Source organism: Canis aureus, chromosome 13 (genome assembly GCF_053574225.1).
Source record: "Canis aureus isolate CA01 chromosome 13, VMU_Caureus_v.1.0, whole genome shotgun sequence".
Classification (NCBI taxonomy): Eukaryota; Metazoa; Chordata; class Mammalia; order Carnivora; family Canidae; genus Canis; species Canis aureus.
The window spans coordinates 4,867,778-5,156,135 of NC_135623.1; positions in this window are offsets into that span (position 1 = coordinate 4,867,778).

Consider the following 288,358-nt stretch of genomic DNA (forward strand, 5'->3'; position numbering starts at 1 on the left):
GAACGCCTTGTCCAAAAGCATCTTACTTCTGAGAGTTGAGCCCACCCTCAGTACCTCACAGTTCCACATTGCCTGCAGAGTGACTTTCACACGTCTTCACCAGAGACGATTGCCAGAGGCTTCTGAGTACAAGTTAACAATGCAGACCAGGAGGGTATATCCAGGTGCAGTAGATTGGTAATCTTGGAACCTCCTGACTCAGAGTACTGCTACCTTCTCACTGCCATAGGAATGCAGCTAGTTGACAGCTGGCTTCAAGACATGCTTCCCTGTGAGAGCTGAGGACAGGGTAGAACCCTCCCGCATCCTGCCTGACTGTAGGAGTAGCTGCTAACATCCTTATGTTAGTGGCTGGGAGAGGTTGCGGGAAAAGCATGTGTGAGCACTGGGCTTGAACTCCCGTGTATCTGAGTTGAATACAGCGATTTCCAATGGCCTTCTTCAATCACAGTGTAGCTAGGTTCCAACTCCCATGTCCGAGTGGGTAGCAGACATCTGCCTCCCATGCATACACACTTCTGAGAGTTGAGCTTATGGCCTGTACCTCCACATCCAGCCTGCTGGTACCCTTGACTTCTAAAAGGCCTAGGCTCGCTGTTTGATGGAAGTGCTGGGAGAGGTAATTGGAATCTCCTGGCACACAAGACGAGTGCCTCCAAGCTCAATTCACGATTTCCCAGTAATTATTGTGGTAGACAGGTGCTACATACTAAGTTCCATACGTGAGAGGGTAGCTGAACGCCTTGTCCAAAACCATCTTACTTCTGAGAGTTGAGCTCAGCCTCAGTCCCTCACAGTTCCACACTGCCTGCAGAGTGAGTTTCGCAGGTCTTCAGCAGAGACGTTTGCCAGAGGCTTCTGAGACGCAGGGTAACAATGCAGACCTGGAGGGTATCCCCAGGTGCAGTCGACTGGTAATCTTGGAACCTCCTGACTCAGAATACTGCTACCTTCTCACTGCCAAAGGAATGCAGCTAGTTGACAGCTGGCTTCAAGACATGCTTCCCTGTGAGAGCTGAGGACAGGGCAGAACACTCCCGCATGCTGCCTGACTGTAGGAGTAGCTGCTAACATCCTTATGTTAGTGGCTGGGAGAGGTTGCGGGAAAAGCATGTGTGAGCACTGGGCCTGAACTCCCGTGTATCTGAGTTGAATACAGCGATTTCCAACGGCTTTCCTCAACCAGAGTGTAGCTAGGTTCCAAATCCCATGTACGAGCGGGTAGCAGACATCTGCCTCCCATGCATACACACTTCTGAGAGTTGAGCTTATGGCCTGTACCTCCACAGCCAGCCTGCTGGTACCCTTGGCTTCTAAAAGGCCTAGGCTCGCTGTTTGATGGAAGTGCTGGGAGAGGTAATTGGAATCTCCCGGCACACAAGACGAGTGCCTCCAAGCTCAATTCACGATTTCCCAGTAATTCTTGTGGTAGACAGGTGCTACATACTAAGTTCCATATGTGAGAAGGTAGCTGAACGCGTTGTCCAAAAGCATCTTACTTCTGAGAGTTGAGCCCACCCTCAGTCCCTCACACTTCCACACTGCCTGCAGAGTGATTTTCACACGACTTCAACAGAGACGATTGCCAGAGTCTTCTGAGTACAAGTTAACAATGCAGACCTGGAGGGTATCTCCAGGTGCAGTAGAGTGGTAATCTTGGAACCTCCTGACTCAGAGTACTGCTACCTTCTCACTGCCATAGGAATGCAGCTAGTTGACAGCTGGCTTCAAGACATGCTTCCCTGTGAGAGCTGAGGACAGGGCAGAACCCTCCCGCATCCTGCATGACTGTAGGAGTAGCTGCTAACATCCTTATGTTAGTGGCTGGGAGAGGTTGCGGGAAAAGCATGTGTGAGCACTGGGCCTGAACTCCCGTGTATCTGAGTTGAATACAGCGATTTCCAATGGCCTTCTTCAATCACAGTGTAGCTAGGTTCCAACTCCCATGTCCGAGTGGGTAGCAGACATCTGCCTCCCATGCATACACACTTCTGAGAGTGGAGCTTATGGCCTGTACCTCCACATCCAGCCTGATGGTACCCTTGGCTTCTAAAAGGCCTAGGCTCGCTGTTTGACGGAAGTGCTGGGAGAGGTAATTGGAATCACCCGGCACACAAGACTAGTGCCTCCAAGCTCAGTTCAGCGATTTCCTAGTAATTCCTGTGGTAGACTGGTGCTACATACTAAGTTCCATACGTGAGAAGGTAGCTGAACGCCTTGTCCAAATCCATCTTACTTCTGAGAGTTGAGCACACCCTCAGTCCCTCACACTTCCACACTGCCTGCAGAGTGAGTTTCACACGTCTTCACCAAAGACGATTGCCAGAGGCTTCTGAGTACAAGTTAACAATGCAGACCTGAGGGTATCTCCAGGTGCAGTAGAGTGGTAATCTTGGAACCTCCTGACTCAGAGTACTGCTACCTTCTCACTGCCATAGGTATGCAGCTAGTTGACAGCTGGCTTCAAGAAATGCTTCCCTGTGAGAGCTGAGGACAGGGCAGAACCCTCCCGCATCCTGCCTGACTGTAGGAGAAGCTGCTAACATCCTTATGTTAGTGGCTGGGAGAGGTTGCGGGAAAAGCATGTGTGAGCACTGGGCCTGAACTCCCGTGTATCTGAGTTGAATACAGCGATTTCCAACGGCTTTCCTCAACCAGAGTGTAGCTAGGTTCCAAATCCCATGTACGAGCGGGTAGCAGACATCTGCCTCCCATGCATACACACTTCTGAGAGTTGAGCTTATGGCCTGTACCTCCACAGCCAGCCTGCTGGTACCCTTGGCTTCTAAAAGGCCTAGGCTCGCTGTTTGACGGAAGTGCTGGGAGAGGTAATTGGAAAATCCCGGCACACAAGACTAGTGCCTCCAAGCTCAGTTCAGCGATTTCCTAGTAATTCCTGTGGTAGACTGGTGCTACATACTAAGTTCCATACGTGAGAGGGTAGCTGAACGCCTTGTCCAAAACCATCTTACTTCTGAGAGTTGAGGTCAGCCTCAGTCCCTCACAGTTCCACACTGCCTGCAGAGTGAGTTTCGCAGGTCTTCAGCAGAGACGTTTGCCAGAGGCTTCTGAGACGCAGGGTAACAATGCAGACCTGGAGGGTATCCCCAGGTGCAGGCGACTTGTAATCTTGGAACCTCCTGACTCAGAATACTGCTACCTTCTCACTGCCATAGGAATGCAGCTAGTTGACAGCTGGCTTCAAGACATGCTTCCCTGTGAGAGCTGAGGACAGGGCAGAACACTCCCGCATGCTGCCTGACTGTAGGAGTAGCTGCTAACATCCTTATGTTAGTGGCTGGGAGAGGTTGCGGGAAAAGCATGTGTGAGCACTGGGCCTGAACTCCCGTGTATCTGAGTTGAATACAGCGATTTCCAACGGCTTTCCTCAACCAGAGTGTAGCTAGGTTCCAAATCCCATGTACGAGCGGGTAGCAGACATCTGCCTCCCATGCATACACACTTCTGAGAGTTGAGCTTATGGCCTGTACCTCCACAGCCAGCCTGCTGGTACCCTTGATTCTAAAAGGCCTAGGCTCGCTGTTTGACGGAAGTCTGGGAGAGGTAATTGGAATCTCCCGGCACACAAGATGAGTGCCTCCAAGCTCAATTCACGATTTACCAGTAATTCTTGTGGTAGACAGGTGCTACATACTAAGTTCCATATGTGAGATGGTAGCTGAACGCCTTGTCCAAAAGCATCTTACTTCTGAGAGTTGAGCCCACCCTCAGTCCCTCACACTTCCACACTGCCTGCAGAGTGAGTTTCACACGTCTTCACCAGAGACGATTGCCAGAGGCTTCTGAGTACAAGTTAACAATGCAGACCAGGAGGGTATATCCAGGTGCAGTAGATTGGTAATCTTGGAACCTCCTGACTCAGAGTACTGCTACCTTCTCACTGCCATAGGAATGCAGCTAGTTGACAGCTGGCTTCAAGACATGCTTCCCTGTGAGAGCTGAGGACAGGGCAGAACCCTCCCGCATCCTGCCTGACTGTAGGAGTAGCTGCTAACATCCTTATGTTAGTGGCTGGGAGAGGTTGCGGGAAAAGCATGTGTGAGCACTGGGCCTGAACTCCCGTGTATCTGAGTTGAATACAGCGATTTCCAATGGCCTTCTTCAATCACAGTGTAGCTAGGTTCCAACTCCCATGTCCGAGTGGGTAGCAGACATCTGCCTCCCATGCATACACACTTCTGAGAGTTGAGCTTATAGCCTGTACCTCCACATCCAGCCTGCTGGTACCCATGGCTTCTAAAAGGCCTAGGCTCGCTGTTTGACGGAAGTGCTGGGAGAGGTAATTGGAATCACCCAGCACACAAGACTAGTGCCTCCAAGCTCAGTTCAGAGATTTCCTAGTAAGTCCTGTGGTAGACTGGTGCTACATACTAAGTTCCATACGTGAGAGGGTAGCTGAACGCCTTGTCCAAAACAATCTTACTTCTGAGAGTTGAGCTCAGCCTCAGTCCCTCACAGTTCCACACTGCCTGCAGAGTGAGTTTCGCAGGTCTTCAGCAGAGACGTTTGCCAGAGGCTTCTGAGACGCAGGGTAACAATGCAGACCTGGAGGGTATCCCCAGGTGCAGTCGACTTGTAATCTTGGAACCTCCTGACTCAGAATACTGCTACCTTCTCACTGCCATAGGAATGCAGCTAGTTGACACCTGGCTTCAAGACATGCTTCCCTGTGAGAGCTGAGGACAGGGCAGAACACTCCCGCATGCAGCCTGACTGTAGGAGTAGCTGCTAACATCCTTATGTTAGTGGCTGGGAGAGGTTGCGGGAAAAGCATGTGTGAGCACTGGGCCTGAACTCCCGTGTATCTGAGTTGAATACAGCGATTTCCAACGGCTTTCCTCAACCAGAGTGTAGCTAGGTTCCAAATCCCATGTACGAGCGGGTAGCAGACATCTGCCTCCCATGCATACACACTTCTGAGAGTTGAGCTTATGGCCTGTACCTCCACAGCCAGCCTGCTGGTACCCTTGGCTTCTAAAAGGCCTAGGCTCGCTGTTTGACGGAAGTCTGGGAGAGGTAATTGGAATCTCCCGGCACACAAGTTGAGTGCCTCCAAGCTCAATTCACGATTTACCAGTAATTCTTGTGGTAGACAGGTGCTACATACTAAGTTCCATATGTGAGATGGTAGCTGAACGCCTTGTCCAAAAGCATCTTACTTCTGAGAGTTGAGCCCACCCTCAGTACCTCACAGTTCCACATTGCCTGCAGAGTGAGTTTCACACGTCTTCACCAGAGACGATTGCCAGAGGCTTCTGAGTACAAGTTAACAATGCAGACCTGGAGGGTATCTCCAGGTGCAGTAGAGTGGTAATCTTGGAACCTCCTGACTCAGAGTACTGCTACCTTCTCACTGCCATAGGAATGCAGCTAGTTGACAGCTGGCTTCAAGACATGCTTCCCTGTGAGAGCTGAGGACAGGGCAGAACCCTCCCGCATCCTGCATGACTGTAGGAGTAGCTGCTAACATCCTTATGTTAGTGGCTGGGAGAGGTTGCGGGAAAAGCATGTGTGAGCACTGGGCCTGAACTCCCGTGTATCTGAGTTGAATACAGCGATTTCCAATGGCCTTCTTCAATCACAGTGTAGCTAGGTTCCAACTCCCATGTCCGAGTGGGTAGCAGACATCTGCCTCCCATGCATACACACTTCTGAGAGTGGAGCTTATGGCCTGTACCTCCACATCCAGCCTGATGGTACCCTTGGCTTCTAAAAGGCCTAGGCTCGCTGTTTGACGGAAGTGCTGGGAGAGGTAATTGGAATCACCCGGCACACAAGACTAGTGCCTCCAAGCTCAGTTCAGCGATTTCCTAGTAATTCCTGTGGTAGACTGGTGCTACATACTAAGTTCCATACGTGAGAAGGTAGCTGAACGCCTTGTCCAAATCCATCTTACTTCTGAGAGTTGAGCACACCCTCAGTCCCTCACACTTCCACACTGCCTGCAGAGTGAGTTTCACACGTCTTCACCAAAGACGATTGCCAGAGGCTTCTGAGTACAAGTTAACAATGCAGACCTGAGGGTATCTCCAGGTGCAGTAGAGTGGTAATCTTGGAACCTCCTGACTCAGAGTACTGCTACCTTCTCACTGCCATAGGTATGCAGCTAGTTGACAGCTGGCTTCAAGAAATGCTTCCCTGTGAGAGCTGAGGACAGGGCAGAACCCTCCCGCATCCTGCCTGACTGTAGGAGAAGCTGCTAACATCCTTATGTTAGTGGCTGGGAGAGGTTGCGGGAAAAGCATGTGTGAGCACTGGGCCTGAACTCCCGTGTATCTGAGTTGAATACAGCGATTTCCAACGGCTTTCCTCAACCAGAGTGTAGCTAGGTTCCAAATCCCATGTACGAGCGGGTAGCAGACATCTGCCTCCCATGCATACACACTTCTGAGAGTTGAGCTTATGGCCTGTACCTCCACAGCCAGCCTGCTGGTACCCTTGGCTTCTAAAAGGCCTAGGCTCGCTGTTTGACGGAAGTGCTGGGAGAGGTAATTGGAAAATCCCGGCACACAAGACTAGTGCCTCCAAGCTCAGTTCAGCGATTTCCTAGTAATTCCTGTGGTAGACTGGTGCTACATACTAAGTTCCATACGTGAGAGGGTAGCTGAACGCCTTGTCCAAAACCATCTTACTTCTGAGAGTTGAGGTCAGCCTCAGTCCCTCACAGTTCCACACTGCCTGCAGAGTGAGTTTCGCAGGTCTTCAGCAGAGACGTTTGCCAGAGGCTTCTGAGACGCAGGGTAACAATGCAGACCTGGAGGGTATCCCCAGGTGCAGGCGACTTGTAATCTTGGAACCTCCTGACTCAGAATACTGCTACCTTCTCACTGCCATAGGAATGCAGCTAGTTGACAGCTGGCTTCAAGACATGCTTCCCTGTGAGAGCTGAGGACAGGGCAGAACACTCCCGCATGCTGCCTGACTGTAGGAGTAGCTGCTAACATCCTTATGTTAGTGGCTGGGAGAGGTTGCGGGAAAAGCATGTGTGAGCACTGGGCCTGAACTCCCGTGTATCTGAGTTGAATACAGCGATTTCCAACGGCTTTCCTCAACCAGAGTGTAGCTAGGTTCCAAATCCCATGTACGAGCGGGTAGCAGACATCTGCCTCCCATGCATACACACTTCTGAGAGTTGAGCTTATGGCCTGTACCTCCACAGCCAGCCTGCTGGTACCCTTGATTCTAAAAGGCCTAGGCTCGCTGTTTGACGGAAGTCTGGGAGAGGTAATTGGAATCTCCCGGCACACAAGATGAGTGCCTCCAAGCTCAATTCACGATTTACCAGTAATTCTTGTGGTAGACAGGTGCTACATACTAAGTTCCATATGTGAGATGGTAGCTGAACGCCTTGTCCAAAAGCATCTTACTTCTGAGAGTTGAGCCCACCCTCAGTCCCTCACACTTCCACACTGCCTGCAGAGTGAGTTTCACACGTCTTCACCAGAGACGATTGCCAGAGGCTTCTGAGTACAAGTTAACAATGCAGACCAGGAGGGTATATCCAGGTGCAGTAGATTGGTAATCTTGGAACCTCCTGACTCAGAGTACTGCTACCTTCTCACTGCCATAGGAATGCAGCTAGTTGACAGCTGGCTTCAAGACATGCTTCCCTGTGAGAGCTGAGGACAGGGCAGAACCCTCCCGCATCCTGCCTGACTGTAGGAGTAGCTGCTAACATCCTTATGTTAGTGGCTGGGAGAGGTTGCGGGAAAAGCATGTGTGAGCACTGGGCCTGAACTCCCGTGTATCTGAGTTGAATACAGCGATTTCCAATGGCCTTCTTCAATCACAGTGTAGCTAGGTTCCAACTCCCATGTCCGAGTGGGTAGCAGACATCTGCCTCCCATGCATACACACTTCTGAGAGTTGAGCTTATAGCCTGTACCTCCACATCCAGCCTGCTGGTACCCATGGCTTCTAAAAGGCCTAGGCTCGCTGTTTGACGGAAGTGCTGGGAGAGGTAATTGGAATCACCCAGCACACAAGACTAGTGCCTCCAAGCTCAGTTCAGAGATTTCCTAGTAAGTCCTGTGGTAGACTGGTGCTACATACTAAGTTCCATACGTGAGAGGGTAGCTGAACGCCTTGTCCAAAACAATCTTACTTCTGAGAGTTGAGCTCAGCCTCAGTCCCTCACAGTTCCACACTGCCTGCAGAGTGAGTTTCGCAGGTCTTCAGCAGAGACGTTTGCCAGAGGCTTCTGAGACGCAGGGTAACAATGCAGACCTGGAGGGTATCCCCAGGTGCAGTCGACTTGTAATCTTGGAACCTCCTGACTCAGAATACTGCTACCTTCTCACTGCCATAGGAATGCAGCTAGTTGACACCTGGCTTCAAGACATGCTTCCCTGTGAGAGCTGAGGACAGGGCAGAACACTCCCGCATGCTGCCTGACTGTAGGAGTAGCTGCTAACATCCTTATGTTAGTGGCTGGGAGAGGTTGCGGGAAAAGCATGTGTGAGCACTGGGCCTGAACTCCCGTGTATCTGAGTTGAATACAGCGATTTCCAACGGCTTTCCTCAACCAGAGTGTAGCTAGGTTCCAAATCCCATGTACGAGCGGGTAGCAGACATCTGCCTCCCATGCATACACACTTCTGAGAGTTGAGCTTATGGCCTGTACCTCCACAGCCAGCCTGCTGGTACCCTTGGCTTCTAAAAGGCCTAGGCTCGCTGTTTGACGGAAGTCTGGGAGAGGTAATTGGAATCTCCCGGCACACAAGTTGAGTGCCTCCAAGCTCAATTCACGATTTACCAGTAATTCTTGTGGTAGACAGGTGCTACATACTAAGTTCCATATGTGAGATGGTAGCTGAACGCCTTGTCCAAAAGCATCTTACTTCTGAGAGTTGAGCCCACCCTCAGTACCTCACAGTTCCACATTGCCTGCAGAGTGAGTTTCACACGTCTTCACCAGAGACGATTGCCAGAGGCTTCTGAGTACAAGTTAAAAATGCAGACCAGGAGGGTATATCCAGGTGCAGTAGATTGGTAATCTTGGAACCTCCTGACTCAGAGTACTGCTACCTTCTCACTGCCATAGGAATGCAGCTAGTTGACAGCTGGCTTCAAGACATGCTTCCCTGTGAGAGCTGAGGACAGGGCAGAACCCTCCCGCATCCTGCCTGACTGTAGGAGTAGCTGCTAACATCCTTATGTTAGTGGCTGGGAGAGGTTGCGGGAAAAGCATGTGTGAGCACTGGGCTTGAACTCCCGTGTATCTGAGTTGAATACAGCGATTTCCAATGGCCTTCTTCAATCACAGTGTAGCTAGGTTCCAACTCCCATGTCCGAGTGGGTAGCAGACATCTGCCTCCCATGCATACACACTTCTGAGAGTTGAGCTTAAGGCCTGTACCTCCACATCCAGCCTGCTGGTACCCTTGGCTTCTAAAAGGCCTAGGCTCGCTGTTTGATGGAAGTGCTGGGAGAGGTAATTGGAATCTCCTGGCACACAAGACGAGTGCCTCCAAGCTCAATTCACGATTTTCCAGTAATTATTGTGGTAGACAGGTGCTACATACTAAGTTCCATACGTGAGAGGGTAGCTGAACGCCTTGTCCAAAACCATCTTACTTCTGAGAGTTGAGCTCAGCCTCAGTCCCTCACACTTCCACACTGCCTGCAGAGTGAGTTTCGCAGGTCTTCAGCAGAGACGTTTGCCAGAGGCTTCTGAGACGCAGGGTAACAATGCAGACCTGGAGGGTATCCCCAGGTGCAGTCGACTGGTAATCTTGGAACATCCTGACTCAGAATACTGCTACCTTCTCACTGCCAAAGGAATGCAGCTAGTTGACAGCTGGCTTCAAGACATGCTTCCCTGTGAGAGCTGAGGACAGGGCAGAACACTCCCGCATGCTGCCTGACTGTAGGAGTAGCTGCTAACATCCTTATGTTAGTGGCTGGGAGAGGTTGCGGGAAAAGCATGTGTGAGCACTGGGCCTGAACTCCCGTGTATCTGAGTTGAATACAGCGATTTCCAACGGCTTTCCTCAACCAGAGTGTAGCTAGGTTCCAAATCCCATGTACGAGCGGGTAGCAGACATCTGCCTCCCATGCATACACACTTCTGAGAGTTGAGCTTATGGCCTGTACCTCCACAGCCAGCCTGCTGGTACCCTTGGCTTCTAAAAGGCCTAGGCTCGCTGTTTGATGGAAGTGCTGGGAGAGGTAATTGGAATCTCCCGGCACACAAGACGAGTGCCTCCAAGCTCAATTCACGATTTCCCAGTAATTCTTGTGGTAGACAGGTGCTACATACTAAGTTCCATATGTGAGAAGGTAGCTGAACGCGTTGTCCAAAAGCATCTTACTTCTGAGAGTTGAGCCCACCCTCAGTCCCTCACACTTCCACACTGCCTGCAGAGTGATTTTCACACGACTTCACCAGAGACGATTGCCAGAGTCTTCTGAGTACAAGTTAACAATGCAGACCTGGAGGGTATCTCCAGGTGCAGTAGAGTGGTAATCTTGGAACCTCCTGACTCAGAGTACTGCTACCTTCTCACTGCCATAGGAATGCAGCTAGTTGACAGCTGGCTTCAAGACATGCTTCCCTGTGAGAGCTGAGGACAGGGCAGAACCCTCCCGCATCCTGCCTGACTGTAGGAGTAGCTGCTAACATCCTTATGTTAGTGGCTGGGAGAGGTTGCGGGAAAAGCATGTGTGAGCACTGGGCCTAAACTCCCGTATACCTGAGTTGAATACAGCGATTTCCAACGGCTTTCCTCAACCAGAGTGTAGCTAGGTTCCAAATCCTATGTACGAGCGGGTAGCAGACATCTGCCTCCCATGCATACACACTTCTGAGAGTTGAGCTTATGGCCTGTACCTCCACAGCCAGCCTGCTGGTACCCTTGGCTTCTAAAAGGTCTAGGCTCGCTGTTTGTCGGAAGTGCTGGGAGAGGTAATTGGAATCACCTGGCACACAAGACTAGTGCCTCCAAGGTCAGTTCAGCGATTTCCTAGTAAGTCCTGTGGTAGACTGGTGCTACATACTAAGTTCCATACGTGAGAGGGTAGCTGAACGCCTTGTCCAAATCCATCTTACTTCTGAGAGTTGAGCTCAGCCTCAGTCCCTCACAGTTCCACACTGCCTGCAGAGTGAGTTTCGCAGGTCTTCAGCAGAGACGATTGCCAGAGGCTTCTGAAACGCAGGGTAACAATGCAGACCTGGAGGGTATCCCCAGGTGCAGTCGACTGGTAATCTTGGAACCTCCTGACTCAGAATACTGCTACCTTCTCACTGCCATAGGAATGCAGCTAGTTCACAGCTGGCTTCAAGACATGCTTCCCTGTGAGAGCTGAGGACAGGGCAGAACCCTCCCGCATGCTGCCTGTCTGTAGGAGTAGCTGCTAACATCCTTATGTTAGTGGCTGGGAGAGGTTGCGGGAAAAGCATGTGTGAGCACTGGGCCTGAACTCCCGTGTATCTGAGTTGAATACAGCGATTTCCAACGGCTTTACTCAACCAGAGTGTATCTAGGTTCCAAATCCCATTTACGAGCGGGTAGCAGACATCTGCCTCCCATGCATACACACTTCTGAGAGTTGAGCTTATGGCCTGTACCTTCACAGCTAGCCTGCTGGTACCCTTGGCTTCTAAAAGGCCTAGGCTCGCTGTTTGACGGAAGTGCTGGGAGAGGTAATTGGAATCTCCCGGCACACAAGACGAGTGCCTCCAAGCTCAATTCACGATTTCCCAGTAATTCTTGTGGTAGACAGGTGCTACATACTAAGTTCCATATGTGAGAAGGTAACTGAACGCCTTGTCCAAAAGCATCTTACTTCTGAGAGTTGAGCACACCCTCAGTCCCTCACACTTCCACACTGCCTGCAGAGTGAGTTTCACACGTCTTCACCAAAGACGATTGCCAGAGGCTTCTGAGTACAAGTTAACAATGCAGACCTGGAGGGTATCTCCAGGTGCAGTAGAGTGGTAATCTTGGAACCTCCTGACTCAGAGTACTGCTACCTTCTCACTGCCATAGGAATGCAGCTAGTTGACAGCTAGCTTCAAGACATGCTTCCCTGTGAGAGCTGAGGACAGGGCAGAACACTCCCGCATGCTGCCTGACTGTAGGAGTAGCTGCTAACATCCTTATGTTAGTGGCTGGGAGAGGTTGCGGGAAAAGCATGTGTGAGCACTGGGCCTGAACTCCCGTGTATCTGAGTTGAATACAGCGATTTCCAACGGCTTTCCTCAACCAGAGTGTAGCTAGGTTCCAAATCCCATGTACGAGCGGGTAGCAGACATCTGCCTCCCATGCATACACACTTCTGAGAGTTGAGCTTATGGCCTGTACCTCCACAGCCAGCCTGCTGGTACCCTTGGCTTCTACTAGGCCTAGGCTCGCTGTTTGATGGAAGTGCTGGGAGAGGTATTTGGAATCTCCCGGCACACAAGACGAGTGCCTCCAAGCTCAATTCACGATTTCCCAGTAATTCTTGTGGTAGACAGGTGCTACATACTAAGTTCCATATGTGAGATGGTAGCTGAACGCCTTGTCCAAAAGCATCTTACTTCTGAGAGTTGAGCCCACCCTCAGTCCCTCACACTTCCACACTGCCTGCAGAGTGACTTTCACACGTCTTCACCAGAGACGATTGCCAGAGGCTTCTGAGTACAAGTTAACAATGCAGACCAGGAGGGTATATCCAGGTGCAGTAGATTGGTAATCTTGGAACCTCCTGACTCAGAGTACTGCTACCTTCTCACTGCCATAGGAATGCAGCTAGTTGACAGCTGGCTTCAAGACATGCTTCCCTGTGAGAGCTGAGGACAGGGCAGAACCCTCCCGCATCCTGCCTGACTGTAGGAGTAGCTGCTAACATCCTTATGTTAGTGGCTGGGAGAGGTTGCGGGAAAAGCATGTGTGAGCACTGGGCCTGAACTCCCGTGTATCTGAGTTGAATACAGCGATTTCCAATGGCCTTCTTCAATCACAGTGTAGCTAGGTTCCAACTCCCATGTCCGAGTGGGTAGCAGACATCTGCCTCCCATGCATACACACTTCTGAGAGTTGAGCTTATGGCCTGTACCTCCACATCCAGCCTGCTGGTACCCATGGCTTCTAAAAGGCCTAGGCTCGCTGTTTGACGGAAGTGCTGGGAGAGGTAATTGGAATCACCCAGCACACAAGACTAGTGCCTCCAAGCTCAGTTCAGATATTTCCTAGTAATTCCTGTGGTAGACTGGTGCTACATACTAAGTTCCATACGTGAGAGGGTAGCTGAACGCCTTGTCCAAAACAATCTTACTTCTGAGAGTTGAGCTCAGCCTCAGTCCCTCACAGTTCCACACTGCCTGCAGAGTGAGTTTCGCAGGTCTTCAGCAGAGACGTTTGCCAGAGGCTTCTGAGACGCAGGGTAACAATGCAGACCTGGAGGGTATCCCCAGGTGCAGTCGACTTGTAATCTTGGAACCTCCTGACTCAGAATACTGCTACCTTCTCACTGCCATAGGAATGCAGCTAGTTGACAGCTGGCTTCAAGACATGCTTCCCTGTGAGAGCTGAGGACAGGGCAGAACACTCCCGCATGCTGCCTGACTGTAGGAGTAGCTGCTAACATCCTTATGTTAGTGGCTGGGAGAGGTTGCGGGAAAAGCATGTGTGAGCACTGGGCCTGAACTCCCGTGTATCTGAGTTGAATACAGCGATTTCCAACGGCTTTCCTCAACCAGAGTGTAGCTAGGTTCCAAATCCCATGTACGAGCGGGTAGCAGACATCTGCCTCCCATGCATACACACTTCTGAGAGTTGAGCTTATGGCCTCTACCTCCACAGCCAGCCTGCTGGTACCCTTGGCTTCTAAAAGGCCTAGGCTCGCTGTTTGACGGAAGTCTGGGAGAGGTAATTGGAATCTCCCGGCACACAAGATGAGTGCCTCCAAGCTCAATTCACGATTTACCAGTAATTCTTGTGGTAGACAGGTGCTACATACTAAGTTCCATATGTGAGATGGTAGCTGAACGCCTTGTCCAAAAGCATCTTACTTCTGAGAGTTGAGCCCACCCTCAGTACCTCACAGTTCCACATTGCCTGCAGAGTGAGTTTCACACGTCTTCACCAGAGACGATTGCCAGAGGCTTCTGAGTACAAGTTAACAATGCAGACCTGGAGGGTACTCCAGGTGCAGTAGAGTGGTAATCTTGGAACCTCCTGACTCAGAGTACTGCTACCTTCTCACTGCCATAGGAATGCAGCTAGTTGACAGCTGGATTCAAGACATGCTTCCCTGTGAGAGCTGAGGACAGGGCAGAACCCTACCGCATCCTGCCTGTCTGTAGGAGTAGCTGCTAACATCCTTATGTTAGTGGCTGGGAGAGGTTGCGGGAAAAGCATGTGTGAGCACTGGGCTTGAACTCCCGTGTATCTGAGTTGAATACAGCGATTTCCAATGGCCTTCTTCAATCACAGTGTAGCTAGGTTCCAACTCCCATGTCCGAGTGGGTAGCAGACATCTGCCTCCCATGCATACACACTTCTGAGAGTTGAGCTTATGGCCTGTACCTCCACATCCAGCCTGCTGGTACCCTTGGCTTCTAAGAGGCCTAGGCTCGCTGTTTGATGGAAGTGCTGGGAGAGGTAATTGGAATCTCCTGGCACACAAGACGAGTGCCTCCAAGCTCAATTCACGATTTCCCAGTAATTATTGTGGTAGACAGGTGCTACATACTAAGTTCCATACGTGAGAGGGTAGCTGAACGCCTTGTCCAAAACCATCTTACTTCTGAGAGTTGAGCTCAGCCTCAGTCCCTCCCAGTTCCACACTGCCTGCAGAGTGAGTTTCGCAGGTCTTCAGCAGAGACGTTTGCCAGAGGCTTCTGAGACGCAGGGTAACAATGCAGACCTGGAGGGTATCCCCAGGTGCAGGCGACTGGTAATCTTGGAACCTCCTGACTCAGAATACTGCTACCTTCTCACTGCCATAGGAATGCAGCTAGTTGACAGCTGGCTTCAAGACATGCTTCCCTGTGAGAGCTGAGGACAGGGCAGAACCCTCCCGCATGCTGCCTGACTGTAGGAGTAGCTGCTAACATCCTTATGTTAGTGGCTGGGAGAGGTTGCGGGAAAAGCATGTGTGAGCACTGGGCCTGAACTCCCGTGTATCTGAGTTGAATACAGCGATTTCCAACGGCTTTCCTCAACCAGAGTGTAGCTAGATTCCAAATCCCATGTACGAGCGGGTAGCAGACATCTGCCTCCCATGCATACACACTTCTGAGAGTTGAGCTTATGGCCTGTACCTCCACATCCAGCCTGCTGGTACCCTTGGCTTCTAAAAGGCCTAGGCTCGCTGTTTGACGGAAGTCTGGGAGAGGTATTTGGGATCTCCCGGCACACAAGATGAGTGCCTCCAAGCTCAATTCACGATTTCCCAGTAATTCTTGTGGTAGACAGGTGCTACATACTAAGTTCCATATGTGAGATGGTAGCTGAACGCCTTGTCCAAAAGCATCTTACTTCTGAGAGTTGAGCCCACCCTCAGTACCTCACAGTTCCACATTGCCTGCAGAGTGAGTTTCACACGTCTTCACCAGAGACGATTGCCAGAGGCTTCTGAGTACAAGTTAACAATGCAGACCTGGAGGGTATCTCCAGGTGCAGTAGAGTGGTAATCTTGGAACCTCCTGACTCAGAGTACTGCTACCTTCTCACTGCCATAGGAATGCAGCTAGTTGACAGCTGGCTTCAAGACATGCTTCCCTGTGAGAGCTGAGGACAGGGCAGAACCCTACCGCATCCTGCCTGACTGTAGGAGTAGCTGCTAACATCCTTATGTTAGTGGCTGGGAGAGGTTGCGGGAAAAGCATGTGTGAGCACTGGGCCTGAACTCCCGTGTATCTGAGTTGAATACAGCGATTTCCAATGGCCTTCTTCAATCACAGTGTAGCTAGGTTCCAACTCCCATGTCCGAGTGGGTAGCAGACATCTGCCTCCCATGCATACACACTTCTGAGAGTTGAGCTTATGGCCTGTACCACCACATCCAGCCTGCTGGTACCCTTGGCTTCTAAAAGGCCTAGGCTCGCTGTTTGACGGAAGTGCTGGGAGAGGTAATTGGAATCACCCGGCACACAAGACTAGTGCCTCCAAGCTCAGTTCAGCGATTTCCTAGTAAGTCCTGTGGTAGACTGGAGCTACATACTAAGTTCCATACGTGAGAGGGTAGCTGAACGCCTTGTCCAAAACCATCTTACTTCTGAGACTTGAGCTCAGCCTCAGTCCCTCACAGTTCCACACTGCCTGCAGAGTGAGTTTCACAGGTCTTCAGCAGAGACGTTTGCCAGAGGCTTCTGAGACGCAGGGTAACAATGCAGACCTGGAGGGTATCCCCAGGTGCAGTCGACTGGTAATCTTGGAACCTCCTGACTCAGAATACTGCTACCTTCTCACTGCCATAGGAATGCAGCTAGTTGACAGCTGGCTTCAAGACATGCTTCCCTGTGAGAGCTGAGGACAGGGCAGAACCGTCCCGCATGCTGCCTGACTGTAGGAGTAGCTGCTAACATCCTTATGTTAGTGGCTGGGAGAGGTTGCGGGAAAAGCATGTGTGAGCACTGGGCCTGAACTCCCGTGTATCTGAGTTGAATACAGCGATTTCCAATGGCCTTCTTCAATCACAGTGTAGCTAGGTTCCAACTCCCATGTCCTAGTGGGTAGCAGACATCTGCCTCCCATGCATACACACTTCTGAGAGTTGAGCTTATGGCCTGTACCTCCACATCCAGCCTGCTGGTACCCTTGGCTTCTAAAAGCCCTAGGCTCGCTGTTTGACGGAAGTGCTGGGAGAGGTAATTGGAATCACCCGGCACACAAGACTAGTGCCTCCAAGCTCAGTTCAGCGATTTCCTAGTAAGTCCTGTGGTAGACTGGTGCTACATACTAAGTTCCATACGTGAGAGGGTAGCTGAACGCCTTGTCCAAAACCATCTTACTTCTGAGAGTTGAGCTCACCCTCAGTCACTCACAGTTCCACACTGCCTGCAGAGTGAGTTTCGCAGGTCTTCAGCAGAGACGTCTGCAGAGGCTTCTGAGACGCAGGGTAACAATGCAGACCTGGAGGGTATCCCAGGTGCAGTCGACTGGTAATCTTGGAACCTCCTGACTCAGAATACTGCTACCTTCTCACTGCCATAGGAATGCAGCTAGTTGACAGCTGGCTTCAAGACATGCTTCCCTGTGAGAGCTGAGGACAGGGCAGAACCCTCCCGCATGCTGCCTGACTGTAGGAGTAGCTGCTAACCTCCTTATGTTAGTGGCTGGGAGAGGTTGCGGGAAAAGCATGTGTGAGCACTGGGCCTGAACTCCCGTGTACCTGAGTTGAATACAGCGATTTCCAACGGCTTTCCTCAACCAGAGTGTAGCTAGGTTCCAAATCCCATGTACGAGCGGGTAGCAGACATCTGCCTCCCATGCATACACACTTCTGAGAGTTGAGCTTATGGCCTGTACCTCCACAGCCAGCCTGCTGGTACCCTTGGCTTCTAAAAGGCCTAGGCTCACTGTTTGACGGAAGTGCTGGGAGAGGTAATTGGAATCTCCCGGCACACAAGACGAGTGCCTCCAAGCTCAATTCACTATTTCCCAGTAATTCTTGTGGTAGACAGGTGCTACATACTAAGTTCCATATGTGAGAAGGTAGCTGAACGCCTTGTCCAAAAGCATCTTACTTCTGAGAGTTGAGCACACCCTCAGTCCCTCACACTTCCACACTGCCTGCAGAGTGAGTTTCAGACGTCTTCACCAGGACGATTGCCAGAGGCTTCTGAGTACAAGTTAACAATGCAGACCTGGAGGGTATCTCCAGGTGCAGTAGAGTGGTAATCTTGGAACCTCCTGACTCAGAGTACTGCTACCTTCTCACTGCCATAGGAATGCAGCTAGTTGACAGCTGGCTTCAAGACATGTTTCCCTGTGAGAGCTGAGGACAGGGCTGAACCCTCCCGCATCCTGCCTGACTGTAGGAGTAGCTGCTAACATCCTAATGTTAGTGGCTGGGAGAGGTTGCGGGAAAAGCATGTGTGAGCACTGGGCCTGAACTCCCGTGTATCTGAGTTGAATACAGCGATTTCCAATGGTCTTCTTCAATCACAGTGTAGCTAGGTTCCAACTCCCATGTCCGAGTGGGTAGCAGACATCTGCCTCCCATGCATACACACTTCTGAGAGTTGAGCTTATGGCCTGTACCTCCACATCCAGCCTGCTGGTACCCTTGGCTTCTAAAAGGCCTAGGCTCGCTGTTTGACGGAAGTGCTGGGAGAGGTAATTGGAATCACCCGGCACACAAGACTAGTGCCTCCAAGCTCAGTTCAGCGATTTCCTAGTAATTCCTGTGGTAGTCTGGTGCTACATACTAAGTTCCATACGTGAGAGGGTAGCTGAACGCCTTGTCCAAAACCATCTTACTTCTGAGAGTTGAGCTCAGCCTCAGTCCCTCACAGTTCCACACTGCCTGCAGTTGAGTTTCGCAGGTCTTCAGCAGAGACGTTTGCCAGAGGCTCTGAGACGCAGGGTAACAATGCAGACCTGGAGGGTATCCCCAGGTGCAGTCGACTGGTAATCTTGGAACCTCCTGACTCAGAATACTGCTACCTTCTCACTGCCATAGGAATGCAGCTAGTTGACAGCTGGCTTCAAGACATGCTTCCCTGTGAGAGCTGAGGACAGGGCAGAACCCTCCCGCATGCTGCCTGACTGTAGGAGTCGCTGCTAACATCCTTATGTTAGTGGCTGGGAGAGGTTGCGGGAAAAGCATGTGTGAGCACTGGGCCTGAACTCCCGTGTATCTGAGTTGTATACAGCGATTTCCAACGGCTTTCCTCAACCAGAGTGTAGCTAGGTTCCAAATATTTTTTTTTATATATTTATGATAGTCACAGAGAGAGAGAGAGAGAGAGAGAGAGAGGGGCAGAGACAGAAGCAGGCTCCATGCACCGGGAGCCTGATGTGGGATTCGATCCCGGGTCTCCAGGATCGCGCCCTGGGCCAAAGGCAGGCGCCAAACCGCTGCGCCACCCAGGGATCCCTGTAGCTAGGTTCCAAATCCCATGTACGAGCGGGTAGCAGACATCTGCCTCCCATGCATACACACTTCTGAGAGTTGAGCTTATGGCCTGTACCTCCACAGCCAGCCTGCTGGTACCCTTGGCTTCTAAAAGGCCTAGGCTCGCTGTTTGATGGAAGTGCTGGGAGAGGTAATTGGAATCTCCTGGTACACAAGACGAGTGCCTCCAAGCTCAATTCACGATTTCCCAGTAATTATTGTGGTAGACAGGTGCTACATACTAAGTTCCATACGTGAGAGGGTAGCTGAACGCCTTGTCCAAAACCATCTTACTTCTGAGAGTTGAGCTCAGCCTCAGTCCCTCACAGTTCCACACTGCCTGCAGAGTGAGTTTCGCAGGTCTTCAGCAGAGACGTTTGCCAGAGGCTTCTGAGACGCAGGGTAACAATGCAGACCTGGAGGGTATCCCCAGGTGCAGTCGACTGGTAATCTTGGAACCTCCTGACTCAGAATATTGCTACCTTCTCACTGCCATAGGAATGCAGCTAGTTGACAGCTGGCTTCAAGACATGCTTCCCTGTGAGAGCTGAGGACAGGGCAGAACACTCCCGCATGCTGCCTGACTGTAGGAGTAGCTGCTAACATCCTTATGTTAGTGGCTGGGAGAGGTTGCGGGAAAAGCATGTGTGAGCACTGGGCCTGAACTCCCGTGTATCTGAGTTGAATACAGCGATTTCCAACGGCTTTCCTCAACCAGAGTATAGCTAGGTTCCAAATCCCATGTACGAGCGGGTAGCAGACATCTGCCTCCCATGCATACACACTTCTGAGAGTTGAGCTTATGGCCTGTACCTCCACAGCCAGCCTGCTGGTACCCTTGGCTTCTAAAAGGCCTAGGCTCGCTGTTTGACGGAAGTCTGGGAGAGGTAATTGGAATCTCCCGGCACACAAGATGAGTGCCTCCAAGCTCAATTCACGATTTCCCAGTAATTCTTGTGGTAGACAGGTGCTACATACTAAGTTCCATATGTGAGATGGTAGCTGAACGCCTTGTCCAAAAGCATCTTACTTCTGAGAGTTGAGCCCACCCTCAGTACCTCACAGTTCCACATTGCCTGCAGAGTGAGTTTCACACGTCTTCACCAGAGACGATTGCCAGAGGCTTCTGAGTACAAGTTAACAATGCAGACCTGGAGGGTATCTCCAGGTGCAGTAGAGTGGTAATCTTGGAACCTCCTGACTCAGAGTACTGCTACCTTCTCACTGCCATAGGAATGCAGCTAGTTGACAGCTGGCTTCAAGACATCCTTCCCTGTGAGAGCTGAGGACAGGGCAGAACCCTACCGCATCCTGCCTGTCTGTAGGAGTAGCTGCTAACATCCTTATGTTAGTGGCTGGGAGAGGTTGCGGGAAAAGCATGTGTGAGCACTGGGCTTGAACTCCCGTGTATCTGAGTTGAATACAGCGATTTCCAATGGCCTTCTTCAATCACAGTGTAGCTAGGTTCCAACTCCCATGTCCGAGTGGGTAGCAGACATCTGCCTCCCATGCATAGACACTTCTGAGAGTTGAGCTTATGGCCTGTACCTCCACATCCAGCCTGCTGGTACCCTTGGCTTCTAAAAGGCCTAGGCTCGCTGTTTGATGGAAGTGCTGGGAGAGGTAATTGGAATCTCCTGGCACACAAGACGAGTGCCTCCAAGCTCAATTCACGATTTCCCAGTAATTATTGTGGTAGACAGGTGCTACATACTAAGTTCCATACGTGAGAGGGTAGCTGAACGCCTTGTCCAAAACCATCTTACTTCTGAGAGTTGAGCTCAGCCTCAGTCCCTCACAGTTCCACACTGCCTGCAGAGTGAGTTTCGCAGGTCTTCAGCAGAGACGTTTGCCAGAGGCTTCTGAGACGCAGGGTAACAATGCAGACCTGGAGGGTATCCCCAGGTGCAGTCGACTGGTAATCTTGGAACCTCCTGACTCAGAATACTGCTACCTTCTCACTGCCATAGGAATGCAGCTAGTTGACAGCTGGCTTCAAGACATGCTTCCCTGTGAGAGCTGAGGACAGGGCAGAACCCTCCCGCATGCTGCCTGACTGTAGGAGTAGCTGCTAACATCCTTATGTTAGTGGCTGGGAGAGGTTGCGGGAAAAGCATGTGTGAGCACTGGGCCTGAACTCCCGTGTATCTGAGTTGAATACAGCGATTTCCAACGGCTTTCCTCAACCAAAGTGTAGCTAGGTTCCAAATCCCATGTACGAGCGGGTAGCAGACATCTGCCTCCCATGCATACACACTTCTGAGAGTTGAGCTTATGGCCTGTACCTCCACAGCCAGCCTGCTGGTACCCTTGGCTTCTAAAAGGCCTAGGCTCGCTGTTTGATGGAAGTGCTGGGAGAGGTAATTGGAATCTCCCGGCACACAAGACGAGTGCCTCCAAGCTCAATTCACGATTTCCCAGTAATTCTTGTGGTAGACAGGTGCTACATACTAAGTTCCATATGTGAGAAGGTAGCTGAACGCGTTGTCGAAAAGCATCTTACTTCTGAGAGTTGAGCCCACCCTCAGTCCCTCACACTTCCACACTGCCTGCAGAGTGATTTTCACACGACTTCACCAGAGACGATTGCCAGAGTCTTCTGAGTACAAGTTAACAATGCAGACCTGGAGGGTATCTCCAGGTGCAGTAGAGTGGTAATCTTGGAACCTCCTGACTCAGAGTACTGCTACCTTCTCACTGGCATAGGAATGCAGCTAGTTGACAGCTGGCTTCAAGACATGCTTCCCTGTGAGAGCTGAGGACAGGGCAGAACCCTCCCGCATCCTGCCTGACTGTAGGAGTAGCTGCTAACATCCTTATGTTAGTGGCTGGGAGAGGTTGCGGGAAAAGCATGTGTAAGCACTGGGCCTGAACTCCCGTGTATCTGAGTTGAATACAGCGATTTCCAATGGCCTTCTTCAATCACAGTGTAGCTAGGTTCCAACTCCCATGTCCGAGTGGGTAGCAGACATCTGCCTCCCATGCATACACACTTCTGAGAGTTGAGCTTATGGCCTGTACCTCCACATCCAGCCTGCTGTTACCCTTGGCTTCTAAAAGGCCTAGGCTCGCTGTTTGACGGAAGTGCTGGGAGAGGTAATTGGAATCACCCGGCACACAAGACTAGTGCCTCAAAGCTCAGTTCAGCGATTTCCTAGTAAGTCCTGTGGTAGACTGGAGCTACATACTAAGTTCCATACGTGAGAGTGTAGCTGAACGCCTTGTCCAAAACCATCTTACTTCTGAGACTTGAGCTCAGCCTCAGTCCCTCACAGTTCCACACTGCCTGCAGAGTGAGTTTCACAGGTCTTCAGCAGAGACGTTTGCCAGAGGCTTCTGAGACGCAGGGTAACAATGCAGACCTGGAGGGTATCCCCAGGTGCAGTCGACTGGTAATCTTGGAACCTCCTGACTCAGAATACTGCTAACTTCTCACTGCCATAGGAATGCAGCTAGTTGACAGCTGGCTTCAAGACATGCTTCCCTGTGAGAGCTGAGGACAGGGCAGAACCGTCCGGCATGCTGCCTGAGTGTAGGAGTAGCTGCTAACATCCTTATGTTAGTGGCTGGGAGAGGTTGCGGGAAAAGCATGTGTGAGCACTGGGCCTGAACTCCCGTGTATCTGAGTTGAATACAGCGATTTCCAATGGCCTTCTTCAATCACAGTGTAGCTAGGTTCCAACTCCCATGTCCTAGTGGGTAGCAGACATCTGCCTCCCATGCATACACACTTCTGAGAGTTGAGCTTATGGCCTGTACCTCCACATCCAGCCTGCTGGTACCCTTGGCTTCTAAAAGGCCTAGGCTCGCTGTTTGACGGAAGTGCTGGGAGAGGTAATTGGAATCACCCGGCACACAAGACTAGTGCCTCCAAGCTCAGTTCAGCGATTTCCTAGTAAGTCCTGTGGTAGACTGGTGCTACATACTAAGTTCCATACGTGAGAGGGTAGCTGAACGCCTTGTCCAAAACCATCTTACTTCTGAGAGTTGAGCTCACCCTCAGTCACTCACAGTTCCACACTGCCTGCAGAGTGAGTTTCGCAGGTCTTCAGCAGAGACGTCTGCAGAGGCTTCTGAGACGCAGGGTAACAATGCAGACCTGGAGGGTATCCCAGGTGCAGTCGACTGGTAATCTTGGAACCTCCTGACTCAGAATACTGCTACCTTCTCACTGCCATAGGAATGCAGCTAGTTGACAGCTGGCTTCAAGACATGCTTCCCTGTGAGACCTGAGGACAGGGCAGAACCCTCCCGCATCCTGCCTGAGTGTAGGAGTAGCTGCTAACATCCTTATGTTAGTGGCTGGGAGAGGTTGCGGGAAAAGCATGTGTGAGCACTGGGCCTGAACTCCCGTGTATCTGAGTTGAATACAGCGATTTCCAACGGCTTTCCTCAACCAGAGTGTAGCTAGGTTCCAAATCCCATGTACGAGCGGGTAGCAGACATCTGCCTCCCATGCATACACACTTCTGAGAGTTGAGCTTATGGCCTGTACCTCCACATCCAGCCTGCTGGTACCCTTGGCTTCTAAAAGGCCTAGGCTCGCTGTTTGACGGAAGTGCTGGGAGAGGTAATTGGAATCTCCCGGCACACAAGACGAGTGCCTCCAAGCTCAATTCACGATTTCCCAGTAATTCTTGTGGTAGACAGGTGCTACATACTAAGTTCCATATGTGAGAAGGTAGCTGAACGCCTTGTCCAAAAGCATCTTACTTCTGAGAGTTGAGCACACCCTCAGTCCCTCACACTTCCACACTGCCTGCAGAGTGAGTTTCACACGTCTTCACCAGAGACGATTGCAGAGGCCTCTGAGTACAAGTTAACAATGCAGACCTGGAGGGTATCTCCAGGTGCAATAGAGTGGTAATCTTGGAACCACCAGACTCAGAGTACTGCTACCTTCTCACTGCCATAGGAATGCAGCTAGTTGACAGCTGGCTTCAAGACATGCTTCCCTGTGAGAGCTGAGGACAGGGCAGAACCCTCCCGCATGCTGCCTGACTGTAGGAGTAGCTGCTAACATCCTAATGTTAGTGGCTGGGAGAGGTTGCGGGAAAAGCATGTGTGAGCACTGGGCCTGAACTCCCGTGTATCTGAGTTGAATACAGCGATTTCCAATGGCCTTCTTCAATCACAGTGTAGCTAGGTTCCAACTCCCATGTCCGAGTGGGTAGCAGACATCAGCCTCCCATGCATACACACTTCTGAGAGTTGAGCTTATGGCCTGTACCTCCACATCCAGCCTGCTGGTACCCTTGGCTTCTAAAAGGCCTAGGCTCGCTGTTTGCCGGAAGTGCTGGGAGAGGTAATTGGAATCACCCGGCACACAAGACTAGTGCCTCCAAGCTCAGTTCAGCGATTTCCTAGTAATTCCTGTGGTAGACTGGTGCTACATACTAAGTTCCATACATGAGAGGGTAGCTGAACGCCTTGTCCAAAACCATCTTACTTCGGAGAGTTGAGCTCAGCCTCAGTCCCTCACAGTTCCACACTGCCTGCAGAGTGAGTTTCGCAGGTCTTCAGCAGAGACGTTTGCCAGAGGCTTCTGAGACGCAGGGTAACAATGCAGACCTGGAGGGTATCCCCAGGTGCAGTCGACTGGTAATCTTGGAACCTCCTGACTCAGAATACTGCTACCATCTCACTGCCATAGGAATGCATCTAGTTGACAGCTGGCTTCAAGACATGCTTCCCTGTGAGAGCTTAGGACAGGGCAGAACCCTCCCGCATGCTGCCTGACTGTAGGAGTAGCTGCTAACCTCCTTATGTTAGTGGCTGGGAGAGGTTGCGGGAAAAGCATGTGTGAGCACTGGGCCTGAACTCCCGTGTACCTGAGTTGAATACAGCGATTTCCAACGGCTTTCCTCAACCAGAGTGTAGCTAGGTTCCAAATCCCATGTACGAGCGGGTAGCAGACATCTGCCTCCCATGCATACACACTTCTGAGAGTTGAGCTTATGGCCTGTACCTCCACAGCCAGCCTGCTGGTACCCTTGACTTCTAAAAGGCCTAGGCTCACTGTTTGACGGAAGTGCTGGGAGAGGTAATTGGAATCTCCCGGCACACAAGACGAGTGCCTCCAAGCTCAATTCACGATTTCCCAGTAATTCTTGTGGTAGACAGGTGCTACATACTAAGTTCCATATGTGAGAAGGTAGCTGAACGCCTTGTCCAAAAGCATCTTACTTCTGAGAGTTGAGCACACCCTCAGTCCCTCACACTTCCACACTGCCTGCAGAGTGAGTTTCACACGTCTTCACCAGGACGATTGCCAGAGGCTTCTGAGTACAAGTTAACAATGCAGACCTGGAGGGTATCTCCAGGTGCAGTAGAGTGGTAATCTTGGAACCTCCTGACTCAGAGTACTGCTACCTTCTCACTGCCATAGGAATGCAGCTAGTTGACAGCTGGCTTCAAGACATGTTTCCCTGTGAGAGCTGAGGACAGGGCTGAACCCTCCCGCATCCTGCCTGACTGTAGGAGTAGCTGCTAACATCCTAATGTTAGTGGCTGGGAGAGGTTGCGGGAAAAGCATGTGTGAGCACTGGGCCTGAACTCCCGTGTATCTGAGTTGAATACAGCGATTTCCAATGGTCTTCTTCAATCACAGTGTAGCTAGGTTCCAACTCCCATGTCCGAGTGGGTAGCAGACATCTGCCTCCCATGCATACACACTTCTGAGAGTTGAGCTTATGGCCTGTACCTCCACATCCAGCCTGCTGGTACCCTTGGCTTCTAAAAGGCCTAGGCTCGCTGTTTGACGGAAGTGCTGGGAGAGGTAATTGGAATCACCCGGCACACAAGACTAGTGCCTCCAAGCTCAGTTCAGCGATTTCCTAGTAATTCCTGTGGTAGTCTGGTGCTACATACTAAGTTCCATACGTGAGAGGGTAGCTGAACGCCTTGTCCAAAACCATCTTACTTCGGAGAGTTGAGCTCAGCCTCAGTCCCTCACAGTTCCACACTGCCTGCAGAGTGAGTTTCGCAGGTCTTCAGCAGAGACGTTTGCCAGAGGCTTCTGAGACGCAGGGTAACAATGCAGACCTGGAGGGTATCCCCAGGTGCAGTCGACTGGTAATCTTGGAACCTCCTGACTCAGAATACTGCTACCTTCTCACTGCCATAGGAATGCAGCTAGTTGACAGCTGGCTTCAAGACATGCTTCCCTGTGAGAGCTGAGGACAGGGCAGAACCCTCCCGCATGCTGCCTGACTGTAGGAGTAGCTGCTAACATCCTTATGTTAGTGGCTGGGAGAGGTTGCGGGAAAAGCATGTGTGAGCACTGGGCCTGAACTCCCGTGTATCTGAGTTGAATACAGCGATTTCCAACGGCTTTCCTCAACCAGAGTGTAGCTAGGTTCCAAATCCCATGTACGAGCGGGTAGCAGACATCTGCCTCCCATGCATACACACTTCTGAGAGTTGAGCTTATGGCCTGTACCTCCACAGCCAGCCTGCTGGTACCCTTGGCTTCTAAAATGCCGAGGCTCGCTGTTTGACGGAAGTGCTGGGAGAGGTAATTGGAATCTCCCGGCACACAAGACGAGTGCCTCCAAGCTCAATTCACGATTTCCCAGTAATTCTTGTGGTAGACAGGTGCTACATACTAAGTTCCATATGTGAGAAGGTAGCTGAACGCCTTGTCCAAAAGCATCTTACTTCTGAGAGTTGAGCACACCCTCAGTCCCTCACACTTCCACACTGCCTGCAGAGTGAGTTTCACACGTCTTCACCAGAGACGATTGCCAGAGGCTTCTGAGTACAAGTTAACAATGCAGACCTGGAGGGTATCTCCAGGTGCAGTAGAGTGGTAATCTTGGAACCGCCTGACTCAGAGTACTGCTACCTTCTCACTGCCATAGGAATGCAGCTAGTTGACAGCTGGCTTCGAGACATGCTTCCCTGTGAGAGCTGAGGACAGGGCAGAACCCTCCCGCATCCTGCCTGACTGTAGGAGTAGCTGCTAACATCCTAATGTTAGTGGCTGGGAGAGGTTGCGGGAAAAGCAAGTGTGAGCACTGGGCCTGAACTCCCGTGTATCTGAGTTGAATACAGCGATTTCCAATGGCCTTCTTCAATCACAGTGTAGCTAGGTTCCAACTCCCATGTCCGAGTGGGTAGCAGACATCTGCCTCCCATGCATACACACTTCTGAGAGTTGAGCTTATGGCCTGTACCTCCACATCCAGCCTGCTGGTACCCTTGGCTTCTAAAAGGCCTAGGCTCGCTGTTTGACGGAAGTGCTGGGAGAGGTAATTGGAATCACCCGGCACACAAGACTAGTGCCTCCAAGCTCAGTTCAGCGATTTCCTAGTAATTCCTGTGGTAGACTGGTGCTACATACTAAGTTCCATACGTGAGAGGGTAGCTGAACGCCTTGTCCAAAACCATCTTACTTCTGAGAGTTGAGCTCAGCCTCAGTCCCTCACAGTTCCACACTGCCTGCAGAGTGAGTTTCGCAGGTCTTCAGCAGAGACGTTTGCCAGAGGCTTCTGCGACGCAGGGTCACAATGCAGACCTGGAGGGTATCCCCAGGTGCAGTCGACTGGTAATCTTGGAACCTCCTGACTCAGAATACTGCTACCTTCTCACTGCCATAGGAATGCAGCTAGTTGACGGCTGGCTTCAAGACATGCTTCCCTGTGAGAGCTGAGGACAGGGCAGAACCCTCCCGCATGCTGCCTGACTGTAGGAGTAGCTGCTAACATCCTTATGTTAGTGGCTGGGAGAGGTTGCGCGAAAAGCATGTGTGAGCACTGGGCCTGAACTCCCGTGTATCTGAGTTGAATACAGCGATTTTCAACGGCTTTCCTCAACCAGAGTGTAGCTAGGTTCCAAATCCCATGTACGAGCGGGTAGCAGACATCTGCCTCCCATGCATACACACTTCTGAGAGTTGAGCTTATGGCCTGTACCTCCACAGCCAGCCTGCTGGTACCCTTGGCTTCTAAAAGGCCTAGGCTCGCTGTTTGACGGAAGTGCTGGGAGAGGTAATTGGAATCTCCCGGCACACAAGACGAGTGCCTCCAAGCTCAATTCACGATTTCCCAGTAATTCTTGTGGTAGACAGGTGCTACATACTAAGTTCCATATGTGAGAAGGTAGCTGAACGCCTTTTCCAAAAGCATCTTACTTCTGAGAGTTGAGCACACCCTCAGTCCCTCACACTTCCACACTGCCTGCAGAGTGAGTTTCACACGTCTTCACCAGGACGATTGCCAGAGGCTTCTGAGTACAAGTTAACAATGCAGACCTGGAGGGTATCTCCAGGTGCAGTAGAGTGGTAATCTTGGAACCTCCTGACTCAGAGTACTGCTACCTTCTCACTGCCATAGGAATGCAGCTAGTTGACAGCTGGCTTCGAGACATGCTTCCCTGTGAGAGCTGAGGACAGGGCAGAACCCTCCCGCATCCTGCCTGACTGTAGGAGTAGCTGCTAACATCCTAATGTTAGTGGCTGGGAGAGGTTGCGGGAAAAGCATGTGTGGGCACTGGGCCTGAACTCCCGTGTATCTGAGTTGAATACAGCGATTTCCAACGGCTTTCCTCAACCAGAGAGTAGCTAGGTTCCAAATCCCATGTACGAGCGGGTAGCATATATCTGCCTCCCATGCATACACACTTCTGAGAGTTGAGCTTATGGCCTGTACCTCCACATCCAGCTTGCTGGTACCCTTGGCTTCTAAAAGGCCTAGGCTCGCTGTTTGACGGAAGTGCTGGGAGAGGTAATTGGAATCACCCGGCACACAAGTCTAGTGCCTCCAAGCTCAGTTCAGCGATTTCCTAGTAATTCCTGTGGTAGACTGGTGCTACATACTAAGTTCCATACGTGAGAGGGTAGCTGAACGCCTTGTCCAAAACCATCTTACTTCTGAGAGTTGAGCTCAGCCTCAGTCCCTCACAGTTCGACACTGCCTGCAGAGTGAGTTTCGCAGGTCTTCAGCAGAGACGTTTGCCAGAGGCTTCTGAGACGCAGGGTAACAATGCAGACCTGGAGGGTATCCCCAGGTGCAGTCGACTGGTAATCTTGGAACCTCCTGATCAGAATACTGCTACCTTCTCACTGCCATAGGAATGCAGCTAGTTGACAGCTGGCTTCAAGACATGCTTCCCTGTGAGAGCTGAGGACAGGGCAGAACCCTCCCGAATCCTGCCTGACTGTAGGAGTAGCTGCTAACATCCTAATGTTAGTGGCTGTGAGAGGTTGCGGGAAAAGCATGTGTGAGCACTGGGCCTGAACTCCCGTGTATCTGAGTTGAATACAGCGATTTCCAATGGCCTTCTTCAATCACAGTGTAGCTAGGTTCCAACTCCCATGTCCGAGTGGGTAGCAGACATCTGCCTCCCATGCATACACACTTCTGAGAGTTGAGCTAATGGCCTGTACCTCCACATCCAGCCTGCTGGTACCCTTGGCTTCTAAAAGGCCTAGGCTCGCTGTTTGACGGAAGTGCTGGGAGAGGTAATTGGAATCACCCGGCACACAAGACTAGTGCCTCCAAGCTCAGTTCAGCGATTTCCTAGTAATTCCTGTGGTAGACTGGTGCTACATACTACGTTCCATACGTGAGAGGGTAGCTGAACGCCTTGTCCAAAACCATCTTACTTCTGAGAGTTGAGCTCAGCCTCAGTCCCTCACAGTTCCACACTGCCTGCAGAGTGAGTTTCGCAGGTCTTCAGCAGAGACGTTTGCCAGAGGCTCTGAGACGCAGGGTAACAATGCAGACCTGGAGGGTATCCCCAGGTGCAGTCGACTGGTAATCTTGGAACCTCCTGACTCAGAATACTGCTACCTTCTCACTGCCATAGGAATGCAGCTAGTTGACAGCTGGCTTCAAGACATGCTTCCCTGTGAGAGCTGAGGACAGGGCAGAACCCTCCCGCATGCTGCCTGACTGTAGGAGTCGCTGCTAACATCCTTATGTTAGTGGCTGGGAGAGGTTGCGGGAAAAGCATGTGTGAGCACTGGGCCTGAACTCCCGTGTATCTGAGTTGTATACAGCGATTTCCAACGGCTTTCCTCAACCAGAGTGTAGCTAGGTTCCAAATTTTTTTTTTTTATTTATTTATGATAGTCACAGAGAGAGAGAGAGAGAGAGAGAGAGAGGGGCAGAGACAGAAGCAGGCTCCATGCACCGGGAGCCTGATGTGGGATTCGATCCCGGGTCTCCAGGATCGCGCCCTGGGCCAAAGGCAGGCGCCAAACCGCTGCGCCACCCAGGGATCCCTGTAGCTAGGTTCCAAATCCCATGTACGAGCGGGTAGCAGACATTTGCCTCCCATGCATACACACTTCTGAGAGTTGAGCTTATGGCCTGTACCTCCACATCCAGCCTGCTGGTACCCTTGGCTTCTAAAAGGCCTAGGCTCGCTGTTTGATGGAAGTGCTGGGAGAGGTAATTGGAATCTCCCGGCACACAAGACGAGTGCCTCCAAGCTCAATTCACGATTTCCCAGTAATTCTTGTGGTAGACAGGTGCTACATACTAAGTTCCATATGTGAGAAGGTAGCTGAACGCCTTGTCCAAAAGCATCTTACTTCTGAGAGTTGAGCACACCCTCAGTCCCTCACACTTCCACACTGACTGCAGAGAGAGTTTCACACTTCTTCACCAGAGACGATTGCCAGAGGCTTCTGAGTACAAGTTAATAATGCAGACCTGGTGGGTATCTCCAGGTGCAGTAGAGTGGTAATCTTGGAACCTCCTGACTCAGAGTACTGCTACCTTCTCACTGCCATAGGAATGCAGCTAGTTGACAGCTGGCTTCAAGACATGCTTCCCTGTGAGAGCTGAGGACAGGGCAGAACCCTCCCGCATCCTGCCTGACTGTAGGAGTAGCTGCTAAAATCCTAATGTTAGTGGCTGGGAGACGTTGCGGGAAAAGCATGTGTGAGCACTGGGCCTGAACTCCCGTGTATCTGAGTTGAATACAGCGATTTCCAATGGCCTTCCTCAATCACAGTGTAGCTAGGTTCCAACTCCCATGTCCGAGTCGGTAGCAGACTTCTGCCTCCCATGCATACACACTTCTGAGAGTTGAGCTAATGGCCTGTACCTCCACATCCAGCCTGCTGGTACCCTTGGCTTCTAAAAGGCCTAGGCTCGCTGTTTGACGGAAGTGCTGGGAGAGGTAATTGGAATCACCCGGCACACAAGACTAGTGCCTCCAAGCTCAGTTCAGCGATTTCCTAGTAATTCCTGTGGTAGACTGGTGCTACATACTAAGTTCCATACGTGAGAGGGTAGCTGAACGCCTTGTCCAAAACCATCTTACTTCTGAGAGTTGAGCTCAGCCTCAGTCCCTCACAGTTCCACACTGCCTGCAGAGTGAGTTTCGCAGGTCTTCAGCAGAGACGTTTGCCAGAGGCTCTGAGACGCAGGGTAACAATGCAGACCTGGAGGGTATCCCCAGGTGCAGTCGACTGGTAATCTTGGAACCTCCTGACTCAGAATACTGCTACCTTCTCACTGCCATAGGAATGCAGCTAGTTGACAGCTGGCTTCAAGACATGCTTCCCTGTGAGAGCTGAGGACAGGGCAGAACCCTCCCGCATGCTGCCTGACTGTAGGAGTCGCTGCTAACATCCTTATGTTAGTGGCTGGGAGAGGTTGCGGGAAAAGCATGTGTGAGCACTGGGCCTGAACTCCCGTGTATCTGAGTTGTATACAGCGATTTCCAACGGCTTTCCTCAACCAGAGTGTAGCTAGGTTCCAAATTTTTTTTTTTATTTATTTATGATAGTCACAGAGAGAGAGAGAGAGAGAGAGAGAGAGGGGCAGAGACAGAAGCAGGCTCCATGCACCGGGAGCCTGATGTGGGATTCGATCCCGGGTCTCCAGGATCGCGCCCTGGGCCAAAGGCAGGCGCCAAACCGCTGCGCCACCCAGGGATCCCTGTAGCTAGGTTCCAAATCCCATGTACGAGCGGGTAGCAGACATCTGCCTCCCATGCATACACACTTCTGAGAGTTGAGCTTATGGCCTGTACCTCCACATCCAGCCTGCTGGTACCCTTGGCTTCTAAAAGGCCTAGGCTCGCTGTTTGATGGAAGTGCTGGGAGAGGTAATTGGAATCTCACGGCACACAAGACGAGTGCCTCCAAGCTCAATTCACGATTTCCCAGTAATTCTTGTGGTAGACAGGTGCTACATACTAAGTTCCATATGTGAGAAGGTAGCTGAACGCCTTGTCCAAAAGCATCTTACTTCTGAGAGTTGAGCACACCCTCAGTCCCTCACACTTCCACACTGACTGCAGAGAGAGTTTCACACTTCTTCACCAGAGACGATTGCCAGAGGCTTCTGAGTACAAGTTAATAATGCAGACCTGGTGGGTATCTCCAGGTGCAGTAGAGTGGTAATCTTGGAACCTCCTGACTCAGAGTACTGCTACCTTCTCACTGCCATAGGAATGCAGCTAGTTGACAGCTGGCTTCAAGACATGCTTACCTGTGAGAGCTGAGGACAGGGCAGAACCCTCCCGCATCCTGCCTGACTGTAGGAGTAGCTGCTAAAATCCTAATGTTAGTGGCTGGGAGACGTTGCGGGAAAAGCATGTGTGAGCACTGGGCCTGAACTCCCGTGTATCTGAGTTGAATACAGCGATTTCCAATGGCCTTCTTCAATCACAGTGTAGCTAGGTTCCAACTCCCATGTCCGAGTGGGTAGCAGACATCTGCCTCCCATGCATATACACTTCTGAGAGTTGAGCTTATGGCCTGTACCTCCACATCCAGCCTGCTGGTACCCTTGGCTTCTAAAAGGCCTAGGCTCGCTGTTTGACGGAAGTGCTGGGAGAGGTAATTGGAATCACCCGGCACACAAGACTAGTGCCTCCAAGCTCAATTCAGCGATTCCCTAGTACTTCCTGTGGTAGACTGGTGCTACATACTAAGTTCCATACGTGAGAGGGTAGCTGAACGCCTTGTCCAAAACCATCTTACTTCTGAGAGTTGAGCTCAGCCTCAGTCCCTCACAGTTCCACACTGCCTGCAGAGTGAGTTTCGCAGGTCTTCAGCAGAGACGTTTGCCAGAGGCTTCTGAGACGCAGGGTAACAATGCAGACCGGGAGGGTATCCCCAGGTGCAGTCGACTGGTAATCTTGGAACCTCCTGACTCAGAATACTGCTACCTTCTCACTGCCATAGGAATGCAGCTAGTTGACAGCTGGCTTCAAGACATGCTTCCCTGTGAGAGCTGAGGACAGGGCAGAACCCTCCCGCATGCTGCGTGACTGTAGGAGTAGCTGCTAACATCCTTATGTTAGTGGCTGGGAGAGGTTGCGGGAAAAGCATGTGTGAGCACTGGGCCTGAACTCCCGTGTATCTGAGTTGAATACAGCGATTTCCAACGGCTTTCCTCAACCAGAGTGTAGCTAGGTTCCAACTCCCATGTCCGAGTGGGTAGCAGACATCTGCCTCCCATGCATACACACTTCTGAGAGTTGAGCTTATGGCCTGTACCTCCACATCCAGCCTGCTGGTACCCTTGGCTTCTAAATGGCCTAGGCTCGCTGTTTGACGGAAGTGCTGGGAGAGGTAATTGGAATCTCCCGGCACACAAGACGAGTGCCTCCAAGCTCAATTCACGATTTCCCAGTAATTCTTGTGGTAGACAGGTGCTACATACTAAGTTCCATATGTGAGAAGGTAGCTGAACGCCTTGTCCAAAAGCATCTTACTTCTGAGAGTTGAGCACACCCTCAGTCCCTCACAGTTCCACACTGCCTGCAGAGTGAGTTTCGCAGGTCTTCAGCAGAGACGTTTGCCAGAGGCTTCTGAGACGCAGGGTAACAATGCAGACCTGGAGGGTATCCCCAGGTGCAGTCGACTGGTAATCTTGGAACCTCCTGACTCAGAATACTGCTACCTTCTCACTGCCATAGGAATGCAGCTAGTTGACAGCTGGCTTCAAGGCATGCTTCCCGGAGAGAGCTGAGGACAGGGCAGAACCCTCCCGCATGCTGCCTGACTGTAGGAGTAGCTGCTAACATCCTTATGTTAGTGGCTGGGAGAGGTTGCGGGAAAAGCATGTGTGAGCACTGGGCCTGAACTCCCGTGTATCTAGTTGAATACAGCGATTTCCAACGGCTTTCCTCAACCAGAGTGTAGCTAGGTTCCAAATCCCATGTACGAGCGGGTAGCAGACATCTGCCTCCCATGCATACACACTTCTGAGAGTTGAGCTCATGGCCTGTACCTCCACATCCAGCCTGCTGGTACCCTTGGCTTCTAAAAGGCCTAGGCTCGCTGTTTGACGGAAGTGCTGGGAGAGGTAATTGGAATCTCCCGGCACACAAGACGAGTGCCTCCAAGCTCAATTCACGATTTCCAGTAATTCTTGTGGTAGACAGGTGCTACATACTAAGATCCATATGTGAGATGGTATTTGAACGCCTTGTCCAAAAGCATCTTACTTCTGAGAGTTGAGCCCACCCTCAGTCCCTCACATTTCCACACTGCCTGCAGAGTGAGTTTCACACGTCTTCACCAGAGACGATTGCCAGAAGCTTCTGAGTACAAGTTAACAATGCAGACCTGGAGGGTATGTCCAGGTGCAGTAGAGTGGGAATCTTGGAACCTCCTGACTCAGAGTACTGCTACCTTCTCACTGCCATAGGAATGCAGGTAGTTGACAGCTGGCTTCAAGACATGCTTCCCTGTGAGAGCTGAGGACAGGGCAGAACCCTCCCACATCCTGCCTGACTGTAGGAGTAGCTGCTAACATCCTAATGTTAGTGGCTGGGAGAGGTTGCGGGAAAAGCATGTGTGAGCACTGGGCCTGAACTCCCGTGTAGCTGAGTTGAATACAGCGATTTCCAATGGCCTTCTTCAATCACAGTGTAGCTAGGGTCCAACTCCCATGTCCGAGTGGGTAGCAGACATCTGCCTCCCATGCATACACACTTCTGAGAGTTAAGCTTATGGCCTGTACCTTCACAGCCAGCCTGCTGGTACCCTTGGCTTCTAAAAGGCCTAGGCTCGCTGTTTGACGGAAGTGCTGGGAGAGGTAATTGGAATCACCCGGCACACAAGACTAGTGCCTCCAAGCTCAGTTCAGCGATTTCCTAGTAATTCCTGTGGTAGACTGCTGCTACATACTAAGTTCCATACGTGACAGGGTAGCTGAACGCCTTGTCCAAAACCATCTTACTTCTGAGAGTTGAGCTCAGCCTCAGTCCCTCACAGTTCCACACTGCCTGCAGAGTGAGTTTCGCAGGTCTTCAGCAGAGACGTTTGCCAGAGGCTTCTGAGACGCAGGGTAACAATGCAGACCTGGAGGGTATCCCCAGGTGCAGTCGACTGGTAATCTTGGAACCTCCTGACTCAGAATACTGCTACCTTCTCACTGCCATAGGAATGCAGCTAGTTGACAGCTGGCTTCAAGACATGCTTCCCTGTGAGAGCTAAGGACAGGGCAGAACCCTCCCGCATGCTGCCTGACTGAAGGAGTAGCTGCTAACATGCTTATGTTAGTGGCTGGGAGAGGTTGCGGGAAAAGCATGTGTGAGCACTGGGCCTGAACTCCCGTGTATCTGAGTTGAATACAGCGATTTCCAACGGCTTTCCTCAACCAGAGTGTAGCTAGGTTCCAAATCCCATGTACGAGCGGGTAGCAGACATCTGCCTCCCATGCATACACACTTCTGAGTGTTGAGCTTATGGCCTGTACCTCCACATCCAGCCTGCTGGTACCCTTGGCTTCTAAAAGGCCTAGGCTCGCTGTTTGACGGAAGTGCTGGGAGAGGTAATTGGAATCACCCGGCACACAAGACTAGTGCCTCCAAGCTCAGTTCAGGGATTTCCTAGTAATTCCTGTGGTAGACTGGTGCTACATACTAAGTTCCATACGTGAGAGGGTAGCTGAACGCCTTGTCCAAAACCATCTTACTTCTGAGAGTTGAGCTCAGCCTCAGTCCCTCACAGTTCCACACTGCCTGCAGAGTGTGTTTCGCAGGTCTTCAGCAGAGACGTCTGCCAGAAGCTTCTGCGACGCAGGGTAACAATGCAGACCTGGAGGGTATCCCCAGGTGCAGTCGACTGGTAATCTTGGAACCTCCTGACTCAGAATACTGCTACCTTCTCACTGCCATAGGAATGCAGCTAGTTGACAGCTGGCTTCAAGACATGCTTCCCTGTGAGAGCTGAGGACAGGGCAGAACCCTCCCGCATGCTGCCTGACTGTAGGAGTAGCTGCTAACATCCTTAAGTTAGTGGCTGGGAGAGGTTGCGGGAAAAGCATGTGTGAGCACTGGGCCAGAACTCCCGTGTATCTGAGTTGAATACAGCGATTTCCAATGGCCTTCTTCAATTACAGTGTAGCTAGGTAACAAATCCCATATCCGAGTGGGTAGCAGACATCTGCCTCCCATGCATATACACTTCTGAGAGTTGAGATTATGGCCTGTACCTCCACATCCAGCCTGCTGGTACCCTTGGCTTCTAAAAGGCCTAGGCTCGCTGTTTGACTGACGTGCTGGGAGAGGTAATTGGAATCACCCGGCACACAAGACTAGTGCCTCCAAGCTCAGTTCAGCGATTTCCTAGTAATTCCTGTGGTAGACAGGTGCTACATACTAAGTTCCATACGTGAGAGGGTAGCTGAACGCCTTGTCCAAAACCATCTTACTTCTGAGAGTTGAGCTCAGCCTCAGTCTCTCACAGTTCCACACTGCCTGCAGAGTGTGTTTCACAGGTCTTCAGCAGAGACGTTTTCCAGAGGCTTCTGAGACGCAGGGTAACAATGCAGACCTGGAGGGTATCTCCAGGTGCAGTAGAGTGGTAATCTTGGAACCTCCTGACTCAGAGTACTGCTACCTTCTCACTGCCATAGGAATGCAGGTAGTTGACAGCTGGCTTCAAGACATGCTTCCCTGTGAGAGCTGAGGACAGGGCACAAACCGCCCGCATCCTGCCTGACTGTAGGAATAGCTGCTAACATCCTTATGTTAGTGGCTGGGAGAGGTTGCGGAAAAGCATGTGTGAGCACTGGGCCTGAACTCCCGTGTATCTGAGTTGAATACAGCGATTTCCAATGGCCTTTTTCAATCACAGTGTAGCTAGGTTGCAACTCCCATGTCCGAGTGGGTAGCAGACATCTGCCTCCCATGCATACACACTTCTGAGAGTTGAGCTTATGGCCTGTACCTCCACATCCAGCCTGCTGGTACCCTTGGCTTCTAAAAGGCCTAGGCTCGCTGTTTGACGGAAGTGCTGGGAGAGGTAATTGGAATCACCCGGCACACAAGACTAGTGCCTCCAAGCTCAGTTCAGCGATTTCCTAGTAATTCCTGTGGTAGACTGGTGCTACATACTAAGTTCCATACGTGAGAGGGTAGCTGAACGCCTTGTCCAAAACCATCTTACTTCTGAGAGTTGAGCTCAGCCTCAGTCCCTCACAGTTCCACACTGCCTGCAGAGTGAGTTTCGCAGGTCTTCAGCAGAGACGTTTGCCAGAGGCTTCTGAGACGCAGGGTAACAATGCAGACCTGGAGGGTATCCCCAGGTGCAGTCGACTGGTAATCTTGGAACCTCCTGACTCAGAATACTGCTACCTTCTCACTGCCATAGGAATGCAGCTAGTTGACAGCTGGCTTCAAGGCATGCTTCCCGGAGAGAGCTGAGGACAGGGCAGAACCCTCCCGCATGCTGCCTGACTGTAGGAGTAGCTGCTAACATCCTTATGTTAGTGGCTGGGAGAGGTTGCGGGAAAAGCATGTGTGAGCACTGGGCCTGAACTCCCGTGTATCGAGTTGAATACAGCGATTTCCAACGGCTTTCCTCAACCAGAGTGTAGCTAGGTTCCAAATCCCATGTACGAGCGGGTAGCAGACATCTGCCTCCCATGCATACACACTTCTGAGAGTTGAGCTCATGGCCTGTACCTCCACATCCAGCCTGCTGGTACCCTTGGCTTCTAAAAGGCCTAGGCTCGCTGTTTGACGGAAGTGCTGAGAGAGGTAATTGGAATCTCCCGGCACACAAGACGAGTGCCTCCAAGCTCAATTCACGATTTCCCAGTAATTCTTGTGGTAGACAGGTCCTACATACTAAGTTCCATATGTGAGATGGTAGTTGAACGCCTTGTCCAAAAGCATCTTACTTCTGAGAGTTGAGCACACCCTCAGTCCCTCACACTTCCACACTGCCTGCAGAGTGAGTTTCACACGTCTTCACCAGAGACGATTGCCAGAGGCTTCTGAGTACAAGTTAACAATGCAGACCTGGAGGGTATCTCCAGGTGCAGTAGAGTGGTAATCTTGGAACCTCCTGACTCAGAGTACTGCTACCTTCTCACTGCCATAGGAATGCAGGTAGTTGACAGCTGGCTTCAAGACATGCTTCCCTGTGAGAGCTGAGGACAGGGCAGAAACCTCCCGCATCCTGCCTGACTGTAGGAATAGCTGCTAACATCCTTATGTTAGTGGCTGGGAGAGGTTGCGGGAAAAGCATGTGTGAGCACTGGGCCTGAACTCCCGTGTATCTGAGTTGAATACAGCGATTTCCAATGGCCTTCTTCAATCACAGTGTAGCTAGGTTCCAACTCCCATGTCCGAGTGGGTAGCAGACATCTGCCTCCCATGCATACACACTTCTGAGAGTTGAGCTTATGGCCTGTACCTCCACAGCCAGCCTGCTGGTACCCTTGGCTTCTAAAAGGCCTAGGCTCGCTGTTTGACGGAAGTGCTGGGAGAGGTAATTGGAATCACCCGGCACACAAGACTAGTGCCTCCAAGCTCAGTTCAGCGATTTCCTAGTAATTCCTGTGGTAGACTGCTCCTACATACTAAGTTCCATACGTGAGAGGGTAGCTGAACGCCTTGTCCAAAACCATCTTACTTCTGAGAGTTGAGCTCAGCCTCAGTCCCTCACAGTTCCACACTGCCTGCAGAGTGAGTTTCGCAGGTCTTCAGCAGAGACGTTTCCCAGAGGCTTCTGAGACGCAGGGTAACAATGCAGACCTGGAGGGTATCCCCAGGTGCAGTCGACTGGTAATCTTGGAACCTCCTGACTCAGAATACTGCTACCTTCTCACTGCCATAGGAATGCAGCTAGTTGACAGCTGGCTACAAGACATGCTTCCCTGTGAGAGCTGAGGACAGGGCAGAACCCTCCCGCATGCTGCCTGACTGTAGGAGTAGCTGCTAACATCCTTATGTTAGTGGCTGGGAGAGGTTGCGGGAAAAGCATGTGTGAGCACTGGGCCTGAACTCCCGTGTATCTGAGTTGAATACAGCGATTTCCAACGGCTTTCCTCAACCAGAGTGTAGCTAGTTTCCAAATACCATGTACGAGCAGGTAGCAGACATCTGCCTCCCATGCATACACACTTCTGAGAGTTGAGCTTATGGCCTGTACCTCCACATCCAGCCTGCTGGTACCCTTGGCTTCTAAAAGGCCTAGGCTCGCTGTTTGACCGAAGTGCTGGGAGAGGTAATTGGAATCTCCCAGCACACAAGACGAGTGCCTCCAAGCTCAATTCACGATTTCCCAGTAATTCTTGTGGTAGACTGGTGCTACATACTAAGTTCCATACGTGAGAGGGTAGTTGAACGCCTTGTCCAAAACCATCTTACTTCTGAGAGTTGAGCTCAGCCTCAGTCCCTCACAGTTCCACACTGCCTGCAGAGTGAGTTACGCAGGTCTTCAGCAGAGACGTTTGCCAGAGGCTTCAGAGATGCAGGGTAACAATGCAGACCTGGAGGGTATCCCCAGGTGCAGTCGACTGGTAATCTTGGAACCTCCTGACTCAGAATACTGCTACCTTCTCACTGCCATAGGAATGCAGCTAGTTGACAGCTGGCTTCAAGACATGCTTCCCTGTGAGAGCTGAGGACAGGGCAGAACCTTCCCACATGCTGCCTGACTGTAGGAGTAGCTGCTAACTTCCTTATGTTAGTGGCTGGGAGAGGTTGCGGGAAAAGCATGTGTGAGCACTGGGCCTGAACTCCCGTGTATCTGAGTTGAATACAGCGATTTCCAACGGCTTTCCTCAACCAGAGTGTAGCTAGGTACCAAATCCCATGTACGAGCGGGTAGCAGATATCTGCCTCCATGCATACACACTTCTGAGAGTTGAGCTTATGGCCTGTACCTCCACAGCCAGCCTGCTGGTACCCTTGGCTTCTAAAAGGCCTAGGCTCGCTGTTTGACGGAAGTGCTGGGAGAGGTAATTGGAATCACCCGGCACACAAGACTAGTGCCTCCAAGCTCAGTTCAGCGATTTCCTAGTAATTCCTGTGGTAGACTGGTGCTACATACTAAGTTCCATACGTGAGAGGGTAGCTGAACGCCTTGTCCAAAACCATCTTACTTCTGAGAGTTGAGCTCAGCCTCAGTCCCTCACAGTTCCACACTGATTGCAGAGTGAGTTTCGCAGGTCTTCAGCAGAGACGTTTGCCAGAGGCTTCTGAGACGCAGGGTAACAATGCAGACCTGGAGGGTATCCCCAGGTGCAGTCGACTGGTAATCTTGGAACCTCCTGACTCAGAATACTGCTACCTTCTCACTGCCATAGGAATGAAGCTAGTTGACAGCTGGCTTCAAGACATGCTTCCCTGTGAGAGCTGAGGACAGGGCAGAACCCTCCCGCATGCTGCCTGAGTGTAGGGGTAGCTGCTAACATCCTTATGTTAGTGGCTGGGAGAGGTTGCGGGAAAAGCATGTGTGAGCAGTGGGCCTGAACTCCCGTGTATCTGAGTTGAATACAGCGATTTCCAACGGATTTCCTCAACCAGAGTGTAGCTAGTTTCCAAATCCCATGTACGAGCGGGTAGCAGACATCTGCCTCCCATGCATACACACTTCTGAGAGTTGAGCTTATGGCCTGTACCTCCACAGCCAGCCTGCTGGTACCCTTGGCTTCTAAAAGGCCTAGGCTCGCTGTTTGACGGAAGTGCTGCGAGAGGTAATTGGAATCTCCCGGCACACAAGACGAGTGCCTCCAAGCTCAATTCACGATTTCCCAGTAATTCTTGTGGTAGACAGGTGCTACATACTAAGTTCCATATGTGAGAAGGTAGCTGAACGCCTAGTCCAAAAGCATCTTACTTCTGAGAGTTGAGCACACCCTCAGTCCCTCACACTTCCACACTGCCTGCAGAGTGAGTTTCACACGTCTTCACCAGAGACGATTGCCAGAGGCTTCTGAGTACAAGTTAACAATGCAGACCTGGAGGGTATCTCCAGGTGCAGTAGAGTGGTAATCTTGGAACCTCCTGACTCAGAGTACTGCTACCTTCTCACTGCCATAGGAATGCAGGTAGTTGACAGCTGGCTTCAAGACATGCTTCCCTGTGAGAGCTGAGGACAGGGCAGAACCCTCCCGCATCCTGCCTGACTGTAGGAGTAGCTGCTAACATCCTTATGTTAGTGGCTGGGAGAGGTTGCGGGAAAAGCATGTGTGAGCACTGGGCCTGAACTCCCGTGTATCTGAGTTGAATACAGCGATTTCCAATGGCCTTCTTCAATCACAGTGTAGCTAGGTTCCAACTCCCATGTCCGAGTGGGTAGCAGACATCTGCCTCCCATGCATACACACTTCTGAGAGTTGAGCTTATGGCGTGTACCTCCACATCCAGCCTGCTGGTACCCTTGGCTTCTAAAAGGCCTAGGCTCGCTGTTTGACGGAAGTGCTGGGAGAGGTAATTGGAATCACCCGGCACACAAGACTAGTGCCTCCAAGCTCAGTTCAGCGATTTCCTAGTAATTCCTGTGGTAGACTGGTGCTACATACTAAGTTCCATACGTGAGAGGGTAGCTGAACGCCTTGTCCAAACCATCTTACTTCTGAGAGTTGAGCTCAGCCTCAGTCCCTCACAGTTCCACACTGCCTGCAGAGTGAGTTTCGCAGGTCTTCAGCAGAGACGTTTGCCAGAGGCTTCTGAGACGCAGGGTAACAATGCAGACCTGGAGGGTATCCCCAGGTGCAGTCGACTGGTAATCTTGGAACCTCCTGACTCAGAATACTGCTACCTTCTCACTGCCATAGGAATGCAGCTAGTTGACAACAAGCTGGCTTCAAGACATGCTTCCCTGAGAGAGCTGAGGACAGGGCAGAACCCTCCCGCATGCTGCCTGACTGTAGGAGTAGCTGCTAACATCCTAATGTTAGTGCCTGGGAGAGGTTGCGGGAAAAGCATGTGTAAGCACTGGGCCTGAACTCCCGTGTATCTGAGTTGAATACAGCGAATTCCAACGGCTTTCCTCAACCAGAGTGTAGCTAGGTTCCAACTCCCATGTACGAGCGGGTAGCAGACATCTGCCTCCCATGCATACACACTTCTGAGAGTTGAGCTTATGGCCTGTACCTCCACAGCCAGCCTGCTGGTACCCTTGGCTTCTAAAAGGCCTAGGCTCGCTGTTTGACGGAAATGCTGGGAGAGGTAATTGGAATCTCCCGGCACACAAGACGAGTGCCTCCAAGCTCAATTCACGATTTCCCAGTAATTCTTGTGGTAGACAGGTGCTACATACTAAGTTCCATATGTGAGATGGTAGCTGAACGCCTTGTCCAAAAGCATCTTACTTCTGAGAGTTGAGCCCACCCTCAGTCCCTCACAGTTCCACACTGCCTTCAGAATGAGTTTCACACGTCTTCACCAGAGACGATTGCCAGAGGCTTCTGAGTACAAGTTAACAATGCAGACCTGGAGGGTATCTCCAGGTGCAGTAGAGTGGTAATCTTGGAACCTCCTGACTCAGAGTACTGCTACCTTCTCACTGCCATAGGAATGCAGCTAGTTGACAGCTGGCTTCAAGACATGCTTCCCTGTGAGAGCTGAGGACAGGGCAGAACCCTCCCGCATCCTGCCTGACTGTAGGAGTCGCTGCTAACATCCTTATGTTAGTGGCTGGGAGAGGTTGCGGGAAAAGCATGTGTGAGCACTGGGCCTGAACTCCCGTGTATCTGAGTTGAATACAGCGATTTCCAATGGCCTTCTTCAATCACAGTGTATCTAGGTTCCAACTCCCATGTCCGAGTGGGTAGCAGACATCTGCCTCCCATGCATACACTCTTCTGAGGGTTGAGCTTATGGCCTGTACCTCCACATCCAGCCTGCTGGTACCCTTGGCTTCTAAAAGGCCTAGGCTCGCTGTTTGACGGAAGTGCTGGGAGAGGTAATTGGAATCACCCGGCACACAAGACTAGTGCCTCCAAGCTCAGTTCAGCGATTTCCTAGTAATTCCTGTGGTAGACTGGTGCTACATACTAAGTTCCATACGTGAGAGGGTAGCTGAACGCCTTGTCCAAAACCATCTTACTTCTGAGAGTTGAGCTCAGCCTCAGTCCCTCACAGTTCCACACTGCCTGCAGAGTGAGTTTCGCAGGTCTTCAGCAGAGACGTTTGCCAGAGGCTTCTGAGACGCAGGGTAACAATGCAGACCTGGAGGGTATCCCCAGGTGCAGTCGACTGGTAATCTTGGAACCTCCTGACTCAGAATACTGCTACCTTCTCACTGCCATAGGAATGCAGCTAGTTGACAGCTGGCTTCAAGACATGCTTCCCTGTGAGAGCTGAGGACAGGGCAGAACCCTCCCGCATGCTGCCTGACTGTAGGAGTAGCTGCTAACCTCCTTATGTTAGTGGCTGGGAGAGGTTGCGGGAAAAGCATGTGTGAGCACTGGGCCTGAACTCCCGTGTATCTGAGTTGAATACAGCGATTTCCAACGGCTTTCCTCAACCAGAGTGTAGCTAGGTTCCAAATCCCATGTACGAGCGGGTAGCAGACATCTGCCTCCCATGCATACACACTTCTGAGAGTTGAGCTTATGGCCTGTACCTCCACAGCCAGCCTGCTGGTACCCTTGGCTTCTAAAAGGCCTAGGCTCGCTGTTTGACGGAAGTGCTGCGAGAGGTAATTGGAATCTCCCGGCACACAAGACAAGTGCCTCCAAGCTCAATTCACGATTTCCCAGTAATTCTTGTGGTAGACAGGTGCTACATACTAAGTTCCATATGTGAGATGGTAGCTGAACGCCTTGTCCAAAAGCATCTTACTTCTGAGAGTTGAGCCCACCCTCAGTCCCTCACAGTTCCACACTGCCTGCAGAATGAGTTTCACACGTCTTCACCAGAGACGATTGCCAGAGGCTTCTGAGTACAAGTTAACAATGCAGACCTGGAGGGTATCTCCAGGTGCAGTAGAGTGGTAATCTTGGAACCTCCTGACTCAGAGTACTGCTACCTTCTCACTGCCATAGGAATGCAGCTAGTTGACAGCTGGCTTCAAGACATGCTTCCCTGTGAGAGCTGAGGACAGGGCAGAACCCTCCCGCATCCTGCCTGACTGTAGGAGTAGCTGCTAACATCCTTATGTTAGTGGCTGGGAGAGGTTGCGGGAAAAGCATGTGTGAGCACTGGGCCTGAACTCCCGTGTATCTGAGTTGAATACAGAGATTTCCAATGGCCTTCTTCAATCACAGTGTAGCTAGGTTCCAACTCCCATGTCCGAGTGGGTAGCAGACATCTGCCTCCCATGCATACACACTTCTGAGAGTTGAGCTTATGGCCTCTACCTCCACAGCCAGCCTGCTGGTACCCTTGGCTTCTAAAAGGCCTAGGCTCGCTGTGTGACGGAAGTGCTGGGAGAGGTAATTGGAATCACCCGGCACACAAGACTAGTGCCTCCAAGCTCAGTTCAGCGATTTCCTAGTAATTCCTGTGGTAGACTGGTGCTACATACTAAGTTCCATACGTGAGAGGGTAGCTGAACGCCTTGTCCAAAACCATCTTACTTCTGAGAGTTGAGCTCAGCCTCAGTCCCTCACAGTTCCACACTGCCTGCAGAGTGAGTTTCGCAGGTCTTCAGCAGAGACGTTTTCCAGAGGCTTCTGAGACGCAGGGTAACAATGCAGACCTGGAGGGTATCCCCAGGTGCAGTCGACTGGTAATCTTGGAACCTCCTGACTCAGAATACTGCTACCTTCTCACTGCCATAGGAATGCAGCTAGTTGACAGCTGGCTTCAAGACATGCTTCCCTGTGAGAGCTGAGGACAGGGCAGAACCCTCCCGCATGCTGCCTGACTGTAGGAGTAGCTGCTAACATCCTTATGTTAGTGGCTGGGAGAGGTTGCGGGAAAAGCATGTGTGAGCACTGGGCCTGAACTCCCGTGTATCTGAGTTGAATACAGCGATTTCCAACGGCTTTCCTCAACCAGAGTGTAGCTAGGTTCCAAATCCCATGTACGAGCGGGTAGCAGACATCTGCCTCCCATGCATACACACTTCTGAGAGTTGAGCTTATGTCCTGTACCTCCACATCCAGCCTGCTGGTACCCTTGGCTTCTAAAAGGCCTAGGCTCGCTGTTTGACGGAAGTGCTGGGAGAGGTAAGTGGAATCTCCCAGCACACAAGACGAGTGCCTCCAAGCTCAATTCACGATTTCCCAGTAATTCTTGTGGTAGACTGCTGCTACATACTAAGTTCCATACGTGACAGGGTAGCTGAACGCCTTGTCCGAAACCATCTTACTTCTGAGAGTTGAGCTCAGCCTCAGTCCCTCAGAGTTCCACACTGCCTGCAGAGTGAGTTTCGCAGGTCTTCAGCAGAGACGTTTGCCAGAGCCTTCTGAGACGCAGGGTAACAATGCAGACCTGGAGGGTATCCCCAGGTGCAGTCGACTGGTAATCTTGGAACCTCCTGACTCAGAATACTGCTACCTTCTCACTGCCATAGGAATGCAGCTAGTTGACAGCTGGCTTCAAGACATGCTTCCCTGTGAGAGCTGAGGACAGGGCAGAACCCTCCCGCATGCTGCCTGACTGTAGGAGTAGCTGCTAACATCCTAATGTTAGTGGCTGGGAGACGTTGCGGGAAAAGCATGTGTGAGCACTGGGCCTGAACTCCCGTGTAACTGAGTTGAATACAGCGAATTCCATCGGCTTTCCTCAACCAGAGTGTAGCTAGGTTCCAAATCCCATGTACGAGCGGGTAGCAGACATCTGCCTCCCATGCATACACACTTCTGAGAGTTGAGCTTATGGCCTGTACCTCCACAGCCAGCCTGCTGGTACCCTTGGCTTCTAAAAGGCCTAGGCTCGCTGTTTGACGGAAGTGCTGCGAGAGGTAATTGGAATCTCCCGGCACACAAGACGAGTGCCTCCAAGCTCAATTCACGATTTCCCAGTAATTCTTGTGGTAGACAGGTGCTACATACTAAGTTCCATATGTGAGAAGGTAGCTGAACGCCTAGTCCAAAAGCATCTTACTTCTGAGAGTTGAGCACACCCTCAGTCCCTCACACTTCCACACTGCCTGCAGAGTGAGTTTCACACGTCTTCACCAGAGACGATTGCCAGAGGCTTCTGAGTACAAGTTAACAATGCAGACCTGGAGGGTATCTCCAGGTGCAGTAGAGTGGTAATCTTGGAACCTCCTGACTCAGAGTACTGCTACCTTCTCACTGCCATAGGAATGCAGGTAGTTGACAGCTGGCTTCAAGACATGCTTCCCTGTGAGAGCTGAGGACAGGGCAGAACCCTCCCGCATCCTGCCTGACTGTAGGAGTAGCTGCTAACATCCTTATGTTAGTGGCTGGGAGAGGTTGCGGGAAAAGCATGTGTGAGCACTGGGCCTGAACTCCCGTGTATCTGAGTTGAATACAGCGATTTCCAATGGCCTTCTTCAATCACAGTGTAGCTAGGTTCCAACTCCCATGTCCGAGTGGGTAGCAGACATCTGCCTCCCATGCATACACACTTCTGGGAGTTGAGCTTATGGCGTGTACCTCCACATCCAGCCTGCTGGTACCCTTGGCTTCTAAAAGGCCTAGGCTCGCTGTTTGACGGAAGTGCTGGGAGAGGTAATTGGAATCACCCGGCACACAAGACTAGTGCCTCCAAGCTCAGTTCAGCGATTTCCTAGTAATTCCTGTGGTAGACTGGTGCTACATACTAAGTTCCATACGTGAGAGGGTAGCTGAACGCCTTGTCCAAAACCATCTTACTTCTGAGAGTTGAGCTCAGCCTCAGTCCCTCACAGTTCCACACTGCCTGCAGAGTGAGTTTCGCAGGTCTTCTGCAGAGACGTTTGCCAGAGGCTTCTGAGACGCAGGGTAACAATGCAGACCTGGAGGGTATCCCCAGGTGCAGTCGACTGGTAATCTTGGAACCTCCTGACTCAGAATACTGCTACCTTCTCACTGCCATAGGAATGCAGCTAGTTGACAACAAGCTGGCTTCAAGACATGCTTCCCTGAGAGAGCTGAGGACAGGGCAGAACCCTCCCGCATGCTGCCTGACTGTAGGAGTAGCTGCTAACATCCTAATGTTAGTGCCTGGGAGAGGTTGCGGGAAAATCATGTGTAAGCACTGGGCCTGAACTCCCGTGTATCTGAGTTGAATACAGCGAATTCCAACGGCTTTCCTCAACCAGAGTGTAGCTAGGTTCCAACTCCCATGTACGAGCGGGTAGCAGACATCTGCCTCCCATGCATACACACTTCTGAGAGTTGAGCTTATGGCCTGTACCTCCACATCCAGCCTGCTGGTACCCTTGGCTTCTAAAAGGCCTAGGCTCGCTGTTTGACCGAAGTGCTGTGAGAGGTAATTGGAAACACCCGGCACACAAGGCTAGTGCCTCAAAGCTCAGTTTAGCGATTTCCTAGTAATTCCTGTGGTAGACTGGTGCTACATACTAAGTTCCATACGTGAGAGGGTAGCTGAACGCCTTGTCCAAAACCATCTTACTTCGGAGACTTGAGCTCAGCCTCAGTCCCTCACAGTTCCACACTGCCTGCAGAGTGAGTTTCGCAGGTCTTCAGCAGAGACGTTTGCCAGAGGCTTCTGAGACGCAGGGTAACAATGCAGACCTGGAGGGTATCCCCAGGTGCAGTCGACTGGTAATCTTGGAACATCCTGACTCAGAATACTGCTACCTTCTCACTGCCATAGGAATGCAGCTAGTTGACAGCTGGCTTCAAGACATGCTTCCCTGTGAGAGCTGAGGACAGGGCAGAACCCTCCCGCATTCTGCCTGACTGTAGGAGTACCTGCTAACATCCTTATGTTAGTGTCTGGGAGAGTTTGCGGGAAAAGCATGTGTGAGCACTGGGCCTGAACTCCCGTGTATCTGAGTTGAATACAGCGATTTCCAACGACTTTCCTCAACCAGAGTGTAGCTAGGTTCCAAATCCCATGTACGAGCGGGTAACAGACATCTGCCTCCCATGCATACACACTTCTGAGAGTTGAGCTTATGGCCTGTACCTCCACATCCAGCCTGCTGGTACCCTTGGCTTCTAAAAGGCCTAGGCTCGCTGTTTGACGGAAGTGCTGGGAGAGGTAATTGGAATCTCCCGGCACACAAGACGAGTGCCTCCAAGCTCAATTCACGATTTCCCAGTAATTCTTGTGGTAGACAGGTGCTACATACTAAGTTTCATACATGGGAAGGTAACTGAACGCCTTGTACAATAGCATCTTACTTCTGAGAGTTGAGCACACCCTCAGTCCCTCACACTTCCACACTGCCTGCAGAGTGAGTTTCACACGTCTTCACCAGAGACGATTGCCAGAGGCTTCTGAGTACAAGTTAACAATGCAGAACTGGAGGGTATCTTCCGGTGCAGTAGAGTGGTAATCTTGGAACCTCCTGACTCAGAGTACTGCTACCTTCTCACTGCCATAGGAATGCAGCTAGTTGACAGCTGGCTTCAAGACATGCTTCCCTGTGAGAGCTGAGGACAGGGCAGAACCCTCCCGCATGCTGCCTGACTGTAGGAGCAGCTGCTAACATCGTTATGTTAGTGGCTAGGAGAGGTTGCGGGAAAAGCATGTGTGAGCACTGGGCCTGAACTCCCGTGTATCTGAGTTGAATACAGCGATTTCCAATGGCCTTCTTCAATCACAGTGTAGCTAGGTTCCAACTCCCATGTACGAGCGGGTAGCAGACATCTGCCTCCCATGCATACACACTTCTGAGAGTTGAGCTTATGGCCTGTACCTCCACATCCAGCCTGCTGGTACCCTTGGCTTCTAAAAGGCCTAGGCTCGCTGTTTGACGGAAGTGCTGGGAGAGGTAATTGGAATCACCCGGCACACAAGACTAGTGCCTCCAAGCTCAGTTCAGCGATTTCCTAGTAATTCCTGTGGTAGACTGGTGCTACATACTAAGTTCCATACGTGAGAGGGTAGCTGAACGCCTTGTCCAAAACCATTTTACTTCTGAGAGTTGAGCTCAGCCTCAGTCCCTCACAGTTCCACACTCCCTGCAGAGTGAGTTTCGCAGGTCTTCAGCAGAGACGTTTGCCAGAGGCTTCTGAGACGCAGGGTAACAATGCAGACCTGGAGGTTAATCCCAGGTGCAGTCGACTGGTAATCTTGGAACTTCCTGACTCAGAATACTGCTACCTACTCACTGCCATAGGAATGCAGCTAGTTGACAGCTGGCTTCAAGACATGCTTCCCTGTGAGAGCTGAGGACAGGGCAGAACCCACCCGCATGCTGCCTGACTGTAGGAGTAGCTGCTAACATCCTTATGTTAGTGGCTGGGAGAGGTTGCGGGAAAAGCATGTGTGAGCACTGGGCCTGAACTCCCGTGTATCTGAGTTGAATACAGCGATTTCCAACGGCTTTCCTCAACCAGAGTGTAGCTAGGTTCCAAATCCCATGTACGAGCGGGTAGCAGACATCTGCCTCCCATGCATACACACTTCTGAGAGTTGAGCTTATGGCCTGTACCTCCACAGCCAGCCTGCTGGTACCCTTGGCTTCTAAAAGGCCTAGGCTCGCTGTTTGACGGAAGTGCTGGGAGAGGTAATTGGAATCTCCCGGCACACAAGACGAGTGCCTCCAAGCTCAATTCACGATTTCCCAGTAATTCTTGTGGTAGACAGGTGCTACATACAAAGTTCCATATGTGAGAAGGTAGCTGAACGCCTTGTCCAAAACCCTCTTACTTCTGAGAGTTGAGCACAACCTCAGTCCCTCACACTTCCACACTGCCTGCAGAGTGAGTTTCACACGTCTTCACCAGAGACGATTGCCGGAGGCTTCTGAGTACAAGTTACAATGCAGACCTGGAGGGTATCTCCGGGTGCAGTATAGTGGTAATCTTGGAACCTCCTGACTCAGAGTACTGCTACCTTCTCACTGCCATAGGAATGCAGCTAGTTGACAGCTGGCTTCAAGACATGCTTCCCTGTGAGAGCCGAGGACAGGACAGAACCCTCCCGCATGCTGCCTGACTGTAGGAGTAGCTGCTAACATCCTAATATTAGTGGCTGGTCGAGGTTGCGGGAAAAGCATGTGTGAGCACTGGGCCTGAACTCCCGTGTATCTGAGTTGAATACAGCGATTTCCAACGGCTTTCCTCAACCAGAGTGTAGCTAGGTTCCAAATCCCATGTACGAGCGGGTAGCAGACATCTGCCTCCCATGCATACACACTTCTGAGAGTTGAGCTTATGTCCTGTACCTCCACAGCCAGCCTGCTGGTACCCTTGGCGTCTAAAAGGCCTAGGCTCGCTGTTTGACGGAAGTGCTGGGAGAGGTAATTGGAATCTCCCGGCACACAAGACGAGTGCCTCCAAGCTCAATTCACGATTTCCCAGTAATTCTTGTGGTAGACAGGTGCTACATACTAAGTTCCATATGTGAGATGGTAGCTGAACGCCTTGTCCAAAAGCATCTTACTTCTGAGAGATGAGCCCAACCTCAGTCCCTCACAGTTCCACACTGCCTGCAGAGTGAGTTTCACACGTCTTCACCAGAGACGATTGCCAGAGGCTTCTGAGTACAAGTTAACAATGCAGACCTGGAGGGTATCTCCAGGTGCAGTAGAGTGGTAATCTTGGAACCTCCTGACTCAGAGTACTGCTACATTCTCATTGCCATAGGAATGCAGCTAGTTGACAGCTGGCTTCAAGACATGCTTCCCTGTGAGAGCTGAGGACAGGGCAGAACCCTCCCGCATCCTGCCTGACTGTAGGAGTAGCTGCTAACATCCTTATGTTAGTGGCTGGGAGAGGTTGCGGGAAAAGCATGTGTGAGCACTGAGCCTGAACTCCCGTGTATCTGATTTGAATACAGCGATTTCCAATGGCCTTCTTCAATCACAGTGTAGCTAGGTTCCAACTCCCATGTCCGAGTGGGTAGCAGACATCTGCCTCCAATGCATACACACTTCTGAGAGTTGAGCTTATGGCCTGTACCTCCACATCCAGCCTGCTGGTACCCTTGGCTTCTAAAAGGCCTAGGCTCGCTGTTTGACGGAAGTGCTGGGAGAGGTAATTGGAATCACCCGGCACACAAGACTAGTGCCTCCAAGCTCACTTCAGCGATTTCCTAGTAATTCCTGTGGTAGACTGGTGCTACATACTAAGTTCCATACGTGAGAGGGTAGCTGAACGCCTTGTCCAAAACCATTTTACTTCTGAGAGTTGAGCTCAGCCTCAGTCCCTCACAGTTCCACACTGCCTGCAGAGTGAGTTTCGCAGGTCTTCAGCAGAGACGTTTGCCAGAGGCTTCTGAGACGCAGGGTAACAATGCAGACCTGCAGGGTATCCCCAGGTGCAGTCGACTGGTAATCTCGGAACCTCCTGACTCAGAATACTGCTACCTTCTCACTGCCATAGGAATGCAGCTATTTGACAGCTGGCTTCAAGACATGCTTCCCTGTGAGAGCTGAGGACAGGGCAGAACCCTCCCGCATGCTGCCTGACTGTAGGAGTAGCTGCTAACATCCTAATGTTAGTGGCTGGGAGAGGTTGCGGGAAAAGCATGTGTGAGCACTGGGCCTGAACTCCCGTGTATCTGAGTTGAATACAGCCATTTCCAACGACTTTCCTCAACCAGAGTGTAGCTAGGTTCCAAGTCCCATGTACGAGCGGGTAGCAGACATCTGCCTCCCATGCATACACACTTCTGAGAGTTGAGCTTATGGCCTGTACCTCTACATCCAGCCTGCTGGTACCCTTGGCTTCTAAAAGGCCTAGGCTCGCTATTTGACGGAAGTGCAGGGAGAGGTAATTGGAATCTCCCAGCACACAAGACGAGTGCCTCCAAGCTCAATTCACGATTTCCCAGTAATTCTTGTGGTAGACAGGTGCTACATACTAAGTTCCATATGTGAGAAGGTAGCTGAACGCCTTGTCCAAAAGCATCTTACTTCTGAGAGTTGAGCACACCCTCAGTCCCTCACACTTCCACACTGCCTGCAGAGTGAGTTTCACACGTCTTCACCAGAGACGATTGCCGGAGGCTTCTGAGTAGAAGTTACAATGCAGACCTGGAGGGTATCTCCGGGTGCAGTATAGTGGTAATCTTGGAACCTCCTGACTCAGAGTACTGCTACCTTCTCACTGCCATAGGAATGCAGCTAGTTGACAGCTGGCTTCAAGACATGCTTCCCTGTGAGAGCCGAGGACAGGGCAGAACCCTCCCGCATCCTGCCTGACTGCAGGAATAGCTGCTAACATCCTAATGTTAGTGGCTGGGAGAGGTTGCGGGAAAAGTATGTGTGAGCACTGGGCCTGAACTCCCGTGTATCTGAGTTGAATACAGCGATTTCCAATGGCCTTCTTCAATCACAGTGTAGCTAGGTTCCAACTCCCATGTCCGAGTGGGTAGCAGACATCTGCCTCCCATGCATACACACTTCTGAGAGTTGAGCTTATGGCCTGTACCTCCACATCCAGCCTGCTGGTACCCTTGGGTTCTAAAAGGCCTAGGCTCGCTGTTTGAGGGTAGTGCTGGGAGAGTTAATTGGAATCACCGGCACAAAAGTCTAGTGCCTCCAAGCTCAGTTCAGCGATTTCCTAGTAATTCCTGTGGTAGACTGGAGCTACATACTAAGTTCCATACGTGAGAGGGTAGCTGAACGCCTTGTCCAAAACCATCTTACTTCTGAGAGTTGAGCTCAGCCTCAGTCCCTCACAGTTCGACACTGCCTGCAGAGTGAGTTTCGCAGGTCTTCAGCAGAGACGTTTGCCAGAGGCTTCTGAGACGCAGGGTAACAATGCAGACCAGGAGGGTATCCCCAGGTGCAGTCGACTGGTAATCTTGGAACCTCCTGACTCAGAATACTGCTACCTTCTCACTGCCATAGGAATGCAGCTAGTTGACAGCTAGCTGGCTTCAAGACATGCTTCCGTGAGAGAGCTGAGGACAGGGCAGAACCCTCCCGCATGCTGCCTGACTGTAGGAGTAGCTGCTAACATCCTAATGTTAGTGGCTGGGAGAGGTTGCGGGAAAAGCATGTGTGAGCACTGGGCCTGAACTCCCGTGTATCTGAGTTGAATACAGCGATTTCCAATGGCCTTCTTCAATCACAGTGTAGCTAGGTTCCAACTCCCATGTCCGAGTGGGTAGCAGACATCTGCCTCCCATGCATACACACTTCTGAGAGTTGAGCTTATGGCCTGTACCTCCACATCCAGCCTGCTGGTACCCTTGGCTTCTAAAAGGCCTAGGCTCGCTGTTTGACGGAAGTGCTGGGAGAGGTAATTGGAATCACCCGGCACACAAGAGTAGTGCCTCCAAGCTCAGTTCAGCGATTTCCTAGTAATTCCTGTGGTAGACTGGTGCTACATACTAAGTTCCATACGTGAGAGGGTAGCTGAACGCCTTGTCCAAAACCATCTTACTTCTGAGATTTGAGCTCAGCCTCAGTCCCTCACAGTTCCACACTGCCTGCAGAGTGAGTTTCGCAGGTCTTCAGCATAGACGTTTGCCAGAGGCTTCTGAGACGCAGGGTAACAATGCAGACCTGGAGGGTATCCCCAGGTGCAGTCGACTGGTAATCTTGGAACCTCCTGACTCAGAATACTGCTACCTTCTCACTGCCATAAGAATGCAGCTAGTTCACAGCTGGCTTCAATACATGCTTCCCTGTGAGAGCTGAGGAAAGGGCAGAACCCTCCCGCATGCTGCCTGACTGTAGGAGTAGCTGCTAACATCCTAATGTTAGTGGCTGGGAGAGGTTGCGGGAAAAGCATGTGTGAGCACTGGGCCTGAACTCCCGTGTATCTGAGTTGAATACAGCGATTTCCAACGGCTTTCCTCAACCAGAGTGTAGCTAGGTTCCAAATCCCATGTACGAGCGGGTAGCAGACATCTGCCTCCCATGCATACACACTTCTGAGAGTTGAGCTTATGGCCTGTACCTCCACAGCCAGCCTGCTGGTACCCTTGGCTTCTAAAAGGCCTAGGCTCGCTGTTTGACGGAAGTGCTGCGAGTGGTAATTGGAATCTCCCGGCACACAAGACGAATGCCTCCAAGCTCAATTCACGATTTCCCAGTAATTCTTGTGGTAGACAGGTGCTACATACTAAGTTCCATATGTGAGAAGGTAGCTGAACGCCTTGTCCAAAAGCATCTTACTTCTGAGAGTTGAGCACACCCTCAGTCCCTCACACTTCCACACTGCCTGCAGAGTGAGTTTCACACGTCTTCACCAGGACGATTGCCAGAGGCTTCTGAGTACAAGTTAACAATGCAGACCTGGAGGGTATCTCCAGGTGCAGTCGACTGGTAATCTTGGAACCTCCTGACTCAGAATACTGCTACCTTCTCACTGCCATAGGAATGCAGCTAGTTGACAGCTGGCTTCAATACATGCTTCCCTGTGAGAGCTGAGGACAGGGCAGAACCCTCCCGCATGCTGCCTGACTGTAGGAGTAGCTGCTAACATCCTTATGTTAGTGGCTGGGTGAGGTTGCGGAAAAGCATGTGTGAGCACTGGGCCTGAACTCCCGCGTATCTGAGTTGAATACAGCGATTTCCAACGTCTTTCCTCAACCAGAGTGTAGCTAGGTTCCAATCCCATGTACGAGCGGGTAGCAGACATCTGCCTCCCATGCATACACACTTCTGAGAGTTGAGCTTATGGCCTGTACCTCCGCATCCAGCCTGCTGGTACCCTTGGCTTCTAAAAGGCCTAGGCTCGCTGTTTGACGGAAGTGCTGGGAGAGGTAATTGGAATCACCCGGCACACAAGACTAGTGCCTCCATGCTCAGTTCAGCGATTTCCTAGTAATTCCTGTGGTAGACTGGTGCTACATACTAAGTTCCATATGTGAGAAGGTAGCTGAACGCCTTGTCCAAAAGCATCTTACTTTTGAGAGTTGAGCACACCCTCAGTCCCTCACATTTCCACACTGCCTGCAGAGTGAGTTTCACACGTCTTCACCAGGACGATTGCCAGAGGCTTCTGAGTACAAGTTAACAATGCAGACCTGGAGGGTATCTCCAGGTGCAGTAGAGTGGTAATCTTGGAACCTCCTGACTCAGAGTACTGCTACCTTCTCACTGCCATAGGAATGCAGCTAGTTGACAGCTGGCTTCAAGACATGCTTCCCTGTGAGAGCTGAGGAGAGGGCAGAACCCTCCCGCATCCTGCCTGACTGTAGGAGTAGCTGCTAACATCCTAATGTTAGTGGCTGGGAGAGGTTGCGGGAAAAGCATGTGTGAGCACTGGGCCTGAACTCCCGTGTATCTGAGTTGAATACAGCGATTTCCAATGGCCTTCTTCAATCACAGTGTAGCTAGGTTCCAACTCCCATGTCCGAGTGGGTAGCAGACATCTGCCTCCCATGCATACACACTTCTGAGAGTTGAGCTTATGGCCTGTACCTCCACATCCAGCCTGCTGGTACCCTTGGCTTCTAAAAGGCCTAGGATCGCTGTTTGACGCAAGTGCTGGGAGAGGTAATTGGAATCACCCGGCACACAAGACTAGTGCCTCCAAGCTCAGTTCAGCGATTTCCTAGTAATTCCTGTGGTAGACTGGTGCTACATACTAAGTTCCATACGTGAGAGGGTAGCTGAACGCCTTGTCCAAAACCATCTTACTTCTGAGAGTTGAGCTCAGCCTCCGTCCCTCACAGTTCGACACTACCTGCAGAGTGATTTTCGCAGGTCTTCAGCAGAGACGTTTCCCAGAGGCTTCAGAGACGCAGGGTAACAATGCAGACCTGGAGGGTATCCCCAGGTGCAGTCGACTGATAATCTTGGAACCTCCTGACTCAGAATACTGCTACCTTCTCACTGCCATAGGAATGCAGCTAGTTGACAGCTGGCTTCAAGACATGCTTCCCTGTGAGAGCTGAGGACAGGGCAGAACCCTCCCGCATGCTGCCTGACTGTAGGAGTAGCTGCTAACATCCTTATGTTAGTGGCTGGGAGAGGTTGCGGGAAAAGCATGTGTGAGCACTGGGCCTGAACTCCCGTGTACCTGAGTTGAATACAGCGATTTCCAACGGCTTTCCTCAACCAGAGTGTAGCTAGGTTCCAAATCCCATGTACGAGCGAGTAGGAGACATCTGCCTCCCATGCATACACACTTCTGAGAGTTGAGCTTATGGCCTGTACCTCCACATCCAGCCTGCTGGTACCCTTGGCTTCTAAAAGGCCTAGGCTCGCTGTTTGACGGAAGTGCTGGGAGAGGTAATTGGAATCACCCGGCACACAAGACTAGTGCCTCCAAGCTCAGTTCAGCGATTTCCTAGTAATTCCTGTGGTAGACTGGTGCTACATACTAAGTTCCATACGTGAGAGGGTAGCTGATCGCCTTGTCCAAAACCATCTTACTTCGGAGAGTTGAGCTCAGCCTCACTCCCTCACAGTTCCACACTGCCTGCAGAGTGAGTTTCGCAGGTCTTCAGCAGAGACGTTTGCCAGAGGCTTCTGAGAAGCAGGGTAACAATGCAGACCTGGAGGGTATCCCCAGGTGCAGTCGACTGGTAATCTTGGAACCTCCTGACTCAGAATATTGCTACCTTCTCACTGCCATAGGAATGCAGCTAGTTGACAGCTGGCTTCAAGACATGCTTCCCTATGAGAGCTGAGGACAGGGCAGAACCCTCCCGCATGCTGCCTGACTGTAGGAGTAGCTGCTAACATCCTTATGTTAGTGGCTGGGCGATGTTGCGGGAAAAGCATGTGTGAGCACTGGGCCTGAACTCCCGTGTACCTGAGTTGAATACAGCGATTTCCAACGGCTTTCCTCAACCAGAGTGTAGCTAGGATCCAAATCCCATGTACGAGCGGGTAGCAGACATCTGCCTCCCATGAATACACACTTCTGAGAGTTGAGCTTATGGCCTGTACCTCCACAGCTAGCCTGCTGGTACCCTTGGATTCTAAAAGGCCTAGGCTCGCTGTTTGACGGAAGTGCTGGGAGAGGTAATTGGAATCTCCCGGCACACAAGACGAGTGCCTCCAAGCTCAATTCACGATTTCCCAGTAATTCTTGTGGTAGACAGGTGCTACATACTAAGTTCCATATGTGAGAAGGTAGCTGAACACCTTGTCCAAAAGCATCTTACTTCTGAGAGTTGAGCACACCCTCAGTCCCTCACACTTCCACACTGCCTGCAGAGTGAGTTTCACACGTCTTCACCAGGACGATTGCCAGAGGCTTCTGAGTACAAGTTAACAATGCAGACCTGGGGGGTATCTCCAGGTGCAGTAGAGTGGTAATCTTGGAACCTCCTGACTCAGAGTACTGCTACCTTCTCACTGCCATAGGAATGCAGCTAGTTGACAGCTGGCTTCAAGACATGCTTCCCTGTGAGAGCTGAGGACAGGGCAGAACCCTCCCGCATGCTGCCTGACTGTAGGAGTAGCTGCTAACCTCCTTATGTTAGTGGCTGGGAGAGGTTGCGGGAAAAGCATGTGTGAGCATGGGCCTGAACTCCCGTGTATCTGAGTTGAATACAGCGATTTCCAACGGCTTTCCTCAACCACAGTGTAGCTAGGTTCCAAATCCAATGTACGAGCGGGTAGCAGACATCTGCCTCCCATGCATACACACTTCTGAGAGTTGAGCTTATGGCCTGTACCTCCACAGCCAGCCTGCTGGTACCCTTGGCTTCTAAAAGGCCTAGGCTCGCTGTTTGACGGAAGTGCTGGGAGAGGTAATTGGAATCTCCCGGCACACAAGACGAGTGCCTCCAAGCTCAATTCACGATTTCCCAGTAATTCTTGTGGTAGACAGGTGCTACATACTAACTTCCATATGTGAGAAGGTAGCTGAACGCCTTGTCCAAAAGCATCTTACTTCTGAGAGTTGAGCACACCCTCAGTACCTCACACTTCCACACTGCCTGCAGAGTGTGTTTCACACGTCTTCACCAGGACGATTGCCAGAGGCTTCTGAGTACAAGTTAACAATGCAGACCTGGAGGGTATCTCCAGGTGCAGTAGAGTGGTAATTTGGAACCTCCTGACTCAGAGTACTGCTACCTTCTCACTGTCATAGGAATGCAGCTAGTTGACAGCTGGCTTCAAGACATGCTTCCCTGTGAGAGCTGAGGACAGGGCAGAACCCTCCCGCATCCTGCCTGACTGTAGGAGTAGCTGCTAACATCCTAATGTTAGTGGCTGGGAGAGGTTGCGGGAAAAGCATGTGTGAGCACTGGGCCTGAAATCCCGTGTATCTGAGTTGAATACAGCGATTTCCAATGGCCTTCTTCAATCACAGTGTAGCTAGGTTCCAACTCCCATGTCCGAGTGCGTAGCAGACATCTGCCTCCCATGCATACACACTTCTGAGAGTTGAGCTTATGGCCTGTACCTCCACATCCAGCCTGCTGGTACCCTTGGCTTCTAAAAGGCCTAGGCTCGCTGTTTGACGGAAGTGCTGGGAGAGGTAATTGGAATCACCCGGCACACAAGAGTAGTGCCTCCAAGCTCAGTTCAGCGATTTCCTAGTAATTCCTGTGGTAGACTGGTGCTACATACTAAGTTCCATACGTGAGAGGGTAGCTGAACGCCTTGTCCAAAACCATCTTACTTCTGAGATTTGAGCTCAGCCTCAGTCCCTCACAGTTCCACACTGCCTGCAGAGTGAGTTTCGCAGGTCTTCAGCATAGACGTTTGCCAGAGGCTTCTGAGACGCAGGGTAACAATGCAGACCTGGAGGGTATCCCCAGGTGCAGTCGACTGGTAATCTTGGAACCTCCTGACTCAGAATACTGCTACCTTCTCACTGCCATAAGAATGCAGCTAGTTCACAGCTGGCTTCAATACATGCTTCCCTGTGAGAGCTGAGGAAAGGGCAGAACCCTCCCGCATGCTGCCTGACTGTAGGAGTAGCTGCTAACATCCTAATGTTAGTGGCTGGGAGAGGTTGCGGGAAAAGCATGTGTGAGCACTGGGCCTGAACTCCCGTGTATCTGAGTTGAATACAGCGATTTCCAACGGCTTTCCTCAACCAGAGTGTAGCTAGGTTCCAAATCCCATGTACGAGCGGGTAGCAGACATCTGCCTCCCATGCATACACACTTCTGAGAGTTGAGCTTATGGCCTGTACCTCCACAGCCAGCCTGCTGGTACCCTTGGCTTCTAAAAGGCCTAGGCTCGCTGTTTGACGGAAGTGCTGCGAGTGGTAATTGGAATCTCCCGGCACACAAGACGAATGCCTCCAAGCTCAATTCACGATTTCCCAGTAATTCTTGTGGTAGACAGGTGCTACATACTAAGTTCCATATGTGAGAAGGTAGCTGAACGCCTTGTCCAAAAGCATCTTACTTCTGAGAGTTGAGCACACCCTCAGTCCCTCACACTTCCACACTGCCTGCAGAGTGAGTTTCACACGTCTTCACCAGGACGATTGCCAGAGGCTTCTGAGTACAAGTTAACAATGCAGACCTGGAGGGTATCTCCAGGTGCAGTCGACTGGTAATCTTGGAACCTCCTGACTCAGAATACTGCTACCTTCTCACTGCCATAGGAATGCAGCTAGTTGACAGCTGGCTTCAATACATGCTTCCCTGTGAGAGCTGAGGACAGGGCAGAACCCTCCCGCATGCTGCCTGACTGTAGGAGTAGCTGCTAACATCCTTATGTTAGTGGCTGGGTGAGGTTGCGGAAAAGCATGTGTGAGCACTGGGCCTGAACTCCCGCGTATCTGAGTTGAATACAGCGATTTCCAACGTCTTTCCTCAACCAGAGTGTAGCTAGGTTCCAATCCCTTGTACGAGCGGGTAGCAGACATCTGCCTCCCATGCATACACACTTCTGAGAGTTGAGCTTATGGCCTGTACCTCCGCATCCAGCCTGCTGGTACCCTTGGCTTCTAAAAGGCCTAGGCTCGCTGTTTGACGGAAGTGCTGGGAGAGGTAATTGGAATCACCCGGCACACAAGACTAGTGCCTCCATGCTCAGTTCAGCGATTTCCTAGTAATTCCTGTGGTAGACTGGTGCTACATACTAAGTTCCATATGTGAGAAGGTAGCTGAACGCCTTGTCCAAAAGCATCTTACTTTTGAGAGTTGAGCACACCCTCAGTCCCTCACATTTCCACACTGCCTGCAGAGTGAGTTTCACACGTCTTCACCAGGACGATTGCCAGAGGCTTCTGAGTACAAGTTAACAATGCAGACCTGGAGGGTATCTCCAGGTGCAGTAGAGTGGTAATCTTGGAACCTCCTGACTCAGAGTACTGCTACCTTCTCACTGCCATAGGAATGCAGCTAGTTGACAGCTGGCTTCAAGACATGCTTCCCTGTGAGAGCTGAGGAGAGGGCAGAACCCTCCCGCATCCTGCCTGACTGTAGGAGTAGCTGCTAACATCCTAATGTTAGTGGCTGGGAGAGGTTGCGGGAAAAGCATGTGTGAGCACTGGGCCTGAACTCCCGTGTATCTGAGTTGAATACAGCGATTTCCAATGGCCTTCTTCAATCACAGTGTAGCTAGGTTCCAACTCCCATGTCCGAGTGGGTAGCAGACATCTGCCTCCCATGCATACACACTTCTGAGAGTTGAGCTTATGGCCTGTACCTCCACATCCAGCCTGCTGGTACCCTTGGCTTCTAAAAGGCCTAGGATCGCTGTTTGACGCAAGTGCTGGGAGAGGTAATTGGAATCACCCGGCACACAAGACTAGTGCCTCCAAGCTCAGTTCAGCGATTTCCTAGTAATTCCTGTGGTAGACTGGTGCTACATACTAAGTTCCATACGTGAGAGGGTAGCTGAACGCCTTGTCCAAAACCATCTTACTTCTGAGAGTTGAGCTCAGCCTCCGTCCCTCACAGTTCGACACTACCTGCAGAGTGATTTTCGCAGGTCTTCAGCAGAGACGTTTCCCAGAGGCTTCAGAGACGCAGGGTAACAATGCAGACCTGGAGGGTATCCCCAGGTGCAGTCGACTGATAATCTTGGAACCTCCTGACTCAGAATACTGCTACCTTCTCACTGCCATAGGAATGCAGCTAGTTGACAGCTGGCTTCAAGACATGCTTCCCTGTGAGAGCTGAGGACAGGGCAGAACCCTCCCGCATGCTGCCTGACTGTAGGAGTAGCTGCTAACATCCTTATGTTAGTGGCTGGGAGAGGTTGCGGGAAAAGCATGTGTGAGCACTGGGCCTGAACTCCCGTGTACCTGAGTTGAATACAGCGATTTCCAACGGCTTTCCTCAACCAGAGTGTAGCTAGGTTCCAAATCCCATGTACGAGCGAGTAGGAGACATCTGCCTCCCATGCATACACACTTCTGAGAGTTGAGCTTATGGCCTGTACCTCCACATCCAGCCTGCTGGTACCCTTGGCTTCTAAAAGGCCTAGGCTCGCTGTTTGACGGAAGTGCTGGGAGAGGTAATTGGAATCACCCGGCACACAAGACTAGTGCCTCCAAGCTCAGTTCAGCGATTTCCTAGTAATTCCTGTGGTAGACTGGTGCTACATACTAAGTTCCATACGTGAGAGGGTAGCTGATCGCCTTGTCCAAAACCATCTTACTTCGGAGAGTTGAGCTCAGCCTCACTCCCTCACAGTTCCACACTGCCTGCAGAGTGAGTTTCGCAGGTCTTCAGCAGAGACGTTTGCCAGAGGCTTCTGAGAAGCAGGGTAACAATGCAGACCTGGAGGGTATCCCCAGGTGCAGTCGACTGGTAATCTTGGAACCTCCTGACTCAGAATATTGCTACCTTCTCACTGCCATAGGAATGCAGCTAGTTGACAGCTGGCTTCAAGACATGCTTCCCTATGAGAGCTGAGGACAGGGCAGAACCCTCCCGCATGCTGCCTGACTGTAGGAGTAGCTGCTAACATCCTTATGTTAGTGGCTGGGCGATGTTGCGGGAAAAGCATGTGTGAGCACTGGGCCTGAACTCCCGTGTACCTGAGTTGAATACAGCGATTTCCAACGGCTTTCCTCAACCAGAGTGTAGCTAGGATCCAAATCCCATGTACGAGCGGGTAGCAGACATCTGCCTCCCATGAATACACACTTCTGAGAGTTGAGCTTATGGCCTGTACCTCCACAGCTAGCCTGCTGGTACCCTTGGATTCTAAAAGGCCTAGGCTCGCTGTTTGACGGAAGTGCTGGGAGAGGTAATTGGAATCTCCCGGAACACAAGACGAGTGCCTCCAAGCTCAATTCACGATTTCCCAGTAATTCTTGTGGTAGACAGGTGCTACATACTAAGTTCCATATGTGAGAAGGTAGCTGAACACCTTGTCCAAAAGCATCTTACTTCTGAGAGTTGAGCACACCCTCAGTCCCTCACACTTCCACACTGCCTGCAGAGTGAGTTTCACACGTCTTCACCAGGACGATTGCCAGAGGCTTCTGAGTACAAGTTAACAATGCAGACCTGGGGGGTATCTCCAGGTGCAGTAGAGTGGTAATCTTGGAACCTCCTGACTCAGAGTACTGCTACCTTCTCACTGCCATAGGAATGCAGCTAGTTGACAGCTGGCTTCAAGACATGCTTCCCTGTGAGAGCTGAGGACAGGGCAGAACCCTCCCGCATGCTGCCTGACTGTAGGAGTAGCTGCTAACCTCCTTATGTTAGTGGCTGGGAGAGGTTGCGGGAAAAGCATGTGTGAGCATGGGCCTGAACTCCCGTGTATCTGAGTTGAATACAGCGATTTCCAACGGCTTTCCTCAACCACAGTGTAGCTAGGTTCCAAATCCAATGTACGAGCGGGTAGCAGACATCTGCCTCCCATGCATACACACTTCTGAGAGTTGAGCTTATGGCCTGTACCTCCACAGCCAGCCTGCTGGTACCCTTGGCTTCTAAAAGGCCTAGGCTCGCTGTTTGACGGAAGTGCTGGGAGAGGTAATTGGAATCTCCCGGCACACAAGACGAGTGCCTCCAAGCTCAATTCACGATTTCCCAGTAATTCTTGTGGTAGACAGGTGCTACATACTAACTTCCATATGTGAGAAGGTAGCTGAACGCCTTGTCCAAAAGCATCTTACTTCTGAGAGTTGAGCACACCCTCAGTACCTCACACTTCCACACTGCCTGCAGAGTGTGTTTCACACGTCTTCACCAGGACGATTGCCAGAGGCTTCTGAGTACAAGTTAACAATGCAGACCTGGAGGGTATCTCCAGGTGCAGTAGAGTGGTAATTTGGAACCTCCTGACTCAGAGTACTGCTACCTTCTCACTGTCATAGGAATGCAGCTAGTTGACAGCTGGCTTCAAGACATGCTTCCCTGTGAGAGCTGAGGACAGGGCAGAACCCTCCCGCATCCTGCCTGACTGTAGGAGTAGCTGCTAACATCCTAATGTTAGTGGCTGGGAGAGGTTGCGGGAAAAGCATGTGTGAGCACTGGGCCTGAAATCCCGTGTATCTGAGTTGAATACAGCGATTTCCAATGGCCTTCTTCAATCACAGTGTAGCTAGGTTCCAACTCCCATGTCCGAGTGCGTAGCAGACATCTGCCTCCCATGCATACACACTTCTGAGAGTTGAGCTTATGGCCTGTACCTCCACATCCAGCCTGCTGGTACCCTTGGCTTCTAAAAGGCCTAGGCTCGCTGTTTGACGGAAGTGCTGGGAGAGGTAATTGGAATCACCCGGCACACAAGACTAGTGCCTCCAAGCTCAGTTCAGCGATTTCCTAGTAATTCCTGTGGTAGACTGGTGCTACATACTAAGTTCCATACGTGAGAGGGTAGCTGAACGCCTTGTCCAAAACCATCTTACTTCTGAGAGTTGAGCTCAGCCTCAGTCCCTCACAGTTCCACACTGCCTCCATAGTGAGTTTCGCAGGTCTTCAGCAGAGACGTTTGCCAGAGGCTTCTGAGACGCAGGGTAACAATGCAGACCTGGAGGGTATCCCCAGGTGCCGTCGACTGGTAATCTTGGAACCTCCTGACTCAGAATACTGCTACCTTCTCACTGCCATAGGAATGCAGCTAGTTGACAGCTGGCCTCAAGACATGCTTCCCTGTGAGAGCTGAGGACAGGGCAGAACCCTCCCGCATGCTGCCTGAATGTAGGAGTAGCTGCTAACATCCTTATGTTAGTGGCTGGGAGAGGTTGCGGGAAAAGCATGTGTGAGCACTGGGCCTGAACTCCCGTGTATCTGAGTTGAATACAGCGATTTCCAACGGCTTTCCTCAACCAGAGTGTAGCTAGGTTCCAAATCCCATGTACGAGCGGGTAGCAGACATCTGCCTCCCATGCATACACACTTCTGAGAGTTGAGCTTATGGCCTGTACCTCCATATCCAGCCTGCTGGTACCCTTGGCTTCTAAAAGGCCTAGGCTCGCTGTTTGACGGAAGTGCTGGGAGAGGTAACTGGAATCACCCGGCACACAAGACTAGTGCCTCCAAGCTAAATTCACGATTTCCCAGTAATTCTTGTGGTAGACAGGTGCTACATACTAAGTTCCATATGTGAGAAGGTAGCTGAACGCCTTGTCCAAAAGCATCCTTCTTCTGAGAGTTGAGCACACCCTCAGTCCCTCACACTTCCACACTGCCTGCAGAGTGAGTTTCACATGTCTTCACCAGGACGATTGCCAGAGGCTTCTGAGTACAAGTTAACAATGCAGACCTGGAGGGTATCTCCAGGTGCAGTAGAGTGGTAATCTTGGAACCTCCTGACTCAGAGTACTGCTACCTTCTCACTGCCATAGGAATGCAGCTAGTTGACAGCTGGCTTCAAGACATGCTTCCCTGTGAGAGCTGAGGACAGGGCAGAACCCTCCCGCATCCTGCCTGACTGTAGGAGTAGCTGCTAACATCATAATGTTAGTGGCAGGAGAGGTTGCGGGAAAAGCATGTGTGAGCACTGGGCCTGAACTCCCGTGTATCTGAGTTGAATAGAGCGATTTCCAATGGCCTTCTTCAATCACAGTGTAGCTAGGTTCCAACTCCCATGTCCGAGTGGGTAGCAGACATCTGCCTCCCATGCATACACACTTCTGAGAGTTGAGCTTATGGCCTGTACCTCCACATCCAGCCTGCTGGTACCCTTGGCTTCTAAAAGGCCTAGGCTCGCTGTTTGACGGAAGTGCTGGGAGAGATAATTGGAATCACCCGGCACACAAGACTAGTGCCTCCAAGCTCAGTTCAGCGATTTCCTAGTAATTCCCGTGGTAGACTGGTGCTACATACTAAGTTCCATACGTGAGAGGGTAGCTGAACGCCTTGTCCAAAACCATCTTACTTCTGAGAGTTGAGCTCCGCCTCAGTCCCTCACAGTTCCACACTGCCTGCAGAGTGAGTTTCGCAGGTCTTCAGCAGAGACGTTTGCCAGAGGCTTCTGAGACGCAGGGTAACAATGCAGACCTGGAGGATATCCCCAGGTGCCGTCGACTGGTAATCTTGGAACCTCGTGACTCAGAATACTGCTACCTTCTCACTGCCATAGGAATGCAGCTAGTTGACAGCTGGCTTCAAGACATGCTTCCCTGTGAGAGCTGAGGACAGGGCAGAACCCTCCCGCATGCTGCCTGACTGTAGGAGTAGCTGCTAACATCCTTATGTTAGTGGCTGGGAGAGGTTGCGGGAAAAGCATGTGTGAGCACTGGGCCTGAACTCCCGTGTATCTGAGTTGAATACAGCGATTTCCAACGGCTTTCCTCAACCAGAGTGTAGCTATGGTCCAAATCCCATGTACGAGGGGGTAGCAGACATCTGCCTCCCATGCATACACACTTCTGAGAGTTGAGCTTATGGCCTGTACCTCCACATCCAGCCTGCTGGTACCCTTGGCTTCTAAAAGGCCTAGGCTCGCTGTTTGACGGAAGTGCTGGGAGAGGTAATTGGAATCACCCGGAACACAAGACTAGTGCCTCCAAGCTCAGTTCAGCGATTTCCTAGTAATTCCTGTGGTAGACTGGTGCTACATACTAAGTTCCATACGTGAGAGGGTAGCTGAACGCCTTGTCCAAACCATCTTACTTCTGAGAGTTGAGCTCAGCCTCAGTCCCTCACAGTTCCACACTGCCTGCAGAGTGAGTTTCGGAGGTCTTCAGCAGAGACGTTTGCCAGAGGCTTCTGAGACGCAGGGTAACAATGCAGACCTGGAGGTTATCCCCAGGTGCAGTCGACTGGTAATCTTGGAACCTCCTGACTCAGAATACTGCTACCTTCTCACTGCCATAGGAATGCAGCCAGTTGACAGCTGGCTTCAAGACATGCTTCCCTGAGAGAGCTGCGGACAGGGAAGAACCCTCCCGCATGCTGCCTGACTGTAGGAGTAGCTGCTAACATCCTTATGTTAGTGGCTGGGAGAGGTTGCGGGAAAAGCATGTGTGAGCACTGGGCCTGAACTCCCGTGTATCTGAGTTGAATACAGCGATTTCCAACGGCTTTCCTCAACCAAAGTGTAGCTAGGTTCCAAATCCCATGTACGAGCGGGTAGCAGACATCTACCTCCCATGCATACACACGTCTGAGAGTTGAGCTTATGGCCTGTACCTCCACATCCAGCTTGCTGGTACCCTTGGCTTCTAAAAGGCCTAGGCTCGCTGTTTGACGGAAGTGCTGGGAGAGGTAATTGGAATCTCCCGGCACACAAGACGAGTGCCTCCAAGCTCAATTCACGATTTCCCAGTAATTCTTGTGGTAGACAGGTGCTACATACTAAGTTCCATATGTGAGATTGTAGTTGAACGCCTTGTCCAAAAGCATCTTACTTCTGAGAGTTGAGCCCACCCTCAGTCCCTCACAGTTCCACACTGCCTGCAGAGTGAGTTTCACACGTCTTCACCAGAGACGATTGCCAGATGCTTCTTAGTACAAGTTAACAATGCAGACCTGGAGGGTATCTCCAGGTGCAGTAGAGTGGTAATCTTGGAACCTCCTGACTCAGAGTACTGCTACCTTCTCACTGCCATAGGAATACAGCTAGTTGACAGCTGGCTTCAAGACATGCTTCCCTGTGAGAGCTGAGGACAGGGCAGAACCCTCCCGCATCCTGCCTGACTGTAGGAGTAGCTACTCACATCCTAATGTTATTGGCTGGGAGAGGTTGCGGGAAAAGCATGTGTGAGCACTGGGCCTGAACTCCCGTGTATCTGAGTTGAATACAGCGATTTCCAATGGCCTTCTTCAATCACAGTGTAGCTAGGTTCCAACTCCCATGTCCGAGTGGGTAGCAGACATCTGCCTCCATGCATACACACTTCTGAGAGTTGAGCTTATGGCCTGTACCTCCACATCCAGCCTGCTGGTACCCTTGGCTTCTAAAAGGCCTAGGCTCGCTGTTTGGCGGAAGTGCTGGGAGAGGTAATTGGAATCACCCGGCACACAAGACTAGTGCCTCCAAGCTCAGTTCAGCGATTTCCTACTAATTCCTGTGGTAGACTGGTGCTACATACTAAGTTCCATACGTGAGAAGGTAGGTGAACGCCTTGTCCAAAAGCATCTTACTTCTGAGAGTTGAGCCCACCCTCAGTCCCTCACACTTCCTCACTGCCTGCAGAGTGAGTTTCACACGTCTTCACAGGACGATTGCCAGAGGCTTCTGAGTACAAGTTAACAATGCAGACCTGGAGGGTATCTCCAGGTGCAGTAGAGTGGTAATCTTGGAACCTCCTGACTCAGAGTGCTGCTACCTTCTCACTGCCATAGGAATGCAGGTAGTTGACAGCTGGCTTCAAGACATGCTTCCCTGTGAGAGCTGAGGACAGGGCAGAACCCTCCCGAATCCTGCCTGACTGTAGGAGTAGCTGCTAACATCCTAATGTTAGTTGCTGGGAGAGGTTGCGGGAAAAGCATGTGTGAGCACTGGGCCTGAACTCCCTTGTATCTGAGTTGAATAGAGCGATTTCCAATGGACTTCTTCAATCACAGTGTAGCTAGGTTCCAACTCCCATGTCCGAGTGGGTAGCAGACATCTGCCTCCCATGCATACACACTTCTGAGAGTTGAGCTTATGGCCTGTACCTCCACATCCAGCCTGCTGGTACCCTTGGCTTCTAAAAGGCCTAGGCTCGCTGTTTGACGGAAGTGCTGGGAGAGGTAATTGGAATCACCCGGCACACAAGACTAGTGCCTCCAAGCTCAGTTCAGCGATTTCCTAGTAATTCCTGTGGTAGACTGGTGCTACATACTAAGTTCCATACGTGAGAGGGTGGCTGAACGCCTTGTCCAAAACCATCTTACTTCTGAGAGTTGAGCTCAGCCTCAGTCCCTCACAGTTCCACACTGCCTGCAGAGTGAGTTTCGGAGGTCTTCAGCAGAGACGTTTGCCAGAGGCTTCTGAGACGAAGGGTAACAATGCAGACCTGGAGGGTATCCCCAGGTGCAGTCGACTGGTAATCTTGGATCCTCCTGACTCAGAATACTGCTACCTTCTCACTGCCATAGGAATGCAGCTAGTTGACAGCTGGCTTCAAGACATGCTTCCGTGTGAGAGCTGAGGACAGGGCAGAACCCTCCCGCATGCTGCCTGACTGTAGGAGTAGCTGCTAACATCCTTATGTTAGTGGCTGGGAGAGGTTGCGCGAAAAGCATGTGTGAGCACTGGGCCTGAACTCCCGTGTATCTGAGTTGAATACAGCGATTTCCAACGGCTTTCCTCAACCAGAGTGTAGCTAGGTTCCAAATCCCATGTACGAGCGGGTAGCAGACATCTGCCTCCCATGCATACACACTTCTGAGAGTTGAGCTTATGGCCTGTACCTCCACAGCCAGCCTGCTGGTACCCTTACTTCTAAAAGGCCTAGGCTCGCTGTTTGACGGAAGTGCTGGGAGAGGTAATTGGAATCACCCGGCACACAAGACGAGTGCCTTCAAGCTCAGTTCAGCGATTTCCTAGTAATTCCTGTGGTAGACTGGTGCTACATACTAAGTTCCATACGTGAGAGGGTAGGTGAACGCCTTGTCCAAAACCATCTTACTTCTGAGAGTTGAGCTCATCCTCAGTCCCTCACAGTTCCACACTGCCTGCAGAGTGAATTTCGCAGGTCTTCAGCAGAGACGTTTGCCAGAGGCTTCTGAGACGCAGGGTAACAATGCAGACCTGGAGGGTATCCCCAGGTGCAGTCGACTGGTAATCTTGGAACCTCCTGACTCAGAATACTGCTACCTTCTCACTGCCATAGGAATGCAGCTAGTTGACAGCTAGCTGGCTTCAAGACATGCTTCCCTGAGAGAGCTGAGGACAGGGCAGAACCCTCCCGCATGCTGCCTGACTGTAGGAGTAGCTGCTAACATCCTTATGTTAGTGGCTGGGAGAGGTTGCGGGAAAAGCATGTGTGAGCACTGGGCCTGAACTCCCGTGTATCTGAGTTGAATACAGCGATTTCCAACGGCTTTCCTCAACCAGAGTGTAGCTAGGTTCCAAATCCCATGTACGAGCGGGTAGCAGACATCTGCCTCCCATGCATACACACTTCTGAGAGTTGAGCTTATGGCCTGTACCTCCACAGCCAGCCTGCTGGTACCCTTGGCTTCTAAAAGGCCTAGGCTCGCTGTTTGACGGAAGTGCTGGGAGAGGTAATTGGAATCTCCCGGCACACAAGACAAGTGCCTCCAAGCTCAATTCACGATTTCCCAGTAATTCTTGTGGTAGACAGGTGCTACATACTAAGTTCCATATGTGAGAAGGTAGCTGAACGCCTTGTCCAAAAGCACCTTACTTCTGAGAGTTGAGCACACCCTCAGTCCCTCACACTTCCACACTGCCTGCAGAGTGAGTTTCACACGTCTTCACCAGGACGATTACCAGAGGCTTCTGAGTACAAGTTAACAATGCAGACCTGGAGGGTATCTCCAGGTGCAGTAGAGTGGTAATCTTGGAACCTCCTGACTCAGAGTACCGCTAATTCTCACTGCCATAGGAATGCAGCTAGTTGACAGCTGGCTTCAAGACATGCTTCCCTGTGAGAGCTGAGGACAGGGCAGAACCCTCCCGCATCCTGCCTGACTCTAGGAGTAGCTGCTAACATCCTAATGTTAGTGGCTGGGAGAGGTTGCGGGAAAAGCATGTGTGAGCACTGGGCCTGAACTCCCGTGTATCTGAGTTGAATACAGCGATTTCCAATGGCCTTCTTCAATCACAGTGTAGCTAGGTTCCAACTCCCAAGTCCGACTGGGTAGCAGACATCTGCCTCCCATGCATACACACTTCTGAGAGTTGAGCTTATGGCCTGTACCTCCACATCCAGCCTGCTGGTACTCTTGGCTTCTAAAAGGCCTAGGATCGCTGTTTGACGGAAGTGCTGGGAGAGGTAATTGGAATCACCCGGCACACAAGACTAGTGCCTCCAAGCTCAGTTCAGCGATTTCCTAGTAATTCCTGTTGTAGACTGGTGCTACATACTAAGTTCCATACGTGAGAGGGTAGCTGAACGCCTTGTCCAAAACCATCTTACTTCTGAGAGTTGAGCTCAGCCTCAGTCCCTCACAGTTCCACACTGCCTGCAGAGTGAGTTTCGGAGGTCTTCAGCAGAGACGTTTGCCAGAGGCTTCTGAGACGCAGGGTAACAATGCAGACCTGGAGGGTATCCCCAGGTGCAGTCGACTGGTAATCTTGGAACCTCCTGACTCAGAATACTGCTACCTTCTCACTGCCATAGGAATGCAGCTAGTTGACAGCTGGCTTCAAGACATGCTTCCCTGTGAGAGCTGAGGACAGGGCAGAACCCTCCCGCATGCTGCCTGACTGTAGGAGTAGCTGCTAACATCCTTATGTTAGTGGCTGGGAGAGGTTGCGGGAAAAGCATGTGTGAGCACTGGGCCTGAACTCCCGTGTATCTGAGTTGAATACAGCGATTTCCAACGGCTTTCCTCAACCAGAGTGTAGCTAGGTTCCAAATCCAATGTACGAGCGGGTTGCAGACATCTGCCTCCCATGCATACACACTTCTGAGAGTTGAGCTTATGGCCTGTACCTCCACAGCCAGCCTGCTGGTACCCTTGGCTTCTAAAAGGCCTAGACTCGCTGTTTGACGGAAGTGCTGGGAGAGGTAATTGGAATCTCCCGGCACACAAGACGAGTGCCTCCAAGCTCAATTCACGATTTCCCAGTAATTCTTGTGGTAGACAGGTGCTACATACTAAGTTCCATATGTGAGAAGGTAGCTGAACGCCTTGTCCAAAAGCATCTTACTTCTGAGAGTTGAGCACACCCTCAGTCCCTCACACTTCCACACTGCCTGCAGAGTGAGTTTCACACGTCTTCACCAGGACGATTGCCAGAGGCTTCTGAGTACAAGTTAACAACGCACACCTGGAGGGTATCTCCAGGTGCAGTAGAGTGGTAATCTTGGAACCTCCTGACTCAGAGTACTGCTACCTTCTCACTGCCATAGAAATGCAGCTAGTTGACAGCTGGCTTCAAGACATGCTTCCCTGTGAGAGCTGAGGACAGGGCAGAACCCTCCCGCATCCTGCCTGACTGTAGGAGTAGCTGCTAACATCCTTATGTTAGTGGCTGGGAGAGGTTGCGGGAAAAGCATGTGTGAGCACTGGGCCTGAACTCCCGTGTATCTGAGTTGAATACAGCGATTTCCAATGGCCTTCTTCAATCACAGTGTAGCTAGGTTCCAACTCCCATGTCCGAGTGGGTAGCAGACATCTGCCTCCCATGCATACACACTTCTGAGAGTTGAGCTTATGGCCTGTACCTCCACATCCAGCCTGCTGGTACTCTTGGCTTCTAAAAGGCCTAGGATCGCTGTTTGACGGAAGTGCTGGGAGAGGTAATTGGAATCACCCGGCACACAAGACTAGTGCCTCCAAGCTCAGTTCAGCGATTTCCTAGTAATTCCTGTGGTAGACTGGTGCTACATACTAAGTTCCATACGTGAGAGGGTAGCTGAACGCCTTGTCCAAAACCATCTTACTTCTGAGAGTTGAGCTCAGCCTCAGTCCCTCACAGTTCCACACTGCCTGCAGAGTGAGTTTCGCAGGTCTAAAGCAGAGACGTTTGCCAGAGGCTTCTGAGACGCAGGGTAACAATGCAGACCTGGAGGGTATCCCCAGGTGCAGTCGACTGGTAATCTTGGAACCTCCTGACTCAGAATACTGCTACCTTCTCACTGCCATAGGAATGCAGCTAGTTGACAGCTGGCTTCAAGACATGCTTCCCTGTGAGAGCTGAGGACAGGGCAGAACCCTCCCGAATGCTGCCTGACTGTAGGAGTAGCTGCTAACATCCTTATGTTAGTGGCTGGGAGAGGTTGCGGGAAAAGCATGTGTGAGCACTGGGCCTGAACTCCCGTGTATCTGAGTTGAATACAGCGATTTCCAACGGCTTTCCTCAACCAGAGTGTAGCTAGGTTCCAAATCCCATGTACGAGGGGGTAGCAGACATCTGCCTCCCATGCATACACACTTCTGAGAGTTGAGCTTATGGCCTGTACCTCCACAGCCAGCCTGCTGGTACCCTTGGCTTCTAAAAGGCCTAGGCTCGCTGTTTGACGGAAGTGCTGGGAGAGGTAATTGGAATCACCCGGCACACAAGACTAGTGCCTCCAAGCTCAGTTCAGCGATTTCCTAGTAATTCCTGTGGTAGACTGGTGCTACATACTAAGTTCCATACGTGAGAGGGTAGCTGAACGCCTTGTCCAAAACAATCTTACTTCTGAGAGTTGAGCTCAGCCTCAGTCCCTCACAGTTCCACACTGCCTGCAGAGTGAGTTTCGCAGGTCTTCAGCAGAGACGTTTGCCAGAGGCTTCTGAGACGCAGGGTAACAATGCAGACCTGGAGGGTATCCCCAGGTGCAGTCGACTGGTAATCTTGGAACCTCCTGACTCAGAATACTGCTACCTTCTCACTGCCATAGGAATGCAGCTAGTTGACAGCTGGCTTCAAGACATGCTTCCCTGTGAGAGCTGAGGACAGGGCATAACCCTCCCGCATGCTGCCTGACTGTAGGAGTAGCTGCTAACATCCTTATGTTAGTGGCTGGGAGAGGTTGCGGGAAAAGCATGTGTGAGCACTGGGCCTGAACTCCCGTGTATCTGAGTTGAATACAGCGATTTCCAACGGCTTTCCTCAACCAGAGTGTAGCTAGGTTCCAAATCCCATGTACGAGCGGGTAGCAGACATCTGCCTCCCATGCATACACACTTCTGAGAGTTGAGCTTATGGCCCGTACCTCCACATCCAGCCTGCTGGTACCCTTGACTTCTAAAAGGCCTAGGCTCGCTGTTTGACGGAAGTGCTGGGAGAGGTAATTAGAATCTCCCGGCACACAAGACGAGTGCCTCCAAGCTCAATTCACGATTTCCCAGTAATTCTTGTGGTAGACAGGTGCTACATACTAAGTTCCATATGTGAGAAGGTAGCTGAACGCCTTGTCCAAAAGCATCTTACTTCTGAGAGTTGAGCACACCGTCAGTCCCTCACACTTCCACACTGCCTGCAGAGTGAGTTTCACATGTCTTCACCAGAGACGATTGCCAGAGGCTTCTGAGTACAAGTTAACAATGCAGACCTAGAGGGTATCTCCAGGTGCAGTAGAGTGGTAATCTTGGAACCTCCTGACTCAGAGTACTGCTACCTTCTCACTGCCATAGGAATGCAGCTAGTTGACAGCTGGCTTCAAGACATGCTTCCCTGTGAGAGCTGAGGACAGGGCAGAACCCTCCCGCATCCTGCCTGACTGTAGGAGTAGCTGCTAACATCCTAATGTTAGTGGCTGGGAGAGGTTGCGGGAAAAGCATGTGTGAGCACTGGGCCTGAACTCCCGTGTATCTGAGTTGAATAGAGCGATTTCCAATGGACTTCTTCAATCACAGTGTAGCTAGGTTCCAACTCCCATGTCCGAGTGGGTAGCAGACATCTGCCTCCCATGCATACACACTTCTGAGAGTTGAGCTTATGGCCTGTACCTCCACATCCAGCCTGCTGGTACCCTTGGCTTCTAAAAGGCCTAGGCTCGCTGTTTGACGGAAGTGCTGGGAGAGGTAATTGGAATCACCCGGCACACAAGACTAGTGCCTCCAAGCTCAGTTCAGCGATTTCCTAGTAATTCCTGTGGTAGACTGGTGCTACATACTAAGTTCCATACGTGAGAGGGTAGCTGAACGCCTTGTCCAAAACCATCTTACTTCTGAGAGTTGAGCTCAGCCTCAGTCCCTCCCAGTTCCACACTGCCTGCAGAGTGAGTTTCGCAGGTCTTCAGCAGAGACGTTTGCCAGAGGCTTCTGAGACGCAGGGTAACAATGCAGACCTGGAGGGTATCCCCAGGTGCAGTCGACTGGTAATCTTGGAACCTCCTGACTCAGAATACTGCTACCTTCTCACTGCCATAGGAATGAAGCTAGTTGACAGCTGGCTTCAAGAGATGCTTCCCTGTGAGAGCTGAGGACAGGGCAGAACCCTCCCGCATGCTGCCTGACTGTAGGAGTAGCTGCTAACCTCCTTATGTTAGTGGCTGGGAGAGGTTGCGGGAAAAGCATGTGTGAGCCTTGGGCCTGAACTCCAGTGTACCTGAGTTGAATACAGCGATTTCCAACAGCTTTCCTCAACCAGAGTGTAGCTAGGTTCCAAATCCCATGTACGAGCGGGTAGCAGACATCTGCCTCCCATGCATACACACTTCTGAATGTTGAGCTTATGGCCTGTACCTCCACAGCCAGCCTGCTGGTACCCTTGGCTTCTAAAAGGCCTAGGCTCGCTGTTTGGCGGAAGTGCTGGGAGAGGTAATTGGAATCACACGGCACACAAGACTAGTGCCTCCAACCTCAGTTCTGCGATTTCCTAGTAATTCCTGTGGTAGACTGGTGCTACATACTAAGTTCCATACGTGAGAGGGTAGCTGAACGCCTTGTCCAAATCCATCTGACTTCTGAGAGTTGAGCTCAGCCTCAGTCCCTCACAGTTCCACACTGCCTGCAGAGTGAGTTTCGCAGGTCTTCAGCAGAGACGTTTGCCAGAGGCTTCTGAGACGCAGGGGAACAATGAAGACCTGGAGGGTATCCCCAGGTGCAGTCGACTGGTAATCTTGGAACCTCCTGACTCAGAATACTGCTACCTTCTCACTGCCATAGGAATGCAGCTAGTTGACAGCTGGCTTCAAGACATGCTTCCCTGTGAGAGCTGAGGACAGGGCAGAACCCTCCCGCATCCTGCCTGACTGTAGGAGTAGCTGCTAACATCCTTATGTTAGTGGCTGGGAGAGGTTGCGGGAAAAGCATGTGTGAGCACTGGGCCTGAACTCCCGTGTACCTGAGTTGAATACAGCGATTTCCAACGGCTTTCCTCAACCAGAGTGTAGCTAGGTTCCAAATCCCATGTACGAGCGGGTAGCAGACATCTGCCTCCCATGCATACACACTTCTGAGAGTTGAGCTTATGGCCTGTACCTCCACATCCAGCCTGCAGGTACCCTTGGCTTCTAAAAGGCCTAGGCTCGCTGTTTGACGGAAGTGCTGGGAGAGGTAATTGGAATCTCCCGGAACACAAGACGAGTGCCTCCAAGCTCAATTCACGATTTCCCAGTAATTCTTGTGGTAGACAGGTGCTACATACTAAGTTCCATATGTGAGAAGGTAGCTGAACGCCTTGTCCAAAAGCATCTTACTTCTGAGAGTTGAGCACACCCTCAGTCCCTCACACTTCCACACTGCCTGCAGAGTGAGTTTCACACGTCTTCACCAGAGACGATTGCCAGAGGCTTCTGAGAACTAGTTAACAATGCAGACCTGGAGGGTATCTCCAGGTGCAGTAGAGTGGTAATCTTGGAACCTCCTGACTCAGAGTACTGCTACCTTCTCACTGCCATAGGAATGCAGCTAGTTGACAGCTGGCTTCAAGACATTCTTCCCTGTGAGAGCTGAGGACAGGGCAGAACCCTCCCGCATCCTGCCTGACTGTAGGAGTAGCTGCTAACATCCTAATGTTAGTGGCTGGGAGAGGTTGCGGGAAAAGCATGTGTGAGCACTGGGCCTGAACTCCCGTGTACCTGAGTTGAATACAGCGATTTCCAACGGCTTTCCTCAACCAGAGTGTAGCTAGGTTCCAAATCCCATGTACGAGCGGGTAGCAGACATCTGCCTCCCATGCATACACACTTCTGAGAGTTGAGCTTATGGCCTGTACCTCCACAGCCAGCCTGCTGGTACCCTTGGCTTCTAAAAGGCCTAGGCTCGCTGTTTGGCGGAAGTGCTGGGAGAGGTAATTGGAATCACCCGGCACACAAGACTAGTGCCTCCAAGCTCAGTTCAGCGATTTCCTAGTAATTCCTGTGGTAGACTGGTGCTACATAATAAGTTCCATACGTGAGAGGGTAGCTGAACGCCTTGTCCAAAACCATCTTACTTCTGAGAGTTGAGCTCAGCCTCAGTCCCTCACAGTTCCACACTGCCTGCAGAGTGAGTTTCGCAGGTCTTCAGCAGAGACGTTTGCCAAAGGCTTCTGAGACGCAGGGTAACAATGCAGACCTGGAGGGTATCCGCAGGTGCAGTCGACTGGTAATCTTGGAACCTCCTGTCTCAGAATACTGCTACCTTCTCACTGCCATAGGAATGCAGCTAGTTGACAGCTGGCTTCAAGACATGCTTCCCTGTGAGAGCTGAGGACAGGGCAGAACCCTCCCGCATGCTGCCTGACTGTAGGAGAAGCTGCTAACATCCTTATGTTAGTGGCTGGGAGATGTTGCGGGAAAAGCATGTGTGAGCACTGGGCCTGAACTCCCGTGTATCTGAGTTGAATACAGCGATTTCCAACGGCTTTCCTCAACCAGAGTGTAGCTAGGTTCCAAATCCCATGTACGAGCGGGTAGCAGACATCTGCCTCCCATGCATACACACTTCTGAGAGTTGAGCTTATGGACTGTACCTCCACAGCCAGCCTGCTGGTACCCTTGGCTTCTAAAAGGCCTAGGCTCGCTGTTTGACGGAAGTGCTGGGTGAGGTAATTGGAATCTCCGGGCACACAAGACGAGTGCTTCCAAGCTCAATTCACGATTTCCCAGTAATTCTTGTGGTAGACAGGTGCTACATACTAAGTTCCATATGTGAGAAGGTAGCTGAACGCCTTGTCCAAAAGCATCTTACTTCTGAGAGTTGAGCACACCCTCTGTCCCTCACACTTCCACACTGACTGCAGAGTGAGTTTCACACGTCTTCCACAGCACGATTGCCAGAGGCTTCTGAGTACAAGTTAACAATGCAGACCTGGAGGGTATCTCCAGGTGCAGTACAGTGGTAATCTTGGAACCTCCTGACTCAGAGTACTGCTACCTTCTCACTGCCATAGGAATGCAGCTAGTTGAGAGCTGGCTTCAAGACATGCTTCCCTGTGAGAGCTGAGGACAGGGCAGAACCCTCCCGCATCCTGCCTGACTGTAGGAGTAGCTGCTAACATCCTAATGTTAGTGGCTGGGAGAGGTTGCGGGAAAAGCATGTGTGAGCACTGGGCCTGAACTCCCGTGTATCTGAGTTGAATACAGCGATTTCCAATGGCCTTCTTCAATCACAGTGTAGCTAGGTTCCAAATCCCATGTACGAGCGTGTAGCAGACATCTGCCTCCCATGCATACACACTTCTGAGAGTTGAGGTTATGGCCTGTACCTCCACAGCCAGCCTGCTGGTACCCTTGGCTTCTAAAAGGCCTAGGATCGCTGTTTGACGGAAGTGCTCGGATAGGTAATTGGAATCACCCGGCACACAAGACTAGTGCCTCCAAGCTCAGTTCAGCGATTTCCTAGTAATTCCTGTGGTAGACTGGTGCTACATACTAAGTTCCATACGTGAGAGGGTAGCTGAACGCCCTGTCCAAAACCATCTTACTTCTGAGAGTTGAGCTCAGCCTCAGTCCCTCACAGTTCCACACTGCCTGCAGAGTGAGTTTCGCAGGCCTTCAGCAGAGACGTTTGCCAGAGGTTTCTGAGACGCAGGGTAACAATGCAGACCTGGAGGGTATCCCCAGGTGCAGTCGACTGGTAATCTTGGAACCTCCTGACTCAGAATACTGCTACCTTCTCACTGCCATAGGAATGCAGATAGTTGACAGCTGGCTTCAAGACATGCTTCCCTGTGAGAGCTGAGGACAGGGCGGAACACTCGCGCATGCTGCCTGACTGTAGGAGGAGCTGCTAACATCCTCATGTTAGTGGCTGTGAGACGTTGCGGGAAAAGCATGTGTGAGCACTGGGCCTGAACTCCCGTGTATCTGAGTTGAATACAGCGATTTCCAACGGCTTTCCTCAACCAGAGTGTAGCTAGGTTCCAAATCCCATGTACGAGCGGGTAGCAGACATCTGCCTCCCATGCATACACACTTCTGAGAGTTGAGCTTATGGCCTGTACCTCCACATCCAGCCTGCTGGTACCCTTGGCTTCTAAAAGGCCTAGGCTCGCTGTTTGACGGAAGTGCTGGGAGAGGTAATTGGAATCACACGGCACACAAGACTAGTGCCTCCAAGCTCAGTTCAGCGATTTCCTAGTAATTCCTGTGGTAGACTGGTGCTACATACTAAGTTCCATACGTGAGAGGGTAGCTGAACGCCTTGTCCAAAACCATCTTACTTCAGAGAGTTGAGCTCAGCCTCCGTCCCTCACAGTTCGACACTGCCTGCAGAGTGATTTTCGCAGGTCTTCAGCAGAGACGTTTGCCAGAGGCTTCTGAGACGCAGGGTAACAATGCAGACCTGGAGGGTATCCCCAGGTGCAGTCGACTGGTAATCTTGGAACCTCCTGACTCAGAATACTGCTACCGTCTCACTGCCATAGGAATGCAGCTAGTTGACAGCTGGCTTCAAGACATGCTTCCCTGTGAGAGCTGAGGACAGGGCAGAACCCTCCCGCATGCTGCCTGACTGTAGGAGTAGCTGCTAACATCCTTATGTTAGTGGCTGGGAGAGGTTGCGGGAAAAGCATGTGTGAGCACTGGGCCTGAACTCCCGTGTACCTGAGTTGAATACAGCGATTTCCAACGGCTTTCCTCAACCAGAGTGTAGCTAGGTTCCAAATCCCATGTACGAGCGGGTAGCAGACATCTGCCTCCCATGCATACACACTTCTGAGAGTTGAGCTTATGGCCTGTACCTCCACAGCCAGCCTGCTGGTACCCTTGGCTTCTAAAAGGCCTAGGCTCGCTGTTTGGCGGAAGTGCTGGGAGAGGTAATTGGAATCACCCGGCACACAAGACTAGTGCCTCCAAGCTCAGTTCAGCGATTTCCTAGTAATTCCTGTGGTAGACTGGTGCTACATACTAAGTTCCATACGTGAGAGGGTAGCTGAACGCCTTGTCCAAAACCATCTTACTTCTGAGAGTTGAGCTCAGCCTCAGTCCCTCACAGTTCCACACTGCCTGCAGAGTGAGTTTCGCAGGTCTTCAGCAGAGACGTTTGCCAGAGGCTTCTGAGACGCAGGGTAACAATGCAGACCTGGAGGGTATCCCCAGGTGCAGTCGACTGGTAATCTTGGAACCTCCTGACTCAGAATACTGCTACCTTCTCACTGCCATAGGAATGCAGCTAGTTGACAGCTGGCTTCAAGACATGCTTCCCTGTGAGAGCTGAGGACAGGGCAGAACCCTCCCGCATGCTGCCTGACTGTAGGAGTAGCTGCTAACATCCTTATGTTAGTGGCTGGGAGAGGTTGCGGGAAAAGCATGTGTGAGCACTGGGCCTGAACTCCAGTGTATCTGAGTTGAATACAGCGATTTCCAACGGCTTTCCTCAACCAGAGTGTAGCTAGGTTCCAAATCCCATGTACGAGCGGGTAGCAGACATCTGCCTCCCATGCATACACACTTCTGAGAGTTGAGCTTATGGCCTGTACCTCCACAGCCAGCCTGCTGGTACCCTTGGCTTCTAAAAGGCCTAGGCTCGCTGTTTGACGGAAGTGCTGGGAGAGGTAATTGGAATCTCCCGGCACACAAGACGAGTGCCTCCAAGCTCAATTCACGATTTCCCAGTAATTCTTGTGGTAGACAGGTGCTACATACTAAGTTCCATATGTGAGAAGGTAGCTGAACGCCTTGTCCAAAAGAATCTTACTTCTGAGAGTTGAGCACACCCTCAGTCCCTCACACTTCCACACTGCCTGCAGAGTGAGTTTCACACGTCTTCACCAGGATGATTGCCAGAGGCTTCTGAGTACAAGTTAACAATGCAGACCTGGAGGGTATCTCCAGGTGCAGTAGAGTGGTAATCTTGGAACCTCCTGAATCAGAGTACTGCTACCTTCTCACTGCCATAGGAATGCAGCTAGTTGACAGCTGGCTTCAAGACATGCTTCCCTGTGAGAGCTGAGGACAGGGCAGAACCCTCCCGCATCCTGCCTGAATGTAGGAGTAGCTGCTAACATCCTAATGTTAGTGGCTGGGAGAGGTTGCGGGAAAAGCATGTGTGAGCACTGGGCCTGAACTCCCGTGTATCTGAGTTGAATACAGCGATTTCCAATGGCCTTCTTCAATCACAGTGTAGCTAGGTTCCAACTCCCATGTCCGAGTGGGTAGCAGACATCTGCCTCCCATGCATACACACTTCTGAGAGTTGAGCTTATGGCCTGTACCTCCACAGCCAGCCTGCTGGTACCCTTGGCTTCTAAAAGGCCTAGGCTCGCTGTTTGACGGAAGTGCTGGGAGAGGTAATTGGAATCACCCGGCACACAAGACTAGTGCCTCCAAGCTCAGTTCAGCGATTTCCTAGTAATTCCTGTGGTAGACTGGTGCTACATACTAAGTTCCATACGTGAGAGGGTAGCTGAACGCCTTGTCCAAAACCATCTTACTTCTGAGAGTTGAGCTCAGCCTCCGTCCCTCACAGTTCGACACTGCCTGCAGAGTGATTTTCGCAGGTCTTCAGCAGAGACGTTTGCCAGAGGCCTCTGAGACGCAGGGTAACAATGCAGACCTGGAGGGTATCCCCAGGTGCAGTCGACTGGTAATCTTGGAACCTCCTGACTCAGAATACTGCTACCTTCTCACTGCCATAGGAATGCAGCTAGTTGACAGCTAGCTGGCTTCAAGACATGCTTCCCTGAGAGAGCTGAGGACAGGGCAGAACCGTCCCGCATGCTGCCTGACTGTAGGAGTAGCTGCTAACATCCTAATGTTAGTGGCTGGGAGATGTTGCGGGAAAAGCATGTGTGAGCACTGGGCCTGAACTCCCGTGTATCTGAGTTGAATACAGCGTTTCCAATTGCTTTCCTCAACCAGAGTGTAGCTAGGTTCCAAATCCCATGTACAAGCGGGTAGCAGACATCTGCCTCCCATGCATACACACTTCTGAGAGTTGAGCTTATGGCCTGTACCTCCACAGCCAGCCTGCTGGTACCCTTAGCTTCTAAAAGGCCTAGGTTCGCTGTTTGACGGAAGTGCTGCGAGAGGTAATTGAAATCTCCCGACACACAAGACGAGTGCCTCCAAGCTCAATTCACGATTTCCCAGTAATTCTTGTGGTAGACAGGTGCTACATACTAAGTTCCATACGTGAGAGGGTAGTTGAACGCCTTGTCCAAAACCATCTTACTTCTGAGAGTTGAGCTCAGCCTCAGTCCCTCACAGTTCCACACTGCCTGCAGAGTGAGTTTCGCAGGTCTTCAGCAGAGACGTTTGCCAGAGGCTTCTGAGACGCAGGGTAACAATGCAGACCTGGAGGGTATCCCCAGGTGCAGTCGACTGGTAATCTTGGAACCTCCTGACTCAGAATACTGCTACCTTCTCACTGCCATAGGAATGCAGCTAGTTCACAGCTGGCTTCAAGACATGCTTCCCTGTGAGAGCTGAGGACAGGGCAGAACCCTCCCGCATGCTGCCTGACTGTAGGAGTAGCTGCTAACATCCTTATGTTAGTGGCTGGGAGAGGTTGCGGGAAAAGCATGTGTGAGCACTGGGCCTGAACTCCCGTGTATCTGAGTTGAATACAGCGATTTCCAACGGCTTTCCTCAACCAGAGTGTAGCTAGGTTCCAAATCCCATGTACGAGCGGGTAGCAGACATCTGCCTCCCATGCATACACACTTCTGAGAGTTGAGCTTATGGCCTGTACCTCCACAGCCAGCCTGCTGGTACCCTTGGCTTCTAAAAGGCCTAGACTCGCTGTTTGACGGAAGTGCTGGGAGAGGTAATTGGAATCTCCCGGCACACAAGACGAGTGCCTCCAAGCTCAATTCACGATTTCCCAGTAATTCTTGTGGTAGACAGGTGCTACATACTAAGTTCCATATGTGAGAAGGTAGCTGAACGCCTTGTCCAAAAGCATCTTACTTCTGAGAGTTGAGCACACCCTCAGTCCCTCACACTTCCACACTGCCTGCAGAGTGAGTTTCACACGTCTTCACCAGGACGATTGCCAGAGGCTTCTGAGTACAAGTTAACAATGCAGACCTGGAGGGTATCTCCAGGTGCAGTAGAGTGGTAATCTTGGAACCTCCTGACTCAGAGTACTGCTACCTTCTCACTGCCATAGAAATGCAGCTAGTTGACAGCTGGCTTCAAGACATGCTTCCCTGTGAGAGCTGAGGACAGGGCAGAACCCTCCCGCATCCTGCCTGACTGTAGGAGTAGCTGCTAACATCCTTATGTTAGTGGCTGGGAGAGGTTGCGGGAAAAGCATGTGTGAGCACTGGGCCTGAACTCCCGTGTATCTGAGTTGAATACAGCGATTTCCAATGGCCTTCTTCAATCACAGTGTACCTAGGTTCCAACTCCCATGTCCGAGTGGGTAGCAGACATCTGCCTCCCATGCATACACACTTCTGAGAGTTGAGCTTATGGCCTGTACCTCCACATACAGCCTGCTGGTACTCTTGGCTTCTAAAAGGCCTAGGCTCGCTGTTTGACGGAAGTGCTGGGAGAGGTAATTGGAATCACCCGGCACACAAGACTAGTGCCTCCAAGCTCAGTTCAGCGATTTCCTAGTAATTCCTGTGGTAGACTGGTGCTACATACTAAGTTCCATACGTGAGAGGGTAGCTGAACGCCTTGTCCAAAACCATCTTACTTCTGAGAGTTGAGCTCAGCCTCAGTCCCTCACAGTTCCACACTGCCTGCAGAGTGAGTTTCGCAGGTCTTCAGCAGAGACGTTTGCCAGAGGCTTCTGAGACGCAGGGTAACAATGCAGACCTGGAGGGTATCCCCAGGTGCAGTCGACTGGTAATCTTGGAACCTCCTGACTCAGAATACTGCTACCTTCTCACTGCCATAGGAATGCAGCTAGTTGACAGCTGGCTTCAAGACATGCTTCCCTGTGAGAGCTGAGGACAGGGCAGAACCCTCCCGCATGCTGCCTGACTGTAGGAGTAGCTGCTAACATCCTTATGTTAGTGGCTGGGAGAGGTTGCGGGAAAAGCATGTGTGAGCACTGGGCCTGAACTCCCGTGTATCTGAGTTGAATACAGCGATTTCCAACGGCTTTCCTCAACCAGAGTGTAGCTAGGTTCCAAATCCCATGTACGAGGGGGTAGCAGACATCTGCCTCCCATGCATACACACTTCTGAGAGTTGAGCTTATGGCCTGTACCTCCACATCCAGCCTGCTGGTACCCTTGGCTTCTAAAAGGCCTAGGCTCGCTGTTTGACGGAAGTGCTGGGAGAGGTAATTGGAATCACCCGGCACACAAGACTAGTGCCTCCAAGCTCAGTTCAGCGATTTCCTAGTAATTCCTGTGGTAGACTGGTGCTACATACTAAGTTCCATACGTGAGAGGGTAGCTGAACGCCTTGTCCAAAACAATCTTACTTCTGAGAGTTGAGCTCAGCCTCAGTCCCTCACAGTTCCACACTGCCTGCAGAGTGAGTTTCGCAGGTCTTCAGCAGAGACGTTTGCCAGAGGCTTCTGAGACGCAGGGTAACAATGCAGACCTGGTGGGTATCCCCAGGGGCAGTCGACTGGTAATCTTGGAACCTCCTGACTCAGAATACTGCTACCTTCTCACTGCCATAGGAATGCAGCTAGTTGACAGCTGGCTTCAAGACATGCTTCCCTGTGAGAGCTGAGGACAGGGCAGAACCCTCCCGCATGCTGCCTGACTGTAGGAGTAGCTGCTAACATCCTTATGTTAGTGGCTGGGAGAGGTTGCGGGAAAAGCATGTGTGAGCACTGGGCCTGAACTCCCGTGTATCTGAGTTGAATACAGCGATTTCCAACGGCCTTCCTCAACCAGAGTGTAGCTAGGTTCCAAATCCCATGTACGAGCGGGTAGCAGACATCTGCCTCCCATGCATACACACTTCTGAGAGTTGAGCTTATGGCCCGTACCTCCACATCCAGGCTGCTGGTACCCTTGACTTCTAAAAGGCCTAGGCTCGCTGTTTGACGGAAGTGCTGGGAGAGGTAATTGGAATCACCCGGCACACAAGACTAGTGCCTCCAAGCTCAGTTCAGCGATTTCCTAGTAATTCCTGTGGTAGACTGGTGCTACATACTAAGTTCCATACGTGAGAAGGTAGCTGAACGCCTTGTCCAAAAGCATCTTACTTCTGAGAGTTGAGCTCAGCCTCAGTCCCTCACAGTTCCACACTGCCTGCAGAGTGAGTTTCGCAGGTCTTCAGCAGAGATGATTGCCAGAGGCTTCTGAGACGCAGGGTAACAATGCAGACCTGGAGGGTATCCCCAGGTGCAGTCGACTGGTAATCTTGGAACCTCCTGACTCAGAATACTGCTACCTTCTCACTGCCATAGGAATGCAGCTAGTTGACAGCTGGCTTCAAGACATGCTTCCCTGTGAGAGCTGAGGACAGGGCAGAACCCTCCCGCATCCTGCCTGACTGTAGGAGTAGCTGCTAACATCCTAATATTAGTGGCTGGGAGAGGTTGCGGGAAAAGCATGTGTGAGCACTGGGCCTGAACTCCCGTGTATCCGAGTTGAATACAGCGATTTCCAACGGCTTTCTTCAATCACAGTGTAGCTAGGTTCCAAATCCCATGTACGAGCGGGTAGCAGACATCTGCCTCCCATGCATACACACTTCTGAATGTTGAGCTTATGGCCTGTACCTCCACAGCCAGCCTGCTGGTACCCTTGGCTTCTAAAAGGCCTAGGCTCGCTGTTTGGCGGAAGTGCTGGGAGAGGTAATTGGAATCACACGGCACACAAGACTAGTGCCTCCAACCTCAGTTCTGCGATTTCCTAGTAATTCCTGTGGTAGACTGGTGCTACATACTAAGTTCCATACGTGAGAGGGTAGCTGAACGCCTTGTCCAAATCCATCTGACTTCTGAGAGTTGAGCTCAGCCTCAGTCCCTCACAGTTCCACACTGCCTGCAGAGTGAGTTTCGCAGGTCTTCAGCAGAGACGTTTGCCAGAGGCTTCTGAGACGCAGGGTAACAATGCAGACCTGGAGGGTATCCCCAGGTGCAGTCGACTGGTAATCTTGGAACCTCCTGACTCAGAATACTGCTACCGTCTCACTGCCATAGGAATGCAGCTAGTTGACAGCTGGCTTCAAGACATGCTTCCCTGTGAGAGCTGAGGACAGGGCAGAACCCTCCCGCATGCTGCCTGACTGTAGGAGTAGCTGCTAACATCCTTATGTTAGTGGCTGGGAGAGGTTGCGGGAAAAGCATGTGTGAGCACTGGGCCTGAACTCCCGTGTACCTGAGTTGAATACAGCGATTTCCAACGGCTTTCCTCAACCAGAGTGTAGCTAGGTTCCAAATCCCATGTACGAGCGGGTAGCAGACATCTGCCTCCCATGCATACACACTTCTGAGAGTTGAGCTTATGGCCCGTACCTCCACATCCAGGCTGCTGGTACCCTTGACTTCTAAAAGGCCTAGGCTCGCTGTTTGGCGGAAGTGCTGGGAGAGGTAATTAGAATCTCCCGGCACACAAGACGAGTGCCTCCAAGCTCAATTCACGATTTCCCAGTAATTCTTTTGGTAGACAGGTGCTACATACTAAGTTCCATATGTGAGAAGGTAGCTGAACGCCTTGTCCAAAAGCATCTTACTTCTGAGAGTTGAGCACACCGTCAGTCCCTCACACTTCCACACTGCCTGCAGAGTGAGTTTCACATGTCTTCACCAGAGACGATTGCCAGAGGCTTCTGAGTACAAGTTAACAATGCAGACCTAGAGGGTATCTCCAGGTGCAGTAGAGTGGTAATCTTGGAACCTCCTGACTCAGAGTACTGCTACATTCTCACTGCCATAGGAATGCAGCTAGTTGACAGCTGGCTTCAAGACATGCTTCCCTGTGAGAGCTGAGGACAGGGCAGAACCCTCCCGCATCCTGCCTGACTGTAGGAGTAGCTGCTAACATCCTAATATTAGTGGCTGGGAGAGGTTGCGGGAAAAGCATGTGTGAGCACTGGGCCTGAACTCCCGTGTATCTGAGTTGAATAGAGCGATTTCCAAAGGACTTCTTCAATCACAGTGTAGCTAGGTTCCAAATCCCATGTACGAGCGGGTAGCAGACATCTGCCTCCCATGCATACACACTTCTGAATGTTGAGCTTATGGCCTGTACCTCCACAGCCAGCCTGCTGGTACCCTTGGCTTCTAAAAGGCCTAGGCTCGCTGTTTGGCGGAAGTGCTGGGAGAGGTAATTGGAATCACACGGCACACAAGACTAGTGCCTCCAACCTCAGTTCTGCGATTTCCTAGTAATTCCTGTGGTAGACTGGTGCTACATACTAAGTTCCATACGTGAGAGGGTAGCTGAACGCCTTGTCCAAATCCATCTGACTTCTGAGAGTTGAGCTCAGCCTCAGTCCCTCACAGTTCCACACTGCCTGCAGAGTGAGTTTCGCAGGTCTTCAGCAGAGACGTTTGCCAGAGGCTTCTGAGACGCAGGGTAACAATGCAGACCTGGAGGGTATCCCCAGGTGCAGTCGACTGGTAATCTTGGAACCTCCTGACTCAGAATACTGCTACCGTCTCACTGCCATAGGAATGCAGCTAGTTGACAGCTGGCTTCAAGACATGCTTCCCTGTGAGAGCTGAGGACAGGGCAGAACCCTCCCGCATGCTGCCTGACTGTAGGAGTAGCTGCTAACATCCTTATGTTAGTGGCTGGGAGAGGTTGCGGGAAAAGCATGTGTGAGCACTGGGCCTGAACTCCCGTGTACCTGAGTTGAATACAGCGATTTCCAACGGCTTTCCTCAACCAGAGTGTAGCTAGGTTCCAAATCCCATGTACGAGCGGGTAGCAGACATCTGCCTCCCATGCATACACACTTCTGAGAGTTGAGCTTATGGCCTGTACCTCCACAGCCAGCCTGCTGGTACCCTTGGCTTCTAAAAGGCCTAGGCTCGCTGTTTGGCGGAAGTGCTGGGAGAGGTAATTAGAATCTCCCGGCACACAAGACGAGTGCCTCCAAGCTCAATTCACGATTTCCCAGTAATTCTTGTGGTAGACAGGTGCTACATACTAAGTTCCATATGTGAGAAGGTAGCTGAACGCCTTGTCCAAAAGCATCTTACTTCTGAGAGTTGAGCACACCGTCAGTCCCTCACACTTCCACACACCTGCAGAGTGAGTTTCACATGTCTTCACCAGAGACGATTGCCAGAGGCTTCTGAGTACAAGTTAACAATGCAGACCTAGAGGGTATCTCCAGGTGCAGTAGAGTGGTAATCTTGGAACCTCCTGACTCAGAGTACTGCTACATTCTCACTGCCATAGGAATGCAGCTAGTTGACAGCTGGCTTCAAGACATGCTTCCCTGTGAGAGCTGAGGACAGGGCAGAACCCTCCCGCATCCTGCCTGACTGTAGGAGTAGCTGCTAACATCCTAATATTAGTGGCTGGGAGAGGTTGCGGGAAAAGCATGTGTGAGCACTGGGCCTGAACTCCCGTGTATCTGAGTTGAATAGAGCGATTTCCAATGGACTTCTTCAATCACAGTGTAGCTAGGTTCCAAATCCCATGTACGAGCGGGTAGCAGACATCTGCCTCCCATGCATACACACTTCTGAATGTTGAGCTTATGGCCTGTACCTCCACAGCCAGCCTGCTGGTACCCTTGGCTTCTAAAAGGCCTAGGCTCGCTGTTTGGCGGAAGTGCTGGGAGAGGTAATTGGAATCACACGGCACACAAGACTAGTGCCTCCAACCTCAGTTCTGCGATTTCCTAGTAATTCCTGTGGTAGACTGGTGCTACATACTAAGTTCCATACGTGAGAGGGTAGCTGAACGCCTTGTCCAAATCCATCTGACTTCTGAGAGTTGAGCTCAGCCTCAGTCCCTCACAGTTCCACACTGCCTGCAGAGTGAGTTTCGCAGGTCTTCAGCAGAGACGTTTGCCAGAGGCTTCTGAGACGCAGGGTAACAATGCAGACCTGGAGGGTATCCCCAGGTGCAGTCGACTGGTAATCTTGGAACCTCCTGACTCAGAATACTGCTACCGTCTCACTGCCATAGGAATGCAGCTAGTTGACAGCTGGCTTCAAGACATGCTTCCCTGTGAGAGCTGAGGACAGGGCAGAACCCTCCCGCATGCTGCCTGACTGTAGGAGTAGCTGCTAACATCCTTATGTTAGTGGCTGGGAGAGGTTGCGGGAAAAGCATGTGTGAGCACTGGGCCTGAACTCCCCTGTACCTGAGTTGAATACAGCGATTTCCAACGGCTTTCCTCAACCAGAGTGTAGCTAGGTTCCAAATCCCATGTACGAGCGGGTAGCAGACATCTGCCTCCCATGCATACACACTTCTGAGAGTTGAGCTTATGGCCTGTACCTCCACAGCCAGCCTGCTGGTACCCTTGGCTTCTAAAAGGCCTAGGCTCGCTGTTTGGCGGAAGTGCTGGGAGAGGTAATTAGAATCTCCCGGCACACAAGACGAGTGCCTCCAAGCTCAATTCACGATTTCCCAGTAATTCTTGTGGTAGACAGGTGCTACATACTAAGTTCCATATGTGAGAAGGTAGCTGAACGCCTTGTCCAAAAGCATCTTACTTCTGAGAGTTGAGCACACCGTCAGTCCCTCACACTTCCACACTGCCTGCAGAGTGAGTTTCACATGTCTTCACCAGAGACGATTGCCAGAGGCTTCTGAGTACAAGTTAACAATGCAGACCTAGAGGGTATCTCCAGGTGCAGTAGAGTGGTAATCTTGGAACCTCCTGACTCAGAGTACTGCTACATTCTCACTGCCATAGGAATGCAGCTAGTTGACAGCTGGCTTCAAGACATGCTTCCCTGTGAGAGCTGAGGACAGGGCAGAACCCTCCCGCATCCTGCCTGACTGTAGGAGTAGCTGCTAACATCCTAATATTAGTGGCTGGGAGAGGTTGCGGGAAAAGCATGTGTGAGCACTGGGCCTGAACTCCCGTGTATCTGAGTTGAATACAGCGATTTCCAATGGACTTCTTCAATCACAGTGTAGCTAGGTTCCAAATCCCATGTACGAGCGGGTAGCAGACATCTGCCTCCCATGCATACACACTTCTGAGAGTTGAGCTTATGGCCTGTACCTCCACAGCCAGCCTGCTGGTACCCTTGGCTTCTAAAAGGCCTAGGCTCGCTGTTTGGCGGAAGTGCTGGGAGAGGTAATTGGAATCACCCGGCACACAAGACTAGTGCCTCCAAGCTCAGTTCAGCGATTTCCTAGTAATTCCTGTGGTAGACTGGTGCTACATAATAAGTTCCATACGTGAGAGTGTAGCTGAACGCCTTGTCCAAAACCATCTTACTTCTGAGAGTTGAGCTCAGCCTCATTCCCTCACAGTTCCACACTGCCTGCAGAGTGAGTTTCGCAGGTCTTCAGCAGAGACGTTTGCCAAAGGCTTCTGAGACGCAGGGTAACAATGCAGACCTGGAGGGTATCCGCAGGTGCAGTCGACTGGTAATCTTGGAACCTCCTGTCTCAGAATACTGCTACCTTCTCACTGCCATAGGAATGCAGCTAGTTGACAGCTGGCTTCAAGACATGCTTCCCTGTGAGAGCTGAGGACAGGGCAGAACCCTCCCGCATCCTGCCTGACTGTAGGAGTAGCTGCTAACATCCTTATGTTAGTGGCTGGGAGAGGTTGCGGGAAAAGCATGTGTGAGCATTGGGCCTGAACTCCCGTGTATCTGAGTTGAATAGAGCGATTTCCAATGGACTTCTTCAATCACAGTGTAGCTAGGTTCCAAATCCCATGTACGAGCGGGTAGCAGACATCTGCCTCCCATGCAAACACACTTCTGAGAGTTGAGCTTATGGCCTGTACCTCCACAGCCAGCCTGCTGGTACCCTTGGCTTCTAAAAGGCCTAGGATCGCTGTTTGACGGAAGTGCTCGGATAGGTAATTGGAATCACCCGGCACACAAGACTAGTGCCTCCAAGCTCAGTTCAGCGATTTCCTAGTAATTCCTGTGGTAGACTGGTGCTACATACTAAGTTCCATACGTCTGAGGGTAGCTGAACGCCTTGTCCAAAACCATCTTACTTCTGAGAGTTGAGCTCAGCCTCAGTCCCTCACAGTTCCACACTGCCTGCAGAGTGAGTTTCGCAGGCCTTCAGCAGAGACGTTTGCCAGAGGTTTCTGAGACGCAGTGTAACAATGCAGACCTGGAGGGTATCCCCAGGTGCAGTCGACTGGTAATCTTGGAACCTCCTGACTCAGAATACTGCTACCTTCTCACTGCCATAGGAATGCAGCTAGTTGACAGCTGGCTTCAAGACATGCTTCCCTGTGAGAGCTGAGGACAGGGCAGAACCCTCCCGCATGCTGCCTGACTGTAGGAGGAGCTGCTAGCATCCTTATGTTAGTGGCTGTGAGACGTTGCGGGAAAAGCATGTGTGAGCACTGGGCCTGAACTCCCGTGTATCTGAGTTGAATACAGCGATTTCCAACGGCTTTCCTCAACCAGAGTGTAGCTAGGTTCCAAATCCCATGTACGAGCGGGTAGCAGACATCTGCCTCCCATGCATACACACTTCTGAGAGTTGAGCTTATGGCCTGTACCTCCACATCCAGCCTGCTGGTACCCTTGGCTTCTAAAAGGCCTAGGCTCGCTGTTTGACGGAAGTGCTGGGAGAGGTAATTGGAATCACCCGGCACACAAGACTAGTGCCTCCAAGCTCAGTTCAGCGATTTCCTAGTAATTCCTCTGGTAGACTGGTGCTACATACTAAGTTCCATACGTGAGAGGGTAGCTGAACGCCTTGTCCAAAACCATCTTACTTCTGAGAGTTGAGCTCAGCCTCCGTCCCTCACAGTTCGACACTGCCTGCAGAGTGATTTTCGCAGGTCTAAAGCAGAGACGTTTGCCAGAGGCTTCTGAGATGCAGGGTACCAATGAAGACCTGGAGGGTATCCCCAGGTGCAGTCGACTGGTAATCTTGGAACCTCCTGACTCAGAATACTGCTACCGTCTCACTGCCATAGGAATGCAGCTAGTTGACAGCTGGCTTCAAGACATGCTTCCCTGTGAGAGCTGAGGACAGGGCAGAACCCTCCCGCATGCTGCCTGACTGTAGGAGTAGCTGCTAACATCCTTATGTTAGTGGCTGGGAGAGGTTGCGGGAAAAGCATGTGTGAGCACTGGGCCTGAACTCCCGTGTACCTGAGTTGAATACGCGATTTCCAACAGCTTTCCTCAACCAGAGTGTAGCTAGGTTCCAAATCCCATGTACGAGCGGGTAGCAGACATCTGCCTCCCATGCATACACACTTCTGAGAGTTGAGCTTATGGCCTGTACCTCCACAGCCAGCCTGCTGGTACCCTTGGCTTCTAAAAGGCCTAGGCTCGCTGTTTGGCGGAAGTGCTGGGAGAGGTAATTGGAATCACCCGGCACACAAGACTAGTGCCTCCAAGCTCAGTTCAGCGATTTCCTAGTAATTCCTATGGTAGACTGGTGCTACATACTAAGTTCCATACGTGAGAGGGTAGCTAAACGCCTTGTCCAAAACCATCTTACTTCTGAGAGTTGAGCTCAGCCTCAGTCCCTCACAGTACCTCATTGCCTGCAGAGAGTTTCGCAGGTCTTCAGCAGAGACGTTTGCCAGAGGCTTCTGAGACGCAGGGTAACAATGCAGACCTGGAGGGTATCCCCAGGTGCAGTCGACTGGTAATCTTGGAACCTCCTGACTCAGAATACTGCTACCTTCTCACTGCCATAGGAATGCAGCTAGTTGACAGCTGGCTTCAAGACATGCTTCCCTGTGAGAGCTGAGGACAGGGCAGAACCCTCCCGCATGCTGCCTGACTGTAGGAGTAGCTGCTAACATCCTTATGTTAGTGGCTGGGAGAGGTTGCGGGAAAAGCATGTGTGAGCACTGGGCCTGAACTCCAGTGTATCTGAGTTGAATACAGCGATTTCCAACGGCTTTCCTCAACCAGAGTGTAGCTAGGTTCCAAATCCCATGTACGAGCGGGTAGCAGACATCTGCCTCCCATGCATACACACTTCTGAGAGTTGAGCTTATGGCCTGTACCTCCACAGCCAGCCTGCTGGTACCCTTGGCTTCTAAAAGGCCTAGGCTCGCTGTTTGACGGAAGTGCTGGGAGAGGTAATTGGAATCTCCCGGCACACAAGACGAGTGCCTCCAAGCTCAATTCACGATTTCCCAGTAATTCTTGTGGTAGACAGGTGCTACATACTAAGTTCCATATGTGAGAAGGTAGCTGAACGCCTTGTCCAAAAGAATCTTACTTCTGAGAGTTGAGCACACCCTCAGTCCCTCACACTTCCACACTGCCTGCAGAGTGAGTTTCACACGTCTTCACCAGGACAATTGCCAGAGGCTCTGAGTACAAGTTAACAATGCAGACCTGGAGGGTATCTCCAGGTGCAGTAGAGTGGTAATCTTGGAACCTCCTGAATCAGAGTACTGCTACCTTCTCACTGCCATAGGAATGCAGCTAGTTGACAGCTGGCTTCAAGACATGCTTCCCTGTGAGAGCTGACGACAGGGAAGAACCCTCCCGCATCCTGCCTGACTGTAGGAGTAGCTGCTAACATCCTAATGTTAGTGGCTGGGAGAGGTTGCGGGAAAAGCATGTGTGAGCACTGGGCCTGAACTCCCGTGTATCTGAGTTGAATACAGCGATTTCCAATGGCCTTCTTCAATCACAGTGTAGCTAGGTTCCAACTCCCATGTCCGAGTGGGTAGCAGACATCTGCCTCCCATGCATACACACTTCTGAGAGTTGAGCTTATAGCCTGTACCTCCACAGCCAGCCTGCTGGTACCCTTGGCTTCTAAAAGGCCTAGGCTCGCTCTTTGACGGAAGTGCTGGGAGAGGTAATTGGAATCACCCGGCACACAAGACTAGTGCCTCCAAGCTCAGTTCAGCGATTTCCTAGTAATTCCTGTGGTAGACTGGTGCTACATACTAAGTTCCATACGTGAGAGGGTAGCTGAACGCCTTGTCCAAAACCATCTTACTTCTGAGAGTTGAGCTCAGCCTCCGTCCCTCACAGTTCGACACTGCCTGCAGAGTGATTTTCGCAGGTCTTCAGCAGAGACGTTTGCCAGAGGCTTCTGAGACGCAGGGTAACAATGCAGACCTGGAGGGTATCCCCAGGTGCAGTCGACTGGTAATCTTGGAACCTCCTGACTCAGAATACTGCTACCGTCTCACTGCCATAGGAATGCAGCTAGTTGACAGCTGGCTTCAAGACATGCTTCCCTGTGAGAGCTGAGGACAGGGCAGAACCCTCCCGCATGCTGCCTGACTGTAGGAGTAGCTGCTAACATCCTTATGTTAGTGGCTGGGAGAGGTTGCGGGAAAAGCATGTGTGAGCACTGGGCCTGAACTCCCGTGTACCTGAGTTGAATACAGCGATTTCCAACGGCTTTCCTCAACCAGAGTGTAGCTAGGTTCCAAATCCCATGTACGAGCGGGTAGCAGACATCTGCCTCCCATGCATACACACTTCTGAGAGTTGAGCTTATGGCCTGTACCTCCACAGCCAGCCTGCTGGTACCCTTGGCTTCTAAAAGGCCTAGGCTCGCTGTTTGGCGGAAGTGCTGGGAGAGGTAATTGGAATCACCCGGCACACAAGACTAGTCCCTCCAAGCTCAGTTCAGCGATTTCCTAGTAATTCCTGTGGTAGACTGGTGCTACATACTAAGTTCCATACGTGAGAGGGTAGCTGAACGCCTTGTCCAAAACCATCTTACTTCTGAGAGTTGAGCTCAGCCTCAGTCCCTCACAGTTCCACACTGCCTGCAGAGTGAGTTTCGCAGGTCTTCAGCAGAGACGTTTGCCAGAGGCTTCTGAGACGCAGGGTAACAATGCAGACCTGGAGGGTATCCCCAGGTGCAGTCGACTGGTAATCTTGGAACCTCCTGACTCAGAATACTGCTACCTTCTCAGTGCCATAGGAATGCAGCTAGTTGACAGCTGGCTTCAAGACATCCTTCCCTGTGAGAGCTGAGGACAGGGCAGAACCCTCCCGCATGCTGCCTGACTGTAGGAGTAGCTGCTAACATCCTTATGTTAGTGGCTGGGAGAGGTTGCGGGAAAAGCATGTGTGAGCACTGGGCCTGAACTCCAGTGTATCTGAGTTGAATACAGCGATTTCCAATGGCTTTCCTCAACCAGAGTGTAGCTAGGTTCCATATCCCATGTACGAGCGGGTAGCAGACATCTGCCTCCCATGCATACACACTTCTGAGAGTTGAGCTTATGGCCTGTACCTCCACAGCCAGCCTGCTGGTACCCTTGGCTTCTAAAAGGCCTAGGCTCGCTGTTTGACGGAAGTGCTGGGAGAGGTAATTGGAATCTCCCGGCACACAAGACGAGTGCCTCCAAGCTCAATTCACGATTTCCCAGTAATTCTTGTGGTAGACAGGTGCTACATACTAAGTTCCATATGTGAGAAGGTAGCTGAACGCCTTGTCCAAAAGAATCTTACTTCTGAGAGTTGAGCACACCCTCAGTCCCTCACACTTCCACACTGCCTGCAGAGTGAGTTTCACACGTCTTCACCAGGACGATTGCCAGAGGCTTCTGAGTACAAGTTAACAATGCAGACCTGGAGGGTATCTCCAGGTGCAGTAGAGTGGTAATCTTGGAACCTCCTGACTCAGAGTACTGCTACCTTCTCACTGCCATAGGAATGCAGCTAGTTGACAGCTGGCTTCAAGACATGTTTCCCTGTGAGAGCTGAGGACAGGGCAGAACCCTCCCGCATCCTGCCTGACTGTAGGAGTAGCTGCTAACATCCTAATGTTAGTGGCTGGGAGAGGTTGCGGGAAAAGCATGTGTGAGCACTGGGCCCGAACTCCCGTTTGTCTGAGTTGAATAGAGCGATTTCCAATGGCCTTCTTCAATCACGGTGTAGCTAGGTTCCAACTCCCATGTCCGAGTGGGTAGCTGACATCTGCCTCCCATGCATACACACTTCTGAGAGTTGAGCTTATGGCCTGTACCTCCACATCCAGCCTGATGGTACCCTTGGCTTCTAAAAGGCCTAGGCTCGCTGTTTGACGGAAGTGCTGGGAGAGGTAATTGGAATCACCCGGCACACAAGACTAGTGCCTCCAAGCTCAGTTCCGCGATTTCCTAGTAATTCCGGTGGTAGACTGGTGCTACATACTAAGTTCCATACGTGAGAGGGTAGCTGAACGCCTTGTCCAAAACCATCTTACTTCTGAGAGTTGAGCTCAGCCTCAGTCCCTCACAGTTCCACACTGCCTGCAGAGTGAGTTTCGCAGTTCTTCAGCAGAGACGTTTGCCAGAGGCTTCTGAGACGCAGGGTAACAATGCAGACCTGGAGGGTATCCCCAGGTGCAGTCGACTGGTAATCTTGGAACCTCCTGACTCAGAATACTGCTACCTTCTCACTGCCATAGGAATGCAGCTAGTTGACAGCTGGCTTCAAGACATGCTTCCCTGTGAGAGCTGAGGACAGGGCAGAACCCTCCCGCATGCTGCCTGACTGTAGGAGTAGCTGATAACATCCTTATGTTAGTGGCTGGGAGAGGTTGCGGGAAAAGCATGTGTGAGCACTGGGCCTGAACCCCCGTGTACCTGAGTTGAATACAGCGATTTCCAACGGCTTTCCTCAACCAGAGTGTAGCTAGGTTCCAAATCCCATGTATGAGCGGGTAGCAGACATCTGCCTCCCATGCATACACACTTCTGAGAGTTGAGCTTATGGCCTGTACCTCCGCATCCAGACTGCTGGTACCCTTGGCTTCTAAAAGGCCTAGGCTCGCTGTTTGGCGGAAGTGCTCGGAGAGGTAATTGGAATCACCCGGCACACAAGACTAGTGCCTCCAACTCAGTTCAGCGATTTCCTAGTAATTCCTGTGGTAGACTGGTGCTACATACTAAGTTCCATACGTGAGAGGGTAGCTGAACGCCTTGTCCAAAACCATCTTACTTCTGAGAGTTGAGCTCAGCCTCAGTCCCTCACAGTTCCACACTGCCTGCAGAGTGAGATTCACACGTCTTCACCAGGACGATTGCCAGAGGCTTCTGAGTACAAGTTAACAATGCAGACCTGGAGGGTATCTCCAGGTGCAGTAGAGTGGTAATCTTGGAACCTCCTGACTCAGAGTACTGCTACCTTCTCACTGCCATAGGAATGGAGCTAGTTGACAGCTGGCTTCAAGACATGCTTCCCTGTGAGAGCTGAGGACAGGGCAGAACCCTCCCGCATCCTGCCTGACTGTAGGAGTAGCTGCTAACATCCTAATGTTAGTGGCTGGGAGAGGTTGCGCGAAAAGCATGTGTGAGCACTGGGCCTGAACTCCCGTGTATCTGAGTTGAATACAGCGATTTCCAATGGCCTTCTTCAATCACAGTGTAGCTAGGTTCCAACTCCCATGTCCGAGTGGGTAGCAGACATCTGCCTCCCATGCATACACACTTCTGAGAGTTGAGCTTATGGCCTGTACCTCCACAGCCAGCCTGCTGGTACCCTTGGCTTCTAAAAGGCCTAGGCTCGCTGTTTGACGGAAGTGCTGGGAGAGGTAATTGGAATCACCCGGCACACAAGACTAGTGCCTCCAAGCTCAGTTCAGCGATTTCCTAGTAATTCCTGTGGTAGACTGGTGCTACATACTAAGTTCCATACGTGAGAGGGTAGCTGAACGCCTTGTCCAAAACCATCTTAATTCTGAGAGTTGAGCTCAGCCTCAGTCCCTCACAGTTCCACACTGTCTGCAGAGTGAGTTTCGCAGGTCTTCAGCAGAGACGTTTGCCAGAGGCTTCTGAGACGCAGGGTAACAATGCAGACCTGGAGGGTATCCCCAGGTGCAGTCGACTGGTAATCTTGGAACCTCCTGACTCAGAATACTGCTACCTTCTCACTGCCATAGGAATGCAGCTAGTTGACAGCTGGCTTCAAGACATGCTTCCCTGTGAGAGCTGAGGACAGGGCAGAACCCTCCCGCATGCTGCCTGACTGTAGGAGTAGCTGCTAACATCCTTATGTTAGTGGCTGGGAGAGGTTGCGGGAAAAGCATGTGTGAGCACTGGGCCTGAACTCCCGTGTATCTGAGTTGAATACAGCGATTTCCAACGGCTTTCCTCAACCAGAGTGTAGCTAGGTTCCAAATCCCATGTACGAGCTGGTAGCAGACATCTGCCTCCCATGCATACACACTTCTGAGAGTTCAGCTTATGGCCTGTACCTCCACAGCCAGCCTGCTGGTACCCTTGGCTTCTAAAAGGCCTAGGCTCGCTGTTTGACGGAAGTGCTGGGAGAGGTAATTGGAATCTCCCGGCACACAAGACGAGTGCCTCCAAGCTCAATTCACGATTTCCCAGTAATTCTTGTGGTAGACAGGTTCTACATACTATGTTCCATATGTGACAAGGTAGCTGAACGCCTTGTCCAAAAGCATCTTACTTCTGAGAGTTGAGCACACCCTCAGTCCCTCACACTTCCACACTGCCTGTAGAGTGAGTTTCACACGTCTTCACCAGAGACGATTGCCAGAGGCTTCTGAGTGCAAGTTAACAATGCAGACCTGGAGGGTATCTCCAGGTGCAGTAGAGTGGTAATCTTGGAACCTCCTGACTCAGAGTACTGCTACCTTCTCACTGCCATAGGAATGCAGCTAGTTGACAGCTGGCTTCAAGACATGCTTCCCTGTGAGAGGTGAGGACAGGGCAGAACCCTCCCGCATGCTGCCTGACTGTAGGAGTAGCTGCTAACATCCTAATGTTAGTGGCTGGGAGAGGTTGCGGGAAAAGCATGTGTGAGCACTGGGCCTGAACTCCCGTGTATCTGAGTTGAATACAGCGATTTCCAATGGCCTTCTTCAATCACAGTGTAGCTAGGTTCCAAATCCCATGTCCGAGTGGGTAGCAGACATCTGCCTCCCATGCATACACACTTCTGAGAGTTGAGCTTATGGCCTGTACCTCCACATCCAGCCAGCTGGTACCCTTGGCTTCTAAAAGGCCTAGGCTCGCTGTTTGACGGAAGTGCTGGGAGAAGTAATTGGAATCACCCGGCACACAAGACTAGTGCCTCCAAGCTCAGTTCAGCGATTTCCTAGTAATTCCTGTGGTAGACTGGTGCTACATACTAAGTTCCATACGTGAGAGGGTAGCTGAACGCCTTGTCCAAAACCATCTTACTTCTGAGAGTTGAGCTCAGCCTCAGTCCCTCACAGTTCCACACTGTCTGCAGAGAGAGTTTCGCAGGTCTTCAGCAGAGACGTTTGCCAGAGGCTTCTGAGACGCAGGGTAACAATGCAGACCTGGAGGGTATCCCCAGGTGCAGTCGACTGGTAATCTTGGAACCTCCTGACTCAGAATACTGCTACCTTCTCACTGCCATAGGAATGCAGCTAGTTGACAGCTGGCTTCAAGACATGATTCCCTGTGAGAGCTGAGGACAGGGCAGAACCCTCCCGCATGCTGCCTGACTGTCGGAGTAGCTGCTAACATCCTAATGTTAGTGGCTGGGAGAGGTTGTGTGAAAAGCATGTGTGAGCACTGGGCCTGAACTCCCGTGTACCTGAGTTGAATACAGCGATTTCCAATGGCCTTCTTCAATCACAGTGTAGCTAGGTTCCAAATCCCATGTCCGAGTGGGTAGCAGACATCTGCCTCCCATGCATACACACTTGTGAGAGTTGAGCTTATGGCCTGTACCTCCACAGCCAGCCTGCTGGTACCCTTGGCTTCTAAAAGGCCTAGGCTCGCTGTTTGACGGAAGTGCTGGGAGAGGTAATCGGAATCACCCGGCACACAAGACTAGTGCCTCCAAGCTCAGTTCAGCGATTTCCTAGTAATTCCTGTGGTAGACTGGTGCTACATACTAAGTTCCATACGTGAGAGGGTAGCTGAACGCCTTGTCCAAAACCATCTTAATTCTGAGAGTTGAGCTCAGCCACAGTCCCTCACAGTTCCACACTGCCTGCAGAGTGAGTTTCGCAGGTCTTCAGCAGAGACGTTTGCCAGAGGCTTCTGAGACGCAGGGTAACAATGCAGACCTGGAGGGTATCCCCAGGTGCAGTCGACTGGTAATCTTGGAACCTCCTGACTCAGAATACTGCTACCTTCTCACTGCCATAGGAATGAAGCTAGTTGACAGCTGGCTTCAAGACATGGTTCCCTGTGAGAGCTGAGGAAAGGGCAGAACCCTCCCGCATGCTGCCTGACTCTAGGAGTAGCTGCTAACATCCTTATGTTAGTGGCTGGGAGAGGTTGCGGGAAAAGCATGTGTGAGCACTGGGCCTGAACTCCCGTGTATCTGAGTTGAATACAGCGATTTCCAACGGCTTTCCTCAACCAGAGTGTAGCTAGGTTCCAAATCCCATGTACGAGCTGGTAGCAGACATCTGCCTCCCATGCATACACACTTCTGAGAGTTCAGCTTATGGCCTGTACCTCCACAGCCAGCCTGCTGGTACCCTTGGCTTCTAAAAGGCCTAGGCTCGCTGTTTGACGGAAGTGCTGGGAGAGGTAATTGGAATCACCCGGCACACAAGACGAGTGCCTCCAAGCTCAATTCACGATTTCCCAGTAATTCTTCTGGTAGACAGGTGATACATACTATGTTCCATATGTGACAAGGTAGCTGAACGCCTTGTCCAAAAGCATCTTACTTCTGAGAGTTGAGCACACCCTCAGTCCCTCACACTTCCACACTGCCTGCAGAGTGAGTTTCACACGTCTTCACCAGAGACGATTGCCAGAGGCTTCTGAGTGCAAGTTAACAATGCACACCTGGAGGGTATCTCCAGGTGCAGTAGAGTGGTAATCTTGGAACCTCCTGACTCAGAGTACTGCTACCTTCTCACTGCCATAGGAATGCAACTAGTTGACAGCTGGCTTCAAGACATGCTTCCCTGTGAGAGCTGAGGACAGGGCAGAACCCTCCCGCATGCTGCCTGACTGTAGGAGTAGCTGCTAACATCCTAATGTTAGTGGCTTGGAGAGGTTGCGGGAAAAGCATGTGTGAGCACTGGGCCTGAACTCCCGTGTATCTGAGTTGAATACAGCGATTTCCAATGGCCTTCTTCAATCACAGTGTAGCTAGGTTCCAAATCCCATGTCCGAGTGGGTAGCAGACATCTGCCTCCCATGCATACACACTTCTGAGAGTTGAGCTTATGGCCTGTACCTCCACAGCCAGCCTGCTGGTACCCTTGGCTTCTAAAATGCCTAGGCTCGCTGTTTGACGGAAGTGCTGGGAGAGGTAATTGGAATCTCCCGGCACACAAGACGAGTGCCTCCAAGCTCAATTCACGATTTCCCAGTAATTCTTGTGGTAGACAGGTGCTACATACTAAGTTCCATATGTGAGAAGGTAGCTGAACGCCTTGTCCAAAAACATCTTACTTCTGAGAGTTGAGCACACCCTCAGTCCCTCACAGTTCCACACTGTCTGCAGAGTGAGTTTCGCAGGTCTTCAGCAGAGACGTTTGCCAGAGGCTTCTGAGACGCAGGGTAACAATGCAGACCTGGAGGGTATCCCCAGGTGCAGTCGACTGGTAATCTTGGAACCTCCTGACTCAGAATACTGCTACCTTCTAACTGCCATAGGAATGAAGCTAGTTGACAGCTGGCTTCAAGACATGCTTCCCTGTGAGAGCTGAGGACAGGGCAGAACCCTCCCGCATGCTGCCTGACTGTAGGAGTAGCTGCTAACATCCTTATGTTAGTGGCTGGGAGAGGTTGCGGGAAAAGCATGTGTGAGCACTGGGCCTGAACTCCCGTGTATCTGAGTTGAATACAGCGATTTCCAACGGCTTTCCTCAACCAGAGTGTAGCTAGGTTCCAAATCCCATGTACGAGCGGGTAGCAGATATCTGCCTCCCATGCATACACACTTGTGAGAGTTGAGCTTATGGCCTGTACCTCCACAGCCAGCCTGCTGGTACCCTTGGCTTCTAAAAGGCCTAGGCTCGCTGTTTGACGGAAGTGCTGGGAGAGGTAATTGGAATCACCCGGCACACAAGACTAGTGCCTCCAAGCTCAGTTCAGCGATTTCCTAGTAATTCCTGTGGTCGACTGGTGCTACATACTAAGTTCCATACGTGAGAGGTTAGCTGAACGCGTTGTCCAAAACCATCTTACTTCTGAGAGTTGAGCTCAGCCTCAGTCCCTCACAGTTCCACACTGCCTGCAGAGTGAGTTTCGCAGGTCTTCAGCAGAGACCTTTGCCAGAGGCTTCTGAGACGCAGGGTAACAATGCAGACCTGGAGGGAATCCCCAGGTGCAGTCGACTGGTAATCTTGGAACCTCCTGACTCAGAATACTGCTACCTTCTCACTGCCATAGGAATGCAGCTAGTTGACAGCTGGCTTCAAGACATGCTTCCCTGTGAGAGCTGAGGACAGGGCAGAACCCTCCCGCATGCTGCCTGACTGTAGGAGTAGCTGCTAACATCCTTAGGTTAGTGGCTGGGAGAGGTTGCGGAAAAAGCATGTGTGAGCACTGGGCCTGAACTCCCGTGTATCTGAGTTGAATACAGCGATTTCCAACGGCTTTCCTCAACCAGAGTGTAGCTAGGTTCCAAATCCCATGTACGAGCGGATAGCGGACATCTGCCTCCCATGCATACACACTTCTGAGAGTTGAGCTTATGGCCTGTACCTCCACAGCCAGCCTGCTGGTACCCTTGGCTTCTAAAAGGCCTAGGCTCGCTGTTTGACGGACGTGCTGGGAGAGGTAATTGGAATCTCCCGGCACACAAGACGAGTGCCTCCAAGCTCAATTCACGATTTCCCAGTAATTCTTGTGGTAGACAGGTGCTACATACTAAGTCTCATATGTGAGAAGGTAGCTGAACGCCTTGTCCAAAAGCATCTGACTTCTGAGATTTGAGCACACCCTCAGTCCCTCACACTTCCACACTGCCTGCAGAGTGAGTTTCACACGTCTTCACCAGAGACGATTGCCAGAGGCTTCTGAGTACAAGTTAACAATGCAGACCTGGAGCGTATCTCCAGGTGCAGTAGAGTGGTAATCTTGGAACCTCCTGACTCAGAGTACTGCTACCTTCTCACTGCCATAGGAATGCAGCTAGTTGACAGCTGGCTTCAAGACATGCTTCCCTGTGAGAGCTGAGGACAGGGCAGAACCCTCCCGCATGCTGCCTGACTGTAGGAGTAGCTGCTAACATCCTAATGTTAGTGGCTGGGAGAGGTTGCGGGAAAAGCATGTGTGAGCACTGGGCCTGAACTCCCGTGTACCTGAGTTGAATACAGCGATTTCCAATGGCCTTCTTCAATCACAGTGTAGCTAGGTTCCAAATCCCATGTCCGAGTGGGTAGCAGACATCTGCCTCCCATGCATACACACTTGTGAGTGTTGAGCTTATGGCCTGTACCTCCACAGCCAGCCTGCTGGTACCCTTGGCTTCTAAAAGGCCTAGGCTCGCTGTTTGACGGAAGTGCTGGGAGAGGTAATTGGAATCACCCGGCACACAAGACTAGTGCCTCCAAGCTCAGTTCAGCGATTTCCTAGTAATTCCTGTGGTAGACTGGTGCTACATACTAAGTTCCATAAGTGAGAGGGTTGCTGAACGCCTTGTCCAAAACCATCTTAATTCTGAGAGTTGAGCTCAGCCTCAGTCCCTCACAGTTCCACACTGCCTGCAGAGTGAGTTTCGCAGGTCTTCAGCAGAGACGTTTGCCAGAGGCTTCTGAGACGCAGGGTAACAATGCAGACCTGGAGGGTATCCCCAGGTGCAGTCGACTGGTATTCTTGGAACCTCCTGACTCAGAATACTGCTACCTTCTCACTGCCATAGGAATGAAGCTAGTTGACAGCTGGCTTCAAGATATGGTTCCCTGTGAGTGCTGAGGAAAGGGCAGAACCCTCCCGCATGCTGCCTGACTGTAGGAGTAGCTGCTAACATCCTTATGTTAGTGGCTGGGAGAGGTTGCGGGAAAAGCATGAGTGAGCACTGGGCCTGAACTCCCGTGTATCTGAGTTGAATACAGCGATTTCCAACGGCTTTCCTCAACCAGAGTGTAGCTAGGTTCCAAATCCCATGTACGAGCGGGTAGCAGATATCTGCCTCCCATGCATACACACTTCTGAGAGTTGAGCTTATGGCCTGTACCTCCACAGCCAGCCTGCTGGTACACTTGGCTTCTAAAATGCCTAGGCTCGCTGTTTGACGGAAGTGCTGGGAGAGGTAATTGGAATCTCCCGGCACACAAGACGAGTGCCTCCAAGCTCAATTCACGATTTCCCAGTAATTCTTGTGGTAGACAGGTGCTACATACTAAGTTCCATATGTGAGAAGGTAGCTGAACGCCTTGTCCAAAAGCATCTTACTTCTGAGAGTTGAGCACACCCTCAGTCCCTCACACTTCCACACTGCCTGCAGAGTGATTTTCACACGTCTTCACCAGAGACGATTGCCAGAGGCTTCTGAGTACAAGTTAACAATGCAGACCTGGAGGGTATCTCCAGGTGCAGTAGAGTGGTAATCTTGGAACCTCCTGACTCAGAGTACTGCTACCTTCTCACTGCCATAGGAATGCAGCTAGTTGACAGCTGGCTTCAAGACATGCTTCCCTGTGAGAGCTGAGGACAGGGCAGAACCCTCCCACATGCTGCCTGACTGTAGGAGTAGCTGCTAACATCCTAATGTTAGTGGCTGGGAGAGGTTGCGGGAAAAGCATGTGTGAGAACTGGGCCTGAACTCCCGTGTATCTGAGTTGAATACAGCGATTTCCAATGGCCTTCTTCAATCACAGTGTAGCTAGGTTCCAAATCCCATGTCGGAGTGGGTAGCAGACATCTGCCTCCCATGCATACACACTTCTGAGAGTTGAGCTTATGGCCTGTACCTCCACATCCAGCCTGCTGGTACCCTTGGCTTCTAAAAGGCCTAGGCTCGCTCTTTGACAGAAGTGCTGGGAGAGGTAATTGGAATCACCCGGCACACAAGAGAAGTGCCTCCAAGCTCAGTTCAGCGATTTCCTAGTAATTCCTGTGGTAGACTGGTGCTACATACTAAGTTCCATACGTGAGAGGGTAGCTGAACGCCTTGTCCAAAACCATCTTAATTCTGAGAGTTGAGCTCAGCCTCAGTCCCTCACAGTTCCACACTGCCTGCAGTGTGAGTTTCGCAGGTCTTCAGCAGAGACGTTTGCCAGAGGCTTCTGAGACGCAGGGTAACAATGCAGACCTGGAGGGTATCCCCAGGTGCAGTCGACTGGTAATCTTGGAACCTCCTGACTCAGAATACTGCTACCTTCTAACTGCCATAGGAATGAAGCTAGTTGACAGCTGGCTTCAAGACATGCTTCCCTGTGAGAGCTGAGGACAGGGCAGAACCCTCCCGCATGCTGCCTGACTGTAGGAGTAGCTGCTAACATCCTTATGTTAGTGGCTGGGAGAGGTTGCGGGAAAAGCATGTGTGAGCACTGGGCCTGAACTCCCGTGTATCTCAGTTGAATACAGCGATTTCCAATGGCTTTCCTCAACCAGAGTGTAGCTCGGTTCCAAATCCCATGTACGAGCGGGTAGCAGATATCTGCCTCCCATGCATACACACTTCTGAGAGTTGAGCTTATGGCCTGTACCTCCACAGCCAGCCTGCTGGTATCTTGGCTTCTAAAAGGCCTAGGCTCGCTGTTTGACGGAAGTGCTGGGAGAGGTAATTGGAATCACCCGGCACACAAGACTAGTGCCTCCAAGCTCAGTTCAGCGATTTCCTAGTAATTCCTGTGGTAGACTGGTGCTACATACTAAGTTCCATAAGTGAGAGTGTAGCTGAACGCCTTGTCCAAAACCATCTTACTTCTGAGAGTTGAGCTCAGCCTCAGTCCCTCACAGTTCCACACTGCCTGCAGAGTGAGTTTCGCAGGTCTTCAGCAGAGACGTTTGCCAGAGGCTTCTGAGACTCAGGGTAACAATGCAGACCTGGAGGGTATCCCCAGGTGCAGTCGACTGGTAATCTTGGAACCTCCTGACTCAGAATATTGCTACCTTCTCACTGCCATAGGAATGCAGCTAGTTGACAGCTGGCTTCAAGACATGCTTCCCTGTGAGAGCTGAGGACAGGGCAGAACCCTCCCGCATGCTGCCTGACTGTAGGAGTAGCTGCTAACATCCTTATGTTAGTGGCTGGGAGAGGTTGCGGGAAAAGCATGTGTGAGCACTGGGCCTGAACTCCCGTGTATCTGAGTTGAATACAGCGATTTCCAACGGCTTTCCTCAACCAGAGTGTTGCTAGGTTCCAAATCCATGTACGAGCGGGTAGCAGACATCTGCCTCCCATGCATACACACTTCTGAGAGTTGAGCTTATGGCCTGTACCTCCACAGCCAGCCTGCTGGTACCCTTGGCTTCTAAAAGGCCTAGGCTCGCTGTTTGACGGAAGTGCTGGGAGAGGTAATTGGAATCTCCCGGCACACAAGACGAGTGCCTCCAAGCTGAATTCACGATTTCCCAGTAATTCTTGTGGTAGACAGGTGCTACATACTATGTTCCATATGTGAGATGGTAGCTGAACGCCTTGTCCTAAAGCATCTTACTTCTGAGAGTTGAGCACACCCTCAGTCCCTCACACTTCCACACTGCCTGCAGATTGAGTTTCACACGTCTTCACCAGAGACGATTGCCAGAGTCTTCTGAGTACAAGTTAACAATGCAGACCTGGAGGGTACTCCAGGTGCAGTAGAGTGGTAATCTTGGAACCTCCTGTCAGAGTACTGCTACCTTCTCACTGCCATAGGAATGCAGCTAGTTGACAGCTGGCTTCAAGACATGCTTCCCTGTGAGAGCTGAGGACAGGGCAGAACCCTCCCGCATGCTGCCTGACTGTAGGAGTAGCTGCTAACATCCTTATGTTAGTGGCTGGGAGAGGTTGCGGGAAAAGCATGTGTGAGCACTGGGCCTGAACTCCCGTGTATCTGAGTTGAATACAGGGATTTCCAATGGCCTTCTTCAATCACAGTGTAGCTAGGTTCCAACTCCCATGTCCGAGTGGGTAGCAGACATCTGCCTCCCATGCATACACACTTCTGAGAGTTGAGCTTATGGCCTGTACCTCCACATCCAGCCTGCTGGTACCCTTGGCTTCTAAAAGGCCTAGGCTCGTTCTTTGACGGAAGTGCTGGGAGAGGTAATTGGAATCACCCGGCACACAAGACTAGTGCCTCCAAGCTCAGTTCAGCGACTTCCTAGTAATTCCTGTGGTAGACTGGTGCTACATACTAAGTTCCATACGTGAGAGGGTAGCTGAACGCCTTGTCCAAAACCATCTTACTTCTGAGAGTTGAGCTCAGCCTCAGTCCCTCACAGTTCCACACTGCCTGCAGAGTGAGTTTCGCAGGTCTTCAGCAGAGACGTTTGCCAGAGGCTTCTGAGACGCAGGGTAACAATGCAGACCTGGAGGGTATCCCCAGGTGCAGTCGACTGGTAATCTTGGAATCTCCTGACTAGAATACTGCTACCTTCTCACTGCCATATGAATGCAGCTAGTTGACAGCTGGCTTCAAGACATGCTTCCCTGTGAGAGCTGAGGACAGGGCAGAACCCTCCCGCATGCTGCCTGACTGTAGGAGTAGCTGCTAACATCCTTATGTTAGTGGCTGGGAGAGGTTGCGGGAAAAGCATGTGTGAGCACTGGGCCTGAACTCCCGTGTATCTGAGTTGAATACAGCGATTTCCAACGGCTTTCCTCAACCAGATTGTAGCTAGGTTCCAAATCCCATGTACGAGCGGGTAGCAGACATCTGCCTCCCATGCATACACACTTCTGAGAGTTGAGCTTATGGCCTGTACCTCCACATCCACCCTGCTGGTACCCTTGGCTTCTAAAAGGCCTAGGCTCGCTGTTTGACGGAAGTGCTGGGAGAGGTAATTGGAAAATCCCGGCACACAAGACTAGTGCCTCCAAGCTCAGTTCAGCGATTTCCTAGTAATTCCTGTGGTAGACTGGTGCTACATACTAAGTTCCATACGTGAGAGGGTAGCTGAACGCCTTGTCCAAAACCATCTTACTTCTGAGAGTTGAGCTCAGCCTCAGTCCCTCACAGTTCCACACTGCCTGCAGAGTGAGTTTCGCAGGTCTTCAGCAGAGACGTTTGCCAGAGGCTTCTGAGACGCAGGGTAACAATGCAGACCTGGACGGTATCCCCAGGTGCAGTCGACTGGTAATCTTGGAACCTCCTGACTCAGAATACTGCTACCTTCTAACTGCCATAGGAATGAAGCAAGTTGACAGCTGACTTCAAGACATGCTTCCCTGTGAGAGCTGAGGACAGGGCAGAACCCTCCCGCATGCTGCCTGACTGTAGGAGTAGCTGCTAACATCCTTATGTTAGTGGCTGGGAGAGGTTGCGGGAAAAGCATGTGTGAGCACTGGGCCTGAACTCCAGTGTATCTGAGTTGAATACAGCGATTTCCAATGGCTTTCCTCAACCAGAGTGTAGCTAGGTTCCAAATCCCATGTACGAGCGGGTAGCAGACATCTGCCTCCCATGCATACACACTTCTGAGAGTTGAGCTTATGGCCTGTACCTCCACAGCCAGCCTGCTGGTACCCTTGGCTTCTAAAAGGCCTAGGCTCGCTGTTTGACGGAAGTGCTGGGAGAGGTAATTGGAATCTCCCGGCACACAAGACGAGTGCCTCCAAGCTCAATTCACGATTTCCCAGTAATTCTTGTGGTAGACAGGTGCTACATACTAAGTTCCATATGTGAGAAGGTAGCTGAACGCCTTGTCCAAAAGAATCTTACTTCTGAGAGTTGAGCACACCCTCAGTCCCTCACACTTCCACACTGCCTGCAGAGTGAGTTTCACACGTCTTCACCAGGACGATTGCCAGAGGCTTCTGAGTACAAGTTAACAATGCAGACCTGGAGGGTATCTCCAGGTGCAGTAGAGTGGTAATCTTGGAACCTCCTGACTCAGAGTACTGCTACCTTCTCACTGCCATAGGAATGCAGCTAGTTGACAGCTGGCTTCAAGACATGCTTCCCTGTGAGAGCTGATGACAGGGCAGAACCCTCCCGCATCCTGCCTGACTGTAGGAGTAGCTGCTAACATCCTAATGTTAGTGGCTGGGAGAGGTTGCGGGAAAAGCATGTGTGAGCACTGGGCCTGAACTCCCGTGTATCTGAGTTGAATACAGCGATTTCCAATGGCCTTCTTCAATCACAGTGTAGCTAGGTTCCAACTCCCATGTCCGAGTGGGTAGCAGACATCTGCCTCCCATGCATACACACTTCTGAGAGTTGAGCTTATGGCCTGTACCTCCACATCCAGCCTGCTGGTACCCTTGACTTCTAAAAGGCCTAGGCTCGCTGTTTGACAGAAGTGCTGGGAGAGGTAATTAGAATCTGCCGGCACACAAGACGAGTGCCTCCAAGCTCAATTCACGATTTCCCAGTAATTCTTGTGGTAGACAGGTGCTACATACTAAGTTCCATATGTGAGAAGGTAGCTGAACGCCTTGTCCAAAAGCATCTTACTTCTGAGAGTTGAGCACACCGTCAGTCCCTCACACTTCCACACTGCCTGCAGAGTGAGTTTCACATGTCTTCACCAGAGACGATTGCCAGAGGCTTCTGAGTACAAGTTAACAATGCAGACCTAGAGGGTATCTCCAGGTGCAGTAGAGTGGTAATCTTGGAACCTCCTGACTCAGAGTACTGCTACATTCTCACTGCCATAGGAATGCAGCTAGTTGACAGCTGGCTTCAAGACATGCTTCCCTGTGAGAGCTGAGGACAGGGCAGAACCCTCCCGCATCCTGCCTGACTGTAGGAGTAGCTGCTAACATCCTAATGTTAGTGGCTGGGAGAGGTTGCGGGAAAAGCATGTGTGAGCACTGGGCCTGAACTCCCGTGAATCTGAGTTGAATAGAGCGATTTCCAATGGACTTCTTCAATCACAGTGTAGCTAGGTTCCAACTCCCATGTCCGAGTGGGTAGCAGACATCTGCCTCCCATGCATACACACTTCTGAGAGTTGAGCTTATGGCCTGTACCTCCACATCCAGCCTGCTGGTACCCTTGGCTTCTAAAAGGCCTAGGCTCGCTGTTTGACGGAAGTGCTGGGAGAGGTAATTGGAATCACCCGGCACACAAGACTAGTGCCTCCAAGCTCAGTTCCGCGATTTCCTAGTAATTCCTGTGGTAGACTGGTGCTACATACTAAGTTCCATACGTGAGAGGGTAGCTGAACGCCTTGTCCAAATCCATCTGTCTTCTGAGAGTTGAGCTCAGCCTCAGTCCCTCACAGTTCGACACTGCCTGCAGAGTGAGTTTCGCAGGTCTTCAGCAGAGACGTTTGCCAGAGGCTTCTGAGACGCAGGGTAACAATGCAGACCTGGAGGGTATCCCCAGGTGCAGTCGACTGGTAATCTTGGAATCTCCTGACTCAGAATACTGCTACCTTCTCACTGCCATAGGAATGAAGCTAGTTGACAGCTGGCTTCAAGAGATGCTTCCCTGTGAGAGCTGAGGACAGGGCAGAACCCTCCCGCATGCTGCCTGACTGTAGGAGTAGCTGCTAACCTCCTTATGTTAGTGGCTGGGAGAGGTTGCGGGAAAAGCATGTGTGAGCCTTGGGCCTGAACTCCAGTGTACCTGAGTTGAATACAGCGATTTCCAACGGCTTTCCTCAACCAGAGTGTAGCTAGGTTCCAAATCCCATGTACGAGCGGGTAGCAGACATCTGCCTCCCATGCATACACACTTCTGAGAGTTGAGCTTATGGCCTGTACCTCCACAGCCAGCCTGCTGGTTCCCTTGGCTTCTAAAAGGCCTAGGCTCGCTGTTTGGCGGAAGTGCTGGGAGAGGTAATTGGAATCACACGGCACACAAGACTAGTGCCTCCAACCACAGTTCTGCGATTTCCTAGTAATTCCTGTGGTAGACTGGTGCTACATACTAAGTTCCATACGTGAGAGGGTAGCTGAACGCCTTGTCCAAATCCATCTGACTTCTGAGAGTTGAGCTCAGCCTCAGTCCCTCACAGGTCCACACTGCCTGCAGAGTGAGTTTCGCAGTTCTTCAGCAGAGACGTTTGCCAGAGGCTTCTGAGACGCAGGGTAACAATGCAGACCTGGAGGGTATCCCCAGGTGCAGTCGACTGGTAATCTTGGAACCTCCTGACTCAGAATACTGCTACCTTCTCACTGCCATAGGAATGCAGCTAGTTGACAGCTGGCTTCAAGACATGCTTCCCTGTGAGAGCTGAGGACAGGGCAGAACCCTCCCGCATCCTGCCTGACTGTAGGAGTAGCTGCTAACATCCTTATGTTAGTGGCTGGGAGAGGTTGCGGGAAAAGCATGTGTGAGCACTGGGCCTGAACTCCCGTGTACCTGAGTTGAATACAGCGATTTCCAACGGCTTTCCTCAACCAGAGTGTAGCTAGGTTCCAAATCCCATGTACGAGCGGGTAGCAGACATCTGCCTCCCATGCATACACACTTCTGAGAGTTGAGCTTATGGCCTGTAACTCCACATCCAGCCTGCAGGTACCCTTGGCTTCTAAAAGGCCTAGGCTCGCTGTTTGACGGAAGTGCTGGGAGAGGTAAATGGAATCTCCCGGCACAGAAGACGAGTGCCTCCAAGCTCAATTCACGATTTCCCAGTAATTCTTGTGGTAGACAGGTGCTACATACTAAGTTCCATATGTGAGAAGGTAGCTGAACGCCTTGTCCAAAAGCATCTTACTTCTCAGAGTTGAGCACACCCTCAGTCCCTCACACTTCCACACTGCCTGCAGAGTGAGTTTCACACGTCTTCACCAGAGACGATTGCCAGAGGCTTCTGAGTACAAGTTAACAATGCAGACGTGGAGGGTATCTCCAGGTGCAGTAGAGTGGTAATCTTGGAACCTCCTGACTCAGAGTACTGCTACCTTCTCACTGCCATAGGAATGCAGCTAGTTGACAGCTGGCTTCAAGACATGCTTCCCTGTGAGAGCTGAGGACAGGGCAGAACCCTCCCGCATCCTGCCTGACTGTAGGAGTAGCTGCTAACATCCTAATGTTAGTGGCTGGGAGAGGTTGCGGGAAAAGCATGTGTGAGCACTGGGCCTGAACTCCCGTTTGTCTGAGTTGAATAGAGCGATTTCCAATGGCCTTCTTCAATCACGGTGTAGCTAGGTTCCAACTCCCATGTCCGAGTGGGTAGCTGACATCTGCCTCCCATGCATACACACTTCTGAGAGTTGAGCTTATGGCCTGTACCTCCACATCCAGCCTGCTGGTACCCTTGGCTTCTAAAAGGCCTAGGCTCGCTGTTTGACGGAAGTGCTGGGAAAGGTAATTGGAATCACCCGGCACACAAGACTAGTGCCTCCAAGCTCAGTTCCGCGATTTCCTAGTAATTCCGGTGGTAGACTGGTGCTACATACTAAGTTCCATATGTGAGAAGGTAGCTGAACGCCTTGTCCAAAAGCATCTTACTTCTGAGAGTTGAGCTCAGCCTCAGTCCCTCACAGTTCCACACTGCCTGCAGAGTGAGTTTCACACGTCTTCACCAGAGACGATTACCAGAGTCTTCTGAGACGCAGGGTAACAATGCAGACCTGGAGGGTATCTCCAGGTGCAGTAGAGTGGTAATCTTGGAACCTCCTGACTCAGAATACTGCTACCTTCTCACTGCCATAGGAATGCAGCTAGTTGACAGCTGACTTCAAGACATGCTTCCCTGTGAGAGCTGAGGACAGGGCAGAACCCTCCCGCATCCTGCCTGACTGTAGGAGTAGCTGCTAACATCCTAATGTTAGTGGCTGGGAGAGGTTGCGGGAAAAGCATGTGTGAGCACTGGGCCTGAACTCCCGTGTATCTGAGTTGAATACAGCATTTTCCAACGGCTTTCCTCAACCAGAGTGTAGCTAGGTTCCAAATCCCATGTACGAGCGGGTAGCAGACATCTGCCTCCCATGCATACACACTTCTGAGAGTTGAGCTTATGGCCTGTACCTCCACATCCAGCCTGCTGGTACCCTTAGCTTCTAAAAGGCCTAGGCTCGCTGTTTGACGGAAGTGCTGCGAGAGGTAATTGAAATCTCCCGGCACACAAGACGAGTGCCTCCAAGCTCAATTCACGATTTCCCAGTAATTCTTGTGGTAGACAGGTGCTACATACTAAGTTCCATATGTGAGATGGTAGCTGAACGCCTTGACCAAAAGCATCTTACTTCTGAGAGTTGAGCACACCCTCAGTCCCTCACACTTCCACACTGCCTGCAGAGTGAGTTTCACACGTCTTCACCAGGACGATTGCCAGAGGCTTCTGAGTACAAGTTAACAATGCAGACCTGGAGGGTATCTCCAGGTGCAGTAGAGTGGTAATCTTGGAACCTCCTTTCTCAGAGTACTGCTACCTTCTCACTGCCATAGGAATGCAGCTAGTTGACAGCTGGCTTCAAGACATGCTTCCCTGTGAGAGCTGAGGACAGGGCAGAACCCTCCCGCATCCTGCCTGACTGTAGGAGTAGCTGCTAACATCCTAATGTTAGTTGCTGGGAGAGGTTGCGGGAAAAGCATGTGTGAGCACTGGGCCTGAACTCCCGTGTATCTGAGTTGAATACAGCAATTTCCAATGGCCTTCTTCAATCACAGTGTAGCTAGGATCCAACTCCCATGTCCGAGTGGGTAGCAGACATCTGCCTCCCATGCATACACACTTCTGAGAGTTGAGCTTATGGCCTGTACCTCCACATCCAGCCTGCTGGTACCCTTGGCTTCTAAAAGGCCTAGGCTCGCTGTTTGACGGAAGTGCTGGGAGAGGTAATTGGAATCACCCGGCACACAAGACTAGTGCCTCCAAGCTCAGTTCAGCGATTTCCTAGTAATTCCTGTGGTAGACTGGTGCTACATACTAAGTTCCATACGTGAGAGGGTAGCTGAACGCCTTATCCAAAACCATCTTACTTCTGAGAGTTGAGCTCAGCCTCAGTCCCTCACAGTTCCACACTGCCTGCAGAGAGAGTTTCGCAGGTCTTCAGCAGAGACGTTTGCCAGAGGCTTCTGAGACGCAGGGTAACAATGCAGACCTGGAGGGTATCCCCAGGTGCAGTCGACTGGTAATCTTGGAACCTCCTGACTCAGAATACTGCTACCTTCTCACTGCCATAGGAATGCAGCTAGTTGACAGCTGGCTTCAATACATGCTTCCCTGTGAGAGCTGAGGACAGGGCAGAACCCTCCCGCATGCTGCCTGACTGTAGGAGTAGCTGCTAACATCCTTATGTTAGTGGCTGGGTGAGGTTGCGGAAAAGCATGTTCTGAGCACTGGGCCTGAACTCCCGCGTATCTGAGTTGAATACAGCGATTTCCAACGTCTTTCCTCAACCAGAGTGTAGCTAGGTTCCAATCCCATGTACGAGCGGGTAGCAGACATCTGCCTCCCATGCATACACACTTCTGAGAGTTGAGCTTATGGCCTGTACCTCCGCATCCAGCCTGCTGGTACCCTTGGCTTCTAAAAGGCCTAGGCTCGCTGTTTGACGGAAGTGCTGGGAGAGGTAATTGGAATCACCCGGCACACAAGACTAGTGCCTCCATGCTCAGTTCAGCGATTTCCTAGTAATTCCTGTGGTAGACTGGTGCTACATACTAAGTTCCATATGTGAGAAGGTAGCTGAACGCCTTGTCCAAAAGCATCTTACTTTTGAGAGTTGAGCACACCCTCAGTCCCTCACATTTCCACACTGCCTGCAGAGTGAGTTTCACACGTCTTCACCAGGACGATTGCCAGAGGCTTCTGAGTACAAGTTAACAATGCAGACCTGGAGGGTATCTCCAGGTGCAGTAGAGTGGTAATCTTGGAACCTCCTGACTCAGAGTACTGCTACCTTCTCACTGCCATAGGAATGCAGCTAGTTGACAGCTGGCTTCAAGACATGCTTCCCTGTGAGAGCTGAGGAGAGGGCAGAACCCTCCCGCATCCTGCCTGACTGTAGGAGTAGCTGCTAACATCCTAATGTTAGTGGCTGGGAGAGGTTGCGGGAAAAGCATGTGTGAGCACTGGGCCTGAACTCCCGTGTATCTGAGTTGAATACAGCGATTTCCAATGGCCTTCTTCAATCACAGTGTAGCTAGGTTCCAACTCCCATGTCCGAGTGGGTAGCAGACATCTGCCTCCCATGCATACACACTTCTGAGAGTTGAGCTTATGGCCTGTACCTCCACATCCAGCCTGCTGGTACCCTTGGCTTCTAAAAGGCCTAGGATCGCTGTTTGACGCAAGTGCTGGGAGAGGTAATTGGAATCACCCGGCACACAAGACTAGTGCCTCCAAGCTCAGTTCAGCGATTTCCTAGTAATTCCTGTGGTAGACTGGTGCTACATACTAAGTTCCATACGTGAGAGGGTAGCTGAACGCCTTGTCCAAAACCATCTTACTTCTGAGAGTTGAGCTCAGCCTCCGTCCCTCACAGTTCGACACTGCCTGCAGAGTGATTTTCGCAGGTCTTCAGCAGAGACGTTTGCCAGAGGCTTCAGAGACGCAGGGTAACAATGCAGACCTGGAGGGTATCCCCAGGTGCAGTCGACTGATAATCTTGGAACCTCCTGACTCAGAATACTGCTACCTTCTCACTGCCATAGGAATGCAGCTAGTTGACAGCTGGCTTCAAGACATGCTTCCCTGTGAGAGCTGAGGACAGGGCAGAACCCTCCCGCATGCTGCCTGACTGTAGGAGTAGCTGCTAACATCCTTATGTTAGTGGCTGGGAGAGGTTGCGGGAAAAGCATGTGTGAGCACTGGGCCTGAACTCCCGTGTACCTGAGTTGAATACAGCGATTTCCAACGGCTTTCCTCAACCAGAGTGTAGCTAGGTTCCAAATCCCATGTACGAGCGAGTAGGAGACATCTGCCTCCCATGCATACACACTTCTGAGAGTTGAGCTTATGGCCTGTACCTCCACATCCAGCCTGCTGGTACCCTTGGCTTCTAAAAGGCCTAGGCTCGCTGTTTGACGGAAGTGCTGGGAGAGGTAATTGGAATCACCCGGCACACAAGACTAGTGCCTCCAAGCTCAGTTCAGCGATTTCCTAGTAATTCCTGTGGTAGACTGGTGCTACATACTAAGTTCCATACGTGAGAGGGTAGCTGATCGCCTTGTCCAAAACCATCTTACTTCGGAGAGTTGAGCTCAGCCTCACTCCCTCACAGTTCCACACTGCCTGCAGAGTGAGTTTCGCAGGTCTTCAGCAGAGACGTTTGCCAGAGGCTTCTGAGAAGCAGGGTAACAATGCAGACCTGGAGGGTATCCCCAGGTGCAGTCGACTGGTAATCTTGGAACCTCCTGACTCAGAATATTGCTACCTTCTCACTGCCATAGGAATGCAGCTAGTTGACAGCTGGCTTCAAGACATGCTTCCCTATGAGAGCTGAGGACAGGGCAGAACCCTCCCGCATGCTGCCTGACTGTAGGAGTAGCTGCTAACATCCTTATGTTAGTGGCTGGGAGATGTTGCGGGAAAAGCATGTGTGAGCACTGGGCCTGAACTCCCGTGTACCTGAGTTGAATACAGCGATTTCCAACGGCTTTCCTCAACCAGAGTGTAGCTAGGATCCAAATCCCATGTACGAGCGGGTAGCAGACATCTGCCTCCCATGAATACACACTTCTGAGAGTTGAGCTTATGGCCTGTACCTCCACAGCTAGCCTGCTGGTACCCTTGGATTCTAAAAGGCCTAGGCTCGCTGTTTGACGGAAGTGCTGGGAGAGGTAATTGGAATCTCCCGGCACACAAGACGAGTGCCTCCAAGCTCAATTCACGATTTCCCAGTAATTCTTGTGGTAGACAGGTGCTACATACTAAGTTCCATATGTGAGAAGGTAGCTGAACACCTTGTCCAAAAGCATCTTACTTCTGAGAGTTGAGCACACCCTCAGTCCCTCACACTTCCACACTGCCTGCAGAGTGAGTTTCACACGTCTTCACCAGGACGATTGCCAGAGGCTTCTGAGTACAAGTTAACAATGCAGACCTGGGGGGTATCTCCAGGTGCAGTAGAGTGGTAATCTTGGAACCTCCTGACTCAGAGTACTGCTACCTTCTCACTGCCATAGGAATGCAGCTAGTTGACAGCTGGCTTCAAGACATGCTTCCCTGTGAGAGCTGAGGACAGGGCAGAACCCTCCCGCATGCTGCCTGACTGTAGGAGTAGCTGCTAACCTCCTTATGTTAGTGGCTGGGAGAGGTTGCGGGAAAAGCATGTGTGAGCATGGGCCTGAACTCCCGTGTATCTGAGTTGAATACAGCGATTTCCAACGGCTTTCCTCAACCACAGTGTAGCTAGGTTCCAAATCCAATGTACGAGCGGGTAGCAGACATCTGCCTCCCATGCATACACACTTCTGAGAGTTGAGCTTATGGCCTGTACCTCCACAGCCAGCCTGCTGGTACCCTTGGCTTCTAAAAGGCCTAGGCTCGCTGTTTGACGGAAGTGCTGGGAGAGGTAATTGGAATCTCCCGGCACACAAGACGAGTGCCTCCAAGCTCAATTCACGATTTCCCAGTAATTCTTGTGGTAGACAGGTGCTACATACTAACTTCCATATGTGAGAAGGTAGCTGAACGCCTTGTCCAAAAGCATCTTACTTCTGAGAGTTGAGCACACCCTCAGTACCTCACACTTCCACACTGCCTGCAGAGTGAGTTTCACACGTCTTCACCAGGACGATTGCCAGAGGCTTCTGAGTACAAGTTAACAATGCAGACCTGGAGGGTATCTCCAGGTGCAGTAGAGTGGTAATTTGGAACCTCCTGACTCAGAGTACTGCTACCTTCTCACTGTCATAGGAATGCAGCTAGTTGACAGCTGGCTTCAAGACATGCTTCCCTGTGAGAGCTGAGGACAGGGCAGAACCCTCCCGCATCCTGCCTGACTGTAGGAGTAGCTGCTAACATCCTAATGTTAGTGGCTGGGAGAGGTTGCGGGAAAAGCATGTGTGAGCACTGGTCCTGAACTCCCGTGTATCTGAGTTGAATAGAGCGATTTCCAATGGCCTTCTTCAATCACAGTGTAGCTAGGTTCCAACTCCCATGTCCGAGTGGGTAGCAGACATCTGCCTCCCATGCATACACACTTCTGAGAGTTGAGCTTATGGCCTGTACCTCCACATCCAGCCTGCTGGTACCCTTGGCTTCTAAAAGGCCTAGGCTCGCTGTTTGACGGAAGTGCTGGGAGAGGTAATTGGAATCACCCGGCACACAAGACTAGTGCCTCCAAGCTCAGTTCAGCGATTTCCTAGTAATTCCTGTGGTAGACTGGTGCTACATACTAAGTTCCATACGTGAGAGGGTAGCTGAACGCCTTGTCCAAAACCATCTTACTTCTGAGAGTTGAGCTCAGCCTCAGTCCCTCACAGTTCCACACTGCCTCCATAGTGAGTTTCGCAGGTCTTCAGCAGAGACGTTTGCCAGAGGCTTCTGAGACGCAGGGTAACAATGCAGACCTGGAGGGTATCCCCAGGTGCCGTCGACTGGTAATCTTGGAACCTCCTGACTCAGAATACTGCTACCTTCTCACTGCCATAGGAATGCAGCTAGTTGACAGCTGGCCTCAAGACATGCTTCCCTGTGAGTGCTGAGGACAGGGCAGAACCCTCCCGCATGCTGCCTGAATGTAGGAGTAGCTGCTAACATCCTTATGTTAGTGGCTGGGAGAGGTTGCGGGAAAAGCATGTGTGAGCACTGGGCCTGAACTCCCGTGTATCTGAGTTGAATACAGCGATTTCCAACGGCTTTCCTCAACCAGAGTGTAGCTAGGTTCCAAATCCCATGTACGAGCGTGTAGCAGACATCTGCCTCCCATGCATACACACTTCTGAGAGTTGAGCTTATGGCCTGTACCTCCATATCCAGCCTGCTGTTACCCTTGGCTTCTAAAAGGCCTAGGCTCGCTGTTTGACGGAAGTGCTGGGAGAGGTAACTGGAATCACCCGGCACACAAGACTAGTGCCTCCAAGCTAAATTCACGATTTCCCAGTAATTCTTGTGGTAGACAGGTGCTACATACTAAGTTCCATATGTGAGAAGGTAGCTGAACGCCTTGTCCAAAAGCATCCTTCTTCTGAGAGTTGAGCACACCCTCAGTCCCTCACACTTCCACACTGCCTGCAGAGTGAGTTTCACATGTCTTCACCAGGACGATTGCCAGAGGCTTCTGAGTACAAGTTAACAATGCAGACCTGGAGGGTATCTCCAGGTGCAGTAGAGTGGTAATCTTGGAACCTCCTGACTCAGAGTACTGCTACCTTCTCACTGCCATAGGAATGCAGCTAGTTGACAGCTGGCTTCAAGACATGCTTCCCTGTGAGAGCTGAGGACAGGGCAGAACCCTCCCGCATCCTGCCTGACTGTAGGAGTAGCTGCTAACATCCTAATGTTAGTGGCTGGAGAGGTTGCGGGAAAAGCATGTGTGAGCACTGGGCCTGAACTCCCGTGTATCTGAGTTGAATACAGCGATTTCCAATGGCCTTCTTCAATCACAGTGTAGCTAGGTTCCAACTCCCATGTCCGAGTGGGTAGCAGACATCTGCCTCCCATGCATACACACTTCTGAGAGTTGAGCTTATGGCCTGTACCTCCACATCCAGCCTGCTGGTACCCTTGGCTTCTAAAAGGCCTAGGCTCGCTGTTTGACGGAAGTGCTGGGAGAGATAATTGGAATCACCCGGCACACAAGACTAGTGCCTCCAAGCTCAGTTCAGCGATTTCCTAGTAATTCCCGTGGTAGACTGGTGCTACATACTAAGTTCCATACGTGAGAGGGTAGCTGAACGCCTTGTCCAAAACCATCTTACTTCTGAGAGTTGAGCTCCGCCTCAGTCCCTCACAGTTCCACACTGCCTGCAGAGTGAGTTTCGCAGGTCTTCAGCAGAGACGTTTGCCAGAGGCTTCTGAGACGCAGGGTAACAATGCAGACCTGGAGGGTATCCCCAGGTGCCGTCGACTGGTAATCTTGGAACCTCGTGACTCAGAATACTGCTACCTTCTCACTGCCATAGGAATGCAGCTAGTTGACAGCTGGCTTCAAGACATGCTTCCCTGTGAGAGCTGAGGACAGGGCAGAACCCTCCCGCATGCTGCCTGACTGTAGGAGTAGCTGCTAACATCCTTATGTTAGTGGCTGGGAGAGGTTGCGGGAAAAGCATGTGTGAGCACTGGGCCTGAACTCCCGTGTATCTGAGTTGAATACAGCGATTTCCAACGGCTTTCCTCAACCAGAGTGTAGCTATGGTCCAAATCCCATGTACGAGGGGGTAGCAGACATCTGCCTCCCATGCATACACACTTGTGAGAGTTGAGCTTATGGCCTGTACCTCCACATCCAGCCTGCTGGTACCCTTGGCTTCTAAAAGGCCTAGGCTCGCTGTTTGACGGAAGTGCTGGGAGAGGTAATTGGAATCACCCGGCACACAAGACTAGTGCCTCCAAGCTCAGTTCAGCGATTTCCTAGTAATTCCTGTGGTAGACTGGTGCTACATACTAAGTTCCATACGTGAGAGGGTAGCTGAACGCCTTGTCCAAAACCATCTTACTTCTGAGAGTTGAGCTCAGCCTCAGTCCCTCACAGTTCCACACTGCCTGCAGAGTGAGTTTCGCAGGTCTTCAGCAGAGACGTTTGCCAGAGGCTTCTGAGACGCAGGGTAACAATGCAGACCTGGAGGTTATCCCCAGGTGCAGTCGACTGGTAATCTTGGAACCTCCTGACTCAGAATACTGCTACCTTCTCACTGCCATAGGAATGCAGCCAGTTGACAGCTGGCTTCAAGACATGCTTCCCTGAGAGAGCTGCGGACAGGGAAGAACCCTCCCGCATGCTGCCTGACTGTAGGAGTAGCTGCTAACATCCTTATGTTAGTGGCTGGGAGAGGTTGCGGGAAAAGCATGTGTGAGCACTGGGCCTGAACTCCCGTGTATCTGAGTTGAATACAGCGATTTCCAACGGCTTTCCTCAACCAAAGTGTAGCTAGGTTCCAAATCCCATGTACGAGCGGGTAGCAGACATCTACCTCCCATGCATACACACGTCTGAGAGTTGAGCTTATGGCCTGTACCTCCACATCCAGCTTGCTGGTACCCTTGGCTTCTAAAAGGCCTAGGCTCGCTGTTTGACGGAAGTGCTGGGAGAGGTAATTGGAATCTCCCGGCACACAAGACGAGTGCCTCCAAGCTCAATTCACGATTTCCCAGTAATTCTTGTGGTAGACAGGTGCTACATACTAAGTTCCATATGTGAGATTGTAGTTGAACGCCTTGTCCAAAAGCATCTTACTTCTGAGAGTTGAGCCCACCCTCAGTCCCTCACAGTTCCACACTGCCTGCAGAGTGAGTTTCACACGTCTTCACCAGAGACGATTGCCAGAGGCTTCTTAGTACAAGTTAACAATGCAGACCTGGAGGGTATCTCCAGGTGCAGTAGAGTGGTAATCTTGGAACCTCCTGACTCAGAGTACTGCTACCTTCTCACTGCCATAGGAATACAGCTAGTTGACAGCTGGCTTCAAGACATGCTTCCCTGTGAGAGCTGAGGACAGGGCAGAACCCTCCCGCATCCTGCCTGACTGTAGGAGTAGCTACTCACATCCTAATGTTATTGGCTGGGAGAGGTTGCGGGAAAAGCATGTGTGAGCACTGGGCCTGAACTCCCGTGTATCTGAGTTGAATACAGCGATTTCCAATGGCCTTCTTCAATCACAGTGTAGCTAGGTTCCAACTCCCATGTCCGAGTGGGTAGCAGACATCTGCCTCCATGCATACACACTTCTGAGAGTTGAGCTTATGGCCTGTACCTCCACATCCAGCCTGCTGGTACCCTTGGCTTCTAAAAGGCCTAGGCTCGCTGTTTGGCGGAAGTGCTGGGAGAGGTAATTGGAATCACCCGGCACACAAGACTAGTGCCTCCAAGCTCAGTTCAGCGATTTCCTAGTAATTCCTGTGGTAGACTGGTGCTACATACTAAGTTCCATACGTGAGAAGGTAGGTGAACGCCTTGTCCAAAAGCATCTTACTTCTGAGAGTTGAGCCCACCCTCAGTCCCTCACACTTCCTCACTGCCTGCAGAGTGAGTTTCACACGTCTTCACAGGACGATTGCCAGAGGCTTCTGAGTACAAGTTAACAATGCAGACCTGGAGGGTATCTCCAGGTGCAGTAGAGTGGTAATCTTGGAACCTCCTGACTCAGAGTACCGCTAATTCTCACTGCCATAGGAATGCAGCTAGTTGACAGCTGGCTTCAAGACATGCTTCCGTGTGAGAGCTGAGGACAGGGCAGAACCCTCCCGCATGCTGCCTGACTGTAGGAGTAGCTGCTAACATCCTTATGTTAGTGGCTGGGAGAGGTTGCGCGAAAAGCATGTGTGAGCACTGGGCCTGAACTCCCGTGTATCTGAGTTGAATACAGCGATTTCCAACGGCTTTCCTCAACCAGAGTGTAGCTAGGTTCCAAATCCCATGTACGAGCGGGTAGCAGACATCTGCCTCCCATGCATACACACTTCTGAGAGTTGAGCTTATGGCCTGTACCTCCACAGCCAGCCTGCTGGTACCCTTACTTCTAAAAGGCCTAGGCTCGCTGTTTGACGGAAGTGCTGGGAGAGGTAATTGGAATCACCCGGCACACAAGACGAGTGCCTTCAAGCTCAGTTCAGCGATTTCCTAGTAATTCCTGTGGTAGACTGGTGCTACATACTAAGTTCCATACGTGAGAGGGTAGGTGAACGCCTTGTCCAAAACCATCTTACTTCTGAGAGTTGAGCTCATCCTCAGTCCCTCACAGTTCCACACTGCCTGCAGAGTGAATTTCGCAGGTCTTCAGCAGAGACGTTTGCCAGAGGCTTCTGAGACGCAGGGTAACAATGCAGACCTGGAGGGTATCCCCAGGTGCAGTCGACTGGTAATCTTGGAACCTCCTGACTCAGAATACTGCTACCTTCTCACTGCCATAGGAATGCAGCTAGTTGACAGCTAGCTGGCTTCAAGACATGCTTCCCTGAGAGAGCTGAGGACAGGGCAGAACCCTCCCGCATGCTGCCTGACTGTAGGAGTAGCTGCTAACATCCTTATGTTAGTGGCTGGGAGAGGTTGCGGTAAAAGCATGTGTGAGCACTGGGCCTGAACTCCCGTGTATCTGAGTTGAATACAGCGATTTCCAACGGCTTTCCTCAACCAGAGTGTAGCTAGGTTCCAAATCCCATGTACGAGCGGGTAGCAGACATCTGCCTCCCATGCATACACACTTCTGAGAGTTGAGCTTATGGCCTGTACCTCCACAGCCAGCCTGCTGGTACCCTTGGCTTCTAAAAGGCCTAGGCTCGCTGTTTGACGGAAGTGCTGGGAGAGGTAATTGGAATCTCCCGGCACACAAGACAAGTGCCTCCAAGCTCAATTCACGATTTCCCAGTAATTCTTGTGGTAGACAGGTGCTACATACTAAGTTCCATATGTGAGAAGGTAGCTGAACGCCTTGTCCAAAAGCACCTTACTTCTGAGAGTTGAGCACACCCTCAGTCCCTCACACTTCCACACTGCCTGCAGAGTGAGTTTCACACGTCTTCACCAGGACGATTACCAGAGGCTTCTGAGTACAAGTTAACAATGCAGACCTGGAGGGTATCTCCAGGTGCAGTAGAGTGGTAATCTTGGAACCTCCTGACTCAGAGTACCGCTAATTCTCACTGCCATAGGAATGCAGCTAGTTGACAGCTGGCTTCAAGACATGCTTCCCTGTGAGAGCTGAGGACAGGGCAGAACCCTCCCGCATCCTGCCTGACTCTAGGAGTAGCTGCTAACATCCTAATGTTAGTGGCTGGGAGAGGTTGCGGGAAAAGCATGTGTGAGCACTGGGCCTGAACTCCCGTGTATCTGAGTTGAATACAGCGATTTCCAATGGCCTTCTTCAATCACAGTGTAGCTAGGTTCCAACTCCCATGTCCGACTGGGTAGCAGACATCTGCCTCCCATGCATACACACTTCTGAGAGTTGAGCTTATGGCCTGTACCTCCACATCCAGCCTGCTGGTACTCTTGGCTTCTAAAAGGCCTAGGATCGCTGTTTGACGGAAGTGCTGGGAGAGGTAATTGGAATCACCCGGCACACAAGACTAGTGCCTCCAAGCTCAGTTCAGCGATTTCCTAGTAATTCCTGTGGTAGACTGGTGCTACATACTAAGTTCCATACGTGAGAGGGTAGCTGAACGCCTTGTCCAAAACCATCTTACTTCTGAGAGTTGAGCTCAGCCTCAGTCCCTCACAGTTCCACACTGCCTGCAGAGTGAGTTTCGGAGGTCTTCAGCAGAGACGTTTGCCAGAGGCTTCTGAGACGCAGGGTAACAATGCAGACCTGGAGGGTATCCCCAGGTGCAGTCGACTGGTAATCTTGGAACCTCCTGACTCAGAATACTGCTACCTTCTCACTGCCATAGGAATGCAGCTAGTTGACAGCTGGCTTCAAGACATGCTTCCCTGTGAGAGCTGAGGACAGGGCAGAACCCTCCCGCATGCTGCCTGACTGTAGGAGTAGCTGCTAACATCCTAATGTTAGTGGCTGGGAGAGGTTGCGGGAAAAGCATGTGTGAGCACTTGGCCTGAACTCCCGTGTACCTGAGTTGAATACAGCGATTTCCAACGGCTTTCCTCAACCAGAGTGTAGCTAGGTTCCAAATCCCATGTACGAGCGGGTAGCAGACATCTGCCTCCCATGCATACACACTTCTGAGAGTTGAGCTTATGGCCTGTACCTCCACATCCAGCCTGCTGGTACCCTTGGCTTCTAAAAGGCCTAGGCTCACTGTTTGACGGAAGTGCTGGGAGAGGTAATTGGAATCACCCGGCACACAAGACTAGAGCCTCCAAGCTCAGTTCAGCGATTTCCTAGTAATTCCTGTGGTAGACTGGTGCTACATACTAAGTTCCATACGTGAGAGGGTAGCTGAACGCCTTGTCCAAAACCATCTTACTTCTGAGAGTTGAGCTCAGCCTCAGTCCCTCACAGTTCCACACTGCCTGCAGAGTGAGTTTCGCGGGTCTTCAGTAGAGACGTTTGCCAGAGGCTTCTGAGACGCAGGGTTACAATGCAGACCTGGAGGGTATCCCCAGGTGCAGTCGACTGGTAATCTTGGAACCTCCTGACTCAGAATACTGCTACCTTCTCACTGCCATAGGAATGAAGCTAGTTGACAGCTGGCTTCAAGAGATGCTTCCCTGTGAGAGCTGAGGACAGGGCAGAACCCTCCCGCATGCTGCCTGACTGTAGGAGTAGCTGCTAACCTCCTTATGTTAGTGGCTGGGAGAGGTTGCGGGAAAAGCATGTGTGAGCCTTGGGCCTGAACTCCAGTGTACCTGAGTTGAATACAGCGATTTCCAACGGCTTTCCTCAACCAGAGTGTAGCTAGGTTCCAAATCCCATGTACGAGCGGGTAGCAGACATCTGCCTCCCATGCATACACACTTCTGAGAGTTGAGCTTATGGCCTGTACCTCCACAGCCAGCCTGCTGGTACCCTTGGCTTCTAAAAGGCCTAGGCTCGCTGTTTGGCGGAAGTGCTGGGAGAGGTAATTGGAATCACACGGCACACAAGACTAGTGCCTCCAACCTCAGTTCTGCGATTTCCTAGTAATTCCTGTGGTAGACTGGTGCTACATACTAAGTTCCATACGTGAGAGGGTAGCTGAACGCCTTGTCCAAATCCATCTGACTTCTGAGAGTTGAGCTCAGCCTCAGTCCCTCACAGTTCCACACTGCCTGCAGAGTGAGTTTCGCAGGTCTTCAGCAGAGACGTTTGCCAGAGGCTTCTGAGACGCAGGGTAACAATGCAGACCTGGAGGGTATCCCCAGGTGCAGTCGAATGGTAATCTTGGAACCTCCTGACTCAGAGTACCGCTACCTTCTCACTGCCATAGGAATGCAGCTAGTTGACAGCTGGCTTCAAGACATGCTTCCCTGTGAGAGCTGAGGACAGGGCAGAACCCTCCCGCATCCTGCCTGACTGTAGGAGTAGCTGCTAACATCCTAATGGTAGTGGCTGGGAGAGGTTGCGGGAAAAGCATGTGTGAGCACTGGGCCTGAACTCCCGTGTATCTGAGTTGAATACACCGATTTCCAATGGCCTTCTTCAATCACAGTGTAGCTAGGTTCCAACTCCCATGTCCGAGTGGGTAGCAGACATCTTCCTCCCATGCATACACACTTCTGAGAGTTGAGCTTATGGCCTGTACCTCCACATCCAGCCTGCTGGTACTCTTGGCTTCTAAAAGGCCTAGGATCGCTGTTTGACGGAAGTGCTGGGAGAGGTAATTGGAATCACCCGGCACACAAGACTAGTGCCTCCAAGCTCAGTTCAGCGATTTCCTAGTAATTCCTGTGGTAGACTGGTGCTACATACTAAGTTCCATACGTGAGAGGGTAGCTGAACGCCTTTGTCCAAAACCATCTTACTTCTGAGAGTTGAGCTCAGCCTCAGTCCCTCACAGTTCCACACTGCCTGCAGAGTGAGTTTCGGAGGTCTTCAGCAGAGACGTTTGCCAGAGGCTTCTGAGACGCAGGGTAACAATGCAGACCTGGAGGGTATCCCCAGGTGCAGTCGACTGGTAATCTTGGAACCTCCTGACTCAGAATACTGCTACCTTCTCACTGCCATAGGAATGCAGCTAGTTGACAGCTGGCTTCAAGACATGCTTCCCTGTGAGAGCTGAGGACAGGGCAGAACCCTCCCGCATGCTGCCTGACTGTAGGAGTAGCTGCTAACATCCTTATGTTAGTGGCTGGGAGAGGTTGCGGGAAAAGCATGTGTGAGCACTGGGCCTGAACTCCCGTGTATCTGAGTTGAATACAGCGATTTCCAACGGCTTTCCTCAACCAGAGTGTAGCTAGGTTCCAAATCCAATGTACGAGCGGGTAGCAGACATCTGCCTCCCATGCATACACACTTCTGAGAGTTGAGCTTATGGCCTGTACCTCCACAGCCAGCCTGCTGGTACCCTTGGCTTCTAAAAGGCCTAGACTCGCTGTTTGACGGAAGTGCTGGGAGAGGTAATTGGAATCTCCCGGCACACAAGACGAGTGCCTCCAAGCTCAATTCACGATTTCCCAGTAATTCTTGTGGTAGACAGGTGCTACATACTAAGTTCCATATGTGAGAAGGTAGCTGAACGCCTTGTCCAAAAGCATCTTACTTCTGAGAGTTGAGCACACCCTCAGTCCCTCACACTTCCACACTGCCTGCAGAGTGAGTTTCACACGTCTTCACCAGGACGATTGCCAGAGGCTTCTGAGTACAAGTTAACAATGCACACCTGGAGGGTATCTCCAGGTGCAGTAGAGTGGTAATCTTGGAACCTCCTGACTCAGAGTACTGCTACCTTCTCACTGCCATAGAAATGCAGCTAGTTGACAGCTGGCTTCAAGACATGCTTCCCTGTGAGAGCTGAGGACAGGGCAGAACCCTCCCGCATCCTGCCTGACTGTAGGAGTAGCTGCTAACATCCTTATGTTAGTGGCTGGGAGAGGTTGCGGGAAAAGCATGTGTGAGCACTGGGCCTGAACTCCCGTGTATCTGAGTTGAATACAGCGATTTCCAATGGCCTTCTTCAATCACAGTGTAGCTAGGTTCCAACTCCCATGTCCGAGTGGGTAGCAGACATCTGCCTCCCATGCATACACACTTCTGAGAGTTGAGCTTATGGCCTGTACCTCCACATCCAGCCTGCTGGTACTCTTGGCTTCTAAAAGGCCTAGGATCGCTGTTTGACGGAAGTGCTGGGAGAGGTAATTGGAATCACCCGGCACACAAGACTAGTGCCTCCAAGCTCAGTTCAGCGATTTCCTAGTAATTCCTGTGGTAGACTGGTGCTACATACTAAGTTCCATACGTGAGAGGGTAGCTGAACGCCTTGTCCAAAACCATCTTACTTCTGAGAGTTGAGCTCAGCCTCAGTCCCTCACAGTTCCACACTGCCTGCAGAGTGAGTTTCGCAGGTCTAAAGCAGAGACGTTTGCCAGAGGCTTCTAAGACGCAGGGTAACAATGCAGACCTGGAGGGTATCCCCAGGTGCAGTCGACTGGTAATCTTGGAACCTCCTGACTCAGAATACTGCTACCTTCTCACTGCCATAGGAATGCAGCTAGTTGACAGCTGGCTTCAAGACATGCTTCCCTGTGAGAGCTGAGGACAGGGCAGAACCCTCCCGAATGCTGCCTGACTGTAGGAGTAGCTGCTAACATCCTTATGTTAGTGGCTGGGAGAGGTTGCGGGAAAAGCATGTGTGAGCACTGGGCCTGAACTCCCGTGTATCTGAGTTGAATACAGCGATTTCCAACGGCTTTGCTCAACCAGAGTGTAGCTAGGTTCCAAATCCCATGTACGAGGGGGTAGCAGACATCTGCCTCCCATGCATACACACTTCTGAGAGTTGAGCTTATGGCCTGTACCTCCACAGCCAGCCTGCTGGTACCCTTGGCTTCTAAAAGGCCTAGGCTCGCTGTTTGACGGAAGTGCTGGGAGAGGTAATTGGAATCACCCGGCACACAAGACTAGTGCCTCCAAGCTCAGTTCAGCGATTTCCTAGTAATTCCTGTGGTAGACTGGTGCTACATACTAAGTTCCATACGTGAGAGGGTAGCTGAACGCCTTGTCCAAAACAATCTTACTTCTGAGAGTTGAGCTCAGCCTCAGTCCCTCACAGTTCCACACTGCCTGCAGAGTGAGTTTCGCAGGTCTTCAGCAGAGACGTTTGCCAGAGGCTTCTGAGACGCAGGGTAACAATGCAGACCTGGAGGGTATCCCCAGGTGCAGTCGACTGGTAATCTTGGAACCTCCTGACTCAGAATACTGCTACCTTCTCACTGCCATAGGAATGCAGCTAGTTGACAGCTGGCTTCAAGACATGCTTCCCTGTGAGAGCTGAGGACAGGGCATAACCCTCCCGCATGCTGCCTGACTGTAGGAGTAGCTGCTAACATCCTTATGTTAGTGGCTGGGAGAGGTTGCGGGAAAAGCATGTGTGAGCACTGGGCCTGAACTCCCGTGTATCTGAGTTGAATACAGCGATTTCCAACGGCTTTCCTCAACCAGAGTGTAGCTAGGTTCCAAATCCCATGTACGAGCGGGTAGCAGACATCTGCCTCCCATGCATACACACTTCTGAGAGTTGAGCTTATGGCCCGTACCTCCACATCCAGCCTGCTGGTACCCTTGACTTCTAAAAGGCCTACGCTCGCTGTTTGACGGAAGTGCTGGGAGAGGTAATTAGAATCTCCCGGCACACAAGACGAGTGCCTCCAAGCTCAATTCACGATTTCCCAGTAATTCTTGTGGTATCAGGTGCTACATACTAAGTTCCATATGTGAGAAGGTAGCTGAACGCCTTGTCCAAAAGTATCTTACTTCTGAGAGTTGAGCACACCGTCAGTCCCTCACACTTCCACACTGCCTGCAGAGTGAGTTTCACATGTCTTCACCAGAGACGATTGCCAGAGGCTTCTGAGTACAAGTTAACAATGCAGACCTAGAGGGTATCTCCAGGTGCAGTAGAGTGGTAATCTTGGAACCTCCTGACTCAGAGTACTGCTACATTCTCACTGCCATAGGAATGCAGCTAGTTGACAGCTGGCTTCAAGACATGCTTCCCTGTGAGAGCTGAGGACAGGGCAGAACCCTCCCGCATCCTGCCTGACTGTAGGAGTAGCTGCTAACATCCTAATGTTAGTGGCTGGGAGAGGTTGCGGGAAAAGCATGTGTGAGCACTGGGCCTGAACTCCCGTGTATCTGAGTTGAATAGAGCGATTTCCAATGGACTTCTTCAATCACAGTGTAGCTAGGTTCCAACTCCCATGTCCGAGTGGGTAGCAGACATCTGCCTCCCATGCATACACACTTCTGAGAGTTGAGCTTATGGCCTGTACCTCCACATCCAGCCTGCTGGTACCCTTGGCTTCTAAAAGGCCTAGGCTCGCTGTTTGACGGAAGTGCTGGGAGAGGTAATTGGAATCACCCGGCACTCAAGACTAGTGCCTCCAAGCTCAGTTCAGCGATTTCCTAGTAATTCCTGTGGTAGACTGGTGCTACATACTAAGTTCCATACGTGAGAGGGTAGCTGAACGCCTTGTCCAAAACCATCTTACTTCTGAGAGTTGAGCTCAGCCTCAGTCCCTCCCAGTTCCACACTGCCTGCAGAGTGAGTTTCGCAGGTCTTCAGCAGAGACGTTTGCCAGAGGCTTCTGAGACGCAGGGTAACAATGCAGACCTGGAGGGTATCCCCAGGTGCAGTCGACTGGTAATCTTGGAACCTCCTGACTCAGAATACTGCTACCTTCTCACTGCCATAGGAATGAAGCTAGTTGACAGCTGGCTTCAAGAGATGCTTCCCTGTGAGAGCTGAGGACAGGGCAGAACCCTCCCGCATGCTGCCTGACTGTAGGAGTAGCTGCTAACCTCCTTATGTTAGTGGCTGGGAGAGGTTGCGGGAAAAGCATGTGTGAGCCTTGGGCCTGAACTCCAGTGTACCTGAGTTGAATACAGCGATTTCCAACAGCTTTCCTCAACCAGAGTGTAGCTAGGTTCCAAATCCCATGTACGAGCGGGTAGCAGACATCTGCCTCCCATGCATACACACTTCTGAATGTTGAGCTTATGGCCTGTACCTCCACAGCCAGCCTGCTGGTACCCTTGGCTTCTAAAAGGCCTAGGCTCGCTGTTTGGCGGAAGTGCTGGGAGAGGTAATTGGAATCACACGGCACACAAGACTAGTGCCTCCAACCTCAGTTCTGCGATTTCCTAGTAATTCCTGTGGTAGACTGGTGCTACATACTAAGTTCCATACGTGAGAGGGTAGCTGAACGCCTTGTCCAAATCCATCTGACTTCTGAGAGTTGAGCTCAGCCTCAGTCCCTCACAGTTCCACACTGCCTGCAGAGTGAGTTTCGCAGGTCTTCAGCAGAGACGTTTGCCAGAGGCTTCTGAGACGCAGGGGAACAATGAAGACCTGGAGGGTATCCCCAGGTGCAGTCGACTGGTAATCTTGGAACCTCCTGACTCAGAATACTGCTACCTTCTCACTGCCATAGGAATGCAGCTAGTTGACAGCTGGCTTCAAGACATGCTTCCCTGTGAGAGCTGAGGACAGGGCAGAACCCTCCCGCATCCTGCCTGACTGTAGGAGTAGCTGCTAACATCCTTATGTTAGTGGCTGGGAGAGGTTGCGGGAAAAGCATGTGTGAGCACTGGGCCTGAACTCCCGTGTACCTGAGTTGAATACAGCGATTTCCAACGGCTTTCCTCAACCAGAGTGTAGCTAGGTTCCAAATCCCATGTACGAGCGGGTAGCAGACATCTGCCTCCCATGCATACACACTTCTGAGAGTTGAGCTTATGGCCTGTACCTCCACATCCAGCCTGCAGGTACCCTTGGCTTCTAAAAGGCCTAGGCTCGCTGTTTGACGGAAGTGCTGGGAGAGGTAATTGGAATCTCCCGGAACACAAGACGAGTGCCTCCAAGCTCAATTCACGATTTCCCAGTAATTCTTGTGGTAGACAGGTGCTACATACTAAGTTCCATATGTGAGAAGGTAGCTGAACGCCTTGTCCAAAAGCATCTTACTTCTGAGAGTTGAGCACACCCTCAGTCCCTCACACTTCCACACTGCCTGCAGAGTGAGTTTCACACGTCTTCACCAGAGACGATTGCCAGAGGCTTCTGAGAACTAGTTAACAATGCAGACCTGGAGGGTATCTCCAGGTGCAGTAGAGTGGTAATCTTGGAACCTCCTTTCTCAGAGTACTGCTACCTTCTCACTGCCATAGGAATGCAGCTAGTTGACAGCTGGCTTCAAGACATGCTTCCCTGTGAGAGCTGAGGACAGGGCAGAACCCTCCCGCATCCTGCCTGACTGTAGGAGTAGCTGCTAACATCCTAATGTTAGTTGCTGGGAGAGGTTGCGGGAAAAGCATGTGTGAGCACTGGGCCTGAACTCCCGTGTATCTGAGTTGAATACAGCAATTTCCAATGGCCTTCTTCAATCACAGTGTAGCTAGGATCCAACTCCCATGTCCGAGTGGGTAGCAGACATCTGCCTCCCATGCATACACACTTCTGAGAGTTGAGCTTATGGCCTGTACCTCCACATCCAGCCTGCTGGTACCCTTGGCTTCTAAAAGGCCTAGGCTCGCTGTTTGACGGAAGTGCTGGGAGAGGTAATTGGAATCACCCGGCACACAAGACTAGTGCCTCCAAGCTCAGTTCAGCGATTTCCTAGTAATTCCTGTGGTAGACTGGTGCTACATACTAAGTTCCATACGTGAGAGGGTAGCTGAACGCCTTATCCAAAACCATCTTACTTCTGAGAGTTGAGCTCAGCCTCAGTCCCTCACAGTTCCACACTGCCTGCAGAGAGAGTTTCGCAGGTCTTCAGCAGAGACGTTTGCCAGAGGCTTCTGAGACGCAGGGTAACAATGCAGACCTGGAGGGTATCCCCAGGTGCAGTCGACTGGTAATCTTGGAACCTCCTGACTCAGAATACTGCTACCTTCTCACTGCCATAGGAATGCAGCTAGTTGACAGCTGGCTTCAAGACATGCTTCCCTGTGAGAGCTGAGGACAGGGCAGAACCCTCCCGCATGCTGCCTGACTGTAGGAGTAGCTGCTAACATCCTTATGTTAGTGGCTGGGTGAGGTTGCGGAAAAGCATGTGTGAGCACTGGGCCTGATCTCCCGCGTATCTGAGTTGAATACAGCGATTTCCAACGTCTTTCCTCAACCAGAGTGTAGCTAGGTTCCAATCCCATGTACGAGCGGGTAGCAGACATCTGCCTCCCATGCATACACACTTCTGAGAGTTGAGCTTATGGCCTGTACCTCCGCATCCAGCCTGCTGGTACCCTTGGCTTCTAAAAGGCCTAGGCTCGCTGTTTGACGGAAGTGCTGGGAGAGGTAATTGGAATCACCCGGCACACAAGACTAGTGCCTCCATGCTCAGTTCAGCGATTTCCTAGTAATTCCTGTGGTAGACTGGTGCTACATACTAAGTTCCATATGTGAGAAGGTAGCTGAACGCCTTGTCCAAAAGCATCTTACTTTTGAGAGTTGAGCACACCCTCAGTCCCTCACATTTCCACACTGCCTGCAGAGTGAGTTTCACACGTCTTCACCAGGACGATTGCCAGAGGCTTCTGAGTACAAGTTAACAATGCAGACCTGGAGGGTATCTCCAGGTGCAGTAGAGTGGTAATCTTGGAACCTCCTGACTCAGAGTACTGCTACCTTCTCACTGCCATAGGAATGCAGCTAGTTGACAGCTGGCTTCAAGACATGCTTCCCTGTGAGAGCTGAGGACAGGGCAGAACCCTCCCGCATCCTGCCTGACTGTAGGAGTAGCTGCTAACATCCTAATGTTAGTGGCTGGGAGAGGTTGCGGGAAAAGCATGTGTGAGCACTGGGCCTGAACTCCCGTGTATCTGAGTTGAATACAGCGATTTCCAATGGCCTTCTTCAATCACAGTGTAGCTAGGTTCCAACTCTCATGTCCGAGTGGGTAGCAGACATCTGCCTCCCATGCATACACACTTCTGAGAGTTGAGCTTATGGCCTGTACCTCCACATCCAGCCTGCTGGTACCCTTGGCTTCTAAAAGGCCTAGGATCGCTGTTTGACGCAAGTGCTGGGAGAGGTAATTGGAATCACCCGGCACACAAGACTAGTGCCTCCAAGCTCAGTTCAGCGATTTCCTAGTAATTCCTGTGGTAGACTGGTGCTACATACTAAGTTCCATACGTGAGAGGGTAGCTGAACGCCTTGTCCAAAACCATCTTACTTCTGAGAGTTGAGCTCAGCCTCCGTCCCTCACAGTTCGACACTGCCTGCAGAGTGATTTTCGCAGGTCTTCAGCAGAGACGTTTGCCAGAGGCTTCAGAGACGCAGGGTAACAATGCAGACCTGGAGGGTATCCCCAGGTGCAGTCGACTGATAATCTTGGAACCTCCTGACTCAGAATACTGCTACCTTCTCACTGCCATAGGAATGCAGCTAGTTGACAGCTGGCTTCAAGACATGCTTCCCTGTGAGAGCTGAGGACAGGGCAGAACCCTCCCGCATGCTGCCTGACTGTAGGAGTAGCTGCTAACATCCTTATGTTAGTGGCTGGGAGAGGTTGCGGGAAAAGCATGTGTGAGCACTGGGCCTGAACTCCCGTGTACCTGAGTTGAATACAGCGATTTCCAACGGCTTTCCTCAACCAGAGTGTAGCTAGGTTCCAAATCCCATGTACGAGCGAGTAGGAGACATCTGCCTCCCATGCATACACACTTCTGAGAGTTGAGCTTATGGCCTGTACCTCCACATCCAGCCTGCTGGTACCCTTGGCTTCTAAAAGGCCTAGGCTCGCTGTTTGACGGAAGTGCTGGGAGAGGTAATTGGAATCACCCGGCACACAAGACTAGTGCCTCCAAGCTCAGTTCAGCGATTTCCTAGTAATTCCTGTGGTAGACTGGTGCTACATACTAAGTTCCATACGTGAGAGGGTAGCTGATCGCCTTGTCCAAAACCATCTTACTTCGGAGAGTTGAGCTCAGCCTCACTCCCTCACAGTTCCACACTGCCTGCAGAGTGAGTTTCGCAGGTCTTCAGCAGAGACGTTTGCCAGAGGCTTCTGAGAAGCAGGGTAACAATGCAGACCTGGAGGGTATCCCCAGGTGCAGTCGACTGGTAATCTTGGAACCTCCTGACTCAGAATATTGCTACCTTCTCACTGCCATAGGAATGCAGCTAGTTGACAGCTGGCTTCAAGACATGCTTCCCTATGAGAGCTGAGGACAGGGCAGAACCCTCCCGCATGCTGCCTGACTGTAGGAGTAGCTGCTAACATCCTTATGTTAGTGGCTGGGAGATGTTGCGGGAAAAGCATGTGTGAGCACTGGGCCTGAACTCCCGTGTACCTGAGTTGAATACAGCGATTTCCAACGGCTTTCCTCAACCAGAGTGTAGCTAGGATCCAAATCCCATGTACGAGCGGGTAGCAGACATCTGCCTCCCATGAATACACACTTCTGAGAGTTGAGCTTATGGCCTGTACCTCCACAGCTAGCCTGCTGGTACCCTTGGATTCTAAAAGGCCTAGGCTCGCTGTTTGACGGAAGTGCTGGGAGAGGTAATTGGAATCTCCCGGCACACAAGACGAGTGCCTCCAAGCTCAATTCACGATTTCCCAGTAATTCTTGTGGTAGACAGGTGCTACATACTAAGTTCCATATGTGAGAAGGTAGCTGAACACCTTGTCCAAAAGCATCTTACTTCTGAGAGTTGAGCACACCCTCAGTCCCTCACACTTCCACACTGCCTGCAGAGTGAGTTTCACACGTCTTCACCAGGACGATTGCCAGAGGCTTCTGAGTACAAGTTAACAATGCAGACCTGGGGGGTATCTCCAGGTGCAGTAGAGTGGTAATCTTGGAACCTCCTGACTCAGAGTACTGCTACCTTCTCACTGCCATAGGAATGCAGCTAGTTGACAGCTGGCTTCAAGACATGCTTCCCTGTGAGAGCTGAGGACAGGGCAGAACCCTCCCGCATGCTGCCTGACTGTAGGAGTAGCTGCTAACCTCCTTATGTTAGTGGCTGGGAGAGGTTGCGGGAAAAGCATGTGTGAGCATGGGCCTGAACTCCCGTGTATCTGAGTTGAATACAGCGATTTCCAACGGCTTTCCTCAACCACAGTGTAGCTAGGTTCCAAATCCAATGTACGAGCGGGTAGCAGACATCTGCCTCCCATGCATACACACTTCTGAGAGTTGAGCTTATGGCCTGTACCTCCACAGCCAGCCTGCTGGTACCCTTGGCTTCTAAAAGGCCTAGGCTCGCTGTTTGACGGAAGTGCTGGGAGAGGTAATTGGAATCTCCCGGCACACAAGACGAGTGCCTCCAAGCTCAATTCACGATTTCCCAGTAATTCTTGTGGTAGACAGGTGCTACATACTAACTTCCATATGTGAGAAGGTAGCTGAACGCCTTGTCCAAAAGCATCTTACTTCTGAGAGTTGAGCACACCCTCAGTACCTCACACTTCCACACTGCCTGCAGAGTGAGTTTCACACGTCTTCACCAGGACGATTGCCAGAGGCTTCTGAGTACAAGTTAACAATGCAGACCTGGAGGGTATCTCCAGGTGCAGTAGAGTGGTAATTTGGAACCTCCTGACTCAGAGTACTGCTACCTTCTCACTGTCATAGGAATGCAGCTAGTTGACAGCTGGCTTCAAGACATGCTTCCCTGTGAGAGCTGAGGACAGGGCAGAACCCTCCCGCATCCTGCCTGACTGTAGGAGTAGCTGCTAACATCCTAATGTTAGTGGCTGGGAGAGGTTGCGGGAAAAGCATGTGTGAGCACTGGGCCTGAACTCCCGTGTATCTGAGTTGAATAGAGCGATTTCCAATGGCCTTCTTCAATCACAGTGTAGCTAGGTTCCAACTCCCATGTCCGAGTGGGTAGCAGACATCTGCCTCCCATGCATACACACTTCTGAGAGTTGAGCTTATGGCCTGTACCTCCACATCCAGCCTGCTGGTACCCTTGGCTTCTAAAAGGCCTAGGCTCGCTGTTTGACGGAAGTGCTGGGAGAGGTAATTGGAATCACCCGGCACACAAGACTAGTGCCTCCAAGCTCAGTTCAGCGATTTCCTAGTAATTCCTGTGGTAGACTGGTGCTACATACTAAGTTCCATACGTGAGAGGGTAGCTGAACGCCTTGTCCAAAACCATCTTACTTCTGAGAGTTGAGCTCAGCCTCAGTCCCTCACAGTTCCACACTGCCTCCATAGTGAGTTTCGCAGGTCTTCAGCAGAGACGTTTGCCAGAGGCTTCTGAGACGCAGGGTAACAATGCAGACCTGGAGGGTATCCCCAGGTGCCGTCGACTGGTAATCTTGGAACCTCCTGACTCAGAATACTGCTACCTTCTCACTGCCATAGGAATGCAGCTAGTTGACTGCTGGCCTCAAGACATGCTTCCCTGTGAGAGCTGAGGACAGGGCAGAACCCTCCCGCATGCTGCCTGAATGTAGGAGTAGCTGCTAACATCCTTATGTTAGTGGCTGGGAGAGGTTGCGGGAAAAGCATGTGTGAGCACTGGGCCTGAACTCCCGTGTATCTGAGTTGAATACAGCGATTTCCAACGGCTTTCCTCAACCAGAGTGTAGCTAGGTTCCAAATCCCATGTACGAGCGTGTAGCAGACATCTGCCTCCCATGCATACACACTTCTGAGAGTTGAGCTTATGGCCTGTACCTCCATATCCAGCCTGCTGGTACCCTTGGCTTCTAAAAGGCCTAGGCTCGCTGTTTGACAGAAGTGCTGGGAGAGGTAACTGGAATCACCCGGCACACAAGACTAGTGCCTCCAAGCTAAATTCACGATTTCCCAGTAATTCTTGTGGTAGACAGGTGCTACATACTAAGTTCCATATGTGAGAAGGTAGCTGAACGCCTTGTCCAAAAGCATCCTTCTTCTGAGAGTTGAGCACACCCTCAGTCCCTCACACTTCCACACTGCCTGCAGAGTGAGTTTCACATGTCTTCACCAGGACGATTGCCAGAGGCTTCTGAGTACAAGTTAACAATGCAGACCTGGAGGGTATCTCCAGGTGCAGTAGAGTGGTAATCTTGGAACCTCCTGACTCAGAGTACTGCTACCTTCTCACTGCCATAGGAATGCAGCTAGTTGACAGCTGGCTTCAAGACATGCTTCCCTGTGAGAGCTGAGGACAGGGCAGAACCCTCCCGCATCCTGCCTGACTGTAGGAGTAGCTGCTAACATCCTAATGTTAGTGGCTGGAGAGGTTGCGGGAAAAGCATGTGTGAGCACTGGGCCTGAACTCCCGTGTATCTGAGTTGAATAGAGCGATTTCCAATGGCCTTCTTCAATCACAGTGTAGCTAGGTTCCAACTCCCATGTCCGAGTGGGTAGCAGACATCTGCCTCCCATGCATACACACTTCTGAGAGTTGAGCTTATGGCCTGTACCTCCACATCCAGCCTGCTGGTACCCTTGGCTTCTAAAAGGCCTAGGCTCGCTGTTTGACGGAAGTGCTGGGAGAGATAATTGGAATCACCCGGCACACAAGACTAGTGCCTCCAAGCTCAGTTCAGCGATTTCCTAGTAATTCCCGTGGTAGACTGGTGCTACATACTAAGTTCCATACGTGAGAGGGTAGCTGAACGCCTTGTCCAAAACCATCTTACTTCTGAGAGTTGAGCTCCGCCTCAGTCCCTCACAGTTCCACACTGCCTGCAGAGTGAGTTTCGCAGGTCTTCAGCAGAGACGTTTGCCAGAGGCTTCTGAGACGCAGGGTAACAATGCAGACCTGGAGGGTATCCCCAGGTGCCGTCGACTGGTAATCTTGGAACCTCGTGACTCAGAATACTGCTACCTTCTCACTGCCATAGGAATGCAGCTAGTTGACAGCTGGCTTCAAGACATGCTTCCCTGTGAGAGCTGAGGACAGGGCAGAACCCTCCCGCATGCTGCCTGACTGTAGGAGTAGCTGCTAACATCCTTATGTTAGTGGCTGGGAGAGGTTGCGGGAAAAGCATGTGTGAGCACTGGGCCTGAACTCCCGTGTATCTGAGTTGAATACAGCGATTTCCAACGGCTTTCCTCAACCAGAGTGTAGCTATGGTCCAAATCCCATGTACGAGGGGGTAGCAGACATCTGCCTCCCATGCATACACACTTCTGAGAGTTGAGCTTATGGCCTGTACCTCCACATCCAGCCTGCTGGTACCCTTGGCTTCTAAAAGGCCTAGGCTCGCTGTTTGACGGAAGTGCTGGGAGAGGTAATTGGAATCACCCGGCACACAAGACTAGTGCCTCCAAGCTCAGTTCAGCGATTTCCTAGTAATTCCTGTGGTAGACTGGTGCTACATACTAAGTTCCATACGTGAGAGGGTAGCTGAACGCCTTGTCCAAAACCATCTTACTTCTGAGAGTTGAGCTCAGCCTCAGTCCCTCACAGTTCCACACTGCCTGCAGAGTGAGTTTCGCAGGTCTTCAGCAGAGACGTTTGCCAGAGGCTTCTGAGACGCAGGGTAACAATGCAGACCTGGAGGGTATCCCCAGGTGCAGTCGACTGGTAATCTTGGAACCTCCTGACTCAGAATACTGCTACTTTCTCACTGCCATAGGAATGCAGCCAGTTGACAGCTGGCTTCAAGACATGCTTCCCTGAGAGAGCTGCGGACAGGGAAGAACCCTCCCGCATGCTGCCTGACTGTAGGAGTAGCTGCTAACATCCTTATGTTAGTGGCTGGGAGAGGTTGCGGGAAAAGCATGTGTGAGCACTGGGCCTGAACTCCCGTGTATCTGAGTTGAATACAGCGATTTCCAACGGCTTTCCTCAACCAAAGTGTAGCTAGGTTCCAAATCCCATGTACGAGCGGGTAGCAGACATCTACCTCCCATGCATACACACGTCTGAGAGTTGAGCTTATGGCCTGTACCTCCACATCCAGCTTGCTGGTACCCTTGGCTTCTAAAAGGCCTAGGCTCGCTGTTTGACGGAAGTGCTGGGAGAGGTAATTGGAATCTCCCGGCACACAAGACGAGTGCCTCCAAGCTCAATTCACGATTTCCCAGTAATTCTTGTGGTAGACAGGTGCTACATACTAAGTTCCATATGTGAGATTGTAGTTGAACGCCTTGTCCAAAAGCATCTTACTTCTGAGAGTTGAGCCCACCCTCAGTCCCTCACAGTTCCACACTGCCTGCAGAGTGAGTTTCACACGTCTTCACCAGAGACGATTGCCAGAGGCTTCTTAGTACAAGTTAACAATGCAGACCTGGAGGGTATCTCCAGGTGCAGTAGAGTGGTAATCTTGGAACCTCCTGACTCAGAGTACTGCTACCTTCTCACTGCCATAGGAATACAGCTAGTTGACAGCTGGCTTCAAGACATGCTTCCCTGTGAGAGCTGAGGACAGGGCAGAACCCTCCCGCATCCTGCCTGACTGTAGGAGTAGCTACTCACATCCTAATGTTATTGGCTGGGAGAGGTTGCGGGAAAAGCATGTGTGAGCACTGGGCCTGAACTCCCGTGTATCTGAGTTGAATACAGCGATTTCCAATGGCCTTCTTCAATCACAGTGTAGCTAGGTTCCAACTCCCATGTCCGAGTGGGTAGCAGACATCTGCCTCCATGCATACACACTTCTGAGAGTTGAGCTTATGGCCTGTACCTCCACATCCAGCCTGCTGGTACCCTTGGCTTCTAAAAGGCCTAGGCTCGCTGTTTGGCGGAAGTGCTGGGAGAGGTAATTGGAATCACCCGGCACACAAGACTAGTGCCTCCAAGCTCAGTTCAGCGATTTCCTAGTAATTCCTGTGGTAGACTGGTGCTACATACTAAGTTCCATACGTGAGAAGGTAGGTGAACGCCTTGTCCAAAAGCATCTTACTTCTGAGAGTTGAGCCCACCCTCAGTCCCTCACACTTCCTCACTGCCTGCAGAGTGAGTTTCACACGTCTTCACAGGACGATTGCCAGAGGCTTCTGAGTACAAGTTAACAATGCAGACCTGGAGGGTATCTCCAGGTGCAGTAGAGTGGTAATCTTGGAACCTCCTGACTCAGAGTACCGCTAATTCTCACTGCCATAGGAATGCAGCTAGTTGACAGCTGGCTTCAAGACATGCTTCCGTGTGAGAGCTGAGGACAGGGCAGAACCCTCCCGCATGCTGCCTGACTGTAGGAGTAGCTGCTAACATCCTTATGTTAGTGGCTGGGAGAGGTTGCGCGAAAAGCATGTGTGAGCACTGGGCCTGAACTCCCGTGTATCTGAGTTGAATACAGCGATTTCCAACGGCTTTCCTCAACCAGAGTGTAGCTAGGTTCCAAATCCCATGTACGAGCTGGTAGCAGACATCTGCCTCCCATGCATACACACTTCTGAGAGTTGAGCTTATGGCCTGTACCTCCACAGCCAGCCTGCTGGTACCCTTACTTCTAAAAGGCCTAGGCTCGCTGTTTGACGGAAGTGCTGGGAGAGGTAATTGGAATCACCCGGCACACAAGACGAGTGCCTTCAAGCTCAGTTCAGCGATTTCCTAGTAATTCCTGTGGTAGACTGGTGCTACATACTAAGTTCCATACGTGAGAGGGTAGGTGAACGCCTTGTCCAAAACCATCTTACTTCTGAGAGTTGAGCTCATCCTCAGTCCCTCACAGTTCCACACTGCCTGCAGAGTGAATTTCGCAGGTCTTCAGCAGAGACGTTTGCCAGAGGCTTCTGAGACGCAGGGTAACAATGCAGACCTGGAGGGTATCCCCAGGTGCAGTCGACTGGTAATCTTGGAACCTCCTGACTCAGAATACTGCTACCTTCTCACTGCCATAGGAATGCAGCTAGTTGACAGCTAGCTGGCTTCAAGACATGCTTCCCTGAGAGAGCTGAGGACAGGGCAGAACCCTCCCGCATGCTGCCTGACTGTAGGAGTAGCTGCTAACATCCTTATGTTAGTGGCTGGGAGAGGTTGCGGGAAAAGCATGTGTGAGCACTGGGCCTGAACTCCCGTGTATCTGAGTTGAATACAGCGATTTCCAACGGCTTTCCTCAACCAGAGTGTAGCTAGGTTCCAAATCCCATGTACGAGCGGGTAGCAGACATCTGCCTCCCATGCATACACACTTCTGAGAGTTGAGCTTATGGCCTGTACCTCCACAGCCAGCCTGCTGGTACCCTTGGCTTCTAAAAGGCCTAGGCTCGCTGTTTGACGGAAGTGCTGGGAGAGGTAATTGGAATCTCCCGGCACACAAGACAAGTGCCTCCAAGCTCAATTCACGATTTCCCAGTAATTCTTGTGGTAGACAGGTGCTACATACTAAGTTCCATATGTGAGAAGGTAGCTGAACGCCTTGTCCAAAAGCACCTTACTTCTGAGACTTGAGCACACCCTCAGTCCCTCACACTTCCACACTGCCTGCAGAGTGAGTTTCACACGTCTTCACCAGGACGATTACCAGAGGCTTCTGAGTACAAGTTAACAATGCAGACCTGGAGGGTATCTCCAGGTGCAGTAGAGTGGTAATCTTGGAACCTCCTGACTCAGAGTACCGCTAATTCTCACTGCCATAGGAATGCAGCTAGTTGACAGCTGGCTTCAAGACATGCTTCCCTGTGAGAGCTGAGGACAGGGCAGAACCCTCCCGCATCCTGCCTGACTCTAGGAGTAGCTGCTAACATCCTAATGTTAGTGGCTGGGAGAGGTTGCGGGAAAAGCATGTGTGAGCACTGGGCCTGAACTCCCGTGTATCTGAGTTGAATACAGCGATTTCCAATGGCCTTCTTCAATCACAGTGTAGCTAGGTTCCAACTCCCATGTCCGACTGGGTAGCAGATATCTGCCTCCCATGCATACACACTTCTGAGAGTTGAGCTTATGGCCTGTACCTCCACATCCAGCCTGCTGGTACTCTTGGCTTCTAAAAGGCCTAGGATCGCTGTTTGACGGAAGTGCTGGGAGAGGTAATTGGAATCACCCGGCACACAAGACTAGTGCCTCCAAGCTCAGTTCAGCGATTTCCTAGTAATTCCTGTGGTAGACTGGTGCTACATACTAAGTTCCATACGTGAGAGGGTAGCTGAACGCCTTGTCCAAAACCATCTTACTTCTGAGAGTTGAGCTCAGCCTCAGTCCCTCACAGTTCCACACTGCCTGCAGAGTGAGTTTCGGAGGTCTTCAGCAGAGACGTTTGCCAGAGGCTTCTGAGACGCAGGGTAACAATGCAGACCTGGAGGGTATCCCCAGGTGCAGTCGACTGGTAATCTTGGAACCTCCTGACTCAGAATACTGCTACCTTCTCACTGCCATAGGAATGCAGCTAGTTGACAGCTGGCTTCAAGACATGCTTCCCTGTGAGAGCTGAGGACAGGGCAGAACCCTCCCGCATGCTGCCTGACTGTAGGAGTAGCTGCTAACATCCTAATGTTAGTGGCTGGGAGAGGTTGCGGGAAAAGCATGTGTGAGCACTTGGCCTGAACTCCCGTGTACCTGAGTTGAATACAGCGATTTCCAACGGCTTTCCTCAACCACAGTGTAGCTAGGTTCCAAATCCCATGTACGAGCGGGTAGCAGACATCTGCCTCCCATGCATACACACTTCTGAGAGTTGAGCTTATGGCCTGTACCTCCACATCCAGCCTGCTGGTACCCTTGGCTTCTAAAAGGCCTAGGCTCACTGTTTGACGGAAGTGCTGGGAGAGGTAATTGGAATCACCCGGCACACAAGACTAGAGCCTCCAAGCTCAGTTCAGCGATTTCCTAGTAATTCCTGTGGTAGACTGGTGCTACATACTAAGTTCCATACGTGAGAGGGTAGCTGAACGCCTTGTCCAAAACCATCTTACTTCTGAGAGTTGAGCTCAGCCTCAGTCCCTCACAGTTCCACACTGCCTGCAGAGTGAGTTTCGCGGGTCTTCAGTAGAGACGTTTGCCAGAGGCTTCTGAGACGCAGGGTTACAATGCAGACCTGGAGGGTATCCCCAGGTGCAGTCGACTGGTAATCTTGGAACCTCCTGACTCAGAATACTGCTACCTTCTCACTGCCATAGGAATGAAGCTAGTTGACAGCTGGCTTCAAGAGATGCTTCCCTGTGAGAGCTGAGGACAGGGCAGAACCCTCCCGCATGCTGCCTGACTGTAGGAGTAGCTGCTAACCTCCTTATGTTAGTGGCTGGGAGAGGTTGCGGGAAAAGCATGTGTGAGCCTTGGGCCTGAACTCCAGTGTACCTGAGTTGAATACAGCGATTTCCAACGGCTTTCCTCAACCAGAGTGTAGCTAGGTTCCAAATCCCATGTACGAGCGGGTAGCAGACATCTGCCTCCCATGCATACACACTTCTGAGAGTTGAGCTTATGGCCTGTACCTCCACAGCCAGCCTGCTGGTACCCTTGGCTTCTAAAAGGCCTAGGCTCGCTGTTTGGCGGAAGTGCTGGGAGAGGTAATTGGAATCACACGGCACACAAGACTAGTGCCTCCAACCTCAGTTCTGCGATTTCCTAGTAATTCCTGTGGTAGACTGGTGCTACATACTAAGTTCCATACGTGAGAGGGTAGCTGAACGCCTTGTCCAAATCCATCTGACTTCTGAGAGTTGAGCTCAGCCTCAGTCCCTCACAGTTCCACACTGCCTGCAGAGTGAGTTTCGCAGGTCTTCAGCAGAGACGTTTGCCAGAGGCTTCTGAGACGCAGGGTAACAATGCAGACCTGGAGGGTATCCCCAGGTGCAGTCGAATGGTAATCTTGGAACCTCCTGACTCAGAGTACCGCTACCTTCTCACTGCCATAGGAATGCAGCTAGTTGACAGCTGGCTTCAAGACATGCTTCCCTGTGAGAGCTGAGGACAGGGCAGAACCCTCCCGCATCCTGCCTGACTGTAGGAGTAGCTGCTAACATCCTAATGGTAGTGGCTGGGAGAGGTTGCGGGAAAAGCATGTGTGAGCACTGGGCCTGAACTCCCGTGTATCTGAGTTGAATACACCGATTTCCAATGGCCTTCTTCAATCACAGTGTAGCTAGGTTCCAACTCCCATGTCCGAGTGGGTAGCAGACATCTTCCTCCCATGCATACACACTTCTGAGAGTTGAGCTTATGGCCTGTACCTCCACATCCAGCCTGCTGGTACTCTTGGCTTCTAAAAGGCCTAGGCTCGCTGTTTGACGGAAGTGTTGGGAGAGGTAATTGGAATCACCCGGCACACAAGACTAGTGCCTCCAAGCTCAGTTCAGCGATTTCCTAGTAATTCCTGTGGTAGACTGGTGCTACATACTAAGTTCCATACGTGAGAGGGTAGCTGAACGCCTTGTCCAAAACCATCTTACTTCTGAGAGTTGAGCTCAGCCTCAGTCCCTCACAGTTCCACACTGCCTGCAGAGTGAGTTTCGGAGGTCTTCAGCAGAGACGTTTGCCAGAGGCTTCTGAGACGCAGGGTAACAATGCAGACCTGGAGGGTATCCCCAGGTGCAGTCGACTGGTAATCTTGGAACCTCCTGACTCAGAATACTGCTACCTTCTCACTGCCATAGGAATGCAGCTAGTTGACAGCTGGCTTCAAGACATGCTTCCCTGTGAGAGCTGAGGACAGGGCAGAACCCTCCCGCATGCTGCCTGACTGTAGGAGTAGCTGCTAACATCCTTATATTAGTGGCTGGGAGAGGTTGCGGGAAAAGCATGTGTGAGCACTGGGCCTGAACTCCCGTGTATCTGAGTTGAATACAGCGATTTCCAACAGCTTTCCTCAACCAGAGTGTAGCTAGGTTCCAAATCCAATGTACGAGCGGGTAGCAGACATCTGCCTCCCATGCATACACACTTCTGAGAGTTGAGCTTATGGCCTGTACCTCCACAGCCAGCCTGCTGGTACCCTTGGCTTCTAAAAGGCCTAGACTCGCTGTTTGACGGAAGTGCTGGGAGAGGTAATTGGAATCTCCCGGCACACAAGACGAGTGCCTCCAAGCTCAATTCACGATTTCCCAGTAATTCTTGTGGTAGACAGGTGCTACATACTAAGTTCCATATGTGAGAAGGTAGCTGAACGCCTTGTCCAAAAGCATCTTACTTCTGAGAGTTGAGCACACCCTCAGTCCCTCACACTTCCACACTGCCTGCAGAGTGAGTTTCACACGTCTTCACCAGGACGATTGCCAGAGGCTTCTGAGTACAAGTTAACAATGCACACCTGGAGGGTATCTCCAGGTGCAGTAGAGTGGTAATCTTGGAACCTCCTGACTCAGAGTACTGCTACCTTCTCACTGCCATAGAAATGCAGCTAGTTGACAGCTGGCTTCAAGACATGCTTCCCTGTGAGAGCTGAGGACAGGGCAGAACCCTCCCGCATCCTGCCTGACTGTAGGAGTAGCTGCTAACATCCTTATGTTAGTGGCTGGGAGAGGTTGCGGGAAAAGCATGTGTGAGCACTGGGCCTGAACTCCCGTGTATCTGAGTTGAATACAGCGATTTCCAATGGCCTTCTTCAATCACAGTGTAGCTAGGTTCCAACTCCCATGTCCGAGTGGGTAGCAGACATCTGCCTCCCATGCATACACACTTCTGAGAGTTGAGCTTATGGCCTGTACCTCCACATCCAGCCTGCTGGTACTCTTGGCTTCTAAAAGGCCTAGGATCGCTGTTTGACGGAAGTGCTGGGAGAGGTAATTGGAATCACCCGGCACACAAGACTAGTGCCTCCAAGCTCAGTTCAGCGATTTCCTAGTAATTCCTGTGGTAGACTGGTGCTACATACTAAGTTCCATACGTGAGAGGGTAGCTGAACGCCTTGTCCAAAACCATCTTACTTCTGAGAGTTGAGCTCAGCCTCAGTCCCTCACAGTTCCACACTGCCTGCAGAGTGAGTTTCGCAGGTCTAAAGCAGAGACGTTTGCCAGAGGCTTCTGAGACGCAGGGTAACAATGCAGACCTGGAGGGTATCCCCAGGTGCAGTCGACTGGTAATCTTGGAACCTCCTGACTCAGAATACTGCTACCTTCTCACTGCCATAGGAATGCAGCTAGTTGACAGCTGGCTTCAAGACATGCTTCCCTGTGAGAGCTGAGGACAGGGCAGAACCCTCCCGAATGCTGCCTGACTGTAGGAGTAGCTGCTAACATCCTTATGTTAGTGGCTGGGAGAGGTTGCGGGAAAAGCATGTGTGAGCACTGGGCCTGAACTCCCGTGTATCTGAGTTGAATACAGCGATTTCCAACGGCTTTCCTCAACCAGAGTGTAGCTAGGTTCCAAATCCCATGTACGAGGGGGTAGCAGACATCTGCCTCCCATGCATACACACTTCTGAGAGTTGAGCTTATGGCCTGTACCTCCACAGCCAGCCTGCTGGTACCCTTGGCTTCTAAAAGGCCTAGGCTCGCTGTTTGACGGAAGTGCTGGGAGAGGTAATTGGAATCACCCGGCACACAAGACTAGTGCCTCCAAGCTCAGTTCAGCGATTTCCTAGTAATTCCTGTGGTAGACTGGTGCTACATACTAAGTTCCATACGTGAGAGGGTAGCTGAACGCCTTGTCCAAAACAATCTTACTTCTGAGAGTTGAGCTCAGCCTCAGTCCCTCACAGTTCCACACTGCCTGCAGAGTGAGTTTCGCAGGTCTTCAGCAGAGACGTTTGCCAGAGGCTTCTGAGACGCAGGGTAACAATGCAGACCTGGAGGGTATCCCCAGGTGCAGTCGACTGGTAATCTTGGAACCTCCTGACTCAGAATACTGCTACCTTCTCACTGCCATAGGAATGCAGCTAGTTGACAGCTGGCTTCAAGACATGCTTCCCTGTGAGAGCTGAGGACAGGGCATAACCCTCCCGCATGCTGCCTGACTGTAGGAGTAGCTGCTAACATCCTTATGTTAGTGGCTGGGAGAGGTTGCGGGAAAAGCATGTGTGAGCACTGGGCCTGAACTCCCGTGTATCTGAGTTGAATACAGCGATTTCCAACGGCTTTCCTCAACCAGAGTGTAGCTAGGTTCCAAATCCCATGTACGAGCGGGTAGCAGACATCTGCCTCCCATGCATACACACTTCTGAGAGTTGAGCTTATGGCCCGTACCTCCACATCCAGCCTACTGGTACCCTTGACTTCTAAAAGGCCTAGGCTCGCTGTTTGACGGAAGTGCTGGGAGAGGTAATTAGAATCTCCCGGCACACAAGACGAGTGCCTCCAAGCTCAATTCACGATTTCCCAGTAATTCTTGTGGTATCAGGTGCTACATACTAAGTTCCATATGTGAGAAGGTAGCTGAACGCCTTGTCCAAAAGCATCTTACTTCTGAGAGTTGAGCACACCGTCAGTCCCTCACACTTCCACACTGCCTGCAGAGTGAGTTTCACATGTCTTCACCAGAGACGATTGCCAGAGGCTTCTGAGTACAAGTTAACAATGCAGACCTAGAGGGTATCTCCAGGTGCAGTAGAGTGGTAATCTTGGAACCTCCTGACTCAGAGTACTGCTACATTCTCACTGCCATAGGAATGCAGCTAGTTGACAGCTGGCTTCAAGACATGCTTCCCTGTGAGAGCTGAGGACAGGGCAGAACCCTCCCGCATCCTGCCTGACTGTAGGAGTAGCTGCTAACATCCTAATGTTAGTGGCTGGGAGAGGTTGCGGGAAAAGCATGTGTGAGCACTGGGCCTGAACTCCCGTGTATCTGAGTTGAATAGAGCGATTTCCAATGGACTTCTTCAATCACAGTGTAGCTAGGTTCCAACTCCCATGTCCGAGTGGGTAGCAGACATCTGCCTCCCATGCATACACACTTCTGAGAGTTGAGCTTATGGCCTGTACCTCCACATCCAGCCTGCTGGTACCCTTGGCTTCTAAAAGGCCTAGGCTCGCTGTTTGACGGAAGTGCTGGGAGAGGTAATTGGAATCACCCGGCACACAAGACTAGTGCCTCCAAGCTCAGTTCAGCGATTTCCTAGTAATTCCTGTGGTAGACTGGTGCTACATACTAAGTTCCATACGTGAGAGGGTAGCTGAACGCCTTGTCCAAAACCATCTTACTTCTGAGAGTTGAGCTCAGCCTCAGTCCCTCCCAGTTCCACACTGCCTGCAGAGTGAGTTTCGCAGGTCTTCAGCAGAGACGTTTGCCAGAGGCTTCTGAGACGCAGGGTAACAATGCAGACCTGGAGGGTATCCCCAGGTGCAGTCGACTGGTAATCTTGGAACCTCCTGACTCAGAATACTGCTACCTTCTCACTGCCATAGGAATGAAGCTAGTTGACAGCTGGCTTCAAGAGATGCTTCCCTGTGAGAGCTGAGGACAGGGCAGAACCCTCCCGCATGCTGCCTGACTGTAGGAGTAGCTGCTAACCTCCTTATGTTAGTGGCTGGGAGAGGTTGCGGGAAAAGCATGTGTGAGCCTTGGGCCTGAACTCCAGTGTACCTGAGTTGAATACAGCGATTTCCAACAGCTTTCCTCAACCAGAGTGTAGCTAGGTTCCAAATCCCATGTACGAGCGGGTAGCAGACATCTGCCTCCCATGCATACACACTTCTGAATGTTGAGCTTATGGCCTGTACCTCTACAGCCAGCCTGCTGGTACCCTTGGCTTCTAAAAGGCCTAGGCTCGCTGTTTGGCGGAAGTGCTGGGAGAGGTAATTGGAATCACACGGCACACAAGACTAGTGCCTCCAACCTCAGTTCTGCGATTTCCTAGTAATTCCTGTGGTAGACTGGTGCTACATACTAAGTTCCATACGTGAGAGGGTAGCTGAACGCCTTGTCCAAATCCATCTGACTTCTGAGAGTTGAGCTCAGCCTCAGTCCCTCACAGTTCCACACTGCCTGCAGAGTGAGTTTCGCAGGTCTTCAGCAGAGACGTTTGCCAGAGGCTTCTGAGACGCAGGGGAACAATGAAGACCTGGAGGGTATCCCCAGGTGCAGTCGACTGGTAATCTTGGAACCTCCTGACTCAGAATACTGCTACCTTCTCACTGCCATAGGAATGCAGCTAGTTGACAGCTGGCTTCAAGACATGCTTCCCTGTGAGAGCTGAGGACAGGGCAGAACCCTCCCGCATCCTGCCTGACTGTAGGAGTAGCTGCTAACATCCTTATGTTAGTGGCTGGGAGAGGTTGCGGGAAAAGCATGTGTGAGCACTGGGCCTGAACTCCCGTGTACCTGAGTTGAATACAGCGATTTCCAACGGCTTTCCTCAACCAGAGTGTAGCTAGGTTCCAAATCCCATGTACGAGCGGGTAGCAGACATCTGCCTCCCATGCATACACACTTCTGAGAGTTGAGCTTATGGCCTGTACCTCCACATCCAGCCTGCAGGTACCCTTGGCTTCTAAAAGGCCTAGGCTCGCTGTTTGACGGAAGTGCTGGGAGAGGTAATTGGAATCTCCCGGAACACAAGACGAGTGCCTCCAAGCTCAATTCACGATTTCCCAGTAATTCTTGTGGTAGACAGGTGCTACATACTAAGTTCCATATGTGAGAAGGTAGCTGAACGCCTTGTCCAAAAGCATCTTACTTCTGAGAGTTGAGCACACCCTCAGTCCCTCACACTTCCACACTGCCTGCAGAGTGAGTTTCACACGTCTTCACCAGAGACGATTGCCAGAGGCTTCTGAGAACTAGTTAACAATGCAGACCTGGAGGGTATCTCCAGGTGCAGTAGAGTGGTAATCTTGGAACCTCCTGACTCAGAGTACTGCTACCTTCTCACTGCCATAGGAATGCAGCTAGTTGACAGCTGGCTTCAAGACATTCTTCCCTGTGAGAGCTGAGGACAGGGCAGAACCCTCCCGCATCCTGCCTGACTGTAGGAGTAGCTGCTAACATCCTAATGTTAGTGGCTGGGAGAGGTTGCGGGAAAAGCATGTGTGAGCACTGGGCCTGAACTCCCGTGTACCTGAGTTGAATACAGCGATTTCCAACGGCTTTCCTCAACCAGAGTGTAGCTAGGTTCCAAATCCCATGTACGAGCGGGTAGCAGACATCTGCCTCCCATGCATACACACTTCTGAGAGTTGAGCTTATGGCCTGTACCTCCACAGCCAGCCTGCTGGTACCCTTGGCTTCTAAAAGGCCTAGGCTCGCTGTTTGGCGGAAGTGCTGGGAGAGGTAATTGGAATCACCCGGCACACAAGACTAGTGCCTCCAAGCTCAGTTCAGCGATTTCCTAGTAATTCCTGTGGTAGACTGGTGCTACATAATAAGTTCCATACGTGAGAGGGTAGCTGAACGCCTTGTCCAAAACCATCTTACTTCTGAGAGTTGAGCTCAGCCTCAGTCCCTCACAGTTCCACACTGCCTGCAGAGTGAGTTTCGCAGGTCTTCAGCAGAGACGTTTGCCAAAGGCTTCTGAGACGCAGGGTAACAATGCAGACCTGGAGGGTATCCGCAGGTGCAGTCGACTGGTAATCTTGGAACCTCCTGTCTCAGAATACTGCTACCTTCTCACTGCCATAGGAATGCAGCTAGTTGACAGCTGGCTTCAAGACATGCTTCCCTGTGAGAGCTGAGGACAGGGCAGAACCCTCCCGCATGCTGCCTGACTGTAGGAGAAGCTGCTAACATCCTTATGTTAGTGGCTGGGAGATGTTGCGGGAAAAGCATGTGTGAGCACTGGGCCTGAACTCCCGTGTATCTGAGTTGAATACAGCGATTTCCAACGGCTTTCCTCAACCAGAGTGTAGCTAGGTTCCAAATCCCATGTACGAGCGGGTAGCAGACATCTGCCTCCCATGCATACACACTTCTGAGAGTTGAGCTTATGGACTGTACCTCCACAGCCAGCCTGCTGGTACCCTTGGCTTCTAAAAGGCCTAGGCTCGCTGTTTGACGGAAGTGCTGGGTGAGGTAATTGGAATCTCCGGGCACACAAGACGAGTGCCTCCAAGCTCAATTCACGATTTCCCAGTAATTCTTGTGGTAGACAGGTGCTACATACTAAGTTCCATATGTGAGAAGGTAGCTGAACGCCTTGTCCAAAAGCATCTTACTTCTGAGAGTTGAGCACACCCTCTGTCCCTCACACTTCCACACTGACTGCAGAGTGAGTTTCACACGTCTTCCACAGGACGATTGCCAGAGGCTTCTGAGTACAAGTTAACAATGCAGACCTGGAGGGTATCTCCAGGTGCAGTACAGTGGTAATCTTGGAACCTCCTGACTCAGAGTACTGCTACCTTCTCACTGCCATAGGAATGCAGCTAGTTGAGAGCTGGCTTCAAGACATGCTTCCCTGTGAGAGCTGAGGACAGGGCAGAACCCTCCCGCATCCTGCCTGACTGTAGGAGTAGCTGCTAACATCCTAATGTTAGTGGCTGGGAGAGGTTGCGGGAAAAGCATGTGTGAGCACTGGGCCTGAACTCCCGTGTATCTGAGTTGAATACAGCGATTTCCAATGGCCTTCTTCAATCACAGTGTAGCTAGGTTCCAAATCCCATGTACGAGCGTGTAGCAGACATCTGCCTCCCATGCATACACACTTCTGAGAGTTGAGGTTATGGCCTGTACCTCCACAGCCAGCCTGCTGGTACCCTTGGCTTTTAAAAGGCCTAGGATCGCTGTTTGACGGAAGTGCTCGGATAGGTAATTGGAATCACCCGGCACACAAGACTAGTGCCTCCAAGCTCAGTTCAGCGATTTCCTAGTAATTCCTGTGGTAGACTGGTGCTACATACTAAGTTCCATACGTGAGAGGGTAGCTGAACGCCCTGTCCAAAACCATCTTACTTCTGAGAGTTGAGCTCAGCCTCAGTCCCTCACAGTTCCACACTGCCTGCAGAGTGAGTTTCGCAGGCCTTCAGCAGAGACGTTTGCCAGAGGTTTCTGAGACGCAGGGTAACAATGCAGACCTGGAGGGTATCCCCAGGTGCAGTCGACTGGTAATCTTGGAACCTCCTGACTCAGAATACTGCTACCTTCTCACTGCCATAGGAATGCAGATAGTTGACAGCTGGCTTCAAGACATGCTTCCCTGTGAGAGCTGAGGACAGGGCGGAACCCTCGCGCATGCTGCCTGACTGTAGGAGGAGCTGCTAACATCCTTATGTTAGTGGCTGTGAGACGTTGCGGGAAAAGCATGTGTGAGCACTGGGCCTGAACTCCCGTGTATCTGAGTTGAATACAGCGATTTCCAACGGCTTTCCTCAACCAGAGTGTAGCTAGGTTCCAAATCCCATGTACGAGCGGGTAGCAGACATCTGCCTCCCATGCATACACACTTCTGAGAGTTGAGCTTATGGCCTGTACCTCCACATCCAGCCTGCTGGTACCCTTGGCTTCTAAAAGGCCTAGGCTCGCTGTTTGACGGAAGTGCTGGGAGAGGTAATTGGAATCACCCGGCACACAAGACTAGTGCCTCCAAGCTCAGTTCAGCGATTTCCTAGTAATTCCTGTGGTAGACTGGTGCTACATACTAAGTTCCATACGTGAGAGGGTAGCTGAACGCCTTGTCCAAAACCATCTTACTTCAGAGAGTTGAGCTCAGCCTCCGTCCCTCACAGTTCGACACTGCCTGCAGAGTGATTTTCGCAGGTCTTCAGCAGAGACGTTTGCCAGAGCCTTCTGAGACGCAGGGTAACAATGCAGACCTGGAGGGTATCCCCAGGTGCAGTCGACTGGTAATCTTGGAACCTCCTGACTCAGAATACTGCTACCGTCTCACTGCCATAGGAATGCAGCTAGTTGACAGCTGGCTTCAAGACATGCTTCCCTGTGAGAGCTGAGGACAGGGCAGAACCCTCCCGCATGCTGCCTGACTGTAGGAGTAGCTGCTAACATCCTTATGTTAGTGGCTGGGAGAGGTTGCGGGAAAAGCATGTGTGAGCACTGGGCCTGAACTCCCGTGTACCTGAGTTGAATACAGCGATTTCCAACGGCTTTCCTCAACCAGAGTGTAGCTAGGTTCCAAATCCCATGTACGAGCGGGTAGCAGACATCTGCCTCCCATGCATACACACTTCTGAGAGTTGAGCTTATGGCCTGTACCTCCACAGCCAGCCTGCTGGTACCCTTGGCTTCTAAAAGGCCTAGGCTCGCTGTTTGGCGGAAGTGCTGGGAGAGGTAATTGGAATCACCCGGCACACAAGACTAGTGCCTCCAAGCTCAGTTCAGCGATTTCCTAGTAATTCCTGTGGTAGACTGGTGCTACATACTAAGTTCCATACGTGAGAGGGTAGCTGAACGCCTTGTCCAAAACCATCTTACTTCTGAGAGTTGAGCTCAGCCTCAGTCCCTCACAGTTCCACACTGCCTGCAGAGTGAGTTACGCAGGTCTTCAGCAGAGACGTTTGCCAGAGGCTTCTGAGACGCAGGGTAACAATGCAGACCTGGAGGGTATCCCCAGGTGCAGTCGACTGGTAATCTTGGAACCTCCTGACTCAGAATACTGCTACCTTCTCACTGCCATAGGAATGCAGCTAGTTGACAGCTGGCTTCAAGACATGCTTCCCTGTGAGAGCTGAGGACAGGGCAGAACCCTCCCGCATGCTGCCTGACTGTAGGAGTAGCTGCTAACATCCTTATGTAGTGGCTGGGAGAGGTTGCGGGAAAAGCATGTGTGAGCACTGGGCCTGAACTCCAGTGTATCTGAGTTGAATACAGCGATTTCCAACGGCTTTCCTCAACCAGAGTGTAGCTAGGTTCCAAATCCCATGTACGAGCGGGTAGCAGACATCTGCCTCCCATGCATACACACTTCTGAGAGTTGAGCTTATGGCCTGTACCTCCACAGCCAGCCTGCTGGTACCATTGGCTTCTAAAAGGCCTAGGCTCGCTGTTTGACGGAAGTGCTGGGAGAGGTAATTGGAATCTCCCGGCACACAAGACGAGTGCCTCCAAGCTCAATTCACGATTTCCCAGTAATTCTTGTGGTAGACAGGTGCTACATACTAAGTTCCATATGTGAGAAGGTAGCTGAACGCCTTGTCCAAAAGAATCTTACTTCTGAGAGTTGAGCACACCCTCAGTCCCTCACACTTCCACACTGCCTGCAGAGTGAGTTTCACACGTCTTCACCAGGATGATTGCCAGAGGCTTCTGAGTACAAGTTAACAATGCAGACCTGGAGGGTATCTCCAGGTGCAGTAGAGTGGTAATCTTGGAACCTCCTGAATCAGAGTACTGCTACCTTCTCACTGCCATAGGAATGCAGCTAGTTGACAGCTGGCTTCAAGACATGCTTCCCTGTGAGAGCTGAGGACAGGGCAGAACCCTCCCGCATCCTGCCTGAATGTAGGAGTAGCTGCTAACATCCTAATGTTAGTGGCTGGGAGAGGTTGCGGGAAAAGCATGTGTGAGCACTGGGCCTGAACTCCCGTGTATCTGAGTTGAATACAGCGATTTCCAATGGCCTTCTTCAATCACAGTGTAGCTAGGTTCCAACTCCCATGTCCGAGTGGGTAGCAGACATCTGCCTCCCATGCATACACACTTCTGAGAGTTGAGCTTATGGCCTGTACCTCCACAGCCAGCCTGCTGGTACCCTTGGCTTCTAAAAGGCCTAGGCTCGCTGTTTGACGGAAGTGCTGGGAGAGGTAATTGGAATCACCCGGCACACAAGACTAGTGCCTCCAAGCTCAGTTCAGCGATTTCCTAGTAATTCCTGTGGTAGACTGGTGCTACATACTAAGTTCCATACGTGAGAGGGTAGCTGAACGCCTTGTCCAAAACCATCTTACTTCTGAGAGTTGAGCTCAGCCTCCGTCCCTCACAGTTCGACACTGCCTGCAGAGTGATTTTCGCAGGTCTTCAGCAGAGACGTTTGCCAGAGGCTTCTGAGACGCAGGGTAACAATGCAGACCTGGAGGGTATCCCCAGGTGCAGTCGACTGGTAATCTTGGAACCTCCTGACTCAGAATACTGCTACCTTCTCACTGCCATAGGAATGCAGCTAGTTGACAGCTAGCTGGCTTCAAGACATGCTTCCCTGAGAGAGCTGAGGACAGGGCAGAACCGTCCCGCATGCTGCCTGACTGTAGGAGTAGCTGCTAACATCCTAATGTTAGTGGCTGGGAGATGTTGCGGGAAAAGCATGTGTGAGCACTGGGCCTGAACTCCCGTGTATCTGAGTTGAATACAGCGTTTCCAATTGCTTTCCTCAACCAGAGTGTAGCTAGGTTCCAAATCCCATGTACAAGCGGGTAGCAGACATCTGCCTCCCATGCATACACACTTCTGAGAGTTGAGCTTATGGCCTGTACCTCCACATCCAGCCTGCTGGTACCCTTAGCTTCTAAAAGGCCTAGGTTCGCTGTTTGACGGAAGTGCTGCGAGAGGTAATTGAAATCTCCCGGCACACAAGACGAGTGCCTCCAAGCTCAATTCACGATTTCCCAGTAATTCTTGTGGTAGACAGGTGCTACATACTAAGTTCCATACGTGAGAGGGTAGTTGAACGCCTTGTCCAAAACCATCTTACTTCTGAGAGTTGAGCTCAGCCTCAGTCCCTCACAGTTCCACACTGCCTGCAGAGTGAGTTTCGCAGGTCTTCAGCAGAGACGTTTGCCAGAGGCTTCTGAGACGCAGGGTAACAATGCAGACCTGGAGGGTATCCCCAGGTGCAGTCGACTGGTAATCTTGGAACCTCCTGACTCAGAATACTGCTACCTTCTCACTGCCATAGGAATGCAGCTAGTTCACAGCTGGCTTCAAGACATGCTTCCCTGTGAGAGCTGAGGACAGGGCAGAACCCTCCCGCATGCTGCCTGACTGTAGGAGTAGCTGCTAACATCCTTATGTTAGTGGCTGGGAGAGGTTGCGGGAAAAGCATGTGTGAGCACTGGGCCTGAACTCCCGTGTATCTGAGTTGAATACAGCGATTTCCAACGGCTTTCCTCAACCAGAGTGTAGCTAGGTTCCAAATCCCATGTACGAGCGGGTAGCAGACATCTGCCTCCCATGCATACACACTTCTGAGAGTTGAGCTTATGGCCTGTACCTCCACAGCCAGCCTGCTGGTACCCTTGGCTTCTAAAAGGCCTAGACTCGCTGTTTGACGGAAGTGCTGGGAGAGGTAATTGGAATCTCCCGGCACACAAGACGAGTGCCTCCAAGCTCAATTCACGATTTCCCAGTAATTCTTGTGGTAGACAGGTGCTACATACTAAGTTCCATATGTGAGAAGGTAGCTGAACGCCTTGTCCAAAAGCATCTTACTTCTGAGAGTAGAGCACACCCTCAGTCCCTCACACTTCCACACTGCCTGCAGAGTGAGTTTCACACGTCTTCACCAGGACGATTGCCAGAGGCTTCTGAGTACAAGTTAACAATGCAGACCTGGAGGGTATCTCCAGGTGCAGTAGAGTGGTAATCTTGGAACCTCCTGACTCAGAGTACTGCTACCTTCTCACTGCCATAGAAATGCAGCTAGTTGACAGCTGGCTTCAAGACATGCTTCCCTGTGAGAGCTGAGGACAGGGCAGAACCCTCCCGCATCCTGCCTGACTGTAGGAGTAGCTGCTAACATCCTTATGTTAGTGGCTGGGAGAGGTTGCGGGAAAAGCATGTGTGAGCACTGGGCCTGAACTCCCGTGTATCTGAGTTGAATACAGCGATTTCCAATGGCCTTCTTCAATCACAGTGTACCTAGGTTCCAACTCCCATGTCCGAGTGGGTAGCAGACATCTGCCTCCCATGCATACACACTTCTGAGAGTTGAGCTTATGGCCTGTACCTCCACATACAGCCTGCTGGTACTCTTGGCTTCTAAAAGGCCTAGGCTCGCTGTTTGACGGAAGTGCTGGGAGAGGTAATTGGAATCACCCGGCACAACAGACTAGTGCCTCCAAGCTCAGTTCAGCGATTTCCTAGTAATTCCTGTGGTAGACTGGTGCTACATACTAAGTTCCATACGTGAGAGGGTAGCTGAACGCCTTGTCCAAAACCATCTTACTTCTGAGAGTTGAGCTCAGCCTCAGTCCCTCACAGTTCCACACTGCCTGCAGAGTGAGTTTCGCAGGTCTTCAGCAGAGACGTTTGCCAAAGGCTTCTGAGACGCAGGGTAACAATGCAGACCTGGAGGGTATCCGCAGGTGCAGTCGACTGGTAATCTTGGAACCTCCTGTCTCAGAATACTGCTACCTTCTCACTGCCATAGGAATGCAGCTAGTTGACAGCTGGCTTCAAGACATGCTTCCCTGTGAGAGCTGAGGACAGGGCAGAACCCTCCCGCATGCTGCCTGACTGTAGGAGAAGCTGCTAACATCCTTATGTTAGTGGCTGGGAGATGTTGCGGGAAAAGCATGTGTGAGCACTGGGCCTGAACTCCCGTGTATCTGAGTTGAATACAGCGATTTCCAACGGCTTTCCTCAACCAGAGTGTAGCTAGGTTCCAAATCCCATGTACGAGCGGGTAGCAGACATCTGCCTCCCATGCATACACACTTCTGAGAGTTGAGCTTATGGACTGTACCTCCACAGCCAGCCTGCTGGTACCCTTGGCTTCTAAAAGGCCTAGGCTCGCTGTTTGACGGAAGTGCTGGGTGAGGTAATTGGAATCTCCGGGCACACAAGACGAGTGCCTCCAAGCTCAATTCACGATTTCCCAGTAATTCTTGTGGTAGACAGGTGCTACATACTAAGTTCCATATGTGAGAAGGTAGCTGAACGCCTTGTCCAAAAGCATCTTACTTCTGAGAGTTGAGCACACCCTCTGTCCCTCACACTTCCACACTGACTGCAGAGTGAGTTTCACACGTCTTCCACAGGACGATTGCCAGAGGCTTCTGAGTACAAGTTAACAATGCAGACCTGGAGGGTATCTCCAGGTGCAGTACAGTGGTAATCTTGGAACCTCCTGACTCAGAGTACTGCTACCTTCTCACTGCCATAGGAATGCAGCTAGTTGAGAGCTGGCTTCAAGACATGCTTCCCTGTGAGAGCTGAGGACAGGGCAGAACCCTCCCGCATCCTGCCTGACTGTAGGAGTAGCTGCTAACATCCTAATGTTAGTGGCTGGGAGAGGTTGCGGGAAAAGCATGTGTGAGCACTGGGCCTGAACTCCCGTGTATCTGAGTTGAATACAGCGATTTCCAATGGCCTTCTTCAATCACAGTGTAGCTAGGTTCCAAATCCCATGTACGAGCGTGTAGCAGACATCTGCCTCCCATGCATACACACTTCTGAGAGTTGAGGTTATGGCCTGTACCTCCACAGCCAGCCTGCTGGTACCCTTGGCTTCTAAAAGGCCTAGGATCACTGTTTGACGGAAGTGCTCGGATAGGTAATTGGAATCACCCGGCACACAAGACTAGTGCCTCCAAGCTCAGTTCAGCGATTTCCTAGTAATTCCTGTGGTAGACTGGTGCTACATACTAAGTTCCATACGTGAGAGGGTAGCTGAACGCCCTGTCCAAAACCATCTTACTTCTGAGAGTTGAGCTCAGCCTCAGTCCCTCACAGTTCCACACTGCCTGCAGAGTGAGTTTCGCAGGCCTTCAGCAGAGACGTTTGCCAGAGGTTTCTGAGACGCAGGGTAACAATGCAGACCTGGAGGGTATCCCCAGGTGCAGTCGACTGGTAATCTTGGAACCTCCTGACTCAGAATACTGCTACCTTCTCACTGCCATAGGAATGCAGATAGTTGACAGCTGGCTTCAAGACATGCTTCCCTGTGAGAGCTGAGGACAGGGCGGAACCCTCTCGCATGCTGCCTGACTGTAGGAGGAGCTGCTAACATCCTTATGTTAGTGGCTGTGAGACGTTGCGGGAAAAGCATGTGTGAGCACTGGGCCTGAACTCCCGTGTATCTGAGTTGAATACAGCGATTTCCAACGGCTTTCCTCAACCAGAGTGTAGCTAGGTTCCAAATCCCATGTACGAGCGGGTAGCAGACATCTGCCTCCCATGCATACACACTTCTGAGAGTTGAGCTTATGGCCTGTACCTCCACATCCAGCCTGCTGGTACCCTTGGCTTCTAAAAGGCCTAGGCTCGCTGTTTGACGGAAGTGCTGGGAGAGGTAATTGGAATCACACGGCACACAAGACTAGTGCCTCCAAGCTCAGTTCAGCGATTTCCTAGTAATTCCTGTGGTAGACTGGTGCTACATACTAAGTTCCATACGTGAGAGGGTAGCTGAACGCCTTGTCCAAAACCATCTTACTTCAGAGAGTTGAGCTCAGCCTCCGTCCCTCACAGTTCGACACTGCCTGCAGAGTGATTTTCGCAGGTCTTCAGCAGAGACGTTTGCCAGAGGCTTCTGAGACGCAGGGTAACAATGCAGACCTGGAGGGTATCCCCAGGTGCAGTCGACTGGTAATCTTGGAACCTCCTGACTCAGAATACTGCTACCGTCTCACTGCCATAGGAATGCAGCTAGTTGACAGCTGGCTTCAAGACATGCTTCCCTGTGAGAGCTGAGGACAGGGCAGAACCCTCCCGCATGCTGCCTGACTGTAGGAGTAGCTGCTAACATCCTTATGTTAGTGGCTGGGAGAGGTTGCGGGAAAAGCATGTGTGAGCACTGGGCCTGAACTCCCGTGTACCTGAGTTGAATACAGCGATTTCCAACGGCTTTCCTCAACCAGAGTGTAGCTAGGTTCCAAATCCCATGTACGAGCGGGTAGCAGACATCTGCCTCCCATGCATACACACTTCTGAGAGTTGAGCTTATGGCCTGTACCTCCACAGCCAGCCTGCTGGTACCCTTGCCTTCTAAAAGGCCTAGGCTCGCTGTTTGGCGGAAGTGCTGGGAGAGGTAATTGGAATCACCCGGCACACAAGACTAGTGCCTCCAAGCTCAGTTCAGCGATTTCCTAGTAATTCCTGTGGTAGACTGGTGCTACATACTAAGTTCCATACGTGAGAGGGTAGCTGAACGCCTTGTCCAAAACCATCTTACTTCTGAGAGTTGAGCTCAGCCTCCGACCCTCACAGTTCGACACTGCCTGCAGAGTGATTTTCGCAGGTCTAAAGCAGAGACGTTTGCAAGAGGCTTCTGAGATGCAGGGTACCAATGAAGACCTGGAGGGTATCCCCAGGTGCAGTCGACTGGTAATCTTGGAACCTCCTGACTCAGAATACTGCTACCGTCTCACTGCCATAGGAATGCAGCTAGTTGACAGCTGGCTTCAAGACATGCTTCCCTGTGAGAGCTGAGGACAGGGCAGAACCCTCCCGCATGCTGCCTGACTGTAGGAGTAGCTGCTAACATCCTTATGTTAGTGGCTGGGAGAGGTTGCGGGAAAAGCATGTGTGAGCACTGGGCCTGAACTCCCGTGTACCTGAGTTGAATACGCGATTTCCAACGGCTTTCCTCAACCAGAGTGTAGCTAGGTTCCAAATCCCATGTACGAGCGGGTAGCAGACATCTGCCTCCCATGCATACACACTTCTGAGAGTTGAGCTTATGGCCTGTACCTCCACAGCCAGCCTGCTGGTACCCTTGGCTTCTAAAAGGCCTAGGCTCGCTGTTTGGCGGAAGTGCTGGGAGAGGTAATTGGAATCACCCGGCACACAAGACTAGTGCCTCCAAGCTCAGTTCAGCGATTTCCTAGTAATTCCTATGGTAGACTGGTGCTACATACTAAGTTCCATACGTGAGAGGGTAGCTAAACGCCTTGTCCAAAACCATCTTACTTCTGAGAGTTGAGCTCAGCCTCAGTCCCTCACAGTTCCACACTGCCTGCAGAGTGAGTTTCGCAGGTCTTCAGCAGAGACGTTTGCCAGAGGCTTCTGAGACGCAGGGTAACAATGCAGACCTGGAGGGTATCCCCAGGTGCAGTCGACTGGTAATCTTGGAACCTCCTGACTCAGAATACTGCTACCTTCTCACTGCCATAGGAATGCAGCTAGTTGACAGCTGGCTTCAAGACATGCTTCCCTGTGATAGCTGAGGACAGGGCAGAACCCTCCCGCATGCTGCCTGACTGTAGGAGTAGCTGCTAACATCCTTATGTTAGTGGCTGGGAGAGGTTGCGGGAAAAGCATGTGTGAGCACTGGGCCTGAACTCCAGTGTATCTGAGTTGAATACAGCGATTTCCAACGGCTTTCCTCAACCAGAGTGTAGCTAGGTTCCAAATCCCATGTACGAGCGGGTAGCAGACATCTGCCTCCCATGCATACACACTTCTGAGAGTTGAGCTTATGGCCTGTACCTCCACAGCCAGCCTGCTGGTACCCTTGGCTTCTAAAAGGCCTAGGCTCGCTGTTTGACGGAAGTGCTGGGAGAGGTAATTGGAATCTCCCGGCACACAAGACGAGTGCCTCCAAGCTCAATTCACGATTTCCCAGTAATTCTTGTGGTAGACAGGTGCTACATACTAAGTTCCATATGTGAGAAGGTAGCTGAACGCCTTGTCCAAAAGAATCTTACTTCTGAGAGTTGAGCACACCCTCAGTCCCTCACACTTCCACACTGCCTGCAGAGTGAGTTTCACACGTCTTCACCAGGACAATTGCCAGAGGCTTCTGAGTACAAGTTAACAATGCAGACCTGGAGGGTATCTCCAGGTGCAGTAGAGTGGTAATCTTGGAACCTCCTGAATCAGAGTACTGCTACCTTCTCACTGCCATAGGAATGCAGCTAGTTGACAGCTGGCTTCAAGACATGCTTCCCTGTGAGAGCTGAGGACAGGGCAGAACCCTCCCGCATCCTGCCTGACTGTAGGAGTAGCTGCTAACATCCTAATGTTAGTGGCTGGGAGAGGTTGCGGGAAAAGCATGTGTGAGCACTGGGCCTGAACTCCCGTGTATCTGAGTTGAATACAGCGATTTCCAATGGCCTTCTTCAATCACAGTGTAGCTAGGTTCCAACTCCCATGTCCGAGTGGGTAGCAGACATCTGCCTCCCATGCATACACACTTCTGAGAGTTGAGCTTATAGCCTGTACCTCCACAGCCAGCCTGCTGGTACCCTTGGCTTCTAAAAGGCCTAGGCTCGCTCTTTGACGGAAGTGCTGGGAGAGGTAATTGGAATCACCCGGCACACAAGACTAGTGCCTCCAAGCTCAGTTCAGCGATTTCCTAGTAATTCCTGTGGTAGACTGGTGCTACATACTAAGTTCCATACGTGAGAGGGTAGCTGAACTCTTGTCCAAAACCATCTTACTTCTGAGAGTTGAGCTCAGCCTCAGTCCCTCACAGTTCCACACTGCCTGCAGAGTGAGTTTCGCAGGTCTTCAGCAGAGACGTTTGCCAGAGGCTTCTGAGACGCAGGGTAACAATGCAGACCTGGAGGGTATCCCCAGGTGCAGTCGACTGGTAATCTTGGAGCCTCCTGACTCAGAATACTGCTACCTTCTCACTGCCATAGGAATGCAGCTAGTTGACAGCTGGCTTCAAAACATGCTTCCCTGTGAGAGCTGAGGACAGGGCAGAACCCTCCCGCATGCTGCCTGACTGTAGGAGTAGCTGCTAACATCCTTATGTTAGTGGCTGGGAGAGTTTGCGCGAAAAGCAAGTGTGAGCACTAGGCCTGAACTCCCGTGTACCTGAGTTGAATACACCGATTTCCAACGGCTTTCCTCAACCAGAGTGTAGCTAGGTTCCAACTCCCATGTACGAGCGGGTAGCAGACATCTGCCTCCCATGCATACACACTTCTGAGAGTTGAGCTTATGGCCTGTACCTCCACAGCCAGCCTGCTGGTACCCTTGGCTTCTAAAAGGCCTAGGCTCGCTGTTTGACGGAAGTGCTGGGAGAGGTGATTGGAATCACCCGGCACACAAGACTAGTGCCTCCAAGCTCAGTTCAGCGATTTCCTAGTAATTCCTGTGGTAGACTGGTGCTACATACTAGGTTCCATACGTGAGAGGGTAGCTGAACGCCTTGTCCAAAACCATCTTACTTCTGAGAGTTGAGCTCAGCCTCAGTCCCTCACAGTTCGACACTACCTGCAGAGTGATTTTCGCAGGTCTTCAGCAGAGACGTTTGCCAGAGGCTTCTGAGACGCAGGGTAACAATGCAGACCTGGAGGGTATCCCCAGGTGCAGTCGACTGGTAATCTTGGAACCTCCTGACTCAGAATACTGCTACCGTCTCACTGCCATAGGAATGCAGCTAGTTGACAGCTGGCTTCAAGACATGCTTCCCTGTGAGAGCTGAGGACAGGGCAGAACCCTCCCGCATGCTGCCTGACTGTAGGAGTAGCTGCTAACATCCTTATGTTAGTGGCTGGGAGAGGTTGCGGGAAAAGCATGTGTGAGCACTGGGCCTGAACTCCCGTGTACCTGAGTTGAATACAGCGATTTCCAACGGCTTTCCTCAACCAGAGTGTAGCTAGGTTCCAAATCCCATGTACGAGCGGGTAGCAGACATCTGCCTCCCATGCATACACACTTCTGAGAGTTGAGCTTATGGCCTGTACCTCCACAGCCAGCCTGCTGGTACCCTTGGCTTCTAAAAGGCCTAGGCTCGCTGTTTGGCGGAAGTGCTGGGAGAGGTAATTTGAATCACCCGGCACACAAGACTAGTGCCTCCAAGCTCAGTTCAGCGATTTCCTAGTAATTCCTGTGGTAGACTGGTGCTACATACTAAGTTCCATACGTGAGAGGGTAGCTGAACGCCTTGTCCAAAACCATCTTACTTCTGAGAGTTGAGCTCAGCCTCAGTCCCTCACAGTTCCACACTGCCTGCAGAGTGAGTTTCGCAGGTCTTCAGCAGAGACGTTTGCCAGAGGCTTCTGAGACGCAGGGTAACAATGCAGACCTGGAGGGTATCCCCAGGTGCAGTCGACTGGTAATCTTGGAACCTCCTGACTCTGAATACTGCTACCTTCTCACTGCCATAGGAATGCAGCTAGTTGACAGCTGGCTTCAAGACATGCTTCCCTGTGAGAGCTGAGGACAGGGCAGAACCCTCCCGCATGCTGCCTGACTGTAGGAGTAGCTGCTAACATCCTTATGTTAGTGGCTGGGAGAGGTTGCGGGAAAAGCATGTGTGAGCACTGGGCCTGAACTCCCGTGTACCTGAGTTGAAAACAGCGATTTCCAACGGCTTTCCTCAACCAGAGTGTAGCTAGGTTCCAAATCCCATGTACGAGCGGGTAGCAGACATCTGCCTCCCATGCATACACACTTCTGAGAGTTGAGCTTATGGCCTGTACCTCCACAGCCAGCCTGCTGGTACCCTTGGCTTCTAAAAGGCCTAGGCTCGCTGTTTGGCGGAAGTGCTGGGAGAGGTAATTGGAATCACCCGGCACACAAGACTAGTGCCTCCAAGCTCAGTTCAGCGATTTCCTAGTAATTCCTGTGGTAGACTGGTGCTACATACTAAGTTCCATACGTGAGAGGGTAGCTGAACGCCTTGTCCAAAACCATCTTACTTCTGAGAATTGAGCTCAGCCTCAGTCCCTCACAGTTCCACACTGCCTGCAGAGTGAGTTTCGCAGGTCTTCAGCAGAGACATTTGCCAAAGGCTTCTGAGACGCAGGGTAACAATGCAGACCTGGAGGGTATCCGCAGGTGCAGTCGACTGGTAATCTTGGAACCTCCTGTCTCAGAATACTGCTACCTTCTCACTGCCATAGGAATGCAGCTAGTTGACAGCTGGCTTCAAGACATGCTTCCCTGTGAGAGCTGAGGACAGGGCAGAACCCTCCCGCATGCTGCCTGACTGTAGGAGAAGCTGCTAACATCCTTATGTTAGTGGCTGGGAGAGGTTGCGGGAAAAGCATGTGTGAGCACTGGGCCTGAACTCCCGTGTATCTGAGTTGAATACAGCGATTTCCAACGGCTTTCCTCAACCAGAGTGTAGCTAGGTTCCAAATCCCATGTACGAGCGGGTAGCAGACATCTGCCGCCAATGCATACACACTTCTGAGAGTTGAGCTTATGGCCTGTACCTCCACAGCCAGCCTGCTGGTACCCTTGGCTTCTAAAAGGCCTAGGCTCGCTGTTTGACGGAAGTGCTGGGAGACGTAATTGGAATCTCCCGGCACACAAGACGAGTGCCTCCAAGCTCAATTCACGATTTCCCAGTAATTCTTGTGGTAGACAGGTGCTACATACTAAGTTCCATATGTGAGAAGGTAGCTGAACGCCTTGTCCAAAAGCATCTTACTTCTGAGAGTTGAGCACACCCTCTGTCCCTCACACTTCCACACTGCCTGCAGAGTGAGTTTCACACGTCTTCAACAGGACGATTGCAAGAGGCTTCTGAGTACAAGTTAACAATGCAGACCTGGAGGGTATCTCCAGGTGCAGTAGAGTGGTAATCTTGGAACCTCCTGACTCAGAGTACTGCTACCTTCTCACTGCCATAGGAATGCAGCTAGTTGACAGCTGGCTTCAAGACATGCTTCCCTGTGAGAGCTGAGGACAGGGCAGAACCCTCCCGCATCCTGCCTGACTGTAGGAGTAGCTGCTAACATCCTAATGTTAGTGGCTGGGAGAGGTTGCGGGAAAAGCATGTGTGAGCACTGGGCCTGAACTCCCGTGTATCTGAGTTGAATACAGCGATTTCCAATGGCCTTCTTCAATCACAGTGTAGCTAGGTTCCAAATCCCATGTACGAGCGGGTAGCAGACATCTGCCTCCCATGCATACACACTTCTGAGAGTTGAGGTTATGGCCTGTACCTCCACAGCCAGCCTGCTGGTACCCTTGGCTTCTAAAAGGCCTAGGATCGCTGTTTGACGGAAGTGCTCGGATAGGTAATTGGAATCACCCGGCACACAAGACTAGTGCCTCCAAGCTCAGTTCAGCGATTTCCTAGTAATTCCTGTGGTAGACTGGTGCTACATACTAAGTTCCATACGTGAGAGGGTAGCTGAACGCCTTGTCCAAAACCATCTTACTTCTGAGAGTTGAGCTCAGCCTCAGTCCCTCACAGTTCGACACTCCCTGCAGAGTGAGTTTCGCAGGCCTTCAGCAGAGACGTTTGCCAGAGGTTTCTGAGACGCAGGGTAACAATGCAGACCTGGAGGGTATCCCCAGGTGCAGTCGACTGGTAATCTTGGAAACTCCTGACTCAGAATACTGCTACCTTCTCACTGCCATAGGAATGCATCTAGTTGACAGCTGGCTTCAAGACATGCTTCCCTGTGAGAGCTGAGGACAGGGCAGAACCCTCCCGCATGCTGCCTGACTGTAGGAGTAGCTGCTAACATCCTTATGTTAGTGGCTGAGAGACGTTGCGGGAAAAGCATGTGTGAGCACTGGGCCTGAACTCCCGTGTATCTGAGTTGAATACAGCGATTTCCAATGGCCTTCTTCAATCACAGTGTAGCTAGGTTCCAACTCCCATGTCCGAGTGGGTAGCAGACATCTGCCTCCCATGCATACACACTTCTGAGAGTTGAGCTTATGGCCTGTACCTCCACAGCCAGCCTGCTGGTACCCTTGGCTTCTAAAAGGCCTAGGCTCGCTGTTTGACGGAAGTGCTGGGAGAGGTAATTGGAATCACCCGGCACACAAGACTAGTGCCTCCAAGCTCAGTTCAGCGATTTCCTAGTAATTCCTGTGGTAGACTGGTGCTACATACTATGTTCCATACGTGAGAGGGTAGCTGAACGCCTTGTCCAAAACCATCTTACTTCTGAGAGTTGAGCTCAGCCTCAGTCCCTCACATTCCACACTGCCTGCAGAGTGAGTTTCGCAGGTCTTCAGCGGAGACGTTTGCCAGAGGCTTCTGAGACGCAGGGTAACAATGCAGACCTGGAGGGTATCCCCAGGTGCAGTCGACTGGTAATCTTGGAAACTCCTGACTCAGAATACTGCTACCTTCTCACTGCCATAGGAATGCAGCTAGTTGACCGCTGGCTTCAAGACATGCTTCCCTGTGAGAGCTGAGGACAGGGCAGAACCCTCCCGCATGCTGCCTGACTGTAGGAGTAGCTGCTAACATCCTTATGTTAGTGGCTGGGAGAGGTTGCGGGAAAAGCATGTGTGAGCACTGGGCCTGAACTCCCGTGTATCTGAGTTGAATACAGCGATTTCCAACGGCTTTCCTCAACCAGAGTGTAGCTAGGTTCCAAATCCCATGTACGAGCGGGTAGCAGACATCTGCCTCCCATGCATACACACTTCTGAGAGTTGAGCTTATGGCCTGTACCTCCACAGCCAGCCTGCTGGTACCCTTGGCTTCTAAAAGGCCTAGGCTCGCTGTTTGACGGAAGTGCTGGGAGAGGTAATTGGAATCACCCGGCACACAAGACTAGTACCTCCAAGCTCAGTTCAGCGATTTCTTGTAATTCCAGTGGTAGACAGGTGCTACATACTAAGTTCCATACGTGAGAGGGTAGCTGAACGCCTTGTCCAAAACCATCTTACTTCTGAGAGTTGAGCTCAGCCTCAGTCCCTCACAGTTCCACACTGCCTGCAGAGTGAGTTTCGCAGGTCTTCAGCAGAGACGTTTGCCAGAGGCTTCTGAGACGCAGGGTAACAATGCAGACCTGGAGGGTATCCCCAGGTGCAGTCGACTGGTAATCTTGGAACCTCCTGACTCAGAATACTGCTACCTTCTCACTGCCATAGGAATGCAGCTAGTTGACAGCTGGCTTCAAGACATGCTTCCCTGTGAGAGCTGAGGACAGGGCAGAACCCTCCCGCATGCTGCCTGACTGTAGGAGTAGCTGCTAACATCCTTATGTTAGCGGCTGGGAGAGGTTGCGCGAAAAGCATGTGTGAGCACTGGGCCTGAATTCCCGTGTATCTGAGTTGAATACAGCGATTTCCAACGGCTTTCCTCAACCAGAGTGTAGCTAGGTTCCAAATCCCATGTACGAGCGGGTAGCAGACATCTGCCTCCCATGCATACACACTTCTGAGAGTTGATCTTATGGCCTGTACCTCCACATCCAGCCTGCTGGTACCCTTGGCTTCTAAAAGGCCTAGGCTCGCTGTTTGACGGAAGTGCTGGGAGAGGTAATTGGAATCACCCGGCACACAAGACTAGTGCCTCCAAGCTCAGTTCAGCGATTTCCTAGTAATTCCTGTGGTAGACTGGTGCTACATACTAAGTTCCATACGTGAGAGGGTAGCTGAACGCCTTGTCCAAAACCATCTTAATTCTGAGAGTTGAGCTCAGCCTCAGTCCCTCACAGTTCCACACTGTCTGCAGAGTGAGTTTCGCAGGTCTTCAGCAGAGACGTTTGCCAGAGGCTTCTGAGACGCAGGGTAACAATGCAGACCTGGAGGGTATCCCCAGGTGCAGTCGACTGGTAATCTTGGAACCTCCTGACTCAGAATACTGCTACCTTCTCACTGCCATAGGAATGCAGCTAGTTGACAGCTGGCTTCAAGACATGCTTCCCTGTGAGAGCTGAGGACAGGGCAGAACCCTCCCGCATGCTGCCTGACTGTAGGAGTAGCTGCTAACATCCTTATGTTAGTGGCTGGGAGAGGTTGCGGGAAAAGCATGTGTGAGCACTGGGCCTGAACTCCCGTGTATCTGAGTTGAATACAGCGATTTCCAACGGCTTTCCTCAACCAGAGTATAGCTTGGTTCCAAATCCCATGTACGAGCTGGTAGCAGACATCTGCCTCCCATGCATACACACTTCTGAGAGTTGAGCTTATGGCCTGTACTCCACAGCCAGCCTGCTGGTACCCTTGGCTTCTAAAAGGCCTAGGCTCGCTGTTTGACGGAAGTGCTGGGAGAGGTAATTGGAATCTCCCGGCACACAAGACGAGTGCCTCCAAGCTCAATTCACGATTTCCCAGTAATTCTTGTGGTAGACAGGTGCTACATACTAAGTTCCATATGTGAGAAGGTAGCTGAACGCCTTGTCCAAAAGCATCTTACTTCTGAGAGTTGAGCACACCCTCAGTCCCTCACACTTCCACACTGACTGCAGAGTGAGTTTCACACGTCTTCACCAGAGACGATTGCCAGAGGCTTCTGAGTACAAGTTAACAATGCACACCTGGAGGGTATCTCCAGTTGCAGTAGAGTGGTAATCTTGGAACCTCCTGACTCAGAGTACTGCTACCTTCTCACTGCCATAGGAATGCAGCTAGTTGACAGCTGGCTTCAAGACATGCTTCCCTGTGAGAGCTGAGGACAGGGCAGAACCCTCCCGCATGCTGCCTGACTGTAGGAGTAGCTGCTAACATCCTAATGTTAGTGGCTGGGAGAGGTTGCGGGAAAAGCATGTGTGAGCACTGGGTCTGAACTCCCGTGTATCTGAGTTGAATACAGCGATTTCCAATGGCCTTCTTCAATCACAGTGTAGCTAGGTTCCAAATCCCATGTCCGAGTGGGTAGCAGACATCTGCCTCCCATGCATACACACTTCTGAGAGTTGAGCTTATGGCCTGTACCTCCACATCCAGCCTGCTGGTACCCTTGGCTTCTAAAAGGCCTAGGCTCGCTGTTTGACGGAAGTGCTGGGAGAGGTAATTGGAATCACCCGGCACACAAGACTAGTGCCTCCAAGCTCAGTTCAGCGATTTCCTAGTAATTCCTGTGGTAGACTGGTGCTACATACTAAGTTCCATACGTGAGAGGGTAGCTGAACGCCTTGTCCAAAACCATCTTAATTCTGAGAGTTGAGCTCAGCCTCAGTCCCTCACAGTTCCACACTGTCTGCAGAGTGAGTTTCGCAGGTCTTCAGCAGAGACGTTTGGCAGAGGCTTCTGAGACGCAGGGTAACAATGCAGACCTGGAGGGTATCCCCAGGTGCAGTCAACTGGTAATCTTGGAACCTCCTGACTCAGAAAACTGCTACCTTCTCACTGCCATAGGAATGAAGCTAGTTGACAGCTGGCTTCAAGACATGCTTCCCTGTGAGAGCTGAGGACAGGGCAGAACCCTCCCGCATGCTGCCTGACTGTAGGAGTAGCTGCTAACATCCTTATGTTAGTGGCTGGGAGAGGTTGCGGGAAAAGCATGTGTGAGCACTGGGCCTGAACTCCCGTGTATCTGAGTTGAGTACAGCGATTTCCAACGGCTTTCCTCAACCAGAGTGTAGCTAGGTTCCAAATCCCATGTACGAGCTGGTAGCAGACATCTGCCTCCCATGCATACACACTTCTGAGAGTTCAGCTTATGGCCTGTACCTCCACAGCCAGCCTGCTGGTACCCTTGGCTTCTAAAAGGCCTAGGCTCGCTGTTTGACGGAAGTGCTGGGAGAGGTAATTGGAATCTCCCGGCACACAAGACGAGTGCCTCCAAGCTCAATTCACGATTTCCCAGTAATTCTTGTGGTAGACAGGTTCTACATACTATGTTCCATATGTGACAAGGTAGCTGAACGCCTTGTCCAAAAGCATCTTACTTCTGAGAGTTGAGCACACCCTCAGTCCCTCACACTTCCACACTGCCTGCAGAGTGAGTTTCACACGTCTTCACCAGAGACGATTGCCAGAGGCTTCTGAGTGCAAGTTAACACTGCAGACCTGGAGGGTATCTCCAGGTGCAGTAGAGTGGTAATCTTGGAACCTCCTGACTCAGAGTACTGCTACCTTCTCACTGCCATAGGAATGCAGCTAGTTGACAGCTGGCTTCAAGACATGCTTCCCTGTGAGAGGTGAGGACAGGGCAGAACCCTCCCGCATGCTGCCTGACTGTAGGAGTAGCTGCTAACATCCTAATGTTAGTGGCTGGGAGAGGTTGCGGGAAAAGCATGTGTGAGCACTGGGCCTGAACTCCCGTGTATCTGAGTTGAATACAGCGATTTCCAATGGCCTTCTTCAATCACAGTGTAGCTAGGTTCCAAATCCCATGTCCGAGTGGGTAGCAGACATCTGCCTCCCATGCATACACACTTCTGAGAGTTGAGCTTATGGCCTGTACCTCCACATCCAGCCAGCTGGTACCCTTGGCTTCTAAAAGGCCTAGGCTCGCTGTTTGACGGAAGTGCTGGGAGAAGTAATTGGAATCACCCGGCACACAAGACTAGTGCCTCCAAGCTCAGTTCAGCGATTTCCTAGTAATTCCTGTGGTAGACTGGTGCTACATACTAAGTTCCATACGTGAGAGGGTAGCTGAACGCCTTGTCCAAAACCATCTTACTTCTGAGAGTTGAGCTCAGCCTCAGTCCCTCACAGTTCCACACTGTCTGCAGAGAGAGTTTCGCAGGTCTTCAGCAGAGACGTTTGCCAGAGGCTTCTGAGAAGCAGGGTAACAATGCAGACCTGGAGGGTATCCCCAGGTGCAGTCGACTGGTAATCTTGGAACCTCCTGACTCAGAATACTGCTACCTTCTCACTGCCATAGGAATGCAGCTAGTTGACAGCTGGCTTCAAGACATGATTCCCTGTGAGAGCTGAGGACAGGGCAGAACCCTCCCGCATGCTGCCTGACTGTCGGAGTAGCTGCTAACATCCTAATGTTAGTGGCTGGGAGAGGTTGTGTGAAAAGCATGTGTGAGCACTGGGCCTGAACTCCCGTGTACCTGAGTTGAATACAGCGATTTCCAATGGCCTTCTTCAATCACAGTGTAGCTAGGTTCCAAATCCCATGTCCGAGTGGGTAGCAGACATCTGCCTCCCATGCATACACACTTGTGAGAGTTGAGCTTATGGCCTGTACCTCCACAGCCAGCCTGCTGGTACCCTTGGCTTCTAAAAGGCCTAGGCTCGCTGTTTGACGGAAGTGCTGGGAGAGGTAATTGGAATCACCCGGCACACAAGACTAGTGCCTCCAAGCTCAGTTCAGCGATTTCCTAGTAATTCCTGTGGTAGACTGGTGCTACATACTAAGTTCCATACGTGAGAGGGTAGCTGAACGCCTTGTCCAAAACCATCTTAATTCTGAGAGTTGAGCTCAGCCACAGTCCCTCACAGTTCCACACTGCCTGCAGAGTGAGTTTCGCAGGTCTTCAGCAGAGACGTTTGCCAGAGGCTTCTGAGACGCAGGGTAACAATGCAGACCTGGAGGGTATCCCCAGGTGCAGTCGACTGGTAATCTTGGAACCTCCTGACTCAGAATACTGCTACCTTCTCACTGCCATAGGAATGAAGCTAGTTGACAGCTGGCTTCAAGACATGGTTCCCTGTGAGAGCTGAGGAAAGGGCAGAACCCTCCCGCATGCTGCCTGACTCTAGGAGTAGCTGCTAACATCCTTATGTTAGTGGCTGGGAGAGGTTGCGGGAAAAGCATGTGTGAGCACTGGGCCTGAACTCCCGTGTATCTGAGTTGAATACAGCGATTTCCAACGGCTTTCCTCAACCAGAGTGTAGCTAGGTTCCAAATCCCATGTACGAGCTGGTAGCAGACATCTGCCTCCCATGCATACACACTTCTGAGAGTTCAGCTTATGGCCTGTACCTCCACAGCCAGCCTGCTGGTACCCTTGGCTTCTAAAAGGCCTAGGCTCGCTGTTTGACGGAAGTGCTGGGAGAGGTAATTGGAATCTCCCGGCACACAAGACGAGTGCCTCCAAGCTCAATTCACGATTTCCCAGTAATTCTTCTGGTAGACAGGTGATACATACTATGTTCCATATGTGACAAGGTAGCTGAACGCCTTGTCCAAAAGCATCTTACTTCTGAGAGTTGAGCACACCCTCAGTCCCTCACACTTCCACACTGCCTGCAGAGTGAGTTTCACACTTCTTCACCAGAGACGATTGCCAGAGGCTTCTGAGTGCAAGTTAACAATGCACACCTGGAGGGTATCTCCAGGTGCAGTAGAGTGGTAATCTTGGAACCTCCTGACTCAGAGTACTGCTACCTTCTCACTGCCATAGGAATGCAGCTAGTTGACAGCTGGCTTCAAGACATGCTTCCCTGTGAGAGCTGAGGACAGGGCAGAACCCTCCCGCATGCTGCCTGACTGTAGGAGTAGCTGCTAACATCCTAATGTTAGTGGCTGGGAGAGGTTGCGGGAAAAGCATGTGTGAGCACTGGGCCTGAACTCCCGTGTATCTGAGTTGAATACAGCGATTTCCAATGGCCTTCTTCAATCACAGTGTAGCTAGGTTCCAAATCCCATGTCCGAGTGGGTAGCAGACATCTGCCTCCCATGCATACACACTTCTGAGAGTTGAGCTTATGGCCTGTACCTCCACAGCCAGCCTGCTGGTACCCTTGGCTTCTAAAATGCCTAGGCTCGCTGTTTGACGGAAGTGCTGGGAGAGGTAATTGGAATCTCCCGGCACACAAGACGAGTGCCTCCAAGCTCAATTCACGATTTCCCAGTAATTCTTGTGGTAGACAGGTGCTACATACTAAGTTCCATATGTGAGAAGGTAGCTGAACGCCTTGTCCAAAAACATCTTACTTCTGAGAGTTGAGCACACCCTCAGTCCCTCACAGTTCCACACTGTCTGCAGAGTGAGTTTCGCAGGTCTTCAGCAGAGACGTTTGCCAGAGGCTTCTGAGACGCAGGGTAACAATGCAGACCTGGAGGGTATCCCCAGGTGCAGTCGACTGGTAATCTTGGAACCTCCTGACTCAGAATACTGCTACCTTCTAACTGCCATAGGAATGAAGCTAGTTGACAGCTGGCTTCAAGACATGCTTCCCTGTGAGAGCTGAGGACAGGGCAGAACCCTCCCGCATGCTGCCTGACTGTAGGAGTAGCTGCTAACATCCTTATGTTAGTGGCTGGGAGAGGTTGCGGGAAAAGCATGTGTGAGCACTGGGCCTGAACTCCCGTGTATCTGAGTTGAATACAGCGATTTCCAACGGCTTTCCTCAACCAGAGTGTAGCTAGGTTCCAAATCCCATGTACGAGCGGGTAGCAGATATCTGCCTCCCATGCATACACACTTGTGAGAGTTGAGCTTATGGCCTGTACCTCCACAGCCAGCCTGCTGGTACCCTTGGCTTCTAAAAGGCCTAGGCTCGCTGTTTGACGGAAGTGCTGGGAGAGGTAATTGGAATCACCCGGCACACAAGACTAGTGCCTCCAAGCTCAGTTCAGCGATTTCCTAGTAATTCCTGTGGTCGACTGGTGCTACATACTAAGTTCCATACGTGAGAGGTTAGCTGAACGCGTTGTCCAAAACCATCTTACTTCTGAGAGTTGAGCTCAGCCTCAGTCCCTCACAGTTCCACACTGCCTGCAGAGTGAGTTTCGCAGGTCTTCAGCAGAGACCTTTGCCAGAGGCTTCTGAGACGCAGGGTAACAATGCAGACCTGGAGGGAATCCCCAGGTGCAGTCGACTGGTAATCTTGGAACCTCCTGACTCAGAATACTGCTACCTTCTCACTGCCATAGGAATGCAGCTAGTTGACAGCTGGCTTCAAGACATGCTTCCGTGTGAGAGCTGAGGACAGGGCAGAACCCTCCCGCATGCTGCCTGACTGTAGGAGTAGCTGCTAACATCCTTAGATTAGTGGCTGGGAGAGGTTGCGGAAAAAGCATGTGTGAGCACTGGGCCTGAACTCCCGTGTATCTGAGTTGAATACAGCGATTTCCAACGGCTTTCCTCAACCAGAGTGTAGCTAGGTTCCAAATCCCATGTACGAGCGGGTAGCAGACATCTGCCTCCCATGCATACACACTTCTGAGAGTTGATCTTATGGCCTGTACCTCCACATCCAGCCTGCTGGTACCCTTGGCTTCTAAAAGGCCTAGGCTCGCTGTTTGACGGAAGTGCTGGGAGAGGTAATTGGAATCACCCGGCACACAAGACTAGTGCCTCCAAGCTCAGTTCAGCGATTTCCTAGTAATTCCTGTGGTAGACTGGTGCTACATACTAAGTTCCATACGTGAGAGGGTAGCTGAACGCCTTGTCCAAAACCATCTTAATTCTGAGAGTTGAGCTCAGCCTCAGTCCCTCACAGTTCCACACTGTCTGCAGAGTGAGTTTCGCAGGTCTTCAGCAGAGACGTTTGCCAGAGGCTTCTGAGACGCAGGGTAACAATGCAGACCTGGAGGGTATCCCCAGGTGCAGTCGACTGGTAATCTTGGAACCTCCTGACTCAGAATACTGCTACCTTCTCACTGCCATAGGAATGCAGCTAGTTGACAGCTGGCTTCAAGACATGCTTCCCTGTGAGAGCTGAGGACAGGGCAGAACCCTCCCGCATGCTGCCTGACTGTAGGAGTAGCTGCTAACATCCTTATGTTAGTGGCTGGGAGAGGTTGCGGGAAAAGCATGTGTGAGCACTGGGCCTGAACTCCCGTGTATCTGAGTTGAATACAGCGATTTCCAACGGCTTTCCTCAACCAGAGTATAGCTTGGTTCCAAATCCCATGTACGAGCTGGTAGCAGACATCTGCCTCCCATGCATACACACTTCTGAGAGTTGAGCTTATGGCCTGTACTCCACAGCCAGCCTGCTGGTACCCTTGGCTTCTAAAAGGCCTAGGCTCGCTGTTTGACGGAAGTGCTGGGAGAGGTAATTGGAATCTCCCGGCACACAAGACGAGTGCCTCCAAGCTCAATTCACGATTTCCCAGTAATTCTTGTGGTAGACAGGTGCTACATACTAAGTTCCATATGTGAGAAGGTAGCTGAACGCCTTGTCCAAAAGCATCTTACTTCTGAGAGTTGAGCACACCCTCAGTCCCTCACACTTCCACACTGACTGCAGAGTGAGTTTCACACGTCTTCACCAGAGACGATTGCCAGAGGCTTCTGAGTACAAGTTAACAATGCACACCTGGAGGGTATCTCCAGTTGCAGTAGAGTGGTAATCTTGGAACCTCCTGACTCAGAGTACTGCTACCTTCTCACTGCCATAGGAATGCAGCTAGTTGACAGCTGGCTTCAAGACATGCTTCCCTGTGAGAGCTGAGGACAGGGCAGAACCCTCCCGCATGCTGCCTGACTGTAGGAGTAGCTGCTAACATCCTAATGTTAGTGGCTGGGAGAGGTTGCGGGAAAAGCATGTGTGAGCACTGGGTCTGAACTCCCGTGTATCTGAGTTGAATACAGCGATTTCCAATGGCCTTCTTCAATCACAGTGTAGCTAGGTTCCAAATCCCATGTCCGAGTGGGTAGCAGACATCTGCCTCCCATGCATACACACTTCTGAGAGTTGAGCTTATGGCCTGTACCTCCACATCCAGCCTGCTGGTACCCTTGGCTTCTAAAAGGCCTAGGCTCGCTGTTTGACGGAAGTGCTGGGAGAGGTAATTGGAATCACCCGGCACACAAGACTAGTGCCTCCAAGCTCAGTTCAGCGATTTCCTAGTAATTCCTGTGGTAGACTGGTGCTACATACTAAGTTCCATACGTGAGAGGGTAGCTGAACGCCTTGTCCAAAACCATCTTAATTCTGAGAGTTGAGCTCAGCCTCAGTCCCTCACAGTTCCACACTGTCTGCAGAGTGAGTTTCGCAGGTCTTCAGCAGAGACGTTTGGCAGAGGCTTCTGAGACGCAGGGTAACAATGCAGACCTGGAGGGTATCCCCAGGTGCAGTCGACTGGTAATCTTGGAACCTCCTGACTCAGAAAACTGCTACCTTCTCACTGCCATAGGAATGAAGCTAGTTGACAGCTGGCTTCAAGACATGCTTCCCTGTGAGAGCTGAGGACAGGGCAGAACCCTCCCGCATGCTGCCTGACTGTAGGAGTAGCTGCTAACATCCTTATGTTAGTGGCTGGGAGAGGTTGCGGGAAAAGCATGTGTGAGCACTGGGCCTGAACTCCCGTGTATCTGAGTTGAGTACAGCGATTTCCAACGGCTTTCCTCAACCAGAGTGTAGCTAGGTTCCAAATCCCATGTACGAGCTGGTAGCAGACATCTGCCTCCCATGCATACACACTTCTGAGAGTTCAGCTTATGGCCTGTACCTCCACAGCCAGCCTGCTGGTACCCTTGGCTTCTAAAAGGCCTAGGCTCGCTGTTTGACGGAAGTGCTGGGAGAGGTAATTGGAATCTCCCGGCACACAAGACGAGTGCCTCCAAGCTCAATTCACGATTTCCCAGTAATTCTTGTGGTAGACAGGTTCTACATACTATGTTCCATATGTGACAAGGTAGCTGAACGCCTTGTCCAAAAGCATCTTACTTCTGAGAGTTGAGCACACCCTCAGTCCCTCACACTTCCACACTGCCTGCAGAGTGAGTTTCACACGTCTTCACCAGAGACGATTGCCAGAGGCTTCTGAGTGCAAGTTAACACTGCAGACCTGGAGGGTATCTCCAGGTGCAGTAGAGTGGTAATCTTGGAACCTCCTGACTCAGAGTACTGCTACCTTCTCACTGCCATAGGAATGCAGCTAGTTGACAGCTGGCTTCAAGACATGCTTCCCTGTGAGAGGTGAGGACAGGGCAGAACCCTCCCGCATGCTGCCTGACTGTAGGAGTAGCTGCTAACATCCTAATGTTAGTGGCTGGGAGAGGTTGCGGGAAAAGCATGTGTGAGCACTGGGCCTGAACTCCCGTGTATCTGAGTTGAATACAGCGATTTCCAATGGCCTTCTTCAATCACAGTGTAGCTAGGTTCCAAATCCCATGTCCGAGTGGGTAGCAGACATCTGCCTCCCATGCATACACACTTCTGAGAGTTGAGCTTATGGCCTGTACCTCCACATCCAGCCAGCTGGTACCCTTGGCTTCTAAAAGGCCTAGGCTCGCTGTTTGACGGAAGTGCTGGGAGAAGTAATTGGAATCACCCGGCACACAAGACTAGTGCCTCCAAGCTCAGTTCAGCGATTTCCTAGTAATTCCTGTGGTAGACTGGTGCTACATACTAAGTTCCATACGTGAGAGGGTAGCTGAACGCCTTGTCCAAAACCATCTTACTTCTGAGAGTTGAGCTCAGCCTCAGTCCCTCACAGTTCCACACTGTCTGCAGAGAGAGTTTCGCAGGTCTTCAGCAGAGACGTTTGCCAGAGGCTTCTGAGAAGCAGGGTAACAATGCAGACCTGGAGGGTATCCCCAGGTGCAGTCGACTGGTAATCTTGGAACCTCCTGACTCAGAATACTGCTACCTTCTCACTGCCATAGGAATGCAGCTAGTTGACAGCTGGCTTCAAGACATGATTCCCTGTGAGAGCTGAGGACAGGGCAGAACCCTCCCGCATGCTGCCTGACTGTCGGAGTAGCTGCTAACATCCTAATGTTAGTGGCTGGGAGAGGTTGTGTGAAAAGCATGTGTGAGCACTGGGCCTGAACTCCCGTGTACCTGAGTTGAATACAGCGATTTCCAATGGCCTTCTTCAATCACAGTGTAGCTAGGTTCCAAATCCCATGTCCGAGTGGGTAGCAGACATCTGCCTCCCATGCATACACACTTGTGAGAGTTGAGCTTATGGCCTGTACCTCCACAGCCAGCCTGCTGGTACCCTTGGCTTCTAAAAGGCCTAGGCTCGCTGTTTGACGGAAGTGCTGGGAGAGGTAATTGGAATCACCCGGCACACAAGACTAGTGCCTCCAAGCTCAGTTCAGCGATTTCCTAGTAATTCCTGTGGTAGACTGGTGCTACATACTAAGTTCCATACGTGAGAGGGTAGCTGAACGCCTTGTCCAAAACCATCTTAATTCTGAGAGTTGAGCTCAGCCACAGTCCCTCACAGTTCCACACTGCCTGCAGAGTGAGTTTCGCAGGTCTTCAGCAGAGACGTTTGCCAGAGGCTTCTGAGACGCAGGGTAACAATGCAGACCTGGAGGGTATCCCCAGGTGCAGTCGACTGGTAATCTTGGAACCTCCTGACTCAGAATACTGCTACCTTCTCACTGCCATAGGAATGAAGCTAGTTGACAGCTGGCTTCAAGACATGGTTCCCTGTGAGAGCTGAGGAAAGGGCAGAACCCTCCCGCATGCTGCCTGACTCTAGGAGTAGCTGCTAACATCCTTATGTTAGTGGCTGGGAGAGGTTGCGGGAAAAGCATGTGTGAGCACTGGGCCTGAACTCCCGTGTATCTGAGTTGAATACAGCGATTTCCAACGGCTTTCCTCAACCAGAGTGTAGCTAGGTTCCAAATCCCATGTACGAGCTGGTAGCAGACATCTGCCTCCCATGCATACACACTTCTGAGAGTTCAGCTTATGGCCTGTACCTCCACAGCCAGCCTGCTGGTACCCTTGGCTTCTAAAAGGCCTAGGCTCGCTGTTTGACGGAAGTGCTGGGAGAGGTAATTGGAATCTCCCGGCACACAAGACGAGTGCCTCCAAGCTCAATTCACGATTTCCCAGTAATTCTTCTGGTAGACAGGTGATACATACTATGTTCCATATGTGACAAGGTAGCTGAACGCCTTGTCCAAAAGCATCTTACTTCTGAGAGTTGAGCACACCCTCAGTCCCTCACACTTCCACACTGCCTGCAGAGTGAGTTTCACACGTCTTCACCAGAGACGATTGCCAGAGGCTTCTGAGTGCAAGTTAACAATGCACACCTGGAGGGTATCTCCAGGTGCAGTAGAGTGGTAATCTTGGAACCTCCTGACTCAGAGTACTGCTACCTTCTCACTGCCATAGGAATGCAGCTAGTTGACAGCTGGCTTCAAGACATGCTTCCCTGTGAGAGCTGAGGACAGGGCAGAACCCTCCCGCATGCTGCCTGACTGTAGGAGTAGCTGCTAACATCCTAATGTTAGTGGCTGGGAGAGGTTGCGGGAAAAGCATGTGTGAGCACTGGGCCTGAACTCCCGTGTATCTGAGTTGAATACAGCGATTTCCAATGGCCTTCTTCAATCACAGTGTAGCTAGGTTCCAAATCCCATGTCCGAGTGGGTAGCAGACATCTGCCTCCCATGCATACACACTTCTGAGAGTTGAGCTTATGGCCTGTACCTCCACAGCCAGCCTGCTGGTACCCTTGGCTTCTAAAATACCTAGGCTCGCTGTTTGACGGAAGTGCTGGGAGAGGTAATTGGAATCTCCCGGCACACAAGACGAGTGCCTCCAAGCTCAATTCACGATTTCCCAGTAATTCTTGTGGTAGACAGGTGCTACATACTAAGTTCCATATGTGAGAAGGTAGCTGAACGCCTTGTCCAAAAACATCTTACTTCTGAGAGTTGAGCACACCCTCAGTCCCTCACAGTTCCACACTGTCTGCAGAGTGAGTTTCGCAGGTCTTCAGCAGAGACGTTTGCCAGAGGCTTCTGAGACGCAGGGTAACAATGCAGACCTGGAGGGTATCCCCAGGTGCAGTCGACTGGTAATCTTGGAACCTCCTGACTCAGAATACTGCTACCTTCTAACTGCCATAGGAATGAAGCTAGTTGACAGCTGGCTTCAAGACATGCTTCCCTGTGAGAGCTGAGGACAGGGCAGAACCCTCCCGCATGCTGCCTGACTGTAGGAGTAGCTGCTAACATCCTTATGTTAGTGGCTGGGAGAGGTTGCGGGAAAAGCATGTGTGAGCACTGGGCCTGAACTCCCGTGTATCTGAGTTGAATACAGCGATTTCCAAAGGCTTTCCTCAACCAGAGTGTAGCTAGGTTCCAAATCCCATGTACGAGCGGGTAGCAGATATCTGCCTCCCATGCATACACACTTGTGAGAGTTGAGCTTATGGCCTGTACCTCCACAGCCAGCCTGCTGGTACCCTTGGCTTCTAAAAGGCCTAGGCTCGCTGTTTGACGGAAGTGCTGGGAGAGGTAATTGGAATCACCCGGCACACAAGACTAGTGCCTCCAAGCTCAGTTCAGCGATTTCCTAGTAATTCCTGTGGTCGACTGGTGCTACATACTAAGTTCCATACGTGAGAGGTTAGCTGAACGCGTTGTCCAAAACCATCTTACTTCTGAGAGTTGAGCTCAGCCTCAGTCCCTCACAGTTCCACACTGCCTGCAGAGTGAGTTTCGCAGGTCTTCAGCAGAGACCTTTGCCAGAGGCTTCTGAGACGCAGGGTAACAATGCAGACCTGGAGGGAATCCCCAGGTGCAGTCGACTGGTAATCTTGGAACCTCCTGACTCAGAATACTGCTACCTTCTCACTGCCATAGGAATGCAGCTAGTTGACAGCTGGCTTCAAGACATGCTTCCGTGTGAGAGCTGAGGACAGGGCAGAACCCTCCCGCATGCTGCCTGACTGTAGGAGTAGCTGCTAACATCCTTAGGTTAGTGGCTGGGAGAGGTTGCGGAAAAAGCATGTGTGAGCACTGGGCCTGAACTCCCGTGTATCTGAGTTGAATACAGCGATTTCCAACGGCTTTCCTCAACCAGAGTGTAGCTAGGTTCCAAATCCCATGTACGAGCGGATAGCGGACATCTGCCTCCCATGCATACACACTTCTGAGAGTTGAGCTTATGGCCTGTACCTCCACAGCCAGCCTGCTGGTACCCTTGGCTTCTAAAAGGCCTAGGCTCGCTGTTTGACGGACGTGCTGGGAGAGGTAATTGGAATCTCCCGGCACACAAGACGAGTGCCTCCAAGCTCAATTCACGATTTCCCAGTAATTCTTGTGGTAGACAGGTGCTACATACTAAGTCTCATATGTGAGAAGGTAGCTGAACGCCTTGTCCAAAAGCATCTGACTTCTGAGATTTGAGCACACCCTCAGTCCCTCACACTTCCACACTGCCTGCAGAGTGAGTTTCACACGTCTTCACCAGAGACGATTGCCAGAGGCTTCTGAGTACAAGTTAACAATGCAGACCTGGAGCGTATCTCCAGGTGCAGTAGAGTGGTAATCTTGGAACCTCCTGACTCAGAGTACTGCTACCTTCTCACTGCCATAGGAATGCAGCTAGTTGACAGCTGGCTTCAAGACATGCTTCCCTGTGAGAGCTGAGGACAGGGCAGAACCCTCCCGCATGCTGCCTGACTGTAGGAGTAGCTGCTAACATCCTAATGTTAGTGGCTGGGAGAGGTTGCGGGAAAAGCATGTGTGAGCACTGGGCCTGAACTCCCGTGTACCTGAGTTGAATACAGCGATTTCCAATGGCCTTCTTCAATCACAGTGTAGCTAGGTTCCAAATCCCATGTCCGAGTCGGTAGCAGACATCTGCCTCCCATGCATACACACTTGTGAGTGTTGAGCTTATGGCCTGTACCTCCACAGCCAGCCTGCTGGTACCCTTGGCTTCTAAAAGGCCTAGGCTCGCTGTTTGACGGAAGTGCTGGGAGAGGTAATTGGAATCACCCGGCACACAAGACTAGTGCCTCCAAGCTCAGTTCAGCGATTTCCTAGTAATTCCTGTGGTAGACTGGTGCTACATACTAAGTTCCATAAGTGAGAGGGTTGCTGAACGCCTTGTCCAAAACCATCTTAATTCTGAGAGTTGAGCTCAGCCTCAGTCCCTCACAGTTCCACACTGCCTGCAGAGTGAGTTTCGCAGGTCTTCAGCAGAGACGTTTGCCAGAGGCTTCTGAGACGCAGGGTAACAATGCAGACCTGGAGGGTATCCCCAGGTGCAGTCGACTGGTATTCTTGGAACCTCCTGACTCAGAATACTGCTACCTTCTCACTGCCATAGGAATGAAGCTAGTTGACAGCTGGCTTCAAGACATGGTTCCCTGTGAGTGCTGAGGAAAGGGCAGAACCCTCCCGCATGCTGCCTGACTGTAGGAGTAGCTGCTAACATCCTTATGTTAGTGGCTGGGAGAGGTTGCGGGAAAAGCATGAGTGAGCACTGGGCCTGAACTCCCGTGTATCTGAGTTGAATACAGCGATTTCCAACGGCTTTCCTCAACCAGAGTGTAGCTAGGTTCCAAATCCCATGTACGAGCGGGTAGCAGATATCTGCCTCCCATGCATACACACTTCTGAGAGTTCAGCTTATGGCCTGTACCTCCACAGCCAGCCTGCTGGTACACTTGGCTTCTAAAATGCCTAGGCTCGCTGTTTGACGGAAGTGCTGGGAGAGGTAATTGGAATCTCCCGGCACACAAGACGAGTGCCTCCAAGCTCAATTCACGATTTCCCAGTAATTCTTGTGGTAGACAGGTGCTACATACTAAGTTCCATATGTGAGAAGGTAGCTGAACGCCTTGTCCAAAAGCATCTTACTTCTGAGAGTTGAGCACACCCTCAGTCCCTCACACTTCCACACTGCCTGCAGAGTGATTTTCACACGTCTTCACCAGAGACGATTGCCAGAGGCTTCTGAGTACAAGTTAACAATGCAGACCTGGAGGGTATCTCCAGGTGCAGTAGAGTGGTAATCTTGGAACCTCCTGACTCAGAGTACTGCTACCTTCTCACTGCCATAGGAATGCAGCTAGTTGACAGCTGGCTTCAAGACATGCTTCCCTGTGAGAGCTGAGGACAGGGCAGAACCCTCCCACATGCTGCCTGACTGTAGGAGTAGCTGCTAACATCCTAATGTTAGTGGCTGGGAGAGGTTGCGGGAAAAGCATGTGTGAGCACTGGGCCTGAACTCCCGTGTATCTGAGTTGAATACAGCGATTTCCAATGGCCTTCTTCAATCACAGTGTAGCTAGGTTCCAAATCCCATGTCGGAGTGGGTAGCAGACATCTGCCTCCCATGCATACACACTTCTGAGAGTTGAGCTTATGGCCTGTACCTCCACAGCCAGCCTGCTGGTACCCTTGGCTTCTAAAAGGCCTAGGCTCGCTGTTTGACGGACGTGCTGGGAGAGGTAATTGGAATCTCCCGGCACACAAGACGAGTGCCTCCAAGCTCAATTCACGATTTCCCAGTAATTCTTGTGGTAGACAGGTGCTACATACTAAGTCTCATATGTGAGAAGGTAGCTGAACGCCTTGTCCAAAAGCATCTGACTTCTGAGATTTGAGCACACCCTCAGTCCCTCACACTTCCACACTGCCTGCAGAGTGAGTTTCACACGTCTTCACCAGAGACGATTGCCAGAGGCTTCTGAGTACAAGTTAACAATGCAGACCTGGAGCGTATCTCCAGGTGCAGTAGAGTGGTAATCTTGGAACCTCCTGACTCAGAGTACTGCTACCTTCTCACTGCCATAGGAATGCAGCTAGTTGACAGCTGGCTTCAAGACATGCTTCCCTGTGAGAGCTGAGGACAGGGCAGAACCCTCCCGCATGCTGCCTGACTGTAGGAGTAGCTGCTAACATCCTAATGTTAGTGGCTGGGAGAGGTTGCGGGAAAAGCATGTGTGAGCACTGGGCCTGAACTCCCGTGTACCTGAGTTGAATACAGCGATTTCCAATGGCCTTCTTCAATCACAGTGTAGCTAGGTTCCAAATCCCATGTCCGAGTCGGTAGCAGACATCTGCCTCCCATGCATACACACTTGTGAGTGTTGAGCTTATGGCCTGTACCTCCACAGCCAGCCTGCTGGTACCCTTGGCTTCTAAAAGGCCTAGGCTCGCTGTTTGACGGAAGTGCTGGGAGAGGTAATTGGAATCACCCGGCACACAAGACTAGTGCCTCCAAGCTCAGTTCAGCGATTTCCTAGTAATTCCTGTGGTAGACTGGTGCTACATACTAAGTTCCATAAGTGAGAGGGTTGCTGAACGCCTTGTCCAAAACCATCTTAATTCTGAGAGTTGAGCTCAGCCTCAGTCCCTCACAGTTCCACACTGCCTGCAGAGTGAGTTTCGCAGGTCTTCAGCAGAGACGTTTGCCAGAGGCTTCTGAGACGCAGGGTAACAATGCAGACCTGGAGGGTATCCCCAGGTGCAGTCGACTGGTATTCTTGGAACCTCCTGACTCAGAATACTGCTACCTTCTCACTGCCATAGGAATGAAGCTAGTTGACAGCTGGCTTCAAGACATGGTTCCCTGTGAGTGCTGAGGAAAGGGCAGAACCCTCCCGCATGCTGCCTGACTGTAGGAGTAGCTGCTAACATCCTTATGTTAGTGGCTGGGAGAGGTTGCGGGAAAAGCATGAGTGAGCACTGGGCCTGAACTCCCGTGTATCTGAGTTGAATACAGCGATTTCCAACGGCTTTCCTCAACCAGAGTGTAGCTAGGTTCCAAATCCCATGTACGAGCGGGTAGCAGATATCTGCCTCCCATGCATACACACTTCTGAGAGTTCAGCTTATGGCCTGTACCTCCACAGCCAGCCTGCTGGTACACTTGGCTTCTAAAATGCCTAGGCTCGCTGTTTGACGGAAGTGCTGGGAGAGGTAATTGGAATCTCCCGGCACACAAGACGAGTGCCTCCAAGCTCAATTCACGATTTCCCAGTAATTCTTGTGGTAGACAGGTGCTACATACTAAGTTCCATATGTGAGAAGGTAGCTGAACGCCTTGTCCAAAAGCATCTTACTTCTGAGAGTTGAGCACACCCTCAGTCCCTCACACTTCCACACTGCCTGCAGAGTGATTTTCACACGTCTTCACCAGAGACGATTGCCAGAGGCTTCTGAGTACAAGTTAACAATGCAGACCTGGAGGGTATCTCCAGGTGCAGTAGAGTGGTAATCTTGGAACCTCCTGACTCAGAGTACTGCTACCTTCTCACTGCCATAGGAATGCAGCTAGTTGACAGCTGGCTTCAAGACATGCTTCCCTGTGAGAGCTGAGGACAGGGCAGAACCCTCCCACATGCTGCCTGACTGTAGGAGTAGCTGCTAACATCCTAATGTTAGTGGCTGGGAGAGGTTGCGGGAAAAGCATGTGTGAGCACTGGGCCTGAACTCCCGTGTATCTGAGTTGAATACAGCGATTTCCAATGGCCTTCTTCAATCACAGTGTAGCTAGGTTCCAAATCCCATGTCGGAGTGGGTAGCAGACATCTGCCTCCCATGCATACACACTTCTGAGAGTTGAGCTTATGGCCTGTACCTCCACATCCAGCCTGCTGGTACCCTTGGCTTCTAAAAGGCCTAGGCTCGCTCTTTGACAGAAGTGCTGGGAGAGGTAATTGGAATCACCCGGCACACAAGAGAAGTGCCTCCAAGCTCAGTTCAGCGATTTCCTAGTAATTCCTGTGGTAGACTGGTGCTACATACTAAGTTCCATACGTGAGAGGGTAGCTGAACGCCTTGTCCAAAACCATCTTAATTCTGAGAGTTGAGCTCAGCCTCAGTCCCTCACAGTTCCACACTGCCTGCAGTGTGAGTTTCGCAGGTCTTCAGCAGAGACGTTTGCCAGAGGCTTCTGAGACGCAGGGTAACAATGCAGACCTGGAGGGTATCCCCAGGTGCAGTCGACTGGTAATCTTGGAACCTCCTGACTCAGAATACTGCTACCTTCTAACTGCCATAGGAATGAAGCTAGTTGACAGCTGGCTTCAAGACATGCTTCCCTGTGAGAGCTGAGGACAGGGCAGAACCCTCCCGCATGCTGCCTGACTGTAGGAGTAGCTGCTAACATCCTTATGTTAGTGGCTGGGAGAGGTTGCGGGAAAAGCATGTGTGAGCACTGGGCCTGAACTCCCGTGTATCTCAGTTGAATACAGCGATTTCCAATGGCTTTCCTCAACCAGAGTGTAGCTCGGTTCCAAATCCCATGTACGAGCGGGTAGCAGATATCTGCCTCCCATGCATACACACTTCTGAGAGTTGAGCTTATGGCCTGTACCTCCACAGCCAGCCTGCTGGTATCTTGGCTTCTAAAAGGCCTAGGCTCGCTGTTTGACGGAAGTGCTGGGAGAGGTAATTGGAATCACCCGGCACACAAGACTAGTGCCTCCAAGCTCAGTTCAGCGATTTCCTAGTAATTCCTGTGGTAGACTGGTGCTACATACTAAGTTCCATAAGTGAGAGGGTAGCTGAACGCCTTGTCCAAAACCATCTTACTTCTGAGAGTTGAGCTCAGCCTCAGTCCCTCACAGTTCCACACTGCCTGCAGAGTGAGTTTCGCAGGTCTTCAGCAGAGACGTTTGCCAGAGGCTTCTGAGACTCAGGGTAACAATGCAGACCTGGAGGGTATCCCCAGGTGCAGTCGACTGGTAATCTTGGAACCTCCTGACTCAGAATACTGCTACCTTCTCACTGCCATAGGAATGCAGCTAGTTGACAGCTGGCTTCAAGACATGCTTCCCTGTGAGAGCTGAGGACAGGGCAGAACCCTCCCGCATGCTGCCTGACTGTAGGAGTAGCTGCTAACATCCTTATGTTAGTGGCTGGGAGAGGTTGCGGGAAAAGCATGTGTGAGCACTGGGCCTGAACTCCCGTGTATCTGAGTTGAATACAGCGATTTCCAACGGCTTTCCTCAACCAGAGTGTTGCTAGGTTCCAAATCCATGTACGAGCGGGTAGCAGACATCTGCCTCCCATGCATACACACTTCTGAGAGTTGAGCTTATGGCCTGTACCTCCACAGCCAGCCTGCTGGTACCCTTGGCTTCTAAAAGGCCTAGGCTCGCTGTTTGACGGAAGTGCTGGGAGAGGTAATTGGAATCTCCCGGCACACAAGACGAGTGCCTCCAAGCTGAATTCACGATTTCCCAGTAATTCTTGTGGTAGACAGGTGCTACATACTATGTTCCATATGTGAGATGGTAGCTGAACGCCTTGTCCTAAAGCATCTTACTTCTGAGAGTTGAGCACACCCTCAGTCCCTCACACTTCCACACTGCCTGCAGATTGAGTTTCACACGTCTTCACCAGAGACGATTGCCAGAGTCTTCTGAGTACAAGTTAACAATGCAGACCTGGAGGGTACTCCAGGTGCAGTAGAGTGGTAATCTTGGAACCTCCTGTCAGAGTACTGCTACCTTCTCACTGCCATAGGAATGCAGCTAGTTGACAGCTGGCTTCAAGACATGCTTCCCTGTGAGAGCTGAGGACAGGGCAGAACCCTCCCGCATGCTGCCTGACTGTAGGAGTAGCTGCTAACATCCTTATGTTAGTGGCTGGGAGAGGTTGCGGGAAAAGCATGTGTGAGCACTGGGCCTGAACTCCCGTGTATCTGAGTTGAATACAGGGATTTCCAATGGCCTTCTTCAATCACAGTGTAGCTAGGTTCCAACTCCCATGTCCGAGTGGGTAGCAGACATCTGCCTCCCATGCATACACACTTCTGAGAGTTGAGCTTATGGCCTGTACCTCCACATCCAGCCTGCTGGTACCCTTGGCTTCTAAAAGGCCTAGGCTCGTTCTTTGACGGAAGTGCTGGGAGAGGTAATTGGAATCACCCGGCACACAAGACTAGTGCCTCCAAGCTCAGTTCAGCGACTTCCTAGTAATTCCTGTGGTAGACTGGTGCTACATACTAAGTTCCATACGTGAGAGGGTAGCTGAACGCCTTGTCCAAAACCATCTTACTTCTGAGAGTTGAGCTCAGCCTCAGTCCCTCACAGTTCCACACTGCCTGCAGAGTGAGTTTCGCAGGTCTTCAGCAGAGACGTTTGCCAGAGGCTTCTGAGACGCAGGGTAACAATGCAGACCTGGAGGGTATCCCCAGGTGCAGTCGACTGGTAATCTTGGAACCTCCTGACTCAGAATACTGCTACCTTCTCACTGCCATAGGAATGCAGCTAGTTGACAGCTGGCTTCAAGACATGCTTCCCTGTGAGAGCTGAGGACAGGGCAGAACCCTCCCGCATGCTGCCTGACTGTAGGAGTAGCTGCTAACATCCTTATGTTAGTGGCTGGGAGAGGTTGCGGGAAAAGCATGTGTGAGGACTGGGCCTGAACTCCCGTGTATCTGAGTTTAATACAGCGATTTCCAACGGCTTTCCTCAACCAGATTGTAGCTAGGTTCCAAATCCCATGTACGAGCGGGTAGCAGACATCTGCCTCCCATGCATACACACTTCTGAGAGTTGAGCTTATGGCCTGTACCTCCACATCCAGCCTGCTGGTACCCTTGGCTTCTAAAAGGCCTAGGCTCGCTGTTTGACGGAAGTGCTGGGAGAGGTAATTGGAAAATCCCGGCACACAAGACTAGTGCCTCCAAGATCAGTTCAGCGATTTCCTAGTAATTCCTGTGGTAGACTGGTGCTACATACTAAGTTCCATACGTGAGAGGGTAGTTGAACGCCTTGTCCAAAACCATCTTACTTCTGAGAGTTGAGCTCAGCCTCAGTCCCTCACAGTTCCACACTGCCTGCAGAGTGAGTTTCGCAGGTCTTCAGCAGAGACGTTTGCCAGAGGCTTCTGAGACGCAGGGTAACAATGCAGACCTGGAGGGTATCCCCAGGTGCAGTCGACTGGTAATCTTGGAACCTCCTGACTCAGAATACTGCTACCTTCTCACTGCCATAGGAATGCAGCTAGTTGACAGCTGGCTTCAAGACATGCTTCCCTGTGAGAGCTGAGGACAGGGCAGAACCCTCCCGCATGCTGCCTGACTGTAGGAGTAGCTGCTAACATCCTTATGTTAGTGGCTGGGAGAGGTTGCGGGAAAAGCATGTGTGAGCACTGGGCCTGAACTCCCGTGTATCTGAGTTGAATACAGCGATTTCCAACGGCTTTCCTCAACCAGAGTGTAGCTAGGTTCCAAATCCCATGTACGAGCGGGTAGCAGACATCTGCCTCCCATGCATACACACTTCTGAGAGTTGAGCTTATGGCCTGTACCTCCACAGCCAGCCTGCTGGTACCCTTGGCTTCTAAAAGGCCTAGGCTCGCTGTTTGACGGAAGTGCTGGGAGAGGTAATTGGAATCTCCCGGCACACAAGACGAGTGCCTCCAAGCTCAATTCACGATTTCCCAGTAATTCTTGTGGTAGACAGGTGCTACATACTAAGTTCCATATGTGACAAAGTACCTGAACGCCTTGTCCAAAAGCATCTTACTTCTGAGATTTGAGCACACCCTCAGGCCCTCACACTTCCACACTGCCTGCAGAGTGAGTTTCACACGTCTTCACCAGAGACGATTGCCAGAGGCTTCTGAGTACAAGTTAACAATGTAGACCTGGAGGGTATCTCCAGGTGCAGTAGAGTGGTAATCTTGGAACCTCCTGACTCAGAGTACTGCTACCTTCTCACTGCCATAGGAATGCAGCTAGTTGACAGCTGGCTTCAAGACATGCTTCCCTGTGACAGCTGAGGACAGGGCAGAACCCTCCCACATGCTGCCTGACTGTAGGAGTAGCTGCTAACATCCTAATATTAGTGGCTGGGAGAGGTTGCGGGAAAAGCATGGGTGAGCACTGGGTCTGAACTCCCGTGTATCTGAGTTGAATACAGCGATTTCCAATGGCCTTCTTCAATCACAGTGTAGCTAGGTTCCAAATCCCATGTCCGAGTGGGTAGCAGACATCTGCCTCCCATGCATACACACTTCTGAGAGTTGAGCTTATGGCCTGTACCTCCACATCCAGCCTGCTGGTACCCTTGGCTTCTAAAAGGCCTAGGCGCGCTCTTTGACAGAAGTGCTGGGAGAGGTAATTGGAATCACCCGGCACACAAGACTAGTGCCTCCAAGCTCAGTTCAGCGATTTCCTAGTAATTCCTGTGGTAGACTGGTGCTACATACTAAGTTCCATACGTGAGAGGGTAGCTGAACGCCTTGTCCAAAACCATCTTAATTCTGAGAGTTGAGCTCAGCCTCAGTCCCTCACAGTTCCACACTGCCTGAAGAGTGAGTTTCGCAGGTCTTCAGCAGAGACGTTTGCCAGAGGCTTCTGAGACGCAGGGTAACAATGCAGACCTGGAGGGTATCCCCAGGTGCAGTCGACTGGTAATCTTGGAACCTCCTGACTCAGAATACTGCTACCTTCTAACTGCCATAGGAATGAAGCTAGTTGACAGCTGGCTTCAAGACATGCTTCCCTGTGAGAGCTGAGGACAGGGCAGAACCCTCCCGCAGGCTGCCTGACTGTAGGAGTAGCTGCTAACATCCTTATGTTAGTGGCTGGGAGAGGTTGCGGGAAAAGCATGTGTGAGCACTGGTCCTGAACTCCCGTGTATCTCAGTTGAATACAGCGATTTCCAACGGCTTTCCTCAACCAGAGTGTAGCTAGTTTCCAAAACCCATGTACGAGCGGGTAGCAGATATCTGCCTCCCATGCATACACACTTCTGAGAGTTGAGCTTATGGCCTGTACCTCCACAGCCAGCCTGCTGGTACCCTTGGCTTCTAAAAGGCCTAGGCTCGCTGTTTGACGGAAGTGCTGGGAGAGGTAATTGGAATCACCCGGCACACAAGACTAGTGCCTCCAAGCTCAGTTCAGCGATTTCCTAGTAATTCCTGTGGTAGACTGGTGCTACATACTAAGTTCCATACGTGAGAGGGTAGCTGAACGCCTTGTCCAAAACCATCTTACTTCTGAGAGTTGAGCTCAGCCTCAGTCCCTCACAGTTCCACACTGCCTGCAGAGTGAGTTTCGCAGGTCTTCAGCAGAGACGTTTGCCAGAGGCTTCTGAGACGCAGGGTAACAATGCAGACCTGGAGGGTATCCCCAGGTGCAGTCGACTGGTAATCTTGGAACCTCCTGACTCAGAATACTGCTACCTTCTCACTGCCATAGGAATGCAGCTAGTTGACAGCTGGCTTCAAGACATGCTTCCCTGTGAGAGCTGAGGACAGGGCAGAACCCTCCCGCATGCTGCCTGACTGTAGGAATAGCTGCTAACATCCTTATGTTAGTGGCTGGGAGAGGTTGCGGGAAAAGCATGTGTGAGCACTGGGCCTGAACTCCCGTGTATCTGAGTTGAATACAGCGATTTCCAACGGCTTTCCTCAACCAGAGTGTAGCTAGGTTCCAAATCCATGTACGAGCGGGTAGCAGACATCTGCCTCCCATGCATACACACTTCTGAGAGTTGAGCTTATGGCCTGTACCTCCACAGCCAGCCTGCTGGTACCCTTGGCTTCTAAAAGGCCTAGGCTCGCTGTTTGACGGAAGTGCTGGGAGAGGTAATTGGAATCTCCCGGCACACAAGACGAGTGCCTCCAAGCTCAATTCACGATTTCCCAGTAATTCTTGTGGTAGACAGGTGCTACATACTAAGTTCCATATGTGAGATGGTAGCTGAACGCCTTGTCCAAAAGCATCTTACTTCTGAGAGTTGAGCACACCCTCAGTCCCTCACACTTCCACACTGCCTGCAGAGTGAGTTTCACACGTCTTCACCAGGACGATTGCCAGAGGCTTCTGAGTACAAGTTAACAATGCAGACCTGGAGGGTATCTCCAGGTGCAGTAGAGTGGTAATCTTGGAACCTCCTGACTCAGAGTACTGCTACCTTCTCACTGCCATAGGAATGCAGCTAGTTGACAGCTGGCTCAAGACATGCTTCCCTGTGAGAGCTGAGGACAGGGCAGAACCCTCCCGCATCCTGCCTGACTGTAGGAGTAGCTGCTAACATCCTTATGTTAGTGGCTGGGAGAGGTTGCGGGAAAAGCATGTGTGAGCACTGGGCCTGAACTCCCGTGTATCTGAGTTGAATAGAGCGATTTCCAATGGCCTTCTTCAATCACAGTGTAGCTAGGTTCCAACTACCATGTCCGAGTGGGTAGCAGACATCTGCCTCCCATGCATACACACTTCTGAGAGTTGAGCTTATGGCCTGTACCTCCACATCCAGCCTGCTGGTACCCTTGGCTTCTAAAAGGCCTAGGCTCGCTCTTTGACGGAAGTGCTGGGAGAGGTAATTGGAATCACCCGGCACACAAGACTAGTGCCTCCAAGCTCAGTTCAGCGACTTCCTAGTAATTCCTGTGGTAGACTGGTGCTACATACTAAGTTCCATACGTGAGAGGGTAGCTGAACGCCTTGTCCAAAACCATCTTACTTCTGAGAGTTGAGCTCAGCCTCAGTCCCTCACAGTTCCACACTGCCTGCAGAGTGAGTTTCGCAGGTCTTCAGCAGAGACGTTTGCCAGAGGCTTCTGAGACGCAGGGTAACAATGCAGACCTGGAGGGTATCCCCAGGTGCAGTCGACTGGTAATCTTGGAATCTCCTGACTAGAATACTGCTACCTTCTCACTGCCATATGAATGCAGCTAGTTGACAGCTGGCTTCAAGACATGCTTCCCTGTGAGAGCTGAGGACAGGGCAGAACCCTCCCGCATGCTGCCTGACTGTAGGAGTAGCTGCTAACATCCTTATGTTAGTGGCTGGGAGAGGTTGCGGGAAAAGCATGTGTGAGCACTGGGCCTGAACTCCCGTGTATCTGAGTTGAATACAGCGATTTCCAACGGCTTTCCTCAACCAGATTGTAGCTAGGTTCCAAATCCCATGTACGAGCGGGTAGCAGACATCTGCCTCCCATGCATACACACTTCTGAGAGTTGAGCTTATGGCCTGTACCTCCACATCCACCCTGCTGGTACCCTTGGCTTCTAAAAGGCCTAGGCTCGCTGTTTGACGGAAGTGCTGGGAGAGGTAATTGGAAAATCCCGGCACACAAGACTAGTGCCTCCAAGCTCAGTTCAGCGATTTCCTAGTAATTCCTGTGGTAGACTGGTGCTACATACTAAGTTCCATACGTGAGAGGGTAGCTGAACGCCTTGTCCAAAACCATCTTACTTCTGAGAGTTGAGCTCAGCCTCAGTCCCTCACAGTTCCACACTGCCTGCAGAGTGAGTTTCGCAGGTCTTCAGCAGAGACGTTTGCCAGAGGCTTCTGAGACGCAGGGTAACAATGCAGACCTGGAGGGTATCCCCAAGTGCAGTCGACTGGTAATCTTGGAACCTCCTGACTCAGAATACTGCTACCTTCTAACTGCCATAGGAATGAAGCAAGTTGACAGCTGACTTCAAGACATGCTTCCCTGTGAGAGCTGAGGACAGGGCAGAACCCTCCCGCATGCTGCCTGACTGTAGGAGTAGCTGCTAACATCCTTATGTTAGTGGCTGGGAGAGGTTGCGGGAAAAGCATGTGTGAGCACTGGGCCTGAACTCCAGTGTATCTGAGTTGAATACAGCGATTTCCAATGGCTTTCCTCAACCAGAGTGTAGCTAGGTTCCAAATCCCATGTACGAGCGGGTAGCAGACATCTGCCTCCCATGCATACACACTTCTGAGAGTTGAGCTTATGGCCTGTACCTCCACAGCCAGCCTGCTGGTACCCTTGGCTTCTAAAAGGCCTAGGCTCGCTGTTTGACGGAAGTGCTGGGAGAGGTAATTGGAATCTCCCGGCACACAAGACGAGTGCCTCCAAGCTCAATTCACGATTTCCCAGTAATTCTTGTGGTAGACAGGTGCTACATACTAAGTTCCATATGTGAGAAGGTAGCTGAACGCCTTGTCCAAAAGAATCTTACTTCTGAGAGTTGAGCCCACCCTCAGTCCCTCACACTTCCACACTGCCTGCAGAGTGAGTTTCACACGTCTTCACCAGGACGATTGCCAGAGGCTTCTGAGTACAAGTTAACAATGCAGACCTGGAGGGTATCTCCAGGTGCAGTAGAGTGGTAATCTTGGAACCTCCTGACTCAGAGTACTGCTACCTTCTCACTGCCATAGGAATGCAGCTAGTTGACAGCTGGCTTCAAGACATGCTTCCCTGTGAGAGCTGAGGACAGGGCAGAACCCTCCCGCATCCTGCCTGACTGTAGGAGTAGCTGCTAACATCCTAATGTTAGTGGCTGGGAGAGGTTGCGGGAAAAGCATGTGTGAGCACTGGGCCTGAACTCCCGTGTATCTGAGTTGAATACAGCGATTTCCAATGGCCTTCTTCAATCACAGTGTAGCTAGGTTCCAACTCCCATGTCCGAGTGGGTAGCAGACATCTGCCTCCCATGCATACACACTTCTGAGAGTTGAGCTTATGGCCTGTACCTCCACATCCAGCCTGCTGGTACCCTTGACTTCTAAAAGGCCTAGGCTCGCTGTTTGACGGAAGTGCTGGGAGAGGTAATTAGAATCTCCCGGCACACAAGACGAGTGCCTCCAAGCTCAATTCACGATTTCCCAGTAATTCTTGTGGTAGACAGGTGCTACATACTAAGTTCCATATGTGAGAAGGTAGCTGAACGCCTTGTCCAAAAGCATCTTACTTCTGAGAGTTGAGCACACCGTCAGTCCCTCACACTTCCACACTGCCTGCAGAGTGAGTTTCACATGTCTTCACCAGAGACGATTGCCAGAGGCTTCTGAGTACAAGTTAACAATGCAGACCTAGAGGGTATCTCCAGGTGCAGTAGAGTGGTAATATTGGAACCTCCTGACTCAGAGTACTGCTACATTCTCACTGCCATAGGAATGCAGCTAGTTGACAGCTGGCTTCAAGACATGCTTCCCTGTGAGAGCTGAGGACAGGGCAGAACCCTCCCGCATCCTGCCTGACTGTAGGAGTAGCTGCTAACATCCTAATGTTAGTGGCTGGGAGAGGTTGCGGGAAAAGCATGTGTGAGCACTGGGCCTGAACTCCCGTGAATCTGAGTTGAATAGAGCGATTTCCAATGGACTTCTTCAATCACAGTGTAGCTAGGTTCCAACTCCCATGTCCGAGTGGGTAGCAGACATCTGCCTCCCATGCATACACACTTCTGAGAGTTGAGCTTATGGCCTGTACCTCCACATCCAGCCTGCTGGTACCCTTGGCTTCTAAAAGGCCTAGGCTCGCTGTTTGACGGAAGTGCTGGGAGAGGTAATTGGAATCACCCGGCACACAAGACTAGTGCCTCCAAGCTCAGTTCAGCGATTTCCTAGTAATTCCTGTGGTAGACTGGTGCTACATACTAAGTTCCATACGTGAGAGGGTAGCTGAACGCCTTGTCCAAATCCATCTGTCTTCTGAGAGTTGAGCTCAGCCTCAGTCCCTCACAGTTCGACACTGCCTGCAGAGTGAGTTTCGCAGGTCTTCAGCAGAGACGTTTGCCAGAGGCTTCTGAGACGCAGGGTAACAATGCAGACCTGGAGGGTATCCCCAGGTGCAGTCGACTGGTAATCTTGGAATCTCCTGACTCAGAATACTGCTACCTTCTCACTGCCATAGGAATGAAGCTAGTTGACAGCTGGCTTCAAGAGATGCTTCCCTGTGAGAGCTGAGGACAGGGCAGAACCCTCCCGCATGCTGCCTGACTGTAGGAGTAGCTGCTAACCTCCTTATGTTAGTGGCTGGGAGAGGTTGCGGGAAAAGCATGTGTGAGCCTTGGGCCTGAACTCCAGTGTACCTGAGTTGAATACAGCGATTTCCAACGGCTTTCCTCAACCAGAGTGTAGCTAGGTTCCAAATCCCATGTACGAGCGGGTAGCAGACATCTGCCTCCCATGCATACACACTTCTGAGAGTTGAGCTTATGGCCTGTACCTCCACAGCCAGCCTGCTGGTTCCCTTGGCTTCTAAAAGGCCTAGGCTCGCTGTTTGGCGGAAGTGCTGGGAGAGGTAATTGGAATCACACGGCACACAAGACTAGTGCCTCCAACCACAGTTCTGCGATTTCCTAGTAATTCCTGTGGTAGACTGGTGCTACATACTAAGTTCCATACGTGAGAGGGTAGCTGAACGCCTTGTCCAAATCCATCTGACTTCTGAGAGTTGAGCTCAGCCTCAGTCCCTCACAGTTCCACACTGCCTGCAGAGTGAGTTTCGCAGTTCTTCAGCAGAGACGTTTGCCAGAGGCTTCTGAGACGCAGGGTAACAATGCAGACCTGGAGGGTATCCCCAGGTGCAGTCGACTGGTAATCTTGGAACCTCCTGACTCAGAATACTGCTACCTTCTCACTGCCATAGGAATGCAGCTAGTTGACAGCTGGCTTCAAGACATGCTTCCCTGTGAGAGCTGAGGACAGGGCAGAACCCTCCCGCATCCTGCCTGACTGTAGGAGTAGCTGCTAACATCCTTATGTTAGTGGCTGGGAGAGGTTGCGGGAAAAGCATGTGTGAGCACTGGGCCTGAACTCCCGTGTACCTGAGTTGAATACAGCGATTTCCAACGGCTTTCCTCAACCAGAGTGTAGCTATGTTCCAAATCCCATGTACGAGCGGGTAGCAGACATCTGCCTCCCATGCATACACACTTCTGAGAGTTGAGCTTATGGCCTGTAACTCCACATCCAGCCTGCAGGTACCCTTGGCTTCTAAAAGGCCTAGGCTCGCTGTTTGACGGAAGTGCTGGGAGAGGTAAATGGAATCTCCCGGCACAGAAGACGAGTGCCTCCAAGCTCAATTCACGATTTCCCAGTAATTCTTGTGGTAGACAGGTGCTACATACTAAGTTCCATATGTGAGAAGGTAGCTGAACGCCTTGTCCAAAAGCATCTTACTTCTCAGAGTTGAGCACACCCTCAGTCCCTCACACTTCCACACTGCCTGCAGAGTGAGTTTCACACGTCTTCACCAGAGACGATTGCCAGAGGCTTCTGAGTACAAGTTAACAATGCAGACCTGGAGGGTATCTCCAGGTGCAGTAGAGTGGTAATCTTGGAACCTCCTGACTCAGAGTACTGCTACCTTCTCACTGCCATAGGAATGCAGCTAGTTGACAGCTGGCTTCAAGACATGCTTCCCTGTGAGAGCTGAGGACAGGGCAGAACCCTCCCGCATCCTGCCTGACTGTAGGAGTAGCTGCTAACATCCTAATGTTAGTGGCTGGGAGAGGTTGCGGGAAAAGCATGTGTGAGCACTGGGCCTGAACTCCCGTTTGTCTGAGTTGAATAGAGCGATTTCCAATGGCCTTCTTCAATCACGGTGTAGCTAGGTTCCAACTCCCATGTCCGAGTGGGTAGCTGACATCTGCCTCCCATGCATACACACTTCTGAGAGTTGAGCTTATGGCCTGTACCTCCACATCCAGCCTGCTGGTACCCTTGGCTTCTAAAAGGCCTAGGCTCGCTGTTTGACGGAAGTGCTGGGAAAGGTAATTGGAATCACCCGGCACACAAGACTAGTGCCTCCAAGCTCAGTTCCGCGATTTCCTAGTAATTCCGGTGGTAGACTGGTGCTACATACTAAGTTCCATATGTGAGAAGGTAGCTGAACGCCTTGTCCAAAAGCATCTTACTTCTGAGAGTTGAGCTCAGCCTCAGTCCCTCACAGTTCCACACTGCCTGCAGAGTGAGTTTCACACGTCTTCACCAGAGACGATTACCAGAGTCTTCTGAGACGCAGGGTAACAATGCAGACCTGGAGGGTATCTCCAGGTGCAGTAGAGTGGTAATCTTGGAACCTCCTGACTCAGAGTACTGCTACCTTCTCACTGCCATAGGAATGCAGCTAGTTGACAGCTGACTTCAAGACATGCTTCCCTGTGAGAGCTGAGGACAGGGCAGAACCCTCCCGCATCCTGCCTGACTGTAGGAGTAGCTGCGAACATCCTAATGTTAGTGGCTGGGAGAGGTTGCGGGAAAAGCATGTGTGAGCACTGGGCCTGAACTCCCGTGTATCTGAGTTGAATACAGCATTTTCCAACGGCTTTCCTCAACCAGAGTGTAGCTAGGTTCCAAATCCCATGTACGAGCGGGTAGCAGACATCTGCCTCCCATGCATACACACTTCTGAGAGTTGAGCTTATGGCCTGTACCTCCACATCCAGCCTGCTGGTACCCTTAGCTTCTAAAAGGCCTAGGCTCGCTGTTTGACGGAAGTGCTGCGAGAGGTAATTGAAATCTCCCGGCACACAAGACGAGTGCCTCCAAGCTCAATTCACGATTTCCCAGTAATTCTTGTGGTAGACAGGTGCTACATACTAAGTTCCATATGTGAGATGGTAGCTGAACGCCTTGTCCAAAAGCATCTTACTTCTGAGAGTTGAGCCCACCCTCAGTCCGTCACAGTTCCACACTGCCTGCAGAGTGAGTTTCGCAGGTCTTCAGCAGAGACGATTGCCGGAGGCTTCTGAGTACAAGTTAACAATGCAGACCTGGAGGGTATCTCCAGGTGCAGTACAGTGGTAATCTTGGAACCTCCTGACTCAGAATACTGCTACCTTCTCACTGCCATAGGAATGCAGCTAGTTAACAGCTGCCTTCAAGACATGCTTCCCTGTGAGAGCTGAGGACAGGGCAGAACCCTCCCGCATCCTGCCTGACTGAAGGAGTAGCTGCTAACCTCCTGATGTTATTTGCTGGGAGAGGTTGCGGGAAAAGCATGTGTGAGCACTGGGCCTGAACTCCCGTGTATCTGAGTTGAATACAGCGATTTCCAATGGCCTTCTTCAATCATAGTATAGCTAGTTTCCAACTCCCATGTCCGAGTGGGTAGCAGACATCTTCCTCCCATGCATACACACTTCTTAGAATTGAGCTTATGGCCTGTACCTCCACATGCAGCCTGCTGGTACCCTTGGCTTCTAAAAGGCCTAGGCTCGCTGTTTGACGGAAATGCTATGAGAGGTAATTGGAATCTCCCGGCACACAAGACGAGTGCCTCCAAGCTCAATTCACGATTTCCCAGTGATTCTTGTGGTAGACAGGTGCTACATACTAAGTTCCATATGTGAGAAGGTAGCTGAACGCCTTGTCCAAAAGCATCTTACTTCTGAGAGTTGAGCTCAGCCTCAGTCCCTCACAGTTCCACACTGCCTGCAGAGTGAGTTTCACACGTCTTCACCAGAGACGATTGCCAGAGGCTTCTGAGTACAAGTTAACAATGCAGACCTGGAGGGTATCTCCAGGTGCAGTAGAGTGGTAATCTTGGAACCTCCTGACTCAGAATACTGCTACCTTCTCACTGCCATAGGATGCAGCCAGTGGACAGCTGGCTTCAAGACATGCTTCCCTGTGAGAGCTGAGGACAGGGCAGAACCCTCCCGCATCCTGCCTGACTGTAGGAGTAGCTGCTAACATCCTAATGTTAGTGACTGGGAGAGGTTGCGGGAAAAGCATGTGTGAGCAGTGGGTCTGAACTCCCGTGTATCTGAGTTGAATACAGCGATTTCCAACGGCTTTCCTCACCCAGAGTGTAGCTAGTTTCCAAATCCCATGTACGAGCGGGTAGCAGACATCTGCCTCCCATGCATACACACTTCTGAGAGTTGAGCTTATGGCCTGTACCTCCACATCCAGCCTGCTGGTACCCTTGGCTTCTAAAAGGCCTAGGCTCGCTGTTTGACGGAAGTGCTGGGAGAGGTAATTGGAATCTCCCGGCACACAAGACTAGTGCCTCCAAGCTCAATTCACGATTTCCCAGTAATTCTTGTGGTAGACAGGTGCTACATACTAAGTTCCATATGTGAGAAGGTAGCTGAACGCCTTGTCCAAAAGCATCTTACTTCTGAGAGTTGAGCTCAGCGTCAGTCCCTCACAGTTCCACACTGCCTGCAGCGTGAGTTTCACACGTCTTCACCTGAGACGATTGACAGAGGCTTCTGAGTACAAGTTAACAATGCAGACCTGGAGGGTATCTCCAGGTGCAGTAGAGTGGTAATCTTGGAACCTCCTGACTCAGAGTACTGCTACATTCTCACTGCCATAGGAATGCAGCTAGTTGACAGCTGGCTTCAAGACATGCTTCCCTGTGAGAGCTGAGGACAGGGCAGAACCCTCCCGCATCCTGCCTGACTGTAGGAGTAGCTGCTAACATCCTTATGTTATTTTTTTATTTTTATTTTTTTTAAATTCTTTTTTTTTTCATTTATTTATGATAGTCACACACAGAGAGAGAGAGAGGCAGAGACATAGGCAGAGGGAGATGCAGGCTCCATGCACCGGGAGCCTGTCGTGGGATTCGATCCCGGGTCTCCAGGATCACGCCCTGGGCCAAAGGCAGGCGTTAAACCGCTGCGCCACCCAGGGATCCCTAACATCCTTATGTTAGTGGCTGGGAGAGGTTGCGGGAAAAGCATGTGTGAGCACTGGGCCTGAACTCCCGTGTATCTGAGTTGAATACAGCGATTTCCAATGGCCTTCTTCAATCACAGTGTAGCTAGGTTCCAACTCCCATGTCCGACTGGGTAGCAGACATCTGCCTCCCATGCATACTAACTTCTGAGAGTTGGGCTTATGGCCTGTACCTTCACAGCCAGCCTGCTGGTACCCTCTGCTTCTAAAAGGCCTAGGCTCGCTGTTTGACGGAAGTGTTGGGAGAGGTAATTGGAATCACCCGGCACACAAGACTAGTGCCTCCAAGCTCAGTCCAGCGATTTCCTAGTAATTCCTGTGGTAGACTGGTGCTACATACTAAGTTCCATACGTGAGAGGGTAGCTGAACGCCTTGTCCAAACGCATCTTACTTCTGAGAGTTGAGCTCAGCCTCAGTCCCTCACAGTTCCACACTGCCTGCAGAGTGAGTTTCGCAGGTTCCAGCAGAGACGATTGCCAGAGGCTTCTGAGTAAAAGTTAACAATGCAGACCTGGAGGGTATCTCCAGGTGCAGTATAGTGGTAATCTTGGAACCTCCTGACTCAGAATACTGCTACCTTCTCACTGCCATAGGAATGCAGCTACTTGACAGCTGGCTTCAAGACATGCTTCCCTGTGAGAGCTGAGGACAGGGCAGGACCCTCCCGCATCCTGCCTGACTGTAGGAGTAGCTGCTAACATCCTTATGTTAGGGGCTGGGAGAGGTTGCGGGAAAAGCATGTGTGAGCACTGGGCCTGAAATCCCGTGTATCTGAGTTGAATACAGCGATTTCCAATGGCCTTCTTCAATCACTGTGTAGCTAGCTTCCAACTACCATGTCAGAGTGGGTAGCAGACATCTGCCTCCCATGCATACACACTTCTGAGAGTTGAGCTTATGGCCTGTACCTCCACATCCAGCCTGCTGGTACCCTTGGCTTCTAAAAGGCCTAGGCTCGCTGTTTGACGGAAGTGCTGGGAGAGGTAATTGGAATCTCCCGGCACACAAGACGAGTGCCTCCAACCTCAATTCACGATTTCCCAGTAATTCTTGTGGTAGACAGGTGCTACATACTAAGTTCCATATGTGAGAAGGTAGCTGAACGCCTTGTCCAAAAGCATCTTAGTTCTGAGACTTGAGCTCAGCCTCAGTCCCTCACAGTTCCACACTGCCTGCAGAGTGAGTTTCGCAGGTCTTCAGTAGAGACGTTTGCCAGAGGCTTCTGAGATGCAGGGTAACAATGCAGACCTGGAGGGTATCCCCAGGTGCAGTAGACTGGTAATCTTGGAACCTCCTGACTCAGAATACTGCTACCTTCTCACTGCCATAGGAATGCAGCTAGTTGACAGCTGGCTTCAAGACATGCTTCCCTGTGAGAGCTGAGGACAGGGCAGAACCCTCCCGCATCCTGCCTGACTGTAGGAGTAGCTGCTAACATCCTAATGTTAATGGCTGGGAGAGGTTGCGGGAAAAGCATGTTGAGCACTGGGCCTGAACTCCCGTGTATCTGAGTTGAATACAGCGATTTCCAACGTCTTTCCTCAACCAGAGTGTAGCTAGTTTCCAATTCCCATGTACGAGCGGGTAGCAGACATCCGCCTCCCATGCATACACACTTCTGAGAGTTGAGCTTATGGCCTGTACCTCCACATCCAGCCTGCTGGTACCCTTGGCTTCTAAAAGGCCTAGGCTCGCTGTTTGACGGAAGTGCTGGGAGAGGTAATTGGAATCACCCGGCACACAAGACTAGTGCCTCCAAGCTCAGTCCAGCGATTTCCCAGTAATTCTTGTGGTAGACAGGTGCTACATACTAAGTTCCATATGTGAGAAGGTAGCTGAACGCCTTGTCCAAAAGCATCTTACTTCTGAGAGTTGAGCTCAGCCTCAGTCCCTCACAGTTCCACACTGCCTGCAGAGTGAGTTTCACACGTCTTCACCAGAGACGATTACCAGAGTCTTCTGAGACGCAGGGTAACAATGCAGACCTGGAGGGTATCTCCAGGTGCAGTAGAGTGGTAATCTTGGAACCTCCTGACTCAGAGTACTGCTACCTTCTCACTGCCATAGGAATGCAGCTAGTTGACAGCTGACTTCAAGACATGCTTCCCTGTGAGAGCTGAGGACAGGGCAGAACCCTCCCGCATCCTGCCTGACTGTAGGAGTAGCTGCTAACATCCTAATGTTAGTGGCTGGGAGAGGTTGCGGGAAAAGCATGTGTGAGCACTGGGCCTGAACTCCCGTGTATCTGAGTTGAATACAGCATTTTCCAACGGCTTTCCTAAACCAGAGTGTAGCTAGGTTCCAAATCCCATGTACGAGCGGGTAGCAGACATCTGCCTCCCATGCATACACACTTCTGAGAGTTGAGCTTATGGCCTGTACCTCCACATCCAGCCTGCTGGTACCCTTGGCTTCTAAAAGGCCTAGGCTCGCTGTTTGACGGAAGTGTTGGGAGAGGTAATTGGAATCACCCGGCACACAAGACTGGTGCCTCCAAGCTCAATTCACGATTTCCCAGTAATTCTTGTGGTAGACAGGTGCTAGATACTAAGTTCCATACGTGAGAAGGTAGCTGAACGCCTTGACCAAAAGCATCTTACTTCTGAGAGTTGAGCTCAGCCTCAGTCCCTCACAGTTCCACACTGCCTGCAGAGTGAGTTTCGCAGGTCTTCAGCAGAGACGATTGCCAGAGGCTTCTGAGTACAAGTTAACAATGCAGACCTGGAGGGTATCTCCAGGTGCAGTAGAGTGGTAATCTTGGAAACTCCTGACTCAGAATACTGCTACCTTCTCACTGCCATAGGATGCAGCCAGTGGACAGCTGGCTTCAAGACATGCTTCCCTGTGAGAGCTGAGGACAGGGCAGAACCCTCCCGCATCCTGCCTGACTGTAGGAGTAGCTGCTAACATCCTTATGTTATTTTTTAATTTTATTTTTTTTAAATTCTTTTTTTTTTCATTTATTTATGATAGTCACACACAGAGAGAGAGAGAGAGGCAGAGACATAGGCAGAGGGAGATGCAGGCTCCATGCACCGGGAGCCTGACGTGGGATTCGATACCGGGTCTCCAGGATCACACCCTGGGCCAAAGGCAGGCGTTAAACCGCTGCGCCACCCAGGGATCCCTAACATTCTTATGTTAGTGGCTGGGAGAGGTTGCTGGAAAAGCATGTGTGAGCACTGGGCCTGAACTCCCGTGTATCTGAGTTGAATACAGCGATTTCCAATGGCCTTCTTCAATCACAGTGTAGCTAGGTTCCAACTCCCATGTCCGACTGGGTAGCAGACATCTGCCTCCCATGCATACACACTTCTGAGAGTTGGGCTTATGGCCTGTACCTTCACAGCCAGCCTGCTGGTACCCTCGGCTTCTAAAAGGCCTAGGCTCGCTGTTTGACGGGTGTTGGGAGAGGTAATTGGAATCACCCGGCACACAAGACTAGTGCCTCCAAGCTCAGTCCAGCGATTTCCTAGTAATTCCTGTTGTAGACTGGTGCTACATACTAAGTTCCATACGTGAGAGGGTAGCTGAACGCCTTGTCCAAATGCATCTTACTTCTGAGAGTTGAGCTCAGCTTCAGTCCCTCACAGTTCCACACTGCCTGCAGAGTGAGTTTCGCAGGTCTCCAGCAGAGACGATTGCCAGAGGCTTCTGAGTAAAAGTTAACAATGCAGACCTGGAGGGTATCTCCAGGTGCAGTAGAGTGGTAATCTTGGAACCTCCTGACTCAGAATACTGCTACCTTCTCACTGCCATAGGAATGCAGCTAGTTGACAGCTGGCTTCAAGACATGTTTCCCTGTGAGAGCTGAGGACAGGGCAGAACCCTCCCGCATCCTGCCTGACTGTAGGAATAGCTGCTAACATCCTAATGTTAGTGGCTGGGAGAGGTTGCGGGAAAAGCATGTGTGAGCACTGGGCCTGAACTCCCGTGTATCTGAGTTGAATACAGCGATTTCCAACGTCTTTTCTCAACCAGAGTGTAGCTAGGTTCCAAATCCCATGTACGAGCGGGTAGCAGACATCTGCCTCCCATGCATACACACTTCTGAGAGTTGAGCTTATGGCCTGTACCTCCACATCCAGCCTGCTGGTACCCGTGGCTTCTAAAAGGCCTAGGCTCGCTGTTTGACGGAAGTGTTGGGAGAGGTAATTGGAATCACCCGGCACACAAGACTAGTGCCTCCAAGCTCAGTCCAGCGATTTCCCAGTAATTCTTGTGGTAGACAGGTGCTACATACTAAGTTCCATGTGTGAGAAGGTAGCTGAACGCCTTGTCCAAAAGCATCTTACTTCTGAGAGTTGAGATCACCCTCAGTCCCTCACAGTTCCACACTGCCTGCAGAGTGAGTTTCACACGTCTTCACCAAAGACGATTGCTAGAGGCTTCTGAGTCAAGTTAACATTGCAGACCTGGAGGGTATCTCCAGGTGCAGTAGATTGGTAATCTTGGAACCTCCTGACTCACAGTACTGCTACCTTCTCACTGCCATAGGAATGCAGCTAGTTGACAGCTGGCTTCAAGACATGCTTCCCTGTGAGAGCTGAGGACAGGGCAGAACCCTCCCGCATCCTGCCTGACTGTAGGAGTAGCTGCTAACATCCTTATGTTAGTTGCTGGGAGAAGTTGCGAGAAAAGCATGTGTGAGCACTGGGCCTGAACTCCCGAGTATCTGAGTTGAATACAGCGATTTCAATGGCCTTCTTCAATCACAGTGTAGCTAGGTTCCAACTCCAATTTCCGAGTGGGTAGCAGACATCAGCCTCCCATGCATACACACTTCTGAGAGTTGAGCTTATGGCCTGTACCTCCACAGTCAGCCTGCTGGTACCCTTGTCTTCTAAAAGGCCTAGGCTCGCTGTTTGACGGAAGTGTTGGGAGAGGTAATTGGAATCACCCGGCACACAAGATTAGTGCCTCCAAGCTCAGTCCAGCGACTTCCTAGTAATTCCTGTGGTAGACAGGTGCTACATACTAAGTTCCATACGTGAGAGGGTAGCTGAACGCCTTGTCCAAAAGCATCTTCTGAGAGTTGAGCTCACCTCAGTCCCTCACAGTTCCACACTGCTTGCAGAGTGAGTTTCGCATGTCTTCTGCAGAGACGTTTGCCAGAGGCTTCTGAGACGCAGGGTAACAATGCAGACCTGGAGGGTATCCCCAGGTGCAGTAGACTGGTAATCTTGGAACCTCCTGACTCAGAATACTGCTACCTTCTCACTGCCATAGGAATGCAGCTAGTTGACAGCTGGCTTCAAGACATCTTCCCTGTGAGAGCTGAGGACAGGGCAGAACCCACCCGCATCCTGCCTGACTGTAGGAGTAGCTGCTAACATCCTAATGTTAGTGGCTGGGAGAGGTTTCACGAAAAGCATTTGTGAGCACTGGGCCTGAACTCCCATGTATCTGAGTTGAATACAGCGATTTCCAACGGCTTTCCTCAACCAGAGTGTAGCTAGGTTCCAAATCCCATGTACGAGCGGGTAGCAGACATCTGCCTCCCATGCATACACACTTCTGAGAGTTGAGCTTATGGCCTGTACCTCCACATCCAGCCTGCTGGTACCCTTGGCTGCTAAAAGGCCTAGGCTCGCTGTTTGACGGAAGTGTTGGGAGAGGTAATTGGAATCACCCAGCACACAAGACTAGTGCCTCCAAGCTCAATTCACGATTTCCCAGTAATTCTTGTGGTAGACAGGTGCTACATACTAAGTTCCATACGTGAGAAGGTAGCTGAACGCCTTGTCCAAAAGCATCTTACTTCTGAGAGTTGAGCTCAGCCTCAGTCCCTCACAGTTCTACACTGCCTGCACAGTGAGTTTCACACGTCTTCACCAGAGACGTTTACCAGAGGCTTCTGAGTACAAGTTAACAATGCAGACCTGGAGGGTATCTCCAGGTGCAGTAGAGTGGTAATCTTGGAACCTCCTGACTCAGAGTACTGCTACCTTCTCACTGCCATAGGAATGCAGCCAGTTGACAGCTGGCTTCAATACATGCTTCCCAGTGAGAGCTGAGGACAGGGCAGAACCCTCCCGCATCCTGCCTGACTGTAGGATTAGCTGCTAACATCCTAATGTTAGTGGCTGGGAGAGGTTGGGGGAAAAGCATGTGTGAGCACTGGGCCTGAACTCCCGTGTATCTGAGTTGAATACAGCGATTTCCAACGTCTTACCTCAACCAGAGTGTAGCTAGGTTCCAAATCCCATGTACGAGTGGGTAGCAGACATCTGCCTCCCATGCATACACACTTCTGAGAGTTGATCTTATGGCCTGTACCTCCACATCCAGCCTGCTGGTACCCTTGGCTTCTAAAAGGCCTAGTCTCGCTGTTTGACGGAAGTGTTGGGAGAGGTAATTGGAATCACCCGGCACACAAGACTAGTGCCTCCAAGCTCAGCCCAGCGATTTCCTAGTAATTCCTGTGGTACACTGGTGCTACATACTAAGTTCCATACGTGAGAGGATAGCTGAACGCCTTGTCCAAAAGCATCTTACTTCTGAGAGTTGAGCTCACACACAGTCCCTCACAGTTCCACACTGCCTGCAGAGTGAGTTTCACACGTCTTCACCGGAGACGATTGCCAGAGGCTTCTGAGTACAAGTTAACAATGCAGACCTGGAGGGTATCTCCAGGTGCAGTAGAGTGGTAATCTTGGAACCTCCTGACTCAGAGTACTGCTACCTTCTCACTGCCATAGGAATGCAGCCAGTTGACAGCTGGCTTCAAGACATGCTTCCCTGTGAGAGCTGAGGACAGGGCAGAACCCTCCCGCATCCTGCCTGACTGTAGGAGTAGCTGCTAACATCCTAATGTTAGTGGCTGGGAGAGGTTGCGGGAAAAGCATGTGTGAGCACTGGGCCTGAACTCCCGTGTATCTGAGTTGAATACAGCGATTTCCAACAGCTTTCCTCAACCAGAGTGTAGCTAGGTTCCAAACACCATGTACGAGCGGGTAGCAGACATCTGCCTCCCATGCATACACACTTCTGAGAGTTGAGCTGATGGCCTGTACCTCCACATCCAGCCTGCTGGTACCCTTGTCTTCTAAAAGGCCTAGGCTCGCTGTTTGACGGAAGTGTTGGGAGAGGTAATTGGAATCACCGGGCACACAAGACTAGTGCCTCAAGCTCAGTCCAGCGATTTCCCAGTAAATCTTGTGGTAGACAGGTGCTACATACTAAGTTCCATATGTGAGAAGGTAGCTGAATGTGTTGTCCAAAAGCACCTTACTTCTGAAGTTGAGCTCACCCTCAGTCCCTCACAGTTCCACACTGCCTGCAGAGTGAGTTTCACACGTCTACACCAGAGACGATTACCAGAGGCTTCTGAGACGCAGGGTAACAATGCAGACCTGGAGGGTATCTCCAGGTGCAGTGGAGTGGTTATCTTTTAACCTCCTGACTCAGAGTACTGCTACCTTCTCACTGCCATAGGAATGAAGCTAGTTGACAGCTGACTTCAAGACATGCTTCCCAGTGAGAGCTGAGGACAGGGCAGAACCCTCCCGCATCCTGCCTGACTGTAGGAGTAGCTGCTAACATCCCAATGTTAATGGCTGGGAGTGGTTGCGGGAAAAGCATGTGTGAGCACTGGGCCTGAAATCCCGTGTATCTGAGTTAAATACAGCGATTTCCAATGGCCTTCTTCAATCACAGTGAAGCTACGTACCAACTCCCATGTCCGAGTGGGTAGCAGACATCTGCCTCCCATGCATACACACTTCTGAGAGTTGAGCTTATGGCCTGTACCTCCACAGCCAGCCTGCTGGTACCCTTGGCTTCTAAAAGGCCTAGGCTGGCTGTTTGACGGAAGTGCTGGGAGAGGTAATTGGAATCACCCGGCACACAAGACGAGTGCCTCCAAGCTCAGTCCAGCGATTTCCCAGTAATTCTTGTGGTAGACAAGTGCTACATACTAAGTTCCATATGTGAGAAGGTAGCTGAACGACTTGTCCAAAAGCATCTTACTTCTGAGAGTTGAGCTCAGCCTCAGTCCCTCACAGTTCCACACTGTCTGCAGAGTGAGTTTCACACGTCTTCACCAGAGACGATTACCAGAGGCTTCTGAGACGCAGGGTAACAATGCAGACCTGGAGGGTATCTCCAGGTGCAGTAGGGTGGTAATCTTGGAACCTCCTGACTCAGAGTACTGCTACCTTCTCACTGCCATAGGAATGCAGCTAGTTGACAGCTGACTTCAAGACATGCTTCCCTGTGAGAGCAGAGGACAGGGCAGAACCGTCCCGCATCCTGCCTGACTGTAGGAGTAGCTGCTAACATCCTAATGTTAGTGGCTGGGAGAGGTTGCGGGAAAAGCATTTGTGAGCACTGGGCCTGAACTCCCGTGTATCTGAGTTGAATACAGCGATTTCCAATGGCCTTCTTCAATCACAGTGTAGCTAGGTTCCAACTCCCATGTCCGAGTGGGTAGCTGACATCTGCCTCCCATGCATACACACTTCTGAGAGTTGAGCTTATGGCCTGTACCTCCACATCCAGCCTGCTGGTACCCTTGGCTGCTAAAAGGCCTAGGCTCGCTGTATGACGGAAATGCTGGGAGAGGTAATTGGAATCTCCCGGCACACAAGACGAGTGCCTCCAAGCTCAATTCACGATTTCCCAGTAATTCTTGTGGTAGACAGGTGCTACATACGAAGTTCCATACGTGAGAAGGTAGCTGAACGCCTTGTCCAAAAGCATCTTACTTCTGAGAGTTGAGCTCAGCCTCAGTCCCTCACAGTTCTACACTGCCTGCACAGTGAGTTTCACACGTCTTCACCAGAGACGTTTACCAGAGGCTTCTGAGTACAAGTTAACAATGCAGACCTGGAGGGTATCTCCAGGTGCAGTAGAGTGGTAATCTTGGAACCTCCTGACTCAGAGTACTGCTACCTTCTCACTGCCATAGGAATGCAGCCAGTTGACAGCTGGCTTCAATACATGCTTCCCAGTGAGAGCTGAGGACAGGGCAGAACCCTCCCGCATCCTGCCTGACTGTAGGATTAGCTGCTAACATCCTAATGTTAGTGGCTGGGAGAGGTTGGGGGAAAAGCATGTGTGAGCACTGGGCCTGAACTCCCGTGTATCTGAGTTGAATACAGCGATTTCCAACGTCTTACCTCAACCAGAGTGTAGCTATGTTCCAAATCCCATGTACGAGCGGGTAGCAGACATCTGCCTCCCATGCATACACACTTCTGAGAGTTGAGCTTATGGCCTGTACCTCCACATCCAGCCTGCTGGTACCCTTGGCTTCTAAAAGGCCTAGTCTCGCTGTTTGACGGAAGTGTTGGGAGAGGTAATTGGAATCACCCGGCACACAAGACTAGTGCCTCCAAGCTCAGCCCAGCGATTTCCTAGTAATTCCTGTGGTACACTGGTGCTACATACTAAGTTCCATACGTGAGAGGATAGCTGAACGCCTTGTCCAAAAGCATCTTACTTCTGAGAGTTGAGCTCACACACAGTCCCTCACAGTTCCACACTGCCTGCAGAGTGAGTTTCACACGTCTTCACCGGAGACGATTGCCAGAGGCTTCTGAGTACAAGTTAACAATGCAGACCTGGAGGGTATCTCCAGGTGCAGTAGAGTGGTAATCTTGGAACCTCCTGACTCAGAGTACTGCTACCTTCTCACTGCCATAGGAATGCAGCCAGTTGACAGCTGGCTTCAAGACATGCTTCCCTGTGAGAGCTGAGGACAGGGCAGAACCCTCCCGCATCATGCCTGACTGTAGCAGTAGCTGCTAACATCCTAATGTTAGTGGCTGGGAGAGGTTGCGGGAAAAGCATGAGTGAGCACTGGGTCTGAACTCCCGTGTATCTGAGTTGAATAAGGCGATTTCCAACGGCTTTCCTCAACCAGAGTGTAGCTAGGTTCCAAATCCCATGTACGAGCGGGTAGCAGACATCTGCCTCCCATGCATACACACTTCTGAGAGTTGAGCTTATGGCCTGTACCTCCACATCCAGCCTGCTGGTACCCTTGGCTTCTAAAAGGCCTAGGCTCGCTGTTTGACGGAAGTGTTGGGAGAGGTAATTGGAATCACCCGGCACACAAGACTAGTGCCTCTAAGCTCACTTCACGATTTCCCAGTAATTCTTGTGGTAGACATGTGCTACATACTAAGTTCCATAAGTGAGAAGGTAGCTGAACGCCTTGACCAAAAGCATCTTACTTCTGAGAGTTGAGCTCAGCCTCAGTCCCTCACAGTTCCACACTGCCTGCCGAGTGAGTTTCACATGTCTTCAACAGAGACGTTTGCCAGAGGCTTCTGAGACGCAGGGTAACAATGCAGACCTGGAGGGTATCTCCAGGTGCAGTAGAGTGGTAATCTTGGAACCTGCTGACTCAGAATACTGCTACCTTCTCACTCCCATAGGAATGCAGCTAGTTGACAGCTGGCTTCAAGACATGCTTCCCTGTGAGAGCTGAGGACAGGGCAGAACCCTCCCGCATCCTGCCTGACTGTAGGAGTAGCTGCTAACATCCTAATGTTAGTGGCTGGGAGAGGTTGCGGGAAAAGCATGTGTGAGCACTGGGCCTGAACTCCCGTGTATCTGAGTTGAATACAGCGATTTCCAACAGCTTTCCTCAACCAGAGTGTAGCTAGGTTCCAAACACCATGTACGAGCGGGTAGCAGACATCTGCCTCCCATGCATACACACTTCTGAGAGTTGAGCTGATGGCCTGTACCTCCACATCCAGCCTGCTGGTACCCTTGTCTTCTAAAAGGCCTAGGCTCGCTGTTTGACGGAAGTGTTGGGAGAGGTAATTGGAATCACCGGGCACACAAGACTAGTGCCTCAAGCTCAGTCCAGCGATTTCCCAGTAAATCTTGTGGTAGACAGGTGCTACATACTAAGTTCCATATGTGAGAAGGTAGCTGAATGTGTTGTCCAAAAGCACCTTACTTCTGAAGTTGAGCTCACCCTCAGTCCCTCACAGTTCCACACTGCCTGCAGAGTGAGTTTCACACGTCTACACCAGAGACGATTACCAGAGGCTTCTGAGACGCAGGGTAACAATGCAGACCTGGAGGGTATCTCCAGGTGCAGTGGAGTGGTTACCTTTTAACCTCCTGACTCAGAGTACTGCTACCTTCTCACTGCCATAGGAATGAAGCTAGTTGACAGCTGACTTCAAGACATGCTTCCCAGTGAGAGCTGAGGACAGGGCAGAACCCTCCCGCATCCTGCCTGACTGTAGGAGTAGCTGCTAACATCCCAATGTTAATGGCTGGGAGTGGTTGCGGGAAAAGCATGTGTGAGCACTGGGCCTGAAATCCCGTGTATCTGAGTTAAATACAGCGATTTCCAATGGCCTTCTTCAATCACAGTGAAGCTACGTACCAACTCCCATGTCCGAGTGGGTAGCAGACATCTGCCTCCCATGCATACACACTTCTGAGAGTTGAGCTTATGGCCTGTACCTCCACAGCCAGCCTGCTGGTACCCTTGGCTTCTAAAAGGCCTAGGCTGGCTGTTTGACGGAAGTGCTGGGAGAGGTAATTGGAATCACCCGGCACACAAGACGAGTGCCTCCAAGCTCAGTCCAGCGATTTCCCAGTAATTCTTGTGGTAGACAAGTGCTACATACTAAGTTCCATATGTGAGAAGGTAGCTGAACGACTTGTCCAAAAGCATCTTACTTCTGAGAGTTGAGCTCAGCCTCAGTCCCTCACAGTTCCACACTGTCTGCAGAGTGAGTTTCACACGTCTTCACCAGAGACGATTACCAGAGGCTTCTGAGACGCAGGGTAACAATGCAGACCTGGAGGGTATCTCCAGGTGCAGTAGGGTGGTAATCTTGGAACCTCCTGACTCAGAGTACTGCTACCTTCTCACTGCCATAGGAATGCAGCTAGTTGACAGCTGACTTCAAGACATGCTTCCCTGTGAGAGCAGAGGACAGGGCAGAACCGTCCCGCATCCTGCCTGACTGTAGGAGGAGCTGCTAACATCCTAATGTTAGTGGCTGGGAGAGGTTGCGGGAAAAGCATTTGTGAGCACTGGGCCTGAACTCCCGTGTATCTGAGTTGAATACAGCGATTTCCAATGGCCTTCCTCAATCACAGTGTAGCTAGGTTCCAACTCCCATGTCCGAGTGGGTAGCTGACATCTGCCTCCCATGCATACACACTTCTGAGAGTTGAGCTTATGGCCTGTACCTCCACATCCAGCCTGCTGGTACCCTTGGCTCCTAAAAGGCCTAGGCTCGCTGTATGACGGAAATGCTGGGAGAGGTAATTGGAATCTCCCGGCACACAAGACGAGTGCCTCCAAGCTCAATTCACGATTTCCCAGTAATTCTTGTGGTAGACAGGTGCTACATACTAAGATCCATATGTGAGAAGGTAGCTGAACGCCTTGTCCAAAAGCATCTTACTTCTGAGAGTTGAGCTCCCACTCAGTCCCTCACAGTTCCACACTGCCTGCAGAGTGAGTTTCACACGTCTTCACCAGAGACGATTGCCAGAGGCTTCTGAGTACAAGTTAACAATGCAGACCTGGAGGGTATCTCCAGGTGCAGTAGAGTGGTAATCTTGGAACCTCCTGACTCAGAGTACTGCTACCTTCTCACTGCCATAGGAATGCAGCCAGTGGACAGCTGGCTTCAAGACATATTTCCCTGTGAGAGCTGAGGACAGGGCAGAACCCTCCCGCATGGTGCCTGACTGTAGGAGTAGCTGCTAACATCCTAATGTTAGTGGCTGGGAGAGGTTGCGGGAAAAGCATGTGTGAGCACTGGGCCTGAACTCCCGTGTATCTGAGTTGAATACAGCGATTTCCAACGGCTTTGCTCAACCAGAGTGTAGCTATGTTCCAAATCCCATGTACGAGCGGGTAGCAGACATCTGCCTCCCATGCATACACACTTCTGAGAGTTGAGCTTATGGCCTGTACCTCCACATCCAGCCTGCTGGTACCCTTGGCTTCTAAAAGGCCTAGTCTCGCTGTTTGACGGAAGTGTTGGGAGAGGTAATTGGAATCACCCGGCACACAAGACTAGTGCCTCCAAGCTCAGCCCAGCGATTTCCTAGTAATTCCTGTGGTACACTGGTGCTACATACTAAGTTCCATACGTGAGAGGATAGCTGAACGCCTTGTCCAAAAGCATCTTACTTCTGAGAGTTGAGCTCACACACAGTCCCTCACAGTTCCACACTGCCTGCAGAGTGAGTTTCACACGTCTTCACCGGAGACGATTGCCAGAGGCTTCTGAGTACAAGTTAACAATGCAGACCTGGAGGGTATCTCCAGGTGCAGTAGAGTGGTAATCTTGGAACCTCCTGACTCAGAGTACTGCTACCTTCTCACTGCCATAGGAATGCAGCCAGTTGACAGCTGGCTTCAAGACATGCTTCCCTGTGAGAGCTGAGGACAGGGCAGAACCCTCCCGCATCATGCCTGACTGTAGCGGTAGCTGCTAACATCCTAATGTTAGTGGCTGGGAGAGGTTGCGGGAAAAGCATGAGTGAGCACTGGGTCTGAACTCCCGTGTATCTGAGTTGAATAAGGCGATTTCCAACGGCTTTCCTCAACCAGAGTGTAGCTAGGTTCCAAATCCCATGTACGAGCGGGTAGCAGACATCTGCCTCCCATGCATACACACTTCTGAGAGTTGAGCTTATGGCCTGTACCTCCACATCCAGCCTGCTGGTACCCTTGGCTTCTAAAAGGCCTAGGCTCGCTGTTTGACGGAAGTGCTGGGAGAGGTAATTGGAATCACCCGGCACACAAGACTAGTGCCTCTAAGCTCACTTCACGATTTCCCAGTAATTCTTGTGGTAGACATGTGCTACATACTAAGTTCCATACGTGAGAAGGTAGCTGAACGCCTTGACCAAAAGCATCTTACTTCTGAGAGTTGAGCTCAGCCTCAGTCCCTCACAGTTCCACACTGCCTGCCGAGTGAGTTTCACATGTCTTCAACAGAGACGTTTGCCAGAGGCTTCTGAGACGCAGGGTAACAATGCAGACCTGGAGGGTATCTCCAGGTGCAGTAGAGTGGTAATCTTGGAACCTGCTGACTCAGAATACTGCTACCTTCTCACTGCCATAGGAATGCAGCTAGTTGACAGCTGGCTTCAAGACATGCTTCCCTGTGAGAGCTGAGGACAGGGCAGAACCCTCCCGCATCCTGCCTGACTGTAGGAGTAGCTGCTAACATCCTAATGTTAGTGGCTGGGAGAGGTTGCGGGAAAAGCATGTGTGAGCACTGGGCCTGAAGTCCCGTGTATCTGAGTTGAATACAGCGATTTCCAACGGCTTTCCTCAACCAGAGTGTAGCTGGGTTCCAAATCCCATGTACGAACGGGTAGCAGACATCTGCTTCCCATGCATACACACTTCTGGGAGTTGAGCTTATGGCCTGTACCTCCACATCCAGCCTGCTGGTACCCTTGGCTTCTAAAAAGCCTGGGCTCGCTGTTTGACGGAAGTGCTGGGAGAGGTAATTAGAATCACCCGACACACAAGACTAGTGCCTCCAAGCTCAGACAGCGATTTCCCAGTAATTCTTGTGGTAGACAGGTGCTACATACTAAGTTCCATATGTGAGAAGGTAGCTGAACGCCTTGTCCAAAAGCATCTTAGTTCTGAGAGTTGAGCTCAGCCTCAGTCCCTCACAGTTCCACACTGCCTGCAGAGTGAGTTTCGCAGGTCTTCAGCAGAGACGTTTGCCAGAGGCTTCTGAGACGCAGGGTAACAATGCAGACCTGGAGGGTATCCCCAGGTGCAGTAGACTGGTAATCTTGGAACCTCCTGACTCAGAATACTGCTACCTTCTCACTGCCATAGGAATGCAGCTAGTTGAGAGCTGGCTTCAAGACATGCTTCCCTGTGAGAGCTGAGGACAGGGCAGAACCCTCCCGCATCCTGCCTGACTGTAAGAGTAGCTGCTAACATCCTAATGTTAGTGGCTGGGAGAGGTTGCGGTAAAAGCATTTGTGAGCACTGGGCCTGAACTCCCGTGTATCTGAGTTGAATACAGCAATTTCCAATGGCCTTCTTCAATCACAGTGTAGCTAGGTTCCAACTCCCATGTCCGAGTGGGTAGCAGACATCTGCCTCCCATGCATACACACTTCTGAGCGTTGAGCTTATGGCCTGTACCTCCATATCCAGCCTGCTGGTACACTTGGCTTCTAAAAGGCCTAGGCTCGCTGTTTGACGGAGGTGCTGGGAGAGGTAATTGTAATCTCCCGGCACACAAGACGAGTGCCTCCAAGTTCAATTCACGATTTCCCAGTAAATCTTGTGGTAGACAGGTGCTACATACTAAGTTCCATATGTGAGAAGGTAGCTGAACGCCTTGTCCAAAAGCATCTTAGTTCTGAGACTTGAGCTCACCGTCAGTCCCTCACAGTTCCACACGGCCTGCAGAGTGAGTTTCGCAGGTCTTTAGCAGAGACGTTTGCCAGAGGCTTCTGAGACGCAGGGTAACACTGCAGACCTGGAGGGTATCCCCATGTGCAGTAGACTGGTAATCTTGGAACCTCCTGACTCAGAATACTGCTACCTTCTCACTGCCATAGGAATGCAGCTAGTTGACAGCTGGCTTCACGACATGCTTTCCTGTGAGAGCTGAGGACAGGGCAGAACCCAGCCTCATCCTGCCTGACTGTAGGAGTAGCTGCTAACATCCTAATGTTAGTGGCTGGGAGAGGTTGCGGGAAAAGCATGTGAGAGCACTGGGCCTGAACTCCCGTGTATCTGAGTTGAATACAGCGATTTCCAACGTCTTTCCTCAACCAGAGTGTAGCTAGGTTCCAAATCCCATGTACGAGCGGGTAGCAGACATCTGCCTCCCATGCATACACACTTCTGAGAGTTGAGCTTATGGCCTGTACCTCCACATCCAGCCTGCTGGGAACCTTGGCTTCTAAAAGGCCTAGGCTCGCTGTTTGACGGAAGTGTTGGGATAGGTAATTTGAATCACCCGGCACAAAAGACTAGTGCCTCCAAGCTCAATTCACGATTTCCCAGTAATTCTTGTGGTAGACAGTTGCTACATACTAAGTTCCATACGGGAGAAGGTAGCTGAACGCCTTGTCCAAAAGCATCTTACTTCTGAGAGTTGAGCTCAGGCTCAGTCCCTCACAGTTCCACACTGCCTGCAGAGTGAGTTTCGCAGGTCTTCAGCAGAGACGATTGCCAGAGGCTTCTGAGTACAAGTTAACAATGCAGACCTGGAGGGTATCTCCAGGTGCAGTAGAGTGGTAATCTTGGAACCTTCTGACTCAGAATACTGCTACCTTCTCACTGCCATAGGAATGCATCTAGTTGACAGCTGGCTTCAAGACATGCTTCCCTGTGAGAGCTGAGGACAGGGCAGAACCCTCCCGCATGGTGCCTGACTGTAGGAGTAGCTGCTAACATCCTTATGTTAGTGGCTGGGAGAGGTTGCGGGAAAAGCATGTGTGAGCACTGGGCCTGAACTCCCGTGTATCTGAGTTGAATACAGCGATTTCCAACGGCTTTCCTCAACCAGAGTGTAGCTTGGTTCCAAATCCCATGTACGAGCTGGTAGCAGACATCTGCCTCCCATGCATACACACTTCTGAGAGTTGAGCTTATGGCCTGTACCTCCAGAGCCAGCCTGCTGGTACCCTTGGCTTCTAAAAGGCCTAGGCTCCCTGTTTGACGGAAGTGCTGGGAGAGGTAATTGGAATCTCCCGGCACACAAGACGAGTGCCTCCAAGCTCAATTCACGATTTCCCAGTAATTCTTGTGGTAGACAGGTGCTACATACTAAGTTCCATATGTGAGAAGGTAGCTGAACGCCTTGTCCAAAAGCATCTTCCTTCTGAGAGTTGAGCACACCCTCAGTCCCTCATACTTCCACACTGACTGCAGAGTGAGTTTCACACGTCTTCACCAGAGACGATTGCCAGAGGCTTCTGAGTACAAGTTAACAATGCACACCTGGAGGGTATCTCCAGTTGCAGTAGAGTGGTAATCTTGGAACCTCCTGACTCAGAGTACTGCTACCTTCTCACTGCCATAGGAATGCAGCTAGTTGACAGCTGGCTTCAAGACATGCTTCCCTGTGAGAGCTGAGGACAGGGCAGAACCCTCCCGCATGCTGCCTGACTGTAGGAGTAGCTGCTAACATCCTAATGTTAGTGGCTGGGAGAGGTTGCGGGAAAAGCATGTGTGAGCACTGGGTCTGAACTCCCGTGTATCTGAGTTGAATACAGCGATTTCCAATGGCCTTCTTCAATCACAGTGTAGCTAGGTTCCAAATCCCATGTCCGAGTGGGTAGCAGACATCTGCCTCCCATGCATACACACTTCTGAGAGTTGAGCTTATGGCCTGTACCTCCACATCCAGCCTGCTGGTACCCTTGGCTTCTAAAAGGCCTAGGCTCGCTGTTTGACGGAAGTGCTGGGAGAGGTAATTGGAATCACCCGGCACACAAGACTAGTGCCTCCAAGCTCAGTTCAGCTATTTCCTAGTAATTCCTGTGGTAGACTGGTGCTACATACTAAGTTCCATACGTGAGAGGGTAGCTGAACGCCTTGTCCAAAACCATCTTAATTCTGAGAGTTGAGCTCAGCCTCAGTCCCTCACAGTTCCACACTGTCTGCAGAGTGAGTTTCGCAGGTCTTCAGCAGAGACGTTTGCCAGAGGCTTCTGAGACGCAGGGTAACAATGCAGACCTGGAGGGTATCCCCAGGTGCAGTCGACTGGTAATCTTGGAACCTCCTGACTCAGAATACTGCTACCTTCTCACTGCCATAGGAATGCAGCTAGTTGAGAGCTGGCTTCAAGACATGCTTCCCTGTGAGAGCTGAGGACAGGGCAAAACCCTCCCGCATCCTGCCTGACTTTAGGAGTAGCTGCTAACATCCTAATGTTAGTGGCTGGGAGAGGTTGCGGGAAAAGCATGTGAGAGCACTGGGCCTGAACTCCCGTGTATCTGAGTTGAATACAGCGATTTCCAACGTCTTTCCTCAACCAGAGTGTAGCTAGGTTCCAAATCCCATGTACGAGCGGGTAGCAGACATCTGCCTCCCATGCATACACACTTCTGAGAGTTGAGCTTATGCCCTGTACCTCCACATCCAGCCTGCTGGGAACCTTGGCTTCTAAAAGGCCTAGGCTCGCTGTTTGACGGAAGTGTTGGGATAGGTAATTGGAATCACCCGGCACAAAAGACTAGTGCCTCCAAGCTCAATTCACGATTTCCCAGTAATTCTTGTGGTAGACAGTTGCTACATACTAAGTTCCATACGGGAGAAGGTAGCTGAACGCCTTGTCCAAAAGCATCTTACTTCTGAGAGTTGAGCTCAGGCTCAGTCCCTCACAGTTCCACACTGCCTGCAGAGTGAGTTTCGCAGGTCGTCAGCAGAGACGATTGCCAGAGGCTTCTGAGTACAATTTAACAATGCAGACCTGGAGGGTATCTCCAGGTGCAGTAGAGTGGTAATCTTGGAACCTTCTGACTCAGAATACTGCTACCTTCTCACTGCCATAGGAATGCATCTAGTTGACAGCTGGCTTCAAGACATGCTTCCCTGTGAGAGCTGAGGACAGGGCAGAACCCTCCCGCATCCTGCCTGACTGTAGGAGTAGCTGCTAACATCCGAATGTTAGTGGCTGGGAGAGGTTGCGGGAAAAGCGTGTGTGAGCACTGAGCCTGAACTCCCGTGTATCTGAGTTGAATACAGCGATTTCCAACGGCTTTCCTCAACCAGAGTGTAGCTAGGTTCCAAATCCCATGTACGAGCGGGTAGCAGACATCTGCCTCCCATGCATACACACTTCTGAGAGTTGAGCTTATGGCCTGTACCTCCATATCCAGCCTGCTGGTACCCTTGGCTTCTAAAAGGCCTAGGCTCGCTGTTTGACGGAAGTGCTGGGAGAGGTAATTGGAATCACCCGGCACACAAGACTAGTGCCTCCAAGCTCAGTCCAGCGATTTCCCAGTAATTCTTGTGGTAGACAGGTGCTACATACTAAGTTCCATATGTGAGAAGGTAGCTGAACGCCTTGTCCAAAAGCATCTTACTTCTGAGAGATGAGCTCAGCCTCAGTCCCTCACAGTTCCACACTGCCTGCAGAGTGAGTTTCACACGTGTTCACAAGAGACGATTACCAGAGGCTTCTGAGACGCAGGGTAACAATGCAGACCTGGAGGGTATCTCCAGGTGCAGTAGAGTGGTAATCTTGGAACCTCCTGACTCAGAGTACTGCTACCTTCTCACAGCCATAGGAATGCAGCTAGTTGACAGCTGACTTCAAGACATGCTTCCCTGTGAGAGCTGAGGACAGGGCAGAACCCTCCCGCATCCTGCCTGACTGTAGGAGTAGCTGCTAACATCCTAATGTTAGTGGCTGCGAGAGGTTTCACAAAAAGCATGTGTGAGCACTTTGCCTGGACTCCCGTGTATCTGAGTTGAATACAGCGATTTCCAACGGCTTTCCTCAACCAGAGTGTAGCTAGGTTCCAAATCCCATGGACGAGCGGGTAGCAGACATCTGCCTCCCATGCATACACACTTCTGAGAGTTGAGCTTATGGCCTGTACCTCCACATCCAGCCTGCTGGTACCCATGGCTTCTAAAAGGCCTAGGCTCGCTGTTTGACGGAAGTGTTGGGAGAGGTAATTGGAATCACCCGGCACACAAGACTAGTGCCTCCAAGCTCAATTCACGATTTCCCAGTAATTCTTGTGGTAGACAGGTGCTACATACTAAGTTCCATACGTGAGAAGGTAGCTGAACGCCTTGTCCAAAAGCATCTTACTTCTGAGAGTTGAGCTCAGCCTCAGTCCCTCACAGTTCCACACTGCCTGCAGAGTGAGTTTCGCAGGTCTTCAGCAGAGACGATTGCCAGAGGCTTCTGAGTACAAGTTAACAATGCAGACCTGGAGGGTATCTACAGGTGCAGTAGAGTGGTAATCTTGGAATCTCCTGACTGAGAATACTGCTACCTTCTCACTGCCATAGGAATGCAGCTAGTTGACAGCTGGCTTCAACATGCTTCCCTGTGAGAGCTGAGGACAGGGCAGAACCCTCCCGCATGGTGCCTGACTGTAGGAGTAGCTGGTAACATCCTTATGTTATTGGCTGGGAGAGGTTGCGGGAAAACCATGTGTGAGCACTGGGCCTGAACTCCCGTGTATCTGAGTTGAATACAGCGATTTCCAACGGCTTTCCTCAAACAGAGTGTAGCTCGGTTCCAAATCACACGTACGAGCGGGTAGCAGACATCTGCCTCCCATGCATACACACTTCTTAGAGTTGAGCTTATGGCCTGTACCTCCACATCCAGCCTCCTGGTACCCTTGGCTTCTAAAAGGCCTAGGCTCGCTGTTTGACGGAAGTGCTGGGAGAGGTAATTGGAATCACCCGGCACACAAGACTAGTGCCTCCAAGCTCAGTCCAGCGATTTCCCAGTAATTCTTTTGGTAGACAGGTGCTACATACTAAGTTCCATATGTGAGAAGGTAGCTGAACGCCTTGTCCAAAAGCATCTTACTTCTGAAAGTTGAGCTCAGCCTCAGTCCCTCACAGTTCCACACTGCCTGCAGAGTGAGTTTCACACGTCTTCACCAGAGACGATTACCAGAGGCTTCTGAGACGCACGGTAACAATGCAGACCTGGAGGGTATCTCCAGGTGCAGTAGAGTGGTAATCCTGGAACCTCCTGACTCAGAGTACTGCTACCTTCTCACTGCCATAGGAATGCAGCTAGTTGACCGCTGACTTCGAGACATGCTTCCCTGTGAGAGCTGAGGACAGGGCAGAACCGTCCCGCATCCTGCCTGACTGTAGGAGTAGCTGCTAACATCCTAATGTTAGTGGCTGGGAGAGGTTGCGGGAAAACCATGTGTGAGCACTGGGCCTGAACTCCCGTGTATCTGAGTTGAATACAGCGATTTCCAATGGCCTTCTTCAATCACAGTGTAGCTAGGTTCCAACTCCCATGTCCGAGTGGGTAGCAGACATCTGCCTCCCATGCATACACACTTCTGAGAGTTGAGCTTATGGCCTGTACCTCCACATCCAGCCTGCTGGTACCCTTGGCTTCTAAAAGGCCTAGGCTCGCTGTTTGACGGAAGTGCTGGGAGAGGTAATTGGAATCTCCCGGCACACAAGACGAGTGCCTCCAAGCTCAATTCACGATTTCCCAGTAATTCTTGTGGTAGACAGGTGCTACATACTAAGTTCCATATGTGAGAAGGTAGCTGAACGCCTTGTCCAAAAGCATCTTAGTTCTGAGAGTTGAGCTCAGCCTCAGGCCCTCACAGTTCCACACTGTCTGCAGAGTGAGTTTCGCAGGTCTTCAGCAGAGACGTTTGCCAGAGGCTTCTGAGACGCAGGGTAACAATGCAGACCTGGAGGGTATCCCCAGGTGCAGTAGACTGGTAATCTTGGAACCTCCTGACTCAGAATACTGCTACCTTCTCACTGCCATAGGAATGCAGCTAGTTGACAGCTGGCTTCAAGACATGCTTCCCTGTGAGAGCTGAGGACAGGGCAGAACCCTCCCGCATCCTGCCTGACTGTAGGAGTAGCTGCTAACATCCTAATGTTAGTGGCTGGGAGAGGTTGCGGGAAAAGCGTGTGTGAGCACTGGGCCTGAACTCCCGTGTATCTGAGTTGAATACAGCGATTTCCAATGGCCTTCTACAATCACAGTGTAGCTAGGTTCCAACTCCCATGTCCGAGCGGGTAGCAGACATCTGCCTCCCATGCATACACACTTGTGAGAGTTGAGCTTATGGCCTGTACCTCCACATCCAGCCGGCTGGGAACCTTGGCTTCTAAAAGGCCTAGGCTCGCTGTTTGACGGAAGTGTTGGGTTAGGTAATTGGAATCATCCGGCACAAAAGACTAGTGCCTCCAAGCTCAATTCACGATTTCCCAGTAATTCTTGTGGTAGACAGTTGCTACATACTAAGTTCCATACGGGAGAAGGTAGCTGAACGCCTTGTCCAAAAGCATCTTACTTCTGAGAGTTGAGCTCAGGCTCAGTCCCTCACAGTTCCACACTGCCTGCAGAGTGAGTTTCGCAGGTCTTCAGCAGAGACGTTTGCCAGAGGCTTCTGAGACGCAGGGTAACAACGCAGACCTGGAGGGTATCCCCAGGTGCAGTCGACTGGTAATCTTGGAACCTCCTGACTCAGAATACTGCTACCTTCTCACTGCCATAGGAATGCAGCTAGTTGACAGCTGGCTTCAAGACATGCTTCCCTGTGAGAGCTGAGGACAGGGCAGAACCCTCCCGCATGCTGCCTGACTGTAGGAGTAGCTGCTAACATCCTTATGTTAGTGGCTGGGAGAGGTTGCGGGAAAAGCATGTGTGAGCACTGGGCCTGAACTCCCGTGTATCTGAGTTGAATACAGCGATTTCCAACGGCTTTCCTCAACCAGAGTGTAGCTAGGTTCCAAATCCCATGTACGAGCGGGTAGCAGACATCTGCCGCCCATGCATACACACTTCTGAAAGTTGAGCTTATGGCCTGTACCTCCACAGCCAGCCTGCTGGTACCCTTGGCTTCTAAAAGGCCTAGGCTCGCTGTTTGACGGAAGTGCTGGGAGACGTAATTGGAATCTCCCGGCACACAAGACGAGTGCCTCCAAGCTCAATTCACGATTTCCCAGTAATTCTTGTGGTAGACAGGTGCTACATACTAAGTTCCATAAGTGAGAAGGTAGCTGAACGCCTTGTCCAAAAGCATCTTACTTCTGAGAGTTGAGCACACCCTCTGTCCCTCACACTTCCACACTGCCTGCAGAGTGAGTTTCACACGTCTTCAACAGGACGATTGCCAGAGGCTTCTGAGTACAAGTTAACAATGCAGACCTGGAGGGTATCTCCAGGTGCAGTAGAGTGGTAATCTTGGAACCTCCTGACTCAGAGTACTGCAACATTCTCACTGCCATAGGAATGCAGCTAGTTGACAGCTGGCTTCAAGACATGCTTCCCTGTGAGAGCTGAGGACAGGGCAGAACCCTCCCGCATCCTGCCTGACTGTAGGAGTAGCTGCTAACATCCTAATGTTAGTGGCTGGGAGAGGTTGCGGGAAAAGCATGTGTGAGCACTGGGCCTGAACTCCCGTGTACCTGAGTTGAATACAGCGATTTCCAACGGCTTTCCTCAACCAGAGTGTAGCTAGGTTCCAAATCCCATGTACGAGCGGGTAGCAGACATCTGCCTCCCATGCATACACACTTCTGAGAGTTGAGCTTATGGCCTGTACCTCCACAGCCAGCCTGCTGGTACCCTTGGCTTCTAAAAGGCCTAGGCTCGCTGTTTGGCGGAAGTGCTGGGAGAGGTAATTGGAATCACCCGGCACACAAGACTAGTGCCTCCAAGCTCAGTTCAGCGATTTCCTAGTAATTCCTGTGGTAGACTGGTGCTACATACTAAGTTCCATACGTGAGAGGGTAGCTGAACGCCTTGTCCAAAACCATCTTACTTCTGAGAGTTGAGCTCAGCCTCAGTCCCTCACAGTTCCACACTGCCTGCAGAGTGAGTTTCGCAGTTCTTCAGCAGAGACGTTTGCCAGAGGCTTCTGAGACGCATGGTAACAAGGCAGACCTGGAGGGTATCCCCAGGTGCAGTCGACTGGTAATCTTGGAACCTCCTGACTCAGAATACTGCTACCTTCTCACTGCCATAGGAATGCAGCTAGTTGACAGCTGGCTTCAAGACATGCTTCCCTGTGAGAGCTGAGGACAGGGCAGAACCCTCCCGCATGCTGCCTGACTGTAGGAGTAGCTGCTAACATCCTTATGTTAGTGGCTGGGAGAGTTTGCGCGAAAAGCATGTGTGAGCACTAGGCCTGAACTCCCGTGTACCTGAGTTGAATACACCGATTTCCAACGGCTTTCCTCAACCAGAGTGTATCTATGTTCCAACTCCCATGTACGAGCGGGTAGCAGACATCTGCCTCCCATGCATACACACTTCTGAGAGTTGAGCTTATGGCCTGTACCTCCACAGCCAGCCTGCTGGTACCCTTGGCTTCTAAAAGGCCTAGGCTCGCTGTTTGGCGGAAGTGCTGGGAGAGGTAATTGGAATCACCCGGCACACAAGACTAGTGCCTCCAAGATCAGTTCAGCGATTTCCTAGTAATTCCTGTGGTAGACTGGTGCTACATACTAGGTTCCATACGTGAGAGGGTAGCTGAACGCCTTGTCCAAAACCATCTTACTTCTGAGAGTTTAGCTCAGCCTCCGTCCCTCACAGTTCGACACTGCCTGCAGAGTGATTTTCGCAGGTCTTCAGCAGAGACGTTTGCCAGAGGCTTCTGAGACGCAGGGTAACAATGCAGACCTGGAGGGTATCCCCAGGTGCAGTCGACTGGTAATCTTGGAACCTCCTGACTCAGAATACTGCTACCGTCTCACTGCCATAGGAATGCAGCTAGTTGACAGCTGGCTTCAAGACATGCTTCCCTGTGAGAGCTGAGGACAGGGCAGAACCCTCCCGCATGCTGCCTGACTGTAGGAGTAGCTGCTAACATACTACAGTGGCTGTAGTGGCTGGGAGAGGTTGCGCGAAAAGCATGTGTGAGCACTGGGCCTGAACTCCCGTGTACCTGAGTTGAATACAGCGATTTCCAACGGCTTTCCTCAACCAGAGTGTAGCTAGGTTCCAAATCCCATGTACGAGCGGGTAGCAGACATGTTAGTGGCTGGGAGAGGTTGCGCGAAAAGCATGTGTGAGCACTGGGCCTGAACTCCCGTGTACCTGAGTTGAATACAGCGATTTCCAACGGCTTTCCTCAACCAGAGTGTAGCTAGGTTCCAAATCCCATGTACGAGCGGGTAGCAGACATCAGCCTCCCATGCATACACACTTCTGAGAGTTGAGCTTATGGCCTGTACCTCCACAGCCAGCCTGCTGGTACCCTTGGCTTCTAAAAGGCCTAGGCTCGCTGTTTGGCGGAAGTGCTGGGAGAGGTAATTGGAATCACCCGGCACACAAGACTAGTGCCTCCAAGCTCAGTTCAGCGATTTCCTAGTAATTCCTGTGGTAGACTGGTGCTACATACTAAGTTCCATACGTGAGAGGGTAGCTGAACGCCTTGTCCAAAACCATCTTACTTCTGAGAGTTGAGCTCAGCCTCAGTCCCTCACAGTTCCACACTGCCTGCAGAGTGAGTTTCGCAGGTCTTCAGCAGAGACGTTTGCCAGAGGCTTCTGAGACGCAGAGTAACAATGCAGACCTGGAGGGTATCCCCAGGTGCAGTCGACTGGTAATCTTGGAACCTCCTGACTCAGAATACTGCTACCTTCTCACTGCCATAGGAATGCAGCTAGTTGACAGCTGGCTTCAAGACATGCTTCCCTGTGAGAGCTGAGGACAGGGCAGAACCCTCCCGCATGCTGCCTGACTGTAGGAGTAGCTGCTAACATCCTTATGTTAGTGGCTGGGAGAGGTTGCGGGAAAAGCATGTGTGAGCACTGGGCCTGAACTCCCGTGTACCTGAGTTGAATACAGCGATTTCCAACGGCTTTCCTCAACCAGAGTGTAGCTAGGTTCCAAATCCCATGTACGAGCGGGTAGCAGACATCTGCCTCCCATGCATACACACTTCTGAGAGTTGAGCTTATGGCCTGTACCTCCACAGCCAGCCTGCTGGTACCCTTGGCTTCTAAAAGGCCTAGGCTCGCTGTTTGGCGGAAGTGCTGGGAGAGGTAATTGGAATCACCCGGCACACAAGACTAGTGCCTCCAAGCTCAGTTCAGCGATTTCCTAGTAATTCCTGGGGTAGACTGGTGCTACATACTAAGTTCCATACGTGAGAGGGTAGCTGAACGCCTTGTCCAAAACCATCTTACTTCTGAGAGTTGAGCTCAGCCTCAGTCCCTCACAGTTCCACACTGCCTGCAGAGTGAGTTTCGCAGGTCTTCAGCAGAGACGTTTGACAGAGGCTTCTGAGACGCAGGGTAACAATGCAGACCTGGAGGGTATCCCCAGGTGCAGTCGACTGGTACTCTTGGAACCTCCTGACTCAGAATACTGCTACCTTCTCACTGCCATAGGAATGCAGCTAGTTGACAGCTGGCTTCAAGACATGCTTCCCTGTGAGAGCTGAGTACAGGGCAGAACCCTCCCGCATGCTGCCTGACTGTAGGAGTAGCAGCTAACATCCTTATGTTAGTGGCTGGGAGAGGTTGCGGGAAAAGCATGTGTGAGCACTGGGCCTGAACTCCCGTGTACCTGAGTTGAATACAGCGATTTCCAACGGCTTTCCTCAACCAGAGTGTAGCTAGGTTCCAAATCCCATGTACGAGCGGATAGCAGACATCTGCCTCCCATGCATACACACTTCTGAGAGTTGAGCTTATGGCCTGTACCTCCACAGCCAGCCTGCTGGTACCCTTGGCTTCTAAAAGGCCTAGGCTCGCTGTTTGACGGAAGTGCTGGGAGAGGTAATTGGAATCACCCGGCACACAAGACTAGTGCCTCCAAGCTCAGTTCAGCGATTTCCTAGTAATTCCTGTGGTAGACTGGTGCTACATACTAAGTTCCATACGTGAGAGGTTAGCTAAACGCGTTGTCCAAAACCATCTTACTTCTGAGAGTTGAGCTCAGCCTCAGTCCCTCACAGTTCCACACTGCCTGCAGAGTGAGTTTCGCAGGTCTTCAGCAGAGACGTTTGCCAGAGGCCTCTGAGACGCAGGGTAACAATGCAGACCTGGAGGGAATCCCCAGGTGCAGTCGACTGGTAATCTTGGAACCTCCTGACTCAGAATACTGCTACCTTCTCACTGCCATAGGAATGCAGCTAGTTGACAGCTGGCTCAAGACATGCTTCCCTGTGAGTGCTGAGGACAGGGCAGAACCCTCCCGCATGCTGCCTGACTGTAGGAGTAGCTGCTAACATCCTTATGTTAGTGGCTGGGAGAGGTTGCGGAAAAAGCATGTGTGAGCACTGGGCCTGAACTCTCGTGTATCTGAGTTGAATACAGCGATTTCCAACGGCTTTCCTCAACCAGAGTGTAGCTAGTTTCCAAATCCCATGTACGAGCGGGTAGCAGACATCTGCCTCCCATGCATACACACTTCTGAGAGTTGAGCTTATGGCCTGTACCTCCACAGCCAGCCTGCTGGTACCCTTGGCTTCTAAAAGGCCTAGGCTCGCTGTTTGACGGAAGTGCTGGGAGAGGTAATTGGAATCTCCCGGCACACAAGACGAGTGCCTCCAAGCTCAATTCACGATTTCCCAGTAATTCTTGTGGTAGACAGGTGCTACATACTAAGTCTCATATGTGAGAAGGTAGCTGAACGCCTTGTCCAAAAGCATCTTACTTCTGAGAGTTGAGCACACCCTCAGTCCCTCACACTTCCACACTGCCTGCAGAGTGAGTTTCACACGTCTTCACCAGAGACGATTGCCAGAGGCTTCTGAGTACAAGTTAACAATGCAGACCTGGAGGGTATCTCCAGGTGCAGTAGAGTGGTAATCTTGGAACCTCCTGACTCAGAGTACTGCTACCTTCTCACTGCCATAGGAATGCAGCTAGTTGACAGCTGGCTTCAAGACATGCTTCCCTGTGAGAGCTGAGGACAGGGCAGAACCCTCCCGCATGCTGCCTGACTGTAGGAGTAGCTGCTAACATCCTAATGTTAGTGGCTGGGAGAGGTTGCGGGAAAAGCATGTGTGAGCACTGGGCCTGAACTCCCGTGTACCTGAGTTGAATACAGCGATTTCCAATGGCCTTCTTCAATCACAGTGTAGCTAGGTTCCAAATCCCATGTCCGAGTGGGTAGCAGACATCTGCCTCCCATGCATACACACTTGTGAGAGTTGAGCTTATGGCCTGTACCTCCACAGCCAGCCTGCTGGTACCCTTGGCTTCTAAAAGGCATAGGCTCGCTGTTTGACGGAAGTGCTGGGAGAGGTAATTGGAATCACCCGGCACACAAGACTAGTGCCTCCAAGCTCAGTTCAGCGATTTCCTAGTAATTCCTGTGGTAGACTGGTGCTACATACTAAGTTCCATAAGTGAGAGGGTAGCTGAACGCCTTGTCCAAAACCATCTTAATTCTGAGAGTTGAGCTCAGCCTCAGTCCCTCACAGTTCCACACTGCCTGCAGAGTGAGTTTCGCAGGTCTTCAGCAGAGACGTTTGCCAGAGGCTTCTGAGACGCAGGGTAACAATGCAGACCTGGAGGGTATCCGCAGATGCAGTCGACTGGTAATCTTGGAACCTCCTGTCTCAGAATACTGCTACCTTCTCACTGCCATAGGAATGCAGCTAGTTGACAGCTGGCTTCAAGACATGCTTCCCTGTGAGAGCTGAGGACAGGGCAGAACCCTCCCGCATGCTGCCTGACTGTAGGAGAAGCTGCTAACATCCTTATGTTAGTGGCTGGGAGAGGTTGCGGGAAAAGCATGTGTGAGCACTGGGCCTGAACTCCCGTGTATCTGAGTTGAATACAGCGATTTCCAACGGCTTTCCTCAACCAGAGTGTAGCTAGGTTCCAAATCCCATGTACGAGCGGGTAGCAGACATCTGCCGCCCATGCATACACACTTCTGAGAGTTGAGCTTATGGCCTGTACCTCCACAGCCAGCCTGCTGGTACCCTTGGCTTCTAAAAGGCCTAGGCTCGCTGTTTGACGGAAGTGCTGGGAGAGGTAATTGGAATCTCCCGGCACACAAGACGAGTGCCTCCAAGCTCAATTCACGATTTCCCAGTAATTCTTGTGGTAGACAGGTGCTACATACTAAGTTCCATATGTGAGAAGGTAGCTGAACGCCTTGTCCAAAAGCATCTTACTTCTGAGAGTTGAGCACACCCTCTGTCCCTCACACTTCCACACTGCCTGCAGAGTGAGTTTCACACGTCTTCACCAGGACGATTGCCAGAGGCTTCTGAGTACAAGTTAACAATGCAGAACTGGAGGGTATCTCCAGGTGCAGTAGAGTGGTAATCTTGGAACCTCCTGACTCAGAGTACTGCTACCTTCTCACTGCCATAGGAATGCAGCTAGTTGACAGCTGGCTTCAAGACATGCTTCCCTGTGAGAGCTGAGGACAGGGCAGAACCCTCCCGCATCCTGCCTGACTGTAGGAGTAGCTGCTAACATCCTAATGTTAGTGGCTGGGAGAGGTTGCGGGAAAAGCATGTGTGAGCACTGGGCCTGAACTCCCGTGTATCTGAGTTGAATACAGCGATTTCCAATGGCCTTCTTCAATCACAGTGTAGCTAGGTTCCAAATCCCATGTACGAGCGGGTAGCAGACATCTGCCTCCCATGCATACACACTTCTGAGAGTTGAGCTTATGGCCTGTACCTCCGCATCCAGACTGCTGGTACCCTTGGCTTCTAAAAGGCCTAGGCTCGCTGTTTGGCGGAAGTGCTGGGAGAGGTAATTGGAATCACCCGGCACACAAGACTAGTGCCTCCAAGCTCAGTTCAGCGATTTCCTAGTAATTCCTGTGGTAGACTGGTGCTACATACTAAGTTCCATACGTGAGAGGGTAGCTGAACGCCTTGTCCAAACCATCTTACTTCTGAGAGTTGAGCTCAGCCTCAGTCCCTCACAGTTCCACACTGCCTGCAGAGTGAGTTTCGCAGGTCTTCAGCAGAGACGTTTGCCAGAGGCTTCTGAGACGCAGGGTAACAATGCAGACCTGGAGGGTATCCCCAGGTGCAGTCGACTGGTAATCTTGGAACCTCCTGACTCAGAATACTGCTACCTTCTCACTGCCATAGGAATGCAGCTAGTTGACAGCTGGCTTCAAGACATGCTTCCCTATGAGAGCTGAGGACAGGGCAGAACCCTCCCGCATCCTGCCTGACTGTAGGAGTAGCTGCTAACATCCTTATGTTAGTGGCTGGGAGAGGTTGCGGGAAAAGCATGTGTGAGCACTGGGCCTGAACTCCCGTGTATCTGAGTTGAATACAGCGATTTCCAACGGCTTTCCTCAACCAGAGTGTAGCTAGGTTCCAAATCCCATGTACGAGCGGGTAGCAGATATCTGCCCCCATGCATACACACTTCTGAGAGTTGAGCTTATGGCCTGTACCTCCACAGCCAGCCTGCTGGTCCCCTTGGCTTCTAAAAGGCCTAGGCTCGCTGTTTGACGGAAGTGCTGGGAGAGGTAATTGGAATCACCCGGCACACAAGACTAGTGCCTCCAAGCTCAGTTCAGCGATTTCCTAGTAATTCCTGTGGTAGACTGGTGCTACATACTAAGTTCCATACGTGAGAGGTTAGCTAAACGCGTTGTCCAAAACCATCTTACTTCTGAGAGTTGAGCTCAGCCTCAGTCCCTCACAGTTCCACACTGCCTGCAGAGTGAGTTTCGCAGGTCTTCAGCAGAGACGTTTGCCAGAGGCCTCTGAGACGCAGGGTAACAATGCAGACCTGGAGGGAATCCCCAGGTGCAGTCGACTGGTAATCTTGGAACCTCCTGACTCAGAATACTGCTACCTTCTCACTGCCATAGGAATGCAGCTAGTTGACAGCTGGCTCAAGACATGCTTCCCTGTGAGTGCTGAGGACAGGGCAGAACCCTCCCGCATGCTGCCTGACTGTAGGAGTAGCTGCTAACATCCTTATGTTAGTGGCTGGGAGAGGTTGCGGAAAAAGCATGTGTGAGCACTGGGCCTGAACTCTCGTGTATCTGAGTTGAATACAGCGATTTCCAACGGCTTTCCTCAACCAGAGTGTAGCTAGTTTCCAAATCCCATGTACGAGCGGGTAGCAGACATCTGCCTCCCATGCATACACACTTCTGAGAGTTGAGCTTATGGCCTGTACCTCCACAGCCAGCCTGCTGGTACCCTTGGCTTCTAAAAGGCCTAGGCTCGCTGTTTGACGGAAGTGCTGGGAGAGGTAATTGGAATCTCCCGGCACACAAGACGAGTGCCTCCAAGCTCAATTCACGATTTCCCAGTAATTCTTGTGGTAGACAGGTGCTACATACTAAGTCTCATATGTGAGAAGGTAGCTGAACGCCTTGTCCAAAAGCATCTTACTTCTGAGAGTTGAGCACACCCTCAGTCCCTCACACTTCCACACTGCCTGCAGAGTGAGTTTCACACGTCTTCACCAGAGACGATTGCCAGAGGCTTCTGAGTACAAGTTAACAATGCAGACCTGGAGGGTATCTCCAGGTGCAGTAGAGTGGTAATCTTGGAACCTCCTGACTCAGAGTACTGCTACCTTCTCACTGCCATAGGAATGCAGCTAGTTGACAGCTGGCTTCAAGACATGCTTCCCTGTGAGAGCTGAGGACAGGGCAGAACCCTCCCGCATGCTGCCTGACTGTAGGAGTAGCTGCTAACATCCTAATGTTAGTGGCTGGGAGAGGTTGCGGGAAAAGCATGTGTGAGCACTGGGCCTGAACTCCCGTGTACCTGAGTTGAATACAGCGATTTCCAATGGCCTTCTTCAATCACAGTGTAGCTAGGTTCCAAATCCCATGTCCGAGTGGGTAGCAGACATCTGCCTCCCATGCATACACACTTGTGAGAGTTGAGCTTATGGCCTGTACCTCCACAGCCAGCCTGCTGGTACCCTTGGCTTCTAAAAGGCATAGGCTCGCTGTTTGACGGAAGTGCTGGGAGAGGTAATTGGAATCACCCGGCACACAAGACTAGTGCCTCCAAGCTCAGTTCAGCGATTTCCTAGTAATTCCTGTGGTAGACTGGTGCTACATACTAAGTTCCATAAGTGAGAGGGTAGCTGAACGCCTTGTCCAAAACCATCTTAATTCTGAGAGTTGAGCTCAGCCTCAGTCCCTCACAGTTCCACACTGCCTGCAGAGTGAGTTTCGCAGGTCTTCAGCAGAGACGTTTGCCAGAGGCTTCTGAGACGCAGGGTAACAATGCAGACCTGGAGGGTATCCGCAGATGCAGTCGACTGGTAATCTTGGAACCTCCTGTCTCAGAATACTGCTACCTTCTCACTGCCATAGGAATGCAGCTAGTTGACAGCTGGCTTCAAGACATGCTTCCCTGTGAGAGCTGAGGACAGGGCAGAACCCTCCCGCATGCTGCCTGACTGTAGGAGAAGCTGCTAACATCCTTATGTTAGTGGCTGGGAGAGGTTGCGGGAAAAGCATGTGTGAGCACTGGGCCTGAACTCCCGTGTATCTGAGTTGAATACAGCGATTTCCAACGGCTTTCCTCAACCAGAGTGTAGCTAGGTTCCAAATCCCATGTACGAGCGGGTAGCAGACATCTGCCGCCCATGCATACACACTTCTGAGAGTTGAGCTTATGGCCTGTACCTCCACAGCCAGCCTGCTGGTACCCTTGGCTTCTAAAAGGCCTAGGCTCGCTGTTTGACGGAAGTGCTGGGAGAGGTAATTGGAATCTCCCGGCACACAAGACGAGTGCCTCCAAGCTCAATTCACGATTTCCCAGTAATTCTTGTGGTAGACAGGTGCTACATACTAAGTTCCATATGTGAGAAGGTAGCTGAACGCCTTGTCCAAAAGCATCTTACTTCTGAGAGTTGAGCACACCCTCTGTCCCTCACACTTCCACACTGCCTGCAGAGTGAGTTTCACACGTCTTCACCAGGACGATTGCCAGAGGCTTCTGAGTACAAGTTAACAATGCAGAACTGGAGGGTATCTCCAGGTGCAGTAGAGTGGTAATCTTGGAACCTCCTGACTCAGAGTACTGCTACCTTCTCACTGCCATAGGAATGCAGCTAGTTGACAGCTGGCTTCAAGACATGCTTCCCTGTGAGAGCTGAGGACAGGGCAGAACCCTCCCGCATCCTGCCTGACTGTAGGAGTAGCTGCTAACATCCTAATGTTAGTGGCTGGGAGAGGTTGCGGGAAAAGCATGTGTGAGCACTGGGCCTGAACTCCCGTGTATCTGAGTTGAATACAGCGATTTCCAATGGCCTTCTTCAATCACAGTGTAGCTAGGTTCCAAATCCCATGTACGAGCGGGTAGCAGACATCTGCCTCCCATGCATACACACTTCTGAGAGTTGAGCTTATGGCCTGTACCTCCGCATCCAGACTGCTGGTACCCTTGGCTTCTAAAAGGCCTAGGCTCGCTGTTTGGCGGAAGTGCTGGGAGAGGTAATTGGAATCACCCGGCACACAAGACTAGTGCCTCCAAGCTCAGTTCAGCGATTTCCTAGTAATTCCTGTGGTAGACTGGTGCTACATACTAAGTTCCATACGTGAGAGGGTAGCTGAACGCCTTGTCCAAACCATCTTACTTCTGAGAGTTGAGCTCAGCCTCAGTCCCTCACAGTTCCACACTGCCTGCAGAGTGAGTTTCGCAGGTCTTCAGCAGAGACGTTTGCCAGAGGCTTCTGAGACGCAGGGTAACAATGCAGACCTGGAGGGTATCCCCAGGTGCAGTCGACTGGTAATCTTGGAACCTCCTGACTCAGAATACTGCTACCTTCTCACTGCCATAGGAATGCAGCTAGTTGACAGCTGGCTTCAAGACATGCTTCCCTATGAGAGCTGAGGACAGGGCAGAACCCTCCCGCATCCTGCCTGACTGTAGGAGTAGCTGCTAACATCCTTATGTTAGTGGCTGGGAGAGGTTGCGGGAAAAGCATGTGTGAGCACTGGGCCTGAACTCCCGTGTATCTGAGTTGAATACAGCGATTTCCAACGGCTTTCCTCAACCAGAGTGTAGCTAGGTTCCAAATCCCATGTACGAGCGGGTAGCAGATATCTGCCCCCATGCATACACACTTCTGAGAGTTGAGCTTATGGCCTGTACCTCCACAGCCAGCCTGCTGGTCCCCTTGGCTTCTAAAAGGCCTAGGCTCGCTGTTTGACGGAAGTGCTGGGAGAGGTAATTGGAATCACCCGGCACACAAGACTAGTGCCTCCAAGCTCAGTTCAGCGATTTCCTAGTAATTCCTGTGGTAGACTGGTGCTACATACTAAGTTCCATACGTGAGAGGTTAGCTAAACGCGTTGTCCAAAACCATCTTACTTCTGAGAGTTGAGCTCAGCCTCAGTCCCTCACAGTTCCACACTGCCTGCAGAGTGAGTTTCGCAGGTCTTCAGCAGAGACGTTTGCCAGAGGCCTCTGAGACGCAGGGTAACAATGCAGACCTGGAGGGAATCCCCAGGTGCAGTCGACTGGTAATCTTGGAATCTCCTGACTCAGAATACTGCTACCTTCTCACTGCCATAGGAATGCAGCTAGTTGACAGCTGGCTTCAAGACATGCTTCCCTGTGAGTGCTGAGGACAGGGCAGAACCCTCCCGCATTCTGCCTGACTGTAGGAGTAGCTGCTAACATCCTTATGTTAGTGGCTGGGAGAGGTTGCGGAAAAAGCATGTGTGAGCACTGGGCCTGAACTCCCGTGTATCTGAGTTGAATACAGCGATTTCCAACGGCTTTCCTCAACCAGAGTGTAGCTAGTTTCCAAATCCCATGTACGAGCGGGTAGCAGACATCTGCCTCCCATGCATACACACTTCTGAGAGTTGAGCTTATGGCCTGTACCTCCACAGCCAGCCTGCTGGTACCCTTGGCTTCTAAAAGGCCTAGGCTCGCTGTTTGACGGAAGTGCTGGGAGAGGTAATTGGAATCTCCCGGCACACAAGACGAGTGCCTCCAAGCTCAATTCACGATTTCCCAGTAATTCTTGTGGTAGACAGGTGCTACATACTAAGTCTCATATGTGAGAAGGTAGCTGAACGCCTTGTCCAAAAGCATCTTACTTCTGAGAGTTGAGCACACCCATAGTCCCTCACACTTCCACACTGCCTGCAGAGTGAGTTTCACACGTCTTCACCAGAGACGATTGCCAGAGGCTTCTGAGTACAAGTTAACAATGCAGACCTGGAGGGTATCTCCAGGTGCAGTAGAGTGGTAATCTTGGAACCTCCTGACTCAGAGTACTGCTACCTTCTCACTGCCATAGGAATGCAGCTAGTTGACAGCTGGCTTCAAGACATGCTTCCCTGTGAGAGCTGAGGACAGGGCAGAACCCTCCCGCATGCTGCCTGACTCTAGGAGTAGCTGCTAACATCCTAATGTTAGTGGCTGGGAGAGGTTGCGGGAAAAGCATGTGTGAGCACTGGGCCTGAACTCCCGTGTACCTGAGTTGAATACAGCGATTTCCAATGGCCTTCTTAAATCACAGTGTAGCTAGGTTCCAAATCCCATGTCCGAGTGGGTAGCAGACATCTGCCTCCCATGCATACACACTTGTGAGAGTTGAGCTTATGGCCTGTACCTCCACAGCCAGCCTGCTGGTACCCTTGGCTTCTAAAAGGCCTAGGCTCGCTGTTTGACGGAAGTGCTGGGAGAGGTAATTGGAATCACCCGGCACACAAGACTAGTGCCTCCAAGCTCAGTTCAGCGATTTCCTAGTAATTCCTGTGGTAGACTGGTGCTACATACTAAGTTCCATAAGTGAGAGGGTAGCTGAACGCCTTGTCCAAAACCATCTTACTTCTGAGAGTTGAGCTCAGCCTCAGTCCCTCACAGTTCCACACTGCCTGCAGAGTGAGTTTCGCAGGTCTTCAGCAGAGACGTTTGCCAGAGGCTTCTGAGACGCAGGGTAACAATGCAGACCTGGAGGGTATCCCCAGGTGCAGTCGACTGGTAATCTTGGAACCTCCTGACTCAGAATACTGCTACCTTCTCACTGCCATAGGAATGAAGCTAGTTGACAGCTGGCTTCAAGACATGGTTCCCTGTGAGTGCTGAGGAAAGGGCAGAACCCTCCCGCATGCTGCCTGACTGTAGGAGTAGCTGCTAACATCCTTATGTTAGTGGCTGGGAGAGGTTGCGGTAAAAGCATGTGTGAGCACTGGGCCTGAACTCCCGTGTATCTGAGTTGAATACAGCGATTTCCAATGGCCTTCTTCAATCACAGTGTAGCTAGGTTCCAAATCCCATGTCCGAGTGGGTAGCAGACATCTGCCTCACATGCATACACACTTCTGAGAGTTGAGCTTATGGCCTGTACCTCCACATCCAGCCTGCTGGTACCCTTGGCTTCTAAAAGGCCTAGGCTCGCTCTTTGACAGAAGTGCTGGGAGAGGTAATTGGAATCACCCGGCACACAAGAGAAGTGCCTCCAAGCTCAGTTCAGCGATTTCCTAGTAATTCCTGTGGTAGACTGGTGCTACATACTAAGTTCCACACGTGAGAGGGTAGCTGAACGCCTTGTCCAAAACCATCTTAATTCTGAGAGTTGAGCTCAGCCTCAGTCCCTCACAGTTCCACACTGCCTGCAGTGTGAGTTTCGCAGGTCTTCAGCAGAGACGTTTGCCAGAGGCTTCTGAGACGCAGGGTAACAATGCAGACCTGGAGGGTATCCCCAGGTGCAGTCGACTGGTAATCTTGGAACCTCCTGACTCAGAATACTGCTACCTTCTCACTGCCATAGGAATGCAGCTAGTTGACAGCTGGCTTCAAGACATGCTTCCCTATGAGAGCTGAGGACAGGGCAGAACCCTCCCGCATGCTGCCTGACTGTAGGAGTAGCTGCTAACATCCTTATGTTAGTGGCTGGGAGAGGTTGCGGGAAAAGCATGTGTGAGCACTGGGCCTGAACTCCAGTGTATCTGAGTTGAATACAGCGATTTCCAACGGCTTTCCTCAACCAGAGTGTAGCTAGGTTCCAAATCCCATGTACGAGCGGGTAGCAGATATCTGCCACCCATGCATACACACTTCTGAGAGTTGAGCTTATGGCCTGTACCTCCACAGCCAGCCTGCTGGTCCCCTTGGCTTCTAAAAGGCCTAGGCTCGCTGTTTGACGGAAGTGCTGGGAGAGGTAATTGGAATCACCCGGCACACAAGACTAGTGCCTCCAAGCTCAGTTCAGCGATTTCCTAGTAATTCCTGTGGTAGACTGGTGCTACATACTAAGTTCCATACGTGAGAGGTTAGCTAAACGCGTTGTCCAAAACCATCTTACTTCTGAGAGTTGAGCTCAGCCTCAGTCCCTCACAGTTCCACACTGCCTGCAGAGTGAGCTTCGCAGGTCTTCAGCAGAGACGTTTGCCAGAGGCCTCTGAGACGCAGGGTAACAATGCAGACCTGGAGGGAATCACCAGGTGCAGTCGACTGGTAATCTTGGAACCTCCTGACTCAGAATACTGCTACCTTCTCACTGCCATAGGAATGCAGCTAGTTGACAGCTGGCTTCAAGACATGCTTCCCTGTGAGTGCTGAGGACAGGGCAGAACCCTCCCGCATTCTGCCTGACTGTAGGAGTAGCTGCTAACATCCTTATGTTAGTGGCTGGGAGAGGTTGCGGAAAAAGCATGTGTGAGCACTGGGCCTGAACTCCCGTGTATCTGAGTTGAATACAGCGATTTCCAACGGCTTTCCTCAACCAGAGTGTAGCTAGTTTCCAAATCCCATGTACGAGCGGGTAGCAGACATCTGCCTCCCATGCATACACACTTCTGAGAGTTGAGCTTATGGCCTGTACCTCCACAGCCAGCCTGCTGGTACCCTTGGCTTCTAAAAGGCCTAGGCTCGCTGTTTGACGGAAGTGCTGGGAGAGGTAATTGGAATCTCCCGGCACACAAGACGAGTGCCTCCAAGCTCAATTCACGATTTCCCAGTAATTCTTGTGGTAGACAGGTGCTACATACTAAGTCTCATATGTGAGAAGGTAGCTGAACGCCTTGTCCAAAAGCATCTTACTTCTGAGAGTTGAGCACACCCTCAGTCCCTCACACTTCCACACTGCCTGCAGAGTGAGTTTCACACGTCTTCACCAGAGACGATTGCCAGAGGCTTCTGAGTACAAGTTAACAATGCAGACCTGGAGGGTATCTCCAGGTGCAGTAGAGTGGTAATCTTGGAACCTCCTGACTCAGAGTACTGCTACCTTCTCACTGCCATAGGAATGCAGCTAGTTGACAGCTGGCTTCAAGACATGCTTCCCTGTGAGAGCTGAGGACAGGGCAGAACCCTCCCGCATGCTGCCTGACTGTAGGAGTAGCTGCTAACATCCTAATGTTAGTGGCTGGGAGAGGTTGCGGGAAAAGCATGTGTGAGCACTGGGCCTGAACTCCCGTGTACCTGAGTTGAATACAGCGATTTCCAATGGCCTTCTTCAATCACAGTGTAGCTAGGTTCCAAATCCCATGTCCGAGTGGGTAGCAGACATCTGCCTCCCATGCATACACACTTGTGAGAGTTGAGCTTATGGCCTGTACCTCCACAGCCAGCCTGCTGGTACCCTTGGCTTCTAAAAGGCCTAGGCTCGCTGTTTGACGGAAGTGCTGGGAGAGGTAATTGGAATCACCCGGCACACAAGACTAGTGCCTCCAAGCTCAGTTCAGCGATTTCCTAGTAATTCCTGTGGTAGACTGGTGCTACATACTAAGTTCCATAAGTGAGAGGGTAGCTGAACGCCTTGTCCAAAACCATCTTACTTCTGAGAGTTGAGCTCAGCCTCAGTCCCTCACAGTTCCACACTGCCTGCAGAGTGAGTTTCGCAGGTCTTCAGCAGAGACGTTTGCCAGAGGCTTCTGAGACGCAGGGTAACAATGCAGACCTGGAGGGTATCCGCAGGTGCAGTCGACTGGTAATCTTGGAACCTCCTGTCTCAGAATACTGCTACCTTCTCACTGCCATAGGAATGCAGCTAGTTGACAGCTGGCTTCAAGACATGCTTCCCTGTGAGAGCTGAGGACAGGGCAGAACCCTCCCGCATGCTGCCTGACTGTAGGAGAAGCTGCTAACATCCTTATGTTAGTGGCTGGGAGAGGTTGCGGGAAAAGCATGTGTGAGCACTGGGCCTGAACTCCCGTGTATCTGAGTTGAATACAGCGATTTCCAACGGCTTTCCTCAACCAGAGTGTTGCTAGGTTCCAAATCCCATGTACGAGCGGGTAGCAGACATCTGCCGCCCATGCATACACACTTCTGAGAGTTGAGCTTATGGCCTGTACCTCCACAGCCAGCCTGCTGGTACCCTTGGCTTCTAAAAGGCCTAGGCTCGCTGTTTGACGGAAGTGCTGGGAGAGGTAATTGGAATCTCCCGGCACACAAGACGAGTGCCTCCAAGCTCAATTCACGATTTCCCAGTAATTCTTGTGGTAGACAGGTGCTACATACTAAGTTCCATATGTGAGAAGGTAGCTGAACGCCTTGTCCAAAAGCATCTTACTTCTGAGAGTTGAGCACACCCTCTGTCCCTCACACTTCCACACTGCCTGCAGAGTGAGTTTCACACGTCTTCAACAGGACGATTGCCAGAGGCTTCTGAGTACAAGTTAACAATGCAGACCTGGAGGGTATCTCCAGGTGCAGTAGAGTGGTAATCTTGGAACCTCCTGACTCAGAGTACTGCTACCTTCTCACTGCCATAGGAATGCAGCTAGTTGACAGCTGGCTTCAAGACATGCTTCCCTGTGAGAGCTGAGGACAGGGCAGAACCCTCCCGCATCCTGCCTGACTGTAGGAGTAGCTGCTAACATCCTTATGTTAGTGGCTGGGAGAGGTTGCGGGAAAAGCATGTGTGAGCACTGGGCCTGAACTCCCGTGTATCTGAGTTGAATACAGCGATTTCCAACGGCTTTCCTCAACCAGAGTGTAGCTAGGTTCCAAATCCCATGTACGAGCGGGTAGCAGACATCTGCCTCCCATGCATACACACTTCTGAGAGTTGAGCTTATGGCCTGTACCTCCACAGCCAGCCTGCTGGTACCCTTGGCTTCTAAAAGGCCTAGGCTCGCTGTTTGACGGAAGTGCTGGGAGAGGTAATTGGAATCTCCAGGCACACAAGACGAGTGCTTCCAAGCTCAATTCACGATTTCCCAGTAATTCTTGTGGTAGACAGGTGCTACATACTAAGTTCCATATGTGAGATGGTAGCTGAACGCCTTGTCCAAAAGCATCTTACTTCTTTTTTTTTTTTTTTTTTTTTTTTTTTTTTTAAATTTTTTTTTTTATTATTTATTTATGATAGGCACACAGTGAGAAAGAGAGAGGCAGAGACACAGGCAGAGGGAGAAGCAGGCTCCATGCACCGGGAGCCTGACATGGGATTCGATCCTGGGTCTCCAGGATCGCGCCCTGGGCCAAAGGCAGGCGCTAAACCGCTGCGCCACCCAGGGATCCCAAGCATCTTACTTCTGAGAGTTGAGCACACCCTCAGGCCCTCACACTTCCACACTGCCTGCAGAGTGAGTTTCACACGTCTTCACCAGAGACGATTGCCAGTGGCTTCTGAGTACAAGTTAACAATGTAGACCTGGAGGGTATCTCCAGGTGCAGTAGAGTGGTAATCTTGGAACCTCCTGACTCAGAGTACTGCTACCTTCTCACTGCCATAGGAATGCAGCTAGTTGACAGCTGGCTTCAAGACATGCTTCCCTGTGAGAGCTGAGGACAGGGCAGAACCCTCCCACATGCTGCCTGACTGTAGGAGTAGCTGCTAACATCCTAATGTTAGTGGCTGGGAGAGGTTGCGGGAAAAGCATGGGTGAGCACTGGGTCTGAACTCCCGTGTATCTGAATTGAATACAGCGATTTCCAATGGCCTTCTTCAATCACAGTGTAGCTACGTTCCAAATCCCATGTCCGAGTGGGTAGCAGACATCTACCTCCCATGCATACACACTTCTGAGAGTTGAGCTTATGGCCTGTACCTCCGCATCCAGCCTGCTGGTACCCTTGGCTTCTAAAAGGCCTAGGCTCGCTCTTTGACAGAAGTGCTGGGAGAGGTAATTGGAATCACCCGGCACACAAGACTAGTGCCTCCAAGCTCAGTTCAGCGATTTCCTAGTAATTCCTGTGGTAGACTGGTGCTACATACTAAGTTCCATACGTGAGAGGGTAGCTGAACGCCTTGTCCAAAACAATCTTACTTCTGAGATTTGAGCTCAGCCTCAGTCCCTCACAGTTCCACACTGCCTGCAGAGTGAGTTTCGCAGGTCTTCAGCAGAGACGTTTGCCAGAGGCTTCTGAGACGCAGGGTAACAATGCAGACCTGGAGCGTATCCCCAGGTGCAGTCGACTGGTAATCTTGGAACCTCCTGACTCAGAATACTGCTACCTTCTCACTGCCATAGGAATGAAGCTAGTTGACAGCTGGCTTCAGACATGCTTCCCTGTGAGAGCTGAGGACAGGGCAGAACCCTCCCGCATGCTGCCTGACTGTAGGAGTAGCTGCTAACATCCTTATGTTAGTGGCTGGGAGAGGTTGCGGGAAAAGCATGTGTGAGCACTGGGCCTGAACTCCCGTGTACCTGAGTTGAATACAGCGATTTCCAACGGCTTTCCTCAACCAGAGTGCAGCTAGGTTCCAAATCCCATGTACGAGCGGGTGCAGACATCGGCCTCCCATGCATACACACTTCTGAGAGTTGAGCTTATGGCCTGTACCTCCACAGCCAGCCTGCTGGTACCCTTGGCTTCTAAAAGGCCTAGGCTCGCTGTTTGGCGGAAGTGCTGGGAGAGGTAATTGGAATCACCCGGCACACAAGACTAGTGCCTCCAAGCTCAGTTCAGCGATTTCCTAGTAATTCCTGTGGTAGACTGGTGCTACATACTAAGTTCCATACGTGAGAGGGTAGCTGAACGCCTTGTCCAAAACCATCTTACTTCTGAGAGTTGAGCTCAGCCTCAGTCCCTCACAGTTCCACACTGCCTGCAGAGTGAGTTTCGCAGGTCTTCAGCAGAGACGTTTGCCAGAGGCTTCTGAGACGCAGGGTAACAATGCAGACCTGGAGGGTATCCCCAGGTGCAGTCGACTGGTAATCTTGGAACCTCCTGACTCAGAATACTGCTACCTTCTCACTGCCATAGGAATGCAGCTAGTTGACAGCTGGCTTCAAGACATGCTTCCCTGTGAGAGCTGAGGACAGGGCAGAACCCTCCCGCATGCTGCCTGACTGTAGGAGTAGCTGCTAACATCCTTATGTTAGTGGCTGGGAGAGGTTGCGGGAAAAGCATGTGTGAGCACTGGGCCTGAACTCCAGTGTATCTGAGTTGAATACAGCGATTTCCAACGGCTTTCCTCAACCAGAGTGTAGCTAGGTTCCAACTCCCATGTACGAGCGGGTAGCAGACATCTGCCTCCCATGCATACACACTTCTGAGAGTTGAGCTTATGGCCTGTACCTCCACAGCCAGCCTGCTGGTACCCTTGGCTTCTAAAAGGCCTAGTCTCGCTGTTTGACGGAAGTGCTGGGAGAGGGTATTGGAATCTCCCGGCACACAAGACGAGTGCCTCCAAGCTCAATTCACGATTTCCCAGTAATTCTTGTGGTAGACAGGTGCTACATACTAAGTTCCATATGTGAGAAGGTAGCTGAACGCCTTGTCCAAAAGAATCTTACTTCTGAGTGTTGAGCACACCCTCAGTCCCTCACACTTCCACACTGCCTGCAGAGTGAGTTTCACACGTCTTCACCAGGACGATTGCCAGAGGCTTCTGAGTACAAGTTAACAATGCAGACCTGGAGGGTATCTCCAGGTGCAGTAGAGTGGTATTCTTGGAACCTCCTGACTCAGAGTACTGCTACCTTCTCACTGCCATAGGAATGCAGCTAGTTGACAGCTGGCTTCAAGACATGCTTCCCTGTGAGAGCTGAGGACAGGGCAGAACCCTCCCGCATCCTGCCTGACTGTAGGAGTAGCTGCTAACATCCTAATGTTAGTGGCTGGGAGAGGTTGCGGGAAAAGCATGTGTGAGCACTGGGCCTGAACTCCCGTGTATCTGAGTTGAATACAGCGATTTCCAATGGCCTTCTTCAATCACAGTGTAGCTAGGTTCCAACTCCCATGTCCGAGTGGGTAGCAGACATCTGCCTCCCATGCATACACACTTTTGAGGGTTGAGCTTATGGCCTGTACCTCCACAGCCAGCCTGCTGGTACCCTTGGCTTCTAAAAGGCCTAGGCTCGCTGTTTGACGGAAGTGCTGGGAGAGGTAATTGGAATCACCCGGCACACAAGACTAGTGCCTCCAAGCTCAGTTCAGCGATTTCCTAGTAATTCCTGTGGTAGACTGGTGCTACATACTAAGTTCCATACGTGAGAGGGTAGCTGAACGCCTTGTCCAAAACCATCTTACTTCTGAGAGTTGAGCTCAGCCTCAGTCCCTCACAGTTCCACACTGCCTGCAGAGTGAGTTTCGCAGGTCTTCAGCAGAGACGTTTGCCAGAGGCTTCTGAGACGCAGGGTAACAATGCAGACCTGGAGGGTATCCCCAGGTGCAGTCGACTGGTAATCTTGGAACCTCCTGACTCAGAATACTGCTACCTTCTCACTGCCATAGGAATGCAGCTAGTTGACAGCTGGCTTCAAAACATGCTTCCCTGTGAGAGCTGAGGACAGGGCAGAACCCTCCCGCATGCTGCCTGACTGTAGGAGTAGCTGCTAACATCCTTATGTTAGTGGCTGGGAGAGTTTGCGCGAAAAGCATGTGTGAGCACTAGGCCTGAACTCCCGTGTACCTGAGTTGAATACACCGATTTCCAACGGCTTTCCTCAACCAGAGTGTAGCTAGGTTCCAACTCCCATGTACGAGCGGGTAGCAGACATCTGCCTCCCATGCATACACACTTCTGAGAGTTGAGCTTATGGCCTGTACCTCCACAGCCAGCCTGCTGGTACCCTTGGCTTATAAAAGGCCTAGGCTCGCTGTTTGGCGGAAGTGCTGGGAGAGGTAATTGGAATCACCCGGCACACAAGACTAGTGCCTCCAAGCTCAGTTCAGCGATTTCCTAGTAATTCCTGTGGTAGACTGGTGCTACATACTAAGTTCCATACGTGAGAGGGTAGCTGAACGCCTTGTCCAAAACCATCTTACTTCTGAGAGTTTAGCTCAGCCTCCGTCCCTCACAGTTCGACACTGCCTGCAGAGTGATTTTCGCAGGTCTTCAGCAGAGACGTTTGCCAGAGGCTTCTGAGACGCAGGGTAACAATGCAGACCTGGAGGGTATCCCCAGGTGCAGTCGACTGGTAATCTTGGAACCTCCTGACTCAGAATACTGCTACCGTCTCACTGCCATAGGAATGCAGCTAGTTGACAGCTGGCTTCAAGACATGCTTCCCTGTGAGAGCTGAGGACAGGGCAGAACCCTCCCGCATGCTGCCTGACTGTAGGAGTAGCTGCTAACATCCTTATGTTAGTGGCTGGGAGAGGTTGCGGGAAAAGCATGTGTGAGCACTGGGCCTGAACTCCCGTGTACCTGAGTTGAATACAGCGATTACCAACGGCTTTCCTCAACCAGAGTGTAGCTAGGTTCCAAATCCCATGTACGAGCGGGTAGCAGACATCTGCCTCCCATGCATACACACTTCTGAGAGTTGAGCTTATGGCCTGTACCTCCACAGCCAGCCTGCTGGTACCCTTGGCTTCTAAAAGGCCTAGGCTCGCTGTTTGTCGGAAGTGCTGGGAGAGGTAATTGGAATCACCCGGCACACAAGACTAGTGCCTCCAAGCTCAGTTCAGCGATTTCCTAGTAATTCCTGTGGTAGACTGGTGCTACATACTAAGTTCCATACGTGAGAGGGTAGCTGAACGCCTTGTCCAAAACCATCTTACTTCTGAGAGTTGAGCTCAGCCTCAGTCCCTCACAGTTCCACACTGCCTGCAGAGTGAGTTTCGCAGGTCTTCAGCAGAGACGTTTGCCAGAGGCTTCTGAGACGCAGGGTAACAATGCAGACCTGGAGGGTATCCCCAGGTGCAGTCGACTGGTAATCTTGGAACCTCCTGACTCAGAATACTGCTACCTTCTCACTGCCATAGGAATGCAGCTAGTTGACAGCTGGCTTCAAGACATGCTTCCCTGTGAGAGCTGAGGACAGGGCAGAACCGTCCCGCATGCTGCCTGACTGTAGGAGTAGCTGCTAACATCCTTATGTTAGTGGCTAGGAGAGGTTGCGGGAAAAGCATGTGTGAGCACTGGGCCTGAACTCCCGTGTATCTGAGTTGAATACAGCGATTTCCAACGGCTTTCCTCAACCAGAGTGTAGCTAGGTTCCAAATCCCATGTACGAGCGGGTAGCAGACATCTGCCTCCCATGCATACACACTTCTGAGAGTTGAGCTTATGGCCTGTACCTCCACATCCAGCCTGCAGGTACCCTTGGCTTCTAAAAGGCCTAGGCTATCTGTTTGACGGAAGTGCTGGGATAGGTAATTGGAATCTCCCGGCACACAAGACGAGTGCCTCCAAGCTCAATTCACGATTTCCCAGTAATTCTTGTGGTAGACAGGTGCTACATACTAAGTTCCATATGTGAGAAGGTAGCTGAACGCCTTGTCCAAAAGCATCTTACTTCTGAGAGTTGAGCACACCCTCAGTCCCTCACACTTCCACACTGCCTGCAGAGTGAGTTTCACACGTCTTCACCAGAGACGATTGCCAGAGGCTTCTGAGTACAAGTTAACAATGCAGACCTGGAGGGTATCTCCAGGTGCAGTAGAGTGGTAATCTTGGAACCTCCTGACTCAGAGTACTGCTACCTTCTCACTGCCATAGGAATGCAGCTAGTTGACAGCTGGCTTCAAGACATGCTTCCCTGTGAGAGCTGAGGACAGGGCAGAACCCTCCCGCATCCTGCCTGACTGTAGGAGTAGCTGCTAACATCCTAATGTTAGTGGCTGGGAGAGGTTGCGGGAAAAGCATGTGTGAGCACTGGGCCTGAACTCCCGTTTGTCTGAGTTGAATAGAGCGATTTCCAATGGCCTTCTTCAATCACGGTGTAGCTAGGTTCCAACTCCCATGTTCGAGTGGGTAGCTGACATCTGCCTCCCATGCATACACACTTCTGAGAGTTGAGCTTATGGCCTGTACCTCCAAATCCAGCCTGCTGGTACCCTTGGCTTCTAAAAGGCCTAGGCTCGCTGTTTGACGGAAGTGCTGGGAGAGGTAATTGGAATCACCCGGCACACAAGACTAGTGCCTCCAAGCTCAGTTCCGCGATTTCCTAGTAATTCCGGTGGTAGACTGGTGCTACATACTAAGTTCCATACGTGAGAGGGTAGCTGAACGCCTTGTCCAAAACCATCTTACTTCTGAGAGTTGAGCTCAGCCTCAGTCCCTCACACTTCCACACTGCCTGCAGAGTGAGTTTCGCAGTTCTTCAGCAGAGACGTTTGCCAGAGGCTTCTGAGACGCAGGGTAACAATGCAGACCTGGAGGATATCCCCAGGTGCAGTCGACTGGTAATCTTGGAACCTCCTGACTCAGAATACTGCTACCTTCTCACTGCCATAGGAATGCAGCTAGTTGACAGCTGGCTTCAAGACATGCTTCCCTGTGAGAGCTGAGGACAGGGCAGAACCCTCCCGCATGCTGCCTGACTGTAGGGGTAGCTGCTAACATCCTTATGTTAGTGGCTGGGAGAGGTTGCGGGAAAAGCATGTGTGAGCACTGGGCCTGAACTCCCGTGTATCTGAGTTGAATACAGCGATTTCCAACGGCTTTCCTCAACCAGAGTGTAGCTAGGTTCCAAATCCCATGTACGAGCGGTTAGCAGACATCTGCCTCCCATGCATACACACTTCTGAGAGTTGAGCTTATGGCCTGTACCTCCACAGCCAGCCTGCTGGTACCCTTGGCTTCTAAAAGGCCTAGGCTCGCTGTTTGACGGAAGTGCTGGGAGAGGTAATTGGAATCACCCGGCACACAAGACTAGTGCCTCCAAGCTCAGTTCAGCGATTTCCTAGTAATTCCTGTGGTAGACTGGTGTTACATACTAAGTTCCATACGTGAGAGTGTAGCTGAACGCCTTGTCCAAAGCCATCTTACTTCTGAGAGTTGAGCTCAGCCTCAGTCCCTCACAGTTCGACACTGCCTGCAGAGTGAATTTCGCAGGCCTTCAGCAGAGACGTTTGCCAGAGGCTTCTGAGACACAGGGTAACAATGCAGACCTGGAGGGTATCCCCAGGTGCAGTCGACTGGTAATCTTGGAACCTCCTGACTCAGAATACTGGTACCTTCTCACTGCCATAGGAATGCAGCTAGTTGACAGCTGGCTTCAAGACATGCTTCCCTGTGAGAGCTGAGGACAGGGCAGAACCCTCCCGCATGCTGCCTGACTGTAGGAGTAGCTGCTAACATCCTTATGTTAGTGGCTGGGAGAGGTTGCGGGAAAAGCATGTGTGAGCACTGGGCCTGAACTCCCGTGTATCTGAGTTGAATACAGCGATTTCCAACGGCTTTCCTCAACCAGAGTGTAGCTTGGTTCCAAATCCCATGTACGAGCTGGTAGCAGACATCTGCCTCCCATGCATACACACTTCTGAGAGTTGAGCTTATGGCCTGTACCTCCACAGCCAGCCTGCTGGTACCCTTGGCTTCTAAAAGGCCTAGGCTCGCTGTTTGACGGAAGTGCTGGGAGAGGTAATTGGAATCTCCCGGCACACAAGACGAGTGCCTCCAAGCTCAATTCACGATTTCCCATTAATTCTTGTGGTAGACAGGTGCTACATACTAAGTTCCATATGTGAGAAGGTAGCTGAACGCCTTGTCCAAAAGCATCTTACTTCTGAGAGTTGAGCACACCCTCAGTCCCTCACACTTCCACACTGCCTGCAGAGTGAGTTTCACACGTCTTCACCAGAGACGATTGCCAGAGGCTTCTGAGTGCAAGTTAACAATGCACACCTGGAGGGTATCTCCAGGTGCAGTAGAGTGGTAATCTTGGAACCTCCTGACTCAGAGTACTGCTACCTTCTCACTGCCATAGGAATGCAGCTAGTTGACAGCTGGCTTCAAGACATGCTTCCCTGTGAGAGCTGAGGACAGGGCAGAACCCTCCCGCATCCTGCCTGACTGTAGGAGTAGCTGCTAACATCCTAATGTTAGTGGCTGGGAGAGGTTGCGGGAAAAGCATGTGTGAGCACTGGGCCTGAACTCCCGTGTATCTGAGTTGAATACAGCGATTTCCAATGGCCTTCTTCAATCACAGTGTAGCTAGGTTCCAACTCCCATGTCCGAGTGGGTAGCAGACATCTGCCTCCCATGCATACACACTTCTGAGAGTTGAGCTTATGGCCTGTACCTCCACAGCCAGCCTGCTGGTACCCTTGGCTTCTAAAAGGCCTAGGCTCGCTGTTTGACGGAAGTGCTGGGAGAGGTAATTGGAATCACCCGGCACACAAGACTAGTGCCTCCAAGCTCAGTTCAGCGATTTCCTAGTAATTCCTGTGGTAGACTGGTGCTACATACTAAGTTCCATACGTGAGAGGGTAGCTGAACGCCTTTTCCAAAACCATCTTACTTCTGAGAGTTGAGCTCAGCCTCAGTCCTCACAGTTCCACACTGTCTGCAGAGTGATTTTCGCAGGTCTTCAGCAGAGACGTTTGCCAGAGGCTTCTGAGACGCAGGGTAACAATGCAGACCTGGAGGGTATCCCCAGGTGCAGTCGACTGGTAATCTTGGAACCTCCTGACTCAGAATACTGCTACCTTCTCACTGCCATAGGAATGCAGCTAGTTGACAGCTGGCTTCAAGACATGCTTCCCTGTGAGAGCTGAGGACAGGGCAGAACCCTCCCGCATGCTGCCTGACTGTAGGAGTAGCTGCTAATATCCTAATGTTAGTGGCTGGGAGAGGTTGCGGGAAAAGCATGTGTGAGCACTGGGCCTGAACTCCCGTGTATCTGAGTTGAATACAGCGATTTCCAATGGCCTTCTTCAATCACAGTGTAGCTAGGTTCCAAATCCCATGTCCGAGTGGGTAGCAGACATCTGCCTCCCATGCATACACACTTGTGAGAGTTGAGCTTATGGCCTGTACCTCCACAGCCAGCCGGCTGGTACCCTTGGCTTCTAAAAGGCCTAGGCTCGCTGTTTGACGGAAGTGCTGGGAGAGGTAATTGGAATCACCCGGCACACAAGACTAGTGCCTCCAAGCTCAGTTCAGCGATTTCCTAGTAATTCCTGTGGTAGACTGGTGCTACATACTAAGTTCCATACGTGAGAGGGTAGCTGAACGCCTTGTCCAAAACCATCTTAATTCTGAGAGTTGAGCTCAGCCTCAGTCCCTCACAGTTCCACTCTGCCTGCAGAGTGAGTTTCGCAGGTCTTCAGCAGAGACGTTTGCCAGAGGCTTCTGAGACGCAGGGTAACAATGCAGACCTGGAGGGTATCCCCAGGTGCAGTCGACTGGTAATCTTGGAACCTCCTGACTCAGAATACTGCTACCTTCTCACTGCCATAGGAATGAAGCTAGTTGACAGCTGGCTTCAAGACATGGTTCCCTGTGAGAGCTGAGGAAAGGGCAGAACCCTCCCGCATGCTGCCTGACTGTAGGAGTAGCTGCTAACATCCTTATGTTAGTGGCTGGGAGAGGTTGCGGGAAAAGCATGTGTGAGCACTGGGCCTGAACTCCCGTGTATCTGAGTTGAATACAGCGATTTCCAACGGCTTTCCTCAACCAGAGTGTAGCTAGGTTCCAAATCCCATGTACGAGCGGGTAGCAGATATCTGCCTCCCATGCATAGACACTTGTGAGAGTTGAGCTTATGGCCTGTACCTCCACAGCCAGCCTGCTGGTACCCTTGGCTTCTAAAAGGCCTAGGCTCGCTGTTTGACGGAAGTGCTGGGAGAGGTAATTGGAATCACCCGGCACACAAGACTAGTGCCTCCAAGCTCAGTTCAGCGATTTCCTAGTAATTCCTGTGGTCGACTGGTGCTACATACTAAGTTCCATACGTGAGAGGTTAGCTGAACGCGTTGTCCAAAACCATCTTACTTCTGAGAGTTGAGCTCAGCCTCAGTCCCTCACAGTTCCACACTGCCTGCAGAGTGAGTTTCGCAGGTCTTCAGCAGAGACGTTTGCCAGAGGCTTCTGAGACGCAGGGTAACAATGCAGACCTGGAGGGAATCCCCAGGTGCAGTCGACTGGTAATCTTGGAACCTCCTGACTCAGAATACTGCTACCTTCTCACTGCCATAGGAATGCAGCTAGTTGACAGCTGGCTTCAAGACATGCTTCCCTGTGAGAGCTGAGGACAGGGCAGAACCCTCCCGCATGCTGCCTGACTGTAGGAGTAGCTGCTAACATCCTTAGGTTAGTGGCTGGGAGAGGTTGCGGAAAAAGCATGTGTGAGCACTGGGCCTGAACTCCCGTGTATCTGAGTTGAATACAGCGATTTCCAACGGCTTTCCTCAACCAGAGTGTAGCTAGGTTCCAAATCCCATGTACGAGCGGGTAGCAGACATCTGCCTCCCATGCATACACACTTCTGAGAGTTGAGCTTATGGCCTGTACCTTCACAGCCAGCCTGCTGGTACCCTTGGCTTCTAAAAGGCCTAGGCTCGCTGTTTGACGGAAGTGCTGGGAGAGGTAATTGGAATCTCCCGGCACACAAGACGAGTGCCTCCAAGCTCAATTCACGATTTCCCAGTAATTCTTGTGGTAGACAGGTGCTACATACTAAGTCTCATATGTGAGAAGGTAGCTGAACGCCTTGTCCAAAAGCATCTTACTTCTGAGAGTTGAGCACACCCTCAGTCCCTCACACTTCCACACTGCCTGCAGAATGAGTTTCACACGTCTTCACCAGAGACGATTGCCAGAGGCTTCTGAGTACAAGTTAACAATGCAGACCTGGAGGGTATCTCCAGGTGCAGTAGAGTGGTAATCTTGGAACCTCCTGACTCAGAGTACTGCTACCTTCTCACTGCCATAGGAATGCAGCTAGTTGACAGCTGGCTTCAAGACATGCTTCCCTGTGAGAGCTGAGGACAGGGCAGAACCCTCCCGCATCCTGCCTGACTGTAGGAGTAGCTGCTAACATCCTAATGTTAGTGGCTGGGAGAGGTTGCGGGAAAAGCATGTGTGAGCACTGGGCCTGAACTCCCGTGTATCTGAGTTGAATACAGCGATTTCCAATGGCCTTCTTCAATCACAGTGTAGCTAGGTTCCAAATCCCATGTCCGACTGGGTAGCAGACATCTGCCTCCCATGCATACACACTTCTGAGAGTTGAGCTTATGGCCTGTACCTCCACAGCCAGCCGGCTGGTACCCTTGGCTTCTAAAAGGCCTAGGCTCGCTGTTTGACGGAAGTGCTGGGAGAGGTAATTGGAATCACCCGGCACACAAGACTAGTGCCTCCAAGCTCAGTTCAGCGATTTCCTAGTAATTCCTGTGGTGGACTGGTGCTACATACTAAGTTCCATACGTGAGAGGGTAGCTGAACGCCTTGTCCAAAACCATCTTAATTCTGAGAGTTGAGCTCAGCCTCAGTCCCTCACAGTTCCACTCTGCCTGCAGAGTGAGTTTCGCAGGTCTTCAGCAGAGACGTTTGCCAGAGGCTTCTGAGACGCAGGGTAACAATGCAGACCTGGAGGGTATCCCCAGGTGCAGTCGACTGGTAATCTTGGAACCTCCTGACTCAGAATACTGCTACCTTCTCACTGCCATAGGAATGAAGCTAGTTGACAGCTGGCTTCAAGACATGGTTCCCTGTGAGAGCTGAGGAAAGGGCAGAACCCTCCCGCATGCTGCCTGACTGTAGGAGTAGCTGCTAACATCCTTATGTTAGTGGCTGGGAGAGGTTGCGGGAAAAGCATGTGTGAGCACTGGGCCTGAACTCCCGTGTATCTGAGTTGAATACAGCGATTTCCAACGGCTTTCCTCAACCAGAGTGTAGCTAGGTTCCAAATCCCATGTACGAGCGGGTAGCAGATATCTGCCTCCCATGCATAGACACTTGTGAGAGTTGAGCTTATGGCCTGTACCTCCACAGCCAGCCTGCTGGTACCCTTGGCTTCTAAAAGGCCTAGGCTCGCTGTTTGACGGAAGTGCTGGGAGAGGTAATTGGAATCTCCCGGCACACAAGACGAGTGCCTCCAAGCTCAATTCACGATTTCCCAGTAATTCTTGTGGTAGACAGGTGCTACATACTAAGTCTCATATGTGAGAAGGTAGCTGAACGCCTTGTCCAAAAGCATCTTACTTCTGAGAGTTGAGCACACCCTCAGTCCCTCACACTTCCACACTGCCTGCAGAGTGAGTTTCACACGTCTTCACCAGAGACGATTGCCAGAGGCTTCTGAGTACAAGTTAACAATGCAGACCTGGAGGGTATCTCCAGGTGCAGTAGAGTGGTAATCTTGGAACCTCCTGACTCAGAGTACTGCTACCTTCTCACTGCCATAGGAATGCAGCTAGTTGACAGCTGGCTTCAAGACATGCTTCCCTGTGAGAGCTGAGGACAGGGCAGAACCCTCCCGCATCCTGCCTGACTGTAGGAGTAGCTGCTAACATCCTAATGTTAGTGGCTGGGAGAGGTTGCGGGAAAAGCATGTGTGAGCACTGGGCCTGAACTCCCGTGTATCTGAGTTGAATACAGCGATTTCCAATGGCCTTCTTCAATCACAGTGTAGCTAGGTTCCAAATCCCATGTCCGAGTGGGTAGCAGACATCTGCCTCCCATGCATACACACTTCTGAGAGTTGAGCTTATGGCCTGTACCTCCACATCCAGCCTGCTGGTACCCTTGGCTTCTAAAAGGCCTAGGGTCGCTGTTTGACGGAAGTGCTGGGAGAGGTAATTGGAATCACCCGGCACACAAGACTAGTGCCTCCAAGCTCAGTTCAGCGATTTCCTAGTAATTCCTGTGGTAGACTGGTGCTACATACTAAGTTCCATACGTGAGAGGGTAGCTGAACGCCTTGTCCAAAACCATCTTACTTCTGAGAGTTGAGCTCAGCCTCAGTCCTCACAGTTCCACACTGTCTGCAGAGTGAGTTTCGCAGGTCTTCAGCAGAGACGTTTGCCAGAGGCTTCTGAGACGCAGGGTAACAATGCAGACCTGGAAGGTATCCCCAGGTGCAGTCGACTGGTAATCTTGGAACCTCCTGACTCAGAATACTGCTACCTTCTCACTGCCATAGGAATGCAGCTAGTTGACAGCTGGCTTCAAGACATGCTTCCCTGTGAGAGCTGAGGACAGGGCAGAACCCTCCCGCATGCTGCCTGACTGTAGGAGTAGCTGCTAACATCCTAATGTTAGTGGCTGGGAGAGGTTGCGGGAAAAGCATGTGTGAGCACTGGGCCTGAACTCCCGTGTACCTGAGTTGAATACAGCGATTTCCAATGGCCTTCTTCAATCACAGTGTAGCTAGGTTCCAAATCCCATGTCCGAGTGGGTAGCAGACATCTGCCTCCCATGCATACACACTTGTGAGAGTTGAGCTTATGGCCTGTACCTCCACAGCCAGCCTGCTGGTACCCTTGGCTTCTAAAAGGCCTAGGCTCGCTGTTTGACGGAAGTGCTGGGAGAGGTAATTGGAATCACCCGGCACACAAGACTAGTGCCTCCAAGCTCAGTTCAGCGATTTCCTAGTAATTCCTGTGGTAGACTGGTGCTACATACTAAGTTCCATAAGTGAGAGGGTAGCTGAACGCCTTGTCCAAAACCATCTTAATTCTGAGAGTTGAGCTCAGCCTCAGTCCCTCACAGTTCCACACTGCCTGCAGAGTGAGTTTCACAGGTCTTCAGCAGAGACGTTTGCCAGAGGCTTCTGAGACGCAGGGTAACAATGCAGACCTGGAGGGTATCCCCAGGTGCAGTCGACTGGTAATCTTGGAACCTCCTGACTCAGAATACTGCTACCTTCTCACTGCCATAGGAATGAAGCTAGTTGACAGCTGGCTTCAAGACATGGTTCCCTGTGAGAGCTGAGGAAAGGGCAGAACCCTCCCGCATGCTGCCTGACTGTAGGAGTAGCTGCTAACATCCTTATGTTAGTGGCTGGGAGAGGTTGCGGGAAAAGCATGTGTGAGCACTGGGCCTGAACTCCCGTGTATCTGAGTTGAATACAGCGATTTCCAACGGCTTTCCTCAACCAGAGTGTAGCTAGGTTCCAAATCCCATGTACGAGCGGGTAGCAGATATCTGCCTCCCATGCATACACACTTCTGAGAGTTGAGCTTATGGCCTGTACCTCCACAGCCAGCCTGCTGGTACCCTTGGCTTCTAAAATGCCTAGGCTCGCTGTTTGACGGAAGTGCTGGGAGAGGTAATTGGAATCTCCCGGCACACAATACGAGTGCCTCCAAGCTCAATTCACGATTTCCCAGTAATTCTTGTGGTAGACAGGTGCTACATACTAAGTTCCATATGTGAGAAGGTAGCTGAACGCCTTGTCCAAAAGCATCTTACTTCTGAGAGTTGAGCACACCCTCAGTCCCTCACAGTTCCACACTGTCTGCAGAGTGAGTTTCGCAGGTCTTCAGCAGAGACGTTTGCCAGAGGCTTGTGAGACGCAGGGTAACAATGCAGACCTGGAGGGTATCCCCAGGTGCAGTCGACTGGTAATCTTGGAACCTCCTGACTCAGAATACTGCTACCTTCTCACTGCCATAGGAATGAAGCTAGTTGACAGCTGGCTTCAAGACATGCTTCCCTGTGAGAGCTGAGGACAGGGCAGAACCCTCCCGCATGCTGCCTGACTGTAGGAGTAGCTGCTAACATCCTTATGTTAGTGGCTGGGAGAGGTTGCGGGAAAAGCATGTGTGAGCACTGGGCCTGAACTCCCGTGTATCTGAGTTGAATACAGCGATTTCCAACGGCTTTCCTCAACCAGAGTGTAGCTACGTTCCAAATCCCATGTACGAGCGGGTAGCAGATATCTGCCTCCCATGCATAGACACTTGTGAGAGTTGAGCTTATGACCTGTACATCCACAGCCAGCCTGCTGGTACCCTTGGCTTCTAAAAGGCCTAGGCTCGCTGTTTGACGGAAGTGCTGGGAGAGGTAATTGGAATCACCCGGCACACAAGACTAGTGCCTCCAAGCTCAGTTCAGCGATTTCCTAGTAATTCCTGTGGTCGACTGGTGCTACATACTAAGTTCCATACGTGAGAGGTTAGCTGAACGCGTTGTCCAAAACCATCTTACTTCTGAGAGTTGAGCTCAACCTCAGTCCCTCACAGTTCCACACTGCCTGCAGAGTGAGTTTCGCAGGTCTTCAGCAGAGACGTTTGCCAGAGGCTTCTGAGACGCAGGGTAACAATGCAGACCTGGAGGGAATCCCCAGGTGCAGTCGACTGGTAATCTTGGAACCTCCTGACTCAGAATACTGCTACCTTCTCAATGCCATAGGAATGCAGCTAGTTGACAGCTGGCTTCAAGACATGCTTCCCTGTGAGAGCTGAGGACAGGGCAGAACCCTCCCGCATGCTGCCTGACTGTAGGAGTAGCTGCTAACATCCTTAGGTTAGTGGCTGGGAGAGGTTGCGGAAAAAGCATGTGTGAGCACTGGGCCTGAACTCCCGTGTATCTGAGTTGAATACAGCGATTTCCAACGGCTTTCCTCAACCAGAGTGTAGCTAGGTTCCAAATCCCATGTACGAGCGGGTAGCAGACATCTGCCTCCCATGCATACACACTTCTGAGAGTTGAGCTTATGGCCTGTACCTCCACAGCCAGCCTGCTGGTACCCTTGGCTTCTAAAAGGCCTAGGCTCGCTGTTTGACGGAAGTGCTGGGAGAGGTAATTGGAATCTCCCGGCACACAAGACGAGTGCCTCCAAGCTCAATTCACGATTTCCCAGTAATTCTTGTGGTAGACAGGTGCTACATACTAAGTCTCATATGTTAGAAGGTAGCTGAACGCCTTGTCCAAAAGCATCTTACTTCTGAGAGTTGAGCACACCCTCAGTCCCTCACACTTCCACACTGCCTGCAGAGTGAGTTTCACACGTCTTCACCAGAGACGATTGCCAGAGGCTTCTGAGTACAAGTTAACAATGCAGACCTGGAGGGTATCTCCAGGTGCAGTAGAGTGGTAATCTTGGAACCTCCTGACTCAGAGTACTGCTACCTTCTCACTGCCATAGGAATGCAGCTAGTTGACAGCTGGCTTCAAGACATGCTTCCCTGTGAGAGCTGAGGACAGGGCAGAACCCTCCCACATGCTGCCTGACTGTAGGAGTAGCTGCTAACATCCTAATGTTAGTGGCTGGGAGAGGTTGCGGGAAAAGCATGTGTGAGCACTGGGCCTGAACTCCCGTGTATCTGAGTTGAATACAGCGATTTCCAATGGCCTTCTTCAATCACAGTGTAGCTAGGTTCCAAATCCCATGTCCGAGTGGGTAGCAGACATCTGCCTCCCATGCATACACACTTCTGAGAGTTGAGCTTATGGCCTGTACCTCCACAGCCAGCCTGCTGGTACCCTTGGCTTCTAAAAGGCCTAGGCTCGCTGTTTGACGGAAGTGCTGGGAGAGGTAATTGGAATCACCCGGCACACAAGACTAGTGCCTCCAAGCTCAGTTCAGCGATTTCCTAGTAATTCCTGTGGTAGACTGGTGCTACATACTAAGTTCCATACGTGAGAGGGTAGCTGAACGCCTTGTCCAAAACCATCTTACTTCTGAGAGTTGAGCTCAGCCTCAGTCCCTCACAGTTCCACACTGCCTGCAGAGTGAGTTTCGCAGGTCTTCAGCAGAGACGTTTGCCAGAGGCTTCTGAGACTCAGGGTAACAATGCAGACCTGGAGGGTATCCCCAGGTGCAGTCGACTGGTAATCTTGGAACCTCCTGACTCAGAATACTGCTACCTTCTCACTGCCATAGGAATGCAGCTATTGACAGCTGGCTTCAAGACATGCTTCCCTGTGAGAGCTGAGGACAGGGCAGAACCCTCCCGCATGCTGCCTGACTGTAGGAGTAGCTGCTAACATCCTTATGTTAGTGGCTGGGAGAGGTTGCGGGAAAAGCATGTGTGAGCACTGGGCCTGAACTCCCGTGTATCTGAGTTGAATACAGCGATTTCCAACGGCTTTCCTCAACCAGAGTGTTGCTATGTTCCAAATCCATGTACGAGCGGGTAGCAGACATCTGCCTCCCATGCATACACACTTCTGAGAGTTGAGCTTATGGCCTGTACCTCCACAGCCAACCTGCTGGTACTCTTGGCTTGTAAAAGGCCTAGGCTCGCTGTTTGACGGAAGTGCTGGGAGAGGTAATTGGAATCTCCCGGCACACAAGACGAGTGCCTCCAAGCTGAATTCACGATTTCCCAGTAATTCTTGTGGTAGACAGGTGCTACATACTATGTTCCATATGTGAGATGGTAGCTGAACGCCTTGTCCAAAAGCATCTTACTTCTGAGAGTTGAGCACACCCTCAGTCCCTCACACTTCCACACTGCCTGCAGAGTGAGTTTCGCAGGTCTTCAGCAGAGACGTTTGCCAGAGGCTTCTGAGACGCAGGGTAACAATGCAGACCTGGAGGGTATCCCCAGGTGCAGTCGACTGGTAATCTTGGAACCTCCTGACTCAGAATACTGCTACCTTCTAACTGCCATAGGAAGGAAGCTAGTTGACAGCTGGCTTCAAGACATGCTTCCCTGTGAGTGCTGAGGACAGGGCAGAACCCTCCCGCATGCTGCCTGACTGTAGGAGTACCTGCTAACATCCTTATGTTAGTGGCTGGGAGAGGTTGCGGGAAAAGCATGTGTGAGCACTGGGCCTGAACTCCCGTGTATCTCAGTTGAATACAGCGATTTCCAACGGCTTTCCTCAACCAGAGTGTAGCTAGGTTCCAAATCCCATGTACGAGCGGGTAGCAGATATCTGCCTCCCATGCATACACACTTCTGAGAGTTGAGCTTATGGCCTGTACCTCCACAGCCAGCCTGCTGGTACCCTTGGCTTCTAAAAGGCCTAGGCTCGCTGTTTGACGGAAGTGCTGGGAGAGGTAATTGGAATCACCCGGCACACAAGACTAGTGCCTCCAAGCTCAGTTCAGCGATTTCCCAGTAATTCCTGTGGTAGACTGGTGCTACATACTAAGTTCCATACGTGAGAGGGTAGCTGAACGCCTTGTCCAAAACCATCTTACTTCTGAGAGTTGAGCTCAGCCTCAGTCCCTCACAGTTCCACACTGCCTGCAGAGTGAGTTTCGCAGGTCTTCAGCAGAGACGTTTGCCAGAGGCTTCTGAGACTCAGGGTAACAATGCAGACCTGGAGCGTATCCCCAGGTGCAGTCGACTGGTAATCTTGGAACCTCCTGACTCAGAATACTGCTACCTTCTCACTGCCATAGGAATGCAGCTAGTTGACAGCTGGCTTCAAGACATGCTTCCCTGTGAGAGCTGAGGACAGGGCAGAACCCTCCCGCATGCTGCCTGACTGTAGGAATAGCTGCTAACATCCTTATGTTAGTGGCTGGGAGAGGTTGCGGGAAAAGCATGTGTGAGCACTGGGCCTGAACTCCCGTGTATCTGAGTTGAATACAGCGATTTCCAACGGCTTTCCTCAACCAGAGTGTAGCTAGGTTCCAAATCCATGTACGAGCGGGTAGCAGACATCTGCCTCCCATGCATACACACTTCTGAGAGTTGAGCTTATGGCCTGTACCTCCACAGCCAGCCTGCTGGTACCCTTGGCTTCTAAAAGGCCTAGGCTCGCTGTTTGACGGAAGTGCTGGGAGAGGTAATTGGAATCTCCCGGCACACAAGACGAGTGCCTCCAAGCTCAATTCACGATTTCCCAGTAATTCTTGTGGTAGACAGGTGCTACATACTAAGTTCCATATGTGAGATGGTAGCTGAACGCCTTGTCCAAAAGCATCTTACTTCTGAGAGTTGAGCACACCCTCAGTCCCTCACACTTCCACACTGCCTGCAGAGTGAGTTTCACACGTCTTCACCAGAGACGATTGCCAGAGGCTTCTGAGTACAAGTTAACAATGCAGACCTGGAGGGTACTCCAGGTGCAGTAGAGTGGTAATCTTGGAACCTCCTGACTCAGAGTACTGCTACATTCTCACTGCCATAGGAATGCAGCTAGTTGACAGGTGGCTCTAAGACATGCTTCCCTGTGAGAGCTGAGGACAGGGCAGAACCCTCCCGCATCCTGCCTGACTGTAGGAGTAGCTGCTAACATCCTAATGTTAGTGGCTGGGAGAGGTTGCGGGAAAAGCATGTGTGAGCACTGGGCCTGAACTCCCGTGTATCTGAGTTGAATACAGCGATTTCCAATGGCCTTCTTCAATCACAGGGTAGCTAGGTTCCAACTCCCATGTCCGAGTGGGTAGCAGACATCTGCCTCCCATGCATACACACTTCTGAGAGTTGAGCTTATGGCCTGTACCTCCACATCCAGCCTGCTGGTACCCTTGGCTTCTAAAAGGCCTGGGCTCGCTGTTTGACGGAAGTGCTGGGAGAGGTAATTGGAATCACCCGGCACACAAGACTAGTGCCTCCAAGCTCAGTTCCGCGATTTCCTAGTAATTCCGGTGGTAGACTGGTGCTACATACTAAGTTCCATACGTGAGAGGGTAGCTGAACGCCTTGTCCAAAACCATCTTACTTCTGAGAGTTGAGCTCAGCCTCAGTCCCTCACAGTTCCACACTGCCTGCAGAGTGAGTTTCGCAGTTCTTTAGCAGAGACGTTTGCCAGAGGCTTCTGAGACGCAGGGTAACAATGCAGACCTGGAGGGTATCCCCAGGTGCAGTCGACTGGTAATCTTGGAACCTCCTGACTCAGAATACTGCTACCTTCTCAGTGCCATAGGAATGCAGCTAGTTGACAGCTAGCTGGCTTCAAGACATGCTTCCCTGAGAGAGCTGAGGACAGGGCAGAACCGTCCCGCATGCTGCCTGACTGTAGGAGTAGCTGCTAACATCCTAATGTTAGTGGCTGGGAGATGTTGCGGGAAAAGCATGTGTGAGCACTGGGCCTGAACTCCCGTGTATCTGAGTTGAATACAGCGTTTCCAATTGCTTTCCTCAACCAGAGTGTAGCTAGGTTCCAAATCCCATGTACGAGCGGGTAGCAGACATCTGCCTCCCATGCATACACACTTCTGAGAGTTGAGCTTATGGCCTGTACCTCCACAGCCAGCCTGCTGGTACCCTTAGCTTCTAAAAGGCCTAGGCTCGCTGTTTGACGGAAGTGCTGCGAGAGGTAATTGAAATCTCCCGGCACACAAGACGAGTGCCTCCAAGCTCAATTCACGATTTCCCAGTAATTCTTGTGGTAGACAGGTGCTACATACTAAGTTCCATATGTGAGATGGTAGCTGAACGCCTTGTCCAAAAGCATCTTACTTCTGAGAGTTGAGCACACCCTCAGTCCCTCACAGTTCCACACTGCCTGCAGAGTGAGTTTCACACGTCTTCACCAGAGACGATTGCCAGAGGCTTCTGAGTACAAGTTAACAATGCAGACCTGGAGGGTATCTCCAGGTGCAGTAGAGTGGTAATCTTGGAACCTCCTGACTCAGAGTACTGCTACCTTCTCACTGCCATAGGAATGCAGCTAGTTGACAGCTGGCTTCAAGACATGCTTCCCTGTGAGAGCTGAGGACAGGGCAGAACCCTCCCGAATCCTGCCTGAGTGTAGGAGTAGCTGCTAACATCCTAATGTTAGTGGCTGGGAGAGGTTGCGGGAAAAGCATGTGTGAGCACTGGGCCTGAACTCCCGTGTATCTGAGTTGAATAGAGCGATTTCCAATGGCCTTCTTCAATCACAGTGTAGCTAGGTTTCAACTCCCATGTCCGAGTGGGTAGCAGACATCTGCCTCCCATGCATACACACTTCTGAGAGTTGAGCTTATGGCCTGTACCTCCACATCCAGCCTGCTGGTACCCTTGGCTTCTAAAAGGCCTAGGCTCGCTGTTTGACGGAAGTGCTGGGAGAGGTAATTGGAATCACCCGGCACACAAGACTAGTGCCTCCAAGCTCAGTTCAGCGATTTCATAGTAATTCCTGTGGTAGACTGGTGCTACATACTAAGTTCCATACGTGAGAGGGTAGCTGAACGCCTTGTCCAAAACCATCTTACTTCGGAGAGTTGAGCTCAGCCTCAGTCCCTCACAGTTCGACACTGCCTGCAGAGTGAGTTTCGCAGGTCTTCAGCAGAGACGTTTGCCAGAGGTTTCTGAGACGCAGGGTAACAATGCAGACCTGGAGGGTATCCCCAGGTGCAGTCGACTGGTAATCTTGGAACCTCCTGACTCAGAATACTGCTACCTTCTCACTGCCATAGGAATGCAGCTAGTTGACAGCTGGCTTCAAGACATGCTTCCCTGTGAGAGCTGAGGACAGGGCAGAACCCTCCCGCATGCTGCCTGACTGTAGGAGTAGCTGCTAACATCCTTATGTTAGTGGCTGGGAGAGGTTGCGGGAAAAGCATGTGTGAGCACTGGGCCTGAACTCCCGTGTATCTGAGTTGAATACAGCGATTTCCAATGGCCTTCTTCAATCACAGTGTAGCTAGGTTCCAACTCCCATGTCCGAGTGGGTAGCAGACATCTGCCTCCCATGCATACACACTTCTGAGAGTTGAGCTTATAGCCTGTACCTCCACATCCAGCCTGCTGGTACCCTTGGCTTCTAAAAGGCCTAGGCTCGCTGTTTGACGGAAGTGCTGGGAGAGGTAATTGGAATCACCCGGCACACAAGACTAGTGCCTCAAGCTCAGTTCAGCGATTTCCTAGTAAGTCCTGTGGTTGACTGGTGCTACATACTAAGTTCCATACGTGAGAGGGTAGCTGAACGCCTTGTCCAAAACCATCTTACTTCTGAGAGTTGAGCTCAGCCTCAGTCCCTCACAGTTCCACACTGCCTGCAGAGTGAGTTTCGCAGGTCTTCAGCAGAGACGTTTGCCAGAGGCTTCTGAGACGCAGGGTAACAATGCAGACCTGGAGGGTATCCCCAGGTGCAGTCGACTGGTAATCTTGGAACCTCCTGACTCAGAATACTGCTACCTTCTCACTGCCATAGGAATGCAGCTAGTTGACAGCTGGCTTCAAGACATGCTTCCCTGTGAGAGCTGAGGACAGGGCAGAACCCTCCCGCATGCTTCCTGACTGTAGGAGTAGCTGCTAACATCCTTATGTGAGTGGCTGGGAGAGGTTGCGGGAAAAGCATGTGTGAGCACTGGGCCTGAACTCCCGTGTATCTGAGTTGAATACAGCGATTTCCAACGGCTTTCCTCAACCAGAGTGTAGCTAGGTTCCAAATCCCATGTACGAGCGGGTAGCAGACATCTGCCCCCCATGCATACACACTTCTGAGAGTTGAGCTTATGGCCTGTACCTCCACATCCAGCCTGCTGGTAACCTTGGCTTCTAAAAGGCCTAGGCTCGCTGTTTGACGGAAGTGCTGGGAGAGGTAATTGGAATCTCCCGGCACACAATACGAGTGCCTCCAAGCTCAATTCACGACTTCCCAGTAATTCTTGTGGTAGACAGGTGCTACATACTAAGTTCCATATGTGAGATGGTAGCTGAACGCCTTGTCCAAAAGCATCTTACTTCTGAGAGTTGAGCACACCCTCAGTCCCTCACACTTCCACACTGCCTGCAGTGTGAGTTTCACACGTCTTCACCAGAGACGATTGCCAGAGGCTTCTGAGTACAAGTTAACAATGCAGACCTGGAGGGTATCTCCAGGTGCAGTAGAGTGGTAATCTTGGAACCTCCTGACTCAGAGTACTGCTACCTTCTCACTGCCATAGGAATGCAGGTAGTTGACAGCTGGCTTCAAGACATGCTTCCCTGTGAGAGCTGAGGACAGGGCAGAACCCTACCGCATCCTGCCTGACTGTAGGAATAGCTGCTAACATCCTTATGTTAGTGGCTGGGAGAGGTTGCGGGAAAAGCATGTGTGAGCACTGGGCCTGAACTCCCATGTATCTGAGTTGAATACAGCGATTTCCAACGGCTTTCCTCAACCAGAGTGTAGCTAGGTTCCAAATCCCATGTACGAGCGGGTAGCAGACATCTGCCTCCCATGCATACACACTTCTGAGAGTTGAGCTTATGGCCTGTACCTCCACAGCCAGCCTGCTGGTACCCTTGGCTTCTAAAAGGCCTAGGCTCGCTGTTTGATGGAAGTGCTGGGAGAGGTATTTGGAATCTCCCGGCACACAAGACGAGTGCCTCCAAGCTCAATTCACGATTTCCCAGTAATTCTTGTGGTAGACAGGTGCTACATACTAAGTTCCATATGTGAGATGGTAGCTGAACGTCTTGTCCAAAAGCATCTTACTTCTGAGAGTTGAGCCCACCCTCAGTCCCTCACACTTCCACACTGCCTGCAGAGTGAGTTTCACACGTCTTCACCAGAGACGATTGCCAGAGGCTTCTGAGTACAAGTTAACAATGCAGACAAGGAGGGTATCTCCAGGTGCAGTAGAGTGGTAATCTTGGAACCTCCTGACTCAGAGTACTGCTACCTTCTCACTGCCATAGGAATGCAGCTAGTTGACAGCTGGCTTCAAGACATGCTTCCCTGTGAGAGCTGAGGACAGGGCAGAACCCTCCCGCATCCTGCCTGACTGTAGGAGTAGCTGCTAACATCCTAATGTTAGTGGCTGGGAGAGGTTGCGGGAAAAGCATGTGTGAGCACTGGGCCTGAACTCCCGTTATCTGAGTTGAATACAGCGATTTCCAACGGCTTTCCTCAACCAGAGTGTAGCTAGGTTCCAAATCCCATGTACGAGCGGGTAGCAGACATCTGCCTCCCATGCATACACACTTCTGAGAGTTGAGCTTATGGCCTCTACCTCCACATCCAGCCTGCTGGTACCCTTGGTTTCTAAAAGACCTAGGCTCGCTGTTTGACGGAAGTGCTGGGAGAGGTAATTGGAATCTCCCGGCACACAAGACGAGTGCCTCCAAGCTCAATTCACGATTTCCCAGTAATTCTTGTGGTAGACAGGTGCTACATACTAAGTTCCATATGTGAGAAGGTAGCTGAACGCCTTGTCCAAAAGCATCTTACTTCTGAGAGTTGAGCACACCCTCAGTCCCTCACACTTCCACACTGCCTGCAGAGTGAGTTTCACACGTCTTCACCAGAGACGATTGCCAGAGGCTTCTGAGTACAAGTTAACAATGCAGACCTAGAGGGTATCTCCAGGTGCAGTAGAGTGGTAATCTTGGAACCTCCTGACTCAGAGTACTGCTACCTTCTCACTGCCATAGGAATGCAGGTAGTTGACAGCTGGCTTCAAGACATGCTTCCCTGTGAGAGCTGAGGACAGGGCAGAACCCTACCGCATCCTGCCTGACTGTAGGAATAGCTGCTAACATCCTTATGTTAGTGGCTGGGAGAGGTTGCGGGAAAAGCATGTGTGAGCACTGGGCCTGAACTCCCATGTATCTGAGTTGAATACAGCGATTTCCAACGGCTTTCCTCAACCAGAGTGTAGCTAGGTTCCAAATCCCATGTACGAGCGGGTAGCAGACATCTGCCTCCCATGCATACACACTTCTGAGAGTTGAGCTTATGGCCTGTACCTCCACAGCCAGCCTGCTGGTACCCTTGGCTTCTAAAAGGCCTAGGCTCGCTGTTTGATGGAAGTGCTGGGAGAGGTATTTGGAATCTCCCGGCACACAAGACGAGTGCCTCCAAGCTCAATTCACGATTTCCCAGTAATTCTTGTGGTAGACAGGTGCTACATACTAAGTTCCATATGTGAGATGGTAGCTGAACGCCTTGTCCAAAAGCATCTTACTTCTGAGAGTTGAGCCCACCCTCAGTCCCTCACACTTCCACACTGCCTGCAGAGTGAGTTTCACACGTCTTCACCAGAGACGATTGCCAGAGGCTTCTGAGTACAAGTTAACAATGCAGACAAGGAGGGTATCTCCAGGTGCAGTAGAGTGGTAATCTTGGAACCTCCTGACTCAGAGTACTGCTACATTCTCACTGCCATAGGAATGCAGCTAGTTGACAGCTGGCTTCAAGACATGCTTCCCTGTGAGAGCTGAGGACAGGGCAGAACCCTCCCGCATCCTGCCTGACTGTAGGAGTAGCTGCTAACATCCTAATGTTAGTGGCTGGGAGAGGTTGCGGGAAAAGCATGTGTGAGCACTGGGCCTGAACTCCCGTGTATCTGAGTTGAATACAGCGATTTCCAACGGCTTTCCTCAACCAGAGTGTAGCTAGGTTCCAAATCCCATGTACGAGCGGGTAGCAGACATCTGCCTCCCATGCATACACACTTCTGAGAGTTGAGCTTATGGCCTGTACCTCCACATCCAGCCTGATGGTACCCTTGGCTTCTAAAAGGCCTAGGCTCGCTGTTTGACGGAAGTGCTGGGAGAGGTAATTGGAATCTCCCGGCACACAAGACGAGTGCCTCCAAGCTCAATTCACGATTTCCCAGTAATTCTTGTGGTAGACAGGTGCTACATACTAAGTTCCATATGTGAGAAGGTAGCTGAACGCCTTGTCCAAAAGCATCTTACTTCTGAGAGTTGAGACCACCCTCAGTCCCTCACAGTTCCACACTGCTTGCAGAGTGAGTTTCACACGTCTTCACCAGAGACGATTGCCAGAGGCTTCTGAGTACAAGTTAACAATGCAGACCTGGAGGGTATCTCCAGGTGCAGTAGAGTGGTAATCTTGGAACCTCCTGACTCAGAGTACTGCTACCTTCTCACTGCCATAGGAATGCAGCTAGTTGACAGCTGGCTTCAAGACATGCTTCCCTGTGAGAGCTGAGGACAGGGCAGAACCCTCCCCCATGCTGCCTGACTGTAGGAGTAGCTGCTAACATCCTTATGTTAGTGGCTGGGAGAGGTTGCGGGAAAAGCATGTGTGAGCCCTGGGCCTGAACTCCCGTGTATCTGAGTTGAATACAACGATTTCCAATGGCCTTCTTCAATCACAGTGTAGCTAAGTTCCAACTCCCATGTCCGAGTGGGTAGCAGACATCTGCCTCCCATGCATACACACTTCTGAGAGTTGAGCTTATGGCCTGTACCTCCACATCCAGCCTGCTGGTACCCTTGGCTTCTAAAAGGCCTAGGCTCGCTGTTTGACGGAAGTGCTGGGAGAGGTAATTGGAATCACCCGGCACACAAGACTAGTGCCTCCAAGCTCAGTTCAGCGATTTCCTAGTAATTCCTGTGGTAGACTTGTGCTACATACTAAGTTCCATACGTGAGAGGGTAGCTGAACGCCTTGTCCAAAACCATCTTACTTCTGAGAGTTGAGCTCAGCCTCAGTCCCTCACAGTTCCACACTGCCTGCAGAGTGAGTTTCGCAGGTCTTCAGCAGAGACGTTTGCCAGAGGCTTCTGAGACGCAGGGTAACAATGCAGACCTGGAGGGTATCCCCAGGTGCAGTCGACTGGTAATCTTGGAACCTCCTGACTCAGAATACTGCTACCTTCTCACTGCCATAGGAATGCAGCTAGTTGACAGCTGGCTTCAAGACATGCTTCCCTGTGAGAGCTGAGGACAGGGCAGAACCCTCCCGCATGCTGCCTGACTGTAGGAGTAGCTGCTAACATCCTTATGTTAGTGGCTGGGAGAGGTTGCGGGAAAAGCATGTGTGAGCACTGGGCCTGAACTCCCGTGTATCTGAGTTGAATACAGCGATTTCCAACGGCTTTCCTCAACCAGAGTGTAGCTAGGTTCCAAATCCCATGTACGAGCGGGTAGCAGACATCTGCCTCCCATGCATACACACTTCTGAGAGTTGAGCTTATGGCCTGTACCTCCACAGCCAGCCTGCTGGTACCCTTGGCTTCTAAAAGGCCTAGGCTCCCTGTTTGACGGAAGTGCTGGGAGAGGTAATTGGAATCTCCCGGCACACAAGACGAGTGCCTCCAAGCTCAATTCACGATTTCCCAGTAATTCTTGTGGTAGACAGGTGCTACATACTAAGTTCCATATGTGATATGGTAGCTGAACGCCTTGTCCAAAAGCATCTTACTTCTGAGAGTTGAGCACACCCTCAGTCCATCACACTTCCACACTGCCTGCAGAGTGAGTTTCACACGTCTTCACCCGAGACGATTGCCAGAGGCTTCTGAGTACAAGTTAACAATGCAGACCTGGAGGGTATCTCCAGGTGCAGTAGAGTGGTAATCTTGGAACCTCCTGACTCAGAGTACTGCTACCTTCTCACTGCCATAGGAATGCAGGTAGTTGACAGCTGGCTTCGAGACATGCTTCCCTGTGAGAGCTGAGGACAGGGCAGAACCCTCCCGCATCCTGCCTGACTGTAGGAGTAGCTGCTAACATCCTTATGTTAGTGGCTGGGAGGGGTTGCGGGAAAAGCATGTGTGAGCACTGGGCCTGAACTCCCGTGTATCTGAGTTGAATACAGCGATTTCCAATGGCCTTCTTCAATCACAGTGTAGCTGGGTTCCAACTCCCATGCCCGAGTGAGTAGCAGACATCTGCCTCCCATGCATACACACTTCTGAGAGTTGAGCTTATGGCCTGTACCTCCACATCCAGCCTGCTGGTACCCTTGGCTTCTAAAAGGCCTAGGCTCGCTGTTTGACGGAAGTGCTGGGTGAGGTAATTGGAATCACACGGCGCACAAGACTAGTGCCTCCAAGCTCAGTTCAGCGATTTCCTAGTAATTCCTGTGGTAGACTGGTGCTACATACTAAGTTCCATACGTGAGAGGGTAGCTGAACGCCTTGTCCAAAACCATCTTACTTCTGAGAGTTGAGCTCAGCCTCAGTCCCTCACAGTTCCAAACTGCCTGCAGAGTGAGTTTCGCAGGTCTACAGCAGAGACGTTTGCCAGAGGCTTCTGAGACGCAGGGTAACAATGCAGACCTGGAGGGTATCCCCAAGTGCAGTCGACTGGTAATCTTGGAACCTCCTGACTCAGAATACTGCTACCTTCTCACTGCCATAGGAATGCAGCTAGTTGACAGCTGGCTTCAAGACATGCTTCCCTGTGAGAGCTGAGGACAGGGCAGAACCCTCCCGCATGCTGCCTGACTGTAGGAGTAGCTGCTAACATCCTTATGTTAGTGGCTGGGAGAGGTTGCGGGAAAAGCATGTGTGAGCACTGGGCCTGAAATCCCGTGTACCTGAGTTGAATACAGCGATTTCCAACGGCTTTCCTCAACCAGAGTGTAGCTAGGTTCCAAATCCCATGTACGAGCGGGTAGCAGACATCTGCCTCCCATGCATACACACTTCTGAGAGTTGAGCTTATGGCCTGTACCTCCACAGCCAGCCTGCTGGTACCCTTGGCTTCTAAAAGGCCTAGGCTAGCTGTTTGACGGAAGTGCTGGGAGAGGTAATTGGAATATCCCGGCACACAAGACGAGTGCCTCCAAGCTCAATTCACGATTTCCCAGTAATTCTTGTGGTAGACAGGTGCTACATACTAAGTTCCATATGTGAGATGGTAGCTGAACGCCTTGTCCAAAAGCATCTTACTTCTGAGAGTTGAGCCCACCCTCAGTCCCTCACAGTTCCACACTGCCTGCAGAGTGAGTTTCACACGTCTTCACCAGAGACGATTGCCAGAGGCTTCTGAGTACAAGTTAACAATGCAGACCTGGAGGGTGTCTCCAGGTGCAGTAGATGGTAATCTTGGAACCTCCTGACTCAGAGTACTGCTACCTTCTCACTGCCATAGGAATGCAGCTAGTTGACAGCTGGCTTCAAGACATGCTTCCCTGTGAGAGCTGAGGACAGGGCAGAACCTTCCCGTATCCTGCCTGACTGTAGGAGTAGCTGCTAACATCCTTATGTTAGTGGCTGGGAGAGGTTGCGGGAAAAGCATGTGTGAGCACTGGGCCTGAACTCCCATGTATATGAGTTGAATACAGCGATTTCCAATGGCCTTCTTCAATCACAGTGTAGCTAGGTTCCAACTCCCATGTCCGAGTGGGTAGCAGACATCTGCCTCCCATGCATACACACTTCTGAGAGTTGAGCTTATGGCCTGTACCTCCACATCCAGCCTGCTGGTACCCTTGGCTTCTAAAAGGCCTAGGCTCGCTGTTTGACGGAAGTGCTGGGAGAGGTAATTGGAATCACACGGCACACAAGACTAGTGCCTTCAAGCTCAGTTCAGCGATTTCCTAGTAATTCCTGTGGTAGACTGGTGCTACATACTAAGTTCCATACGTGAGAGGGTAGCTGAACGCCTTGTCCAAAACCATCTTACTTCTGAGAGTTGAGCTCAGCCTCAGTCCCTCACAGTTCCACACTGCCTGCAGAGTGAGTTTCGCAGGTCTTCAGCAGAGACGTTTGCCAGAGGCTTCTGAGACGCAGGGTAACAATGCAGACCTGGAGGGTATCCCCAGGTGCAGTCGACTGGTAATCTTGGAACCTCCTGACTCATAATACTGCTACCTTCTCACTGCCATAGGAATGCAGCTAGTTGACAGCTGGCTTCAAGACATGCTTCCCTGTGAGAGCTGAGGACAGGGCAGAACCCTCCCACATGCTGCCTGACTGTAGGAGTAGCTGCTAACATCCTTATGTTAGTGGCTGGGAGAGGTTGCGGGAAAAGCATGTGTGAGCACTGGGCCTGAACTCCCGTGTATCTGAGTTGAATACAGCGATTTCCAACGGCTTTCCTCAACCAGAGTGTAGCTAGGTTCCAAATCCCATGTACGAGCGGGTAGCAGACATCTGCCTCCCATGCATACACACTTCTGAGAGTTGAGCTTATGGCCTGTACCTCCACATCCAGCCTGCTGGTACCCTTGGCTTCTAAAAGGCCTAGGCTCGCTGTTTGACGGAAGTGCTGGGAGAGGTAATTGGAATCTCCCGGCACACAAGACGAGTGCCTCCAAGCTCAATTCACGATTTCCCAGTAATTCTTGTGGTAGACAGGTGCTACATACTAAGTTCCATATGTGAGAAGGTAGCTGAACGCCTTGTCCAAAAGCATCTTACTTCTGAGAGTTGAGCACACCCTCAGTCCCTCACACTTCCACACTGCCTGCAGAGTGAGTTTCACACGTCTTCACCAGAGACGATTGCCAGAGGCTTCTGAGTACAAGTTAACAATGCAGACCTGGAGGGTATCTCCAGGTGCAGTAGAGTGGTAATCTTGGAACCTCCTGACTCAGAGTACTGCTACCTTCTCACTGCCATAGGAATGCAGCTAGTTGACAGCTGGCTTCATGACATGCTTCCCTGTGAGAGCTGAGGACAGGGCAGAACCCTCCCGCATCCTGCCTGACTGTAGGAGTAGCTGCTAACATCCTAATGTTAGTGGCTGGGAGAGGTTGCGGGAAAAGCATGTGTGAGCACTGGGCCTGAACTCCCGTGTATTTGAGTTGAATACAGCGATTGCCAATGGCCTTCTTCAATCACAGTGTAGCTAGGTTCCAACTCCCATGTCCGGGTGGGTAGCAGACATCTGCCTCCCATGCATACACACTTCTGAGAGTTGAGCTTATGGCCTGTACCTCCACATCCAGCCTGCTGGTACCCTTGGCTTCTAAAAGGCCTAGGCTCGCTGTTTGACGGAAGTGCTGGGAGAGGTAATTGGAATCACCCGGCACACAAGACTAGTGCCTCCAAGCTCACTTCAGCGATTTCCTAGTAATTCCTCTGGTAGACTGGTGCTACATACTAAGTTCCATACGTGAGAGGGTAGCTGAACGCCTTGTCCAAAACCATCTTACTTCTGAGAGTTGAGCACACCCTCAGTCCCTCACAGTTCCACACTGCCTGCAGAGTGAGTTTCGCAGGTCTTCAGCAGAGACGTTTGCCAGAGGCTTCTGAGACGCAGGGTAACAATGCAGACCTGGAGGGTATCCCCAAGTGCAGTCGACTGGTAATCTTGGAACCTCCTGACTCAGAATACTGCTACCTTCTCACTGCCATAGGAATGCAGCTAGTTGACAGCTGGCTTCAAGACATGCTTCCCTGTGAGAGCTGAGGACAGGGCAGAACCCTCCCACATGCTGCCTGACTGTAGGAGTAGCTGCTAACATCCTTATGTTAGTGGCTGGGAGAGGTTGCGGGAAAAGCATGTGTGAGCACTGGGCCTGAACTCCCGTGTATCTGAGTTGAATACAGCGATTTCCAACGGCTTTCCTCAACCAGAGTGTAGCTAGGTTCCAAATCCCATGTACGAGCGGGTAGCAGACATCTGCCTCCCATGCATACACACTTCTGAGAGTTGAGCTTATGGCCTGTACCTCCACAGCCAGCCTGCTGGTACCCTTGGCTTCTAAAAGGCCTAGGCTCGCTGTTTGACGGAAGTGCTGGGAGAGGTAATTGGAATCTCCCGGCACACAAGACGAGTGCCTCCAAGCTCAATTCACGATTTCCCAGTAATTCTTGTGGTAGACAGGTGCTACATACTAAGTTCCATATGTGAGAAGGTAGCTGAACGCCTTGTCCAAAAGCATCTTACTTCTGAGAGTTGAGCACACCCTCAGTCCCTCACACTTCCACACTGCCTGCAGAGTGAGTTTCACACGTCTTCACCAGAGACGATTGCCAGAGGCTTCTGAGTACAAGTTAACAATGCAGACCTGGAGGGTATCTCCAGGTGCAGTAGAGTGGTAATCTTGGAACCTCCTGACTCAGAGTACTGCTACCTTCTCACTGCCATAGGAATGCAGCTAGTTGACAGCTGGCTTCATGACATGCTTCCCTGTGAGAGCTGAGGACAGGGCAGAACCCTCCCGCATCCTGCCTGACTGTAGGAGTAGCTGCTAACATCCTAATGTTAGTGGCTGGGAGAGGTTGCGGGAAAAGCATGTGTGAGCACTGGGCCTGAACTCCCGTGTATTTGAGTTGAATACAGCGATTTCCAATGGCCTTCTTCAATCACAGTGTAGCTAGGTTCCAACTCCCATGTCCGGGTGGGTAGCAGACATCTGCCTCCCATGCATACACACTTCTGAGAGTTGAGCTTATGGCCTGTACCTCCACATCCAGCCTGCTGGTACCCTTGGCTTCTAAAAGGCCTAGGCTCGCTGTTTGACGGAAGTGCTGGGAGAGGTAATTGGAATCACCCGGCACACAAGACTAGTGCCTCCAAGCTCACTTCAGCGATTTCCTAGTAATTCCTCTGGTAGACTGGTGCTACATACTAAGTTCCATACGTGAGAGGGTAGCTGAACGCCTTGTCCAAAACCATCTTACTTCTGAGAGTTGAGCTCAGCCTCAGTCCCTCACAGTTCCACACTGCCTGCAGAGTGAGTTTCGCAGGTCTTCAGCAGAGACGTTTGCCAGAGGCTTCTGAGACGCAGGGTAACAATGCAGACCTGGAGGGTATCCCCAGGTGCAGTCGACTGGTAATCTTGGAACCTCCTGACTAAGAATACTGCTACCTTCTCAATGCCATAGGAATGCAGCTAGTTGACAGCTGGCTTCAAGACATGCTTCCCTGTGAGAGCTGAGGACAGGGCAGAACCCTCCCACATGCTGCCTGACTGTAGGAGTAGCTGCTAACATCCTTATGTTAGTGGCTGGGAGAGGTTGCGGGAAAAGCATGTGTGAGCACTGGGCCTGAACTCCCGTGTATCTGAGTTGAATACAGCGATTTCCAACGGCTTTCCTCAACCAGAGTGTAGCTAGGTTCCAAATCCCATGTACGAGCGGGTAGCAGACATCTGCCTCCCATGCATACACACTTCTGAGAGTTGAGCTTATGGCCTGTACCTCCACATCCAGCCTGGTGGTACCCTTGGCTTCTAAAAGGCCTAGGCTCGCTGTTTGACGGAAGTGCTGGGAGAGGTAATTGGAATCACCCGGCACACAAGACTAGTGCCTCCAAGCTCAGTTCAGCGATTTCCTAGTAATTCCTGTGGTAGACTGGTGCTACATACTAAGTTCCATACGTGAGAGGGTAGCTGAACGCCTTGTCCAAAACCATCTTACTTCTGAGAGTTGAGCTCAGCCTCAGTCCCTCACAGATCCACACTGCCTGCAGAGTGAGTTTCGCAGGTCTTCAGCAGAGACGTTTGCCAGAGGTTTCTGAGATGCAGGGTAACAATGCAGACCTGGAGGGTATCCCCAGGTGCAGTCGACTGGTAATCTTGGAACCTCCTGACTAAGAATACTGCTACCTTCTCACTGCCATAGGAATGCAGCTAGTTGACAGCTAGCTGGCTTCAAGACATGCTTCCCTGTGAGAGCTGAGGACAGGGCAGAACCCTCCCGTATCCTGCCTGACTGTAGGAGTAGCTGCTAACATCCTTATGTTAGTGGCTGGGAGAGGTTGCGGGAAAAGCATGTGTGAGCACTGGGCCTGAACTCCCGTGTATCTGAGTTGAATACAGCGATTTCCAACGGCTTTCCTCAACCAGAGTGTAGCTAGGTTCCAAATCCCATGGACGAGCGGGTAGCAGACATCTGCCTCCCATGCATACACACTTCTGAGAGTTGAGCTTATGGCCTGTACCTCCACAGCCAGCCTGCTGGTACCCTTGGCTTCTAAAAGGCCTAGGCTCGCTGTTTGACGGAAGTGCTGGGAGAGGTAATTGGAATCTCCCGGCACACAAGACGAGTGCCTCCAAGCTCAATTCACGATTTCCCAGTAATTCTTGTGGTAGACAGGTGCTACATACTAAGTTCCATATGTGAGAAGGTAGCTGAACGCCTTGTCCAAAAGCATCTTACTTCTGAGAGTTGAGCACACCCTCAGGCCCTCACACTTCCACACTGCCTGCAGAGTGAGTTTCACACGTCTTCACCAGAGACGATTGCCAGAGGCTTCTGAGTACAAGTTAACAATGCAGACCTGGAAGGTATCTCCAGGTGCAGTAGAGTGGTAATCTTGGAACCTCCTGACTCAGAGTACTGCTACCTTCTCACTGCCATAGGAATGCAGCTAGTTGACAGCTGGCTTCCAGACATGCTTCCCTGTGAGAGCTGAGGACAGGGAAGAACCCTCCCACATGCTGCCTGACTGTAGGAGTAGCTGCTAACATCCTAATGTTAGTGGCTGGGAGAGGTTGCGGGAAAAGCATGTGTGAGCAGTGGGTCTGAACTCCCGTGTATCTGAGTTGAATACAGCGATTTCCAATGGCCTTCTTCAATCACAGTGTAGCTAGGTTCCAAATCCCATGTCCGAGTGGGTAGCAGACATCTGCCTCCCATGCATACACACTTCTGAGAGTTGAGCTTATGGCCTGTACCTCCACAGCCAGCCTGCTGGTACCCTTGTCTTCTAAAAGGCCTAGGCTCGCTCTTTGACAGAAGAGCTGGGAGAGGTAATTGGAATCACCCGGCACACAAGACTAGTGCCTCCAAGCTCAGTTCAGCGATTTCCTAGTAATTCCTGTGGTAGACTGGTGCTACATACTAAGTTCCATACGTGAGAGGGTAGCTGAACGCCTTGTCCAAAACCATCTTAATTCTGAGAGTTGAGCTCAGCCTCAGTCCCACACAGTTCCACACTGCCTGCAGAGTGAGTTTCGCAGGTCTTCAGCAGAGACGTTTGCCAGAGGCTTCTGAGACGCAGGGTAACAATGCAGACCTGGAGGGTATCCCCAGGTGCAGTCGACTGGTAATCTTGGAACCTCCTGACTCAGAATACTGCTACCTTCTAACTGCCATAGGAATGCAGCTAGTTGACAGCTGGCTTCAAGACATGCTTCCCTGTGAGAGCTGAGGACAGGGCAGAACCCTCCCGCATGCTGCCTGACTGTAGGAGTAGCTGCTAACATCCTTATGTTAGTGGCTGGGAGAGGTTGCGGGAAAAGCATGTGTGAGCACTGGGCCTGAACTCCCGTGTATCTCAGTTGAATACAGCGATTTCCAACGGCTTTCCTCAACCAGAGTGTAGCTAGGTTCCAAATCCCATGTACGAGCGGGTAGCAGATATCTGCCTCCCATGCATACACACTTCTGAGAGTTGAGCTTATGGCCTGTACCTCCACAGCCAGCCTGCTGGTACCCTTGGCTTCTAAAATGCCTAGGCTCGCTGTTTGACGGAAGTGCTGGGAGAGGTAATTGGAATCACCCGGCACACAAGACTAGTGCCTCCAAGCTCAGTTCAGCGATTTCCTAGTAATTCCTGTGGTAGACTGGTGCTACATACTAAGTTCCATACGTGAGAGGTAGCTGAACTCCTTGTCCAAAACCATCTTACTTCTGAGAGTTGAGCTCAGCCTCAGTCCCTCACAGTTCCACACTGCCTGCAGAGTGAGTTTCGCAGGTCTTCAGCAGAGACATTTGCCAGAGGCTTCTGAGACGCAGGGTAACAATGCAGACCTGGAGGGTATCCCCAGGTGCAGTCGACTGGTAATCTTGGAACCTCCAACTCAGAATACTGCTACCTTCTCACTGCCATAGGAATGCAGCTAGTTGACAGCTGGCTTCAAGACATGCTTCCCTGTGAGAGCTGAGGACAGGGCAGAACCCTCCCGCATGCTGCCTGAGTGTAGGAGTAGCTGCTAACATCCTTATGTTAGTGGCTGGGAGAGGTTGCGGGAAAAGCATGTGTGAGCACTGGGCCTGAACTCCCGTGTATCTGAGTTGAATACAGCGATTTCCAACGGCTTTCCTCAACCAGAGTGTAGCTAGGATCCAAATCCCATGTACGAGCGGGTAGCAGACATCTGCCTCCCATGCATACACACTTCTGAGAGTTGAGCTTATGGTCTGTACCTAGACAGCCAGCCTGCTGGTACCCTTGGCTTCTAAAAGGCCTAGGCTCGCTGTTTGATGGAAGTGCTGGGAGAGGTAATTGGAATCTCCCGGCACACAAGACGAGTGCCTCCAAGCTCAATTCACGATTTCCCAGTAATTCTTGTGGTAGACAGGTGCTACATACTAAGTTCCATATGTGAGATGGTAGCTGAACGCCTTGTCCAAAAGCATCTTACTTCTGAGAGTTGAGCCCACCCTCAGTCCCTCACACTTCCACACTGCCTGCAGAGTGAGTTTCACACGTCTTCACCAGAGACGATTGCCAGAGGCTTCTGAGTACAAGTTAACAATGCAGACCTGGAGGGTATCTCCAGGTGCAGTAGAGTGGTAATCTTGGAACCTCCTGACTCAGAGTACTGCTACCTTCTCACTGCCATAGGAATGCAGCTAGTTGACAGCTGGCTTCAAGACATGCTTCCCTGTGAGAGTTGAGGACAGGGCAGAACCCTCCCGCATCCTACCTGACTGTAGGAGTAGCTGCTAAAATCCTTATGTTAGTGGCTGGGAGAGGTTGCGGGAAAAGCATGTGTGAGCACTGGGCCTGAACTCCCGTGTATCTGAGTTGAACACAGCGATTTCCAATGGCCTTCTTCAATCACAGTGTAGCTAGGTTCCAACTCCCATGTCCTAGTGTGTAGCAGACATCTGCCTCCCATGCATACACACTTCTGAGAGTTGAGCTTATGGCCTGTACCTCCACATCCAGCCTGCTGGTACCCTTGGCTTCTAAAAGGCCTAGGCTCGCTGTTTGACGGAAGTGCTGGGAGAGGTAATTGGAATCACCCGGCACACAAGACTAGTGCCTCCAAGCTCAGTTCAGCGATTTCCTAGTAAGTCCTGTGGTAGACTGGTGCTACATACTAAGTTCCATACGTGAGAGTGTAGCTGAACGCCTTGTCCAAAACCATCTTACTTCTGAGAGTTGAGCTCACCCTCAGTCCCTCACAGTTCCACACTGACTGCAGAGTGAGTTTCGCAGGTCTTCAGCAGAGACGTCTGCAGAGGCTTCTGAGACGCAGGGTAACAATGCAGACCTGGAGGGTATCCCAGGTGCAGTCGACTGGTAATCTTGGAACCTCCTGACTCAGAATACTGCTACCTTCTCACTGCCATAGGAATGCAGCTAGTTGACAGCTGGCTTCAAGACATGCTTCCCTGTGAGAGCTGAGGACAGGGCAGAACCCTCCCGCATCCTGCCTGAGTGTAGGAGTAGCTGCTAACATCCTTATGTTAGTGGCTGGGAGAGGTTGCGGGAAAAGCATGTGTGAGCAGTGGGCCTGAACTCCCGTGTATGTGAGTTGAATACAGCGATTTCCAACGGCTTTCCTCAACCAGAGTGTAGCTAGGTTCCAAATCCCATGTACAAGCGGGTAGCAGACATCTGCCTCCCATGCATACACACTTCTGAGAGTTGAGCTTATGGCCTGTACCTCCACAGCCAGCCTGCTGGTACCCTTGGCTTCTAAAAGGCCTAGGCTCGCTCTTTGATGGAAGTGCTGGGAGAGGTAATTGGAATCTCCCGGCACACAAGACCAGTGCCTCCAAGCTCAATTCACGATTTCCCAATAATTCTTGTGGTAGACAGGTGCTACATACTAAGTTCCATATGTGAGATGGTAGCTGAACGCCTTGTCCAAAAGCATCTTACTTCTGAGAGTTGAGCCCACCCTCAGTCCCTCACACTTCCACACTGCCTGCAGAGTGAGTTTCACACGTCTTCACCAGAGACGATTGCCAGAGGCTTCTGAGTACAAGTTAACAATGCAGACCTGGAGGGTATCTCCAGGTGCAGTAGAGTGGTAATCTTGGAACCTCCTGACTCAGAGTACTGCTACCTTCTCACTGCCCTAGGAATGCAGCTAGTTGACAGCTGGCTTCAAGACATGCTTCCCTGTGAGAGCTGAGGACAGGGCAGAACCCTCCCGCATCCTGCCTGACTGTAGGAGTAGCTGCTAACATCCTTATGTTAGTGGCTGGGAGAGGTTGCGTGAAAAGCATATGTGAGCACTGGGCTTGAACTCCCGTGTATCTGAGTTGAATACAGCGATTTCCAATGGCCTTCTTCAATCACAGTGTAGCTAGGTTCCAACTCCCATGTCAGAGTGGGTAGCAGACATCTGCCTCCCATGCATACACACTTTTGAGGGTTGAGCTTATAGCCTGTACCTCCACATCCAGCCTGGTGGTACCCTTGGCTTCTAAAAGGCCTAGGCTCGCTGTTTGACGGAAGTGCTGGGAGAGGTAATTGGAATCACCCGGCACACAAGACTAGTGCCTCCAAGCTCAGTTCAGCGATTTCCTAGTAAGTCCTGTGGTTGACTGGTGCTACATACTAAGTTCCATACGTGAGAGGGTAGCTGAACGCCTTGTCCAAAACCATCTTACTTCTGAGAGTTGAGCTCAGCCTCAGTCCCTCACAGTTCCACACTGCCTGCAGAGTGAGTTTCGCAGGTCTTCAGCAGAGACGTTTGCCAGAGGCTTCTGAGACGCAGGGTAACAATGCAGACCTGGAGGGTATCCCCAGGTGCAGTCGACTGGTAATCTTGGAACCTCCTGACTAAGAATACTGCTACCTTCTCACTGCCATAGGAATGCAGCTAGTTGACAGCTGGCTTCAAGACATGCTTCCCTGTGAGAGCTGAGGACAGGGCAGAACCCTCCCGCTTGCTGCCTCACTGTAGGAGTAGCTGCTAACATCCTTATGTGAGTGGCTGGGAGAGGTTGCGGGAAAAGCATGTGTGAGCACTGGGCCTGAACTCCCGTGTATCTGAGTTGATTACAGCGATTTCCAACGGCTTTCCTCAACCAGAGTGTAGCTAGGTTCCAAATCCCATGTACGAGCGGGTAGCAGACATCTGCCTCCCATGCATACACACTTCTGAGAGTTGAGCTTATGGCCTGTACCTCCACATCCAGCCTGCTGGTAACCTTTCCTTCTAAAAGGCCTAGGCTCGCTGATTGACGGAAGTGCTGGGAGAGGTAATTGGAATCTCCCGGCACACAAGACGAGTGCCTCCAAGCTCAATTCACGATTTCCCAGTAATTCTTGTGGTAGACAGGTGCTACATACTAAGTTCCATATGTGAGATGGTAGCTGAACGCCTTGTCCAAAAGCATCTTACTTCTGAGAGTTGAGCACACCCTCAGTCCCTCACACTTCCACACTGCCTGCAGAGTGAGTTTCGCAGGTCTTCAGCAGAGACGTTTGCCAGAGGCTTCTGAGACGCAGGGTAACAATGCAGACCTGGAGGGTATCCCCAGGTGCAGTCGACTGGTAATCTTGGAACCTCCTGACTCAGAATACTGCTACCTTCTAACTGCCATAGGAATGAAGCTAGTTGACAGCTGGCTTCAAGACATGCTTCCCTGTGAGAGCTGAGGACAGGGCAGAACCCTCCCGCATGCTGCCTGACTGTAGGAGTAGCTGCTAACATCCTTATGTTAGTGGCTGGGAGAGGTTGCGGGAAAAGCATGTGTGAGCACTGGGCCTGAACTCCCGTGTATCTGAGTTGAATACAGCGATTTCCAACGGCTTTCCTCAACCAGAGTGTAGCTAGGTTCCAAATCCCATGTACGAGCGGGTAGCAGATATCTGCCTCCCATGCATACACACTTCTGAGAGTTGAGCTTATGGCCTGTACCTCCACAGCCAGCCTGCTGGTACCCTTGGCTTCTAAAAGGCCTAGGCTCGCTGTTTGGCGGAAGTGCTGGGAGAGGTAATTGGAATCACCCGGCACACAAGACTAGTGCCTCCAAGCTCAGTTCAGCGATTTCCTAGTAATTCCTGTGGTAGACTGGTGCTACATACTAAGTTCCATACGTGAGAGGGTAGCTGAACGCCTTGTCCAAAACCATCTTACTTCTGAGAGTTGAGCTCAGCCTCAGTCCCTCACAGTTCGACACTGCCTGCAGAGTGAGTTTCGCAGGTCTTCAGCAGAGACGTTTGCCAGAGGCTTCTGAGACTCAGGGTAACAATGCAGACCTGGAGGGTATCCCCAGGTGCAGTCGACTGGTAATCTTGGAACCTCCTGGTTCAGAATACTGCTACCTTCTCACTGCCATAGGAATGCAGCTAGTTGACAGCTGGCTTCAAGACATGCTTCCCTGTGAGAGCTGAGGACAGGGCAGAACCCTCCCGCATGCTGCCTCACTGTAGGAGTAGCTGCTAACCTCCTTATGTTAGTGGCTGGGAGAGGTTGCGGGAAAAGCATGTGTGAGCACTGGGCCTGAACTCCCGTGTACCTGAGTTGAATACAGCGATTTCCAACGGCTTTCCTCAACCAGAGTGTAGCTAGGTTCCAAATCCCATGTACGAGCGGGTAGCAGACATCTGCCTCCCATGCATACACACTTCTGAGAGTTGAGCTTATGGCCTGTACCTCCACATCCAGCCTGCTGGTACACTTGGCTTCTAAAAGGCCTAGGCTCGCTGTTTGATGGAAGTGCTGGGAGAGGTAATTGGAATCTCCTGGCACACAAGACGAGTGCCTCCAAGCTCAATTCACGATTTCCCAGTAATTATTGTGGTAGACAGGTACTACATACTAAGTTCCATACGTGAGAGGGTAGCTGAACGCCTTGTCCAAAACCATCTTACTTCTGAGAGTTGAGCTCAGCCTCAGTCCCTCACAGTTCCACACTGCCTGCAGAGTGAGTTTCGCAGGTCTTCAGCAGAGACGTTTGCCAGAAGCTTCTGAGACGCAGGGTAACAATGCAGACCTGGAGGGTATCCCCAGGTGCAGTCGACTGGTAATCTTGGAACCTCCTGACTCAGAATACTGCTACCTTCTCACTGCCATAGGAATGCAGCTAGTTGACAGCTGGCTTCAAGACATGCTTCCCTGGGAGAGCTGAGGACAGGGCAGAACCCTCCCGCATGCTGCCTGACTGTAGGAGTAGCTGCTAACATCCTTATGTTAGTGGCTGGGAGAGGTTGCGGGAAAAGCATGTGTGAGCACTGGGCCTGAACTCCCGTGTATCTGAGTTGAATACAGCGATTTCCAACGGCTTTCCTCAACCAGAGTGTAGCTAGGTTCCAAATCCCATGTACAAGCGGGTAGCAGACATCTGCCTCCCATGCATACACACTTCTGAGAGTTGAGCTTATGGCCTGTACCTCCACAGCCAGCCTGCTGGTACCCTTGGCTTCTAAAAGGCCTAGGCTCGCTCTTTGATGGAAGTGCTGGGAGAGGTAATTGGAATCTCCCGGCACACAAGACGAGTGCCTCCAAGCTCAATTCACGATTTCCCAATAATTCTTGTGGTAGACAGGTGCTACATACTAAGTTCCATATGTGAGATGGTAGCTGAACGCCTTGTCCAAAAGCATCTTACTTCTGAGAGTTGAGCCCACCCTCAGTCCCTCACACTTCCACACTTCCTGCAGAGTGAGTTTCACACGTCTTCACCAGAGACGATTGCCAGAGGCTTCTGAGTACAAGTTAACAATGCAGACCTGGAGGGTATCTCCAGGTGCAGTAGAGTGGTAATCTTGGAACCTCCTGACTCATAGTACTGCTACCTTCTCACTGCCATAGGAATGCAGCTAGTTGACAGCTGGCTTCAAGACATGCTTCCCTGTGAGAGCTGAGGACAGGGCAGAACCCTCCCGCATCCTGCCTGACTGTAGGAATAGCTGCTAACATCCTTATGTTAGTGGCTGGGAGAGGTTGCGGGAAAAGCATGTGTGAGCACTGGGCCTGAACTCCCGTGTATCTGAGTTGAATACAGCGATTTCCAACCGCTTTCCTCAACCAGAGTGTAGCTAGGTTCCAAATCCCATGTACGAGCGGGTAGCAGTCATCTGCCTCCCATGCATACACACTTCTGAGAGTTGAGCTTATGGCCTGTACCTCCACATCCAGCCTGCTGGTACCCTTGGCTTCTAAAAGGCCTAGGCTCCCTGTTTGACGGAAGTGCTGGGAGAGGTAATTGGAATCTCCCGGCACACAAGACGAGTGCCTCCAAGCTCAATTCACGATTTCCCAGTAATTCTTGTGGTAGACAGGTGCTACATACTAAGTTCCATATGTGAGAAGGTAGCTGAACGCCTTGTCCAAAAGCATCTTACTTCTGAGAGTTGAGCACACCCTCAGTCCCTCACACTTCCACACTGCCTGCAGAGTGAGTTTCACACGTCTTCACCAGAGACGATTGCCAGAGGCTTCTGAGTACAAGTTAACAATGCAGACCTAGAGGGTATCTCCAGGTGCAGTAGAGTGGTAATCTTGGAACCTCCTGACTCAGAGTACTGCTACCTTCTCACTGCCATAGGAATGCAGGTAGTTGACAGCTGGCTTCAAGACATGCTTCCCTGTGAGAGCTGAGGACAGGGCAGAACCCTCCCGCATCCTGCCTGACTGTAGGAGTAGCTGCTAACATCCTAATGTTAGTGGCTGGGAGAGGTTGCGGGAAAAGCATGTGTGAGCACTGGGCCTGAACTCCCGTGTATCTGAGTTGAATACAGCGATTTCCAATGGCCTTCTTCAATCACAGTGTAGCTAGGTTCCAACTCCCATGTCCGAGTGGGTAGCAGACATTTGCCTCCCATGCATACACACTTCTGAGAGTTGAGCTTATGGTCTGTACCTAGACAGCCAGCCTGCTGGTACTCTTGGCTTCTAAAAGGCCTAGGCTCGCTGTTTGATGGAAGTGCTGGGAGAGGTAATTGGAATCTCCCGGCACACAAGACGAGTGCCTCCAAGCTCAATTCACGATTTCCCAGTAATTCTTGTGGTAGACAGGTGCTACATACTAAGTTCCATATGTGAGATGGTAGCTGAACGCCTTGTCCAAAAGCATCTTACTTCTGAGGGTTGAGCCCACCCTCAGTCCCTCACACTTCCACACTGCCTGCAGACTGAGTTTCACACGTCTTCACCAGAGACGATTGCCATAGGCTTCTGAGTACAAGTTAACAATGCGGACCTGGAGGGTATCTCCAGGTGCAGTAGAGTGGTAATCTTGGAACCTCCTGACTCAGAGTACTGCTACCTTCTCACTGCCATAGGAATGCAGCTAGTTGACAGCTGGCTTCAAGACATGCTTCCCTGTGAGATCTGAGGACAGGGCAGAACCCTCCCGCATCCTGCCTCTCTGTAGGAGTAGCTGCTAAAATCCTTATGTTAGTGGCTGGGAGAGGTTGCGGGAAAAGTATGTGTGAGCACTGGGCCTGAACTCCCGTGTATCTGAGTTGAATACAGCGATTTCCAATGGCCTTCTTCAATCACAGTGTAGCTAGGTTCCAACTGCCATGTCCTAGTGGGTAGCAGACATCTGCCTCCCATGCATACACACTTCTGAGAGTTGAGCTTATGGCCTGTACCTCCACATCCAGCCTGCTGGTACCCTTGGCTTCTAAAAGGCCTAGGCTCGCTGTTTGACGTAAGTGCTGGGAGAGGTAATTGGAATCACCCGGCACACAAGACTAGTGCCTCCAAGCTCAGTTCAGCGATTTCCTAGTAAGTCCTGTGGTTGACTGGTGCTACATTCTAAGTTCCATACGTGAGAGGGTAGCTGAACGCCTTGTCCAAAACCATCTTACTTCTGAGAGTTGAGCTCAGCCTAAGTCCCTCACAGTTCCACACTGCCTCCAGAGTGAGTTTCGCAGGTCTTCAGCAGAGACGTTTGCCAGAGGCTTCTGAGACGCAGGGTAACAATGCAGACCTGGAGGGTATCCCCAGGTGCAGTCGACTGGTAATCTTGGAACCTCCTGACTCAGAATACTGCTACCTTCTCACTGCCATAGGAATGCAGCTAGTTGCCTGAACTCCCGTGTATCTGAGTTGAATACAGCGATTTCCAACGGCTTTCCTCAACCAGAGTGTAGCTAGGTTCCAAATCCCATGTACGAGCGGGTAGCAGACATCTGCCTCCCATGCATACACACTTCTGAGAGTTGAGCTTATGGCCTGTACCTCCACAGCCAGCCTGCTGGTACCCTTGGCTTCTAAAAGGCCTAGGCTCGCTGTTTGACGGAAGTGCTGGGAGAGGTAATTGGAATCTCCCGGCACACAAGACGAGTGCCTCCAAGCTCAATTCACGATTTCCCAGTAATTCTTGTGGTAGACAGGTGCTACATACTAAGTTCCATATGTGAGATGGTAGCTGAACGCCTTGTCCAAAAGCATCTTACTTCTGAGAGTTGAGCCCACCCTCAGTCCCTCACACTTCCACACTGCCTGTAGAGTGAGTTTCACACGTCTTCACCACAGACGATTGCCAGAGGCTTCTGAGTACAAGTTAACAATGCAGACAAGGAGGGTATCTCCAGGTGCAGTAGAGTGGTAATCTTGGAACCTCCTGACTCAGAGTACTGCTACCTTCTCACTGCCATAGGAATGCAGCTAGTTGACAGCTGGCTTCAAGACATGCTTCCCTGTGAGAGCTGAGGACAGGGCAGAACCCTCCCGCATCCTGCCTGACTGTAGGAGTAGCTGCTAACATCCTAATGTCAGTGGCTGGGAGAGGTTGCGGGAAAAGCATGTGTGAGCACTGGGCCTGAACTCCCGTGTATCTGAGTTGAATACAGCGATTTCCAACGGCTTTCCTCAACCAGAGTGTAGCTAGGTTCCAAATCCCATGTACGAGCGGGTAGCAGACATCTGCCTCCCATGCATACACACTTCTGAGAGTTGAGCTTATGGCCTGTACCTCCACATCCAGCCTGCTGGTACCCTTGGTTTCTAAAAGACCTAGGCTCGCTGTTTGACGGAAGTGCTGGGAGAGGTAATTGGAATCTCCCGGCACACAAGACGAGTGCCTCCAAGCTCAATTCACGATTTCCCAGTAATTCTTGTGGTAGACAGGTGCTACATACTAAGTTCCATATGTGAGAAGGTAGCTGAACGCCTTGTCCAAAAGCATCTTACTTCTGAGAGTTGAGCACACCCTCAGTCCCTCACACTTCCACACTGCCTGCAGAGTGAGTTTCACACGTCTTCACCAGAGACGATTGCCAGAGGCTTCTGAGTACAAGTTAACAATGCAGACCTAGAGGGTATCTCCAGGTGCAGTAGAGTGGTAATCTTGGAACCTCCTGACTCAGAGTACTGCTACCTTCTCACTGCCATAGGAATGCAGGTAGTTGACAGCTGGCTTCAAGACATGCTTCCCTGTGAGAGCTGAGGGCAGGGCAGAACCCTCCCGCATCCTGCCTGACTGTAGGAGTAGCTGCTAACATCCTTATGTTAGTGGGTGGGAGAGGTTGCGGGAAAAGCATGTGTGAGCACTGGGCCTGAACTCCCGTGTATCTGAGTTGAATACAACGATTTCCAATGGCCTTCTTCAATCACAGTGTAGCTAAGTTCCAACTCCCATGTCCGAGTGGGTAGCAGACATCTGCCTCCCATGCATACACACTTCTGAGAGTTGAGCTTATGGCCTGTACCTCCACATCCAGCCTGCTGGTACCCTTGGCTTCTAAAAAGCCTAGGCTCGCTGTTTGACGGAAGTGCTGGGAGAGGTAATTGGAATCACCCGGCACACAAGACTAGTGCCTCCAAGCTCAGTTCAGCGATTTCCTAGTAATTCCTGTGGTAGACTGGTGCTACATACTAAGTTCCATACGTGAGAGGGTAGCTGAACGCCTTGTCCAAAACCATCTTACTTCTGAGAGTTGAGCTCAGCCTCAGTCCCTCACAGTTCCACACTGCCTGCAGAGTGAGTTTCGCAGGTCTTCAGCAGAGACGTTTGTCAGAGGCTTCTGAGACGCAGGGTAACAATGCAGACCTGGAGGGTATCCCCAGGTGCAGTCGACTGGTAATCTTGGAACCTCCTGACTCAGAATACTGCTACCTTCTCAATGCCATAGGAATGCAGCTAGTTGACAGCTAGCTGGCTTCAAGACATGCTTCCCTGAGAGAGCTGAGGACAGGGCAGACCCCTCCCGCATGCTGCCTGACTGTAGGAGTAGCTGCTAACATCCTAATGTTAGTGGCTGGGAGAGGTTGCGGGAAAAGCATGTGTGAGCACTGGGCCTGAACTCCCGTGTATCTGAGTTGAATACAGCGATTTCCAACGGCTTTCCTCAACCAGAGTGTAGCTACGTTCCAAATCCCATGTACGAGCGGGTAGCAGACATCTGCCTCCCATGCATACACACTTCTGAGAGTTGAGCTTATGGCCTGTACCTCCACATCCAGCCTGCTGGTACCCTTGGCTTCTAAAAGGCCTAGGCTCGCTGTTTGACGGAAGTGCTGGGAGAGGTAATTGGAATCTCCCGGCACACAAGACGAGTGCCTCCAAGCTCAATTCACGATTTCCCGGTAATTCTTGTGGTAGACAGGTGCTACATACTAAGTTCCATATGTGAGATGGTAGCTGAACGCCTTGTCCAAAAGCATCTTACTTCTGAGAGTTGAGCCCACCCTCAGTCCCTCACAGTTCCACACTGCCTGCAGAGTGAGTTTCACAAGTCTTCACCAGAGACGATTGCCAGAGGCTTCTGAGTACAAGTTAACAATGCAGACCTGGAGGGTATCTCCAGGTGCAGTAGAGTGGTAATCTTGGAACCTCCTGTCAGAGTACTGCTACCTTCTCACTGCCATAGGAATGCAGCTAGTTGACAGCTGGCTTCAAGACATGCTTCCCTGTGAGAGCTGAGGACAGGGCAGAACCCTCCCGCATCCTGCCTGACTGTAGGAGTAGCTGCTAACATCCTTATGTTAGTGTCTGGGAGAGGTTGCGGGAAAAGCATGTGTGAGCACTGGGCCTGAACTCCCGTGTATCTGAGTTGAATACAGCGATTTCCAATGGCCTTCTTCAATCACAGTGTAGCTAGGTTCCAACTCCCATGTCCGAGTGGGTAGCAGACATCTGCCTCCCATGCATACACACTTCTGAGAGTTGAGCTTATGGCCTGTACCTCCACATCCAGCCTGCTGGTACCCTTGGCTTCTAAAAGGCCTAGGCTCGCTGTTTGACGGAAGTGCTGGGAGAGGTAATTGGAATCACCCGGCACACAAGACTAGTGCCTCCAAGCTCAGTTCAGCGATTTCCTAGTAATTCCTGTGGTAGACTGGTGCTACATACTAAGTTCCATACCTGAGAGGGTAGCTGAACGCCTTGTCCAAAACCATCTTACTTCTGAGAGTTGAGCTCAGCCTCAGTCCCTCACAGTTCCACACTGCCTGCAGAGTGAGTTTCGCAGGTCTTCAGCAGAGACGTTTGCCAGAGGCTTCTGAGACGCAGGGTAACAATGCAGACCTGGAGGGTATCCCCAGGTGCAGTCGACTGGTAATCTTGGAACCTCCTGACTCAGAATACTGCTACCTTCTCACTGCCATAGGAATGCAGCTAGTTGACTGCTGGCTTTCAGACATGCTTCCCTGTGAGAGCTGAGGACAGGGCAGAACCCTCCCGCATGCTGCCTGACTGTAGGAGTAGCTGCTAACATCCTTATGTTAGTGGCTGGGAGAGGTTGCGGGAAAAGCATGTGTGAGCACTGGGCCTGAACTCCCGTGTATCTGAGTTGAATACAGCGATTTCCAACGGCTTTCCTCAACCAGAGTGTAGCTAGGTTCCAAATCCCATGTACGAGCGGGTAGCAGACATCTGCCTCCCATGCATACACACTTCTGAGAGTTGAGCTTATGGCCTGTACCTCCACATCCAGCCTGCTGGTACCTTTGGCTTCTAAAAGGCCTAGGCTCGCTGTTTGACGGAAGTGCTGGGAGAGGTAATTGGAATCTCCCGGCACACAAGACGAGTGCCTCCAAGCTCAATTCACGATTTCCCAGTAATTCTTGTGGTAGACAGGTGCTACATACTAAGTTCCATATGTGAGAAGGTAGCTGAACGCCTTGTCCAACAGCACCTTACTTCTGAGAGTTGAGCACACCCTCAGTCCCTCACACTTCCACACTGAATGCAGAGTGTGTTTCACCCGTCTTCACCAGAGACGATTGCCAGAGGCTTCTGAGTACAAGTTAACAATGCAGACCTGGAGGGTATCTCCAGGTGCAGTAGAGTGGTAATCTTGGAACCTCCTGACTCAGAGTACTGCTACCTTCTCACTGCCATAGGAATGCAGCTAGTTGACAGCTGGCTTCAAGACATGCTTCCCTGTGAGAGCTGAGGACAGGGCAGAACCCTCCCGCATCCTGCCTGACTGTAGGAGTAGCTGCTAACATCCTAATGTCAGTGGCTGGGAGAGGTTGCGGGAAAAGCATGTGTGAGCACTGGGCCTGAACTCCCGTGTATCTGAGTTGAATACAGCGATTTCCAACGGCTTTCCTCAACCAGAGTGTAGCTAGGTTCCAAATCCCATGTACGAGCGGGTAGCAGACATCTGCCTCCCATGCATACACACTTCTGAGAGTTGAGCTTATGGCCTGTACCTCCACATCCAGCCTGCTGGTACCCTTGGTTTCTAAAAGACCTAGGCTCGCTGTTTGACGGAAGTGCTGGGAGAGGTAATTGGAATCTCCCGGCACACAAGACGAGTGCCTCCAAGCTCAATTCACGATTTCCCAGTAATTCTTGTGGTAGACAGGTGCTACATACTAAGTTCCATATGTGAGAAGGTAGCTGAACGCCTTGTCCAAAAGCATCTTACTTCTGAGAGTTGAGCACACCCTCAGTCCCTCACACTTCCACACTGCCTGCAGAGTGAGTTTCACACGTCTTCACCAGAGACGATTGCCAGAGGCTTCTGAGTACAAGTTAACAATGCAGACCTAGAGGGTATCTCCAGGTGCAGTAGAGTGGTAATCTTGGAACCTCCTGACTCAGAGTACTGCTACCTTCTCACTGCCATAGGAATGCAGGTAGTTGACAGCTGGCTTCAAGACATGCTTCCCTGTGAGAGCTGAGGGCAGGGCAGAACCCTCCCGCATCCTGCCTGACTGTAGGAGTAGCTGCTAACATCCTTATGTTAGTGGGTGGGAGAGGTTGCGGGAAAAGCATGTGTGAGCACTGGGCCTGAACTCCCGTGTATCTGAGTTGAATACAACGATTTCCAATGGCCTTCTTCAATCACAGTGTAGCTAGGTTCCAACTCC